The 288,358-nt window shown below is 32.8% G+C and overlaps 7 protein-coding genes and 2 long non-coding RNA genes across 10 annotated transcripts; 7 read left to right on the top strand and 2 right to left on the bottom strand.

Moving 5' to 3' along the window:
* Window positions 1–79,541: 79,541 nt before the first annotated feature.
* On the top strand, window positions 79,542–119,848 carry LOC123655731. The gene is made up of 3 exons (XR_006743452.1): window positions 79,542–79,649; window positions 84,088–84,170; window positions 119,796–119,848. It is a non-coding gene; the product is annotated as an uncharacterized LOC123655731 (long non-coding RNA).
* Window positions 119,849–123,286: 3,438 nt separating this feature from the next.
* LOC123655730 (CUGBP Elav-like family member 1) lies at window positions 123,287–223,698 on the top strand. The gene is made up of 6 exons (XM_045591486.1): window positions 123,287–123,552; window positions 214,848–215,026; window positions 215,569–215,833; window positions 216,495–216,737; window positions 219,648–219,770; window positions 220,401–223,698. The coding sequence occupies exons 1-6, from the start codon at window positions 123,432–123,434 to the stop codon at window positions 220,670–220,672; spliced, it is 1,203 nt and encodes a 400-aa protein (XP_045447442.1). The 5' UTR covers window positions 123,287–123,431; the 3' UTR covers window positions 220,673–223,698.
* On the top strand, window positions 189,921–203,569 carry LOC123655732. The gene is made up of 3 exons (XR_006743453.1): window positions 189,921–189,933; window positions 189,995–190,002; window positions 203,341–203,569. It is a non-coding gene; the product is annotated as an uncharacterized LOC123655732 (long non-coding RNA).
* A 1,521-nt stretch (window positions 223,699–225,219) lies between the features above and the next one.
* LOC123655722 (endoplasmic reticulum lectin 1) lies at window positions 225,220–232,867 on the bottom strand. Of its 2 annotated transcripts, XM_045591477.1 has the most exons (8): window positions 232,557–232,867; window positions 232,068–232,299; window positions 230,889–231,053; window positions 229,727–230,019; window positions 229,137–229,190; window positions 227,266–227,424; window positions 226,551–226,713; window positions 225,220–225,570 (listed from the first exon to the last, which is right to left on the bottom strand). In XM_045591477.1, exons 1-8 carry the CDS (start codon window positions 232,710–232,712, stop codon window positions 225,242–225,244), a joined length of 1,551 nt encoding a protein of 516 aa, XP_045447433.1. In that variant the 5' UTR covers window positions 232,713–232,867; the 3' UTR covers window positions 225,220–225,241. The 2 variants fall into 2 exon arrangements, with proteins under 2 accessions (XP_045447433.1, XP_045447434.1); XM_045591478.1 differs by lacking the exon at window positions 229,137–229,190 and having other exon boundaries at window positions 232,557–232,866.
* Window positions 232,868–233,210: 343 nt separating this feature from the next.
* Window positions 233,211–235,169, top strand: LOC123655727 (protein cornichon). Its single transcript, XM_045591483.1, has 4 exons — window positions 233,211–233,401; window positions 233,471–233,583; window positions 233,812–233,955; window positions 235,009–235,169. Exons 1-4 carry the CDS (start codon window positions 233,252–233,254, stop codon window positions 235,034–235,036), a joined length of 435 nt encoding a protein of 144 aa, XP_045447439.1. The 5' UTR covers window positions 233,211–233,251; the 3' UTR covers window positions 235,037–235,169.
* Window positions 235,170–236,533: 1,364 nt separating this feature from the next.
* Window positions 236,534–237,510, top strand: LOC123655726 (UDP-glucosyltransferase 2-like). Its single transcript, XM_045591482.1, has one exon. It carries the CDS (start codon window positions 236,570–236,572, stop codon window positions 237,464–237,466), a length of 897 nt encoding a protein of 298 aa, XP_045447438.1. The 5' UTR covers window positions 236,534–236,569; the 3' UTR covers window positions 237,467–237,510.
* An 18,876-nt stretch (window positions 237,511–256,386) lies between these two features.
* Window positions 256,387–284,626, top strand: LOC123655721 (UDP-glycosyltransferase UGT5-like). The gene is made up of 4 exons (XM_045591476.1): window positions 256,387–257,274; window positions 275,322–275,547; window positions 276,683–276,899; window positions 284,350–284,626. The coding sequence occupies exons 1-4, from the start codon at window positions 256,420–256,422 to the stop codon at window positions 284,624–284,626; spliced, it is 1,575 nt and encodes a 524-aa protein (XP_045447432.1). The 5' UTR covers window positions 256,387–256,419.
* LOC123655724 lies at window positions 257,557–259,102 on the top strand. The gene is made up of 2 exons (XM_045591479.1): window positions 257,557–258,115; window positions 258,250–259,102. Exons 1-2 carry the CDS (start codon window positions 257,678–257,680, stop codon window positions 258,862–258,864), a joined length of 1,053 nt encoding a protein of 350 aa, XP_045447435.1. The 5' UTR covers window positions 257,557–257,677; the 3' UTR covers window positions 258,865–259,102.
* LOC123655725 lies at window positions 259,095–261,372 on the bottom strand. The gene is made up of 2 exons (XM_045591480.1): window positions 260,848–261,372; window positions 259,095–259,886 (listed from the first exon to the last, which is right to left on the bottom strand). The coding sequence occupies exons 1-2, from the start codon at window positions 261,175–261,177 to the stop codon at window positions 259,251–259,253; spliced, it is 966 nt and encodes a 321-aa protein (XP_045447436.1). The 5' UTR covers window positions 261,178–261,372; the 3' UTR covers window positions 259,095–259,250.
* Window positions 284,627–288,358: the final 3,732 nt, after the last annotated feature.

The raw sequence follows: 288,358 nt of genomic DNA, 5'->3' as shown, positions 1-288,358 counted from the left end.
CGCGAAGCAGTAAGTCTTTCACTAGCTAGAGCCCAAAAAGGATTGACCACAAATAAACGACATATTAACTTTATAAATGATGGCTCAACTGTCAACTCTAAAAGCAAGCCGTTCTCAATCATAGGTACGGCACCTGATTAGACTATGTTAATGGATACGTACAACAAGCACTATATAATCCCAGAGGATGTTGGTGTTTCGTCATCCAGACCTGACATATCCCTCTTTTCTAGACACATTAAACATATAATACTAGTAGAGCTCACTGTACCGAGGGAAACCAACATTCCTAAAGACCACACAATAAAATTAAATAAATATTACGATCTAACAAACGAACTTAAAAAATGGTTATGTGGTTAATTTATACGCGGGAAAAGTAGGAGTGAGAGGTATACCAGCAAAATCTCTCTCTAATCTTCTGAAAAACCTTGGCCTGTCGAGAACTGCAGTAAGTACTATTTTAGAACGAGTGTCTAAGGCTGCACTAACAGGTTCCTACCAAGTTTGGCTAGTCAGGGCGGGAAACTCGAGCAGTGAAGGTGAGTGTTGATGCGTATCTCAAAGGGGGCCTCCTTAAACCTACACCTAGGTCGCAAGTCCTGGGAACTGCTCTGAGTTTCTCCTTCTGCCACACGATAGATCCAGCATCCGCACGGTGAATCCATGGAATGCTAAGAAGTTTGTCTCTCTCATTTCTACCCAAGTAATTTTTTTTTATCTACACAATACACAAACTTATGGATGTGTTTGCAAAACTATGTTAATATTTATAGAATAAAATAGATTTGTATATAAAAAAAAAGTTTATCGACAATGCATTTCATCGTTAAGCAAATGTGCATCACTATTTTTAATATTAGAGAGCATTGTCGAGAGCTTCGTTCTCATATTTCTTACATCATTAAACCAACGTATACTCTTAGAAGTCAAAGCGTGTCTCGTGGAAACTTTGAATAAATTGTTAAAATTTCAAGACACATCGTAATGGTTTGGAACATGAGACGTATTATTGAAATAAAATTTGCATAAAGTAGCGTAGTTTCTAAAGTGAGCATAGCATTACTAACAATAACAATAGTATACTAGCTGACTCGAAAGTCGTTGTCCTTTTCTACGAACTGTCAAAAGCATAAAGTTTATATACTCGTATTCATAATTTTTTTTTCCGGAGATATTCCAACTTTTCGTGCATTTTTTTTTTTAATTTTTATTTCATAAGAACTTTCTGCAAAATGTTAAAATACTTTTAAACAATCGACTAGTATAGATTTAACCGTTGTCAAATTAAGAACTTAGTAAAAAAAATAAAGATTCAACTTATTATGTAAATTACAATTTTGTAGACCTTAAGTCTCAAACATGTCAACCAGTTCTGAAATGTAACCGTTATTCGGTGCATTGTCGTACCATGTGATGTCGCCATATCGTGATATATAAAATTGCGATGCAATTGTTTTATGTTCAAACTTTGAAGGGCTATTTATTTCCGCGATATACTTTTTAGCTTTGAATTAAAAAGACAAAAACAAATACCAATTCCTCCAATTCCCGTCTTACTGTTAATATAACGACGTATATAATTATTATGTTGATAACTTTTAAATCATTAGATTTTCAGAATGAGTGAAGAAGACAAACGCCACCGCTATTTGCAAAATTTCAGAGGCACTTAACAATGTACGAAATAAATAAAAATATATACAATCACTTAATTTATAGGTAAAGCTATGACTTTGTATTGTGCATAAAAATCTGTGTATCATTTAACTAAACGTTAAATAGAAGCAGCTGAGGTGTAGTATCGAAATATACTAAGAAACGAGAATTCAAATCGTTCCATTTCTACAAAACCTATACCTTTGCTTTCCCCGCACAGTAAATGTCTATCGGAGGTATCGCATGTGTCCCGAAACAATATTTCTAAATAAAATACCTCAGAACGAAAGTTAGGGCGCTGAGTCTATTCACGAGCGGAGCGATAATAATAATAATGATTAAATAAATATGAATAATGTTGTTTGTTGTATTGTGTAGAATTCAAAATGACGACACATATGTTTGACCAGTGATTAATTAGTAATCATTACAGCCTTTACAGTCCACTACTGGACATAGGCCTCCACAAGTTTACGCCAAAAATAACGTGAACTCATGTGTTTTGCCCAAGTCACCACGCTGGGCAGGCGGGTTGGTGACCGCAGGGCTGGCTTTGTCGCACCGAAGACGCTGCTGCCCGTCTTCGGCCTGTGTATTTCAAAGCCAGCAGTTGGATGGTTATCCCGCCATCAGTCGGCTTTTTAAGTTCCAAGGTGGTAGCGGAACTGTGTTATCCCTTAGTCGCCTCTTACGACACCCACGGGAAGAGAGGGGGTGGCTATATTCTTTTGTACCGTAGCCACACAGTACATTGATTAGTAAATAATCTATATATTGCTATATATGAAAACAACGAAAAATGAACTACATTTAACGAAGAAAAAAGACAACAGCTTGAAAGTTTTAATTTTTACAAGAAAAGACGTGTTATAACATATGATAAGTCTTTTATGATAATAAATAGGTTTAGGGGTTAAGTATTCGCTTCAGCCTGTAATATCCCACTACTGGACATAGGCCTCTTTCCCCATGTAGGAGAAGGATCAGAGCTTAATCCACCACGCTGCTCCAATGCGGGTTGGCGGATATATTCCCTACTATGAGTAACGATCGCTATCAGGTGTACATGATAACAACCGGGACCGACGGCTTAACGTGCTCTCCGAGGCACGGTGGGGAGACCCACTAGGACTGCACAAACACCCAGACCATGGCAAACACTTTGATGGCCAATACAAATGTTTGTCATGTGCGGGGATCGAACCCGCAACCGCCAGCGCAACAGGTACAATCCATGGCTGTGACCGGTGCGTCAACGCGGCGTCACACGGGCGGTGGTTAAGTATTCCCTGATCTATATTGGGAAAGCCTACGAGGACAATCGTCTAAACTAGAAAAAAATATTTGTGAAAATTTAAATATTTATTCCGAGCGGTAATTACATCCGCGACTATTGTCGATATTATTAAAACTTCAGTTACCAAACCACTACAACGGATTTTAGAAACAAACAGGATAAAATTTATGACAATTTATCATGTTAATAATTTACCTTCTTATTCATACATTTTTGATATTAATAATAATTACTGATTTTTGAAGTTATACTTATTTTAGCGCGTTAGGGAAAAATGATGAAAGTATTTACTATGGGCGCGCACACCGGCACAAAAAACCCGATATCCTGAAATTAGCTAGTTAACGAAGAAGAAGTTAGCAACGTGAAGTTAGCTAGCCAATGAAATATAACTTCTTACGGGCGTACATAAGTTCCCACACTCTTTTTTTTAATAGCAGTAAAGTCATTATTATATTGTATGAATTATTTTTTTTCCACCTATACATTGCGTAGTAGCCGCGTTTTTTCTTGCACCAAACGTCAAAGTTAAAAAAAAATACCTATCGCCGCCTCGGTATCGTCCGCATTATATTTAAGTGGGTAGTTTGCGCGAAAAACAGCGCATTGTTGTCGGAATTGAAAATAAACTCGCCCATTCGTAGATATATCGCGACTCGCATTATATTCGAAGAAAAAAAAATTCAGCTTTCGCAAACATTTGGGTCGAATCGTCGCTGACCGAATTTAACTTTTATAGTGAAAAGACCATTGTTGAAGTGGACTGGGAATTTGTAAACATCATAGTTTTTTTTTATGTTTTCTTTTTTTTTACTGAGTTAATAATATAGTTAGTTTATATAACGTCACAGTACCAGTGGTCATTTGAATCTCAAGAATATGAAATAGCCAACCTGACAGAAAAGGAGCAACGTGTACATACGAGTACGGTATGGTATTGTACATGGCGGCGGGCACCAAATATCAGTTTAGAGGAGGCCCTTATGTCTTCGTGAATTCAGAACCACAGAATTTGTATTTCAATATGGAAAGACTATTTTCAATTGTGGTTAAATTGTGTGGACTATAAGTGCCAAACTTTTAATTGAACATTTATATAAATAGAATTATAAGTATGATGTTCGAATATTAGATTGTATAAACCCTCATAAGATTTACGAGGACATAAAATGAAGAAAGCGTCCACATATCTTTCATGAAATCATATGTACATACGTACACCTAAACGCAATTACGCTACGTGTATGTATGTGTATATTTACATTTAAGGAAAATTCAAAAGAAACCACCGCTGGGAACGCACTGTGAGATGTTTCACTCAATCTGTCAATTACTTTTAACACATGACTGCTGCAAGCGAAGCTTTATATATTCCGTACGTGATGTTATGTATTTACACACAAGGGTAGTATTGATTTAGTTTTCAACTTTTTTGGATACTTAAATATATAAAAAAATAATGTATTAATGATTTTCGTTTAGGTACCACCCATTTAGGTTTAATTCGTATTGTTCTAAATTAAAAAAGGCTATTCTCATTTTTTTCATAATTTTACGAAATTTAGTAATATTTTAGATTGGATTATTTTACCCGCAAAATCGCTTATACATCTTTATTACGCCGCTCGCCTTTACCTACGAACCCTTTGCAAGGCATGTCAAACAACAAACTTGTCTTCATTCATCTTCATTCGGAAAAAAATCTTTTTAAAAAACTTAATACGTGTTTTTGCCTTTTTTAAACTATTTATTAAAGATAAAATTATATATTGCTAATAAAAATAAAAGTAACAACTATATAAAAAACAATTTCAGATAAAGGAAATCTTAGTCCCTACGTAATCATTGACGTTTCACTCCAAATGTCAATTATTACTAACAAATGGCTGAAACGGGACGGCTCTAATACGTCTCTACTTAAACACCTTAGATGGACACTTCCTAATCTAAGATTGTTTAGACGTAGAAATAAGAATATAATTTAAAAAAAAACGTAACTTTTTCAATTAATGTTTTTTTAATGTTTTGTTTTATTGCTTCTATTTTTAATAGTATCGAAAATTTATTTATATCTTTTATGCATTACGTAATTGAATTAATAATAATAAATTTGAATTATAATTTTTTTTTTAATTAAAAACAATAATAATAACTAAATGTTTTAAATACCTTTTCATTCACCTATCTGTGATAATTTTATTTAAGTTTTAAATATTCAAAATATATGTACAATAAACAAACTCTCCATAACGATTAGAGAACAATGCGAGAATGTAAAAAACTATAAAAACCGCAACGAAACAAGAGGCTCGTACTCGGTAGCGAGATGAATGCATGAACGAAAGTGCCTTTCCGCATAGTGTGTCAATTAGGAGCTTAGCGCACGGCTGCGCCACGCGTTTGAACCGTCACTAACTTTACTTGTAAAACATTGACATGCGCTCGTATTAGATAGAGAGAATTATATATCATGTTTTTTTTATTCTTTGTTTGTTATCGATTAATTTTAAAAGAATTAAATTATATTGATGATTTTTGTTCACTAGAAAACCATTTTAGCTAGGAGAAAAACTAGTTATAAAATAATAGGCACTAAATGATTAGTCTATGTAACAAAAAAATCTTTAAATCAGGATAATTCACTCATAATTATCATCTCTTGAATAGATAGGTACTACCAGTAACTACATATCATTCCTAATAGAACTGTCGTTTCTGTTGCTTATAACTTTTTAACAGATTTCGTTGATTTTTTTAATCGAGTGCATGTAGTCCCATTTAGATTTAATTGATATTTAACAAGTAGTTTTTGATTTATCTCTAATAACACGTATTTACTTGACTATTTTTTCGTCTACCTGGGTTGTATTACTTGACGATGTAATTGAAATCAGTAATTTTGTCATTAGCGAGCAAACACAATTAATTATAATGACAATATGTCAGTGATCTTAGTCTGTTTTTATGCTAGTGGTGATTATTGTTCATAATTATGTAGTAGGTACTGCTAAAACTTCAAAATATTTATATTCATACAGTACCCATTAATTGTAAAACTTTAATATAATTAAAATTATATGAAATGTAATGGCTACAGTGAAAACGTAAATAATTTTAAAATTAAAATTTTACACATTATAGCAGCAATGTTTCGTAGTTTTTTTTTTTCTAGGAAAGAAAAAATATAAAGAGTTAAACTAACATCAGCTTACAAAGCGCTGGACGAGTGTCTTTTCGTCTTTCAGTCAATTAGCGGTGAAGCGCTGTGCAGCGACACGTTCATGGTTTTTTTTTATCTTTATATAGTCACTCAAATGTCCATAAATGTAACTTTAATTAAAAATTAATTTGGGTATTTAATTAAATAACTTGTAAGTTGACTATCATCATGATGACGTGTATCACGTTCAAATGTTGTTCTATATTTTGTTTAATAACTTCTGTCCAGACTACTTGGCAACACTGAAAATCGTTCTCATACAAATTCGACCAATCAGCGGCTTTCGTAAAAACTGTCATCATACCCCATTTTAAATATTTGATATATAAAATCTGCTCCTCCGATCGTTACACATAGTTAATGTAATTTTAAATTGTTTTAAACATTAATATAGTCTTGGAAGCGCACGATTTTATTATATCAAAAGTATCCAGTATCTAACACCTTCGATTTAGCGATTAATATCTACAACTATTATTTTACAATTTTTACTGATTCCTACTCCGACTTGACAGTGATGTTGTTTTTATCATAATCTCAGTCGTCATTCAAACATTTTAAATTTAGAACGGATCATACATTTTAATCCAATTTACAAATAGAACTAGTTGTATTTGCATTAAAGACGACAGACAGTATTGACAATAATCTTCCTTTATCTGTGGTATCTAAGAAATAAAAGCTTAACTCGGTAAGCCTCGCCAAACATTACTCATCCACGATCTAGCGGCCGCCAGTCAACATTTTTTCCGAAGCCGAAAACGCCAGCTAAAAACAACATTACTAATGTCGCACGTGTCGTACGAATCCGTGGATAAAGCTTTAGGTCCTATGGATTCTTTGTTTTTGTATTTCACAGCTACAGTTCTAGCGGGAGTTACATATAAAAATTCGTCAGTTTTATGTACGGTTTTTTTAGTACGTTTACATCACGTGACGTTTACATTTTACCGTTGCAAAAGTGATGTGATTTATTAGCAACCTATTTGCAAACTTTACGTGTTCAATTCTTATATACAATCTATACATTACTAATAACTGTGCCTCGTATTCATAGATAAAATACGCTAAAATAAAATCAATAAAATTCAAAATAACCACAAATTAACTTCCTTTAATCTCTCATTTGATTTTAATTGTCTCTGTTGAAATGAAAAACTCTATCCAATTATTTAATTATTTATAAAATGTCATTGCAAAATTTCGTATTCTGTCTCAGCAATTGCTTTCCATTATAATATTCTATTTGAACTTTCTAAAATAAATCAGATGCTTACGATATCCGATCGGATTATTATAGTGTTGCTACGAATTTTAAAAATAGCCATAAAGCAAAGATTCAAAGGTGACTTCCGTCTGTGGCGTGGATTACACAAGATTGGCTGTTCCGTTATCTCCCTTAAAATATACCCTATAATCGGTGGAGTAGTTTTTGAGTTTATGCGTTACAAAGAACCAAAAAAATTAAGCCTTTCTTTGTAAAAAAATTAGTATAGATCTTTTTAAAATATTATCTGAACCTGTTATGAAAACTGACAAATTTTAGTTTCTATTACTGTGTGTAACATTAGACATTTGATAAGGAGATCTTTAGGATATGTATTTTTAAATTGATATGTTTTCATCAAGATCAAATTCATTTTGTTTGTAACGAAACAAGTCATCGTAAAATGTTTAAATGACATATTTATACGAAACGTATTTCACAATACCTGTATTATTGGTATTTTTAGAAATTTGTTTTTATATTTTTTTCTACTATGATGAATGCGTGTATGCAGCAGCTGGCGTTGAATGAAAAACTGAAAATAAAATAGAAACAAAAATAATACTTTCGACTCGAGTATGAAGTGAACGTTTTAACCTCGTTTATAAATGCTATTTTATTTGATAGATGAAATATTTTGTAGCGAATATTATATTAAATATTTACAGGCGTTAATTGACACGTGTCAGCATTCTTATGTTGAACAGAAAAGCTGAAAGGGTGATTTTTTTATGGAAATATTATTTCATTTTTTGTAGAAGAGAGTTAAGTGATTACTCAACGTTTCACGGAGAATTTCGTGTAATAACTTTCAGTATAATTTCTTTTATTGCACCTTTAATTATAAGATTAACGTCTTAGACAAATCTTTTAGAATTAAAAGAGAAACTTTCAAAAATATAATTTATATCTGATTTTACAATAATACCTAAAACGCAGTATTTATCTAGATTTGAACTCACAGCCACTGAGACCAGGTTAAAAACACAATTTTAGTAGTAACTTACTCCTTTAAAAAGTAAAAAGTTAACTGATAAAACGTTAAAGTGACTTCGTAACAATTCGAGTCGATTTTAAAACATTTAAATTGAGAATCCTTTTCCGTCTCGAATAAAAACCGCAACAATTCCTTTACAGATTCGTGTTTTACGTTTACATTTTATTACTTTAATCGCTCGACTCAAAGAGATGAGCGTCGTCCATTTGCTCAATCAATTATTCGCTCAGCGGTAGCGCGACCGTGTAATTTATAGGCGGTGGGCGCCTGACCTATTAATCCGGACCCACACACGGGAACCAACTTTGTTTGAAACAATCGCGTTGTGCCCGGTAACGGTAAAGGATTAAGGGTAAATTTTAATCGTTGACGATTGTCGGCGTTAAATTTTTTTGTTTGAGACTAGTTTTAATTTAAAAAATAAAATAAAAATATTTTAACGATAGGAAGGCCAAGTGAATGAATAAATAAATAAATAAATAAATAAGTATGTTTGACATAGAGACATAATTTGTTCTTAAGGTAAGCAACTCAACGGCTGGATTTTATTTAACACTAGATACATATATTTTTTTTAACTGTAAATATAAACAGAAATACAATTATATATCGGAATTGAGGCGACAATCGAATTACTACAAACAGACCGACAGATTGATGTAAAATGTATTTACCACCATTATTATACAAATTTAGCAGTAGTTACTGCTACTCCTTGCGTATAGTTTGATATAGAATTAATCAATTATGGTATATTAATTACGGTTTCTGCCGCCTTAATCAATACAGATCCTTTACATCAAATATAACAATTGAATAGTGAAACTCGAACAATCGTTACGTAGAGCCTATGATTAAAATCACTACACAATGGGGAAGTAAATGAATTATGTAAAATTAACGAGTAAAGTCATTATATATTTAATTATATTCCTCACAGTTATGATTTAATATTTATTATAACCTTTCATAAGGAAATTATTTGAATTTAGTAGGATTTAAATATTTTGCGTAGCAAAATCGAACTAAAACCAAGACCGACTGCTATCAGTAGTTTTAAGTTAGTTCACTAAAAGATTGAAATGTAAAATTTATTTTTTTATTGAATCAAATAAAATCAAAGAACAAGAACTTTTAAAATGTTGGTGTCATTTCTCTCGCAAATATGTAAAATAAAACTATCACTATCCTAAACTAACACAACTAAAAGTGTGTCAAGTGTGTTCTTTGACGTCGTTGTGGTTTTGATAGCGTTTTTCAAATATTTTGTTGACGCTAAGGTCTGTTAATTATCTACTTTGTAAAGATGCAAAAAAAAGTGAACCATTCAACTGAATAAGTATATAGTAAGTAAGCCGTCGGTCTCGGTTGTTATCATCTACGCCTGATAGCGATCGTTATTCATAGTAGGGAATATATCCGCCAACCCGCATTTGAGCAGCGTGGTGAATTAAGCTCTGATCCTTCCCCAACATGGGGAAAGAGGCCTATGCCCAGTAGTGAGATATTACAGGCCCTCAGCTCAGCAAGGTCTTTTGTCCATATAGGTAAATGATTCGAGTTAAATTGTCTAATATATTCTAATGATCATTTCTTTGCCAAAATTATTGATCGTTATAAAATGATTGCGATGACAACCATAACTGAAGGTTTTTACGTATTCTCAGAGACACTTTTTTGAGTATCACAAGAAGAAACATCCATATACTTACCGTGTACATACGTTCATCTGTTCCTAATTTAGGCAACTCAAGGCCTGTGTTTTAGGTACAAGCTGACCGCGTATATATATCTATTTATACTAATAGTCACCCGGTGGTCGAAATTCGACCATAGTTAATTTAGATTATAAGTTTGAACATTGTAAAGTTCTGTTGTCAAAGTAAAAGTTAAATTATATAATAATAAACAAAAGAGTATACTTAAATGAGTGTGTGTGTCGAATACGTGGTAGTGTGTGTAATGCTTTTTTTATTGATTGAATGTTTTTTTTTTAATGCATAATCTAAAAAATACATATAAGCATCCTGCACTCTTTCTCTATGTACTACTGTTTTGCTTCACGTATTAATATATAAATAAACACAATTACGTATCAATACTTAGCAAAAATCGAAATTATTTAAGTATCATAATGTGTTGATATTAATTTTATGTTCTACTTCATCAGTTAAATAATAAACAGAGTTAGTAGTGTTTGCAATATTGACACTCAGAGCTCCAGAGTTATTATATTCTCATATCAGGTTAGTGGCGCCTGATTACTTCGACGCGAGTCGTACGCGCGACGCGTACGTTTGTTGAATACGCTTCATAATTTATTACGTTACAATTACTCTCATAGGATTAATATAGCGAATACTATATTACGTACTAATGTACTCGAGAGTTCGTTTTCTTTATTATTTAACGTTAGTCGATACGCGTTGTTGTACCTGATAATACTTTATAACCTAATTTTAGAAATAAGGACGCTCCGAGAAGCCTGTGAACGCCCCAGGAGGCTTCTGAGCTTCTGGAAGGAGCTGGGCTGGCTGAACTAGTCAGCCCACTTTTCACGCATAATGGACCACCTTTGCGTCTAAATGCGGAAAACTGAGCCCACTATAATACAATACAATAACCTAATTTTAGTATATGTAATTTATAGTTATATTAAGCTACTTTTTGAGGTATTTTCGATATTTTAGTGCTTATATAAATTATTGTAAACATAAAAACTCAAAAATAAAAATAAATCAAAAGAAAATTCGCAGTAGTAAATACACAAGTTCGATCCTCATATAGCCGTGATCGTAAAGCTTGCAATAGTTCCTGAATATTGGAAATTCGAAATGAGTAAAGAAAAACACGGTGAAAATGCCGTTTAACGATTTAAAAATCATTTTTTAGACTCGAGTAGAGAAATGATCTTGCTAGAGTTTTATTACATGAATAAAGGTGTATCTCGCTATTTCACCGGCAATTTTTTTTTCAACAAAAATATTTTTAGCTTTTTTAGCTGTCTGGTTACGGCATTAAAGAATATAGCCAACCCGTCTCTTCTCGTGGGTGTCGTAAGAGGCGACTAAGGGATAACACAGTTCCACTACTAAAAAGCCGACTGATGGCGGGATAACCATCAAACTGCTAGCTTTGAAATACACAGGCATTGGGAAGGCCTATATCCAGTAGTGGACTGAGAAAGGCTGATGTGATGATTTTTAGCTACGCAGTTCCAAATAGTCGTAGTGTGATATTTAATAATTTTTAAAAATTTCAATAACTAAATTATATCAATAGTTTAATTTTATGTAGAGTCCGTAGTTGACCTTTGACTGTCGTATTAATACTGTTACCTTTTTTTTGTAACCAATTAACAGGCAATCGATAACAATTCTAATACTATAAATAAAGAAATATTCTTTTGGAATTTCAAAGTTCATTCGTAACATCATCACAATAAAATTGTATATAATTAGATATTAAACTCATACAAATTCATTTTAGTAACAACAATCAAGTTAAATATAAATAAAACAAACACGACACCCATAGTGTAAGCTCATAAAACGGTTAGTGTCCGTTAATTATTCATTTAGCGCACAGTTATTTACGAGGGACTTCACGCCTGGCCGCCTACGGGCTACGTAACCCTACGCCGTAGCGATAGCGTAGCCGGGATTAATATTTATTACGTCCAAGGTGGTACATGTGTAACGTTTAGGTTGCTTTAGATTTAGTGTTTTATATCGTTTGTGTGTAAAAGTTTTTCTTGTTTCGGTATAAAGCGTTTTATATGCTTTGAGATAATATCGCATGTAAATCTTAAAGGGTTTTTGAGGTTGTGGCGGTTTTATTAGTAACAAATTATAGTTTTTTTTTTTATTACATTGTAACAATAAGCTATGAAACAAGGAATTTAACAAAAAAGTTACTGTTCAATTCGCAGAGTTATAAAATAAATATATGTCTGAAATAAAAGTAGCCTAAGTTACTCTTTATCACATCAGCTACCTGCCAGTTAAAATCCCGTCAAAACCCGTTCAGCCGTTTCAGAGATTAACCGGAACAGACAGACAAACATACAAACAAAAATTTTAAAAAAAGTATTTTGGTACATGTACCGTGTATATATCCATATGCATTTAATAAAAAGCAGTTATTTTAATATTACAAACAGACATTCCAATTTTATTTATTTGTATAGATATTGCTAAGACCTACCAGTTATTTTGAATACTTAAAAACTACTTTATACATCATAAAATTTCAATACAAGGCGTAAATCCACTAGTTTCTTGCAAATATTTTTACTTGATGGTCGCAGTTGAAGATTATTTTTTTATTGCAGAATTTACCGCAGACCGTACAAATGTTATTTTATTATTAAATAAGAAATTAATTAAGAAATCCATAAAAAGTCGAATGAAATCTTCGCCCATTACTCGTAAGTTTAAGGGCTTCGCAGTCAGCGGATTATTTTATATTTTAATACCAGACATTTTAATGTCGATGCATAATTGCTGTCGTATTGCGTGCTTTATGTAATGTTTAACCAATTTTTACTTGCATATTTTTTTATTTTCCATTTTATCTTAGACAGTTTTAATAATTAGTCCTTATAAGGTTGTATATAATAAACAACAAATCAAGTTTTGTGAATACTTTCTTTTTTTTGAATTCGATTTATCGGGATTTATACCATGTACCTTTTTATCTTTGAGCCTCCGATATTTCGGCGCAGTTGCATGCGCCATGGTCACGGAAGAACTGTTTGGTTTTTGCGGGTAGATGTTATGGGCAGACATATCGGTCTACCCTCCGTCTCAGTCTTCTATTACGCTCGATACCGGTACCATTGTCTGCAAACCCACCACTCACTCGAACCTGTTCTCGACACACGACACTCACTGTATCCATTCGTGAAACGGCACTTTTACGTTTTCCGTTGTCCCGACACAAACGAACCACTGGACTCCAGACACTCGACAGTTTAAACCCATCCTCACGATTGAAATTTTTGTGTTTGGTAATTTCAATCGCTTCCCTGACCATTCTCGGTATGTAGTGGCGTTCTGTCGAGATAATCTGAGGATTATGCAACTCGATCCAGTGATTTGTGCCCGATTGTATCAAGTGTTCAGCGATGGCCGATTTTTGCGTATCGTTGTTTTTGATCGCTTTTATGTGCTCCTTTATACGGCATGCTATTGTGCGCTTTGTTTGGCCGATATATGAACTACCACAACTGCAGTCGATTTTGTAAACACCAGGTTTTTCCAACGGAAAACTATCTTTGGGCGATCGTAGACATTGTGATACCCTTTTCAAAGGAGTGAAGATAGTTTTAATTGAATACTTTTTTAAGATATTTGAGACCTTATCCGTCACTCCCTTTACATACGGCAAAAATACTGGCTGTCTATCTACTACCTGCCTCCGTAACTGGTGCCTATTCATGTGTCTAGGTGGAAGTTTTCCTGAATATCCATTGCCCTGTAGGACCTGCCGCAGGTGTTGTAACTCATTGTGTAGGTGTTCGTCATCACAAAGATCATATGCACGGTTTGTGAGTGATGCCACTACAGAGTTCAGATGTCCAGGATGGTGATGCGAAGTAGCTTTGAGGTAACGATCTGTATGTGTGGGCTTTCTGTATACAGAGTGACTGAGTGTACCGTCACTACGCACCTGAATCTTTACATCAAGGAATGCTAAGCTTCTGTCTACCTCCATCTCACAGGTTAGTTTTATTTTAGGATGAATGTTGTTTAAATATGCCAGATAATCTTCAACGTCTCGTTTGTTTCTCTTCAATATGCAAAAAACATCATCAACGTACCTCTTCCATAGTTTGGTTTCGGCAGGTGCAGTCGCCAGGGCTTGTTCTTCCACATGTTCCATCCAAAGGTTGGCTACCACTGGAGCTACTGGACTGCCCATAGCCACCCCATCTACCTGAAGGTAGTACTGACCTCTGTATATGAAGTAGTTCTTCGACAAACAGTGATGCAATAAAGTGGCATATTCCATCGGGATATCGTTGTTTCGTAACTTGACCTTAATCATTTCAAGACACTCCGTCACTGGTACATTGGTGAAGAGCGATTCTACATCGAAACTGACCATTAACTCATTCTCCTCAACCTTATTATGTGACAAAATGTCCACTAGATGGCGGGAGTCCCTAATGTATGACGACGTTTGTCCTACTAACGGCTGTAGTACATTTGACACGTGCTTCGCCAATTCGTATGTTGGTGAGCCTATTTGACTCACAATGGGCCGTAATGGCACGTTATGCTTATGTATCTTCGGCAGGCCGTATAGTTTAGGCGGCTGGACGTTCCTAGGGCGTAGCAAATATTTGACAGTATCGTCGTCTAGTACGTGAGAACATTCCTTTATTAGTTTGCGTGTGCTCCGATTTGTTCTCGCTGTTGGGTCGTAATTTACCTTTTTGTATGTATTATCATCACTGAGTAGATTTGAGATCTTATTATCATAATCAGTGGTGTTCAATACCACGGTTGCATTCCCTTTGTCCGCCTTTAACACTATTATATTTTGATCTCTCCGTAGTTCCTTTAGAGCAGCCAATTCTGAAACAGTAACGTTCGGCCTTGGTGGTTTCGCATGACGTAATGTCACGGCGATATCTTGTCTCATAATGTCCGCATCTATTGATGGTATTTTGTTACGTCTGATACCTTCCTCGACCGATCCGATTACATTCTCGTAGGGAATGTGTCTCGGTGTGATGGCAAAATTCATCCCTCTTTCGAGAACTGACAGTGCAGCGTCGGACAATTCGACATTTGACATATTTACCACCGTTCGAGTTTGGTGTGAGTTCTCACAGTAGGGTCTAACCAACTTTTGTTTTTGTATAAGTAACTCGAATTTACGATGTTGTTTCAACGCACGTAGTTCTCTTATACGTTGAACTTGCAAGAAGGTGACACGATCGCAAATGTCAAAGTCACTGGTCGAAAGAGTCGCACTGCACTCGAGATGTAATCGATACAACTCACTCTGAACTTCATCCAGTTGGTACCTACAATTACGTATCACTTTTCGTAATAGTTTAACACTCGCACTTCGTAGAACGTTTGCGGAACCGTAAATGTCACTGCGGGGTCTTATCCTTACACATACTGGTATTACGTTCGCGTCACGGCACTTCACTAGAAAGATTAGTGATTCTTTTAAACATTCACACTTTTTCCGCGCACGTTCAAGGTCTTTTATCACTTTCGCTATATCCGGCCCGTACCGGCTAACAATATATTGTTTTAAATTTCCATGGTTAACATTATTTGAATTCGATTTATCGGGATTTATACCATGTACCTTTTTATCTTTTGAAAAAGGTACATGGTATAAATCCCGATAAATCGAATTCAAATAATGTTAACCATGGAAATTTAAAACAATACTTTCTTTTTGTTCTTTCTTTTCGTTCTTTTATATATACGGGACTTACCGCCATTGTCATTTTGAAAATTCCGATATTTCGGAGATCTTACAATGTTGCAAACGTCATGGTCATGGGTGACTGACGAGCTGCGAGTTTGATGACAGTCTAAAAACATATAAATATACGTGTAAAAGTCAATAAATAAATAGAAGCCTTATATTTAAATGCCTTTTTATACGACTGGGTCGGCAAACGACCATGGTTGACATGATGCGCCACACGCGCGCTACCGACTCTAACCCTAGCCCTTAAACACTCCCCTCTTAACCCCCCCCCCCTGTGTTATTAAACTGTGATCTTTTCTAAGGACTTTTGGCTCTTGTAGGCCAGGTATTATCTGTGTGATATTAAATATACGTCTACCATTGCAGTAGATCATATTTTCACGGACAATTACTTTAAAAGTCAATATTATTCTCAAACGATCAATTTGCCGCGTAAGCGTGAGTTCTCATTTATGTAACGAAGGCTTTGGCGTTAATTTAGCAGTCACTTCCGGCGGACTCGTTCAGCTGTAGCGAGTTTGATAACGATGGAATTGTTTGAATTATACTAAGGTAATGTTTTAGAATTTCTATCGATATTAACTTAATCATAATCGATTCATGTAATGAGCTGAACAATTTAGTTTTTGGTATTTTGCTTTATCCGCTCATATGTTGAAGTATACAGACGTTCCTTCATAAGTATATTTAGAATGAATGTACCACATTATTTTCTTGTCATTAGATATTTTCAAATAAAAAAATATTAATTTTAAATAATCGTTTTAAATTTTTAAATTTATAGTTATGCTTTCTTGTACCTTTTTAAAATAAAAATTAGTACATTTTAACATATCATAACATATTCCAAAATTCGAATGTGTTAGTTTGAAATCGTGCGAGATTTACACACATACATACTTTTTGAATTATACACAAATGTATATAGAACTTAACTGAAAAAAAGTCAATCATATTAAGTTTCAGACGAACACACACACAAGTATATCGGAACATACTTGTGTCGTCGATGGCATCTGTACATATGTATGTATGCATACAAACTTAAAATTCCATTGTTCTTTTTCGCAATCAACGTCGACAACGACGCGGACACTAACGTCCGCATCACAAAGCACCTCGCATTGACGATTATTCTGTTCCAAAGCATAAAGTTCATTTGGTCGGGACGTGAGAGGCCTAATTCCAATCTGCGCACGTTTCGATGCCCTATTTGTAGCGTACACTATAAATTGGTGCCACTGCAAATGGTACGTTGTTGCGTGATGAGCGTTAAATTCCGTCCGTCTCGTTGCTATTATCGCTTTGACTTGCGTTTGAATGCGAAATTACGTGAAAACTTTTACATTTTATCACGGATTCGTTGGAAATAGTCCACATATGAAATTTTTGTGTGACTCGAGCGTGCGATCTAATAATGTTCATCACATTTGTTATATACGTTACACATGATAATTTTTGGCACTAAAACTACAACACTAGAAAACAATTTTGAACTTTATAGTCTATTTTCGATGAAATTACATAAGAACTATGTTCATATTTAAATAAACTACCCAGGTCTAAAGCAGGAAATTTATTTACATATTATATCTTTGTGCGTAGCTCCCACAGAAAACAATATATTTTTAAACAATTAAAATTACAGGGATTTTTCTAATTTTAAAAATCTGTTTAGGATATTTCCGCAACGCCTAGGAAAAGACGAACTTGGCGTGAAAGACGTTCTAACTTTCCAACTCAGTTTATTATAGTTTATAACTATCTGCACTCAAAACTTCTAGTCTCCTGCGGCAGAAAACGGAACTCGCAAATGTGTGTTTAAGTGTTACGATGTATGTGTATTCAAAAAATATCGTTACGGTGTAAATGTGATATAAAGTCCACTTGATAAAATTCGGACTTAATTTAATATAAATAAAAATGTATTAGATATAATATAAATATATTTGTTACGAATAAAAATATTTTTGTATGTTATACTACAGATATATGTGTAGTATAAAATGGGATAGTTTTCTATGAAGCATAAGCAACTAAACACTTATTAGATAAAAACAGGTGCACAACGTGTCACTGTAAAATGTAAATTACATTTTATTGTCAAAAAAATAATGAAATCATCAAAAATAGTTTGAGCTTACGGTTATGATTGTAATTATGAAATCGCTTGAGAAAATACTATAAACGACGCTGAAAATTGTTTAACTAGCTCTAAAGATTTAAGTCGCTAACGTTATTCTACATTAAATTATATTTTAGAGCAAATATAAATGAAATTTTAAAGCTTATCGCGTTTTTTTTTTGTGAAATACTGCGCTTAAAACAGACTGTAATTGCCACGCTAGTATATATCTATATCATGTGTTTCATATAACCTATGTTACGTGATGGTCGGGAAAAAAAGTATTTCAGGAATTAAAAAAAACTATTCGTTGCGTGCTTATACTCACTTGAAAAATGCTCTACTAATGAAACTAAATGAACAGTCAATGTAACCATTACGTATAATTTCGTGAAAATGTTCAATTACGTCGTCTGACGTATTATCGAAACTATTACAGTCGAGAATTACTGAAAATTAATAACTGTTAAAGTTTTGGTATGAACTATGAATACGATTAATTCTAATAGTGAAATTGTCATGCAAACACTAAGTTCTGACTGAGATTAACCGCAAAAATATTCGAGATCATTCACCTTTAAATGGTCGAAAAGCTTATGGACTTTATACATCAATCGCAGGGTCGTACACTTCAAATCAGTCATTCACTTTCCGAAAGTCATGTGAGTGGTTTCAAGAACTTTACTTACGAACTTAACGGTATAATTTGAATAACTAAACTGACTTACTTAATAATTTACTTTAATAACAGTCTCTGCAGGCATATTAACTTTCATGGCATATTTTGATTGTAATAATTATGTTGCAAACGGAAAAAAAATGACTTCGACCAAATTTAAATGGGACCACATGTCAAGTACTTAGGACAGGTACAAGGACAGCTTACGATTAAAAAACAAGAATAATCAAAATTGGTACACTCAATAAAAAAAATGAGTTATAATTTTAATACACACAAAAAAAGTCTAATGGAGAACCTCCACCTTCTTTTGAAGTCGTTTAAAAATAACAGTATAGTCGAAGTTGTTGTATGTATAGAACGAGTCTGAAAAACGGTCGGAACTGCCCTTAATGTAAATATCCTTTTCAGACTTGCAACTTATTTCAAACATGCGCTGGGTTCTCCATCGCTTTCATCACGTTTCCGAAAACAGACTTGTACACTATTTTTTTTTTACTGTCCTTAGAAATTCTTTCATCTCTTGAAATGAAAAGTATTCTTTATTTTGATTTCGTGTATAAGTTGTCATCGCAATAATTATGTTACTTTATTTTACATAGAAAAAAAAAATAGTTTTAACCCTTTCTATTTTTATCCTCTAGTAGAAAAAACTGTACTAAGATACAGTAAATTCTTCTATAATAATCATTACATAGTATAAAACAAAGTCGCTTTCCGCTTAGATCTTTAAAATTACGCAACGGATTTTGATGCGGAGTTCTTTAGTTTTTATGTAGTTGTATGTTTAAGGTTTTATTTAGTTTAGTTTTTTGTTTAAGGTTTACATGTATAAATAATAAATAATACAAGCATAATATAGTAGAGCAACACTGATAGTTTTTGCAACCGTGCGAAGCCGGGGCGGGTCGCCAGTTATTCATAAAACAATACACCCACTGATATATTAAGATTTAACTTTATAATTAAGATGATGAAAAACACTATTTTTATAACTACTATTAATCATATTCCACGGAAGTAAATCTATTCTTACTCACTGATATCCATTCAGTTGAGGGGACAAAACGGCAATTAATAGTCCCGTTGAAACAACTGAGTCATTTGCTCTGCGATAATAGCGTACTCAAAGTAAACGTTTGTACAAACGCCGTTTAAGGAATACTTATTAGCAATTATTTTATACATAAATAACTAGATTTCCTTTGTCGCTTTTATGTCCATTTTCTTTGAAACAATATTTTAAAACCCTTTGTAGTTTGAATTGGTTTAAACTTTTTTTTTTAATAAACAGACTTAACAGACGTAGTCATTTCTGAAAAACTATCAACGCGTGACGTCTAACTAATCGTCACGCTTTTTTAAATTCATAACCAATTCATCATTCATCATCAATCAATTCCTCACTTATAATATAACTCTCTCCAAAGAATTACAGAAAACTTATAAAAAAATGGCCGGCATGATCCAGTCGTCCTCGAATTTTGTGCTCAGAAAGCATTTTACGATTTATTTTTATTTATATAGATATTAAAAGTGGTATTTATATCGACTCATTATTAGGGAAAAGGGATCTCATATAAGTTTTACAAAAGACTTCATCATTAACGTTTAAAACGGCTGACTAGACGAGTCAGTTTCTATCTCACATTACACAAGTTCTTGAGCGAGACAATAGTCGATTAACAAGGTAATAAAATTACTCGAACGTGTTATTTAAACTAAAGTTATATCCCTATGCAAATTAACTCGATCGATGCTACGCGTCTGCAATTGTTACGATAGACTGAGAAAAGTTTTGTCGGCGACTAATATGGCGTATGCATGTATCTATTATTATCTAGACTAGCCCGTTGGCGCAGTTTGTAGTGGCCCTGCTTTCTGTGCCGCGGGTTACGAGTTCAATTCCTGCCTGAGTATGGATGTAATATTTCGCACCCAGTGTTATGTAATTATCCAAGTTGTAGTATTGTGTTATTTTAGGTCAAATAAATTGCTACGTGTAGGACTCCGTGCCCAGGCTGACCAAAAATAAGTTACCATTAAATCTCGTGATATCCCTAAATTTAATGTCTGTTCGAGATTCAAAGAACAAGAATAGGTTAGATTAAAAAAATCGGTCTAGGTTTAGTAATCGTACAATCACAACAACAATTAATTATGAGAAGGAAAAATATATTTGTAAAATTATATATATTATTTTGTTTTCAAAAGAAAATTTTTTGATTTTAAAAAGTAGACCATAATATGTTATGATATATCCTGCTCAAAATCTAGAGCAGAGTGAGGAAGTTTCTTAAACCTTATTGAAAATCGCAGCTAAATAATATTGCTCTAAAGTAGTGTTGTGTTCCGACGATAAGTAAGGTGTGATTAGTATATTGTAGAGAGGGCAGGGCCTCTAGGGCAGGGTTTCCCAAACTTATTTTGTTTACTGCCCACTAAGAGAATAAATTATTTTATAGAGTCCCCTTTGAGCAATCTTTTAATGAATATTAGTTGATGTTCACAAGTTGTAGTCGAGAGTCCTTATTTTCTATCCTAGATTAAATGACAAATCGCCCCCCAAGCCTCTACACAACGCCTCTATTTTTTTTCTAGGTCTCTTACCGCCTTTAGTACTGCAGCACCCACAAGGGGGCTTCATCGCCCACTTTGGGAAACACTGCCCTAGCGAATGTCAGGGATATGATCGGCAACGGACTTGCGATACTTTTGATGTTGCAGGCGTCTAAAGGCTATGGTAACCCCGTTACATCAAATAGGCAGTAAAATTGTTTGCCGACCTAGTCGTATAAAAAGTAACAAAGTTCCTTCTGGTTGATTATTCTAATCTTAATGCTATTCACAACTACCTTCAATATTCCGAGATATGAGAAATAACAAAGTTAGTCGTTATCAACATTATTGCACCCCGCAGCATCGATCCAGCGATAACTATAAATCGCGCGATGGCCGCCGGCCGAGTAGACAAAACAGCGATTAATACTCGCGTTAAACTAACTGTGGGTCATTTGTTTGCGAGATATTAGAGCGTTCGAGATCCGTGTTTATGGTGAGGCTGTTTTAGTTTGGTGGATTTAGTATCATTTTTTTTTTTGTTACTGTTTTTTTGAGATTTATTAGGAAAAAGTCGTGACTTTTGGCGCTTGTCACCGATTTTTCATAATTATCATCTTCTATTTTTGTACTTTATTTAAAATGTATATTCTTAGTAGTCCCCCTATTTGTGTTTTTCGCGTAAAATCTTAGATATTGTTGTTTTTTTTAAGGTTATTGTTTGATAGACTCATTATCCGAACACTAATTTATTGTATGACATTAAAATAAAGTTCTTATTTAGCCATAAAAGAGCCACATCGCTTGTATAAATGATTGACAGCTCTAATAGCCGTTAAACAATGTGTAGAAAATGCCGCGATATAGAGCGAATCTGAAGTGAACTTTTGTTATCAATCAATCTTATTCCCTTTTTGTGCTTTTTCACACTAAATAGCTAATAGCTTCCTAATGCCTTTTCAAGGATAGTTTTATCTAACCTTTGAGAAAAGTGTTCAGTTTCTAAAGAATCGTATGTGTCTTTTTATATAAACTAGTAGTCGCCCAGGGGTCGAAATTCGACAATAATTACTTTGAATTATAAGTTTTAATATATATATTAGTTATTATGTTTGACTTTCAGTAAAGACAAACAATATTAATCTATAATCTATTCTCAATTTGATTGACGACGCATGTTTGTCAAATATATGGTAGTGTGTGTAATTTTTTTATTGATTTAATGCATAATTAAAAAAATATCAGCATTCTGCACTCCTTTTTTAACCGACTTCAAAGTAGAAGGAGGTTACTCAATTCGAATTATCGGGGATAACTTCGTCGTTAATGAAACGATTTTGATAATTCTTTTTTTGTTGGAAAGAGATATTCATAGTGTGGTACCCTGATAAGGAAACCAGGATCTGATGACAGAACCCCAGAGGAATCGAGGGAAACCTTCGAAAATCGTAGTGACGACTAGTGCGTTTGTTAATTTTTATCGTCTACTAACGTGGTATCACTTGTCGATGTAATTGAAGTGGGTTTTTTCATTTGCGAGCAAACACAATTAATATCTATATAAACTATAAGTGTGCGAAATTTCACATCCTCCGTCCGCGCAATTTTCGTAAAAGAGCTACAAAGTTTTTGCTTCACGTATAAATATGTAGATAAATAAGTTATAGTAAATATTAGTGATCAAGAATACGCTAGAATCCAATCCATCAAATCTATTGTTTTAAACAATTTATATTTGTGCCAAATTTCAAAACTGGATTTCAACGCAAAATACATTAAAGATTTTTAAGTTGTTAAAAATGTATGAAAATTGTGTTACAACGAGCCTTTCATATCTTTCTTTGTTACAATCAAAATTTTATTTATATATTAAGTATCAAAGTCGTAGGTAAGCTTACAGTTCTCAGCGTTCAATATACATTTTAATTTCATACGTCAAGTCGTTTTCGAGTAAAAGCTCTTGACAACAACTGATTTCTTGAACGAAGGTTTGATTTTTTCTTTTATATGTTCTAAATCCTAAAACCTAAATACCTATTGTTAATGAAATCGTAGATCAAAGAAAACAAAATGAGGTCCCTCTCTTTGAACAGAAACTTTTTGAATTGCTTATGACATTTGAGTAAATGACATAAATTACAACATAACTGTTACTGCTTCTTTCAGGGGCTTTGAATTCTATTTTATTAATAACTAGCGACCCGCCCCGGCTTAGCACGGTTGCAAAAACTATCAGTGTTCCTCTACTATATTATGTATGTACACATATAAACTTTCCTCTGGAATCCACTCTATTTACTAAAGTAAATCGCATCAAAATCCGTTGCGTAGTTTTAAAGATCTAAGCATACAGATGCGCGAAGCGATCTAAGCATACAGCGAGAAGCGATTTTGTATTATACTATGTAATGATGTAAAAAATGTGTATTGTTAGGCGGATAGCTAGAAGTTGTAGTATTTATTATATATAATTAGTCTTATTTTAAACCTTTTTTTTACAATGCAAATGGCAGTTCGTAGTAAATATTTTCATCCTGCTTAAATTAAAAATTCAATCAATTACGAAATAACCTTCATCTAACAATAGAAATCGTTAATGAAATTAATGAGTGCTTTATGCATTCGTAATTTCCATTAAGTTTAATCACGATTATATTTATTCCGATGGTTAAAAATGTGGTACTTGTGGTAAAAAAAATTGCGGTTAGATATCTTGAAAATTTTGAGATGATGATGTTCCACAAAGAGATTATGTAATCTGCCTTTGTAAAGTCTCAAATGTTAAAAAAAAGGTTTTGGCACCGAGGTCCCGTGAGGTTTAACATCTTTTTTTTTCATTTTAGTAGGGCCTTTGCTATGGTAACATTAACCACAGCTACATCCTTATATCCTACCTACATAATTGACTGACTAGCCCGTTGGCGCAGTTTGTAGTGACCCTGCTTTCTGCTCCGAGGGTTGTGGGTTCGATTCCCACCCCGAGTCTGGGTGTAATATAAATATTTATTTATATATTTATTATTTATAAGTATGTTTATCGAAAAAAAAAATATTTAGCTATATACCAGTCGGCTATAACACAAGTGTTAAGTTGCTTACTTTAGGAACAGACGACCGTGTACACACATTACGTAGTAATACGTGTGTAAATATTTATTTATTTATTATTTATTTATGATTACATACTTAAAAGAAATATTGTTAGGCGTTATTTAAAAGGCGTTTTTATTTTTTTTTATTTTTTTCATTTTCCTCACATGTATTTTATTATATTCGTAAAACCTAAAAACCTCTTTTCTGTAAAATTTAATTATTTTAAAATCACCTTCATAATCGTTAGTCAAATCGATAAATAGCTTGAACAAAAGACGGTAATACAAACATAACTTCTTGTTAACAGACATTTGAAATTAATTTATTTGTCTAGAAGAAAAACATTAATTATTAAAACTATTTTAAAGACTTGAATTAATTTCAAGGATCGAATTACACAAGTCAAACATCTCGCGAAACGGTTTTTGTAATTCGTTAGACAAAAGTTAGCATGTCCAATTATTAATTTAATTTAACTTGCTTTCGTCAATTATATTCCCGTTTCACTTGGCATAATCTTTATTGTGTTCTCGGATTTGAGATGAGGGAGAAATATACGCCTATTTCCTAATAAGTGGATTTCTCCCCTCGGAGTATATTGTGATATTTTATTATAACGAATCATCCCCCGCGCGTTCCCGCGGGGTTTCGATGGAGTATCAAAATATATCAATTTGGATATAAATAGTACGTTTTCATCAATGAAATTGTTGTTCGATATTCGAGGCTTGTATTTTGCTTTTTCTTGTAGATTATGTTTTGATAATATTGTAATTGATTCTTTTATTAATGAGCTGAGATTGTTCAGGGACTATGAACATTTCACGTGCTGAATTTGTTTATATTTATGTCGTGTCCGCACTATATTTTAGACAGTGTAATAAGTCGACTATCGTGTTTCGAAAATATTTGAGACCCATCGAAAAGATTTGATAAGCATGTGCCAAAGACCAATATGGACAAAATGAAAGTGTACAAAAAAATCTCCTATTTGTTAAATTTAGATAAATGTAAATAAATTGTTGAAAAAATTATGCTATATTTTGTATGAAAATACTGTAAAAATATTTTAACGGCTTTCAATTAAAACTTAGCAAGTTAAAACTGGTGTCTCTTGAACTTTATCACATTTAACCCTTTACATTTTCAATATGCGTGTCATGTTGCTTGGAATGAAATTCTTACGACGTGACGCAAGCTTTTAAATCGTCATTCCTCGAGACTTATTTAAATTTCTAAGCCACAGGATTATAATGTAATCTTTTACAAAAACATATTCACGAAACTCACGAGTTCCTTTGAATTGTTCTTTTGAAAAATTTATATGATAAATTTTATAATGACATTAATTAATATCCTTTTTGATGACAGTAATGTTTTACATAATACTCAGATAACTCGTTTTTCAGACGAACTATTAAATTTCGAACGCCAAAAGTTCAAACTTTAACAGTCTGTTAGCAAACCGAATATTTTTTTCCCCCTAATTTTATTTTACAGTAGCCTTAGACCAGTTCACGGTATTTTAAAATATATACCAAATAGTCTCGAAATATTTTCACTGTTTGGATACTATTATTGATGGAAACAATGGCGGTTCAATCACTCGTTAGAAGCCAGCGAAGCGTAGAAACCTTTGAAGGGGGAATTAAGAAGAAAAATTTAAAGCACGCAAACAATGCACGAGTCGCTCTCATTTATCGAGAACTTTTCAGTCGACTCTTGATGCTTAGTTCGATATCGTGTGTTGCTTGTTAGGTCTGCCGTACTGGAAAAGAGAACATGCTGGAAATAAAAATTTACATTTATTGATTTTAGAAAGAAGGTTGTCGTATTGCACTATTGTTTTTTTTTTTTTGTTATTGTTTGCTACTTTATGTTTTGTAAAATTATTCTAATGAAGTTTAGTTTAGCACATAGTTTATTAATTACTGATAGGTTTTAAAATTTACGATTTTTTTGCCTTTTTTTCACCCCTTTCTAAAATTTTTTTTAATATTTTTTTAGTGAGAATTTTCTGTTTGAGTAAATTAATGTTAACAAATCATGGTTCAATGAAAAAGTGTGAAAATTATATTTAAAAAAACCAACTTTATACATTTCTACGTAACCGAACTGGCAATTAAGTGAGTAAATAGTGTTAAGCGTTCGCGGAATAACCTAGTAAAAAATCTGAACTCGCCTTATTACCTTTGTATTATATATTTATTAAAATAAAATTTTAAATTATAGTAGATACATAATATACATCTTGAAAATATAGTTTTACAAAGCAAAATCAATATTTATAATCAGTCATAAATATTATATAACATAACGAATCCTAAGAAAATCCAGCCAAAACTGACCATTAATTTTATTTATATACTACGATTTGGTGATCCGAGTCAGTAAAAGTCAGCAAAAATGATCTCTTGTTGCCCATGTAAAATATAACATCGTAAATCGTGGCCGAGATAAAACGTTATACCGAAAGGCAATCATTTATCGTAAACAAAACAGCCAGTGGACCGTTCAAGAGATACGGAGGAGCGGTCGCGGGGTGCGTAAATCACAAAACACAATGGCGGGCTAGAGTTTTACTATTTATATATTGTCTTACTAGTATAGGCCACAAAAGGTTCTCTATGAGCGGTTAAAGTATACGTCACATTAGACGCGTACTTAACGTCACGCTTGGACGCCAAAGTATTAATGCGTTCCATACTACTAAGCTTGATGTATTTTTAACGCCATTGCGTTATTACAGTAAATAATAAGCAAGTAAAGGCCTTGTCCTGTATGCCACCGAGTATAGGATTTACTGCAATTTCAAGGGTTTTCCAGCACAAAATGCAAATACAAACGCCAGATCATGATAAACTTCTGTAAAATCTAAAAAAAATATTTGTCATGAGTGATGAACCAACTCGCAACTGCCAAAGGTATGATCGCTGCGCTAAGGTTTCTATAAAACTACATTACAACCAGTAAAAATAAGCAAAAATTGGTTACAAATAACATAAAACTTGCTCGACGTTAGAACGCGACAAAAAACTCGCGATCAGTCTGATCGCGACATTATTTCTTTTGTTTCCAGAAACTATTCGGTAGCGCTTTGAATTAAATGTTTCAATTATGTAAATAACTTTTAATAGTTTTTTGACGCAGTTCAACAGGATCGCCTGTTTAGCTTTTAAGATTCGTAGTCATATTTCGTCCACTGCTTAACTTGTGTAAGTGTTATGACTATTACTAAATTGATATTTTGTATATAATATTATTTCACTTACATTAAGAACAAAATAATATATAAATTATTGTTATAATAATTTATTATGTTATTTGTAATGTAATACGAGAAGCAAAAACTTTGTGCTTTTTTTTACGAAAATTCGCACATATAGTTTATCATAGAGAATTATTATACAGAAGGAGTGCAGAATATAAATTAATAAAAAAACATTCAACGGTCACCAACCCGCCTGCCCAGCGTGGTGACTATGGGCAACACACATGAGTTCACGCCATTTTTGGCGTAAACTTGTGGAGGCCTATGTCCGATGGACCTATGGACTGCGATAGGAAGTGACGAAGTGATGAAAAAAACATTACACACAATACCGTGTATTTGACACACACACAAACGCGTGTATACTTTTTGTTTATTGTTAAAGTATGTGGTTAAATTAAGAATAGATTATAGATTAATTTTGTTTGTTTTTTCTGAATGTCAAACATAACCATAATAAATTAATTTATTACAATATAATGTATATATAATTATATTATAGTTTTTTATGGTCGAATTGCGACCACTGGGCGACCACTAGCAGATGTATTAACAATCATTAAGCCGTATATAGTTTAATGATTTTTAATGATTACTTTTTAATAAAACTTAAAAAAAGCTTTTGTTAGTACTAAACTTCACTTTTATACTGGGTATAGAAATTCAGTTTAATATTTAGTCTCAAAAGTTTTTATATGTATACTAATTTACTTTTAGTCCGTAAATAGTGTTTCGCCTCTACTGACATTTAACAAAAAAAAAGATAACATGCAATTGTTTTTTTCACAAAGACCATAAAGAAATTATTACACAATTTCCCCGCCTTGCAGACTTTCCAATTAGCCAAAAACAAAATGTCAACTTCGTAGGAAAATTTTAGAGGCGTCATCTGAACTCAACTTAGCGTGTACGAAAGTTTACAAGAAGCGAAAACTCGCAACGCCGACAATAATACCCAATCTCGAAAACTCTTAACAGTCGTTCGAAACAAATTGTCACCGTCACTATAATTTCACATCGACTGATCCTTATTCCTCAGTAAATAGAGTAGGTTTTTGAGTGAAGAAAAAAAAATTGTTCGTCGCAGTCCGCGAAGAACGGGGCAGTTAAGTGAACTTCGACCATAAACATTATCACTGTCTCGCCCTTCGCACATCGGTGCAAGTATAAGTTTCCGGGCGACGGAAGCCGTAATTATTTATTACGGAAGATCGCAAGTTTTAATTTGTTTTTATTTGATGGAATTCAATTGTTTTCTTTGCAATTTTGTGCTAAATTAAATTATCCAGACGATAACGTGTGTCGCGATTTGAAAGAGACATGTTATATAAGTATCACAGCAGCCTTACGCAGTCCACTACTGGACATAGGCCTCCACAAGTTCACGCCAAAAATGGCGTGAACTCATGTGTTTTGCCCATAGTCACCACGCTGGGCAGGCGCGTTGGTGACCGCTATATAAGTGTAAATTTAAAATATCTTCAATGTATTGCTATTATATTTAAAAATGGCGTTTGATTCCTTATCATCTCTTTCAAATTATTCTTTTTGCTGAAGAGTTAGAAGCATCTAATTAAATGCCGCATGTTCAAGTTCATGAATCTTCTTTGCCATTCAAACGTCGTTAACAGAGATTGTGACTAAGTTTAATTGCCATCATGAGCAGAAGTTTCCGTTAATTGTCTTGTTCTGTCCTGAATACAAATAGATGTGCTGAAGAGATTATAACAAGAAATCGCAACATTTCCTTATTATATGTATAACTTGAACAAAACAAACATTTATTTATTTATTTATTTATTTATTTATTTTAGGATCACCAGTAATTGTTAACACTAATTACACAATAACGTAAACCTAATCTTAATAAATACTTTAGAGCTAAGTGTTACAATTTATTAAGGTGAACACCACATGCAAAAAGAAGCGTTACATTCCAATATTAAAAAAAAAAAATATTTAAAATGTATAAAAATCAACAGTCACCAATCATACATAAGAAGTAGCCATCTTAACAAATTAAACGTTAAAATGTAACCATTATGTCGTGTAAACAATACCGGAAACGACTTGGTTTAATTTATATAATATTTTAGAAATCAATCGCCGTCGTATCGCTTGTAGGTAAATTTTATAAATTTTTTAAGTATACTACGTTATAATGTTTTTTTTTTTTCGTACGGTCAATAATACAAGGTTCAAAAGCAAAAAGCTCGAAATCATTTAATCACGTCTTTATTTAAATTAAAAATTCGATATTTTTTTATATCTTTCACTTAGACAAATATTTACTTACGTACAAATACTTATACAGTTTTTTTCAAAAAATTCATTCTTCTAACTTCTGTTGGATGTAAATATTGTCGGAAGGTAAAATTTCAGAGCGCCTAGTTTTTTTAACGTTAACAGTTAAGCATCTACTAGGTATAGTTTAGTCAGCCATCGTACAGTCGATCAGGATTCATTATTCTTTAATAGATTACACATAACAGTTTTACTGTAAAATTATTGATCGTTAAGGAAAGTATTTGACAATTTTTTTTGTGACACTATTTCGAAATCAAATATTTTTTCCGTTAATTGTCTTGTTCTGTCCTGAATACAAATAGACGTGCTGAAGAGATTATAACAAGAAATCGCAACATTTCCTTATTATATGTATAACTTGAACAAAACAAACATTTATTTATTTATTTATTTATTTATTTATTTTAGGATCACCAGTAATTGTTAACACTAATTACACAATAACGTAAACCTAATCTTAATAAATACTTTAGAGCTAAGTGTTACAATTTATTAAGGTGAACACCACATGCAAAAAGAAGCGTTACATTCCAATATTAAAAAAAAAAAATATTTAAAATGTATAAAAATCAACAGTCACCAATCATACATAAGAAGTAGCCATCTTAACAAATTAAACGTTAAAATGTAACCATTATGTCGTGTAAACAATACCGGAAACGACTTGGTTTAATTTATATAATATTTTAGAAATCAATCGCCGTCGTATCGCTTGTAGGTAAATTTTATAAATTTTTTAAGTATACTACGTTATAATGTTTTTTTTTTTTCGTACGGTCAATAATACAAGGTTCAAAAGCAAAAAGCTCGAAATCATTTAATCACGTCTTTATTTAAATTAAAAATTCGATATTTTTTTATATCTTTCACTTAGACAAATATTTACTTACGTACAAATACTTATACAGTTTTTTTCAAAAAATTCATTCTTCTAACTTCTGTTGGATGTAAATATTGTCGGAAGGTAAAATTTCAGAGCGCCTAGTTTTTTTAACGTTAACAGTTAAGCATCTACTAGGTATAGTTTAGTCAGCCATCGTACAGTCGATCAGGATTCATTATTCTTTAATAGATTACACATAACAGTTTTACTGTAAAATTATTGATCGTTAAGGAAAGTATTTGACAATTTTTTTTGTGACACTATTTCGAAATCAAATATTTTTTCCGTTAATTGTCTTGTTCTGTCCTGAATACAAATAGACGTGCTGAAGAGATTATAACAAGAAATCGCAACATTTCCTTATTATATGTATAACTTGAACAAAACAAACATTTATTTATTTATTTATTTATTTATTTATTTTAGGATCACCAGTAATTGTTAACACTAATTACACAATAACGTAAACCTAATCTTAATAAATACTTTAGAGCTAAGTGTTACAATTTATTAAGGTGAACACCACATGCAAAAAGAAGCGTTACATTCCAATATTAAAAAAAAAAAATATTTAAAATGTATAAAAATCAACAGTCACCAATCATACATAAGAAGTAGCCATCTTAACAAATTAAACGTTAAAATGTAACCATTATGTCGTGTAAACAATACCGGAAACGACTTGGTTTAATTTATATAATATTTTAGAAATCAATCGCCGTCGTATCGCTTGTAGGTAAATTTTATAAATTTTTTAAGTATACTACGTTATAATGTTTTTTTTTTTTCGTACGGTCAATAATACAAGGTTCAAAAGCAAAAAGCTCGAAATCATTTAATCACGTCTTTATTTAAATTAAAAATTCGATATTTTTTTATATCTTTCACTTAGACAAATATTTACTTACGTACAAATACTTATACAGTTTTTTTCAAAAAATTCATTCTTCTAACTTCTGTTGGATGTAAATATTGTCGGAAGGTAAAATTTCAGAGCGCCTAGTTTTTTTAACGTTAACAGTTAAGCATCTACTAGGTATAGTTTAGTCAGCCATCGTACAGTCGATCAGGATTCATTATTCTTTAATAGATTACACATAACAGTTTTACTGTAAAATTATTGATCGTTAAGGAAAGTATTTGACAATTTTTTTTGTGACACTATTTCGAAATCAAATATTTTTTTTTGTTCCAAAACGGTGGGTAGTTTTAAAAAGGAGAATAAAAATCTGGACATGAAGCAAAATGCTAAATATATATGTCTATTTTGATGTGTTTTATTACAATATCTTTAAATGATACTATCTTATATGGCAGAGGTGTATTTAGGTCACAATCGAAATTTTTATTTGAGGCTTGAAATATCCGCAAAAGGGATTTATTTATAATACCTAAAAATTGGACGTACTATACTGTCAATAGCTTAATACGACGTGCATGCAAAATGTATAATAATAGATTATGTGATAAGGATACCGGGTCTGGGTGTCTTTGCAGTCTTTGTGGGTCTACCCACCGTGCCTCGGAGAGCACGTTAAGCCGTCGGTCCCGGTTGTTATCATGTACACCTGATAGAGATCGTTACTCATAGTAGAGAATATATCCGCCAACCGGCATTAGAGCAGCGTGGTGGATTAAGCTCTGATCCTTCTCCTATATGGGGAAAGAGGCCTATACCCAGTAGTGGCATATTACAGGCTGAAGCGTATATCTACAAGTTTTATTATATCAAGTTATTTTATTTAAATTTTTAATTGTTATTGTTTAAAAAGTTGTGATAAGGATAAATTTGTTATTAGCAAAAACCGGTTTAAAAAAGATCTAAAAAGAATACTAAATGAGTAAATCTTCTTCATTTTTATTTAACTTTACTAAGTTTATCGTTTTAATTTTTTGTCTTAATTTAGGGAATTATAGCTACAAAATTAGTATCATGTGTATATTTTTTAAAAGTAATATAAAAAAATAAGAGATTATTATTATTATATAAATAATATAAAAGTATAAGCGGGTTGTGGATTAAGGCACTGGAGGGTATTAAAAACGTAGATTACCAAAAACAACCAGATTCCAATATTTACACAGCACCTCGTGACTTAAGCCAACCAATACGACTATATCCCTCCCTCTAAGGGAAGATTTTTCGACGAGCTCCCGATCCGACCTTTATTGCTTAAAAAAATAATTCAAACAGTACGTATCTACATAATGTAAGAAGTTGAAAAAATAACTTCATTTTCTTTGTATTACGTTTCGGGAACGGAATTAGGACTTATTATAAAAACAGTGTGACCCAGGACGTCCGTTTTTTTCTTCTTTTTTTATACACTTGTAAGTACCGCGTCGGAATAAATTTTATTACGCGGTGTAAAATTTTTAACGTCCACCGACCGGCTTTATGCAAATAGTTGCTTGTATGTTTAATTCGAGGAAAAAATTCGGCGTAGTTTAAGTTTGGAGTGCAGTTTTTGCGCTGCGTGCTCTGAACTAACTCACGTTTCATTATTATCCGTGTTAAATTTGCATTTTTACGCAATCATGATGTTGTATGTATGTAATGATTTCAAGTACTATCAGTCTTGAGACTGATTTCGTACAATTATTCATTCATAACTTTAAAAATAAAAATATATAATTTTTATAGAAAAAAATTATTGAAAATTTAATATAACTGAATGTTATATTCCCGACTTAAGAATCTTACACAGTTGGAGATTTAAATTCAACCAATTATGAAGTGCAAACTATTACACAATCGAGTCTGTACAACCCCATCGCTCACACGATATGAACAATCCCACAACTACGTTTGGGTCGTTATCTTGATGGAAAATGCGAATATAAGCTAACTTTAGCCAATCGCAACTTAACGTCTACACATAAAGTTTGCATATGTGTCGTTTATGTGTGTGTGTGTATGTGTGTATGTGTATGTGAGGTACGTTATCACAGTATTTAAATATATAAACTTATAAATCTTTATAGCTAACCTAGTTATAGAAAACAGTACCGCCGGGGCGAGGTGGTGAATTCTAGCGCGACCCCATCTCGCCCCACCTAGGCGGATGACTGCTCACACGTTGTGGGTTTTTAGTCAGTAGGAGTCTGACATAACCCTCTGGCGCCCCCGTGCTGGAGAGTATCCATGATGGATTTTCCCCACGTAAAAAAAAAAGTATAGAAAACAGCAAGTATAAATATTGTAACGAAATCGCTCTTCCTTTGTTAAAATACCGATAATAAACGCAATAAATTCAAGCCGTCTCTAGTTCCAAAGAAAGTCGATCTCTTGTTTTCGCTAGTGTGGATACTACTTAGTTCTAAGTCTGGGTTCTGATCATTAATCCAGTTCCGACAAACAACTCTGCAATTAATACCGCCATTATACCGATAGAGTGCATCCTAGGAGATAGCAAAAATGGCGCTCCTATTTTTAAATGACGATGTATCTGAAATTAACTACAAGTTCGTAGGTATGTTTTTGACAGTTCTTAAGATTTGAGTTCCGGCTCGTTTCTGTCATATCTTAGAGTATATTTATGCAACGAAGACGTCACTCTACCTTTTTAGTGCTATTTTTAATTAATAATTGTTTTGAACATAAAATTCGATAATTATTCAGATCGGTTCTACGCTTGTTGAACGCTGAATTATCGTCCTTTTTCTAAAGGTTGTCTGGAAGAAGAGAAGAGATTGCTCTTTAGCGATAAGACCGCCTTACATTTCTTTTTTTTTTTTGTTATTTTTTTATTGCTTGTTTCTTTTTATTATATGTTACATGTATTGAATCTGGTTGTACAATAAAGTATATTTGTATTGTATTGTAATTATTACTTGTTTTTTTTTTCAACTAAGGTAAGCAAAGCTACGCGATGCAATGTGGTATAAACTAATTAGCAACATTCGCTTATTTCTCTTTTTTAAGTGTAATGTTCTCAAAAATATCGTAATAAATCCGATAAGTAATATAAACTACAAAAAATACCTGTATAAATTAACTGTAATTACAACTATAGGCTCCATTTTCATTTGTTCGAAATAATCGTAATACAAATTAAAATCGTAACACATTGTTTTTAATTTAAAAAAAAAAGCTGTAACAAAAATATTTTCGTAATATAATGCGAATATTACTCAAAGTAGTATAAATGAACGTAACGGCGTAGGATGTTAAAGTATTATCACTTTATGTGCGTATTAATGTACTCGTATAATACAATTGTCACGTTTAGATTTTTCAACAAACAATTTGCCAAAACTCGAAACAATTTCAAATGAAACTGCTAACTTTCAAAATTAACGTATTGAAACAAATTTTAACCTTCTTCTGATATAAATCAGAAATGAATTCCAGTAACTTTTTATACCAACAGATAGAATAACGATTAAACGAAACAGTAAAATATTTTTGTATCCAAATAGCCAATGAACAGAAGTAGAAAGATAATATAAAATTAAATACAGCTTAATTATTATCAGTGAACAATTGCACAGTACGCGAATTTAATTACAAAATCAACTGGCGGCATTCCTATCCGACAAATTAAACGAAAGGAGAAAAAAAACTTGCCTGTGAAAAAGCTTGAAGTGGCGCATCCTTAAGCCACCTTAATTAACGTCCCTCTAATTAAAATTCCATTCATTCGAAAGGAAAAAACTCGACGTGACTTATCCTCGGCTATTCCTTTCTCTAAATATCCGCTGCGCTAATGTAATTCGAAATGATGAATTAATTATCTAAATTGTGTCATACGTAAATTTGATTACTAAATAGTGAACAATTATTGTTCAATGTGTTAGAATTATTGTATGGTCATCATAGATTTTAAAACTTATGAACCTATGAATGAACTAAATATGATTAAAGGATTAAGGAAATACGTAATGAATAGATTAGAAATAGAGCTTCCTTACATATATACTGTTTTGTCTGTATTTTATAACGTAACTACAACTATATGTCTGAAATTGTAAAATATTTTCTGTTTTCTGTTTCTGTTTAATAAATTTCATTTCTGTTCTGTTTAATAATCACATCAATATCAAATAGCTTAGTTACTTGAACAAAAAAGTTAAAAAAAAAATACTATTAAATTAATTGAAAGGAAAGCATTTAAACGTACTCTCAAACTTCAAATCATGTTGCTAGCTTTTTTTTTTCGTAATGATTGTTACTGTTGGCCCTACTGGCCATTACAGCGTAACCGGTGTGAGAGGTGAGAGGGTACTGTAGACTCCGGTCATGAAACCGTTATTAGCGTCCAATAACTTCATTATTGCTGATTTACTATTGCTGTGTGGCTACGGCACCAAAGAATATTGCCACCCCCTCTCTTCCCGTGGGTGTCGTAAGAGGCGACTAAGGGATAACAAGGTTCCACTACCACCTTGGAACTTAACAAGCCGACCGATGGCGGGATAACCATCCAACTGCTGGCTTTCAAACACACAGGCCGAAGACGGGCAGCAGCGTCTTCGGTGCGAGAAAGCCAGCCCTGCGGTCACCAACCCGCCTGTCCAGCGTGGTGACTATGGGTAAAACACATGGGTTCGCGCATTTTTGGCGCGAACTTGTGGAAGCCTATGTCCAGCAGTAGACTGCAATAGGCTGGAATGATGAACTTCATTATTAGTATTTTCGAATCATTAATGTCCAAAAGGTGATTTTTGTTTTAATATAACAAATATTAAGATAAACGAACTTCTACAATGTATAAGAATAAAATATATTTGATCTTAATGACGCACCGTAACAATTAATAAAATTATTCCTTGTTAACTTAACGTATATCGACGTCTACGACGTAGCAATCTGCGTAGAACCCTCGCTATATTTCTGTTATTCCGTTAAATACTATCGTAAAATACTAAATAGGCTACACGTAATTTTATTTTAGAAGTAATAATTAATATCACAAATTTACATTTTTTCGAGTGTTTTTATTAACTTTTAAAATTTCGTGAACGTAAAATAAATTGTTATATTTCCGTAAATGTAGGCGCGAAATTTCACGTCGATTAATTTCCGTATCGGAGCGTGAAAGTAGGACGAGCGAACAAATTCAATTTTATGTTTATATTATTACTAAATATAGTATTTTGTTCTACATTTCAATTACGTGCAAAAATTGGTTAAGTCTCCTTATAAATATATTTTTTAACCAATGGTTTTTTAGCTCTGTACACATACAAACAACATATATAAATGTATGTACAACTATATATAAATGTATGTATGTAGTTTATAAACCAATTAAAAGAATCGTTCAATTTCAAATAAAAGAAAGAAAGATGTTGTTTTCTTAATTAACAATTAATCAAGACTTATCCCCTGATAGTACTGTTAATTAAAATATTTTTATTCGAGACATAAACTTCAGAAGTAATAAAAAATCGCGTAGAGCTATATTATTGTACCGCTTACAGTTCTTAGATAAAAGTCTTAATAAACACACGCAATAAAAGATTTCAAATGGTTTTATTTGTTTAAAGGTCGTCTCTTAAATTGTTTATCGACATCTCTACTTCAAACAGGATTTTAGCTCAAAACGAAGTTATTTTAGATCAGATTTTACAGAACTTTAGTTTTTTCGTAATATTGAAACAGATATAATTAAAAGTTATAAAAATAATTAAAATCGTTTATAATTGAAACAAATCGAAAATTAGTTATTTTAAATGCATAAGTTACAAGTAAATCTAATTTCCACAATTCCCCAACATCGGGGCACGGTTTTACATAATCAAAGACAGTTTATTTATTAGGTCGACTAGATATATATTAAAATTGATCTCAATTTCGGAGCCGGCAAGTTCGAGACGGCTAGTGAATTTTCGTGGAAACTTTATCAATTTTCATCGTTCGAGCCCGCAGGCTGTGGCTCCCATTCAATTACAATATCATCTAGCGTACTCATCTATATAAAGGATCGGGTTGTATGAAGTATATTAAAATTCGGCGGGCATTTTACTTGTATTAAGTTAAAGAAGGACTTGTAATCTTGAAAACTTTCTATCTTCTGATTCGATTTGAAGATTTATTTGTTCTATCTTTTAAGTATTCGTTTCATTTGTTTTAACGTAAATTGCTGAGATGGACATTATTTATTGACATTTAAATATACGAAGCTTATTAAGATAACTTTTGTCTATATGTTAGCAATTAGTTATTTATTTAATCAGTACCTCACAGATGTATACACGGCACATATACTAAAATTAATTTTTTTACAATTTATGTCTGTCTGTCTGTCGGTCACTTTGTTCCGGCTAATCTCTGAAACAGCTGGACCGATTTTGACGGGACTTTTACTGGTAGATAGCTGGTGTGATAAAAAGTAACTTAGGCTACTTTTATTTTAGAAATTTATTTATTTTATCACTCTGCGAACTGAACAATAACTTTTTTGTTAAATTACACGCGGACGAAGTTGCGGGACAGCTAGTCTTAAGTAAAACGTTTTGTGTCAAAACTGAACGAATTATTTTGTAATATGCAAAAGCAGGTTATAAAAATAAATGAAGTCAAACTCTTAAGAAACAAAGTCGGACACACCTGCGTGAGATTGTTATTAAAACACATCGCATATGCACCGTTTATTTTTATTTGATTCGTAACAAGGACAGTACTTCCTAACAAGGAAGGCGTATCACCCTAGGGATGCATAAGGAGATCATAAAAGGGAGTCCGATACATTCACACGTTCAGTGCATTTAGTTAAAAATTACCAACCTAAGCCTATTTTCTTTGTATGTATTTTATATATATTATTTTTATCCTCCTATTCCTTCACTTCTTTGCCCCGCGTTCACATAATTTCTCACTACCATGGGTTGACAGGAAGAGATCTCTTGTAGAGATAAGTTTGCCCTTGCCAACTTCCTATATTATAATGACTATTGTCAAATTACTTAGTGCAATAAAGAATAGATTCAATTAAAACTTGCAAAAGTGATGCGTGTTGTTCTGTTATTTTGTTACAGTACCAACTTTTTTCTTTTTTGCCAAAATTCTCTTCTATTATAAAGGAGAAGTTGGTCAATAGTGACCAGTTATTCTTTTCACACTTAATGAATACGTGTCGTTCTGTTATTTTGTTACAGTACCAACTTTTTTCTTTTTCGCCAAAATTCTCTTCTAGTATAAAGGAGAAGTTGGTCAATAGTGACTAGTTATTCTTTTCACACTTTATGAAGGATTTTTTTTTTTTTTGGCCCATTTTTTATGAATACTAAACATAGTATGTCACAGATTTCGCTAATTGTAATACGTAAGATAAAAATAGGGAAGTATTTATTACAAGTTTGATTTTAGAAACTTTTTCTTTTACCAAATAAAGTTTTGTACGTATGTAAATATTTCAGTAGAAAGAAGCATTTTTTACTATACAATGAACTTTTCGAAGTGATACTCCTTTAGGCGCATGAGGGTAATTTTTTTTGTTTTTTTATTTTTATTTTCATGAAACAACAACGTTTTTGTCGATGACGCTGGAACGGAAATCTAAAGCTTTAGATTTGTATAAATATAAACGAGACTTAAAAATGTTTGCCAAAGAAGTCTCACTTCTGACATGTGTTTGTACACACGCACTTTTTTTATCGGAACAAAAATTTATTTTTCTACAAGCATAAAATATCGCTTCGCTGAAACTGATCGCAAGCTTTTCTTCCACGAAAGAGGTTCTTGACCGATTTCATGAAAGATTTTTTTTTTTTATAAAACCATCATCTCAAGATGATGACGATACCAATGGCTGTCGTTTATAGGTTTTTTATATGTAGGCGAGTCAGCGGATCTTAAAGGTGCTCACTTAATCCGAAGGAAGACTCGGAAAAAAAGATCAATTGCTAGGCAAGTTGTATTTTTTTGGAATATCGACGTACATATCTAATAAATTATTTATGCTATATTGCTGTTTTATAATTTGAAGTGAAGTACTACTCAAAATATTACATTATTATTATTTAATAAACTTGATTACTTAGATTAATTAATACACAGAATATCTGCAAACGTTTTGACAACAACGTCACTAAAATTGCTAGATTTATTTTTTCAATTTAAAAACACTTTATAGTTTATATAAAAATGTTTTTACACTTTTAATGATATACAATTCCTATAAGTCTCGAATCGATAGTCGATATATTTTGCTCGTCACGTCTCTACCACTTGACAGCCACTTTATCCCGACCTACGAACAATGTCTGATGAGGAGAGGGTTTTAGCAAGAGGCCCGGTACGCGGAGCTCTCGGTATTTTTGACACTCGCATTTGTCTGAGTGTCGACTAACAGAGTTATGGCATTACTTCGAGTGCTACTTTTACTCGCCGCTGTGATGTCTTTTGTACCTTTCGATAGAGTTGTGAAAATATTGCGTGCTGGATGACGGTTGAGGTCCTATTCTTTTTTCCTTGAGAACCTTTTTTGATCCGACAGAGAATAATTAGATCTCGTTACTATATTCTCTCTGTCTGTATAGGTATACATTTATCATATGTGCTTAATGCCATATATGTGGCACTCATTTATATATATATAACTAGATCGGCAAACAAGCGTACGGCTCACCTGATGGTAAGTGATTACCGTGACTTATGAACGACTGCACAACCAGAAGTATTACAAGCGCGTTGCCGACCCAATCCCCAATCCCCCCAGGAGCTCTGGTCACCTTACTCACCAATAGAAATACAATACTGCTTGAAAACAATATTATTTAGCTGTGGTCTTCTGTAAGGTCGAGGTACCGTCACAGTCGGGCTGCTCCATATTTTGTGCCGGAAATTTCCTGCTATGACCTACTTCAGTCCGTCATATATTTCCTTTACTAATATCGTCTACGAAATTGTCATAAACAATTAAACACTTCTAGAAATCTAAACTCGACAATTTGGACTGTCTGTCAATCGCTTCGCTTCAGCCTGTAATATCCCACTACTGGGCACAGGCCTCTTTCCCCATGTAGGAGAAGGATCAGAGCTTAATCCACACGCTGTCTGTCAGTCAGCGTTAAATTTATATTAAATAGACAAGTGTAACTTCACGATTTAACGAACTGTTAAATATGCTCAAAATTTCTTCAACAATTACGCTTTCCTTGTTTAAACAAAACCCTAAAGCCCACATAAATCGAAATAAAACGGAGACCGGGACGGGGCGGAATGTAAAATAGTCGAATTTAAATTACAAAACACAATGCACTCCCGACTAAATGAATTTGAAACCAACAAGGCGACCGTGCTCTAAGTTTAAAGACGTTTTAAGAAAGGCACACAGCCACAACGTTGCAACGCTAAGAAACCACATGATTTAATAAAGTCGACGTGTTTTAGCGCTTAAGTTTTTTTTTTTAAAGTTTAGTTACACATTGACCACAATTTTGATGAAGTGGTAATGATCCGTTAATACCTAGTGTAGTGGAATGAATTTTAAATGAAATATATAATAATAATAATAATAATAATAAACCACTTTATTGCAACTAAAGATAGTATACATAGCAAACCTTAATTCTAGACACATATAGTGCAATGGGCGATCTTATCACTAAATAGCGATATATATAATATATGTACAAATAATTCTACCCAGTCTTGGTCTTTGTCGTTAACGTTACGTCTTGCCTTGGAGAGGCTTTCGTATTTTTTACGTGCGTAAGGCGTGCGTAGTTACGATCGTTATTATTGGTCAGAAATATGTACTACCTACGTGGTAGTTTAACTATGTACTACCTAAGTTATGTACTACCTACGTGGTAGTTTAACTATGTACTACCTAAGTTATGTACTACCTACGTAGATTAAGCTCCAATGTTTCTTTTGTGAATAAAAAACGGCACTTTTTAAGCAGCATCATACCTATAACCTGTTTACGTGTGGTTTATAACATTTACATTCTTTTTATGAGCTGACATTAATTGTAAAAATTGTTTCATACCCTTTTAAAAAAAAGGTTACATTAATCATTTATTAGCTTAGCTTGCATTAATAATAACGCACCACCACGTAGTGCACCCCCAAGTGTTGAAGCCGACATACGGTCTAGGACTGCCTACCTGGGCGTCCTGGATATCACCCATAAATGGGTTCCCCTGCGATAACAAAAAAAATAATAATAATAATTATGGATGCCACAAATAGAATGACATCTTGTATTAGAGGTCAACAGCCGTGTCACAGCTGGGAAAAAATACGCAACTATGTGACCAGACCGCCACTGCTCCAATTCGTTCTCCGTGTCTCTATATATATGTCTAAACAACTTAATAAACAATTTTTCAGGCATTCTAATACACAAATTAAATCTTTATTCCACGAAACCCTTCACAAACACGTTTCATGTTACTTAAATCAACACGTTATGGTAAAAACGATCATACAGCTACGTTCACAAAAAGCCCAATCAAGTTATTCTGTATAAAATGCTTATCTGTTTTTGAGGTTTATGTTTGCATTAGACGATTTTTATACAGGCATTTTTGTATTATATAAACTTCTGCCATCTTTCTCCTTACAGTCAATGAAACCTAATCTTATCTACCCTAAAGCATTCGCCGGAACGGTACTACTCGCTGACTACTGATACTGGCTTCACCGCTTGGCTAATTGACAATCGTCTTAAGTATCATTGCATCGGATTCTCAATCCGGAGGAACTGGTATGAAAAGTTTTTACACAATACCACGGCTATTAATTTATTTGTATATCTAAAAGGATGTTTATTTCTTTTATTCCTTTTTTTTCTTAACGAATAAAAATAACCTTCTACACAAAGCATAAATGTTGTTAAAGCGATCAAACATCTTCGCGTATTTCGGACTACAACCGCAATATACCAGAGCAGGTGCGAGTCGAAATTGTTACTGCCCTCCAATGTAAATATTAGTTAATTAAGTGTAAACCTAGAGAGAGAGGCCGTTAGCCCGCAATGTTTGACTTGAGAACGAGTTTTAAAACCGACGCCAACAACTACCCCCGATCTCCCTCAACACTGTTTGCTATCTAGATTCGGACATTTCGTTAAGCACATTTTTTTGCTGTTTCGTTTACCCTTTTTGAATATCTCTTTGCCATGTACAGAGTTTTGTTTTACCTTTTCTTTCTCGGTTCCTCTAAAGTTTGTCTGGTTCGTTTATATCCGTATGCAAGTTTGTTCTGTTTATTACTTCAAAGCGAAAATATATTAGGGGTCACTTGTTGCGTATCGTAATTTATCATTGCTTTCATCTTTTCTGTTTTTATTGATTTTAATATTTTTTGCTTTTGATAAACTACCTATACACAATCAAATACTACCCCACCTGCAAAACCAAACAACTGTAAAGTCTCATTGCAATTATCTCATACGTTTGCACATTTGTGGTTGTAATTTTACAAACATATGCAACGGTCGCTAACATTTCCGTCGTTGTGTTGTAATCGTTGATACAGTGACGTTTATACTAGTGATCTATTTTTATGGCTTTGTGGTTTTCCTATTAAGGTTTAGGGGAATTTGTATTCAGGACACATTCTGAATAGGCCAGTCTCATTGTTTTGATTTTGTTGACTTATTTTAAAGTCTTGGAATTTGTATAGATAGAACATTTGCGATACTTAATGTCGTATTTCACGTTTAGCTACGAAAACATAATTTGACCTGTTCATTGTAAATACAATATGAGATGTATAAATTTTTGATTAATTTTTACTTTTTTTTTACGATTCCGTATCCTTGCAGTGATAAAACAGGCGATAAACAAAGTTTTATGTATATTCGCGTCGGTACAATATTTTCAGGTATAAACAATATTGATACAATATCGTAAACCTCAAACGCTCAGGCGTTTTGTTTATTCAACATACAGGTAGGTGCGTTCGCGTTTGGTTTGTTTTATTGATGTAAAAAATATGTACTTTTTATGGCTGCATCCCGTATTTACACGCGTCCTAATTTTATTTTAGTAAATAAATCTTTTGATTGCATATTTTCGATTTCTCTTTGATGACGAACTTAATATATTTTACTAATAATACACATGTACTAAACATTAAACATTTATATTAAAGACTAGACTTTATTGCTAGTCCTTATATCTAGTCCTCTTTATGTCTAGTCTTTGTTTTATTTTACGTTCCGTACAATTTATATTCCTTTAAAATTACTTCTCCACATTTTGGAATCATTTTGTATTTAATATTGCTCTTTACATACATATACACAAAGGGGTAGGAGTACATAGCTTAGTGGATTATTCCCTCAAACCTTCATTTTTATAGAAGGGAACAAAGAGATATAAACATTATATATACATAGAGATATATACATTATATACTTATCATTCACTAATGTTATAATATATATGTGAATTATTATTATTTTAATTATTTCTAAACATGTCTTTGCCCACACGAACGACCCGACCCAAAGCTAAGGCTTTTGTACAATTATCGACTTATTTACTTTGAAATACTTCTCCCGTTTCAACTCGTAATACACACAAATAAATATTCGTTTTATTTTATTCCTTTGTTTGAGTCAAGAAAGGCTCCTTTTTAGCCTAATAGCCATTTCTATCAATTTATCTATACTTTTGCTTACTATTAGGAATAGAATTTAGACATTTCCTTCTAATAAATATAAGATTAAAGATTAGCATAATCATACCTTGATAATGAACAGTAGTAAAATATAAAATAGTTTGTAGGCTAAAAGTTCATATCACTTAATCGAGAGAATCTTTGCTCAGTTTCTGGAGCGAATAAAATTCGTTACAGGACATTGCTTTTGTTACGCAAGCGAAGCAATTTTAGTAAGAATCGCACAGAATTTACACTTATAATAATAATATCGGAAATCGACGAGATATGAAACAGAACGATCCTATTAATGAATAACTCAAAGTCGTTTGAATTTCCAAGCAAACGCACAAATTGCCCCCTAATTGCCTGTCTGGTTGTCAATGCGTAAAATAATGTGCCCCGAAGCGGAAATCGAATGTGATTCGAACCAAGAAACCTAATTATAATATTATATAAACTTTTGACTGCGTATTAAGGGATTTGTTTGTAGATAGCTTTGTTGTTGAGTTTGCTAGTTTAACAAAATATTGAATAGAGTTTCGTTTGAGATTAATACTGTAAGTCTATATTATTAAAGAAGCTCTTTTGTTATTATTAAACAGTTGACTACTTTTAACTTCTTACTGTCACGTATAATTCGGAGTTTAGTCCTTAAGAATTGATTTTCATAAAAGGCCCCCGGAATTAAATATGAGAAGTAAAATCTACTGAACGAATGACCTCGTAACGCCATCTCATCATCATCATCATCATCATCATCATTATCATCATCATCATCAGCAACAAAAAAAGAAGAATTGTCAAATTAATGCAGTGATTTCTTGTTATTTATACGGCTCTGCTGTATAGTCCTAATTATTGTTTAATGAAAATTTAATATTCAGAAAATTATAACGAAATTTTAAGTTACAATACCGTTTTTAACCGACTGTTTTTATTGTATATCTGTCTCTACGAGTAATATGGACGATTAAAACGGAGGTGGAGCACAGCTGAAAATATTCTACTCAAACTGGAGCAGCCCGACTGGCGAAGTATTTGGTATTTACTTATTTATTTATTTGGAGAATAAATAAATAAATACTGGTGGGGATTGGGAGTAGGTTATAATGTAGGTCTATAAGGTACGGTAATACGGTAATCGCTCACCATCAGGTGAGTCGTACGCTTGGTTGCCGACTTTGTTGTCTATAAAAAAAAAAGATTACTATATTTAGGAAAACGCAAGTGAAGTCGTAGTTAGTAATTTGCTAGTTTTAATGTATTAAAGCTAAGGATTGTTTGAACATCAATCATAGTAGTAACTATACCCATTACAATATGATTTTGTTTGTGTGAGATAACTTCCTTTTTTTCTACGGCTATAAATATAGTTATGACTGTCAGCGGCTCTCAGTAACCCATCTTTCTCAGACATTATTTCATAGAGATAACATCTCAAATGAAACTCAATCTTCACATGTTCACATAATTTTATCAGATATCTATTTCTCAAGTCTAATGAGAGATAGATGGATTATACCGGCCTATAGAAAAACAGAGTCTAACGGTTATTTTAATACAACACACCTCGCTTAGCAAACCTAGATGCTAAGCGCGAACAACGGAAATCCCGTCCTAAGCCCTCCTACGATTACACATACAATAAAGACGGGCAATTGTACTGTTTCTCTTGCTGCCGAACGTTTAAAACAAAGTTTGGCTTCGCTAGTCATCTCAGAGCGCACGCCAGGCGCTAATAGAGGGTCGCCGTAGACGGATACGTCTTGGACGACATCATCACAACACACCTCATACAAAATACATACCACATACCTCGTACGTAAAAAAGTTAATAAAAAAATATTAAAAAATTTTATACTAAAATAAAAATTAAATTTTATATAACGGTAACCATATTAACACGTTGAAATAAAATTATTTTTAAATCGATTTCGTAACTTTTGAGGATTAAGTTTAAAAAATAAAAACCTCCATAGTTCATTCTCATCAACTAAAAGGTTATTGAAATGTTTTTACTCACTCTGTGTGTGTTTAAATGTTTAACATGTCGATCAACGCTTAAAACAAATAATCAGAAAATGAGTAATGATTCATTTAATTTAAATTTTGAATTGCATAGTTTTTATTAGAGTAAAACTAGCACAAATAAAAACATTTAAAATAATAACATTATTATAAGCCTTTGAATGAAAGTGTTAAAATATTGTCATACTAGCGATTTCTGTGTGTCCATATTTTTTACACGATAAGTAATTACCAAAATATCATAAGTATACTAAAACCTTCTCCAAAACACGCCGCATCTTATTGTATAAGTTTTTTTCCAATCGGTTCAGTAATTTTTGCAGTTTAACCAAACAAAAAAAACGGCTCATTAAATCCATTGCAACAAGTACATACTTGTCAAATGAACTAAATGATAAAACATTAACATATGTTACTTAAAACTTGAAACAACACATTTATATCACAAATTTATATAAATTTAATTTCTTCTCTTTTGATTACAGACGATCAATAAAATATAATTATTAACCAATTTAAAATATTCAATTTAAATTTAAATCTTCTTTTAATGACTTTGGTTTGTCTATTTTAATTAAAATTACGTTTTCAATTCAATTAAAGGTTTTAATAGAACAGTCGAAAGGCATTGACTTTTGACCGTGCGCCGCTGTGAGGGTGCGCGAGAAAGGGATAGCATTTATAGATTAAAGTAAAACAATAACAATTAAAACTTTTAATATAATAACTTAATATAATAATACTTAACCAATGCCTTAACCAAACCTTAACCAATGCGGGTTGGCGGATATATTCCCTACTACAAGTAACAATCGCTATCAGGTGTACATGATAACAACCGGGACCGACGGTTTAACGTGCTCTCCGAGGCACGGTGGGGAGACCCACAAGGACTACACACTTGTAGATATGCTGTCCTTTTATTTATTATACGAGTGTGTCCTAGCTGTAACCGGCGCGCGTTGCTACGCTTTTTTTTTATTTTTTTGGTCATACCAACTCAGAAACCTTTGTGGGCTCATGCACAACACTTTGCTGAATGACATACAGAAAAACATTCATTTATATATATATATATTGGTCCAAGAGCTGTGGACTCGATAGTATCTGCGGTCCTTTAGACGCTAACCCGTAAATGTTAGTACCAAACCTGTTGACAAAACGACAGATGTTCTTATCTACCTTTCTAATTTTGCTTACTAAGCAGTCCCATTATACGATAAAAATATTACACACTAGTGACTCGTCCTGGCTTTGATCGAAATCGAGTGAATAGAATAAGAAACCATTTACTCGCTAATTAAAAAGTAAACTTCCGACAAAGGAGCTAGTCCCCTAATAGGGGCCGTTGTGTGTGAGTTCAATTTTTGTTTTATATTTGTTAAAAAATTACGACGGTAAATGTCTTTAATGTATGTAATGTAAAAAAGGAGGATGTTCTCAATTGAACTGTATTTTTTTCATACGTATCACCTCATAACTTTTTACTGGGTGCACCGACTTTGATGATTCTTTCTCATATTCTTGATTTTATTGTAATAGTAGTTTATGCTGGAAATTACATTCTACAAGAAGAAAACAAGTCTATTTTCCTATTGTGAACAAATAGAAACACATATTTTTAAACAATACATCCGTTGCAGTCAGTAGCCGGCGACGGTACAACACTACAGCTATAAAATCGTGTTTCAACCTCGAATGCGCCAAAGGTCGGAGGCGCTGAGTGCTCGGGCGCTCCTAATTTGCTGAATAATTGCGCCCGCAACTGAGACGCCAGGGAAATCTTGTTGCCGCATCGGTATTGGAACAAATCGAGGAATCACATACATATGTGTTAAAGACTATGTTTATAAATACAGTTACAGTAAAACGAAACGTACGTTACGTTCTATGCTGTTATTAACCTGTGAGATGGCGCATCCTTAAAAGTTACAGGATGGGTGCGATGGGGCAAATTCGTATATTCTAATTCAAATGTGTAATTACTTTAATTGATTAGCAAATAGAATATCTGTTGTATGTTTTATTTTTAAATTTAAATTAAATTAAATAATATTTTAACGTTTGACTTTTTTGTAAAGCGATTAATTTAATAGTTTAATATATTTTGTTCTATGAAATATACGATACGCTACGCTTCAGCCTGTAATATCCCACTACCTCTTTCCCCATGGAGGATAAGTATCAGAGCTTAATCCACCACGCTGCTCTAATGCGGTTTGCGGATATATTCCCTACTATGAGTATCGATCACTATCATGTGTACGTATAATAACAACCGGGATCAACGGTTTGACGTGCTCACCGAGGCACGGTAGGGAGACCCACAAGAACTGCACAAACACCCAGACTACGGCAAACATCTGTATGGCCATTACAAATGTTTTTCATGTGCGAGGATCGCATTAGCCACAAACCAGTGCAATGACCATTGCGCCAGCGCGTCTGTTTATGATATATAAATGTGCTCAATTTTAAGTAATACAAGACTTGTTGTACAGCATTAACTTCTTCTTCCTAGATATTTCATAAGCTGCCTCGGCTTAATAGGAGGTAATATTGTATTCTGTAAACTGTAAGAATACTTTTCATATTACTATAATTAAGACGTTAGGCAATTTACAAGAAAGATTCATAACAGGTAAGTTATTCATCATAAGTATATTTAAAAATTGTTGTAGGCTAATTCGTGTGCAGAAAGTCAGGTAAAAGGTTTTCATAAGTTACAGTTAGGCAGGATAAAGAATATTAGGACCGTCACCTTTTAAAAATCTACGAGTGTCGTGATCTCTACGATTTTTTTATAGAAAAAAAAGCTTTAAGTGTATATAAAAGTTAATTAATCACTCTGATCGTCATTTTTAAGTAATTAAAAATTTTAAAAAAAGTTTTCAGAAATAACCTAGTATAACTAATTTTGAACGAATGTCCCTTATGTAATTGTTCATAATTAATTTCCGTTCGTTCGAATGTTAAATTAATGAAACACAACATTGAATCACTTTGAATTAATTACATTCCACTTGAAATTCAAAATATTACGAACTCGCGAACTTATTTACTTCTAATCGAAGAACATTATTTGGTCGAACTATACTAGATGATATGTTTATACTAGAAATATTTGCGAATTCGCTTCGTTCAATCCGATCTTAATGTTTATTATTGATAGCTTTAATAGGCTTGAATGCGCCGTGAAATATGGAAAAGGAAACTTAAAAAAGTATAGTAGAAAAAAAAAAGTATAAAAAGTATAAGTAAAAGTATAAATAAATATATATACAGTAAAAGTATATATATAGTAAAAGTATAGTCATTCTCCTTTCTTACAGTCAATTAAAGATGGCAGATGTATTGAGTCAACTGACAACGTATATGGCAGTGGTCACAGCAATAACTGTTGCACTAACCGTTCAGACAAGTTTGAACGACGCTCATAATAATATATTTTAATGTCTGGAACCTAAACATATTATTTTGTCAAATATGTCTCTAGGATCCTGAGGCGATAATGTATAAAATGCCGTTACAAGCAAAATAAATATCGAAATGGAAGCCAAAAAAATGTTAAATTCTTTTAACAATATAACTTTACATAACTATAAATGATTTCAGCAATCCTTTATTATTTTATTACGGAGTTCGTCTATCAACGACAATACTCAATGTGACTTGGAAACGTCGAAATTCAAAATAGAATAACTCATCGCATCACAAGGCAAAAGTTGCCCGAATGAAAATTAATGAAATTCCCCATTGCGGGGACGGTCGGCTTACAAAGCCTGTTCGCGGCCAAACGTACCGAGTTTGCGTCCTAGATATTGTTTATACTAGAAAGGATTTTAATTAAAATTACTTGTAATTTTATTTAATAATTAAAATGTTACAAAGAAATATACATTTTTTTTTTTATTTTAAAGTGAATCTGTTTGACAGTCGCATATACATATATTAATACGCTAAGGTAGATGTTTGCATCTCTTTTTAGAAAAAACCTCATGATTACTCCACATGTATTATATATCATTTTATAGATAATTGCTTGATCTCCCGGCATCCACAACTAAAAAATGTATTATTAGAACGAAGTTCCTTACGGCAGGCTTGACATTTGGCTGGGCGAACGAACTGAAAAAAATGTGATACTAAAACCGTAAGAATAATATATAACGGAAGTGACGTAATATCAGTCACACGACTGTATAATACGACGTTTGTAAAACTAAAATATACTAGTAAACTTTTTTTTAAATTATTTATGTAATTTTATACTGTCGACAAAAATAAATAAAGATATATGTTTATTTATTTCACTTAATAGTTTGAATTATTATTATTATTATTATTATTTTGTTTGATTTATTTTATTTTACGGTATTTGTTATTTTCTAAAATACTAAATTTCCTAAATACTTTTATGTACTTAATTAAAAACCAATCAACAAAATTTTAAAAAATCAAGAACTAGAAAATATATATAAAAAACAACATTTTTTTTCAAATTGTGTTGCTTCTATGCTATCCGAAGGAACTTCGTTCCTACCTGGTGTCCCATGACACCACATAATTTTTGCTTTTGTTTTTGTAAATTAATTAATTATTAAAAATTATATACAAGTTACAGCTTCAATTTTGAAACAACGTTAACATGATTGACGGTCGGTAATTTTTTTACTTATTTTATGCGAATTATTCGCACGGGTGTTGCTAGTAATATATTAATACAAGAACGGTCCAAATCGAATCACTTTTTGTCGTCATTTATATATGTAGTTATTTTAAAGCTACCACTAATTAATCGACAAATAATTGAATATTAGATTACTAGTTACTCTACTATTAAATTACTAGTTAATCTTTAAAAAAAAAAAAAACGTCGGTATCATTTCCAATTGGTAAAATACTTAAGTAGATATTACATTTGCATACATTAAACGTAAATTTTTAATGCATCCAAAGACAGATAGTATTTTTTAAGTAGGCTGAGTTACGAGCTCATCTAGTATAGTTACTTCATATCACGTAACGTAGACAGTACTTTACCGCCCCACTCCACTCGGTGCCGCTAACTTCGGCCCTCGAAAAGTTTGCGCTCAACTGACCCACTGCAACTGCACCGGAAGACTTTATTAAACAAATAATTATTCTTGACAAGCTTGAGCCAGCACCTCTTAGTTTTTTTCTTGTTGTTGTATCCTGTAAAGTAAATCGGATTCTTTGAATTTGGTTACTGAATGTACCAATCGTCTTTTTAACGACAATGTTGAATGCTGTGTTTTTGTTTCTTGTGTCTAAAAAATTGTTAACGTTCTAAATAGTAAATAAATTAATAATAAATAAATATCTTATAACATTCACACACACGGTCGTCTGCTGCTATGGTAAGCAACTTAATGCTTGTGTTATAGGTAACAACCGACTGGTATAGCTAATTTTTTTTTTTTATCAATATACCTACATAGAAATAGTTTCTTATATAGATCCAAATATTACACCAAGACTTAGGCGGGAATCCACGATCCGCGAAACAGAAAGCAGGGCAAAGGCTAGTCTATCAATCAATAGTGATCTAAACATTTTTGTGACATTTTCACGCGTCAATAATTTATCGTTCAATGAAAGTTGGAAAAGTATTTTTTTTAATCAAAAGGGTTATAGATAAAATAAAATAGAAGCATCGCTTAAGTTACTAGTTTGAAATACTCTTGCGCATGTCGTTGGTAAGAAATGGAGATAGTTTTAAAAATAAAAATATATTAATTAAAATAATATAATCTACACAGGCGAAGCCCATTTATCTTTTTCTTCTTGTCTCGTAAAAAAAAAAAAATAGTGTAGACAAATTGAACCTCCAGTAAAAAACTCGACGTACTTTATTGTTTGACATATTTTGTGTAGAATATCATAAGATATTTTGGAATACATATCAATCATAATTATAAATGATCTTGCCAATACGAATAATAGATTTATTATATATTATAATTTGTGAATTTAATAGATGACAAGTCAACTGCCCATATTAATCGTAATAACAAAACGAAAACAAAAAGTACTAAAGTAAGTAGTAGTAGTTAGTAAACAAAATAATTCACTTAAAATTTTAAATTAAACGCAAATTACGAACGCCTTCTGTTTTTCGCCATTGTATTTTCCTGAAGACTGAGATTTAATTTTTTGTTTTGTTTTTTTTTTTTTTTTGTTATAAATCGCTAAAACGAAAGTTAAAGCGCTACACAACTAATCTCAGTGCTGCTCAGTTAGATGAAAAATCAACAGCAGCATATCTCTGCGTATTTTGTATTAAGGGCTCATGGGAGTGGAGAAAAATCCATATAATTATCTATCAACTCTACTCGTAACAAATATCAAACGCAAAGCGGATGGAACCAGGTCGTATGTCAAATTTATATCTCAAAAAATATGCATATAAGTATATATTAGCGGCGCCTTGGGGATTTACCCATGTGATTTCCGGTAGGAATGTTGAAAGAAGACTATAAGTTATTCTCGAAATCCAGCTGACTATATACTGAACTTTTTTGTTCTAACAGAAATATTTAACTAAGTAGTTTCTGCGAGAAAGAGAAACAAACATGCATCTATCCTCAAAAAATTTCGTATAAATTAATATCAGGAAGACATTTCTTTATCACATTCGTAACATACGAAAAAAATTAAGGTAAAATCGAAACATAACGAATTTAATATGGTAACAAGAACGCGAAACGGGGAAAATATACATGAAATTTGGCTTATTTAGTATTTTAAGCATGCTCATATTGTAGAACTGCTTTTAAATTCACAACAAAATATCAACGAGAATCGTTCGCGAATACTGACAATATAACCTTTATTAGAAGCTCCGTCGAAAATATGGCAATCAAACGGGGAAATTCACGGAAAAAATCTACCCTCGCTAAGTATTCGGAACGTTTAGAAGGGTGCTTTCGTGACGATGAAATCGCGTGCTTCGATATAAAAAAATGCAATTTATGTTCACGTAATAAGCGTACAGATTAAGGACTTCATTGAAAATGGGGCTTATCGTACTTTTAGCGGTTTTTAGGTGTACTAATTAAAAAAGGTAATAAAAAAGGTAAAAAAGTGTGAACAAAAATTAATCTGACAAAGCTCAATATAGTTCCCGGTAGGTTTTTTAAATATCTTTTTTTATGTTTTGTTCTTTTGCGGTAACATTAGATTATTTATCAATATCGTAAATAGTATTAAAAATAATACATCAAATAATTATAAAGCATTTTAAGAAATATTGCAAACAGAAACAAAAACATAATTTCGTATCGAAAAACGTAGTTATTCAGTATACTGCCAAATAACGCAGAAGAAGGCTCATTTATTCTGACATTATTCGGAATGTATAAAAATGTATGCAATCCTTGATGGCTAACGCATGAGCCAACTGATGTAAGTCACCGCTACCTTCGGCTATTGATAATGGTAACGACTCTTGGCAAGACTCTGACTGCTAATTCGGTCTATTGTAGGACCTAAGATGATGACAATTTAGCCACCGAAACCATTTTGTAACCATAGCATATTATATTATATAGCATTTCAAAAATGCTGTGCTGTTTCAGGTGTTTTCTAATCGTGGATCAAAGCAACGTTTACAATATAACTGACCTATCATTCGGAGCAAATTATTTTATTCTAGTTCAAGTCTATCTCTAATAACAATCAATAATTAATACGAGCTTTATAGAGACACAAGAATTTCCTAAGATACGAGTATATAACTAATTAAACGTAACTTAAAACAATTCCATAAATTTCAATCGTCTATATGTATATATGTCAGTTAGTTCATTTATTAAATTTTTTTTTAATAATTTAATTCATATTTCACATAAGCCACTTTTACGTGTGTTCCACCTCCGTGTGAAATCCGCCAACGTTCGGCAGGTTCGCTATTCGTCAGGATTTCGTATGACGCGTCATATATTATATTAAATAGCCGGCTCGCGCTGAGCCCTCTTAAATAGGGGCCATTTTGATTGGACCATTTAAAAATTTAAAGCATTGCTATTTGTACAAAATAATAGCCATAAGCTATTTTATTATGGTTAAACTGAAACAAATATACTATAAGTATGTATGCTGGTGTTAGTTATATGGCTATATTTTCGTAAATGACCAGTCTGTTCAATTTCAAATTGTTTATCGTAGGTGTATAGGTGGTATCGTTTTTTGTATGTTTCGTAAACGCAAACATTTTAATTATTGTACTACATAAGTAAATAAATATCTTATAACATCATATTGTATTCTGTATAAAGCTAAATAAAGTAAATCCATTTATTAACAATTTTAATAAAAAAAACTTGTAAAATTAAAGAATCATTAACCCACAAAACACAATAAATGTTTGGCAGAATAACAACCACTCAACACTTGGCAAGTTCCAACGAAAACTATTATCTGTTGAAACGGTTTAATCCAATTTTAAATGAAATTAGCACTTTGCTTTTTAAATTAATAAAAAAAGAAACAAACAAACAGCTGGTCTCATTGAGATATCTTTATTTTAAGAAACGAATAAAAACTTATTTTTATTTTGTAATGCATTTACGACTGACTGTGATTAATTGCTCTTAAATTTTGCCAGGCGTTCTTTTTTTTTTTTTTCTTTTTTTTTTATAATCAAAAAAATAAATAATATTTATTTAACGTATTATGGTGATAAAAACTTTTTCATTTTAAACTCCTTTTAAAACTCAGATTTAGTACTTTATAAATCATCAAATGTATTCTTCAGCATATTACTTGAAATACCGCAACTGCAACGTATAAATTTGTTTAACAGTGTCGCGTAAATGAACTAATACGTGAGTGAATAAAAACGTTTTTGTGAAAAAAAAAGTATAAGTGCTCAATTATAAATAAAATATGAGGGTGAGATGTCGGACAGGACGCTGACCCCGAACCGTAATTCTATCAAACATTAGAAAGAGTGTAAGTGTCAGGTGGCGATGACGCGGGGGGAGGGTGTGCCCCCGCGCTTATCAGGAGATAAGCCGGCGGTTGATAACGGACTCGCAAACGTAGGCGAGGCTTCACCGTGACCAGGCCGCTCGGAACCCAGCGGCCGCCGCCCGCCATGTTGCACTCGTTGAACGCACTCGCCGGCAAGATATCACCGGGCGGCGGCCTCGACACCAATGCGAATAGGCACTCGCATCCGAACAAGAACCACAAGACAACGTCGCCATCGTCGCCGTACTCCAAGACGAAGTAAGTGCATATTATTTATAGACCTTCACGCAATCTCGACTCGTACCGATAATGCCGTGATCGCTCGATTGTACGAAGTTGTCAGTATGCGCACGCGCATCGTGATTGAATTTCTCAAATTTTATAGAATTATCCTTATTAGTAAACCTACTTACAACTTACTCAAAATTTAAAAGAAATGAAGATATTGAAGTGATCAAAACTTGGTGCGATTCGATTTTCTTCTCAGACACTTACTAATATTATTACTATATTTCCGCATTGCTGGTCATTAATAGTCTCATATTTATCTTGACTTTATTTGAGAAGTCTTCGTTACATGCGTATTATTTTAATTAAATTTTGAAAGATAAAGCCAACTAATATTTATAGCATGTAAAAAACAGGTGTGCTTTAGACCACACGTGGGCTGAAGTAAAACTTCTTTAATTGCCTCTACAGTTATAAACGAAACGTAACTCCCTCTCTTTCTGTCATCACTAACTTATGTCTCCATTTAAACTTCTGATCGCCTCTCCCGATCACACTTTTCGTAACGCTCTAATCACACATTCATCAGCTCACTCCTCGAGTCAAGCGTGCGTAAAGAAACTTCAACAAGATTAAAGTAATACTTTCTTCTCTGAAAACATTATAAGTAAAACGGGCGTTTCTTTTTATAGTTTCAACAAATAAGATAGGGGACAACAAGCTTAAATACGCTAAAGTTAATCACTTGTGTGCCTACATGAAAGTATAGGTATTATGTCATCTATAAACATTTTCACACCTACCTAACCTACAAAAATTACTTTTTGTATAATATATAGGTACTTATCTATACATATAAAAACAATATCCAGGGTAACATAGCAATGCTCTGGCTAAACGAATAATTATGATAGCAGTTTGAAATTTCGAAAGTATATTTGTTTTAAGCTGTAAAGTTACTTTTAAGAAAATGATTTTTCCATTTTCAATTCCTAAATTTGAGGAATAAAGGATGGAAATTGAAATAAAACATTACAATTTCGTGATTTAAATTTTTTTTATCTCCATTACACTGCAATTATTCGCTACAGGGACATTTATCAGTAGGTAGGTTGGAATTCTTTTTGGCATGCTCGGTATGGGACCTGTGTCACATCCTACCTTACTTTTATAACTTAAGTGTGTCTTGGGACATCTTCGGTTTCAATGAACGGGTTGTAGAGAAATGTGCTATTTACGAATTTTTTGGATTTCGTCTCTTAACTGGGTAAAAATGGGTATTATACTTTAATAACAACAATTAATAGCTTCCAATAGTGCCAAAATAGCACGAATCATTTCGTCAAAGTCACGTAGAATGGAGAAGATACGAAGGAAATTCGGGATAGATCAGTACATTTTAGCTGTGTGGCTACGGCAGTAAAGAATATAGCCATCCCGTCTCTTCCCGTGGAGGTTATGAGAGGCGACTAAGGGATAGCACAGTTCCACTACTACCTTGGAACTTATATAGCCGACCGATGGCAGGATAACCATCCAACTGCTAGCTTTGAAATACACAGGCACATATGGGCCGTAGACAGGCAGCAGCGTCTTCAGTGCGACACAGCCAGCCCTGCGGTCACTATGAGCAACACAAATGATTTCACGCCATTTTTTTCGCGAACTTGTGGAGGGAGGCCTATGTCCAGCATTGGACTGCGATAGGCTGAAGTGATGATGATGATGATGTGTAATCAGTTAATTTTTAATGAAACTAAACGATCGTCGTCACACGTCACAGCACTGCCAGTGCGGTTGCAGATTCGATACTCGCACATAGCATACATTTTTATTGGCCGTACAGGTTTTCTTTTTTCTAGATGTTTGTGCTTGTGTATTGTTATTGTCTCCGGATCCCCGATACAGGAGTAAATCTTAATAAGAGGCACTTATCGTGGGGAGTTTATTAAAAATATATTAAATTTTCTCTTATAATTTAACTCGAGTCGTTTGCTCTAAACGGACGTTCCATTTAAACTTTAACAACTTTGTAACTTTGCTTACATGATCTTTGAGACTTCACCTGACTCATATCTTTAATTAAACTTAACTGGCGAACTCATTTACGAAGTCTTATATAAAACAAAACGAGCGAAAGTTGAGCATAATTATTACACGCTAAGCCTGGAAAACGAACACCGTAATAAATTAGACAAATTATAAAAAAAAATAGATTAAATTTTAAATTATAAAACAAAATGTAACGATTTTAATAAACTTTTAAAAAAGTAGTACGTTTTCAATTCGACTGTATTTTTTAATGACTGTTATCTCATAACTTTTTAATGATTATACCGATTTTGATGATTCTTTTTTTTTTTAAATTGAAAGCTAGCGTCGTGTGGTCTCATTTCAGTTTGATTTAGATATGATCAGTATGCTCTGAGTTAATAAGTAAATAAACGCTTCACACTCAAAGGCCCCCAGTAGGATTATCTCCTGTGTCGGGGGTCCGGAAACACACTCAATACACAAGCACAAACGCCCAGACTATGGCAAACATCTTTATGGCCAATACAGACGTTGTCCTTGTGCGGAGATCGAACCCGCAATCGCCAGCGCATCAGCCACAGACTAGTGTTGTGACCGTTGCGCTAACGCGAGTTGCAAGATAATGCGTATTTAATTGATTATTTTTTCGACCATCGTATTAAATTATACCTAGTCGTTTTCTTTTTTCGTTTACAAGCAAACACAATTATTTATTTGGAGCACTATTAAGGCATGATTTATAGCTTTCGATCGAGTACTAAAGTTTTATTGATAGCTAATGCTACTTTTTTATTACTGGAAGAATTGAAGGCCATTAATTTTTTTTTTTTATTCAACTGTTAATGTTTTGACTACACGCAAATATTTACCTGCGCTATATTAGGACCGCGACTCTCTCTACGGAAATACCAAACACTGGAAATTACCGATTGTGTGCTTTTTTACGCTTATCTATATTCTACTCTTAAGCAAACCTTTTCATATCAAAGGGTAGGAAGAATACTGTGTACTTTACTGTACTTGTGATTTCGTTTGTGGATTGTATTGCCTTCAATAAAGATTCTCAGGTAAAACATGTACAATATATATGTATGGGCAAGGGGTATATGTACATATCAAATACATGGCACTTTATGTTTAAAAAAATTTAATGAAGAAACATTACGCAACAGGTTTTGGAACCGTTTTTACTCGAGGTCAGACTACGTGACTGACAATGTGAAAGTCATTAGATCTAATGAATGATTGAATGACTTACAAAGTACCTGTTGCATAATATAGTGAATGATAGTTGAATGAAATTCTGTAACAACTTTTCCAGTTAGGTGCTATGCTTGCTATCTTTATCGGTCATGACTTGTGTGAATGTGTAATTTCGTTACGTCGTGTATGAGTTCATTCTAGTTAGTTTTTTATAGATACTGTGTGTTTGTGTTAGGTCGGCAAACAAGCTTAGGATTCCATGGCGGTAGGAAAATCAGAAAGATCTAAGTCAAATTAGAGAAAAAACTTATAAGATGTGATGAACTGTATTAGATGTAATGAATGATTATCTTTAATATTTATGTATATGTTGTGTTCTAATTATTAATGGTGTAGGGCACAGTAGCCATATCGATCGCTCAATCGGGATACTCAAATTTTTGAGAAAGGTTATGCTGGACTGGAGACCTCATGACGCTCAAGTAGTGGTGGGTTTAACGTAGTAGTATGGCTAAAATTCTCCAAGGGAGAAGAAGAAGTAGGGTCGGCAACATGCTTACGAATATGATGCATTCAGTGTTGTAACTTCTAAGTATCAATGGACTACTGTAATAGTCACAATTTGAAGTAGGTACCTGTACACATTATTTTGTCAGATACAACAATCTTCAAAATATTTTTTTTTTATATCACTAGGTCGGCAAACAAGCGTACGGCTCACCTGATGGTAAGAGATTACCGTAGCTTATAGACGCTTGCAACACCAGAAGCATCGAAAGCGCGTTGCCGACCCAATCCCCAATCCCCCCCAGGAGCTCTGGTCACCTTACTCACCAACAGGAACCCAATACTGCTTGAAAACAGTATTATTTAGCTGTGATCTTCTGTAAGGTCGAGGTACTACCCCAGTCGGGCTGCTCCATATTTTGAGCATGAAATTTCTGCTGTGCCCTACCTCAGTTAATCTATTAATTTATTTCTATGATAAAGAAAGGAATAGACTGGGTTAAACAAATACAGTACTATAATAATATCTAAATTCTGAAATTGATTTAAAAAAACATTTCGGTCAATCTTATATGGATGTAGGATGCGATAAGATTAAGATAATAAACAAAGAGTAGGCCAGTGGTAATTCAGGGCTCAATTTAGATGATGTCACTCGTGGCGTCATCGGGGTTTTAAATTTTTATCGTACTAGATAAACATTGACCAACAGTGCACACACATGATGTATACTCATGTAATGAATAAACCTGATTTAGAATAAAAAGAATGGTCTCTACTATTATATATACCAAACAAATTCATCTCCTCTGTTTTTCGAACAAAACTACAATTTTAATCAGTTAAATAAGTGATGTATATACATTCAAGGAGATATTGAAAGCTCTTTGAATAGTTTTTTACAAAAAAAAAAAGAAATAGTTAAGGTGAATGAACAAGCGCAATCGAATTGTAATATTCTGTCGAGAAGGGCTGATAATAAATTCAGCAGTTACACATTTTGGAAATTATTAAGGGCTAAACATATATTATAACTACGCATTTGGTATATATTATCTTCTACATTCATGCTTCTATCCGGTAATAGTATATTTCGTCTAGTAGACTAGATTTCGTCTTTGGAACGGTAATACCGTTCATCATATTTGATATTAATAACATATATTTGTCTCAAGCCTAGTAACTAACTCATATATCGTCGTTTCGATATTATAGTTCATGCACGAATTTCTTTCTATAGTTCAGTGTATACCGTATATCACATCCCAGCGTACACTATTAATTCCCCCCCTGGTATGACAAACTAATGGCCCTCGACGACAAATGTCATCCGATCGATATATTTCGTCGTATCTGCAATGGCGGTTATTTTTTGTTTACCCTGAAGTGAATTTCTTGTGTGCTTGGAATACAATGTCTAATAGGTTCTTTTAGACGAGTTAATGTTGAATTTTTTTGCAGGTCAGTAGAATCTTTAGATAAAGCGGGTGGCTCTCAATTAGCTTCCTGTACACTGAAAATTTTTGATTACTTTTCAAATGTTTCTGTGTCGATATTTTTTCACCTTTGATTGAGTCAAATTATGAATAGTTTAATCGAGATACTCGTAAATATACGTATTTTGAAAAAACTGACATAACGTGGACATAGCGATCACAAGAACAACTAGTTGATATGATAGAGGTTGCGAGTCCAATGCCTCATAACAAATGTTTGTTTAGTTTATACAGATATTCGTCACAGTCAGGACATTTGTGTTGCATGGTGTATGTTTTGGAACCTTCACACTGAATTTGGCCCAACTGGTGGATTATTTGCTATTTTTTTTCCTCGACTTCTTTTACATTAAATGTCGTAACAATATGAGTCGATATCCATATAAATATATTCTATTTTGTATTATTGCATACCTAATAATAATTTTTACAAACCTCTTTTTCATTATTAATCAAATTAACGATATATTTATCAAATTAAATAAACAAATTACCATCCCAACGAATTTTATTTAAACGTCAATATCAGGATTCACCAGTTTAATTTTACTGAATAATATAGCGCTACTATTTGTACTTATTGACGAACCAAAGATAAAATATTTCATTTCTCAAGCTAGGTATAAATTGATTTAAAACCTCCCGGTTCGTCTGTTAACGAAACCATCTATATATCATAAACCAAAAACGAAAAAATCTATTGATATATATGTTTAACATCACTTAAAAATTCAAATATCTATTCGCAGTAAGAAATTGTCATATAATAGTTTTAAATTCTCACAAAAACTACATTAATTAGAACACGATATGCGAATTCCTAACCTGCGACTGTCTGATCTCGTCCTCGCGATAAGCTAATAATTGTGTTTGCTCGCAAACGAAAAAAAAACCGACTTCAATTACATCGAAGAGTAATACAACGTAGATCGACGAAAAAATAGTAATACTTTGTTCGTATTCCATATAACGCGACATTATAAAATTGTAGAATTATATAATGTTCTACTGTTATTTCTAACATTTTGTTAGCGATTGTAGGCAGAAATTTCATAAAAGGCCCGTCGTCGATTCGCGCGAAGCGCTGACATCGCTTATTACGGCGGGTTTTTTAGTTGAAGCGGATTTATATTGAATTACGGTTTATGTCTTTTTTATTAAAAATATGTAATGTTCATGTTTTCACACAGCTCCGATGCACGACTGGAGTTTACCCCTTCAGATCAACTGTCTAAATAGGCACAAAAAGGCTTACTAGTCTAAGAAATATATTATTACTATATCAAATTGTAAATAAATGAATGCAATAACGCCACCTATCGGAACCTAATTGCGTTATTAGAAAACGTCTGAACGCCATCTCTAACAAGGTCATTCGTTTAGTAGATTTTACTGTTCAATTTTTTCATTCCGGGGCCTTAAATGAAAATCGATTCTTAAGGAGAAAACTCCAAAAACAGTCAAGTAAATACGCCATATCAGATATAGCTCAAAAAGTTCGAGTCAAATCTCAATTATATTTAAATGGGACCACATGACAAGCACCACCTATCGATTAAAAAAAGAATCATCGATATCGATCCACCCAGTAAAATAGTAATGAGGTTAATATAACGTTGGTCGACGTAAAATAGCCAAGTAAATACCCAGTATTAGCGATAACTCAAAAATTAAAAGCTCAAATATATTTATAACGAATAAACTGCTACTCTCTACTCTAGTGGAATATTGTAATTTGATCGATAGTGAACGAAGTAATTTCATTACATTTTGATAGATGGCGTTGTGGCAAAGTATTGAACATGACCACAGTCGTCTTAACATCGTCATGTAAATACGTGTCATCAAAGATTACTCAAAAATTGCTCATTATATCTCAATCATATTTAAAACGGACGACATGACAAGTATTAGCTTTTGATTTATACAAAAAAGATCAAAATCAGTGCACCCAGTAAAAAGATATAACGTTTAATACAACGTAGGGTGACGAAAAAACCGTCAAGTAAATACGCAATATTAGATATAACTCAAAAATTACGAATCAAATCTCAATTAAATTTGAATGGGACCACGTGACAAATAGTAGCTTTTAATTTATATAAGAAACGTCAAAATCGGTGCACCCAGTAAAAAGTTATGAGGTATAATACAACGTAAGGTGACGAAAATAATGTCAAGTAAATACGCGTTATCAAAGATTAATCAAAAAGTAGTTATCAGATCTCGATAAAATTTATATGTGACCACATGATAAACATCAGCTTTCGATTAAAGTAAAAATTATCAAAATCGATACACCCAGTAAAAAGTTATTGCGGATTTTCAAGAGTTTCTCTCGATTTCTCTGGGATCCCATCATCAGATCCTGGTTTCCTTATCATGGTACCAAACTAGGGATATCCCCTTTCCAACAAAAAAAGAATTATCAAAATCGGTACACCCAGTAGAAAGTTATGTGGTATAATACAACGTAGGTTGACGAAAAAAGCGTCAAGTAAAAACGCATTATTAGATATAATTCGAAAAGTAGTTGTTAAATCTCAAATAAATTTAAATGGGACCAATCGGCACACACCACCTTTCGATTAAAACAAAATTTGTCGAAATCGGTCTACCTGGTCAAAAGTTCTGATGTAACATACATAAAAAAAAAAAAAAAAAAAAAAAAAATACAGTCGAATTGAGAACCTCCTCCTTTTTTGGAAGTCGGTTAAAAAAATATTCCGCACACGTCCCACTTCGTCGTGAAATTTCATTTTCCTTTTACTGTTATTGCGAAATCGCTTTATTCCTAATCGTCATCTGTCACTTAACAGAAAATTATTGCCCCGTTGGAAAGAATTTAAAATTATATGTTATTACGATATATATGACTATGACTTCAGAGTAAATTTGTGTGTCTGGAAATGTTTCAATATTAGGCACGGGCTACTTATCCTGTTAAGATAAAAATTATAATGAACTTAACGAAGCTGCTATTCCACAGTGGATTAGCTTATAATTGATTAGATGTATAAATTGATAAGTTTTTACCTGTTGTTTCACTAAAAAGTAAAGTTTCGTGACCATATAGATAAAAATAATGGTTGAAATAATTAAAAGAAAACAAGAATTTTGACTGCTCACACAATCGTAATATTGTAAATAATAATCAAAATGACCTGTGTTAATTTATTTTTAATTAAAAGCTCCAGTTTCTTTAATATATTTTACTATATATTCATATCTTTGATATTAATTAATTAATTATTTTAATTATTTTAGTATATAAAAAAAATGTCGAAACAATGAAAAAGGTTTACGATTTGTCTGTTTGGTTAGGATCTTTTACATGTATATATTACTTGTGTATGTAAACCTCGTTCTTTCAGAAGTAACAATACCAAATTACTGTAATTCAAACTTGAGGAACCTCCAGTCATATTTTATTTATTTACTTTGTGTAATTTGTATATTCATGAATCGTAAGGAATTTTGTTATTTTATTCAGTAACACTATATACCAGCTTAAAACATTATTCGGTACGGGTCGGGGCAGATAAGAATGTCGTTTAAGGGTTAAAAAAACAATAATGTATTATCTAATACTATTAAACGAGCAATTCTTGTATATATATAGAATCTGAAAATCTGAAACAGCTCCAACGATTTTCATGAAATTTAAGTATGCAGGGGATTTCGGGGGCGATAGATCTATCGATTTATCGCCCCCGAAATTTAGCTAGATTAGCTAGGATTCATTTTTACAAAATGTCGTTTTATCCCTGTTTTTAGGCAATGAAAAAATGGCTGCAATATCGTTAGAATGTGAAGGTAAATTTCGCAACTGTCAGAATAGTTGTCATAGCTCAGGTGGGAAATCGGCCAGTCGGGATCGACCGAGAAGACCACGGTTCAAATCCCATGTCTCCAGATCGACTATTTTTCCTTTTTTTCTAATTGCCCTCATGATTTTTTTTAAAATAAACAGTTCATATTTTTTATTATTATGTCGGTGAAATCAAAAAATATTATTAATATTTTATCAATATGTAATTCGTATTTAAATATGATTTTCAAAAAACACAATTTACTAAAAATAGCGAGTTACGCTCGGTCACCCAGGTACTAAATATTTTATTTTATTATACTACATTATGCTTTGTGAAAGATTTTCGTCTTTTCCAACAGCTTATTTATTAACTAAAGGCTTCTTTTCCGCTTTTAAAAGTTTCAAGATATATTCAAATTGAAGAATGTCCTTGAATTCTGATCAAGCCATAATTATGAGCTAACACAACAAGATGTAGAAAAATTTATGATTTCAAAATAGCGATTTGAATAGAAAGCAGGGTGTCAGAAAATCCAAAAGATTCTAAAACACAGCCTAAGCTATTGATGAAAGGTATAAGTAGCGATATCAGATTCTTAATCGTAAAAGGTGAAGAAACTCTGATATGTTTGATCAAATCAAGATACCTCTATTATAGTCGAAATGCACACCTTACTACCACTTTATTAAAGCAAATGAACAACTGAATTCTTCACCCGCTGGTGGAACCCGGTGAGATACCTTAGGCTAATAAGTCAGCATCGAAAACTTTTTTGCCTTAGATTGTAGTGGAATATTATATGCCAACCGCGCCAGTGACAAGACAAAATCTTATTTCAGACCATCGTATAGGCAAATGGTATAATCTTCTGTACAAGCACCTCAAGTGAGTCTTAGCTGACGTAGGATACAGCAGAAAATGTCCTGCTCAAAATTTGTAGCAGCCCGAATGGTGAAGTACCTCGACCTTACAGAGGATCATAGCTAAATAATACTGTTTTCAAGCAGTATTCTATTTCTGTGATGTGTATGATAGCTAGAGCTCCTGGGGGGAATTGGGGATAAGGTCGGCAACGCGCTTTCGATATTCGTGGTGTTGCAAGAGTCTATCAGCTACGGTAATCGCTTACCATCAGGTGAGCCGTGCGCTTGTTTGCCGACATACTTAGTTGTAAAAAAAAAGAGTGACGAATCCTATAGGTAGTTGTTATTTGTTGCACACCTGTTTACCACATCGAAAGTTTTAAACGATGATCCCGACCACACAAGAGCTGTATTGCCTAAGTGAACTCAGGACAATATGATATTACAACGAGGAGTATTAAATCATCAAAAATCTACCGGTGAACAGTTCGAATACCACTTACATTTCACCGTGCACCCAGAAGTAATCCCTCCACTTCAAAATCGCAACTGTAAAATAAACTAGACCCTTACGAGTGTTTCGTTCATTATTCATAGGTTGACTTTATATCTGTATTACAAATATACTACAGATTCTGTAGTGATGATTCGAGTGGTCCTCGACAAGGAGTACGTATCGTCCCAACCGTACTCTGAGCAAAATCTTACGTAAACTCTTCACGACATTTCTGTAACCTGTAACAAGATGATACACACGTTATTTATAACTTTCTTTTTATATATTTTCATATATTTATAGAATTATAAAGGAATGGATTTTTATAAAAAGTATTTTTTTATAGACAAACTTTCATTATATCTATATATATATATATATATAAATTAGTAATACTTGCCGCCGTGATATCTGCGGCTTCGCTCGCATTGAATGTTTTATTTTATTAAAATTATCCTTGTTACTTCTAGTACCTCCAAGAATATGTATACAAAGTTTCATGGTGATCGGTTAAGTATTTTTCGCGTGAAAGCGTAACGAACAAACTTACATTTACATTTGAATATGATTATAGGGATTATGAGAGTTTACTATGAGAGCTATCGTAGATATATTGATTAAGCCGAGTTTATTATTTAAGAAAGGATATAAGGCAAGTGGTATGAAAACAAAATGGGGGTGAAATCGTGTGTAACAGGGACGCGACCTGCCCTGAGTATGACGTTTTGCCGCGCAACGTCACTTCCGAGAAGAAGATAAATATATTTTTAAAACTAACTGCCCGGACAGACTTCGTTCTGTCAAAAGTTAATAGTAAATTTTTTTGTTTATTTTTATTAGTATTACCTATTACCTTCCGTAAGCCTAAAGAACATACCAAACAAAAATTGCCGAACTGGTCGAGCCATTCTTGAGTTATGCGCTTAGCAACATATTTTTTTTTTAATTTAGATATCACGCTAATCATTCTTAAGGAGTACAATATTACTACTTGTAACTTCAAAAATTTTTTACTGAAAACGTGGATATCTGAATTTAGATATTTATTATATCTTATATTTTAGAACACCGTTGTAAATGTAAGTTTTCAACACACATTATCACTGCTCGTGTTGTAATATTAATCACATATGCCACAACTAATAACGCTCGGCTGTCACAATTGTCACTCGCCTTATTTGTTTTATTATATCTGCAATGCTGTTTATCTGTTGTATACTTATAGCACGTATAGGGCGATTAACCAGTGTGAAGCTAAACTATCTAATATGAATTCCAAATTTTATTGTAGTTTCTGTTTAAAAACTTAAGAAAATCCTTCCATTCACACATACTTTGTCACAAACTTTCGCGTATTTAGTGTTTATTAAATGAATAAAATGTATTGGTCAGTTTGTAAGTTGTCTATTAAGTAATTAATCTTGGTCTTAACATGTCTATTATAGTAGTTAATAGTGTTGTTCTCCCATAATATGTTACTATGTAAGTATGTTTAAATGATCTAACAAACGATTTTCATAAGTTTATCAATGTTCTAAAAAAATAGCTTCTAGTTAAAGCATCACGTGCATTAGTTAACGTATTTTTTACCATTAACTTATAATATCAGATAACAAATTTAGATTAAATCTGCCAGAAACACATTTCAATTTACTTATTCACCTTCGTTCGATTTTTAAATTTCTTTTTTATTTACGCTAGATCCACATTAAAATATCTGTCTCAAATATAGCACAGCAGTGTCAATGAATGCTCGCCTTAATGCTTCTCCTTACCGAGATGGTATCATACTGGGGGTGCGTATTATTATAATATTAGGGGATTGTGTTTACGCAGATAACTTATATCGCCATGTGTGACCCAACGTTATAATTCACGTTCTAATATCAATATTAACTTTGTAAGAAGATACTGTTACACACTGAGTTATTCCATTGTTTACTGCGAAAAGAAATACTTAAAACGCATTAAATAAAAATTTTTAGACGTCAAAATTATCACAGCAATTAGCGGTTACAGTTTTGACATTTTAAATTTTTATCATACACGTTAGCGGTTACATTTGTTGCTATATTTGTTCAAATAAAAAAAAACGAAGAAACGTGGTGTGTAAGTTTTCTATTTATAATATTATAAGTGCGTAACTGATCCCTAGTAGGATTTTATTCTAATAGGCCACTGAGTGTTCAGAGTTTGTTATTACTGCGTAGTAAAGCCCAAGCTTAGCCTGAAATTTTGTACTTTGTAAGAAACACAAATAAAAAGTCAATTATATGATCGATCGTTTTTCAATAGCGAAAGAAAATAGTTTTCCTTGTTATTGAAATGCACTAATGTAAAACCGGGACAGATCACTAGCATATTATGACGTCATTACTTCAAATACATGATTATGATTGTGAAACACAATTTTAGCCATTGTGACCCGGACCCGGTTGGAATACGTTATATTTTAATTAATCCTTTGATGAACGATATTCATCATATAACACTAGTGTCGTTTAAATTATTTAATGACCAGTAATGAATAAATTATATTATTATAACGAAACATAAAATTTATTATATAATTGTTTTTCAGTATTTTAATAGAAAAAATACTTCAAGTATTTTAGAATTATAAGATATTGTCTTGGTAACTAACTGTATATAAATTTAGAATACATTATTATTATTTATTATTATTATTAGACTGAGTTGGATTTATGTAAGAAGATTTTAGACTATAAATTACCACACCGTGACTCCAAGCAAGAAAAACTAAAAATGCGATTGGAACTGTTTTCTGTTTCCCTACATAAGATATGAGTATTACTCTGTAAATTGAGATAAAAACTTTTTTTTATAAATAACTTTTGAACTAGTTTATTTTTTCAATCTATAATATGTTAATCAGACGATACTGTACTCTTATAATACTGTAATATTTATCAACTTCTATTTAGAAATACAAAAGAGTACACGTGTCTCGCCTTGTATGAATGGGTAATTTATTTTAATTTCAAATTTATTTTTATCACTGGAAATGAATACAAATGTAGCAAGGGAGACACTTAAAGCAGTGATCACGTTTTTAATAAAACTCGATTTGTATGCATATGAAAAAAAAGCGCCTGCACCGGATTAATTCATTCGTTAGTATATTTTTTTGAATGCGCTTTAGTTAGCGCTTTAATTGCTATAATACTTTACCCTCTCATTCATTTTAAATAAAATTTATGAAATAAAAACTAACGATAGACTTTCGTGACGACTGTGTCACGGTTAGCGTTATTCACACAGAATAAAAAAAGTTGAAATCTGATTTTAATTACGTGGTAAAGGAGGTTGTAAGGTTTAAAAATTACGGTTTTTTAGATTGGAATAAATGTAATGATTTTGATAACATCTCTAAAGTTTTTAGTAACGTTTTGTGAATATCTATACGTCTATACATCTATACAAATAAATAAAATTGGAGTGTCTGTTTGTAATATTAAAATACCGGCTTTTTACTAAACGCATATGGGTGTATAAACGGTACATAAAAAAAATTGTCTGTCTGTCGGTCTGTTTGTCTGTCTGTCTATTTGTTCCGACTAATCTCTGAAATGGCTGGATCGATTTTGACTGGATTTTCACTGGCAGATAGCTGATGTAGTAAGGAGTAACTTAGGCTATTTTTATTTTAGAAATATCTTTATTTTATAACTTTGCGAACGGAACAATAACTTCTTTGTTAAATAGCACGCGGACGAAGTCGCTGGCACAGCTAGTTTTAACAATAAATATGTATAGGTAAACCCAGATCAAAATCTACTTGAGGTCGTCGAGGTCGTAATACGACGGTTTAAGTTAGTGCTCTGCTCATATGAGTCATGTGGTGATATTTTAAAACCTATATTTTACTTGAATAACTGGAACAGAGTAGAAGAGGACTAAGTTATAGAATTTTCCAAATCAGACCGGAAGCTCCAGACTTTGAGAAGGATATATCCTGCTATACCCTACCCCAGTGAAATATAAATACATATATAATGCGCGATAAATAAATATAAGTCAAGTCTGGACTGAAAAGTTTAAAACGTAAAATGTGCACCTATAATAATTCTCAAACATACTTTATTAAAGGTAAGAATAATTTTAGGAACAAGTTATCTTTCTAAGCTTTTTTTGGACATGTAACAATTTTAGATAAATAATTGTGTTTGCTCGCAAACGAACAAAAACCGACTTCAATTACATCGACGAGTAATACAACGTAGATCGACGAAAAAATAGTCAAGTAACTACGCGTTATCAAGGATTACTCAAAAAGTAGTTATCAGATCTCAATAAATTTAAATGGGACCAATTGACACACACCACCTTTCGATTTAAAAAAAAAATTGTCGAAATCGGTCCACACGGTCAAAAGTTCTGATGTAACGTACATAAAAAAAACAGTCGAATTGAGAACCTCCTCCTTTTTTGGAAGTCGGTTAAAAAGTTACCTAAAGCTAAAAACTCTAAAATTGATAAATGAACCCTAAAAAATTGATCATAAAATATATTGACCATAAACTATGCTAACGTTATCACAATAAGTTCACTCATATTTCATAACGAAATGTCAATATCGTGCGCTTAATAAGTATCAAAACAACGCAGGTGATACCGGGGGTCATACCTAGCTAGTATGTAAAGTGGTTATAAATATCGCAATATGGACAAACATCGTAATTGAAACAACCTATAACACCTACGTTTCTTTACAAGTAAATATACACGCAAATTTAAGCCTTATCTCTCGATGATAGGATTCAAAATGTCATCAGGTATTATATACCGGTAACTGTAAGAGTTATTATTAAAACTTGTATCGATCGATAGATAAGAGATAACATTCAAGCGACGTTTATTTTTCAATAGATTATCGATATATACATTGTTCATTACATACTAATATGCAATACTCTCTCTAGTGTTAAGGTAGCTGTATATTAAAAAGAATATTGTATAGGTTTTGTATAACAGAAAATGTGTAGCTTAAAAAGCTACAGTCCGACTGGGAAAGTACCTCAACCTTACAGAAGAACTGTGCTAAATAATGCTATTCTCATAAGATAATAATGTGAATATTATAAAAATGTATAAATGTACCTTTCTCTAATATTTAGAAATAAGTTTTGCCCAGCAGAAGGACGCTTCGTGCTGATTCAGTTTAGTCCAGCATTAAGGTAGCGAATGTTGTTGTGTGTGAAAAGATAAAAATGTCTCTAAAAAACTTCATCTATTATAATTTTTTTTTTTCGTCGATTGAAACGTACATGGTTTCAGATTAGAATCGGCTATATTAAGTGTTCTAATAGACTTTAGTAATCCTAGCAATAAATTCCTCAACAGTTACATGGTAAATAAGTAAAATCTATTTGAAAAACTATTAACAATAAATCGAAAAAGGTCAAGGATAACACAGTTCCGCAGATATTTGCCATCACTCATTAAAAATACAAAAATTTAACATTCTATGTAAACCACTTCCTAACTGAAATTCATTGCCCAAAACGATATTTCCAATAAAATACGATAAAAACTAGCAATCGTTTATAGCTTTCTTTACTAAGAAAGGAAATTATTCCACAGAAGAAAAAGAAAAATTATATTTTATCTTATCGATGTGTTGACAGTTTTATTCCCTATTGTATGAATTTAGTCAGAAGCCTAGGTATCAAGTTTGTAATATATATATTATTTCTATGTATACTTAACGATTTTTTTTTTTGCAGTTGGCTATTACCTACTCGTAGCATATTATTTATATACACAAGCATTAAGTTGCTTACGAGGGAAACAGACGATCGCTTGTGTATTTTTTTAAAATATTATTCAATTATTATCATTTTTTTTTTTTCGTGCCACGAAGCGAAGCTAGTGTTCTTCAAGTGCTCTTTATTTAATCAGTAATAAATTGCCATAAAAGAACGCTTGAATTGGCAATTATCTTTGAGCGCGGTTGGATTATTTGCAGTATGACAGTTCGATAAGTTTTGCGGTGTTTAGGTTTATTGCGAAACGAATATCAAATACCTATCGCATTTTTATTGGCAAGATTACAGACGTATTATGTACCCTTATCTAGATCTCATTTTTCTTTTTCACCAGAAACACCAAATTTTTAAGTTTTGATTTCTTTAAAAATCCCTGTTCAGCAATAAAAAAAGATATTGTGGGAAACCTGCTCGCCTCAGCACTATTCTAATCCGCCAATCCCCAATAGAATAACAGTAAAGATGAAGTTCAAACTTTTAATCTACGTTTATAGCAACTTTGACAGCATTTAATGGCCTCTCTCATCTTATGTGAATTTTGATGGCGAATCAAGAACCAACTAAATCATATAATTCATTTAATGTTTATTTTACTAGCTTTAACTAATAAAATTTGCAATCAAATTCTAATATTTACGTATGTTTACGATACAAGAATGTGATTTGGGTCAACAATGCTTACATGGCGTTATCAATTAATATACTTGGAAGCGGCTCACGAACGTTCCACTATACGTTATATAAATTACGTTTTAATATGATTGCAACATAATATAATAATTATAAACTAATCAATATTAAATTACTTTTATAATATTACATAGGTAATTAGAAGTAAATAAATTTTAGAAATCATAACTTTATTATCTTTTAAGGATTTAAATTTTTTTTTCATTATTCTTTATTTTAATATTTTTATTTGTTAGCTGACAAATCATGTTATATAACTTTAAAACGAGAACATAAAATAGGAAAAGTATTTATACATTTGTACAAATATTCATAACACAATAAATAAGAATTTAGAAATAAAAATAATAATATTCACGTATTTGATTGTTAGAAATGCAGATGCATAATACTGAATTAAATGTGGGTAGTTTAAAAATTTATTCGTAATATACCTGCCAACATAGCATAGACATATATTCATGTTGTAACCTGCGCTCTCGTCGTAGATTGAGTGTGATAAATGATAACTAGGTGTAATCGAGCGATGTACGCCCTTATCAGTGATAAGAACCAAACAAACAAGTACGCCGACTGCGGAGTATGGAGCTATGGCTTTTCTAGAACAATAAGGTACAATATTACTGCTAATGTTGCAAGTACATTCGTCATTGTTTTTTATTACTTCATATTTTTTTTACATAATTCTTTTATACGTGAACAAGAAATCCATTATTATATACAATTTAAATCTTTTGGCTATACAATAGTTGTAACATTTTTTTAAATTTTAACTTAACTTATCAAATTTTATTTTCGGGGAAAGAGGCCTATGCCCAGCGGTGGGATATTACAGGCTGAAGCGCGTTATCAAATTTTTTAATGTGAATATATGTTTAATTTTACAGCCTTATCTTTGTCATTGTAATATAAGATAAGATAAACGTTGACTATTTGATATTTCTTCTTATTTTTATTCTTTATTTTATACGACATAGCATACATTCATTCGCGTGTTTTCTCTTCTACGTGTGCTGAGTGGGGAAGGGCTGGTAGGTAGGCCATAGACTCATTGAATATATTTGAAAATTAACGACTTGATGAAACACGACTGAAAACAGTAATCGCTTTAGATAACCTATTATATTTATTGAGTAGTTTTATGGGCTATATTATTCTGTAAACATTGAGGTTGATTTAGGGAGACAAAACGGGGACCATAAATGTTGAAAACTATATTATTTTTCTGCTTTAGGATTAGTGGGAAAAATTTATTAGCTATCAGACGAAACGTTGCCGGGTTATCATTATAATGATTGTATTTGTTTTGTTTTACGTAAAATATACTAAGGCAATGAATGTAGTGATGAATTTGATAAAATTATTATTGATGTTTTTTTTTTCTCACAAATATTGTATTTATTTTGAATTGTAAATAATGGTATTGAAATTATCTTACCACCAGACCGTGTTGTTAACATTATATTGTAATATTAAGTCTTTTGAACCTATAGTTCTTGTACCATAACGACGCCTTTCGTATATGCTGTAAAATATTTTTATATATAAAAGTATCTGACTGAATACAAAAAAATGATGAATAAGAGTTTTTTTTGTCTTAAAACTTTACAAATATTTGTCTGAAATCGTCGCATTATACTTATTTATTTTCTTGTTGTTCCAGTGGGATGAATATGAACATAAACAACAACAACAGCACAAGCATCAACAACAACAACAATGACGAAAAGCCAACCGAAATGCCTGACCCTGATTACATAAAGGTAATTTTATTAATTATAGTTTAAGACACACGGAACACTTCGAGTAGGAGCTTGTTTCACCGCTCGTGTGGAACTTCATGACCTGATTCCCCCCCTGCCACTTCTATCTTCGTACAACCAGACGCACTGCGTTACGCCACCCTTATATGGTTGTTTTTCTCTGTATACGCACTAAGCGATTTGCTAGCATACTCTTGATGCGTACGGCCAAAGAATGGAACTCTCTACCAGCGTCTGTGTTTCCGGAAAGCTACAATCTGCGGATCTTAAGGCGTGACTGAATAGACTACTTCTAGGTAAGCGTGCTCTATCCCAGACCGCATTCTCACTTAGCATCAGGTGAAATAGTGGTCAAACGCAAGCCTATTTCATTATAAAAAAAGTTTTAACCTGCATATAAGTTACAGATAGACCGTATTAACGGAACGTAGAATAGGTCATTAGGGCCTGTTTGACCAAAATTAATAAACTTCACTTTAAGATTCCCAATTTCAAATAGAAAACTCCCATAAATATATTGAAGTTCGATGGCGAAAAAGAATAATCTTATATATAAAATTCTCGTGTCACAATGTTAGTTACCATACTCCTCCGAAACGGCTGGACCGATTTCTATGAAATTTTGTATGCATATCGGGTAGGTCTGAGAATCGTCCAACATCTATTTTTCATATCCCTTAGTTATAAGGGAGGGGGTTTAAGGTGGTTAATAATATATATGGCAAAAAAAGTTTGCGGGGTCAGCTAGTCTAGTAATATATAAAAATTGTTTGTCTGTATGTCCTTTATAGAATCGTAAACTATGCATTTGATCATCATCTCATCAATCTACCTATCCATTTATCCGCCCGTATAAATAACTAGTTATCCGCCCGTATAAATAACTAGCTTTCCGCTCCAGCTTCTTCTGCGTGGACTACAGGATTTTGATAGTTTCATTTTATTCCAGTGTGTAACGTGAACTATACGATAATAGCATTCTTCTGACTAAATTTTTTTTCAAATCGGACTGTTAAACACATACGAAACTGGCTTTAGAAGACTTGCTTTATACAAGACGTCAAATTTTCTACTCTCTTTTTTATACGAAATAATAATTACATATTTTTTTTTGTAAATATACCTTAGAGATTTTATTGTCTTTAAAATAATGGTCGCTATATTTATAGACACCATAAATACGATGGAGAGTTAAAACAACTTTGTCCGTCGTCCCATCGCTCCGGTAAGCAAAGAGGCTAATAGGGTCGCGCCCGGGGCGTAAACTATTCAATCTGTTTATCTCAGTTTATGAATCTGTTGCCGCTTATTTTATAATCTTAACGATTTTTGTTTTGTATGGTTTAGTTTTATGGGTAAATTAACGTTCTTTTTTTTAATAATTCGCGCATTTTTGATTATAAGATATTACAGTTTTTTTCTTTATTTAGAGACGTAACATGCATGCTCATTGTTGTCTCTGTCCTTTTTTATATATACTGCTAAAAAGTTAGGACACGACCGATAATAACTAATAATCTAAACAACTGATCTGGTGTAGTGGTGCATGTAAAACATCGAAGGTTAGCGGGTTCGATTCCCACTCGGGATGGATTTTGTATTTGTACAAATATTTCTTTCCGCTTTGGATGTCTGTCCTTGTGGGTCTCCCTCTTCCCACCGTGCCGTGCGTTGTTATCATAAAAACCTGATAGCGATCGTCACTCATAGTAGGGAACATATCCGTCAACTCATAGTGGAATAGCGTGGTGGATTAAGCTCCAATTCTTCTCCTACATGGAGAAAGAGGCCTATGCCCAGCAATGATATGTTACAAGTTGAATCGTGATCCGGCACTGACATTTTATTTCTGTAATATCTTTTGTACCTGTAACTTAAATTGATTGCAATGTAATATTTTGAAGACACTTAAAATGGAAAATGAGAATTATTTTTAATTATATTTATCGATGTACATGATTAATATTATTTCACTATTTTTGTTTTTTAATTAGAACTACACCTTATCGAATTTATTACTTTTTTCTTGTAAGTTATCGTACTTATTTAAAATTTGTACTTTTGTGTCCTATTTCTGCATAAATATTTTCTATTGAAACTCAAAATTTTTAATTTTACACATGTGAGCACAGTCAAAAGCTATTCAAAAGTGCTGTGTGTTTACGGCAATGAAGAATGTAGCCACCCCCTCTCTTCCAGTGGTTGTCGTAAGAGGCGACTAAGGGATAACACAGTTCCACTACAACCTTGGAACTTAAAAAGCCGACCGATGGCGGGATAACCATCCAACTACTGGCAATGAAATACATAGGCCCTAGACGGGCAGAAGTGTCTTTGGTGTGACAAAACCAGCCCTGCGGTCACCAACCCGCCTGCCCAGCGTGGTGACTATGGGCAACACACATGAGTTCACATCATTTTTGGCGTGAACTTGTGGAGGCCTATGTCCAGCAGTGGACTGTGATAGGCTGAAATTCATTCATGACTAATGTTGCTGACAAATTCGGTATTAAGTTCGTACTAAAAATCGTCCAGAAACTCAAAATCTAATCTTACAAGTTAGCACAATTTTGTTTCTTCTCCAAGCCGGATAAGCAGATAAACAAAAATTAAAAATATAAAAACATAAATCTAGACCGAACAGCGCTTTAACCGAGAGACCTAAAAGCCGCGACACACGAAACAAATCCGTCGTACTCCTATCCGAAGCCGCGAGATGAAGTCTAAAGCCCCGCGCATTTGTAACACGCTCCGCGGACGTAGCACTTGAATCAGTTCCCAGAGTGAAATTCACACTGCCAAAATCACGGTTTGGCTACGAACAACGCTGTTTTTATTTTTTGCTAGAACTATTCTTTTAAATTCAATTTTGTTAAAGTAATTAGCTAAGCAATATATCAAGGACCAGTATATCAAGGACCAATACAACATATTGATACGGTGTTTGCGGGAAAATCTCCGATTTTCGATACATAATGAAAGCACATTTTTATTTTTCGCTGAGACTTCTCTTTCACAAATGAGATGTTCTTAAAATCTATACAAATAAATGAAGCTCCGATTTTTTTTTGATTATACTGCAAAAACTACTGAACGGATCGCAATTATACTTATACTATAAGATGCAGCGTGTTTCGGAAAAGTTTTGAGTATATGATTACTTATCGTGTAAAAAATATGGACGGGCAGAATCAGCCACTCACTCACTTCAACTTAACACAGTCCACTGCTGGACATAGGCCTCCACAAGTTCGCGCGAAAAATGGAGCGAACTCATGTGTTTTGCTCATAGTCACCACGCTGGGCAGGCGGGTGACCGTAGGGCTGGCTTTGTCGCACCGAAGACGCTGCTGCCCGTCTTCGGCCTGTGTATTTCAAAGCTAGCAGTTAGATAGTTCTTCCGCCATCGGTTGGCTTTTTAAGTTCCAAGGTGGTAGTGGAACTGTGTTATCCCTTACTCGCCTCTTACGACACCCACGTGAAGAGAGGGAGTGGTTATATTCTTTACTGCGGTAACCACAAGCAGAGGTAGTAACTATGAGCTAGTATGGTATATGTCTATGATAAATACAATTAAATATATTGAAATATAAGTATCTTAACTATTGTTCACTTGACGCCAAAATCATGGTTCCATTATGGAAACGTTAAATTTTTCACTGTTCTCATTATGAATTGTTAATATCAGACGGCGATTACTTAAAACACAGGTATTCAGTCTGTTACTAGGGGAGGAACCCTAAGAAGGGCGATTCGGTGTGTGTAAAATAAATAAAAAAAGATAATAAGTCATACATCGCAGGCTTCATTGGTTCGACAGTATCGTTATCAGTATATCATTAACGGGAGAGTTTAATTTAGGTGAGTAGTGTACTGTAACGTATGTAATCGGGTTGCGAGCGAGCGCCGAATTTCACGACCCACTTCCACTCTGATACGTTATCACTCAGCGGAACGAGATTTTCGTATTTTCAAAAATAGCATTTTATAGTTTCGTAAGCAAAGGATATCAATCAAACTCTACGAATTGCTGTATTTGTTAAGACAGCTTATTCTGTTTTATTTAGAGCCATGTCTTTGGAAATCGACTGGTAGATATTTGATTTTCTTAGACTATATCATTCTTAGAAGATAACGCTACAGAGTTGGAGGTTTTAAACGATAAAGATTGAAATAAAATTCTATGATTATTAACACAAGTATTTCTATTCGTCGCTATGTCTTTGTGACTGTAAATCATAGGCTCTTTTTTTTTAAATATACCTTACTTTCGATGGTAGCACTGACGCAATATTTTTTTTTTTCTTTAAATAGGTGTTCTCATTGCTGGTTTTCGCCACATGTTTAAACCAGCCCTATTGGATTAGAAATGAGGTAGTTGACAACTGTTTATTTAATTATTTCGTTTACTGGATAATTCTAAAGCTGTTTTACTTAAGTACAGTTATTCTTATAAGTATTAACCGTAGTACTTGCCCACGTAGGTTGAATTTCGCGCGTGTAACTTTCTGGTAGATAATTTTTTTTATTTTAAATCTGATATTCACCTATACATACTATGTTTTGACACATCGGATTTGTTTTTATTTAGTAAAATAATATATAAAAAATTAATAAAATAATATACGTATATGAGTAACACAAACCCCGCCCTAAAAACGTTTTTCTAATATTTATCACTAGATCCTAAATTTATATCTAAATAAATCTTTGAGATATATTTGAGTCTTCATAAAATAAATTAGAGCCTTTAGAGTCTTGTAGCAAAAAATTTGATTGTAACGGCCGACTATAAAAAAAAAAAAAAATTTTCTTATCTTGTTCAAAAACTGTTGTAAGATTCAATAAAAAATGTATATAACATTTGAACTTGACGCGCTTCTCTCTAAAGATGTTACACTTGATAAATTTACATTCTAAAAGTTTCTATTGATGAATTCTATGACAAACAAAATGAGAAGGATTCTTCATTTTTGACCCGATCTAACAAAGATCGCTAATATTTTTGAAAACATAACTAAATTTTTAAATATCATATAACTGATATTTTAATAAATATGTAAAAAAATAACCGTGGGGATAAAAAACGCACTGACCTCATAGTTCGAATACCGATACGCTGTTTTTATTTACTATCAAAATAAAATTATAACTACGGCAGCAGATTAATATTAAATCGTCAACACGTAACAATACAAATGTTTGAAATTTTAATATAATTTTTTCAGATGTTCGTCGGTCAAGTGCCGCGAAGTATGGACGAGAACGACCTTCGGCTGATGTTCGAGGAGTTCGGCAGGGTGCACCAGATAAACGTGCTCCGGGACAAGATAACGGGCGCGAGTAAAGGTCAGTCACCTTCGACACTACTGCAGAAACTTTTTCCCCTTTAGCCTATCCACTGTCTTCTCGCAGGAAGCAAAATTGTGAACCAGGTTGCGTTGCACTCACAATATATGGCTACACATATTCTTTAAATGGATTTTGATCCTGCTCAATTTAGATATACGACCAAGGATCTAAATCTTTTATTATAATAGTCAAACATATATTCTTGTCTAGTCATTAATTGTCTGACAGAAAGCGGAGATAGGAACTTACTTGGTTGGGTTGCATTTTTTGAATAAACCTTTGGAGGTGGTGAGAAACAGGGTGTAAAGTTCCTCATCCACCATTGAAAAGGGAGGATCTTCCGACCAGACGGGTGTTGTGTCTGGTGGGCTACTGCAGCGACGGTTGCTGTCGGGTTTTTGTATATATGTTCAGTCGCCCGGTAACTTTAATATCGCGATGTAGGATACATCAGTTTTAAGCCGTATGTTGCGAGATAGATGTCGCTACAAACCTTTTTTTTAATGTCAGTGCTTAATTTGGATACATTACCGGGGAACTATAATTCATTTTATATACATAATAGTTAAACCTGGCTTCCTGATATTCTTGTATGTCCATTTCTTAGAGGATATAATGCAGAAATAAGAAGTGTCGAGTGCTTAAAAGTGTTTGGAATGTCACTGCCAAGAAAAGTAAATAAATGTACACTTTTCTTAAGACTTGACAGTTTTGTGACGTAATATTCGTATATGGGCTGAGTGGGTGTTTGTACAGCTGACTTGAGATGTTCATACAGGCTTGTAGCATAATTTGCACTTCAGTTAAGTCCATGTTAGCATTTTCAATTTAGGCTGCTTTTCAAGCGATAATTCTTAATCTTTTTAAGAATATGTTTGTTCAGAATTAAGTAATTTAAATTAAACGTAAACATTTACTTCTTAAACTATACTGAGTTACCGTTATAAAACATCTCTTTTAAAACAAAAGACACTTAATTTAAATACAAAAAAAAATCAGATACTGCATAAACACCCAGTACAGAACGCGATGACGGAGCACTGTGGAGGCTCTCTACTCCTTCTAGGAGTCATAGGATGTTTAATATAGATATTGTAATATAATTTTAATCTCATCTTATAATCTTGTCCCATTTTAAATATCTTTTATTATTATTTATCTTTTATTATTTTAAATGCTAAAAATGTAAAAAGAGTAACTTTTTATGTTATTAAATTGTAACTAAAAGAAAATAATATTGAAAATTTCTTTTTACAATTTCTAAGTGTTGTCAATGACGTAGCAACAATGAGTAAGACGGTTTGAAACGATAAATTGGAGTCAGTTTATTTGACAGGTAGCCGTGTCTGCTCCGGACCCTTACTATTATTCTATGGAACTATAAATGTCTTATCGTCTATAAAATAATCAATTGTATTTTTTTATAGATAAAAATATCAGTATTTCAATCTTGTGATTCTAATTTTAAACAATGAATTAAATTCTTTAAAAAGTTATATTTTTTTAATGTAATATTTATGTTAACTTAAAGGAACATTAAAATTTATGTAGAAATAATAACTATGAACTTATAAATAATTGTGTTTGTTCGCAAACGAAAAAAAACCGACTTCAATTACATCGACGAGTAGTACAACGTAGATCGACGAAAAAATAGTCAAGTAACTGCGCGTTATCAAAGATTACTCAAAAAGTAGTTATCAGATCTCAATAAAATTTATATGTGACTACATGACAAACATCAGCTTTCGATTAAATTAAAAATTATTAAAATGGGTACACCCAGTAAAAAGTTATTGCGGATTTTCAAGAAGTTCCCTCGATTTCTCTGAGATTCCATTATCAGATCCTGGTTTTCTTATCATGGTACCAAACTAGGGATATCCCCTTTCCAACAAAAAAAGAATTATCAAAATCGGTACACCCAATAAAAAGTTATTGCGGATTTTCAAGAATTTCCATCAATTTCTCTGGGATCCCATCATCAGATCCTGGTTTCCTTATCATGGTACTAAACTTGGGATATCTCCTTTCCAACAAAAAAAGAATTATCAAAATCGGTACATCCAGTAGAAAGTTATGTGGTATAATACAACGTAGGTCGACGAAAAAAGCGTCAAGTAAAAACACATTATTAGATATAGCTCGAAAAGTAGTTGTTAGATCTCAAATAAATTTAAATGGGACCAATTGGCACACACCACCTTTCGATTAAAAGAAAATTTGTCGAAATCGCTCCACCCAGTCAAAAGTTCTGATGTAACATACATAAAAAAAAAAGTACAGTCGAATTGAGAACCTCCTCCTTTTTTGGAAGTCGGTTAAAAATATATAGAGTTTTCACAAAGGTGGACTAATATTGTATGAACAGTATTATTAGAAGTTGAAAACAAAAAAAAATATAATTTTTTACTTATAAATTATTTTTGTCAATTTTTTTAAAAAACTTTTTTAATTTTATATCTCATGTTGTTGTAAGTAATATCTTAGAAAATGTGATGTTGTGCTTCCATTATCGTATTAAAATTGTTTCATAACTTTACAGTAATGTTTTTTCTGTTCGCTTTCATCATAATACTATGGAGTTTTTGTTATTGTTTCTGTTTTCAAATTATGTAATTTTCATGTCAGGTATTTTTTCTTTTCCACTTATATACATTTATATGAGGACACGTGCCTGTTCCTTGGAGGCCTAGACTAGACAATTAAGACATACTCACTTTTTTCAGTTTCGTTGAAAATTAACACTAAAATTTCCTATCATCTTTACAATTCTTTAAAAAAACGATTTTTCGTACATCAATAATTTTAGGCGTTTAAAGTAAATTACGTGAAAATAGTTTAAAATCATCAATGAAAAACAAACTTAGCTTATACAGGTGCTTCCTGGGTTTCGGGCCGTCTTTGAGCACGTGTTTTTTTTTCACTTCAGCCTATCACAGCTCGACATAGGCCTCTCCAAGTTGGCGCCAAACATCCCGGCTTAGGGCCGAAATTTCTGGCGCGAGCTCATGGGTTTTTTTCCCATAGTCACGACGCTGACAGGCATGTTGATGACCGCAGGCTGGCTTTCTCGCCGAAGACGCCAGTCGTGTTTTATTTAAGATTTAAAAATATAATAATAATCAAAATGTTTCATATATAACCTCTTTTAAAACATTGAAAGAAATAGTTTAATCAAACACCCCGGGGACCGTTCTCGACGACATTGTTACGAACAAAGCATCACGCGTTATTTTACATCATGTTGACATTTTTGTTGCTTTGTTACGCGTATTCCATACGAAAAAGCACCTTTTGTAAGTGTTCGTGCAAATATGAAAACGCTTTTGTTTAATTTCACGTGCAATGCCAACGTATCCAGGGCGTGTCAGTCAAGGCGGGAATTGTTTATAGTGAAAATGGTATTTCGTTTGTGATTCTCGGTGTATTGTTTCATTTTATTAATTTTTCTTTTATATACGATATAATAGTTGTTGTTTTGTTGTTTTTCAATCGTGTTACCAAGGCTTAATTGAAATATTTGATGATTTTTTTTTTGTTTGTTTCTTTGTGAATAGTTTTCATATTACTATTCATATATTGATCGAGTGCTAATAAAACAGTTTTGGTTTTGCATTTATCAGAATATGTGGGAAATTTAACATTCATTTTAATTAAAAAAAAATTGAACTGTTCTAGAACACAATGCGTATTTGTGTAGTTAAATTGTTCGTATGTTTCAACGTACGTAACGTTTTGTATTTGTTAAATAAAACGAATTATCTTACAATAATCGCTCGTTTTAATTAAGATTACTTAAAAATAATAAAAAAGAGAATATCAAATGAAGTTGCAAGTAAAAGGGCATTAAATAAAACTCAAAAAAACATAATCTCTCATTTGAGGTATGCAAAGAAATACAGATACGGGTGCATATAAAGAAATAAAAAGAATCTAAAATAAGATAAAGATGATCTTCTTGAAGTTCTTTATAATTCTCACGTTGAGTTTCTAAATTCACGTCATATGTATTCAATTATACGTATATGGTGTTCGCTTACGTATATTAAGTTCTAAATTAAACAGCGAGTTTCGATACACGTGTATTCGATACGCTTACCTGGGCACGCTTACCGTACAAATGTTATCTGTAGACTAGACAAATGAAAAACATTGAGCACAAATCGCAATCGAGGTGACGTCGCACGATGACCACTTCGTACTAACTCATCGTGATGTGTCAAATCGCATAGGACAACGAGTCGGCTTCAGCGCTTAGTATCAAGTTTAGAAAATCAAAAGCATATAGCGTCAACGAAAACCGACGAAAGCTTTCACGCTACTAAAGACCGCATTTTGTAATCTTAGTGAGTGTAACGTTACGTAGAACGAAACCCTGTCTGTCTATGTCTCGTTGTCTTGTCACGTTATGTAAGTGTGGCTTCTGTTGCAGGGTGCTGTTTTGTGACGTTTTTCACGCGGAAAGCGGCGTTGAAAGCGCAGGACGCTTTACACAATATCAAAACGTTAAGCGGGGTAAGTAGTACATGTTTATCCTATATTTTATGTTCTAGTCTACCACGCGAAATTCGAACCTGAATTGAATTTCGAAAAGAATTTTTTACATGGCAACTTTATCGAAATCTAGATTATAGTGCGCTTATTTAAATTTAATACTTGCAAGGAAAATATTGCGCATATATTTTAAATGTATATTATTTAACATTAAGAGAAAAATGTATATTATTTAACATTAATAAATAAGAAGTTTATTATGTAATTATATCGTTATACGTATTTATTTTTAAATTATATCCAAGTATCAAAAGTAGTACCCATTGTCACCACGCTGGGCAGACGGGTTGGTGACCGCAGTACTGGCTTTGTCGCACCAAAGACGCTGCTGCCCGTCTTCGGCCTGTGTATTTCAAAGCCAGCAGTTGGATGGTTATCCCGCCATCGGTCGGCTTCTTAAGTTCCAAGATGGTTGTGGAACCTTGTTATCCCTTAGTCGCCTCTTACGACACCCACGGGAAGAGAGGGGGTGGCTAAATTCTTTAGTGCCGTAGCCACACAGCACTACATACTGTGTAGTTTTTATTTTTTTTTCTTTATCGGTACTATTTATGCACTTTTTTAACTTGCCACTGTAAAAAAGGGTTCAAATTTATCGTGTCAGACAACATTTAATTACTTGTTTACACGTTTAGTGTATGGCTTTGAATACAAGTAGGTTTTATGTTCAATGTAATGCAATAAGTATGTTTCGTTTAATCAAGGTGGAAAATCCTACCTGATAATTATTTTTCATATATTATTATTTTTTATTTTAATCGAAACTAGTTATTAGTTCTTATGTAATTGATTTAAAAATGCCTTTAAATGTCTCGATATGAACCTAATGGATAATATGGCAAATATTTTAAATCATATATTATTTAGTTTTAATACATACATGTTTGTAAAAAGTGAAATTAGAAAAAGCAAGCCTTATTATTAACAAGTATATGATGTAGGTACTGTCTAATATAACAGTTAAGTAATATTAATAATTACACTTATTTGACTATTGTAAAAATATTATGTACTATCAAAACATTAACTTCCCATAATACCACTAATAATACTGATCCATCTCGATCGTAACAAAACTAACAGGAAAAACGATCTAATCGAATCCTCCACACCAACCTCCCTCTTAAAGTAAATGTTCGGACAGCGATAAACGACGTTATAAAATGCTTATTTCTATCGCGATGCTGTTGTAGCGATATCTCTGTTTACAAAACCTGTTGCTACACAAAACATAATTTTCATTATTGGGTTCTTCGATAGCGTAAACATCCTTTTTCGGTGCTCATCGAATTGTTATCAATAACAATCGAATTACCGATTCTTTTATTCGATGTCTCGCCTCCCTCGCCTTCATCCAGCGATAATTCAATTCTATTATATTATCTGGTTGTTCCGTTCCGTCTCGATTGATTCCGATTCTTTGCTCGGGATGGCAGGTAACTTGTTCGATTTTGAAGGTAAATATTTGTTGATTGGTTAGCCGAGGAGTTCTTATTGCTTTTTGCACGGTTTTAATTACTACAGGGATAACGAACGTTGGGGTGGTTTTAGATCAAAAAGAACTTTGTTTATAAGACGGATACAGTGTTGTACGTTTGTCTTCAGTTTTCATGTCACAACAATTCGGTCATGTTAAACGACCAGTATGTATTCAGCTTTGTATGAAGTTCTTTTTTATTAGGCTGCATTTTATTTGTTTATGTGTGAAAAATAGACTTCAAAATGTATCATCATAGTATTTAATCAACCTAAACTGTGTCGTAATGAAATTCCGGACGCTACAGATGGACATGTAAGGGCTGTTAATGATGGAAAATATAAAGTTAATTATACTTAGTTAGTTATACTTTATTATTGATATGTTACTGAAAAGTTTCTCTTGCCTATACATTATTTTAATTATATCCTAAATAACAATTATGTAACATACAATCGTTACTCACGTACAAGTTTCTTTACAAAGATATTCGATTCGTATTCAATAAATGCTTGAAAATTTTCCATCGCAGTGCGTTACTCTTTTTACTGAACCATTTTGACTTATAGCAGGTTTCAATATAATTTATCTTTGATTTTACTGACGGATATAATTCGAATACAATTAGCAGGAAGTTTTTATCGACTTTCTATCTGCAACAATCAAAATAGTGATACAGAGCCGTAAAATATGATTTATTTATTTTTTACGTGTAAAATTTTATTAGTAAGCCAGTTAGTATGCCAAACGTAACGATATCCGATGACACTGCGTGGCTGTTCGCCAACCGGTAATAGCTTTTAATCTGATTACTTTTGCCATCATCAAATTGACATGCTGCACTGGACGAGTCCATTTATACCGGTACGAATATAATATTAACGCATTTTTTATTATTTTTTGATCTTTTAACGATGCAACGAGCTTCCAACGTAGCTGTGTGTGAGAATTTAATAAACTATCGGCTGTTTTCTTTCTTTTTTTTTTATAGTAGGAACTTCTAATTATTTTAATATGAAATTGGTTTTTTTTTAAAGTACGTTATAGTTAATTATGGGTTAATATTACAGATTGACAACTCTGCGTTTTCCTGAAGAGTTTCTAAATCGTCTGCAATAGACGGACTAAGACCAATGATGATGATGACAGATTGATTTTTTTGTTTGTTGTAGATTACTTTGTTTTCTACTTACGTGTTTTAGCTATTTCTATTATTATTTTACATTTTTTTATAATTCTGTATTAATACGTTAATATCCCACGGCTAAGAGACTTTATTCGAAAAAAAGTCGTAGGGAAAAGGTAGAGTGACATCTTTTCAAAGATATAAAAGTCAATTTCTATGCATTAATCTCCCAAAAACTCACAAATGTCGAACCAATTTGAATAATATTATTTTTGTTTCGTTCTACTCAATACTGTAGCGCCCTATCAAGAAAAAAATTAGGAAAAACCTGATGGAACCGCTGAAAATCAGAAAGAAACGAAATTGTTAAATTTGAATGAAGATTGCTGTGAGTCACAATCAAATCAAATCAAGGTAGTAGATAGGAATTTCATCAAATCATATCGTTCGTTAGATATAAAAAAGAAAAAATTGAAAAAATATTAGGTACTTAGATGTTTAAAAATATTCCTTTGAAGTTCTTATTATAAGCCATAGCATGATTTCCATTAACTAAAATGAAACTGTTAATAATAAAGATACAAATGAACTTTCAAAAGCGAACTACAGTTGTACTAGTTGTCTGAAAATGATAAAGTTACTAATATCTACAAATTAATACCGTCGTAAAAATAAGCAACGAATTTCCTAATAGTCAAAGATCAAATTTCTTTCAAAGCCAATTACCACCGATGGCGGCTTCATGTACTTGTCTGGTCGACTATTTAAAAATTAAATTGTTAAGATGTACGTGCTTTTCTCTACAGGCGTTTGGTAACAGCAGAGGTTAAGGAAAAAACAATAAATCAATCAATCAGCCGACCAGATTCAAGTAAAATTAGGCCCACATAGTTCTAAAATTCTTAAGTGATTGCTTCGTTGATACCATTTAACATTTAAGACGCCCTAAAATCCATTATACACACCCGTCCCATTATTAAAAGTATCGACTTTATTGAAATAAAGCAACGTAAAACATCAATCTCGAAACTCCGTCTTTAGGGCATCATAATAAATCAATCTAGCCGGTTATAACCGGTTAGAAAATAGAAAAAATCCGTCCCGCCGGGCTACGATCGGTCCGGGGCGGTCACGGCGAACTTTGATCGATAGTCGAGGTTTATGATGCCCCGGTCTTAAGTAATTGACCGGGTCTATTATTGAGTGGCGTAGCGTACTGTTGGTCTATACATCGTTGGGATTTATATTTTGCTAAAAGTTATTTAATTTTCTTTTTTTTTTTTTTATTGAATAGATATACGAACAATTGAAATTATTCTTAGAATTTCTGTTACTTGGTACCGTATTATTGTGAAAACATGTTTATTTCGTGATATTAATGTTGGTATTATATTACTTGGTCTTGACGAGATGGATTTTTTGAGTGAAACCAATTGTGAGAGTTTATCATTCGAAATATATAATTTAATATGTTTCTAGTAGTCGTCATCATGTTTTTTTTTTTTAATATTCATTTAAATGTTCAAATGTAGCAAAGCATAAATCTTTTAAAACTATATACATAAAGTGCACACGAATAATAGAGCGACGTTTCTCAGTCTCAACGTCACATGCAACAAGGATTTATAGCAATGTAAACGTTTTTTACAAAGTCTGCAACTGTTTATCGTGATTTTGTTCAAAAATTTACCATAAATACGTTTTCTTTAAACGTATTACGCCACGATCGTACATTAAAAAAAAAACTTCGCTATAAATACGAAATTCGGAACGACGGTAAAAAAATTATGACAATGAGACCTTATCATGCAAATTTTAATTTATTTATTCAGTGCCTCTTAGAGATTCGAACGGAATGAATGAATGAAAATTTCAGTAATAATTGTTTTTATTTTTTACGATCTACGTAATATGCTTAGCATGCGTATGATAAGCGAAGCGTTTTTTTATTACCTTAATATTTGTGTAGGTATAATTCAAGAGTAACGGAACAAAACAGTGGAATATAAACATTTAAATTTTCTGAGTTGTTCTATGTATTAAAACACGCTTATCTATCAGTACAAGCATATAAAAGATATTGGGTATAAAAAACATAAAATTCGGAAACTGAAACCAGATTGAAAGTGATGCAGAGAGATTGAGGGGTGATAGAAGTCAAAATTTTAGATAAATCTCGTGTTAGTTTTTAATTTGTTTTTTGTAATTTTACTAATTAGATAACTAATTTTCAAATCAAGTCCATAGATTTTCTTTTTATGTATTTTTTTTAATACAATACTATAATTTGCTTATTTATTTATTTATACTTTAATGTATAACACAAATAAATTATTATCTGATAGATAAGGCTTAAATATTGTTAGCCATTTTTCCAGACAACCCAAATTACATATATATTTCCGGCACTAAGATATAATATAATAAACAAAGCGTTAGTGTACAACTTGAAAATAAACAATTTACCTCCAATTTAGTTAACATAATAAATACATATAACATTAAATTCAATTGATTAATTATGCATACCCATTACCCTCGTAAGGAAGTTCGAATCCCCCGCCAATAAGTTTAATAGCAGCTTCCGATACCGATATAATACGAAGACCATAGAAGCACTTACGAGTCCCACAGGCGCCTTTATAATATAAGTTGAGCACTTTGAAAATACGACTTTATCAAACACGCTATTGTGTACATACACATACGAATATTTATGTGGGTGTGTATATCGTATATAATGTGACGTGGTGTGTGTTAAGAAATATAAAATAAAATCAGGTACACACATTTAACGATGGTTGAAAAAAAATACTAACACATAAAAAAAAATTATGAAGAAAAACATCAATCAATCAAAAAAAAAAACATTTAAATATTAGGTACATTGTAATTAGGTAATTATATTCAGCAACGAAATTTTGATATGCAATCAATTCGTTTTACATTTGGAGAGGAAAATTTGATACAATTTTTTTTTTTACTTTTAAGAAGTAAGTTATTCACGCTAAACCAGTACGCCACTTCAGAAAAAACATTGTTCACATCATAATAGTTTGTCTACGCAATTTAAATATTAATCATATATCATCAGTATCATTAGCAAACAATAAAAATTTAAAAAAAAAGTTGAAGCAATGATCACTATAAGCGCCCACCACTAATAGAGTAATTGTGGTGCGTGACATGGCTGTAATTACTTTTATAATTACTAGAATCCCGAAGTGACCGCAAAACGTGACCAACAACTCGCTGGATCTAAGCATGCATTTTATTATTGCGCAACAATCAATAAAAATTTTGTTTTTCAATCATTTGGATTTCATTTTTGGTGCGTACGTTACTTTATAGATTGTCGCGTTTGTAGTTCTTCATCAAACACTTATACGGCCAACCCGATTACACGATTACCGTAGCCTATGGATACTTGTAACCGCAATATATTATTTGGCTGTGATTTTCTTTATAGAATATTTTTTTTATTTTTTATTTATACTTTATTGTACACCACAACTACATTTTAAACAATAAACACATTTAAAAAACATTTACAGACTGTCAAGTACAATGGGCGGACTTATGGCTATCTAGCCATTTCTTCCAGACAACCCAATATATAAGATTAAGATGCATCTTTAGTCGAGCTAATCCAAAATTCCGAGCACAATATAAGTGTCTGCTGTGCCCTTACTTTATAAAAAAGTTTGTTACTGACTCTAAACAAAGGATGTGTTGACTACAGCTTATAATAATCTGTAACAATGTGTATTTTAAACGAGTTAAATACGACGAAGCTATCATTTTAAATTTCCATCTTGTTCTATTCTTAACATGTGATCTACCTGTTCTAATTTATTTACGGTTCGTTGGTTTCATGATCGTTGAATAGTAAAACATACGCACGTACCCAAAGAAAACGCCGCAAGACGGACCATACCCGTTTTAACTGACAAATCGTTGTACGTGGGGCAGATGTAATGGTTCTAATTACTTAGATAATTACGAGTGCCCCGAAATGTCCACACGTAATACGGGAATCCCTTGATCCATTATACGCAAGGGTTTTATTTATGATTTCGCAACTAATTGAGGTCGTGTTTTATTTGTGTAGTGTTTTTAGAATTTCAATGAAGCTAGATTTGTTTGTAGTTGTATTTGTGTATGTGTGGTGTTATCTGTGGTGTTATTGCGTACATGTTTGTGAGGCTTCCTTATAAAGATTTTTTTTTTCTTTTTATTTTTTATACTATTTTAAAACTTCCTTTTTAATTTTAATTTTAACTCTCTTATTTTGATATACAAAACTATTGGCATACTGTACTGGATACAAAAATCACCCAGATCTAAAACAAATATTTGTTTTTCCCACTACCGCCGCTTTTAATTTGCCTAAACCTCACAAATGCCTCATTCACTTCTAGTGACAATTAACACGCTAAAAAATTGACGGTAAAATTGATGGTTTAAAGTTTATAACGTACTCTTTGAACAGCGTCCCCTTCCACCCCTTTCATCTTCATTAATGTAGGCAGTCTCACGGTACTAAGCCGTTGAACGAGCGCCCTTAGTTCTAAAATCAATAGGAGATTACTCTCTCGAGACTAATTGCCGGCTTTCTAAGTCTGTACCTAGGTGAATTTTCCCGCTTCATCGTTTGTAAAGATGAATGGGTGACTGGAGGCTGTAGCGAGTACGTATAGAATGTTCTTATGAGCTTAAGGACTGGCTGTCGAACATATGGACTTGGATTTAGCGTTGTACATATTTTATTATAGATGTGTCTTTCGAAAGTGTCGGTGTGATATTTTATTTTTTACATTCGTAAAGAATTGTGTACACAAAATGCTGATACTTATAGTTTCAGTAGAACAATTTCTTATAGGTAGTTTACCTAATTACACGTACACTTTTATCGTGCTAACCTCTGAAAAGTTTTTTTACTAACACAACTGATAAGATAACACAACTTTTTCTGTAGTATATTAAATATTTTGTTCTATTTTTGGTACGCTGTTTTGTTCTTCGTTCAATTTTATTATTTTAGCTTATAGGATAAGAGGATAGAAGGATATGGCAGGTTATGAGGTTACTCGTATATAAAAATATAATATACAAGCTGACCCGGCGACCTTCGTACCGCGTTTGTTTTTTTTTTCTTTTTTTTTTTTTGTTGATATATATCAATTTTTTTCATAAATTTTCTTAAAATGCTACGCTACAGCCTGTAATAACCCACTACTGGGCATAGTCTTCTTTCCCCATGTAGGAGAAGGATCAGAGCTTAATCCACCACGCTGCTCTAATGCGGGTTGGCGGATATAATCACTACGAGGAGTAACGATCGCTATCAGGTGTACATGACATAACAAGCGGGATCAACGGCTTAACGTGCTCTCCAAGGCACGGTGGGAAGACCTCGTGGTCTAGGTTTTTGTGCAGTCCAATACAAGTATGTGTATGGCCAATACAAGTGTTTGTCATGGCGTCTTAAAATGCAAAATATATATATATATATATGATGCAGTCGTTCGGAATTTATGCTCGTAGGTATATATTTCAGCGATTCATTCTTATTCATATATATGGGTATAAGATATGAGAAATATAATATCGTTATTACATGAAATGTACCGAATCACACTTGAAAACTATCATTGTCATGTAGATGAGGCAATAAAGACGAACAAATGGTGGAAACGGAGGTCGGGTAGACCTGATCGGTCGTCCCTTTCAAAACTACGCCACTCATTATCTCAACCCCCATATATTACTATGGATTATAATTCTGACGTTAGTATGCCAAAGGTATTATATTGTGCGACTTGGTTTTACTAAATTCTGAAAGAATTTTTAAATCCGTCCAGTATTTTTAACTTTTTTTTTTTTTTTTTTTTTTTAATTTATTTGTTTAAAGTCGCTTTAAACATCTAGGGTCATTAGCGACTACAAGGTATTAACAGTATTTTACAGGTATTAAATTAACGTATAATACTTAGTTAATCTTAAAAATTTTACAGTATTTTTATAATCGGTTAGACACTCTTTTAATGTCTTAGGGAGATTAACATTACTTCTTTCTGAGTTAAACATTGGACAATCAATCAATAAATGTTTTATATTCAGCTCACTATCACATCTGGAGCATTTATTCTTCGGGGTTTTAGTGATAAGATGTATATGTGTGACGTTACAGTGACCTATTCTTAATCTATTTAAAACTATTTCATCTCTTCTATTGTCAACTTGTAAATTACATTTTTCAAAAATTGATTTTCTTATATCATACAACGCACTCTTATTATTTTTAACCCAATAGCTGTTCCATAGTATTTTAACATTGTATTTGAGGTATTTTTTTAAATCAGAAATATTAGAAATTATCAAATTACAAACATTTAAATTCGTAGCTTCTTTAGCTAGCACGTCTGCTTTTTCATTGCCCGGTATGCCTTGGTGACTAGGAATCCAAATTATTTCAATAACAAAGCTCTTATTGATCAGATTTAATAAGTTTTCTTTTATTAGGTTTATTAAAGGGTCTACATTTTTTCTATTCGATAAGGCAGTTAAAGATGATAGTGAATCAGAAAAAATTAGATACTTTTTTGCTGTCGTATGATTGTTCTTAATTACTTCCAAGCATTTTAAAATAGCAACAGCTTCGCATGTGAATATAGATGTATAGTCGGGTAATCTGTACTTTTAACTGCTATTTTGTGATACAATTGCACAGCCTGTTCTACCATTATAAATAGACCCATCAGTAAAATACATCATATGATCCGAATATTTTTCTTTAAGTTCATAAAACAAGTTCCTATAAATATAGTTAGGGGTAGTTTCTCGGGGATATTTGTTAGCAATGTCTAAATTTATTTTATATGTCATTTTTTTCCAAGGTGGAAGTGAGGAGGGATAATGGCGTGAAAAAAGTGGTGGAAGATCAAAATTAATTTCTTTTAAATACTTTTTAACTCTTAATCTTAATGGAACAGAAAGGGATGGACGTAAATTATATTCTATATCTGACAATAGGGGAGGGATTGAAAAGAGAGAAACTTTATTATTAACTATATGTTTTGCTGCATATTTAAGGCACAGTTCCTTCCTTCTTAACGTTAGAGGCATTTCATCTGACTCAACAAGAACGCTGTTAACAGGGCTTGTTCTGAAAGCTCCTAAACTTAATCTTAGACACGTATTATGAATGCTTTCTAAAATTTTTAATATATTTGTCGAAGCTGAGTCATATATAACTGAGCCGTAGTCAATTTTTTGCCTTATTAAAGTTTTGTAGGTATTTTTAATACATTTGCTATCGGATCCCCAAGTATTTGATGACAAAATTTTAATAATATTCATCCTATTATAACATTCAGATTTAAGTATTTTTATGTGTGGAACCCAACTCAATCGAGGATCAAAGTTCAATCCTAATATTTTTAATTTATTAACTTCATTTATTTTGCAGTTATTTATAAATACATTCAATTTATCTTTATTTTTCTTTTTTGATAGGATCATGAGTTCCGTTTTAGTTTCAGAAAATTTAAAGCCAGTTTCTTTACTCCATTGGCTTAATTTATCTAAAGTGTCCTGTAAAATTTTTTCTGTTAATTTCAGATTCTTGCCACTACATAAAATTGTTAAATCGTCTGCAAACAAGTAACCTTTCACTGGTCGTTTTATAACTTCCAAAACACTATTAATTGATATTAAAAATAAAATGACACTCAAAACAGAACCTTGGGGGAGTCCATTCTCAGTATGAGACGGATTTGAAAGAATACCTTCAATTTTAACCCTTATCGATCTATTTGATAGAAAATTAATAACAAAGGCCAGTAGATTACCTCTTAGATTAAACTGTTGCAGAAGTAATACAACTCTGTGTTTCCACACCATTTCATATGCTTTTTCAACATCAAGGGCGACTAATACTACTTTATTCTTATTTGTAAATGACTTGAGAATATCGTTTTCTAAAAGGCTTAAATGTATTTTTAACTTTGTCCATTACAAACAACCAAAAATCAAATATTTCCTATTTACAAAATTTGTATTGAAGTATAATTTCATTATTATTTTTTTTTATAACCAACAGCTTATTTTGCTTAGACAGGCGTGCTGGCGTTGTTGGCAATGAACCCTGCTTTCCAAAGTTGTGGTCTCGATTCTCGCCTCAAATCTGAGTGTAACATACAATAAAAATTATAAATAAATGATGATTGTAAAATGATTCAACTGCAAATATTTAAAAAATAAAGTTTCATAAGCTTATCAAATATTTAGAATAACTTTTAAGAAATAATAATATCCATGTTCGATCATTTATTGTTATGAGGGTCAAGGAATGGAACGCTTAAGAAATGGTATATAAAGATCAATAAAACATTACATTCCGAAGATCGAAATAGTTCATTTAATTTTATTGAATTTCGTCGATTTACGATAATGCGAAAACCGACTGTGGGGTCGAGTCAGGTGACCGCTTAGTTTCCGCTACATACTGAATTCCTGTGGTAATAGATGATATTATACGACATCTCATATATGGCTATCTTTATAATCAATCTATCTCCGGTTTGACTTACTAGAAACATTTCTTTCAGATTCTGACAAATCTTAAAAAAAACGTCTACGCTATTTAAGTATTTAGTAATTATTGCTACTTTTTAATGTGAGACGTGAGTATCACAGTGGACAGTCTATCTCTGACTTTGCTTCTCTGTAGGTATTAAATAATATTCGTATTTCAGGCAATAGATACTGAATAAATATACCGTACAATTGTTATCATGGTCAAATATATCTATCTGCTTATGATGATTCTGATCTGACATTAGTTCCCAGTCTCTCTCTACACTCGTATATTTGTATATTTTGTTTAAATTTTTTTATCGTAAAAAGTATTTTTTTAACTAATTAAATTCAAGTAAATTTTTTTACTTGTGGTAACATACAAATTGACTAATTTGTAATTTATTGTTTTTAATTTTACGAAGGAGGACAACATTATGAATATAGAAGTATTTTTATATCACCTTTAAAGCCTGCTTTAATTTTTTTTATATAGTCTAATATAATTTATAATTTTTATCACTGACTACAATACAAACAGTATTGTAGTCAGCGATAAAAATCGAATATTAAAACACTAATATATCGTCGTAAGAAAGTGATCTTTGCTTGACCTAAATGGTTCATCGCTTGGCTTGTCTTGTACGTCATTCTATTGGGTCGTGGAAAAAGTTTCTTGTGTCTTATATAAAAATTAAAGATCACTAATTCCTTAAGTAGTAACAGGATTCCGCTGATGTAGCAATTTTGGAACTTGTCATCAAAAAACCGCGACAAATAGTTTTGACAGTCCTCTCTTGACTGAACTTTATACTACCGAAAGAACTTCGAAGAAACCGAAATAGATGGAAATCTGAGGAATCAAGATATATATGGTAATAGAGCTATATGGTAGATGCATTAAGACTTCCCAGTCGAACTCTCTCAATTTTTGTTAAGTGGCTAAAGACATTTGTGATCGGGTGTTCTCGTGATGAAAGACCACATCTTTTCTGTTGTTCAATTTTGGCGGCTTGTTTTTAATTACTTGCTTAAGTCTCATCAGTCGTTGAGAGTATAAATCCGAATCGATGGTTTTGCCCGGCGGTAAAAGCTCATTCTTAATGATGCCCTTCCAATCCCACCATACACTCGACATCACCTTATTCCGTGTCGACCCAGGCTTTACTATAGTCTGTGCAGCTTGATCGACCTTTGACTACGATCTTTGTCGTATAGTCTTATGGTAGGTGATCTACTTTTCGTCACCAGTGATCAATCTCTCCAAAAACGGTCCGATATCATAACGTCTTAAGAGATAATTACAAATGATTAAATAGTCCATTAGATTTCTTTCAATGAGTTCATGTGGCACCCATATATCGAGCTTTCTTGTTTGTTGAAAAGTCCGCCTTTTTTAAATGGATCAAAACTATTTTATTGAAAATTCTCACATCTTTAACTATGTCGGAACTACTCAAATGTTGATCTAGCTTCACTTTTTCAAAAATGCCGTCGTCTCGTTTATTCGTAACTGGGTGACCAGAGCGAAATTCATCTTTGACATCAAAAATTTTCTGACAGAAAACGCTTAAACCAATTTTGTGCTAGTCTTGCTGACACTACATTAGGTTCATAAACGCCGCATGTTCTTTTTTTGCAGCTTAAGTCGCATTTTCTGTCTTTTAAAATAAAACTTGAAAATGTACCGAGTTTCTTTATTAGATTCATCCATTTTGGCGGACGGAAACACAAATTTAAAGTGGCGGCCATTTTTTACTTTTTATTTCATTTTTAAAATGTCACCTTTTTATGGTATCAAAATTACCCAGTTACAAACAATACAGCCAAAAAGATTTTTTTGCAAGTTTTTACTAGAAAATACGAAAAAACTTTTCCCTGACCTATTCTGTTTTCCGTCTCAACGAAATGTGATGACTGAACTATATTAAAATATAATCGAATATAATATTCGAACATGTCACAAACCAAAAAAGTTATCTAAATTTTTTTGTCTTTTAATTTACGAGTATTTCATTAAGTTTTTACAACACTTAAAAATAATTTTATTATTCAAACGCAATTTTAAAATTTTCTAACAAAACACATTTTTTATTCATTTTCTACTTCAAACTAGATAATTATTGAAACGACTTTCATACGATATTAAATTTTAATAAAAAAACAAGTTACTATTCATACTCTATTCACGAGAGCTGCAAAACATTCCGTGATCCTCGACAAATTCCTCACAACACATCACAATGCAAACGCTACGAAGTGCTACGCTTACATTTATAAGCTACAGAACACAGAACTGGCTCAGTGTAGCGACAACCTCAGTAAACCGCAAGATGTTTACACTACAAGACCCTGCAGATTCTTGTACTATTATAGTATATACTATTATTATATTAATATTTATTTATAGTAATGTCTCAAAAAAGGAAGACGGTAAAAGAGAAAGAAAGACTCGTCCTTATTAAAGAGTGTTTATTTCGTAAGTTAATGTTCCGATTTCGAAAATTATTTTTACTCTAGTAAGCCTTTTTGGAATTGAAAGTTCTGAGGTAAAAAGTAATACGTTAAGATAACCTTAAAACTAGCACAACGAATATATGATGACGTTATTTATTTCTGTACAAAGTTAAGAGAACATTGTTTTAAGTGTATCGAGTCATCATCATAATCATCATCACGTCAGCCTATCGCAGTCCACTGTTAAACATAAGCCTCCCCAAGTTCGCGCTAAACATCCCAGTTTTCCGTAATCCTCATCCAGCCACCACGATCATTTAAGTTATATTTAAGTAATTGTTAAACTAGTTTCTTTTTCAATGCAGCTCTTTGTGGGTTTTATGGTACGTGTTTGCTAAATACACTCGATCTAGAACATACCAAAAGTCGACAATATTCACGAACTGTTTATAGCTACTAAAACCTCCCGGTCTCGGGGCGACCGCGTCTTAAGATCACCGCAAGACGCTTCCGGGTCAGTCCATTACAAGGGTCGAAATGTAGTAACATGATAAACGGCATAAAACTATAAGAAATCTACCGTTTTCCCGCCGAACCGTGTAATCTGTTTTAACGTTTATATACTCACACGATCTAATACACTTTTTTTTAAGTTATTCGATTTAGTTTACTCGGAGATCCTCGTAAAATTGAAAGTAATAAATACCCTATGACTAATAATTTGTATATCTAATGGTTATTTGTATATTGTATAGCATATAATAAGATTTTATCCATCTTTTATAGAAAACAATTAGACCTTCAACTGTATTTTTTTTTTAGTTACACGTGTAGATGAAAATATAAATCCGTGTAAGTAACCGTAAACGAATGAAGTTAATAACCTATAATAGAGTGTTTTGAAAGCAATTTCTTGAGAATAATAATATCTTCTGTTACATTTCTACTAAATATCAAACTTAAATGACATTAGATATATTTAAATTTATAAAATATTCTGAAATTACTAGCAGTACACAAGTAGATGGTGTGATAAATTTTTAAAGCGATCCTTAACGACAATGCATATCTCGTGATAGCCGTTTGACCGGGTGAGCTCCCGACCCGGGCATGATTGATGACTCCAGCGGCCCGGATGAGACAATGTAGTGGAAAGAAAGACTCGGTCAATCCGGGTCTATTGCTGGCGATTCATGAAAATTGTCGGGCGATATAGTGCCATATATTTTAATGTAAAAAATAAAAATAAAATAGAATAAATTAATGAACTTTTTTTAATAAAACTGACTTTTATAGAGTATGAAAATAACAAATCAGAAATTTTGTTAAATATGTATGTGTGTATTTTAATTCAACATAAAACTTTTATTTTGTCTATCTATTTAAAAGAGTTTTTGATAGTTTTTGTTTTTTATTTTGACTTTGTAATATAAATAGATATTACCTGCTATAATATGTGGAACTTAAGCTTTAATGTTCCCAAATTGCAACAGAAGCAAAGTTTATGATACGAAATAACGAAGGTTACGTTTTCATTTCACATGTAATACATACACATACACACACACTACGGTCGGTTGTAAAAATGCTGAATAGGAAAAGGTCTAGCAATCTTTATGTTAGTACCGCTCGAATTTATTCGGATAAATGATTTTATTCTGCGTTACTTTTTGTGATAGATATGAGTATTATTCTGTGAATTTTGTGACAAAATTCCTTAACTTAGAATAGTAACTTGGTAACTTAGATTTACCAACATGTCATTATTAGTGCAACGAGGTGTTTATTGTGAGAATGCAGGGTCTAAATTTTTTTTACTCGCTACTAAATAACCTGTATGGAATTAAATATTCTTAACTGGTTTAACTAAAATTAAGTTAAATTAAATGTCACTATCAATATTTTAAATTACGGACTTATCGCGATTATTATTTTGTGGTTCTCGATATTTCGGCGGCGTTGCACACGTCACAGTAAGAAGCGACTGAAAAAAAAAACACACAATAATAAATAAAACCAAAAAATTTACCAAGGGCACTTTTTCGTATTTTTTATAAATACTTTCACATTAATCACTTTGCTCCATTACAAAAGATTCCTGGAAGAGAGTATTGTTTAGCTATAACCTCGTCTGTTGCATTTTGTTTCTATGACCTTAATAACGATTTTGTATCTACAATAGAATGTAAAGAAATTAATAGTTTGAATGTATATTCCAAGAGAACCGAAATAGAAAAAATTAAACTTAATTTTTTCAGATATTGTGTTAAGGGTCAATTATTCTTATACCTTAAATAAATCTAAATGCAATATATATATTTAATACAGAATTTAATACAGAATTCTCCAGTTGAATCAATATACAATCAATAACTTGATATCAAGATACATATACATGTTTCTTATATATTTATTGTATATTGATTCAACTGGAGAATTCTGTCAACATTCAATGGCAGCACATTTAGCATGGATAAGTTTTATTAATAATACAATCTGTAAATAAGGTTTAAAGTTATGCATTAAATACATTAAATTATATTGCTTTCACACTTACGTTCTACAGTCACTGTCAACTTGCGATATTTAACTTGAATTTAAACTTTTTATAAATTGTTATAGTTTTTAACCGACTTCAAAAAAGGAGCAGTTTACTCAATTCGACCACATGGGTACAAACATGGGTAATTGTGTTTGATAAGCACTCGATGTACATATATAAAGAAAAACACAATTTATTATCAAACACCAACTAAAACTAAATCGATCCAATACACTAAAACATCGATATTACAATCTAAACTTCACTTACAAAGTCAAATACAACTGTAACACAAATGCACGATGAAGACAACTCCGAAGTCGAGTATTCGATATTATCCTAACGAGTCTCCGGGCTACGTCTCATAGCAATTCGCGCGGGACCCGTTAAATTTGAATCGATTCGTTACAATATTAAGAATACTGGGAAAACAGAAAGGTCATGGGAAATTGGTCATCTAGTAGGTACGTGTTCGACGTTACCATATCAGTTCCAATTCGAGCGCTCCATTTGTTCTATTTATTGAATTCGACAAATAGTTCGGTCTATTCTGATTGCTTTAGGAGATATTCAGACTACTTTGCACGCATCATCTTTTTCTTTTTTGATTTCTAAGTAATATTAACTGATTTAAAATAAGATAACAATAAAAACAACAGTTCTAAACTACTGTGCCCAAAAACAGAATTATTCGAAGGTTTTTCTTGTAATTTTTTAAAATTATATTTGGCTAAGATAAGGCTTTTATACATAATAATAAATAATAAATAAACATAATACAATTATATCTGCAGGAAATTTTTTCAAAGTACGTACTCGCATGATTTATTTTATCTGCATTTGTGTGAGAAAACTTCTCAAAATACAGTTGGGAGTCATATTAGTATCATCTCGGCTTATCCTTTAAAAATAAAACACATAGTATTTACATCAAGTCTAAACAAACAGCGCCTTCAGCGCTTTTGCAAGACTGAACTCGTTCTTAAGATATTTTAAGATTACTTTGTCTAGAGATTTTTTTACGTTTTTTACTGGACTTGCTTATTATGGTTTTCTTAATATAAACAAGATTTGACCTGAATTATATGCAGAGTTAAGAAAGTAGCAGTAATTTTTAAGTTCAAGATGTTTCTATCCTCCTATTTGTAAGACCTTATTGAAGCCCAAAATTACAGGTTATATACTGAAAAATTTACCTGAGTATTATTATAGCTTTATATTAAAAAAAAAAAAACTTTGGGCCGCACCCTCTTTTGATATCTCTCCACACTTTCTTTTTTTTGTTTCTTACAGTCAGGAACATATATGTGACCACTACTATGGTGCATTTATTGACATTAACTATAATGATCACTTAAAGTTAAGTGAAACTTTTAACTATATTTGGCTTAAAAAATATTCACGTTTCTGTGATAATCTATAGAAACCTTAGTTGTATCTGTTTTTCGAGGGACTTTTAAATACAGAATTAAGTACCTGCTTACGTTATTAGTTTTTTTTTTATAACTGTATAGGCCTGTGCTTGACTGCTGTCACAGAAAATTTTGATAAGGGTAATACAGTCTAAGGTCAAGCTTTCAAGTCTAGACGATGCCTATTCACTCTTAATAGTGGTCGCCCAGAGGTCAAAATTCGACCATAATTAAAAATTTTAATTAAAGAAACCCAAAAAATTATGAAAATAAAGAACCTATTAACTATATTATTATATGACAAAAAAAGAAGTTAAGAAATCGCTATTTAGCGATAAGATCGCCTTTGTACATCTTGTATTGTATCTTTCTTTATATGTGTCTGTATTTCGGTGTACATTAAGAATAAATAAATAAAATAAATAAATAAAGATAGAACCTTTTTTTAATTTTTCAGTTTGACTACTACAGACTTTGACAATTAACAAAAGAAGAGTATAATAAAAGAGAAATATGCGTGTGTGTGTCAAATACATGATAGTGTGTGTAATGTTTTTTTTTTTATTGATTTAATATATTTTTACGCACAATTTAAAAAAATATATAAGCATTCTGTAGTCCTTCTGTACATAAACTATAAGTGTGCGAAATTTCATACTCTTCCGTCCACGCAATTTTCGTAAAAAGGGATATAAAGTTTTTGCTTCACGTATTAATATATAGATATTCAAATGACACAAGTAATATTTTACTTCATGCGAGTATCAAATATGAAGCTGTCAGCGTAACGAATGTGTCAAACGCCACGACGTGACAGTGGTCATTTATAAAGCTCTCTCCGCGATACTTCGCATATACGTGGCAAATACTCTTTTTTTTTACTGATATTATTAAGGTGATATCTTTAAGAATGAATGACTGAGTAGACAGACATTGGGTACTATTTTAACTAAAAACTGCTAGTTATCATCCGTGCTCGTTTGGCGCCATTCAAAGCTGTTAACCCTAAAGAAGAAGAAGAAGAAAAAGAAAAACTTTTGGTATTGTGATACATTGTAATAATTTTTGCATAAAATAAATAAAAATGTTTAGTACGGAGATGGTTGAAACTTATTATGCTTATATTTATTCTGAAATTACCAAATTATAATGCGATTACGTATTATATGATTTTGTATCAGAATACGATTATGTAAAATGACGGCTTTGTATATAGCTTAGTGCATATGGTATTTTTTTAAGTAAGCGTAAATTTATTACCATTTTTGCTTATATGTAGATGAAATATTAGCTTCGCTTTATATTATTCGATAGTAAACAATCTTTCTGAGTTAGTTTTACGAACGCTGTAATATTTTTACTCCTAGACAGTCATATTTTAAAGTAACACTGTATTTTGTCAAGGAATATTTTAATGGGGTCGTGTTATACATACTGTAGTTTGAAAGCGTGGAAATGTCTTTATAAATATAGATACATGAAATATAATCTTATAACATACACGCACGATCGTCTGTTCCTATGGTAACCAACTTAATGATTGTGTTGTAGGTAACAGCCGACTGTTATAGCTAAATATTTTTTTTTTTTTTTTGTATTCGATCAAATTCCTAATTAATTGACATAAATATGTATACATCGGAGCATAATCCGATTACGATAAGATTCAAGAGTTTACCAATTGTACAAAGTAAAATCTATTTTTCTATATTTTAGCGTTACAAACTAGGCTAATTTCAGAAATAAATTTAAAAAAATCGTACCAAATATACCCCTACGTATACCATTCACGTTGATGTTTTAACAAAGTTAAACCCCTTAGTTCAGTAATCATCTGAAAATAACATATTGTATTTTTCTCCAGATTTTTTTTTTACCAAAGATGTCTTATTGTAAAATGAAATGTACACTCTTAAAGATATTATCAAAAGAAAGTATATATTATCATTAATATATTTCTTAAGATGAATTTCAAACAAAAGCCTACGACTCAGAATTGAGCTCGCTAATATCAGCGTCAAAGTTCGTCTGTTAACGTAACGTACGTTCATAATAAAGGTATTAAATGCTGGGAGGTAATTAATTATACTCGTATATGCTTTGTATTGACTCAATTACAGCCGTCCAACTATTCTCGTATTTCCACGTCGGAAAACAATGAAATTTGTTATTGATGATATTACGCTTACAATAATAACGGTTCGATATTAATTAACATGATTTACGAATTGTTTGATTTCACTTTAAATTGTCAATTGATCTGTGTACGACGACGCCTCGAGCGATCTTCGAATAAAAATTGACATTATGTATGTTTATCAATTGACTGGACAACAGGGTATTTTTAATTTTTATTATTAATATCAAAATTGTCCATCTTAGATGTTGACACATGAGCTAAAGTAGGGTTCCGGAGTCCTCCATTAGTCTTTGTACTTTTTTTGAAATATGTACTTAGGCTCATTCCTTGCTCCAATTATATAAACAAGTAAAAACGAAAAGAAAAGACTTTTTGTGTGTTCGACAATGTATTCAAATCAGTTAGAAGTTATTACTGTATTAAGCTTCACACTACTCGTTGACCGGCTCAAGCGTTGTGCCAAAAATTATTTTGGCCTAAATGTGATGTCTAAAGTGCTGTTCGTGCTTCATTAACATCATTTCGGTTTAATGATAACGGTCGTTACCGGCCACGGGCGGATTAATCGCAGCTCTTTAAGAAAAACTTTCAATGAAACGAGCGAATAATTCGAGATCTTTTGAATGCCTATTATCTGATTAGGCGACTCGTGCTGTTTTCCTAATTGTCCCAGCTCTGTTTATGTATACTGTAATATTTTGATGGTAAAATTATTTCTTTAAAGTTATAGTGCTTATGGTAGCTAGAAATTATTAGCCATAATTATACTATGTACACATATCTAATAAGAACCGGTTAGTAAAAAGTTTTGTTGCAATCAAATGTAGCTAGCAATATAGTGCCATATTAAATAAAAAATGGAGTCGAATAGTTATTTTGACGTCTCATAAACCAAGTGCAAAAGACTTAACTTAAAAGCGGTTTAAGTCAAATCTGCATTTGCGTTTCCTTTGGTGCTTTAAGCGAGTGGTAAGGACAGTACCTAACCTAGTATAAGAAAATAAATTCTGAAAACAACGAAAAATCTTAATTCAAAATTCAATGAATATTTTTAAATCTAGAAGTGCTAGGGACGTTCAAAAGTGAATATCTAATCGTTATGATACATTTTATGCACTGCTGCTATACCCTGTCGAGATCAACTGTTCCACATTGCAAATTTGATTTCCAATCGACTGAGTCTCGTGGAAAATGGCAAAGAAAATTTGCATACGCTTCCAACGTGTTTACTTAACTAGCATCCGGTACGAAATGATAGAATGTATAAATATTTGTGTTTACCTTACCATACGCGGTGACATTTTTGTTTTGTTTACTCAATACTCATTCGCGATCGTGGCTCGGTATGCTCGAATCAAACACAAGATATTATTCATAGATGTGTAGTTTTACTATACGTTCCGCTTGGTTTCATTCTATATGTAGTTACACTTCGGTACATTTCCAATCTATTGATAAACTACTCGTGTAAACCGTTACATTATATTTTATAAACAAAACCCCTTTTCAACAAACAGGTCTTAAAAACTAAAGAAAAGTCTCTATTTTTCATTACTTTCATTATATAAGTAAACATTAAATTTATGTAATTTTAAACTTCTTACTCTGTTAACAATAACAACGAATATAAAACAAAGGAAAAATAGATTTCCATTGTTACTAAGAAATACAGTACAAACCGTTGCAACTACATACAAATCCTAATCAAACGTCTTGAACATAAAAACACACACTACAAAAATATGTTGTTATATCGTATAACGTAGTTTTACTAAAGAAGGAATCGTTATTAAACGTAATTGCGAGTGTCGAGGGAAATCACCGCGATCGACTTTTGTTTATCGGTCTATACATAGCCTTTAAAATAATACGACACATAATAAACCTTGTTTCCTACACGATAAGATATATAAATTTGTAAGAATCGAGATCAAAGCTAATAAAGAATTCACAGCGTATAATAAATAACGAACAATCTGTGATTCGATATTGTTATATAATTTTGTATGCATGAACTTATCAAGGTACTGGTCGTAACTATATTTTTAACTAGCTTACCCGGACAGACTTCGCTCTGTAAAAGTTAATAGTAAAAATATATATTTATTTTAATTTTAGTATTCATACCTTCCGTGGGCCTTAAGGAACATACAAAATAATAAATTAGCCGAATTGGTTAAGCAATTCTCGAGTAATGCGCTTAGCAACATTCATTTTTATTTATATAGACTTACTAGCTGTGCCCGCGGCTTCGCCCGCTTTGAAATCAGTGTGTTACAAAGTTTTCCCGGCAAACTTCCAGTGAAACTGTCATCAAAATCGGCTTAGCCGTTCAGTAGATTTTGAGGAAATCGATCACATACACTTTTTGAGACTTTGTTTTATAATACACCAACTGTTGCCCGCGACTACGACTACAATCAAGATGTTTAACGCAATTTATTTTTTTTATTTCAGTCACTTGAAATGCTTATCACGCTGAGTAACTTTTGAAAAGGCACAGGTAGTATAATTTAATAGTTATTTTTATAAAACCTCTCTATACACTACATTTTTAGTTTTATTTTCAGGCTGCAGTATAAATAACCTATCAGGCGAACTTATAGCTACTGTATATGTCTCATACAAACCATCAACCCCAATTAAACCCCCTTAGCGGTGGAATATCGCAAAATCCGTTCTTAGCGGACGTCTACTAACTATAATCTACCTCCCTGCTAAATTTCTTCTTTGTCCATCCTAGATGGATGGATCATCCAGCGGTTTTTGAGTTCTCGTGATGAGTGAGTCAATGACCTTTTTATTATATATATATAAAACCGAAAGATCACTCATCACGAAATCTCCGAGACTATAACACCTACAAACTTGAAATTTGGGCGGTAGGCTCCTTATAGGACGTAGACATCCTCTAAGAACGGATTTTGCAAAACTCGACCCTTAAATATTTTTATGTTAAATATTTTAATTTCGATTTGTTTTCTAAAAATACGTTATTTGGACACCTTTTCACCATCTATAGGGTATAAATTTCAAATTTCAAGTCTCTTACTTCAAAAACATAGGACTTTCATACAAACTTCCAACCCCCGTTTTACCCCCTTAGGGGTCGAGTTTCGTAAAATTCCTTCTTAGGGGATGTCTACGTCCTATAAGAAACCTACCTGCCAATCATTACAGCCTATACAGTCCACTGCTGGACACAGGCCTCCACAAGTTCTGTTCTATTCTGTTCTGTTCTATTCTGTTCTATTCTGTTCTGTACTATTCTGTTCTGTTCTATTCTGTTCTATTCTGTTCTGTTCTATTCTGTTCTCTTCTTATTCTGTTCTATTCTATTCTGTTCTGTTCTATTCTATTTTGTTCTCTACTCTGTTTAGTTTTGTTCTGTTCTCTACTATTCTGTTCTGTTCTATTCTATTCTGTTCTCTTCTGTTCTGTTCTGTTCTTATTCTATTCTATTCTGTTCTGTTCCATTCTATTCTGTCCTTATTCTGTTCTATTCTATTCTGTTCTGTTCTTATTCTGTTCTATTCTGTTCTGTTCTTATTCTGTTCTGTTCTATTCTGTTCTATTCTGTTCTGTACTATTCTGTTCTATTCTATTCTGTTCTGTTCTTATTCTGTTCTGTTCTTATTCTGTTCTGTTCTATTCTGTTCTATTCTGTTCTGTACTATTCTGTTCTATTCTATTCTGTTCTATTCTATTCTGTTCTGTTCTTATTCTGTTCTATTCTGTTCTGTTCTATGCTGTTCTATTCTATTCTGTTCTGTTCTGTTCTGTTCTGTTCTGTTCTATTCTGTTGTGTTCTGTTCTATTCTATTCTGTTCTTATTCTGTTCTATTCTGTTCTCTTCTTATTCTATTCTATTTTGTTCTTATTCTGTTTAGTTTTGTTCAAATTTCAAGTCTCTTACTTCAAAAACATAGGACTTTCATACAAACTTTCACCCCCCGTTTTACCCCCTTAGGGGTCGAGTTTCGTAAAATCCGTTCTTAACAGATGTCTACGCCCTATAAGGAGCCTACCTGCCAAATTTCAAGTTTGTAGGTGTTACAGTTTCGGAGATTTCGTGATGCGTGAGTCAACCTACCATCCCCCGTTTTAACCCTAAAAGGGAGTTGATTTCTAAAGAAACATTATTTAGACACCTTCTCATCATCTATAGAGCATACATTTTCAATTTCAAGTCTCTTACTTCAAAAGTATAGGACTTTCATACAAACTTGCAACCCCTGTTTTACCCCCTTAGGGGTTGAGTTTCGTAAAATCCGTTCTTAGCGGATGTCTTCGTCCTATAAGGAGCCTACCTGCCAAATTTCAAGTTTGTAGGTGTTATAGTTTCGGAGATTTCGTGATGAGTGAGTGACCTTTCGCTTTTATATATATTATAGATTAAGAGAATACTGCAAAAAATCTGAATATATTTTGCTTATGGTGATTTTTAGAGAACTTGGGCATTGGGTGGAGTTGTGAAATACTAGGACGTGTTCTCCACAGACACCAAACAATAGCGTATGAGAGCGGCTACTAAAATTAAAAAAACAACCTCTTTTGAGTTCATGTTTACAGCCTTTGATTTAAAACTGGTATATGAAAAATGTTGTGTGGTTGTTAAAATAGGGAAATTAACTATACGTCCCTACTAATATAATAAATGTGAATGTAAGTTTGTTTGTTACACTTTTACGCGAAAACTACTTAACCGATCATCAAGAAACTTTGTACACATATTTTTGGAGGTATTAGAAGTAATATTGGACACTTTTTAATAAAAGTGAAAAATTTATACGAGCAAATCCGCGGGTAAAAGCTAGTTCCTATGTAGATAATAAGTAACAGCAAATATATAGACCCCTCTTCTACATGAAGAAATAGGCAGCAGTGGCTTTCATGGCATCCATCCATCCATATATTATATCAGTGATATACGTATCTGAAATATAGAAATATAGAGTATATTAGTAATAAATGCTTCATTCAGAAAATTTATCACATAATATTTTGCAAAAGGAAAATGTACAGTACAATAATGTTATTTTTTATAAACGAATTGTCAACTCTATTTGCGAGTATTATATTACACACCTACCTGCATAACATTGGAACATCAAAAACAAATATGAAATTAAAATAAATAACGCAGCTTCGGATGAAAAATAACTAAAAGTTATAAAACAAACTAACGATTCAAATATAAAGTTACTGGATCGTGAAACCGTAGATTTGCACGCAATGTTTGTAGGAAATCAAAAATAGTAATAAAAAAAATCTTTGCCTTTTTTATGTAATTAAATAAATATAAATTTAAATATTAAATAATAAATGTATAGTTTTCCAATTTAATAAGTTGGGCTTAACGAGGTGGTTATAAAATGTTTGTGGATTGAAATTATTCTGATTTTATTGTGTGATTCGACGATTACAGAAGAATAATGCAAATCATATCAAAAATTTCGATCATCGTACATCGTTCCATTAACTTTATTGGCTAGAGCGCCGACACGGTCAGTTGGAGACGCGGGTTCGATCCCCGCTGGAGCGGTCAATTTTTGATATGATATTCATAAATGTTTAGAATTCCTAATGTGTGGGTAACACAAAAATAAAAATCGTACAGAGTAAAGCAAATTTCTTATCAACTGAATTCCTATTATATAGAATGTTGGAAACTAATATTCCATAGATTTTAACTAAAAATACCCCATTTAACTGTCTGGCCAAAATTAAAATGTACGCATATTCATATAAAAGGCTTAGATGTAGAGATTTTAAATATACAATTTAACGTGGGTTACTGATTGTGAAACAATGTAACAATCTACAATAAAATAAAATAGACATCAAATAACCATGAGAGACGCGTAAATAATCATAATAACTTCCACCGAAATGAAATAACGATTACGAATTCATCAAAAGAATTGTAAGGACAAAAGCGACCCTAGCGAACTTCGCCGTGAACATTTCATAATTCCATTACGAAGCCTCAATAGAAACAATGCAGCACTTACAATTGTAACCCGCTGTATCTACTTAGTCACAGGAAGGGAACAATTTTTTTTTTTTTGAGTTTCCCCTCGGTCCTGTAATAAGCCAAAGAGGGCTTTGATTCTTCGAATGTAAGGATTTTATTCACCCCCGATGGCGTTCATAATCGTTTAATGCCAAATCAATAATCACTAGGGTCGCGGTATTGGACAACGGTTCGTATACGCATATTATGCCTTTTATGTTTTAACTTATCGTCCACCCCGAACCTTTTTACGTAAAGCCTCGAACGTAATGGGATAATCTAAATCTCTCTATTTTGACGATTTGTATCCTTTCGACTTACCGTAATGGGATGCTTGAGTATTTTTTTCACGGTGGTTTTTTTCAACTCGAGGATTCGATTTCGAAGTATTTTATAGTATTGGATTATAGTGTAATGGTATTGGGTTTTCCTTATAATGATGTTACGTGTATATGTAAATATACACACACTACATACATATATACGAGTATTTTTTATGATGAATTAAACTGTTCTAAACTTGTTACAGAAGAATTTATTATTACTAGTGCTTGACGCGTTTTTTATTGATTATATAGCGCTAAGTGTCATTAAAATTTCAATGGTACTTTTTAACCGACAGTCAATTCGACCTATATATTTTATTTATATGTGTTTGCGGAGAACTCCGTCGTTTATAAACCGATTTTGCTGATTTTTTTTTGTTAGAAAAGAGATATCTCAATGGTAGTACCATGATAAGAATACCAGAATCTGATGATGGAATCTCAGAGAAATCGAGGGGAACCCTCTAAAATCGCAGTGACGACTAGTGCGTTTGTTAATTTTTTTCATCTACTTACGTTGTATTACTTGTCGATGTAATTTTTAAGTCAGTTTTTTTCGTTTGCTAGCAAACACAATTATTTTTTAACAATTTACAACTGATCTAAAGCAAAAGCTCTACGATACAAAACTACTTAACTGTAGTAATTTGTTAGCTTTGCATAGTTGTTATATGTTTGTATAGCAATAATAAATGGAAAAAAGTTTTCTTTTAGTAGTTAATATTTCAATTAAATTAGATTTACGATGAAGACGCGAGTAATGTTCGAATGATATTATTTTAAAGTAGTTTCCGCATGATAACCCATACTCACGCGGGGTACGTAGCGTATAAATTAATTTGCCATCAGTCTAATGAGCCCGACGCGGTCTTGGCTCGGGTCTGCACATCATTTATTTTTAAACACCCGTCCATACGGACCGACACAATCACGACACACGTAATTAGATACACGCATCGATTGTCTGTCAATATTATTCTAATATCCCAAATGCCAGATCTTGATTAACTTGTATAATTATCAAACTGACGCGGCGAAATTGATACCGATTTTTTTTTTTTATCAAAGTATGTCGATGTTTTAAAAGTTTTATTTCAAGCAAACCTTGTCTTGACAGTAATATCAAATTCGCTGCATTCGTCCGGAAGTTATCGGCACTTCGTTTTTGTTTATTTAAGTTCGATCGAATATCTACATTTATTTCAGTAACTAACCTTATTAATCGACTGGTATTTATTTAATGGAGTGTTTATTTGTTCTTTGTTAACTTACGGGAGTAAGATAGTAAGTAAAAATATTAACAGGCTTATTAGTTTTACAGGTATAATTGTGTTTGCTCGCAAACGAAAAAAAAACCGACTTCAATTACATCGACAAGTAATACAACGTAGATCGACGAAAAAATAGTCAGGCAACTACGCGTTATCAAAGATTACTCAAAAAGTAGTTATCAGATCTCGATAAAATTTATATGTGACCACATGATAAACATCAGCTTTCGATTAAATTCAAAATTATCAAAATCGGTACACCCAGTAAAAAGTTATTACGGATTTTCGAGAGTTTCCCTCGATTCCTCTGGGATCCCATCATCAGATCCTGGTTTCCTTATCACGGTACCAAACTAGAAATATCCCCTTTCCAACAAAAAAAGAATTATCAAAATCGGTACATCCAGTAGAAAGTTATGCGGTATAATACAACGTAGGTCGACGAAAAAAGCGTCAAGTAAAAACGCATTATTAGATATAACTCGAAAAGTAGTTGTTAGATCTCAAATAAATTTAAATGGGACCAATTGGCACACACCACCTTTCGATTAAAACAAAATTTGTCGAAATCGGTCTACCCAGTCAAAAGTTCTGATGTAACATACATAAAAAAAAAAAAAAAAAAAAAAAAAAAAAAAATACAGTCGAATTGAGAACCTCCTCCTTTTTTGGAAGTCGGTTAAAAACTAATTAAGTCATCTCTACTTTTGATTAATATTATTTTATGTATTAGGGTGTCGTATGAGGCAAATAGGGGATAACAAAGTTTCACAACCACCTTGGAACTTATAAAGCCGATCGATAGCGGGATATCCATCCAACTGCTGGCTTTGAAATACACAGACCGAAGATGGGCAGCAGCGTCTTCGGTGCGACAAAGCCAGCCCTGCGGTCACCAACCCGCCTGCCCAGCGTGGTGACTATGGGCAAAACACACGTTTTTGCGCCATAATGTCGGCCGCGAACTTGTGGAGGCTTATGTCTAGCAGTGGACAGCAATAGACTGAAGTGATGAACTGAGGTATCAGACATATAGAAGAAAAATGTCATATGACATTAATAAAAATCGAATCACTGAATTTTGATTATTTTAAATATTAAATCCTGAATAACTTTACCAAAAAAATATAATGCCTATTTTTTTTACAATACATTTAACATATTATTATATTTTAATAATTTTCTTTGACATCGTGAAATGAAAACAGCTTGAAGTGCTTGTTTCTGTAATGAGCTACAAATAAAATAGTATAGACAACAAATGTCAATTGGCGCTAGTTATTAAAAACTATATGACTATATATATATTATATTTATAGGTAGGTAGGTAGGTAGGTAGGTACTAAAGTTGACTTGTATTGAGTCAACAATTACTTTGTAATCCTAAACTATTTTCAGAAATCGCTTAACATTCCTATGAAATGTTAGTTTGTCAGTGTGTTTAAAAGTACAGAAAATTTTCGTATAATTAACCGTAAGATATTTATTTTAATTGTTAAATACTAATGAATCGTTAACACTTCTACTGACACTAAAAGTTATTCGGAAGTAATGTTGGCTATGAAACATTAAACTTCTGCTGAATCTAACGATAAGTGTAAACGCAAGTGACATAGCGATATCTTCACGTACACACGAACTTCTAACAAATTACAAACATTTTCAACTTAACCAATAAACGATACATCTCTTAATAAACTCACCCTGACGTACGATATTAGACAGTTACGAAAACCTACCCCCGTCACGAGTTTACTACCGGACGATGTCGTGACAATTTTACTGATACACAAACTTCTAATTACACGAAGACACTGTTTAGTTCGTGTTCATTAAAGTTGGATTACATGGAGGTCCCATAATGGAACGCTCAAGGCGACTCTGATTAGGATGAAGCGAGACGTGACAAATTGTTCAGTTTGTACACTGTTTGTCCATGTGGCGTGATTGATGATTGTCTGCGCCTAATTAGATAAGGGCTCTGCGAGATCTTAGTAATTCGCGCGTGATTCATGGCTGTTTAAATTACACACACACTGGTCGCGTCACCTCGCCGCGCACTGTGGTGAGGTGGATACGATTCGTGTGACGCGGTTTGATTTTACCACGATTTTATTTATGTTGTAATTGTATTTCTTGTTATATTATGATTCATAATTTTAACAACTAATTTGCTGTCTTCGAGATTTAAATCTAATTTGGAAAGTTTAATCGCATTAGGTAGTTGGATTATTTAGATTTTAGTCTAGTGAGCGGACATCGTATTAATCAAACCATCTAACTCAATGTCAAAACTTTTCGCGGGTAAAACTATGAAATATGTGTAAGCAATAAATAACTATGAATTTTACCACGAGACGAAGTTATAATAAATAAATATAGTCTATTTTTGTTATTATTCTCCCATTGGGTTTCATAATTGCTTTATTTATTTTTTTGGTTTTAAATAAATTAGTGTTAATAATATTATAATAAATTATAACTATAGTAATATTAATACAATATGGAATTAATTTGATTGAAGCTTTGAAAGCTCGTAGGGTTTATAGGCAAGCAAACAAATAACAGTACATGTAACACTATGTTTTCTCACTATCGCGGCAAAAATCGTCTGCTAATAGTCCTCGTTTTGTGAATAATAATTTTCCGTATAGTTTATTATATTAGCGACACTGTTGCTCGGTATTGTTTTCATTGCTAGAAATAGAACAACATTGTTTTCGATGTCCCTGTTTCATTTAAAAGTAGTTAAATATAATCGCATCGTATAAAACTTTAATGCGCATTGGGTTATTCTTATAGATATTAGCTGACTAGAATCTTACAATACTTCTATGAAATCCCAACATTTTATAGTAAATAACGTAATAAATATCGTGACACCTCCATTGCGGGCTAATAAATCTGTAGAAGGTTTGAAATACTATACTATCAAAACAAAGTTATTTGTACAGAGCGGTACTAAAATTTGTTTATTCTGTCGTTGCAGTAACAGTGTATTTTATGAGAATAAAATTATGTCATGATTGAACGGATGGCTCTTTGATATTTTCCAGTAAAAATAAGTGATGGATAATGTTACAATAATTATCGTTAAAATGTTTCTGTTCGCGGATTTTCGCTGTGGTTTTACCGAGTATTACATGGTTTTAATTAAATGTTGACAAGCTTCTTTTGCAGTAAACCGAGTATGTATCTATTTACCTAATCGTTGCGCGTTGCCTTAAAAATATAAAATGGAATTATTTGTTAAAAGTAGAACATTTTCTAAGATTTTATTTTAAATAGGATGTCTTACACAAAGAGGTTCTTTAAAGTGGATCAAAATAATGTACTCTCTATTGTATGGACGCGACAAAGGAACATGTATTTATATAAATATACAATATGTAAATATAAATACTTCTAAAGGCGATTTAAATCGCAACTAGAGACGTAACGGAAGTTTTCGCACCGCTACCAGAATGGCTGTTAAACCTCCATATATATGTAGTTCTAGCGTTTAAATAACAATGTTGATACAGTGTGTCAGTCACCCGTGCTCATCAGTCAGTGCGCATCAGTCAACGCCAAGTTATTTTTACTGACATATATATCAGCTCTACATTTTGTCGATACGGATTCTTTAAAACTTACATAGGTTAAAAATATCTTTCTTAACCCACTTCTAAGTAAAATAAAATCTTTTCAAGTATAATGAAGTGTTAAAAATAAAATAACATACATTATAGATAACAGTCGTACTGAAATTTACGTATTAAATGCCATCACTTTATTCTTTAGTTGACCGCGTATGTGTGACTTCTTTGCTGTTGCTTTAATGTAAAATGAATTTTGTGATCATTCTGAGAAATAAGAAATCTCTTAAGATAACTCTTGTAATGGATTTTAGATTGAGTACTAATAGCAACAGGTGCTGATTGAGACTTAGTGCCAGTTCAAATATAAGCAAATATATTTTTCTCGTCTTATTAAAGTATCTATACTTAAAGCATACGCTACATGATTATGAATTATATTACAGTATTTTATAAATCACTCACATTTAACTCACTCCATTTCAGTAGTATGAAAACTCTGTCCCGAAAAACACATCATAAAGAAAATCGCCCAGACCACGGCAAACATCAGTATGAGCTACAAAAAGATTTTATCATGGATGAAATCAAATCTAAGAGCGCTAGATCAACAGCCAGTGGTCACGATTATTGCGCCAACCCTAGTACCTATAACCTAATGTTATTAATAAATTCTCATTTTAAATTAAAACAACTAAGAATCGTAGATCTGCTAATGGTCGCCACGTCAAGTTCTGACGGAAGACATCGTGATTTTAAAAATCGACGACGATTCCATACATACGATATAAAAATAGTTTCGAAGTATAGAGTTACTGAATGTAACAAAGAATTTATCTTCTAATTAATTTAACTAAATTATCTTATATTATTTTCCAAAGCTTACAACTTTTCGGATTTTATCGCGGTTTATTATGTTTTTCAAATGCCCGAAGTTTTGTCCCATGAACTGTAAAGTATCCGAAACGTCTGGCAAAACTTAATAAACCGCAATAAAAACCGAAAAAAATTGTTTCATTATAGTAAATGATTTCAATTAATCAAATGATTGTGTCATAGATAAATAACTGCTCTTGTCTAGATGTAGGAAAAGCTCAGTTAATGTGGATGATTGTTGGTTTTACGTCCACTAAGAGTTTTTACACTCGCTAATATGCCTAGAAGATCAACTATCAATCACCATTGGTCCCATATATACAGTTGATATCATATGCGTCTGAATACGATATTTGTTCTCTGTAGAGAAAAAATAATTCGCCCACCAACCAATCCGTTACCTTTGGAGACATGAAGACCTCTTTTATCTTTGTCAGATAGAAACTTTAAAGGAAATCGCACGTTACTGTGCAGTTTTGTATATAAAACCGCTGAAATTGCAAACTTTTATTTGGTGCCATAGATCAAGTAAAAAAAGGTAGATAACGCACCTAGAACAGAAAACTGAAGCCACTTTTTTAAAGATGTGTGAGTGAGTGAAGTGTTGACACCTTTTAAAAAAAGTCCCTAAAATTTTTATTAAACAATTAATTTAATATAGGTAAAATGGGTATGTGAAAATAAAAACCTGTTTATAGTTTTAAATAAATTTACTAAAAATAAAACAAAAAATCGGTAGAATAATAAAAAAAATATTCGTAAGATAATCGTATGAATAGACACTTCCTATCCACTCCTACTCTGTTTATCTCTTTTCAGTTTGCAGTCGGTTTTTTTTTTAACTATTTTTCTTAAACCTAGAATCCTTTATGTTGTATAAGTTTTTTAAATTTTTGTCGCTTAGAACTCAGAGTCATCGTCATTGTTTGCATTTTACTAATATGATGTAGTTTTATGTTCAAATATTTTTCAATCACTAATCGTATTAAATTCACTTTATGCGCATGGCCAGCATAATCGTGGTCATTTTCTCAGTCTTACAGCCGCTACCCATTCACCTCTTATTAAAATATTCGTTGGAAACCTAAAACCATGAAATTTGATAGTAAAATATGGGTACCTAGTTTACTCAAAAATTGTAAAAAGTTAAAACATAAAAAAAAACGAGTTAATAATTCATAAATATATTTTGATTTTTTTGTTTTCAATTTATGTAACATAAAATAACACGAGAAAAAAAAAAACAATAACTATGTCTACTTTTTACTTAATTATTTTTCTGATTGCGTACAATTTACTTACCCACATTTTGGGGTATTGAAAAAAAGAACTACTGGCAACACTCCCGTGGTACGTCATTTCGTGACATTGAAATTATAAGTTCCGAATAACCTCAATATTATTTTGGAATAACAATAAATTTAAAGTTTTATATGTACTTACGTGTGAAACGATATTCCTTCAGATTTTTTGTTTACTTTGGAATTGTTTTTGCACCATTTAATCACACAAGACGGCATTTTATAAGCAAAGTTACTGTATGAAGCCTCGTGACATACTAACGAAAATGAGCGTAGTTTGATGCATATGTGTGCGTGAGCGCGTGTATTTACTTGAAGGAGCCGAGTTTTGTGGCTTCACTAACAACAATGGCCGCGCATTATCTACTTTTTTTTACTATATCTATGTTTGGTGCAGAAAAAAAAACTAAATATCCTGTTTATATTTATTTGTGCATACGTTAACTAGTTCCATTTACATCGGCGCCAATCTGTTCTCTGTCGTCAAATGTTCTATCGGACAACACACACACACAGACACACTGACGCAAGCTAATCCTACATAGCACACGGACATAAAACACGTGTACCGACAGACACGTATGTATGTATGGAACGCACTTGATTTATTCGAATACAATATAATTTTTAAATGCCTCGTCTCTTAATAAGTCACAAATAGACGCTGCGTCGCATAGCTTATATAAACTGCGCGGCTTGATCATTAGCAGATTTGTTTTTATTTTTAATACTTTGCGTGTGTGGAATGTACAATTATGATGTAAAGACGTCAAAAAACTTTTTTGACAACATTAATATGAACGTAAATAAAATTAATATTAATTATAAGTATTTAACCAACACATGCAGCATACATAAAAAGAAAAGAATATATCACGTAAATTACATTCGTAACACCGTACGTAAATTACGTAACATTGTGTGCGTTTTCTTCTTTTAACATGACTAGTTGTTGAGAGTATGCTGTGTGCTTTCTCGAGAGCACGTGTCAATCAACGCTCGGGCTATTTTTACAGGCGACTGACGGCAAGACTTATTGGCAAGTGTTTGTTTCTTTCACTTTGATGTGTGAGTGTGCGTTTTAACTTTGATCATGCGGTTTTGTCTTACAATTTTTCGCGTGTTAATAGACACATGTTTTTTTTTTATAAATGTTTTGGGACTTAATAATAAATTAGTATAACAAGGTACTTGACAAGTTAAAGCTTAGTATAATTTTATACTGTACAAATTTGTAGCAATGAAATAGATATTATTGGTTTGAAAATTGCCTAGCAATTTTTTGTTATTTAAGTTTTTTTTTAAGTGTCTCGTTATAATTGTATCTTTCTAGTCTTCTTGAGGATTGTCAGTTAACATTTTTATAGTAATCACCACCATACAAATGTAGATGAGTAAAGAGAAAAAGTTAGACTACCTTAATGACCTATCCCATATTCGTGTCCGTAACGTGCCGTGATTTCATTGCTCCCGAATAAAAAACCAAAGACCAGCTGTGAGATATTCAGGTCTTCGTGGCATTTTTCATCGTTTCCAAGATCCGATATACATAAAAATTAACTACCTAATCAATCTCTAAAGAATTTCGTTGGCATCGTTAAATGTTTTGTTACGTAATAAAATCGTAACCATCTCCTCACCGAGTGTGAGCGAAGTTTCATTTGTAATTGTTTACGGATCACGCGATTCGTTGAAATTTGTTTACAAATAATTGAAATTGTTACGATTGTTCGAGCGATCGACGAGCAAACAATTGTTGAAGTGGTTCAATGAAATATATACATAATATTTGTTATGCCTATGACGACGAATTGGCGTAGTGTTCGTGGCAGCTATTTGATAGGATAGCGGTATCAGGTTCGATTCCCGCGCAATACAAATTTTTATATAGTTTATGCATTCTTTTGTCGCAGTTTCCGTTTCTTTTAGTGGTGCACTATTTTATCCCTGCAGGGGTCTGTGGTTCGAGCAATAAGTCCTGCCTGTGTTAACATACGGTGCCGAGACGTGGACTGGCTGACACTGACACTGACGAAGGGACTGGCCTACAAGCTTAAAGTCACAAAATGTGCAATGAAACAGGCTAGGCTTGTTGTTGGGTCTCTCTTAAATATAATATTAAAAATGAGACTATCTGTGAAAAAACAAAAGTAACCGACATAGCCTACAGAATTAGCAAGTTGAAGTGGTAGTGGGCTGGTCACTTGTGTCGCAGAACTGATGGTCGTTAGATAAAGATTAAAAATTACTTAACGACACATTTTTCGAGTGCTTATATTAATTAACTAGTTTTTCGTGGATACTCGATTAAACAAATCGAATATCAGAAAATGATAGCAGTACTTTGTACTATGTACAAATATTAAAAAAAAAATTCTTCATAAACTTCTAGAATGTAAAAATACATTAAATTGCCATTTATATACAATATGTGTGACGTGTACAAGAATACGTTTAATTTATTTGTAATTCTCATTGTTCCAGATGCACCATCCGATCCAGATGAAACCAGCAGATAGCGAAAACAGAAATGGTAAGTTTCCTCTCTATTCGCTACGCTACGCTCTAGCCTTTAATATCCCACTGATGGGCATAGGCCTCTTTTCCTATGTAGGAAAAGGATCAAAGCTTAATCCACCACGCTGCTACAATGCGAGTTGGCAGATTTTATTTATTCATTTTAGTGAAAATGTAATCATAATAAAAACATAGGTATATATTTTTTGTTTTAAGAATTTAAGTATTGAAAAATACTCCAATTACTATTTGTAGTTGACTCTATCATAAATAGCTGGGTTAATTATACTTTAATTACTTTTGATATCAGTCCGTGACATTAGTGTTTTTTTAGTAGAGTTTTGTTATACTTCTTTCTTTTTTTGTGCATCGTTTGACGAATAATATTGAAGAATATTATTACCTCGAAAAAAAAATATTCCGATACAATCAATAAATAAACAATTCCAGTTCATATAAATAAATATCTAAAGCACACACACATGGTCGTCTGTCATTAAGGTTAAGCAACTTAATGCTGACGGCTGATATAGCTACCTATTTTTTTATTTTATTTTTTCGATAAATAAATAAAAGTTATACTTACTAATATTATAAATGTGAATGTAATGTTTGTTTTGTTACGCTTTCACGCGAAAACTACTCAACCGATCATCATGAAACTTTGTACACATATTTTTGGAGGTATTAGAAATAACATAGGATACTTTTTATTAAAAAAAATTCAATGCGAGCGAAGCCGCGGATAAACCTAGTAATAAATAAATAAGTAATTTCTTACTTATTTAGTGGGAATTATTCGCACGGGTATTGCTAGTACTCAAAAATTTAAATACATATATCACAGGAAAATCTAAGCGCGAATCGACAAACTGCGCCAACGGGCTAGTCAAATCTATATACATATATATCCATACCTGTATAATACTAGCTTATAATACCTAGTTCTAAAACTGTAACTATTTGTTTTTTAATATCGTATTCGGTGCTTTAACTACCATCATATTTAAATCGTTACAATTGTATCAAGATTCGAGTTTGTAATTGGAAACGTTTAACCTTTAAACTCGAAATAGTATAATTTGCGTCGCGTCAATAATAATAATAATACACATAATCGCAACCGAAACATTACCAGTCATTGGCCGCACGCAAGCAACAGTGAAAAACTAATGACTAAATAATTGTAACAATCATTCCATTTCTTTTATTATTTATAAAATCCATCAAACAAAACATATTGCTTTGTAATTTACACAAATACATAAAACACCTCACAATAGTCAACTGTGTCCAGTAGGATAAAAATTCTATATTACAGAATCAAAATACAAACGCCCGATTGTGACTAACATCTGTATATCTTATAAAAACGTTTGTCACACCAAAAACACTCCAGCCTGTACCATTGCACTGCTGGGCATAGGTCTCTTTCCCCGTGTAGGAGAAGGATCAGAGCTTAATCCACCACGCTGCTCTAATGCGGGTTGGCAGATATATTCCCTACTATGAGTAACGATCGCTATCAGGTGTACATGACAACAACCGGGACCAACGGCTTAACTTGCTCTCCGAGACACGGTGGACCCACGAAGACTGCACAAACACCCAGACCACGGCAAACATCTGTATGGCCAATATCTGTATGGCCAATACAAATGTTAGTCATGTGCGGGGATCGAACAGCAACCGCCAACGCAACAGCTAAAAACCAGTGGTCTGACCATTGCGCCAACGCATCGTCACCAAAAACACCAATACATTAAAGAATTTTAATATTTGTACGAACATATTAAATAAAACTAACTTACAATATTCAGGTGGATTCAGGAGAAAAGATAAAAGCACTGAGAATGTTACTCTGTCTAAAAATCTTAATTTGAAAAACTAATTTACTTCACACTTACATAACTAATAAAACAATTGAATTTAGAGATGGATATCCCAGGATTTTCTTACTATTAAAAAAGATAAACCCCATGCGTTATGACACGCTGTATCATGGCTATATACTATTTCAAAAAAAACCGCCAAGTAGAAGCAGCAGTTTAGACAAGATGTCCTCTTCACTGTTTGTATATCAATTGTCAAAACTCTGTCAACCCCATATCTGCGTAAAACTATTCCAATTCCATAAACAGCCAACTGTAATCGCAGTCGGAACTGCACTAAACTCGCTCCGAAGTCTCAGTTAGGTGAACGTTCCACAAAAGTGCTTAACGTGTAAAGCTTCACAACTATTAAGCCGAGGTACGATACGAACTTGGACAAAGCGAGACAATATCTTAGCTACTAAGTTTCAACTAAGTTTCAGACCTTCTATCTGATGCGTCACGTGTGCATCGGGTTGTGATGTCTTAAGGCTTAAGGTGAACGCACGTTTACCGATAAGTAGTTGCATATATTCATGCGACTATGTGCGTGTATGTGTGTGCGTATATGTGTGTGCGAAAATCGTCCGTGCTATGTTGAAGCAATAGGAAGCCTTTAATATAAATGAATTAATAAAACTTTTAAATTAAATTAGTAATTAGTGTTGATTTTTAGAGACTTTAAGATAAAGATAAGATAATAATTGAGATTAAAAAAATAAAAGTATTTTTCTGTATCTCAATTATTTGCTTGTATTTATAATTATACTATAATTCATAACAAGAACACATTCGATGCGACCAAACTTATTGTTAGTGGGTTTCAATGCTCGCTTACAAGATTCGAATACTAAACAGCTAGAGTAGGACACCGTGCTTGTAAATGGAAAGCATTAATGACACAATCCACGTTTAGGTACGCTCAATAATAACGCACGAAGCGTCTACTGTTACCGAGAATTATTACTACTTAATTAAAACTCAATCCTCTGATTGCATTATGGAATGTAAGTGAGCATCTACTGTTATAAACCCTTGTTACTGAATTCTGATGCGCCAAATTTCAAATTCTTGGAACGGCTGCCTTCGACATGTGTTGAAGTACTACTCAGTTAGTAATAGATTTCATAGGAAATTCACGTTTTTTGTATTTGTTCAGTTTGTAAAACGGGTACGGTAAGTTTAATTAGGTTAAGCAAATATCTTAAGCATCGTGTAGCAACGGTTAGTGGATGTAAAACGGTCATTAAGAGTTTTAATTTCTAGTGTTACCTTCTAACTCTATCTAGTTCAAAATTTATTTGACGGTTCCTGCAATGAAATATCATACGTATTGTTTTGCGACAATATTAAAAAGTAAATTCGCCGATAGTGCTTTACGCTCGATAAAATTAGCTTATCGCGTGAAATACGAGCTACGACACAGTTACATTGAAACAATACGGCATTAAGTCTTCCCAAACGGTCGAGGCCTTCGAACGATGCCTGAACGCTCGGACACAGTGACTTCTGTGTCAGTAAGTGAAAAACGAAGAGGTGACACGGAGCGAGCTCATTAACGTGCGGAGGGGGGACAGCGAGGTGACACAGACCCGAGAAGAATGACTGATCGTTCGTCAGCGCTCGCGCAGTGCACACCTATCGTTATAGCTATTACGTGTTTAGTTTTGTCGCGGCCGCGGTTGAATGCAGACGCGCGATGTTGTGACAGTGTGTGTGTACAGTGTGAAGGATGCGCGGCGAGGCGGGCGCCACTCGCGGCAAGACCGCGGGAAGGTCCAGCTCCAACTATCCGCCCATCAGCGCCGCCTACTGGCTGCCCCCATCGAACCCTACCCCCTACCATGTGCCAGGTTCGAACATCCGATACAAATGTTTGCCAAATACGATCAATACTCTATAGACACGAATACAATACCACCTTATTCCATTATCAGTCTTCGAAAAGTCGTTCCTGATTTCATACATGCTATATTAGCTGTTGATAACCTCTACGAACGTGAGTTTACACACACGGACGCACCGAATACTTAACGTTAATGTCACGATTAGTGTTCGCCTTATCATTCTGCCGTGTTCCGTACGACGAGCTAAAGAATGCTTTATCCACGGTACTATCGCATATAAAAGTGCTAATATATAAACAAACAATGCAACTTCGTGTTGGCTCTATTACTATGCGACAGTACGCGACATCAATGCTCTCAGTAATTTATCGTCGATGCCACGTTAATATGCCATTAGCGAAATTCAGGTGTATCACAATTTGATGTGATACGCCAAGGAATCTTCTCGTCAAACGTCTAGCAAACGTTTGATCAAACGATTCGCGCATTCGATCCGTCTCCGATGTGAATTCGCAATGAGTTTTTCAATGCATTATCCTTTTTTATCCATGATATTGACGTATAAAGAGTTGGCCGTGATTATTGCATCTAACGCTTTTTTTTTCGTCTGTTGGGTTTGAAATCGAAAGCCACTGACATTGACCAACATGCTGACTGAAAAACAATACGGTGTTTCCGTCGCTATTTCGTAATAAATTGGGTTTACTCACGAAAATAATTTAAATTCTCGGATTGGTTCTTTTATTCGACGGTCTCTAAGTGCTCTAAAGACACAAATTCAAGGTTCAAAATCCATTGGACTCGTAAGAATTAATATTTAATACGTTTTACCTCGTTGGCGAACTGTGAAATAACAAAGTTTACATAATTTGAATAAAATTAAAATAGAATCAATAATTGTTATTTTTACTGAATTATTTTTTGAAAAAAAATAACTTTATTATTTAGTAGTTTAATACACACTGTATTAGTAATTTGCAATAAGTGCATTATACTTTACTGGCATGTAAACGTCCCACTATTGGGCAAATATTACTTCTTTAAAGTAAAGTTTAAAAGGGTTGAATAAATTTACATAATCCTCCATCCAATACCATTATTACCATACCAAATTCATTAAAAAATAATTAATATATCTTTAATAAATACAATATAATAATAAAAAATATTACACAAAATAAGTGATTGTAACTACGAGTATTTCACACGTTCGTAAAAATCACATGTGTGGTCGAATCCGATGTTTGAAGACTAGCGTTATAAATATAATTCAAGTGCAAGGATTCGAAGAAATCAATGACACATTTTTTTACAATTGTTTACACAACTCCATCGTCATACATTCAAAAGAGTCATATGTCTTACTAACTAAACAATGAATAATAAAATAGTTAGGTGAAATAAAAATTTGTGAATGATTTTCGTGACATTGAAGATCACATATAGATTTGTTTACGAAGACATCGTTGGCAGTATTTTTTTTTTCAAATGTGTCCAATGACGATGTTAAACATTTGCGTATAGTTATGGATTTCCACACACGTAATGTAAACTATAACTACGCAACTAATACAACCTATATCATTCAAATGTAGGTTTTATTAATTAAACGCTAGTCACGGTTCGTTCACGGTCCGGATACGGTACGGTCTGGTTGAGTCCCAACACTCTGGGATATTTGACTCCGATACACGAAGGCTACCCTACATTAACGAAGTTTTTTGTAACTGTATTGTAGCGGAATTAAAGTATTGGCCATAACAATGTACGATCACGAATCCTGCGAATCGGGTACGGTACAGTCTGATAAAACGACGAATCATACTGTAATATCAGTTTTTGATCGTTCTAAATCTAAAGCTGCCTCTCGTAAACAATTCTTTCCTATGTTAATTATATCGCGACGTAAAGCTGTACAACTTGTTGCGATGTACTTAATCTATATATTAATTATACGTGAAGCAAAAATTGCGCGGATGGAGGAGTATGAAATTTTGCACACTTATAGTTTATACAGAGAATGAGTGCAGAATGGTAATATTTTTTTTTAAATTTCAGATTATGTAAATGCCAATAATGCATAGCTTGAGGGAGTAACGAATGAAAAGAAAATTCTGTGGACATCCTCTCAAAGATGCCGTATTTTTCAAGTAGAACAGCTTATATATAAGAACTCTATCATTATATTACATGTTTTAATCAAGGACAAAAATGTTCTAAGTAAGTTCATGATAAAAAGTAAACATCATTGTTTACAATAGTTAAATATAAAACGGCAGCAATAAAAACTCTATTCCATCATCAGACCGATCATTTTACGTCTTAAGATTTTAAGTGCTTTTTCAGTATTCTTCGAACTAAGTACGGATTTAACTTTTCTTATAGAACTGAACGATACCTATTTAAGCCACTCAATGAAAACAAATCGAACTTGTCTAAGGACCTAATAGCGATATAAATTATATTTATTATAATGTCTCCTAAAAACCGATTACATGGGTTCCTGATAAAGTTTCAGATAGATTTGACATGTAACAGTATAAAACTATTAAGGTCTTCTTATTTTTCACCATCGAACTCTACTTTGTCTATCATTTGTTTCTACTCTTAATAAAGTGGATAGAGAATCAAACCCTAGGCCTAAAGGCTGTTTAGCTAATTTATACAAGTAGTTCGTAAGTAGGATGAAATAATAATTAAAGTTATAGTTTATATCAAATTTAATAATTTACTGGTAACTATCAAGTTGATTTATACAGTTGTAGAAAGTTTTTTTTTTTTTTATATATACAATGATAGGCTTGCGTTTGACCACTATTTCACCTAATGATAAGTGAAAATGCGGTCTAAGATGGAGCACGCTTACCTAGAAGTAACCTATTCACTCGCGAAAAAAAAATAGAAAGTAAAACTATAAAATGTTCTCAATATCAAAAGTCCATATTTTACGTCAACATTACTGCGGGATATTACCTAAATAATTTCAAGAAAACATATTAATTAGATATATCTTCTGCCGAACTTTGTCTTCTTCATTCAACGTGATATTAGCAAAATGATATAACTAACCTTGCACAGCTAAAGATAATACAATAAGAGTTGAATTTCCTTATACCGTCATCATTACAGCTATCATAATTAAAAATGACGCCGCGTTGGCGAAGAGGTCACAGCCATGGATTGTACCTGTTGCGCTGGCGGTTGCGGGTTCGATCCCCGCACATGACAAACATTTGTATTGGCCATACAGGTGTTTGCCGTGGTCTGGGTATTTGTGCAGTCCTAGTGGGTCTCCCCACTGTGCCTCGGAGAGCACGTTAAGCCGTCGGTCCCGGTTGTTATCATGTACACCCGATGGCGATCGTTACTCATAGTAGGAAATATACCTATCCGCCAACTCGCATTGGAGCAGCATGGTGGATTAAGCTCTGATCCTTCTCCTACATGGGGAAAAAGGCCAGTAGTGGGATATTACAGGCTGAAGCGATGATTAAAAATGAAATCAAAATCTAAAACGTCTTTATTCTAGTAGGCTTCGAAAGCACTTTTTACAATCATCATTATACAAATTGAAATTATATCATTTTTCAATAAATTAATTATATTTAACGTGAAATCAGCTAAGAGTCGGAAAGAAACACCGCCATTACTACGATGTTGGATACAGAAACATTTAACTCGAAAGAATTTGTTTCTTTGTTTGACTGAGCTCAGTAGTAACAAAATGTTTATAGATATATGTATATAAAAGAAACATCCATACACGTTTTGTATTTGGCATATAAAACCAATGCAATTAAATTAAATGTCAATCTTTACAAGTATCGGAATTCGAAGCAGGTGAATCCGCGCTAGTAATTTATAAAGAGTTCTTTTTTTTTTCATCTAATCTTAATGAACAAGTCTTTGAGACATGGACGTTTAAATAAATATTATTTTATATTTTATATTTATGTAAGTAGTAAATTACATAGGATTGTAATTATTATTAGAAATTTGTAAAAAAAAATTCTCAAGTTTTATAACGATTAACATTTTTCTTTTTGTTCATATTAATGTCATAAACTAGAGAACTTGTTACTACCTACATAGTATAAAACAAGTCGCTTCCCGTTGTCTGCATGCTTAGATCTTTAAAACTGGGATATACAGATTTTGATGCGGTTTTCTTTAGTAAATAGGGTGAGAAGAAGATTTATACGTATAATTCATGCGTAATATAGTAGACAAACACTGATAGTTTTAGAGGTTTCTAATATGATGTCGTAAATAGACATATTTTTTGCGCATATATGTATTATATTTATTTTATTTTCATTTTATATTTAGTAACAGCATTGCATCCGTGCGAAGCCGGGGTGGGTCGCTAGACCTTGTGCGTGTGTGGAGGGTGCCCAAACAACCGTACGTTAACTTGAGACACGACGACTAGTGTTCACACGTTTTATTACTGAAATTTTTTAGTTTTAAATTATAATGTAAATATTCGGAGTATTAGCCCTAGACACACATTAATAATGAAGTTTATAACAAAGTTGGAGAATAATACCCAAATATTTTGTTTTGCTTGTTTTTCTACGTAATACATAATTTATTAATTATATGTAATTTGTAATTGTAATTGTAATAATGAGACAAATTTAATTTTGCGGCATCCCTGCGGCAATGACATAAAAGATCATTTCGATAGACTTGAAAGGGCCCACTGTTTGTCTGTCTGTTAATATTATTATATAATTTCAAAAGTGTCTCTGTTTTTGTTTATCAAATTACTAGTTGTTTTGATATCCTTAGGACCAATAAATTAAGCAAAAAAAAACACTTTGAATAATTTATTAAATATTATATTCGTAAAATCTATTCAATTTTTTAATTACTTAATTTTCCTCGCTTATGAAATGAGCCTTCGATTATTAAATATATTCATTGAAAAGGATGAAATACATAACTATTAATAACGTCTGTCGTATTAATATAAACTCAGAGCCTCTCCATTTCAAATTCTTTTTAATTTCATTTACAAACCAAGCGAAGCCGTCGATAAAAGCTAGTCTTATCACGATTTATAACGTCACTATAGACACGTCGCTACGTCCGTCTGTGTCCGAAAATAAACGTGTTTCCTCGTTTCGCACACCCTATACCTATATCTTGTCGATTGTCGCTAACCACATGTGAGCATTGCTGTAGCCTCAATAATACCGTTAGGAATAATTATTATTGTATGACTAATTTATATATTATCTAGAATAGTATAAATTATCTTGAATTACGTTGCTTTGTTTTAATATAAATATATTTATTTAGGTTAATTAGAATAACGTTTGTGTATTGTGCAATAAAGTAGAATTATTATTATTTATTTATTTTTATCAAAAAGAAGTTTGCATATGATAATAATTATAGTGGCTTAATTTTTTTTAATAATTAATACTTAAAAAATAACAAATATTATAATGATATATATATATATATATATAGTGGGAATTCCACATTGCAAATGTAATTCACACAATGATCACTTAAAAATGCACAAACACATACCACAGACGTAACTTCAACGCACACTTAGAACGTTAGCAATAAAGTATCAATTTACGTAAACAAACACAGAGGCATTTATCAATTGCACAATTATTTTCAAAACAAGAATAAAAATATATAATATACGTAATAAATGTATGTGTTTATGTGTGTATGTATAAATTAAAAAAAAAAAGGAAATAACAATACGAAGTAAGTTTTTTTACGTGACATTGGGAAAATAAATTCTTATTTTATTAACTATTTTTTACGATTTTTTTTTAAATATGTTGCAATACGTGGAATATTAATAATAATAAGATGATGATACAACTATAGCATGGTACATACGGTAAAATATAAATAAGTAATTAAAATATTTGATAATAACTAATTAGGTATGAGAAATAAATTAATAGATAAATTATATTTCCTTGTATACATAATAAACCATTAGCATTTATTTGTAAATTAATAATAAAAACGAGTTGTGTGGGTAGACTGGTGGTTACGAAAATTCTATTACTATCGAAGAAGACAGATTTGATCCCTGCTTGGAGCACTTTCTGTGTTTATACAAGTAAATGTTTATTTGTACAAACACAAAAAGCACACATACAATATAATGTTTATCCTTTCAAAACCATCGATCACATTGTTATAAAAATATTGTGAATACTTGCTAAGGCATGGACAAAGTTGCCTATGCCCAGCTGTGGGATGTTGAAGGCAAAATCATTTAATCGTTACGTGATAACGATCATTATTTCTGCCTACTCACAGTGGAATAGTGTGGCGGATTAAGCTTCAATCTTCTACACACGTAACGTTATTAGTAGTAAAGCAACTATATTTTACTGATTATTTCAATTAAATTCAGTCATAAATAATATATTACTTAGACAACATTTTTTATTATAAAGTTTTATCTTTTGTATACTTTTTACCCAAGTGCACGATAAGGATAATATACAATAATTGTATATATGTAGAAACAATCATCATCATCCATTGGAAAAAAACACGTGATTTGAACTTCTGAATCGAAACAATATAGATACAAACTTTTTGTTCCCTGACGTTATTATTTATGTGTAAAAGGGGACATATTTCTTGGTGGTCCTTTCATTACTTCTTAAAGTCGTCTGATATTCATCAATGATGGAAAAAATAATAATCAACTTACATATCTCATATACGTATGTTGAGATAATAAATTACGATTAACGCAGTGGAATATAACTGATCTTGTCCTTCATAGCTGCATAAACGCTTAACTCAGAATTTGTTAAAAACATTAATGTACCGCTACTTACAATATTGTTAATTTTAACATGAACCTATTTGTTCTGAACAACTACCGCTCTGGTGTAGTGTAGCGTGAAGGCGCCTAAACACTGAGTAAGCTGGTAAATGCGTGACGAGAACGTTACAAAAAATGTGATCGAGTGAGGCGAACAGAAATTGAGAGAGATACTAGTTAGTGAAGATATAATGTTTCATTTGGTGGTCTAAAGCACACTCGTTTTTTTTCCGGTTTGGATGTCTGTCCTTGTTGGTCTCCCCACTGTGCCTCGGAGAGCGCGTTAGACTATTTCTCCCAGTTATTATCATAAGTACCTAATATCATAATCATACTCGAAGTAGAGAATCTGCAAATCCATAAGGGAATAGAGTGGTGGATTAAGCTCCAATCCTTCTCCTACATAGAGAAAGAGGCCGTGCTCAGAGTGAGAGTCCAGATGTCCGGTAGACAAGAGAAGAGACTGAATAAACATACAATATGTATTTTTAACTCTTATGCTTTATTACTGCACTGTTAGTGGGAATTCCACATTGCAAATATAATTCACACAATGATCACTTAAAAATGCACAAACACAAACCACAGACGTAACTTCAAACGCACACTTAGAACGCTAGCAATAAAGTATCAATTTACGTAAACAAACACAGAGGTATTTATCAATTGCACAATTATTTTCAAAACAAGAATAAAAATATATAATATACGTAATAAATGCATGTGTTTACGTGTGTTTGTATAAATTAAAAAAAAAGTAAATAATACGTTTTTTGAACGTCGAATGAAAATGAAATTCGAAACCATTATTGTATTTTTAAACGTCTCGTTAACATGTGACACAATGGGTGTGTACAGAGTAAAGAATACATAATACTTGTAAGATTTTTTTTTTAGTTTTTTTGTTCACGACACAGATAATAAAAGACTCGAGTGTCTCTTTTTTTAATTTTCGTCACGGGCCGCGGTTCATCGTCCTTTGTCTACGAAAGCTGTTTAAAATTTCGTAAGCGTATCACTAATCTCTGATGACACAGGTGCGTGATAAGACTTGAATGATAATACCGCACGGGAGGAAATTTGCCTAACAAGTCATGGGATTTTATAAATAAACTTGTGAATCATATAAAAATGATCAAAATTACCTAAATATGATATAGATCTTGTAGCGTTCCGCATCGAATCTAAATACTACGACTACAACAGACAGAAACTGGCATAGCAGGATTTATCTTACTCAAAAACTAGAGCGGCAAAAGCTAAATAATATTGCCTTCAAGCAGTGTTGTGTTCCTGTGGTGAGTAAGGTTATCAGAGCTCAGGGAGGGAATTGGGGGTAAGGTCTTCAACGCCCTTGCGATGCTTCTGGTGTTGCAAAAGTCTATTATAAGCTACTGTAATCCCTTACCATCAAGTGAGCCGTACGCTTGTTTACCGATATAGTTGAATATAAAAAATGACATTAACTTGATTTTAAAATTAAAAAATTGGCCCGACTGATGTTTTGGTTATTGCAACTACGAAAAAAAAGCTATTTATAATATTATTAATATAAAAGTGATAATTTCTTTTTTTATTAATGTATTAAAATTCAGATTCTATTGCATAATAGTATTGTATACTTAGATACCTACATTTAGAAACTTTTTGGTCAACTGTGTGTATATATAGAAATAAATAATTATTTATTACTAGCTCTGCCCGCGACTTCGTCCTCGTGGAATTTAACAAAATAGTTATTGTTCAGTTCGCAGAGTTATAAAATAAATAAATTCCTAAAATAAACGTAGCCTAAGTCACTGCTTACTACATCAGCTATCTGCCGGTGAAAGTCCCGTCAAAATCGGTATAGCCGTTTCAGAAATTAGCCGGAACAAACAGACAGGCAGACAGACAAAAATTGTAGAAAATGTAATTTTGGTATGTGTCCCGTATATACAGATGCATTAAGAAAAAAGCGATTATTTTAATATTACTAGCAGACACTCCAATTGTATTTATTTGTATAGATATAAATGTATATGTGTACCTAAGTACTTGTGTAGGTATATATATATATATCTGTGTGCATGAAAGAGTGTAAGTGTATGTATGTGTAGAAAAGACAAACCATAATAAACAGTATAGTATACATAGTGCTTAGGCTATGCGCAAAAAAAATGAAAAATTTACAGTAAAAAAAAATATATGTATATTGTAACAGGTAAATTCCGTCAACATCAGACCGCGTCCTTGCTTACGCGTTACTAGGCAGTCACAGGACTGTCGATTTGCAAGCTTAAGTAATAAATCGCATGTCGGATAAAATAATGCATGATGTTTAATAAATGCCATGGGCATTTTAGAACTCCTGTGATGTGTGTTGTGTGTCATCATCATTACAGCCTATACAGTCCACTGCTGGACATAGGCCTCCACAAGTTTACGTCAAAAATAACGTGAACTCATGTGTTTTGCCCATAGTCACCACGCTGGGCAGGCGGGTTGGTGACCGCAGTACTGGCTTTGTCGCACCAAAGACGCTGCTGCCCGTCTTCGGCCTGTGTATTTCAAAGCCAGCAGTTGGATGGTTATCCCGCCATCTGTCGGCTTTTTAAGTTCCAAGATGGTAGTGGAACCTTGTTATCCCTTAGTCGCCTCTTACGACACCCACGGGAAGAGAGGGGGTGGCTAAATTCTTTAGTGCCGTAGCCACACAGCACGTGTTGTGTTGTGTGTAGTTCGTTTTAAATTTAAAAAAAGTGTGTAATTGTGTGTGTACTTATGTACGCACGTAAGAAGTTATACTGCATTGGCTAACTAACTTCACGTTGCTGACTTCTTCTTCGATGAATAGCTAACTTCAGGTTTTTTTTTGTGACAGTGCGGTGTGCGCGCGCATCGTAAAAAATTACCCTCGTCATTTTTCCAAAGAAGTATAACTTAAAAAAAAATACTTTATGTAATAATATTTCAGTAGAGAAAAATAGGTGACATAAAATAATTGACAATATATATAATATTACAATATTGAGTCTTGTAAGGTGTTATCGTTTTGTCGTGAGCATGCATTGTTTGAACAAGTGCGATTCTTGCGTAAGCGTCTACTGTTACACGCATACCGTATCCTATTCCTTACGTCTTGAACTTTGTATCTACGTTGATACTAACTGTCGTCCGTGACTACGTTCGTGTGAAATTTTTAACGTACATAAACGTGTGCAAGAACGAAGGCTAAGAAGGTTTTATAGCCGTTGAATATGTGAAAATTGTGTAGGGGATCCGAAAACATTGACAACATAGGTATACAAACTCAAACTCTGCTATTAATAACAATTCCTTGCTTAGCTCCAATGCTATGCAATCAATGTACCGGCCATTGTTTTCTAAATACGCCTCGCGGTGACTCACTCATTTGCATCATTGCATCGCTTACGAGATAATAATCGCTAATTCGTCGAGTATTTCTACTCGGTAACACAAATATGTTGTATAAACATTAAAACCTTCATACGTTTAAATGTAAATACAACCTCTTTCGTATAAAGTAAAAAACCTGAGTTGAATAAGTAAGTTTTAAAAAGTAAAAGTACGATGTTTAAAATTTTTGCTATATACGAATAAGATATGACACAAAAAAAAATTTTTTTTTTTCGTTAATGTGTTTTTTTTTTATTTTAACTAACTAGAGATAGTCCTGATAGAAACAACCACAAAAAAAAACAATTATCCATCTGATGCAGTTGATTGGAAGTTATGCGCGTTACACACATTTCGGCGAGTCATTTTTATATAAGATTTTAAATTAACATGGTTATTTTTATTACAAAAATTATTTAAATCGGGATAATTAAAATGAAAAATAAAAATATGCTGTTTTAAATAATTTTTGTCGTCCATTTTTATTTATATAGATTATTATGAATCGTTTATTTAACGCATCGCAGCGAAGTCGATCGAACGTTGAAAACAATAAAAGTATCCTATATCATTTTATCGTAACACAATACGCGACTTAAGCCTTGCAAACTAACGTACGGTAATAATTTCCGTCGCTAACAATTCCAATAGCATCCCACTGAATCCGGTAACGTGCCACGCTTCGTCTGACAATAAGCTCGAGAGTCGATCGTAGTTTCACGTACAATGCTCGCTTTGAAAGGTAACACCATAGTTACGTAGTTAGCCAGCGAGCCGTGTAAACGTACAAGTTTATATCATCGTCTTACGTAGGGTGACATTTCCCGCCGAGCTGACTGTGGTTCAGGACTTCGTATGAGATTTATATTGAAATTCAATGTATAGTTTTTTTATTTAAATATTTATAAGATGCATATATCGAGGAAAATAGTGTTTGTTGATGTCTGCGTTGACATATTTTACTTTTAAGAACACGTAAAAGAAACATCTAAAGATATTCTATAAATAATTCAATTATTTGATACTAACAAAAAATTATGTTTTAAAAAAATAAGACTAATCGCAAACGAAAAAAAGTACATATTCGATAATACTATTTAAAAAAAAAAACATCAAAATTGGAACACCCAGGAAAAATTTATGAGATAACCAAACATAAAAATATAAACAGTCTAATTGAAAACCTCCTTTTTGGAATCCGTTAAAAATAGCGTTAAATTGCATTGGGAAAATATTTGTTTTGACAACCCTATTACTAATACCCACGATCGTCCGGTGTATATCTATTCGCAATATTTTTTTTTTACTTAGTTGGAAGATTGAGTTTACGCCAAGTTTAATAAACATTTTTAAAAATGTAGCCGTGTTTGGTACTTACTCGTGTTATCTTTGCCAATTTTCTTTATATACCTACTTTCCTTTAAATAAAGAGACTGTAAAAAAAAAAGTTTTCACATAACATCGTTAATGGAAATACGCTCTACTAAGTTTGAAACATTTTAATATAATTGTTTAGAAAATAAAGAAACTATAGAGTTAGTATTAGTTTTATTTTAAGCTAAATTTATGTCCTGTATTAAAAATTCAAATTAATCTAGTTTATAATATAAAACAACGATACAAATACTCGTATATATGCGTTTTGTAATCAAAATACTTTAAATTCCATTAGACTATTTCTAGAAAATACATTAATAATTACTTTTAATTACAATTAAAATATTTACGTAATAACGTTACCATTTTTTTTTCCATAAGACGAAGAACTAAACCAATGGTTTTTCTTTATAAAGGAACTAGGCAATAACTTAGAATTTACTTAATATTTACTAGATAGTTGGTGCGGTTTTTCCGCTCTCCATCCACCAAGTCATCGATACTCTGCTTCTTTGAGTTGTTGCACAATGTTATGTTACCTCTAAAAAATAATATAACATTGAACTGACAGCTCTTAATTGATCTAATCACAAAACAAACACACTCGAATGTGTTTTGCTACAAATAAACTATATATATAGGTCATATTTACCTACTAAAATTGAAGCAAGAAAATACTACATAATACTACGATAATTATTAGCTTAAAGGGATTATTTCTAAATGGTAGCAGATACTTTTGCAATTTTTAGAAGTATTGTATTTTTAGTTTGGCGTTAGACAAATCTAGTTACGAATACAGAACGCCAATAACCATATGGAGGGCATGCGCCATAGGAAGCATAATATACTTTGGAGATAAAAATTCGACTCACAAAAAAGTCAGGTTTTACTTAGTTATGTCATGCTATCAACGTTTTATCTATTAACAGATATTGTCTTTTAGATATCACTGTTAGTGATAAGACCACCTTTGCACTTTTTTAGGTTAAAATATTTTTATTTCCTTAACGTCATTCTACATGTGCAATAAAGTATTAAATAGATTTAATAAAACTGGCAACATTAAAGGCATCGGTTGTGTTATCTGTATGTTTTTTTTTTAAACAAAAGCAACGCGATGCTAACTAAAGCTCTTAAAGTAATGCCCCAGTATTCTGATTTGGATGTCTGCCCGACTGTCTATCACTCTGAATAACTGTTTCGAAAACGACTAAATCGTCAACGGATAATCAGTGTCTCTTCGCCATGAAGAATTCGGAGAATTTAGAGAATTTTAAGCTAGTATAGTTTTAAAGAATATGTTGAATAATTATTGACTTAATTATATTGTACTAAAATTTGTCTTATCAAATTTGAAAGTAAAATTACTTGAATTTATAGTTGTTTTAATTACACAAAGGATACTTATTTACATTCGCTGAGATTTATACTAAAGCAGAGCTACAATATTCTCGTGAATTCGCATAATAAATATTACGAGGTGTAATTATTGTTGTTATTTAATCAACATTTCACCATCCGTTCCGAAACGCGAGACGACAATCGTACAACCGACAATACAACAACAATACAAAGCCCCCGCTATCATAAAACATTACCTTCTATATTTCAAACAAATTTATCGGTCCCAACTCGTCCGCCGGTAAAATATCGCCGTGACGTAATAAAGTTATTCCCGGTGCAACGCGCGGGATTGCCTCGGAAGCATAAATCCGACCGAACACAAGTTAAACCGCCTCTCGTATCGCAAACGTCCCGAAATCCACTTTACCGTTTGATCTATGTCCTTATTCTGAAACTCACTAACGACCTCCTAACCGAGACGCTTTTCCCGCGACTCAAGTTTTAATCGAGTTTAAAACAAAAGGCACTCGTCGACGCGGATGTCTGGCCGTGACGAGTGCGAGCCCCTAAAGACATTGCTGCGTTGCTAATAACAACGAGCCGTTAGGGTTTCGACGATTTCGTCTACTTCCGAACTAGGGCACGGTTGAATTACCAATGAATGCGATGTTTCCTTTGTCAAAGGCAAATAGCTCTATCGGTGGATTTGAGCGAGCAGCTTTGGCGAACATGATAGTGCGAAATACAAACAGTAGGTAACAATAACAACATGAGCGCGTTGTAGAAATCATTCTCGAACTTAACTTTATTTCGTACTTGCTACATTGAAATATTTTAATTGCTTACTACGTACAACATTAAAAGACAATTGATTGAATGATAATAACTGGTACTTAGGTTTTGCCAGAAAATCAGCGGTTTTGGCGATAAATTCTTGTTGTCAAAAACAATGCTGAGGCAGAAACCTAGTAAGCCTTTTCTTTCTTTTAGCTTTTTTTTTGTTGTTTGTTTGTTACCTTTCCTTTTGTTTATTGTACCTACTCTTCTATGTTCTTATTATTATTATTATTTTCTGCTTAATTTTTATGACTACTTTAAAAATAATTATACATTGCGCTTACAACGACATAATTCGTATTGAAAATGTGTGTTAATAAAAAATCAACAAGCGACTAAATTAGGACTAGTTTAGGTTAATTAGGTAATTAGTCGTTCATCTACTACTACCACACTATTACTGACTTCCTTGCCAAGGATAATATTTTCACCTACAATGATACGACAATTCGATTTATCGTAAGTATACAGAAAATATTCTAGGAAAATGTCGATATTCATTACTAAAGCAATTTTAACAAAATTTATAAGTTCACAAAGCTCATGGTCGTCATACAAATATAATAAGGTTGCGACATTCATAAGTGGATATTCTCTTAAAAACAGAACATACCCTAAAATTCAGTTCTCGTAGTATTCATTCGATATCAGTATGAAAGGTGGTAGCGCCCATAATAAGAATATTAATCGAGTTAGAAATACATAGTTGACAATTGTCATAAGGTCAATTGATTGTACCCCAGTAGTAGGTATATCTTCTACGACTATATATATATATATATATATATATATATATATATATATATATTTATAATACTAATCTAAAAATAATAATAATGTTTTCAGCTTTAAAAAATACAAAAAAAAAATTTACGGACACGGATTTCTTCTCGCCAGCAAAATTCGAATAATGCATTTCCAGCAGATAGAAGACTTCGTAAAGATCGCTGCACGGCATAAAACGCAAATCATCTTGACGGTACACGTTATGGTCTGCGGAAAACTGACTTCTTTATTCTTACCGTATATCCAGGAAATATGACTAGTATAAAAAAGATATCGAAATCGATTAAAACGATTTAATGTTGAATCGTTTTTATTACTGATTTGTATTTATTTGGATTTTTTGACGTGACAAAGTCTAATAAATCGATGTACGGTGGCATGCACGAAAAAGGATGACTCATTGCGTTACGCTCACTGTCCCGTTACGCTCAGTGATAGTATATGGAATATAGATTGATGCGGCGCAAGCCTACTCTTACTGAAGTTTACTGACTATACTATCACTCGATATGTCCGAGGAGATTTTTTAACCGACTTCCAAAAAAGGAGAAGGTTCTCAATTCGACTGTTTTTTTTCAGAACCTTTGACTGGGTGGACCGATTTCGACCATTTTATTTTTTTTTATTTTTAATTCTAATCAACAGCCGATGTTTATCATGTGATCACATTTAAATTTTATCGAGATCTGATAACAACTTTTTGAGTAATCTTTGATAACGCGTATTCTGTTTACTTAACTATTTTTTCGTCTACCTACGCTGTATTAATTGAAGTCGGTTTTTTTCGTTTGCGAGCAAATACAATTATGTTATGTCGTTGTCACGTTAAACTACCGTCCATAAAGCAACTTTACAGACAGCCAATTTTTAATATTGAGTAATTTATTATAGCTTATTATTGCTTTAGAGTACTTTTATGTAATTGTAATTGGTGGAAACTTTGTTGGATTTTGTACTTTTCATTTGTGTTAATGTATTTTATTATGCACCTATATCTGTTTGTTTCCCAAATATAAAATAAATAAATAAATATACTTACATTTATTTATGTAATATATAAAATTCTCGTGTCACGGTGTTTGTAGTTAAACTCCTCCGAAACGGCTTGACCAAGGCTTGGGTAGGTCTTGAGAATCGAACAACATCTATTTTTCATCCCCCTGAATGTTAAAGGTAGTCCACCACTATTTTTTTTTTAATTTTTACATAAATTATTTATTTTTTATTTTATCATGATTTGGCGTTGAAAAATACATACAACCCTAAATTTTTACACTTCTACCACCAACCCCTATTTTTAAATACCGTTTAGCGGCAAGACAACGTTTGCCGAGTCAGCTAGTACTTAATATAAAATTCTCGTGTACCTACAGTTACCATACTCCTCCGAAACGGCTCGACAAATTTGTATGTATGTTATGTAAATGTGTATTGAAATCCTAAATTATTTTATTATCATTGCCAGAACGGACATAAAAAACATGCCGTTTTATATTAAAAATCGTTTTTAAACCACAAAAATATTCATTTTCCCATCACTATCCATATCGATACACACGTAATGCTCGGTATTCGTTTTTCAATTACGCCTTGAAACCGAGCGGAATTGCAACAATCGATATATTTTATCGAAACAAATTCACTAGAGCAAGATCGTTGCCAGATCGTAATCCCCGCAAGTTATCGAATCGGCGGGAATGGGATCAGCGTAACAGCGGATATACACACACAGGTTGATACCGATTTCCGTCTGATATAATATCGATATTTTATATTATACTAGCATTTCGCCCGCGGCTTCACCCGTATGTGTTGTACCTTTTTGGCTATTACGTTTTCTACTATGTATCTAATTCGGATATCGCTGAACGTAGCACTCTTCTGCTGATTTTTTTAATCTTTCTACTACATTCATATTCTTAGTTGGTTATTCATTACAAAAAAAAAAAGAAATTAAAATTTCTTTATTTGAGTAGGCTTCAGAATCAATTTTGAATCGTCATTTGACAAAAGGATTTTTCAATAATTTGATTATTTTTATTGGGAAATATTTCTTTTTTCTATTTATATTTTTACTAATTTATTAGGAATTGTTTATATTATCAATATCTTTATGCTAGTAAGATAAAATTATTGTTATAATGCAATAATTTCTCTCAATAATATATTCTTGGTTATGTGATAATCAACACTTCTAAACGGTGATTCATATAAAATCCTTGCAATATGATGATTCAGATTCGCAAACACCTACATAAGCCTAATCAAAGTTTTAATTTAATTTGTTAATTACGATTTAGCCTGTAACATCCCACAGCTGGGCATAGGCCTCCTTCTTTATATACGAGATATTTCGAAGCTTAATCCACCACCCTGCTCCACAGCGAGTTGAAGCTTGTAACGTTATGTTTAACATTCAACGAATCTAAGCAAAGTAGTATTTATACAAGTAATGATGTATAATAATATCCAATTAAGTAACATCTTAGTGATATTATAAACGCGAAAGTTTGGATGCATGTTTGTTTCTCAATCACGGAATCCCATGAAACACATACATACATATTTATAACATACGCACACGGTCGTCTGTTCCTACGTTAAGCAACTTAATACATGTGTTATAGGTAACAGTCATCTGATATAGTAAGATATATTTTTATGTTCTATAAATTCATAATATGAATTTATATAAACAATACTTATATAAACATGCAGGGTCACTGCAAACTGCGCCAATGGGCCAGCCATCTGGAGTTCCTTGGCGATTCTTCTCAGCAGAATCTATATTCCAAATTCATAGTATCTTCACATCAACCATAATTAATTTACAAAAGACTTGGATAATTATAATTATAAACGATTTAAATGTACTTTTAAATAATTTGAATAAAAAAGTTTTTGCATTTTAGTTTTGGTATGCTCTTGGTTTTGAACCGAAATTCTTCAAAATAAGAAGTTAGATGATCTTAAACAGCGAGACGCAGCTGGCGCTACATAAAAATAAAATCTCTAAATTGAAGTTTTCGCATGTAATACGATTCCGTGGACTGATTAAGCTCGCAACGATGTACGGTCGTATTTTCCGATCTTAAATATTTACGTGTGAGGTACAACTGCGACGTAAGAGGCGCGAGCGACGTCTGAAAAGTTGATGCTGTTTTACATCTTTAATCTCTTTGTCATTTGTTCGATAAGGACTACTGCGTACTCGGCTACTCCTTACCAGTTTTAATGGAATCCAAAGGAAGTTCTCAATACGGCTATAATTTAAAAAACCGTGTATGTACTTATGTACGCACGTAAGAAGTTATACTTCATTAGGTAGCTAACTTGACGTTGCTAAGTTCTTCCTCGTTGACTAGCTAACTTTAGGGAGTCGGTTTTTTTTGTGACAGTGTGCGCGCGCATCGTATAAATTTACTCTCATAATTTTTTGGATACGCCAGAAGAAGTATAACTTCAAATTTAGAGATTTAAGAAAGCGCAGATTCTCAGTTAAATTGTGTCTCAATTTACATCTGACTTCAACTTATGTCTACAATATTATAGCAAAATACACATTATTAGGGCTCCTAAACTACCTTACAGATCTCGCTTTATGTATGAAAACACGTCAAGCACCAGTATATGATGTTATGTTTATCAAAATCGGTAAACCCAATAAAAGTTATGAGGTACCTCCTGCTTTTTTGAAATCGGTTAAAAGATAAGTTTAAAACTGAAAGCATTCCAGACCAGCTAACCTTAGAACGTACAGGAAAGAAAGTTCAATCTGTGTGTACGTGTATCAACAGCTTAACACCTCATCAATAATACATTTTCATCTATATCCCGACGATGATAGAGTTCAAATTTCCTAGAATATTACCCCAACATTGTGTGACAAAAGCATTTAAAAAGATTGGTTTTAATAAAATAGTGGCTTTCATCGCGCCCGTACATCCTCCGTGTGATTACATTACGTTTGTTGTTATTGACGAAATTGAATACGTGTTCAAATATTTTGTACGATATTTCAATATCGGTTTTTATATTTAATTTAATACATTTTTTTTGTTCATTTTTTAATATCGTCACGGTTTATTATATTTGCGTTTCTTTGTGGCGCGTTTTGTCAAACAGATCTATAATGGATTTACAATAAGCGCGTGACGATGCGGTGTTTTTTGTGATACTAGTATTCGTTCACGCGTAACGCAATAAAAAAAAATATGATTATAATAACAAGTGGACGCTTTGATGAAAATATTACTATTAAAAATCAACGCAAATATCCAGTTAATACTATTTCATCATGTTTAGATGGTTTTTTTTTACCCTTTTTGAAGAAAAACTTCATTACGCACGCTTGACTTGGGGAGTAAGCTGGTGAATGCGTGACGAGAGCGTTACGAAAAACGTGATCGAGCAAGTCGATCACACCCAAATAATACTAATCTCAAGTAGTACTTTGTTCTGTACTCTTCATGTCGCATGCGTTCAAAGGCTACGGTAACCTCTTACTATCGGGCTGAGCGTAAGCTTGTTTGCCATCTTAGTGACATAAATAAATATAATTATATTTTAACATAATATTGTTACAGAAGTGTTGTACCAAATCATGAAGTTTCAATCCTAATAATCCTTTAACGTCTTAATAAGCTATATATGTTCACACATAATCCACAAAAAGCTAGAGAGATTTATGTAATTCGAAAAATTATCTATCAAACAGAAAAAGGTATCAAAATCAGTTCAGTCCCTTTTTTACTATTATACCTAACCATATTTAAGTTTTTTCTGGTTATAATACTTCAAATATCAAGTTGTTATCATACAATAATACAATTGTGATAATAATTAAAACTGTCATAATCTCAATACTAGTACCGTACATTTCTCACATCTCTCTATCTTCGCGGGGGTTCTTTGTCGTGTCATGTTTTAATGAGTCACTTCCACGTAACTTAAAGTTCGTTGCGATAGTTTAATTTATATATGGAATAAATTTATCGATAAATATCATTTTTTTTTCTTTGAAAGGAGGTTGCAATAAAGTCCTTTTTTTAGTTTTGAAGTAAAACTTCTTTACGCACGCTTGACCTGGGGAGTAAGCTGGTAAATGCTTTTGAGCATTACGAAAAGTGTGAGAGAGAGAGGTTCGAGCACACATTTTCTTTCTCTTTTTCTCTCCTAGCCAGTTACGTTTCGTATATCGATGACACAGTGCAGGCCTATTGCTAAAGAAGTTTTACTTCTTACTAAAGCACACTTTTTTTTTATTCGTGTTTTTAAACAAACAAAAGAGTTATTTATATAAATACTTTATTTCTTTTTATCGTTCATATAGAGTTAAAAAGTTTGTCGTTTTTTCACGACTTTTAAATAATGCGAATAACAAAATATATAAAGACGCTAGGAAAGATGTACACCTAGCTTAGAGTTTCTTATAAAATTTTCACGTTTATCTCTTTATTATTCAATGTTTATCCATACTTGGGGAAGCAAAATAAGCCTAAAAGGTTCTCTGATGTGTATACGTGTGTGTTACTGTAAATCCACGGTAGAGGAAATTTTACGGTTATTTCTTTTAAGCACAAAAGAAAACACGTAAAAACTACATGGATCTAGGCGAGTAATATAAGGTTTCAGTAATTCTTTCCGTGGTGAAGTGGGTCTAGATAAAATAGATAGCAATTGACTAAAATATACAAACGTGTGCGCTCCTGGCTCTAGTACATAATAACTTTTTTTCGTATTTGAATCGATTTTTTTTCATTTTTTTTTATATCATATTGTATACCACAACTACATGGGACACATTTTAAACATATTTGAAGATGGTTACAGACTGTGCAGTACAGTGGGCGGACTTATGGCTATTTAGCCATTTCAGTTCATAGCCAACACCAATTCCTGTTTTTTTGTAACGTTAATATTAATTAAATTGAACGAGACTGATATTTTTTTTAATATTACCTTTACTAAAATATATTAATTATTGAACATAATTTTTTCATATTTAAATTCTAAGAAATTAATGATTTTGACCTTAGATATTTATTAAAATAAAGTCAGTGACATAAAAATAAAGAGTAAAAAATATTAAGTGGCTGCACTGTAACACATCCTTGACTTTCAAAGCGCACAAAAAATATAAGAAAAATGCTATCTGTGCTTATAGTATTATTGTGACTTTTAATGCAGTATTATTATTAGTTTTTTATTGACTGTGATTAAGTTATCATTATAATGTAACTCTTAGTTTAATTACGATTATACGCAAAAACTCTTTTGAGTTTTTTGTAACAAAATATGATAAAGGAAAAGTAAGCACTAATAACAGAAATTTTAAAAAAAATTGTTGGGTAACTGCCGGCCTATAAAGTTGTAACTCTAGTAAGCAAAATCCGAATAAGATTGCTTACGGAGACCGACCGGTATGCCTGTACCGAAATATGTAACATGGGAGTTATATATAATTAATTGGCTATTTAATGAACTAAGTATTTTGATAACTTGTTAACTTGCATGGTGTTATGTTACGAATACTTATTTATAATTTGAGGAAAAAACATACTAAAATATTGTATAGTTTATTGCTTCCTCGTTAAGTTGACTACAATTTCGTATTATCGTTGCCTAAATGAGCCACCAGCCTATCGCAATCCACTGCTGGACATAGACCTCAAATATGAAGAATATAGATGGTTAGTATTGTACCCAGAAAATTGAATCAAGAAAATATTACGACAGTAAAATACTTCTACCCTGTACTTACTGTAAGAAATACACTAACAATATAACGTTGACATACTCCTTTATTATTAACAAGATCTAGAGAAAACTCGCTAACTTAATTGGCACAACGCAGCACAATACATTTAGCGTCGTACAGGAGCTAACGTGACCGACGATCATTTTACTTACCATCCCGATTCAACTCAAAACAATATTCACCTTTAAGACTATATTTATAAAGTTTAGTGTCACTTGCTTAATATAACGACCAATCTGTTTCAAATTTAAGCAATATTAACTTTTATTACTATGTATAGTTAAGATTAAATTCGCTTGTATGAATTGGTCAGCATTACGTGGCCATGTTAGGGTCCTAGAAACGGAAGTCTATGCAAAAATCGTTTCTATCTAAAGAAAAAATAAAGTTGATAGTCGTAGATGTCACGACTGATTTGTATGTACTGATTTAGATCACCGGGTTACTAGATATCGTAATAATTAGTGGACGTACTAATATTTAGAACCAATAGCAAAGTCTGTAAAATGGTAAGTCTTAAATCTTAATATTCAAAACGAAGTTTGAAATCTCGACCTATACGAATAGTCTCACAGTAGACATTAGAAAAATTGTTTGTGTCTAACTGACACACATACAGCCATGGAAAAGTAAGTAATAAAAATAATATTAGTAAAAAGGCATCTAGCTCGCATGGTCAGTAACGGTATGGTTTGTATGTTAAATGGGAAATCACCCCTTTTTAACCGACTTCCAAAAAAGGAGGAGGTTCTCAATTCGACTATATTTTTTTTTTTCAAGTCATTTTGGTAAGTTGTCATCTACAACTTTAAACAAAAAATTTCTGATGCTTTTGATAAGAATTTGAAGTAATATATTTAGTTTCTTTTTTTTTCAAACTAAGTATAATATCATATAAATTCTTATAAGATAACTCTGTAAGTCGTCCTTTTTTTTGCTTTATATTCTGAAATAAACCTATCACAAGGCATAGTTTATGTTACATTTTTATTATGAAAGTGTGGTTAAATCTATTTCACTTGATTTGCAAGTTTCCCCCCTTTTTTGTTATTGGTCAATTTGAGTTCCCAATATTTCGGCGCTATTATAAACGACATGGTCAAGAGTGCCCAAAGTCCACAAACATGGTAAATTAAGCTTATAGGGATAAAACATAGACATTTTTTTTTTAATAATATTTTTCACCATTACTCATAATGATCTATAAAACTTTTTAGTGTCAGGTAATTTGAATAAAAACATCAAAGGGAATTCAAAGGAGTTTTAAATACAAATCAAAACGTTTATCAAACACGATTCTCCTTCGTATCGCCTCTTTACTCTCGATGTCTTTATGAAAAACCACCGAGATGACATGAGATACGTTTAATGAGAGCTTAATTGAGGTTATGTCAACGTTGCGAGCATTTCATCTTTTTGTTTGTAAAGTTTGTTATGTGTATCCTCGAAAAGTCAGAGATCTGCTAATCTTAATGCTAAGGGTCTGGAATTTTACAATGATTTTATATTAAAACAAAAAATAAATAAACGCTGTATCTACAACAGTCCTCGTTATGATGAATATCTTGTGTCTCGGAAGCACACACAACTACAACAGATATATGATATTTGTTTTATAAAAACATTTAAGTTTACATGCGTTTTATATCCTGAAATCACTGGTTTATCAAAATCAAATATTACTGAATTCAAGTAGGCTTCAAAAACACTTTTAGAACGTGAGTTTGCAAATTCAAATTGTATTAGTTTTAATAAATGATTATAGTTAAAATATAAGCTACCAACGATTCAGAATGAAGACTGCAAAGACGAATTGGGAAGAAACCCCGCAATTACTACTTCTAATTTATACATATAGCAGTAACTCAGTTGGAAAATATTGAAGCCAAGTAGAAAATAGATATATTACAGTAAAAGCAGTACATAATGTAATTTTATTATATTTGTTGAGTAACAACCTTCAATAAACGTACAAACGTATCCTCGTATCTCTATTTTTAACCGACTTCCAAAAAAGGAGGAGGTTCTCAATTCGACTGTTTTTTTTTTTTTTTTTTTTTTTAATGTATGTTACATCAGAACTTTTGACCGGGTAGACCGATTTCGACAAATTTTGTTTTAATCGAAAGGTGGTGTGTGCCAATTGGTCCCATTTAAATTTATTTGAGATCTAACAACTACTTTTCGAGTTATATCTAATAATGCGTTTTTACTTGACGCTTTTTTCGTCGACCCACGTTGTATTATACCACATAACTTTCTACTGGATGTACCGATTTTGATAATTATTTTTTTGTTAGAAAGGGGATATCCCTAGTTTAGTACCATGATAAGGAAACCAGGATCTGATGATGGAATCCCAGAGAAATCGAGGGAAACTCTCGAAAATCCGCAATAACTTTTTACTGGATGTACCGATTTTGATAATTTTTAATTTAATCGAAAGCTGATGTTTATCATGTGGTCACATATAAATTTTATCGAGATCTGATAACTACTTTTTGAGTAATCTTTGATAACGCGTAGTTACGGCGTTATATTACTTGTCGATGTAATTGAAGTCGGTTTTTTTTTCGTTTGCGAGCAAACACAATTATTTTTTTATTGTCATCTAAAAATTTTGTACTACTTAACTTTGAGCTCGGCTTTCGGCACTATAACAATAAACACTAAAAGCCGAATTTATAGTTATTCTCTATTGACTAACACGCCGTAGGCATTCAAAATATATCGCCTATCTCGTTATAAACGTCTTCCATTACACCGCATTCAATTTCATCGTCGCATAACGCGCAACACTACACATAAGTCGCATCACTAGCTTCACTTGTCTATAATTGGATCTCAATAGAAACTTCATGGTCGGTTCCACCTTTGTCTTCGATGTACGTTAGAATTGTTTATGGATATCTGATCGTGATTTGATTAGCTCGAATATATTTTATGGTCTGTGGTCAAATCGCTTGAGGTCTGTTATGAACCTACGTGTATTCCTATCTACATACATATTTGTATATAATTAATTAAATTAATTGATGAAGTCCACCAAACTGAATGATTCCTTGTTTTTGTGTTCGTTATTGTCAGGACAAGGTTTTTATGAAAGAAATAACTGATATATAGATAATAAATATAATTGATAGCTGAAGTAGGGCATAACAGGAAATTTCCTGCTCTGAATCTAGAGCAGCCCATCTGGGGAAGTACCTCGACCTTACAGAAGATTACATCTAAATAATACTTTTTCCAAACAGTATTGTATTCCTGTGATGAGCAAAGTTACCAGAGGGGGGGGGGGGGGGTTAGGGGTAGGCTCAGCGACACGCTTGCGATGCTTCTGGTGTTGCAGGCATCTATAAGCTACGGTAATCCCTTACCATGACGTGAGCCGTACGTTAATACGCTGTAGTTAACTCTTTTTAACCAACTTCAATAAAGAGGAGATTCTTATTTCGAGTGTTTTCCAAATGTATTACCTCCTAGCCTATTACTGAGTGTATAGTGTAAAATTGAAGTTCTTTTTTTTTCGTTTACATTAAAATACAACTATGTTTTACATAATTATTAAATATATATTGGTAGTATTGTGTGTGAGCCACGTGTATTAGTTACATTACGTTACATTAGACGCATCAGACCTTCAGCACTCTAACTATCATAATCTCGCAAATGTGACAATCACGTTCGAACACATTACGATATTTAATATTCACATGTGATAATGTGACATGTTGCTGCTTATTTACATGTTTGACATTTACATACATACGTGTATATATATAAATAATCCTACTTATTGTATTAATGCAAAAGCTAGGCGTTTATTACATTTAGGACCTGTTCACCGAATTTGGATTAAGGTTATCCTGAAGATAAGTTACGAATAGACTAACAACAGGAGATAAGCTGTAGTTAATAGAACTTGGTTAATATTTATAAGGCTTTTTTTTTCTTTTTTGCATTTTTCAGCGTGTATATCTACTAAAATAAGTAGGTGCAATCAATATTAAATTATATTATTCGGCGTCCTCTGTCTATCATTCTCCTTGAACAAACTAAACCACACACATTTAAAAATGTATACAGCCAAAATATGTAAGACACAAAAACAAAATTTTCTCATTCCTAATTTAAATTTAAAACGCGCCAATAACAATTAGTCAATGGCACGAGATTATATAAATAATGATTTTATTTTTGTTTATTATACATATTACCATAGCGTTGCTATAATAAGTCGCTTAACCTTAAAAAAAGTAAATAAAAGAAGTAAACGAGCTAGATTTGAAATGTCAACAATACAAAGAATTTAACATTCATTACGTAAACGTCGCACTAAAAACGGTAACGTCGGGAACTAATCCTTCAATATATTGCGTTGTTAACAAATTAACGCCACGATTCGAAATTACGTAATGCGACCTTGTCGATAGTTTTCTCTAATATCCTTCGACTGTTTCTGTTCACAAAAAATATCGTATTGTCAAATAAATTTTATTTTATGTTTTCTAGATTTTAATCAAAACCATCTTGATTGTTTTCTTTAGTTTTTAACTTGGTTAAAAATTAAAAATTACATATATTACCATAATTATGTGCTATAAATTAGTTTAATTTTAAATTTTCAAGTTTATTGTTTTTAGAGTCTGTTGAAACGATGACGATTGAACAAATGACGATAGAAATATACTTTGACAGCTGGAGGTAGAATAGATCAGTAGGACCTTTCTACTTAATTATATAACTCCAACTTTAAGATAGAAATAGAAATTTCTCGTAAATATAGTAGAATTCGATGGTAAAAAAGTATAATGAAGCAAAAACTTTTTACTGTCGGATACTGTCATCAGTCAAATAGTGTATATTATCCACAACTTGTGAAACAGGCTCTTAAAATAATAATATGTTATCTTTTTGTTTATTTATTTTAGGATGCTTTGAAAAATGAACATATATTTTTTTATTTACAATTGTAGTAGTGTTTATAAGTTTTAAAAATATTTTATTTATTTGGTAATGACGCAACACTTATTACTGCAAAAATACTTATTTCATTTATAAAGCAATATAATAAAAAGCTAGAATTAAACTAACTGCTTCGTATTTTTTTGTGTCATAACTATCGTTTAACCGACTTCAATAAAAAAGGAGGCTTTTTATAGGATTTTTTTTAAAGTTAGTGCTTGTCATATTATCCCATTTAAATTTGAGTGACATCTGATGAGCACTTTTGAGTAATACCTAAGAATGCGTATTACTTGTCGGTTTTTATTAGGTTTTGAACAAACGCAGTTTTCATTTCATGACTTTATAAAAAATCGTCACAAACTTATAATATAGCCATCGTAGGCTCCACATGAAATTCGCATTCACCGGACAGATCCCACGAAACGGTATAATCTGTCTCTCTCTTCAGCCTATCTCAGTCTACTGCTGGACATAGGCCTCTCCAAATTTGCGCCACCGGTAATCTTGTGAAGATCTTACTCGCCTCGAAAAAAAATTAACACAAATATTTCATCTTTGATCGTGCAAACGCGATAGAAACTCATGGAACGTTGATTTCGATTCATTTGTACCGGATATTCGCTCTATGCGTGATTACACGGTATTTTGTACGCGAATATACTTTGACGATCGTAAAAATGTTATTGAATTGACGGGACGTAGAATTTTATGATCCCTGCTTTAGATACACGAGTACATATGTACATGAACTTACGTTTTTTGAATATTACAATGTTGTACGAACCAACCAAATATGTCAACCTAGTGGTGTAAGCCCAGTACAAACAGGAAATACACTAACTTGCCAATATAATATACTATGTATTTACGTTAAAAAAACAGCTGAGTTAAATGTTGGGCTTGAATTACATCTTGAGTATAACTTGGCAAATATAGATCGCGATTATTTTATCGATGAAGTTGTAGACGACACGTTATGGAATATTGAACTGGCTCTCATTTCATATTTGTATTTTTGATGCTATTAGTCTTATCTTAGTATGTCACAACATGGCACTGTGTACTTACTTCCTGAACACCCAGAATCATTCAGTGTTGTAGCTATACTATTACTGACATTTGTGCACGTAATAGTCGTAATATCATATGAAACAAAAATCAGATATTGTCCATTGATGTTCAATGTTCATGAAGAACGGTTCACATAATTTCCACTCCGTTTCTCAACAAATCACCAAATCCGCTCCGAATGCGATGCGAAAAGCTTTTCGCAATAATTTATCTCGCACACCGAATCTTACTTTCATATTCCATTAGGAGCGTGCCTTCGAAAACGAGGAGAGTCGAGGAGAAGGAGTGAAACAATAAACGTCATTCGTAACAGAGATTAATTTCATTACTATTCGCACTTTTTGTTTCCGCGAATTTTCCTCGTACATTGTCACCTTAACTCCTCCCAACCCGGGCATATTTCGGGGCGGGGCGGACGATAATTCACTATTTCCTTTACCCGTGCCCCCGTTCAGCTTTAATATCGGCAATAACGCAACTTTTCGTGCTTCTGTACGTAATTTTCCGCTCCTGAATTATAACTCGATGAATCATGGTCGCGTCGTATCGTTCCGGGCGCGAATGAGCGCGAATACGCGAATGTGTTATTTATGAGCCGATCGCCGAATCTCGCGATATATCCGATGGGTCGAAACGTGACCTACGGCTTTTCATAAATATGTTTTCAAGGGTTCTGAAATCAGCATTTCGGAAATATTCGGTAGCGGTACATTAAAACCATTGTAGGTAGATGAATAATGTATTGTTATTTTTTAACCGACTTCAAAAAAAGGAGGAGGTTACTCAATTCGACCGTATATATGTTTTTTTTATGTGTGTTCGGGGATAACTCCGTCGTTTATGAACCGATTTTGATAATTCTTTTTTTGTTGGAAAGGAGATATCCCTAGTTTAGTACCATGGTAAGAAAACCAGTATCTGATGATGGAATCCCAGAGAAATCGAGGGAAACTCTCGAAAATCCCCATAACTTTTTACTGGGTGTACCGATTTTGATGATTTTTAATTTAATCGAAAGCCGATGTTTATCATGTGGTCACATTTAAATTTCATCGAGATCTGATTATAACTTTTGAAGTAACCTTTGATAATGCGTATTTACTTGACTATTTTTTCGTCTACCTACGTTGTATTACTTGTCGATATAATTGAAGTCGGTTTTTCTTCGTTTGCCTGCAAACACAATTATATATGGAAGTATAGTTAGTTTATCGATCTGTGTTTTCTTGTCACTCTTATTGAATTATTGTTTATGTTTAATAGATTTTTTACACTTTTTTGTATTATTATCGACTAAAAATCTTGTTCCTTATTTGCAATGAAACAAATTTTTCGGAATTTACCGTTTTATTGAGTTTTTTAGACGCCCGACATTTCGGATACTTTACAGCAACCATGGTCACGAGAAAATTCGCGTAAACATTAGAAAACCTCGTCCCTTAAATTAATTTTAAATATTAAAGTTTATTTTTAAATACATCTTTCCAATTATCTTTAAATACAATGTTCGCAGAATATCATATTTAAATTAACGTTACTGAAAATTTGTAATGACCTTATGATAAATTTCTATCGTTCGTGATGAATGTGTAACTAAAATTTCGAATGAAACTATTAATACTAGTAAAATTACTAGTATTATTGTTAAGATGTAGAATTTCTTTTGGTTTTGTAGTGAGCGTGGTGGTTGCAACAGTGCCGAAATATCAGGAACTTCGAATGATAAATGACAAACATGGTACATACCCGTCCAACTTACTACGTCCAGCGACCTACAATAGAATATAAATTCTGTGTTTTGAGTCAGAAAGAACAATTACAAAGCTACTAAACAGCTACTATATACTACGACCAACTTCTGTATGACACATACAAATTTGCCATGTGAGAGGTTTGAACCTAAGACCGCTAACCCAGTAGCCAGTGACAGCGATGGCGGATATAACGCGTCATCAAAAAATATATATATAACTCTTTATTGTACGCCAAAATAAGCAACGTTACACGAGAAAAAAAATAGAGAATAAGTACAAAAAGCGGCCTTACACCAGGAGGATGGTCTCTTCTAATCATAATATAGAGTAGAAGTAGAGGATTATGTTTATTTATTTTATTTATTTATTTATTTATTTACAGAAGAAAAAAAAAGATACAATTTATGTGATAAACAGTGCAGCAAAAACAATGAATAGTTTAACAGTGCACTGTGTTTCTAAAGTAATAATACTAAAGTACATACGATATTATATGCTAACATAAAAATATGATATAAAGCTATACAAATATAGATTATTATACATGTGAATATAATTGGAAAGAAAAAAAAATAACATTAGGTGGTTAAAAAAAAGTAATAATCATAATAAAAATAATAAATCCGGTAATGTATTATGTATTAGAGAGATGTATTATAAAGACTAAATAGTCGGACCTATCATCTAATAGATAGTTAGACATAAATTGAATTATTTTTTGCAAAACAAGTCAACCAATGAACACTGCAACACTCACGGTTATTTTAGTATCATGTACAAATGAAAACATCCGCATTTCCCTCGTCTATCTAATTCGGCCCATACATTGTCTAGAAACAAATATTGAATATAATTAGCATATTTATGTAGCGGCATGAATGGAATTTTCCATTAAGAAAATCTAACAAATAAATGTTTTAAATAACAAACTTTTTATCTTTTATCACTTGTTTTGATTTCCAACTTAGGTAATCTATTCAAATACTTACAAGTAAATTGAACGCCTTCCGTTTTTAAAGCTGTACAAATGTATTTTACAGTCTGTCATTCGGAAAAAGCAAGTTGATAATGCAATAAAATTATAAACTCAAATAAATACAACACACACGCACAAGAATTATAAAAAAAATAAGTCTTATACTCAAATATTTAAGTAGTTTTAAAAAATCTACGCAAGTAGACTATTTATTTAAGAAGGTTTTTTTAAAAGTTATTTACTAAGCTTTATTGCACACAAAAAAAGAAGATACATTTTAGAACAATTTGATTCAAAAACAAATAATGTATGCAAAGGCGGCCTTATCACTTATAGCGATCTCTTCCAAGCAACCTTTAATAGAAGTTTTTATAGGAAAAATATGTCGGTAAAAGTGCGCACTCAACAACGCAAGTTTATCACACATAATTAAATCAATTTTTAGTACTAAACATAGTTATACAAGTTATATACATATATTCAATAATGAATAATACAATATAATACAATACACATATTCAATAATTAATAAAAATATTAATTGGTTTATATTGATAGGACTTAAAAGGGTTGTTTGTAAAAGGTAACTTATTAGTGATAAGTCCGACTTTGCACTTTTTTAAGATAAAATATTACGTTCTTCAATGTTATTGTGAATGTGTAGTAAAGGATTAAATTAATAAATTAATAAATACGGCTACAAACATAACTTATAAGACCGGGCAACTTAATATCTTAACAATGTATGAGTATACAATTTTAATTAAATGTAAAATAAGAAATCCTTTGTTATAATATAAAATATACATTTCGAACCCGCATTACAAACACGGCGTTGTTAATTTTGTATCAGAATGAAGTTAATTTAAACGTTTAAATGTGTTTCGTATTAATGAGAACAGTGTTTTAAGTCGAGTTCAACGGACCATGTAATTAACGATATCGCTAATTTTAAATTTAACTATAATATTTTATTATTACACATATATGTTATGTAATATATTTTGTATAAAAAATAGATGTTGGTCGATCCTTAGACTTACCCGATATGCTCACAAAGTTTCATAAAAATCGGTCCAGCCATTTCGGGAACTAACATTGTGAAATGAGAATTTTATATATAAGATAAGATTTGCGAATATGATTATTTCATAAATGTGTGTAAGTGGCATTCGGTGGTAAAAAAATTTAACATATCAAAAATTATATCTGTTGGATACCGTCCGTTAATAAGTGTCAGCTACAACCGCTGAAACACGCCCTTGATAAACTGTTTTACAATACAATAAAGAATCCTTATCAACTGCATACATGTTAAAAGGTTGGATTTAGTATTAAATTAAAATATGAAATATTCGTCAATTCTATTATAATGGTACGTACAACTCAAACACAAACAAGTACAGTAATTAAACAAAATTTGTCTAATTTTAACTCTCTAAAAGCTATAGTTTTAAACGGTGTTTTTGAATATGGACTCATTTTTTATTAAAAACACGTGATAAACTACACAGTGTGTCAAAAGTGATAAATGTAAATTTGAATTAGTTTTATTAATTAATTACATCGAATTAGTAAACAAAGCTATGATTTTGCAAAATACTCTATAAATGAAATGCCAAAATATATGTACGTGCATAACATCCGAACGACTGCATCAAAATGGAGACAATTATTTTTTGTATTCATTTTTTTCAGGACAAGGTTTGTATAGTGGAAAAAAACTATATGAAACTCGCCAGGTCTGCTCATTCTATATAAATATGTATTTTTTAAATTTATATAACAAGGTCGGCAAACAAGCACACGGCTCAACTGATTGAAAGCGATTACCGTAGCTTAGAAACGTCTGCAACACCAGAAGTATTGCAAGCGCGTTGCCGACTCTATCTCTGGTCACCTTACTCACCACAGGAACACAACACTGCTTGAAAGCAGTATTATTTAGCTGTGAACTTCTGTAAGGTCTAGGTACTGCCTCAGTCGGGCTGCTCCATATTTTGAGCAGGAAATTTCCTACTGTACCCTACCTACATCTATACATATTTACATATACGTAGATATGTAAAAATCCTTTATGAAAATCATGAACGTCGCAGTAAAAAGTTTTACAGCACTAAAACACTTCAAATATTGTTAAGATACGTCGTATTACGGTAGGTCAGGTCTCGATCTCCGCGCAACTCAATGAATTTTATTGCCAGCGTGGGCGTCCGGGAGACTTGATTGATGCGTGCTCTGTCACGCTACCGATATTAGTACATATCTACCAGATAATACTCTGACATAGCGCTATTTGCGCTATGTGAAGCTATAACGCTGCAATAAAATTCCGAAAAATTAACGCAATTTATCTGCTTTTGTGAAATGTACTTATAAAAAGCAATGTAAGTCGCGTAGTTTGAAAAAAATGTGGGAAGCGAAATCATGTGAAACAGTAACACTGAGAAGTGACGTTCTTTTGCGGTGTATCTAATTGCTGTCGGCGCTGTTGGCCTTCAAATTTTTAGCTTATTGAAACTCATGTCAATAAAAAAAAGGTTGCTCAAATTAGGTTTGTAGCACAACTTAAAATATAATTTAATTTGAGTTTCTCATAACGTCCCTCACGGTATGAGAAACTCAAATTAAAAAAAAGTAATAACCGTCATGTTAGGCGCGTATGAGTCGAGAGCAAAATGTTTGAATCTGTAAGATATTTTTATTTAAATAGAATTTTTTTTTTACAGCAAACCATGTTTCAAGTTATAACGTACTATTTTTTTGTCATCAATTTAATAATAGCGGAATATTTTGAAATTGGTTTGGTATGTTAATAATATTTTGTGCCAAAATAATTGCGCGTAAATCTCTTGAGGTAAAGCAATTCGGCACACGAAATCGATATTGACCAATGTCAACCTTCGATTAACGATGACAAAACAATTCGTACAATGCTCTTGAAATATTTGCTTTCGTACTTGTGAAATTAATTAAGATTTGGTATTTGTAGATATTTTAATGATGTTTGATAATATTTTGGACTAGAATCAAATGTTTAGAAGGTAAACCTCTGTTCGGCTTTACATTGTAGCTAATTTTATTATTATACTAGTTTTTCGATGTTGCTTTGCCCGCGTGGACTCTACTTTTCCATTTTCTCTCGTTAAAATATATACTTATATGATATATTACGTCACTCACTGTGATCATGATATTCTCACCGTGAAAAAATCTTTACAATCTGTCTAGAAGGTTTTAATTTTTCCATTAGTAACAAAAAAAAATCTTTGTTAAGGTAAACTCTTATTAGTATTTTATTAGAAGTATTTAATTTATAAGAGTGGTTTGTTTTAATACAAAATATATAAGCCCGTAAGAGAATATATGAGTACTGGAGAAGCAGTAAATATAGCATAATATCGCGGAATATATTAAGGTAAACGGTGAATGTTCATCCTTAGCTCGCGATATTAAGATCGCATTTTCGTATAGGCTTGCGAGTGACTCTCATGAAAAATCGCTTTCCGAATTGTTTTATCGATCCCCCTTAAAAGGCGGGGTTGACTCGACTGAATTCTTGAGGAAATCGACGAATTCGCCACCATAGGATACGGTTCTCCTCTGACTTAGAAGCTTATGGTAGCTCTTGGTAGCTCTACCGAAGAATTTATAATATAAGATTGGCATGCAATGAACGCGGGTTTAACCGTTTGAATTTTTTGCGCGTCTATTACGTATGATATTTAATAGAAATATTTTCTGTGAAACTATATTTATATATAGGTACTTTTTTATTTTATAAATATATTGGATCGGCTATATGCTGACCCGTGCCGTTTTTCACGTGACAAGTTTGAACGTTTCTGCTCAACTTATATGGGTCTTAGTAAGATATAGGTACATAATAACGTCTGGGATATGACAAAATAATATAATAATTACATAGTATAAAACAATGTCGCTTCCCGCTGTCTATATGCTTAGATCTTTAAAACTACGCAACGGATTTTGATGTGTTTTTCTTTGGTAAATAGAGTGATTCCAGAGGAAGGTTTATATGTATAATACATGCATAATATACTAAAGGAACACTGATAGTTTAAATACCGTGGTGCTCGAACAGCCTTCAATCAACTTCACACAACGTTACAAGAAATTTCACGCAAACAAAACATCAAATGTGTGTGTATTATTTTTATTTATTTTATTTTATATTTTTTTTTTTTTTTTTTGAACGTGAGTAAATAAAAGAGCCAAAATATAATAATTATTCAACAGCGAAAATTCTTTAATTCGTCTCCGGAACAATATGACCGTGTTAATACATCCATTAGTTAAACAAATGTTTATCGTTCGAACGATTGTATTTTAAAAAAAAAAACCTAGTGACGCATCGGTCATTAGTGTAATAGAAATAAAAACGAACCAGTATATAAAGATATGTTTTTCTCTACAATTAGTACCCCGTCGAGAGGTCAGAAATAGTGGTCGGTTATATAAATAGTATCGTCACTTAACAGGCGAGAATTCGGTTCGAAATGCCGATGCATGGATTTGGAACGAGCTTCGTGTCATTCGTCACCTCCAAACATTCGGGACGGCACTTTGCTTTATAATTGGTTGTGTGCACGAAAAAATTCCGCGCGAACAATTCCTATTGTTTCGTTAACATTAGCCAGTGCTGTACTCTATGAAAGCCGAACAGACGGTACGAATAATCGATAGTGTCGAAAAGTTTAGAGAATTAAAATTACCTATTGTTTCGATAGACTAACATTAGCCAGTAGTCTTGGGCTTAATCGGACATTGTCAGGTGCGCACCCTATTCGTACAATACGAAAAAGGTACTAGTACACCTTATTAGTACTATTAGTACTTAGTAGTACCCAGATTTATTAACCAAATGACATTGATATTTATAAAAAACCTAGATACACAATCAGCGTCTAAAAACTGTCCACCAAAAGAGCGCACATTGTGAGCTCTTTCAATCAAAAATTCAAAAATTATACCTAGGTATCGGGTCGCTCATGTTACCGCACGCATAAAAGACATTAAAAATGCCGAAGTTTTGTTTGAATAATTGTAAAAATATGATATCAAGGACGCTGAATAAGGATGGGATATTGTACTTTCGCTAAGTGAAAGAGTTTATTGATTTATTTTTGTTGTATATATGACTAAATATAGGGAGAAATAGGTGATTTTGATTTAATTTGTCTTAAATCTTCACTGAACAATCCAAGTTTATTGCGGCAAATTCAAATGGCCGCTTTTTCAGTAATCAATAACAATGCATTACAATCTCATTTTAATTTAGTCGAATAATACAAATTGAATCTGTTCTTTCCAATGGAGTCGATTTTTATTATTATCATTTTTTCTGTTGTTTTTTATTATCATGATTTTTTATTATTATCATTTTTTTTTGTTATCTAATTATATTTATCAAATTTAATCCTTTTTTGTATTTAGTATATAGATACATACCAGAACTCTTCATAGAACGATTGCAAATGGTAACAACAAATTTTGTTCTGTATGTATACATAAACATGTTGTTGATAACCACATTACTAAGTTGCAGGAAGGGGTTGAAGTAATGCAAACAAGTATGTAGGGCTAGCAGAGGTGGCATGCAGATACAACACACAGACATACATACAAACACACACGTGTATGTGTGTGTGTTTGTGTATATGTGTGTGTGATTAAAGATTAAAGACAACGTAAGTAGACAAAAAATTGTCAAGTAAATACGCGCTATCAAAGATTACTCAAAAAGTAGTCATCAGATCTTAAATCAAATTTAAAAAAGACTTTATGACAATCATTAGCTTTCAAATAAAGTAAGAATCATTAAATTCGATTAACCCAGTGAAAAGCTATGCAATTTGATACAGCGACGACGAAAAAATAGTCAAGTAAATACGCATTATTAGACAACTCTAAAAGTACTTGTCAGATCTCAATTAAATTTAAATGGGGCCAAATGACACGCAACACCTTTCAATTAAAACAAAATTAATCGAAATCGGTCCACCCAGTCAAAAGTTCTTATGTAACATATATTAAAAAAATACAATCGAATTGAGAACCTCCTACTTTTTTAGAAGTCGGTTAAAAATTAATAATATATTTGTTTAGGTTTAGAATATACAATATATATAAATTTTAAAAACTTAAAATACTAATTTATTTTGTAAAAAATATAAAGTGTAAAATATAATATACTCGACTCACTTCATGTCTTGTCCTACAGGCAAATTTCGGTCATAAAATTTTATTGCTTTTTATACCCTGCTTTGTAAATACAACTTTAAATCATGTGCGTAGGTGAAATTTCCATAAAAATATGCCTATATCATGACCATAATAAGTCCTTTTTTTTTATTTGGAGCATATTTGGCGACACTTTTAAGTTACTTTTGTATGAGACTGTGCATGTAGGGTTTTTTATAGATCAGTGCCAAATGATGATAAATAGTACCTGGCTACAAAACAGTATACAGGTCAAAATTTTATTTTTTCATCATTTTGATATATTCTTTTTGTCTTCTAGCACTAAAGATACGATTGTGAAATAACAAACCTCATTATACGCATTATTTGATTTCCGTAAATATAACGTAAACAAATTCCTTTTACGTAATAGTGTATTTAAAAGGTTTTTTAAATCACTAAAATTCTAAATTTTTACTTACTTAATTTAAACAAAAACTTTAACAAAAAAAAAATTACTTATACGTAAAAGGAATTAGTTTACGTTATATTCATAAAACTTTGATTAAAAACTAAACATTAAAACTCCATATGAATAGAATGCGCGACGCGGTGTAACTCGTGCGGTCTTAGCACATTCAACATTAATCGTTCGTACCGTTCTGCTGTATAGCTCTGTTTCGTTTTAACGCTAACGAACGTCGTACGAAGGTACGAATAACATCATCTCGGACAGTCGGACCAAAGTCGGACAGTCGGACAATCGGACAGTGTGATACTCGGACCCATAGTCGTACAATACAAACTCGTCGGACCGCGGTGAACGTAGTTCAAGTATACAGTTGATAGTACTGTTACAGTGTACGATTAGTCCGATTAGGTCCGAATAGCGATTGATGTTCGGTACTATTACATTTCGTACCTTACTAAGTAACGTAACCTTTTAGTACATCGTACATGTGCTACCCAAGACTATTAGCCAGTGCTGTACCGTACGAAAAATCTAAAATATCAAAAAGTTCATCGATAAAAGAGAATAAAGATTTTCTATTGTTTAAATAGACTTACATTGGCTAATGCTGTACAGTACGATCGATCAAAAGCTCGATAGTTAAAAAAATTACCGGCAACAGAATAAAAATAATACAAAAGAACTTTAACTTTGTAAAATTTTGTAATACAAAATTCATTGGAATCTTGAACCCTGTAACTTACAAGCAAACAAAAGAGGGTAAACATTAAAAGTAATTAGAATTCGAGGAAGTAAAACGTGTATATATTGTGATAGACTTTGAAGAAGTGCTACCATAAATGTAGTTTGAGACCTACCAGCAACATAATTTCTACCAATTAATGCAGTTTTTTTTCTGTGATAACCATATAACTATAACTCATAGCTCATAGTACCTAATACAACTTTAGTACTAGGAGACATTTTCCTAGCATGATCTTCGTGTCATTTCCACTCTGCCCTAGATAGGTACCGAAACTTGACATTTATTCATTCCGAAACGAGTCTTAAATGTCACAGCGTCGAAAATAAGATGGGACATTACTTAAAAAATAAAATACGACTGCCAAATGTTTAATGAATCGTCTCCTAGTAAACGAAACTGTTAAAATTGAGCGTGAAGAGTTGATTATAAATGAGAATCGGTAAATCAATACAAAACCGACGCGAGAGTGAAGCTGCCAAGACGATGGCACGTGACTTTGACATCTTTATTTAATTCGTTTGAGATTATTCTGAACAGCCACAGAAACAAAGTTTTTTTTTTGTGGCAAAGAATGTTTTGAGGCAAATGTAAATTTTTATTATTCCTAAATAATTTGTGCTTCTATTAAACAAAAAATTTACTCAATATTTTTTTTTTTTTTTTTTTTTGTTATTTTATTTACAATTAGCACATTTAAAAGAATGAATTTTCTGTCTTTGAGCATATTTCGTAACATTTTTCATTTTTTTTATCATTTTAAATAATTTAGCAATTCTGCATTATTACAATAATTAATTTCAGTCACAGACCAAATTTATTAATTGTTTAATTAATCCGCCAGTTTCATGGCCATTTAGTTGAAGGCAGTAAACCATTGCGATAACTACGTTATGACAAATACATCCTGGTTTATAGTTTAGCTTTAAATGGTCCTATCCGTTACCCATAAATTATTCCACTAGCTTTCCCCCGCTGCTTCACTCGCGAGGATTACACGCTTTTGGATGTTCCGTTTTCTCCCTTTAAAAATGTTTGCCTATATTATAAAAACTATTGTGTTGAATATCATATAAAGTCTTAATCGTGTATTAAAATAATAGTTGATAGCCTCAATCTATCTTAACATTTTGATAACAAAATGCGAAAGAAATAAGTACCATGACGAACAGACTTAGCTGAATAAAAAGTTTTCAAGCACTACATTCAAAAAAAGAATGTAATTGTGTATTTTTTTTTAATTATATTAAGAAACACAATTGTGGAGTAACGAAAAGGAGATTCTATAACCCATATTAAAATATAGGCTTCTTGAATTTCCTTCTGAATTCGTGAAAAAAATATTTCGAAATTTATTCTTATAATATAATAAAACGCAAACTGAGTAAAACAGCTTTTTGTGGTTATGTGCTAATTATACAAAATATAGACGTAAATACACAAAGTATACAAAAAATTATATAGTGTATATTAGACCACATTGATATGAATCCGCCCGTTTCGTAGCCATCGATAGGAAGGTAGTAATTCATTACGAGTGCCGTGTCGTGATTTAATAAACGCATCCTGGCGATCGTTTAGTGTTAGCGAGGTAATGACGTCACTACTGGTTTCCATTCTTATCAAACCGTTTATCGCTCGTCGTATAACTGCGTGGAAAAAAAATCCCATAAAAACGAGATCAATTATAATAATAATACGCTTTATAGTATACCATATAATAAACCTTAACATAATTGTGTTTGCTCGCAAATGAAAAAAACCGACTTCAATTACATCGACAAGTAATACGAGTACAACGAAGGTTGACGAAAAAATAATCATGTAAGAACACTTTAAAAAAGATTACTCAAAAAGTAGTCATCAGATCTCGATGAAATTTAAATAGGACGACAAGACAAGCTCCAGCTTTCGTCTAAAACAAGAATCATCAAAATCAGTAGGTTACACCCAGTAAAAAGTTTTGAGGTATAATACAATACATATACAACGTAGGTCGACGAAAAAAGTGGTCAAGTAAATACACGTTATTAGGGATAACTCAAAAAGTACCGGTCAGATCTTGATTAAATTCAAATGAAACTACATTTCAAGCATCACCTTTGATAAAAAGAAGATTATCGGAATCGGTCCGCCAGTGAAAAGTTTGAGGTAACACAAAAAAAAATCACATCAGTTTCTTGATGATTCTTCTCAGTCGATTCCACATTCCGGTGCGGTGGTATGTTCATACTATCCATAATTAACTCATTTAAGACTCATTTATTTAAGTTTTTTGAATTGTGTTTTTAAAGCGCTTTTTAAGCTTACTTAAAAAAAGAGTTTTCAACTTTGGTTTTCTTGATACCTATACTTTAGTTTTAATAAATTTAATAATTAAAAAAGATATACGAATATAAAAGTGTTTTCTACTCTCCACTGATATTTACGTCTCTCACGATCAAAACCAATACTTTCCCGTTATCGCACGAATACACGTATTACGTGACATTTTAACTCAATTACGTCTGAGTTTTCCATTCCATTATACGCCAATCAGAGTGACGGAAAAGTGACGCCTGTGTCATTGAACGTCATAGAGACGACATTCAAGTCATGAATCTACAAAAATCGGGGTCGACTGCAACTAAGATTCTAACATACTTCATACCGTCAAATGACAACTTTCTGTTAAAAGTTGAAAATCTACGGAAAATTTTAGAATTCGCTTTCGATATTTTTGTTAGTAGGATTTCATTTGAATCACATTTGATTCTTTCCCACACGTGTCGCTATTTGGTTTGAGGTTGGTACGAGGTCTGCATATCGAATGCATGTGTCAATAAATTTAACCGATTCGGACAGACGTAACATGTAAACACGTGATAACATGTGAACCGTAATGTTCTATCTATACTAATCTATCTATCTATATATCTATGTCCTTATATCTATGTATATCTCTTGTTTAATTAAAAAAGAATCACTGAAATATGCATACGCGCAAAACTTTCGAACGACTGCAATTAACTGGAAAGTTCATTTTTTTTTTTGTTATTTCTTGTATAACTGAATATTTAAAAAAGTTGATATAGGTATAAAAAAGTTCTTTAATCTTCCAGCGCCATCGACAAAAACGTGGCCGTTCATCATTAAAAATTTTACACTCATACGCCTAAAGAAGTTTTACCTCAAAAACTAAGTAGTAGTAATTTTTTTTTATTGTATATTTTCTAATAAATACTCTTTGTTTTGTTACAGGTAAGACAGTGCACTTGATACTGCATTTGGTAATCCGATATATATATACATACTTTATGTTATTTAGAATTAAAATTTGACGAATGTTTACCGATACTTTATTGCAATTTACGTTTTAAATACCATATACAAATAAGAGAAGTGAATAATTGCTGCTTGTACCCGGAGTTTGTGTAATTACGTGTTTATAATTATATTAATGTAAGCTAAGTTTTTGTTCTCAGTTATTGATATTAATATTCATATTAATGATGCGAGCAGTCAAGTTTCTAAGTGGATTTAAATTAGGTATCTTTTATACTGAAACTTTTTAGATGATGTCTTTCTATTAAGGCATAAATGATAATTCTAATTAAAAGTTGTCACAAACATCTTTAAGCTCAATTAATCCCGCTGCTTTGATAAAGCTTAGCAGAAGACCGCGTCTCAGTTGATAATTCTTTGAAGCCAGACTGAATTATAAAAAATTCGATGTTAATTAAATAGTTACATACTTAAATGTATTACCTACCATCGTTAATATAAATATCAGTTACATATTGCACGCATCCAAGGAGGCTCTTGTTTATTCTCACAAAATGAAAAGTACGGAAAACGCTTACTCTTAAACCTCTATATTTTTATAACAATGCATTAATATGCTATTAAATACACGATTTTATAAACACATTAAACTATAAACGAAATATCATTTGAATTATTTTTTGAACACTACCATAGTAAAAATAATCAACTTTTTCGATATACGGATGATAGCAAAATAACCCGAGAACGACTCGACGAAATGAGATGTTTTTTATTATTTCATGAAACAATAACTTAGAAGACAATAACTTTAAGCCTTTATGTTTCGATAAAAAAAAATATGTAAAACAAATTAATATTTCATAGGATTATTAAATCGAAAACAAAATATTAAATATTTATAAATCATAACGGAACATTATTCACGAAATGAAATGTAATGTATATAACGTACGTTATTCAGCCCTGTTAAAATAAATCTCCCCATTCATTACACCAAAATCAAATAATAAAGTAAAGCTTCTGAAACAATAACACTATACAATAAAATATTCAACTTTCGAACGGTGATGAGATTTATTAATGATTGAATGAATAAATGTACATATGTAGTTAGTTATACATTTTTAACTCTTGTAAATAAATACAACACATTTATGGCAATACTTTCGAATAAAAAGTATTGTTGTTTTTAATCTGTAAATAAAATGTACAACAGAATAAATATTACACAAACTAATTTAAATATGGAACGTGTTTCTTTTTTTTCTAAATTTTTCATAGTAAGTGTAACAGATATGTAAAAAGCCATTTGTTGATATTTTCTTAACTTGTTATTTTTAATTAGTAAGGAATACTAGAAATACTGTTTTACAATATGGGAACCGTCAAGATTTTCTCCCACTGATCTTTCCACTGCGTAGACTAACGATTTCCTTTAGCTTGTTTTTATAAATATCACCTATAATCTAGAAAAAAAAAAGTTTCGGATGAATCGAGAAATTATTTAATACTATATTATTTCTAATTTAAAAGTTTGAACTTTTATCAATTCGATAAAGTTAATTTAAATATAATAATTATTATTTAAGAATGCAAGAGCAAATCTGTTCTTGTATTTATATGTACTGAATTATGTGTGTATTTGTAATGTTTCCACGGTCGAGCATTATGCGACAAAATTTTATAAGATAATTGCGTTACAAAATTCGTTCATAATCAAATCATTTATTCATTCACTCGCAAAACAAGCACTTACTTTGAGCTGCTAGTCGTGAGACCTCATTCAACGGCTGTGAACTCTCTATAGAATAGAATTTAAGTTGAAAAAAAAAAATAACAAAGTTATTATGAAATAATTTTCAGTGGAGGAAAAATGGCCATTAACAAACAAAAGAGGAAGAAGAAAAAAGCAAGTATCGTTTACTTTCAAACTTACAATCAAAAGAAACTCCGAGTCGATAGCTTGTTTAAAGAAGTTACAGCAAGACTTAAATCTTTTAATATAACTATTAGTTACCTACTTCTACTTTTTAGGTGTGATCAAGTGATACAAGTTAATTTTGTAAGATTTAATAATTTTTGTTTTTTTTTTTTAATTATTAGGTAGGTACTTATTTCGGTTACTATAGAAAAAGTATTCTGAAGGTTGTTTAGGGTAATGAAAATTCTATCTGTGAACTTTTTGATTTGCATAATATTTGACTGGGAGAAAATACGACCAGGTATTACGATCCACGCATAAAGTATTGAAATAAAGTAACCAACAAGTACCCATCGTTAAAAACTTAGCGTTTATATAATACTTACACAAAACCGGATACAAATCAGTTCACTTTTGAAATAGCGCGTGTGAAAACCTTTCAAGCCTACACGTCGCGTGTTGAAACGCGCGGCAAATTACTGTCGCGTTACACGTTCGTACATGTTCACCGAAATATAACCAGTGCATGTGGGTGTAAATTATCACGCCGGCAACGGTTAGCGCCTCGCAGCATGATTTTCGAATCGTGATATACTCCTCTATCGTTATTATTCCTTATTCGAGTTCGATACTCGTATGTTTGGTACTTGGTATTAATCGGTAATACAAGTTCTCTGTCTTCCTTATGACTCTTTCTTCTCCTGGACGTGGAGAAGGAGGCTTACCTATATCCACGAGTGGGATTTTACAGGCGAAACCAAATACAACTATATTATCCCTATCTATATATTACATTAAAATCTAAAGAGTTAGTTTTGAATTATTTTAGTGTTGAATAGCATATTTAACGTAGAATGAGATAATTATATTACACTTACACCTGACACAGATGTCAACGCCCGCCATGGGGAACATCATTTTACAGTCAATAGTAATCCTAGTTTAGAGAAAGCTTTATTAGTTGCATAAATTTAAACGCGTGAGTCTAACATACTGTCGTAAACACTACAACAAAATTGGATATGAAATTAAATGATAAATTCATACCTGAATATGCGTAAAATATATAACAAAGATGACACCAAATACGACTTCAAATTATATTGCTACGTCAATTTTATTATGAAGTTTTGATCTTCAAATCCCTCCAATTATTACGTCGATCATTTATCGAGTCGAAAGTTCTGGACAGAGATTAAAGTTAATTCACTAAACTATGAACTCCGTGACCGCTCGAAACCGTCCAGCGGACACTGAAAGAGATGTTAATTCCATTATGGATCCACTGTCAATAAGTCTACTTTGACGTATTTTATCGTTGATTTAATTGAGTTTGATTGACCTAAAATATCATTCTGTCTGGATGACTTCGTATTTTCGTTTTATTAACCGACTTTTAAAAAAAGAGGAGGTTACTCAATTCGACCGTGTATAAATATACTATGTATGTTCGGAGATAACTTCGTCGTTTACGAATCTTTTTTGTTTGAAAGAAGATATCTCCAGTGCGATACCATGATAAGGAAATCAGGACCTGATGATGGAATTCTAGAGAAATCGAGGGAAACCCTCGAAAATCGTACTGAGGACTAGTGCGTTTGTAAATTTGTTTCGTCTATTTACGTTGTATTACTTGTCGATGTAATTGAAGTCGGTTTTTTTTTGGTATATGTTCCCGTGATTTATTTGTGAAAGCTCGACGCTATATAGTGGTGATAATTTGATAGTTTACAATAGACTGTTTCTATAAAAACTTTCATCCTCGTTCTTAGTTTTTTTTTTTTATCATTATTAACAGGCTAAATACCATTAATATCTTCTAAGTTCAAAAATAACAATGTGCCATACAAATTTTTGACGTCCTGTTATACCTATTTTCTATTCTTCTTTTTTTCTGACTTTTCTTACTCGTATTCTACTTCCGTGATAAACTGCATAGCTCTAGTAGTTTTTCAAATCTCACGATCATTCTTTTATGTACAGGTACAAAAGAAGTCCTTAAGTTTTTCTTTTCGTAAATACCTACTGTGAAACTCGCGCCATTAGGTCGGATTAATGTAAATCTCCTTAAGGAGTAGTTGCATAACATTTTACTAGGTGTGGCAAATCTCGAGATAAGCGCACTCAAACCTACAGTTAAATAAGATTCGCAGTTTGTTATGGAACACTAAGTACTACCGGTTGCTTTGCTTGAGCGTTACTTAACGAAAATGTTAGGACTTACAATGGTTTTTGTTCATAACTACATAGGTTTTTTTTGCTTTATAGAATTAGCTACATGTCATAAACTATTTTAATGACTCTGCATCGAAAATTACAAATGAAATATTTATTAATGTTTTTTTAAAGAATAGGACATTTTATAACATAAACGGGGTGTCGGTTGTTTTTCATGACGACACACACCGTAACCGCATCGTATTTCAAATTTACTCTCATAACTTGTCCCAAAAGAAGTATAACATCAAAAATAAATAATTATTTTGACATTCAAAACAGATAGATTCAATGACAGGCTTCAATTTTATTTATTTGATACATATCTTCTAATATATATAAAATTCTCGTGTCGCGGTGTTTGTAGTTAAACTCCTCCGAAACGGCTTGACCGATTCTCATGAAATTTTGTGTGTATATTGGGTAGATCTGAGAATCGAATAACATCCATTTTTCATCCCCCTAAATGTTGAGGGTAGTCTAACTTTTTTTTTTGATAAATAATTTATTTTTTATTTTATTATGATTTGGCGTTGAAAAATACATACAACCCTAAATTTTCACCCTTCTACCACCAACTCCTATTTTTAAATAGCGTGTAGCGACAAGACAACGTTTGCCGTGTCAGCTAGTATATATATAAAAAGATTTTAAACTAAATATAACACTCTATGCAGAACACGTATTTAGATGTAATCAAGATGTAACACTCAATGTAAACAAGTCCATCAGTTTTCGTTTACTATGAGATTTCTTTTAGTTACACACGTAACTACATGATGGCTGAACGCTCGGTATGAATGAATAAAGAAATAGTCACACTAAGATCCTTATACTTTCACAATTAACACGTACATATTATGTATGACTTTTAGTAATATTGCCATTTAAAAAAAAATATTTTTCTGTTAAAAAAACCAATCAGTTTCGACTGGGTTTTTCAACGAAGCATTTACCATATTTAGCGGTATACCTGCTGCATTTATATAGTCTATTGTTAATAATTGTAAATATGTGCCTAGATGACATAGGAACAGCCTTGATCGCAGCGTTTTCAGCAGTGTCGAAATCCTAGGATTTGAAAATGACTGATAACAAGCATAGTGTATCTTGTCTTACGTCTCTTAATATTAGTATTAGTGACCAGAAAAATTGTAAAGATTCTTCAAAAAAAAATCTAAATACTCACAAAAAATTGAGTACGTTAATATTAGTTATATTTTAAAGCTTACGATTGTTACCTTAAAAACACTTTATGAGAGATTCATTTTTACTAAAGTTTATTTAAATATTTGTAAATTTATTGAGAAGGTTTTACGGATTGAATTTATTTTACTTGTACGTCATACGATGTCTGTCGATTTAAGACGGCGCGTGTTAAAAGTTTTCCGATTAAAGTTTTGTTGATTTCGGTCGTGTTCGCTACATCCTGAAGCTGCGGAACGGGATTAGGTTCCTCTGAAACTTAAATATTTTTCTTGTCTTTTTTTTAAAGTTATAATCGTTAAATTGTAAAAATAATTGTTCAATTCATGCACTCTTTATGTATAAGCATGTTTTCAAATTACGTAAGTATACTTGAGTGTCTTTTTTTAGCTGCTTCCTAGCGACTGAAAAGCGGCAAGCATTCAGTGAAGCAGTTTCCAATAGTCTTTGTTCAACTAGTGCCGGTACTCAACCGCAGGACCTCCGCTTCTATTTCACTTGTTGAATGCAATTTCTCTTAAATTACCTATTTTCTTTCATAAGAAGTTTAATTTAGTATTTATATATAACTGTCCACTGGATGAGGATTAAAGATTAAAGTCGCTTGACTTGCAATTGAACAGGCTATACTTGTCTCTCTTAAAGATAGGATCCAAAATGAGACTCCGATCCGCGAGAGAGCGAAAGTGACCAACATAGCCCTCAAAATTAGCAAGTTGAAGTGGCAGTAGGGGTCACCTGTGTCGCAGACGTGTCCTGAAATGGAGACCGCGTTTTGGCATACGCAATGTTGAACGCCGACGATCTACGTAAGATTGCCGGTAGTGGCTGGATGAGGATTGTGGGAAACCGGGATGTGTTTGGTACTAACTTCAGGGAGCATAAATCCAGCAGTGGACTGCGATAGGCTGATGTGATTAATGTCCCATAACTGGGCTAAAGCCATCTCTTCATATAGAAATAAATCAAAATACTTAAATAAAAAATACATATTTATTTTTAACAATTTATACTCTTAGCGTAAAATCATATATTTAAACTCGACTGATGCAATAAAAAAATAACTAAAGCAATGATTGCAGTGACACAGCTCAGGTCTACCAAGGAGTATGAATAAGATTTAAATTCAAATGTCAGAACCACATATGGAAACGGAAATGCGTCATATCACGCATAATAACGCTACGCTACAAGAGATAAAAACCTAAAAATAATATTCAAAAGAAGAAAAATTTTATATTTAACTTTTTTAATTTCATATATTTTATTAACTGACTTCAAAAAAGGAGGATGTTTCTCAATTCGACCGTATGCATATTTTTTTTATGTGTGTTTGTGGATAACTTTGTCGTTAATGAACCGATTTTGCTGATTATTTTCTTGTTGGAAAGGAGATATCCCACGGAAACCAGGATGTGATGATGGCATCCCAGAGAAATCAAGGGGAACCTTCAAAAATCGTAGTGACGACTAGTGCGTTTGTTAATTCTTTTCGTCTACACTTACGTTGTCTTACTTATCGATGTAATTGAAGTCAGGTTTTTTTTTGTTTGATAGCAAACACAATTATTAGATGTGTACTTGTAAAATTTTGAGTCATTTTCGATAAGTCATTCACTAATTTTCATTTCTGAGCCTCGAAAGTGGAACAGAGAAACAAACTCACTGCCAGATTTGTAATATTAGTATAAATACCTACCCACATTAATATTATTAATATTTGATAAAAAGACCATAAAGACCCATATTAACTCAGCTAATCCAATTTTTAAGGCATAAAACATTGTCATTTTCTATATTATTTCTATATAGTAGCTCCTATAAATTGACGCATATTAAAAAAAATCAAAGTGAAGTTACAACCAAAAGAGTTTGAATAAGTTTTTTAAATTCATACGTCCGAAGCGCAGAGCGGACGTCGCGCCGCGCATAATAAGCCGACATTACAATAGAAACAAACTCAGTTGTATATGATTTATGCGTGCACGTTGCTTGACTTCGGAATGTAATTGCGACTTCTTTCTATTGTGCTGCACTCTCCTTGATATTATATTTTTATATTATTTACTAACCCACAGTTTCAAATATACGTTTTAACACTTGTCTAGTTAGTTAGTTTCTTCTTGGTTTAAGAATACTAAGCCTATTTTGTGATTGATAGCACGTTTTTTGTAGTTTATAAGTTTTTTAGCAGATAGATTATTTAACATAAACAAATTTTTTCCAATATATCACTTAAATACTAAACTTAAAAGATTCAAAGAACCATAAAAACTTCATAAAGTCTCATAAATCGTATTGTATGTAGTATAATTAAATATGCAATTATATATTTTTCTAATTTTTAGTATAAACTTAATAATTCGTTTCATTTCTCGTTATAAAATATTTTTTTCTATTTTTATTTTCTTACATATACCTACTTACTTTAAAATCACTCCTCTAATCAATAGAGTAACGCGTGTGATGTGAGTGTGTTTCCACATTTAAGATCAATAAACTCCACCAGGATGACACGAATTCGTGTCATGAACGCTACCTCTGCGCTCCTTATTGTTTTCGCCCGCAGCGCACCGTCCGTTTTGTTTTACTTATAAAACAATCACGTAGCAAACGAATTTAACTCGACGGCTTTTTATATCAAATTTTACTATTATTATAAATGCGAAAGTTTAAATGAATGTTTGTACTAAAAAACGCCAGAAGTACCTTTATAAAAGAAACTCTATTTTTTCACTCAAGCAACCTTAATGTACAAATTGCACGGATTAACATTCAATGTAATCGCGATCAACGTCTTGTCAAACATTCAAATATTTTATGTCTAATAGTTATAGGACTTTATTTTGTTCGTTTCTGTATTACAACAAAAAAACTGAAACAAAAAATAGTTAATATAAACTAATTTTAATAAATGAAAAAAATCATATAAAATCAAAAATAACTGTCTAGAGAGAAACAAAAAATCTCATCGGTTTTTTACCGTGGAAATATTCGAAAGCACATTAAATCACGCCTAGGTGTTTTTGAAACACGCCTAAGTGTTTCGATTTGAAACACTTCAAACGAAAATTCACATTTAAGTTAGTCATTTTAAGTAAGTAAATTACATTTTTATATTCTAATCACATTTGAAAGGAAACCTTTTTAACTTCGAAATGAAAGTTTATTTCGATATTTCGAAATGAGGTATTGAAGAAAAAACTCGAAACAGCTTTAGCCTTGAAGTAAATCTTTATTGTAACAAAATTAACTTTATTTTTTCTTCGAAACAAAAGAACACAATATCAAAAACTACTTAACGTGGAACGGTCGTCGGGATCTGAATAAGTAATAGAGGCCTTACCTTAGAATAAAGAATTTGGAGATGATCACTCAAAATGTTTAATTTTTTTAAGTTTTAAAATTGTATATCTATTTCGAGTGGTTCAAAATGATTTCCTTTTTTTTAAGATTTTAAGTATTAATTTATAAGATTAGTTGATTGATAAGGCTAACTGTGGCATTGAGTACGGTTGATTTCATTGGTGTCACGCAGAATAAAAAATAAACACTAAAGATTAATGTGATTGAGATAATAGTGTGAATATAATTTTTAAAAACAAAGAGTTACACCTTAACCTAATAAACTATAAGAAACTTGTTGACCCAGTAGACATTCTGTTGTCTCCCGAACTGTTAAACTGTTCCAATTTGCAGTGCAATTTTCTTAATTTTTTTAATACAATAGCAACCTTAAAAGTTTTAATAATAATAAAATAAAACGAAATGTGTGAAATAAGTAAAATCATTCTCAAATAATGACGCGACCAAAATAAATAGTTATTTATTTACATACATTACTTTTTAAATATTTTTTTGACCACTGTTCCAAACCTATCAAATTTGGACATTCGAAGTTCATCATTTAGTATTTTCAAGTTAACGTCGTGTACATCCGCAAAAATATTATTTCCTCGGTATCTAGTTCTGTGTCATTCGATTCGGTCACTGAGGCGATCTATAGAATGATCCGGGGCAGATAAGTCTGTAAACCTATTTTGTACTACACTCACACATTGTGGCCTTTTATTATTCCCGTAACGGAGCTCTCGCGATTGACATAGTTGTATAAACACTTGAACTCCCTTTAAAATAAGTTATGACTTAAAATTATTACCAACATTTGGTATTAGTGTTAGCATAAATTATAATAGTTTACTTTTTTATAATAATAATAAAAAAACGTGAATACTATTCATGTAACCTACATACAGTCAAAAGTTCAAGTTTTAATACTTATATATGAGTTACTGTCCTAAAGATTTTTTTATCTTTCGCTATAATTAAAAAAAAAAACAACAAAGTTTGCTTCTTTTTAATGACTCCATACAACTTAAAGTTGTATTGTATCCATCCCAGTTGACATTCATAATTTATATCAAATTGACACAACCAAAAGCCATATAATCAAGAGCTGAATTGTGTAACTACGTTTTACTTACATCAATATTATTACCCTTAAACTGTTGACAGATTATTAATTCGCGTATACGATAAAGATAATTGCGTGATAGACGGCTTCGTGTGTACATTCGACATTTGCTAAATAGCCTTATAGCGCAGACGTGATAATGACTGTGTAGTCTGGGCGGCGATTGCTTATTTTAAGCTCTACATCAAATTGAGTATTAATTTTATAAACTTAAAGGAGCAATGATTTTATTCATTTCAAACCAGTTTGGTTGTACCTTCAAAATAATTATAAATAATTAACAACAAAAAAGTATATGCCTGTATAATTATATTAAAAAGTGCTGTTGTAGTCTCTTGTATGGAGCTATTTTCGGTTTTGCCTTTGTAATTACGTTGATAGTCTCTGCTGTTTTTGAAGAAATTTCCAATTTGTAAGGGCTTACAAAGGCGAAGAATCGACCTGTTTCACATCTAGAAAATTCGTTTTCTATATCTTTACCCACGCTGCGTTCAGTGCGTTCACTTCTTTTAATAAAAAGAAATATTTAATTTACTAATAAAAAATACTAGAGTATCCATAACTATATAACTCACGGTGATTTTTGGTATTTAATTTGGTCATACAGCTCAAACGTGATATTTTACAACCTATCATTCCCTTATGAACCGACATTTTTAAGGCAATGTCCTTCTTATCGTATGGTGAAATGACAAAATGATGAAGGACAGCGTATAAGTATTATGAATATTTAATATATTCATACCATGTTTGTCACGGTACGTCGCCGCATTTATCACTTACATAGGACAACAGATGACACGCGATATTGAAGTGGTAGATCCTGAGAGTACTGTATTGGAACAGGCAAATTCTTAAGTCGCCGTTTTAATTATTATATGAATTAACTGTTTATGAAAAAGCGCGATAATGAACCATTTAAAAATATATTAGACAATTGTATTAGTTATTTTTTTTTTATCAGTGTGTATAAATAACAGTATCCCGAATATGAAAAACTTATTATAACAGTTTCAATTACTTCTATATAATTTCTAACAAAAAACAAAACAAGCAATTCAATGAGGCAGATAAAATTAATAAAAATCACAACTAAAAATCATAATTCAACTCGGACAAGAACGGCTATGTAATATATTTTTACTAAAGGTTTTATAGTGTCTAAAGACTAAAATCTTCGAGAAGTGGTTCTAGCGACACAAAGCTACAACTATTCGTATATCTATAAAAATCTGATACATACATCACTTAATCCTCTATCGTCTCCCTGCCTACGTTCAGTATTACTCATAGCCGGGAAATGAGTCGATAATTCGGCGACACACGCACGCTATCTCACCGCGCCTACACCGCGTATAATTCGCACCCGTAAATACTCTTCCCCCCTTCACCCCCAGTTCACAACAATTAGGGTTGAAATCATTATACTTAACGTAATAAGAATCACAAAAATTGGAAATTAAAATGTTTTACATCTTTCATAGCAATATTGCTGTTTCTACTTATGAGTATGGCCTTGCGGGATCGATCATATCCGATAGCGAACTTTACTAACGGCGGGTATCCACTATCCCGCAGTGGAGTGGAGTGGCGTGGTGGATTAATCTTTAAATCTTCTCCTATATGTAAAGAGGCCTTTAAACAGCAGAGGGTCGTTTACAAACTGATTTAGTTCATTATTCAGGATTGATGGATGATTGATGATGATTCAACTCTACCAGATCAGTCTTGTAGAATTGAATCAATCCATAAAAAAACTTTCTCCACAGTATTGGTATGTGTATATATGTTTTTGTATTTTTTTCGGAATATCTACTATATACGAGTATATTGTAATTGTATATATCCTAAATATTCAAAATGGAAAAATAAGGTCAAACTCGTTACCACAACATCGCGAGGATTGTTTATTATATTACATGTTATGACGTTTTTCATGTTTCTTGGCGTCTATGTCGCATAATCTTAATAATGAACAATCTGTTTAACTTATACTTAACAAAATTGTTACTAGCTAATGTGTGTGCATAAGAAATCTTAACATTAGGGATCTTTATGTGAACAAAAAATCTATGTGTTATTTTAATATTGTAATTGTTAATATTTGTTAAATACGGCATTTAAAAAAATATACTATATGATTTTGGATTCGGCTGTTTTCATTTTGAGTGCTCTGGTTTAAAATATGGTGTAGGTTACCTTAATTAAAATGTGATATTGATGTTCTTTAATGTGATCTTTACCATGGTCTGGGATTTTGTGCTTAAATCTTATGTGTGTTTTTGGATCCCCGACACAGAAGTATTTCCCAGTCGGTGCCGTTGATTGTGAGACGATTATTTAATTTTATATTTAATTTGACATTTAATTTGACATCTGTCAACCCTATGCATTCAGTACAACTTTAGTTCCCCAGGGACTCAGCATCTGAACATTAATTGTCTATCGGCTAACAATGGTGTGACGCCATTTGACCACAGATGATGTGATGACTGTTTTTAGCCTGAAAAAGATGGATTACCTACATATTTAGTATACCAGGTTATATTTGTATTATATTATTTCAAAATACATTATGAAACATAGTTCAGTTTCATTAGTAGGTTTTAGTTTTACTAGTATTATGAAGGTTTTAAGGCTATAAACACCTCTCATATTAGCTTTATATTTCAACATGTTCCAGCAGTACAGCAAATGTGCATTATTCGATTATCGACATTTTCTTTAACAAATGCACATTTTCTCTACTGACCCATTCGGGTTCTAATCAATACAATCAGAAAAAAAACTTTAATCAACCAACTTTATAATAAAAACAGTGTTTTTTATTTCACTAACATAGATATATGATATAAAAAAGTAACTGCTAATTAACATTCACACTTACATACTAACAGTGTTTTAAAATGTAATAAATTTAGTATCGAAATGACGCACATATTGAAAATATTAACACGTAAACAACAAACTGTTACACAATATTATTATGAACAATTAAAAGATTAATAGCGTTTTTATGTTAATGTAAAAAATCATAGAGCACTTACAAGACGCATCGGTTTTTTTTTTATAACTAAAAAAATTCTCGCTCTTACATAGATATTATCTTCTAGTAATATTTTAAAAATAGAACATTTATAATATAAACGGAACGTCGTGTTTGTAATTCATACTATGAATAGACAAATTCGTGCTATCGCCAGCATGTTTGTAATATTCATTTGCGGTTTCAAATGTCTTAGTGAGGATTTAGAATACTCGCAACTCTGCGCTTGTGTGTGTATTGATGATGTACACTCACACGTCGACGCGCCTGTTTACAGGTGACATACAATATGGATAATTATAGGGTTGGGATTTATTCATTTATTAATTTTTTGTTTAAATGTATTTTGATTATTTTATCATATCTTTAAGGTCCTTTTTAGTGACGTGACAACGTCTAATTAATCGACGAACGCCGGCTGCATGTACGTTAAAGGATAACTAACTATCTCGTTACGCTCATTGTCCTGTTGTGCTCATTTTACGCTTGCGCCGAGAAGATATTTTGTCATGAAGTTGTCACGTTAAACGATTGTCCGTAAACTAACTTTACAGACAACCAAGTTTTTTAGTGTATTAGCAACATTCTGTAGCTCCTACAATAATATACGAAACGTAACTCTCTCTCTCTCTCCTTCTATCTTTACTAGCTTATATCTCCCTCTCAACTACCATTCGCCTCGCCCGATCACAGTTTTCGTAACGCTCTCGTTTCACCAGTTTACTCCCCAAGTCAAGCGTATGTAAAAGAGCCTTACTTTAATAACATATTTTGCAACGTATAAACTTTTGCTCCCTTTGCTTTTGCAAATTTTTATATTACTTAATAATAATGCTGTGTCATACCTTCTTATATGAACCGTCATAGTTCATTTCATACTGGCCCTATCCGGACATATCAATCACGTCGCCAACCCTGGCCTTGAGCGAGGAATCCGTTGTATATGTATGTGTGTATAAAGTTTGAATATGTGCGTGTCACACAGGAGCGCTAACAATGCATCTGTTATGCCGACTTCACACCTCCAGCTAAAACGATTCTTCCTAAAGACCGACGTTTAGTTTATACATGTGTTGAATTTGTGTGTGTTTGTTTGATATTATTGTGTGGATCATGCTTTATGCCGGAGGGATTCAATTTGCAAATTGTTGCTTGTGATATTTTCGACGGCGCTTCTCTATATAGTGGATTTGATTGTATTATTCGCGTTGTGAAGGAGTTGTACAAGTATTAAGTTAAGGATTCTTTCCATATGAATTTTATTGTAATTTCAGAAAGTAATAAGCCTATTTTTGATTAAAAAAATTACTACTTTGAAATAATAGATACATATCTAGAAGCACGTTAAGTATATGACCCAAATCTGAAACCTAACACAGACCAAACCACAAAAAGCCCTAGGCTAAGGTAGACAATAGTCATATTAAGTTGACACTCACATTATAATTAAGAGTTACATGTCGATATTTTACAGTCTACAAAAAAAAATCTTGAAGAGTCGACTAATTATCAGTGGATAGACAGTGTAGGCAATTTTTTTTAAAAGCTCGTTATTTATATAAACGTACTCGACGTGGCGCCTTGTTAACTGCAGTCACTTCTTCAACGATCGCTTTTTTCTTTTAGAAACATGACAAAACGCCAACTCTTTCCATCTTCAGAGCTTGTTTTGAAGGGCTGTACTTTATTCTTACGTATAATAATAATAATAATCGTATACTTATTATTCGTGACCTAATAAAAATAAAAATTGCTAAAGTTATAAATATCAGCCTTTGAAAAACCTATAAGCCAAAATCATAAACCAAATCGAACAATTCCTATGCATTCCGAGCGAAAATTATACCCGCGACCGCTGAGTTAATTGGAGTCTTCTGAAAGAAGACTACACGAGAACTATTGTAATTTTTTTTATGGAAATTTAGATAATTGCTAACATGGAAATCACCAAACTATTAATTTACATTATTATTGTATGCTAACTGTAACCCGCGGTTTTACACGCGTTAATTTGAGAAAAAAACGCACTATAATAAAAATATATAAGACCTTATAGCCTTCTTCGTTAAGGGACTTTTTAAAACACAAAGGGTATTTCAATTCGCCATATTTATAATATTACTATAGATTATAATAAAATTTGACTAGCCCGTTATTGGTGCAGTTTGCAGTGATACTGCTTTCAGCTCCAGAGCTCAGTCCCCGGGGACTGTGGGTTCGATTACCACCTTGAGTGTGGATGTGATACATACGTTTTTATAAATGTATTTATCGGGAAAAAATGTAATTATGCCACCCGGCTGTTACCTATAGCACAAGCATTAAATTGCTTACACTGGGAACAGACGACCCGTATAAATATTTTATGGGTAGATAATTTGATAGATATTTTAAAATTTACTAATTTTTCGAAGGACAATTCAATCCCTCTCCTGACACTCTCATCCCTCGGTAGCGATCGTAACGCATCGATTCCGTCGGAAGAACAGTTATAAATCAAAACCTAATATCGAACTCCGGGCCGTTTTATCTCGTCCGATATATTACTTATGGTAATTTTTTAAGAAATCCTCTCCGTTATCGCTTTGATGTATGGCGAGGAGTTATGTCGCGTGTTCGCTTTTTAAAAGTTATATTATGATATGTATTTGCATTATATCTATACAGGACAACTTGAACGATACGTTTAGAGTTCGGACTTAATAATTTAAAGTTTTTTTTAATTGTAAAACAAAATAAATAATTATAATAATAATAATATTTATTTATTTATTTATTTTAAATATTCGGTACATATCAAAAACAATTTGTAACGATAATAACTACATTAGTATAAAACTGTGTCGCAGTCATTAACGCCCATCTCACAAAGCGTGTCGTATCATAAAGATGATCAAATATGACAAAATATAAACACAATCACAGTGATTACCAGAAAAATAAGATTAATGTGAAGTAGATAATTGTGTTTATGAAAAAAAAGGACTTGAATATTATTACATCGACAAGTAAAACAACGTTCTTAAGTAGACGAAAAAATAGTCAAGTAAATCCGCGCTATCAAAAATAACTCAAAAAGTAGTCATCAAGTTTCGATCAAATTTAAATGAAACTACAATACAAGCATCGGCTTTCAACTAAAACAAGAATCATCAAAATCGGTATACCTAGTGAAAAGTTGCGCGGTATATAATACAACGTAGGTCGATGAAATAGTAGTCAAGTAAATACGCATTATTAGATATAAATTAACTAACGATATAAATTTAATGGTGAATACCAAACATTATTTTGGGTAAGGCGACATTGGCAGATTTGTCGCAAAAAAAAACGAAAGATTAAAAAAAATGTACAATTAATTGTATGTACATTTTTATTTACTTGAAATATCTATATTTTAAAATCATGTACATACATAGAGGTACATATAACTGGTCACATTTTTGTTCGGTAACATTGGAACTTTAAATCTATGTTTGTATTTAACCTAAACATGTATATAATACGAGTATGTAGTTACGTACGTATTTGTAGGTTATTTGAAGCAATACAAAATAATATAGGTATATTTAAATATAAATTTTCTGTTATTATGCACTACACGCGCTGTTTGATGCGAACTTGTGGAGGCCTATGTCCAATAGCGATAGGCTAAAGTGTGTGTGTGTATGTGTGCGTGCGTGTGTGTGTGTGTGTGTGTGTGTGTGTGTGTGTGTTTGCGTGTGTGTGTGCGTGTGCGTGTGCGTGTGCGTGTGCGCGTGCGCGTGCGCGTGCGTGTTCGCGTGAGTGTGCGCGTGCGCGTGCGCGTGCGCGTGCGCGTGCGGGTGCGCGTGCGCGTGCGTGTGCGTGTGCGTGTGCGTGTGTTTGTGTGTGCACTACACGCATGATTGCTTATATACCTTAAATATATTTAAGTTTTCCTGTTATGATACGGTTATGTCAAGACGTCTTAATTAAGTGTTAAATACCTTATAAAACTTTTACATGCACCGTTGGTTACAATTTAGCCAATTTTTATGTTAGGAAAAAGACGATTTGCGAAAGTTTGTTAGGATTGATGTATGTTTGTTGCTCTTTCACGCACAAATCTACTGGACTGATTTTAATGAAACTTAACGTGTAGATAGCTGGAGATCTGGAATAATACACAGGCTATTTTTTATCCCGATACTCCCACGAAATCAAAAATTACGAAGGTGAAATCGCGTGGCGTAGGTAGTTATAAAATATATTTATTGGCCACTAGGATTACATCATCCTTTACTTTAAAGACCTAAAAGCTCTTGGAGCGCACGCAAGCTACTGCGTGTATTTCGTCTATATAACTACATAATTTGTGTCTTTATAAATATTAATATTATTGTATGGCTGCAAATAGATTAATAATTATTAAAAGTGAAATAATTTTAACATATAAGTACATAAAATAAAATGTGAAAGTATTACATAGTCAAGTAATTAGTAGAACTTTTAAATACACTATCTACGGCTATAAATCATATGCCTCATTGACGTTAAAATTTTTGTTGGAATTTAGCTTCCATTTTCTTAATGATATCATGTACATTACTTTAACACGCAAAATAGCAACGAAATACAGAAGTATAAATAAACAATATGATTGATGGCTCGTGAACGATTACACAAAAGCATTGTCTGAGCTGTATCTGTAATTACACTTTTACACAGTGTATTATTTACATGTTACAACTGAAGCGATTTACCATCGAACAAAGGTCATATTAGAAATGTCGAACATGATTATAAATAATCGTAACACCGTCTTTTAAATTAAAAAAAAAAATATTGTATAATATTGTATGCAAATAAATAATAGAATTGTTTATCGAAAATTAATTTACACTCTCAAAAGAAAAGTGTTTATAAATACTAAAAAATATTTGTGTGAATATTTATATTTAGAATAAATTTACACGTTTTTAGGGTTCCGTAACTCAAAAAGAAAAACAAAGGAATCCTTATAGGATCACTTTGTTATCCATCTGTCTGTCAAAACTCTTTTTCTCTGGAATGCGTTGAGGTTACAAGCTAAAATTCATACCAAATACTCAAGTCTAATTTCCCTTGGAGCTGTCAAAAAAAAATCAAACTTCTAAGCTTCTTTGAGGTACGGAACCCTAAAAAAATTAAGCGCGTTTAAAAGACTTCAAAAAAAAATAATTGGACCAGTGAACCAAGTTCCCTGTAAGGCACTTTATGCATTTTTCTACTTAATTTAGTAAAAGCTTTTTAATATTCTTAATGTTATTATTTGATAATATGATCAATCGTTTCCATTCAATAGTTGGATTAAATCATGCTCACTGTACCCAGGAAGTTTTAATTACGTAACTTCCGGTTTTGTGGTAAATTTTTGATGAAAATTCTTATTATTAATCTAGGATCTCCAGCTATCTGTATATATTATTTCATTTTATTTATTTTATTAGGATAGCTCACAGTTTATTATAACTATAACTACTACAGAATAAACATCATAAAAGCCAATAACGCTACCACATATAGAAACAATTATAAGAAATAAGAATAATTATAAGAAAAATAAATGTCATTTAATTTTATTGCAATTGTTTTGGTTGCTCTTACGGAAATTATTAACTACTTTTATCATGCATCTACTCTTGTTCCAGTAGGATAATTGACGTATTTGCTACTGGATAGTTGGATACAAATACAGTAAAACAAATGACTAATTTCTAATGCTTAGGAAACTATTTCAAATCCTATGTTACTTTAGCATTAACAGTAATACATTATTATAAAATAAATTCAAATCTTTATAATAAAAAAAAAACTTTTTAAATTACTTACTTAGTAAATTTTTATATTGATATCAAAGGTAAAACAATAACCTACTACAACACGGGTGTTAAATAACCCGTAATTACCCACCGTGGCCTAATCTTACAGTGTCACAAATTATAGAAATGACTATTACATTACGGTCAAAGGCCAGCGTGGCCGGTTTAATAGGCGCCGCAGTTGAATAGAGCCTCTGTTTATGTATACAAATAGTGTATTATAAATGAGAAAAATTACGACCGACACGCGATTGCGCTCATATTTTGACTTAACTTTCACGCGACTCAATTTTGTTATGATTTACACGAAAACTTACCCGACTAATCACTTGATGTGTATGAATGAACATGGCTAGATATGCATACATTAACACATACACACGCACACATATTTAGGTTATTTGCATAAGGTGATTTTTACATGTACAATCAAATATACATACTAGTAGTGGCCAAGTGGTTGAAATTCGACAATAATTTTGGCAAAGACTTTAACAATAAACAAAAGAGTATATATGCGTGTGTGTTTCAAATACATGTTAGTGTGTTTAATATTTTATATAATGATTTAATGTACTTTTTATGTATAATTTAAAAAAATATTAGCATTCTGCACTCCTTTTCTATATTAACTACAAGTTGCGAAATTTCATACTCCTCCGTCCGCGCAATTTTCGTAAAAAGGGATACAAAGTTTTTGCTTCACGTATAATATATAGATTTTTAGGTCTAGTTATACTAATATTTGTCTCAGATTTGGCGTCTGTCCTTGTGGGTCTCCTCAACGTACGTTAAGCTGTCGGTCTCGGTTGTTACTACAGACACCTGATAGCGATCGTTACTATATAGGGAATATCCCGAGTAGAAAAAAGGTCAGGCTCAACCAGATCATGTATCTGGACCGGATCAGGATAGAATAAGGCATGCCAGATCCGGCAAGCTCTATCAGGACCAGGTCCGGTCCAGACAAGGATAGCCTGATATAAAATATAATCAAGTATGGTAAGGCATACTGGATCAGGACCAGGTCCGGTCCAGACAAGGATAGCCTGATGTAAAATATAATCAAGTATGGTAAGGCATGCTGGATCAGGACCAGGTCCGGTCCAGACAAGACTAGCCTGATGTAAAATATAACCAAGTATGGTAAGGCATACTGGATCAGGACCTGGTCCGGTCCAGATCAGGATGGCCTAAAAGAAATTACGCGAACTGAGCCTGAATCGCGCTATTAATGTTTTTAAGCGCACTTAGTATATATATAGTTATCAGGACAATCTAGCAGGGAGTCCATTTCTACACAGTGGAGCAGTCGTAAGTAATAGGAATAGTAGCTAGTAGTTAATTATTAGAAATTAATCAATAAAATTTAATTAATAATAATAATTAATTAATAACATAAAAATAAATAAAAATAATTAATATTTAAAGTAAAAACATAAATAAATAATACATTGGAAAAAATAAACGGAAATAAATATTATAATAATTATGTTAATACATATTTATATCAATTCGCTTTTTTTTTGTTAAACAATTTTTTCAAAAATGTACATTCGTGTTTTTAATGGACCGAACCGAACCGGCTGATCAGGATGAGATGAAGGAAATCTCATCTCATCCTGATCAGGTCCAGACCAATCATCTGCGTTACATGCCTTATCTAGTCCTGATCAGGCATGCCTGGTCCGGTCCTTCTAAGGAAGACGAAAAAATTTCTACTCGGGTATATCCGATAACTCATAGTCGAGCAGCGTTGTTGATTAAGCTCCCACACTTCTCCTACATCGATAAAGAAGTCAACTCCCACTGCTGCTATCTGTATGAATCAATCAATCAATCAGACTTTTGTTTATTTGTGTACGATTACAAAACTATCGTAAATCGTAAAAATAATGTAAAGAATAAATAGCAAAATCGCTAATTCCTCTTCGGATTAAGAGACATCCCTGAACGTTACAGCACTTAGCACATCACATCACTACTTAGTTCCGTAATACATTAAGACCGAACAAATACAACGTATTAAATACAACATGTACTACAGCCAACGTTGGATCCCGCGGCTACATCACTCGGAAACGAATTATGGTTTTCACGCACACTAAGAAATGGGGATGAACACTGGTTCTGACAAACACTTAAGTGCGTTGATAATCTTCTTGTTATATATCGAATCATTTATATTAGAAACTAGCTGACCCGGCGAACTTCGTATCGCCTAACACAAACTTTATCGTATTGTATTAAAGTTCAAATTAACTTTTAAGTATTATCACAAATCTTTTGTATGGGAGTATAGAAAAGTGTTGTTTTTAGACTTTTTCAGGAAATTTAAATTTTTTTTTTTAGATTTTTTCTCTCCGTAAGAACCATCCTCGTACTTCAAGGAATATTTAAAAAAAAAGAATTAGCGAAATCGGTCCAACCGTTCTCGAGTTTTGCGCTTAGCAACACATTCAGCGACTCATTTTTATATTATAGATGTGTGTATATCTACGGTTCATTCTATTTAGTTGGTCTAATTTTAAGTTTGCTTTATTTTTATTTTTTATTAATTTATTAAACTTTATTACACATACAAAAAAGAAGCTACATTTGGGAACGATTAGACACAAGAACAAATAATGTATGCAAAGGCGGCCTTATCGCTTATAGCGATCTCTTCCAGGCAACCTTTAATAAAAGTAAGTAGTTTAAAGTTAGAAATTTAAATCTATCATATCAATTGCTACTTACCAGGACAGAAGTATAAAGAATTCTCTAGAGACACTAATTATGGAATTATAACTTATATTAGTGTAGTTAGACATAATCTTCTTCTTTGTGATAGTTGGTGTATAGTTATGTAACTCGTGACATTGATCAAACAATAGAACACTACGTGAATTAACGCAAGTTAAATCTTGATAAAATTTATCCATACACTTACTATTTTTCATTAATTTATTCAATGGTATTAAAATTAAAAATACATATAATATATTTATCAAACACGATAGTAATTGTTAAGGCGGCAAATAGGCTACGTCTCGAGCATCCGACGTCTCAACTGATCCCCAATTAGGATCTACCCAATACCTGGGATTATCTCGGTAGCGTATCGTTACAATGGACACCTACGAGTGTATACCCGGGGATAAATGTATCGTTGTGAGGTGAAAATATTACACTGACGACGTGCTGAGGCGATTGCTATCTATATTTATCATGTTAATATATCCTTGAGTTTGTTTATTTCTTTGTTTCTGGTATAAAGTGTTTTAGGCTATTCAATATCTATATATTAATACGTGAAGAACTTAACGCTACTTGAACTTAGGAAAATTGCGCGGACCGAGAAGTATGAAATTTCGTTCAGTTATAGTTTATATAGAGGAGGAGCGCAAAATGCTATTTTTTAAAAAATTATGAATATAAATATATTAAATCAATATAAAAAAAACATACACTAAATACACTACAATGTATTTGACACACACACACGCATATTACACTTTTGTGTTGATTGTCAAAGTCTGTAGTCAAATTGAAATTTTTTCAAAAGGTTCTTTATTTTCATTATTTATTGGTTTTCTTTAATTTAAATTTTTAATTATGATCGAATTACGACCTCTGGCCGATCACTAGTATGTTTTAATTACTTTTCGGTGTTATAAAGGTCATTGATTCATTACGTTCTTATATTTTCCAGTTAGGGAATTTTTCACTGTTACTATCGTATAATAAATTTAACCGTACCACCTTCAATCAACCAGATACACGAATTAAACCTTCACACCCTATATGATATGAGGTGGATCTTCATATCAGATCATAACTTCATTTTTGAACTCTAAAACAGTAAATCTTAGCAACTTCTTGCCCTGTACATGTGTATATCGTTCTGTATTATTATTATTATCGTCATATTATTGTCGTTATTGTGATAACAAATGTAGGTACTTATACTGCTAATAATAATTATAAGAACACTCAACCACCTCAATTACGACACACTCGACACCTGGTGTCTTCGCGGAACGAATCGATTCCGACTCTCCGATCGCCGCCGATACCAAATATTGACACTCGATAGATCTCGATAGAGTTATGCCAGTGTTTACACGATATTGTTTGATGCACTGTTGATATATATTATTATGATGACTTCGATGCGTCCGTATTCGATTATTCGGTTCAGATGTTGATTAAGCGATACTCGTACGTATTGGCGGCTCGGTTTCGATTTACGGATGATAGCCCGTTGTCTGTGACTGTATCACAGTTATAATAGTTGGTACATGTACGCTGTTATTACTCGATTATACAGACACGTGTCAGTGATGCAAATCTTATGTAATCTTCGAACAACTGAAAGCCGTGTGTGTTCACAATACGTGGATTGAATATGACATTGACAGTATTTTAGGGAGCTAAGCTCATCTGAACTGTAACTTCCAGAAAACAAACCATTGCTAGGCTTCTGCCCAACCACGCTGCTTCACTTTACATTGGCGGATAATTTCCTTACTATGAGCGAGACGATCGCGATCAAGTATATGTGGTTACGTTGACGTGTTCTCAAAGGCACGGTGGTAAGACTCGCAAAACCTTGTATTGATTGAGAAGATTATCGTTTTATTTTTATATATGAAAATTCGAAAAGTAGTTTTTTTTCGAAAATACGAACAAGAATCTTGTTATACTATCTAATAGTTCAGAGGCACATTTAATATGGCAAATGAAGTATTGGGATTTTAGTAATGCACAACATAAAATAAAAGAATTAGCAACGATCCGTCCATTGTTTCTTGTTTACCGGATCGAGATCGGACTGAGAACGAACTGAGATCAGCACTGTAATGTGGATCGGGCCTTATCCTGAAAGCATTCCGGCGAATCACTTTTAATTATATATAAACAAGTCGATTCTATAATTATTCTTCTTTATGTCAAATAGAGTAATCATAGTTAACATTTAACCTTTTTACCTAATATGAAAATTAGCATGGCAACTATAAATGTAATCATGAACACACTATATTGAAAGACATTAAAATGCGATGTTTATATGTTTGTTTGGTATCCATTATAGATGTGTTTATTTTATTAATATACATTTTTAAAGACTAGTCACTAACCCGTCATTGCTGTACCAGTGACCCGGGCTCCTGTTACACCAAATACCAAAATATCGGATACTCAAGCAAGAAATATATACATAATATATAATTATAAGATTTTAAATTAACATGGTTATTTTTATTACTAAAATTACTTAACTATCTTGTTCACGCGACTTGTCTCGGGAACCAAGACATTCGTATCTACGAATGTCTTGGTTCCCGAAATATCGTCCCGAATATGTCGAAATATCGAACTCCGCAAAATGAAAATAAAAAACATGGTAAATATCCCGTTTTACGTATAAGTCATAGTAATTATAATATGCTTTATTTCATTATATTTATTTAAAGCATAATAATTTTGGTCTTAACAGTTTTAACGGAGTTTGTATGACTTGGCCATTAAATATAAAATTATATTTTATAAAAATAAAAAGTAACTAAAGGAGTGTCACCGACAAAAAATAAGCTTAGAACGAATAGATAGTTTTAATAATTATAATTATCTGTATAACTAATGTATGACCTTAACATATTTTATTACATGTGCAATATTTAACAATGTTATTATGAGTATCTAATTATTTACTTTGTATTCTTATATGATATGAATTTTGTGACTATAAAGTATTTTCAATACTAAGATTTTAATCGCTTGTTTTTATTTTGTTACAGGTAAGACAATGGACTTTCATCACTCTTTGGTAATTCGAGATTTAAGTCACGAGTGTCGTTAATATTTTATTAACTTAAATTTTAAAACAGAGTTTTTTTTGTATTAAATATTATTCTATTTTTTACCAGTAATATTTTCACATTTCAAATGATAGCGCTTACTAGACGTGGCAATGTTTTTTTTTTACTTATAGGCACTTAACCCATGAATAATACTACATATATATATATATATATATATATATATATATATATATATATAATGTTTCATATTATGATATTTATTATTTCAATCCTCTGATCATGAATGTGTTTTCGCACCTCTCTCTCGTGCCCCTACAATAATATACGAAACATAACTCTTTCTCTCTCTCTTTCTATCTTCTTTCTCTTTCTAACTTATGTCTCCCCTCTCAACTTTCGTTCGCCTCGCACGATCACACTTTTCGCAACGCTCTCGTTACGCATTCTCCAGCTTACTCCCCAAGTCAAGCGTGTCTAGAGAAGTTTTACTTCAAAGACCCAAACCAAACAAATGTATTGAACGTAACAAAATCACTATAACTATTTATGTAACCCAACATCAAAAGATGAGATCATCTTGGTACCCTCTCTTGTCCAAAGAATAGGTCTCTTCCTATAATCACACGTTATTGTTGTATCAACTAGCCTTAAATACATAATGAAATACGATAGTCCTTTCCAGTGGCTGTTTAATATCTCACTCGCTCACGATCCACGGGAGAGTCGTACAACGAAATTTTAATTAATTTTCATAACACGCGGTTTTCCGCTTATTAGATGCGGGATGAATGCATTTGTTACACGTCTATGTCAGTGTTAAACGCGTTGAAGCGTCGTTGTTTGTCTGTGTAAGTGATTGTAGCGTTGTTTTACTGTTGTTTATATATATATATATATATATATTGGTTGATAATGACGTTGAATATAAAACTTCGTTAACGATTTCATTCTTCTTTGAAAAAAGTAGGTGTCGTTAGCCCCAGTCTCGTATAAAAAAAGAACTTTGAAATCAATTATTGTATCGATACCCAGAAAGATACAAGTAAGGTGTAGGGATCTAAATAAATATATAGGCTTCTATATAGTAGTAGAAATACATATATTATTAGTTTAGACTAGATTGAGGGCCAAAGGTTAGCCAATCAAGCGGTGTTTAAATTTCTTTATAGTAGACATTGTTACATATTTTTGTAATAATAAGTGTTTTATAACATTGTATTTTTAGTATCAAGCAAAGGTTGAATACTGTCAAGTATATCGTTAACTGCGTTTTAGAACCTTGCGGTTTTACCGGCTTAACTTTTGACTTCGTAAAAACATCGGGATAAAAATTAATCCATATGGTAAACTGAATACCCAGCCAGCAATTTGCGTACCAAGTTTTATCACAATTACCTCTATAGTTTTTCGCGTAAGGCTAACAAACATGCATGCAATCTTCCGCTTTCATTGTATTAGTTAGATAAATGTATGACACAATATTACTTCAAAATAACCGGGTCAACTTTTTTCCATGTAGCCTGAGCCGCGTTGAATCGTTTTCCCTCGTTCGATCGTACATTACATAAGTCCATTGTCTCGCAGACGCTCTTTTATGTAAAAGATAGTAAATTCTTTCCTCCTAATAAAGTAACAAATACAAAAGTAGTTTTTACTTTATTATTACTAAAAGAAAATAGCTACGTACTTACACGATGATATAATAACTTTACTATTTTAGTTACTTGTAATCGAGAATTTTGGTTACGATTTTCGGTGCCACGAAACTATTGACTATAATTGTGTTTGCTCGCAAACGAAAAAAACCGACTTCAATTAAGGCGATAAGTAGGTAAGCGTGTATTACAAAGTCGTACCTCGAAAGTCGTCACTTCGATTTTCGAGGGTTTCCCTCGATTTCTCTGGGATATATCATAGTACGACATTTGAGATATCTCGGTTATAATCGGGATAAAATCGGTTCATAAACGACGTAGTTATCCCCGAACATACATAAAAAATTTATATATATATATATATATATATATATATATATATATATAAAATTTTCGGTTCAATTGAGTAACCTCATCCTTTTTTGAAGTCGGTTAAAAATTCAAAGATATTTTAAATCAGTTCAGGTGAAGTGATGGACAAAGTTCTAGGATAAGATCTATTAACGCATACGATCGTGGGTTTTATTCCCGCTGGGATCAGGTATTTCTTACAAATCTTCTTTCTAGCCTGGTTGCTTGTCACCACGAGTCTTTGCTGTGTCTTGAAGAGAAAAAAAAGGGATTCGTTCTTCGATTATATCCTAAATGTTTTTAGACTTGATAACGATCGTTACTCTTGAGGGCAGAATGTACTTATGTACGAAAAGGTTATCGCTTAGCACGCTCACAGGCGTTTCAGCTTAGTTCAGTAGTTATACTTCGTTTAATCTGTTATATATTTTACTTACACAAAACTCACAGTAAAAGAAAGTTTTATTCTAATTAGATAATAATAAATAAAATGCTTTTTATTTTGCTTAAATTATGTAGTTTACATTACCAAGAAGCCCTTACGACCTGTGCTAGCTTAAAAAGCTGTGTTACACAAAACTCACAGTGATTATCCGTTTGAGATTCCGATTACATAAACATAGATATGCTAAAAATAGTAACTTCTTTCAAAACTATGTAAAAGATAAAAAGAAACGTATATGTGTATAAAGTGTTAAACGATATCGCAATCGTAATGTCGCCGTCAACGATTTTTCGGTTCAGTTTTGCTTTTGATGTTTGATGAACCGGCTCCGGGATTAATCGAGTAAGCCGATGTCCACCGGAATGCTCGGTGTCCGGAATTTGGACGATTAGTTCGGGAGGTGGTCGCCCGTGTGACGCTGGCAGCGCTTTGATCGAAACTACCGTCTTTCGATCAATTTTCACTTTCAGAAAAGCGCTTTAAAATAATACTATTTTCCAGCCATTTCGTCCGTTGCGAATAAGTGTCAGAGAATCTCTATGACAAACCTTTGTTATCTGTATCTATGATAGTCGTTATCGTGAGTGAACCAACTTCCTAATGTATGTGTGACATTCTGCTTCGTAATCTTTCTACTGCTGAGCATAGGCATTTTCTCTATCTCTTTATGTACCACCCATTTATAAACAGGTCAGTGAACTTAATAACTTAACGTTTCATAATGTTTACTTCATTATTTTGCCTTAGTTAGTTTGAAGCTTCTATTACCATAATATACCAAAATCGTCACGAACATAACCATGACCAGGAGTTTGTATTTAATAAAGACGAAAACCCATTAAGAAATATAAACACAATTCATCCTAAACGATTGGCAATAGACGTCTCTCGTATGTAAACACGTGAAATATAATATATCGTTTGCTTATCGTTCGCTTATCGTTCACTTATCGTTTATTGAAAAAGTGAAATTTCCCCAGTGATCGATATAAGTCGCCCACGGGCGTTTAGCGTGTGAAGTGTTGTAATTTTATTGTATACGAAATACGTTATTCTCGCACCGAAGAATCACAAAGAAATAATAAGCCGACGTATTTTATTGGAGGCGACGCTGAGTGCTACGTTTGTGTGAAAAATAACAACGCGCTCAGCTCCGAAATATATATATATATTTTATTTCGTAATCATTACATAGCATAAAACAAAGTAGCTTCCCGATGTTTGTATGCTTAGATCTTTAAAACTACGCAAAGAATTTTGATGCGATTTTCTTTTGTAAATAGAGTGATTCCAGAGGAAGGTTTATATGTAGTACCTGGGTGACCGAGCTAAACTCGGTATTTTTAGTAAATCGTGGTTTTTTATAAATCATATTTAAATACGAATTACAAATTGATAAAATATGAATGCTGTGTGGCTACGGCACTAAAGAATTTAGCCACCCCCTCTCTTCCCGTGGGTGTCGTAAGAGGCGACTAAGGGATAACAAGGTTCCACAACCATCTTGGAACTTAAGAAGCCGACCGATGGCGGGATAACCATCCAACTGCTGGCTTTGAAATACACAGGCCGAAGACGGGCAGCAGCGTCTTTGGTGCGACAAAGCCAGTACTGCGGTCACCAACCCGCCTGCCCAGCGTGGTGACTATGGGCAAAACACATGAGTTCACGTTATTTTTGACGTAAACTTGTGGAGGCCTATGTCCAGCAGTGGACTGTATAGGCTGTAATGATGATGATGATGATGAAAATATGAATAATATATTTCGATTTTACCGATATAATAATAAAAAATATGAACTGTTTATTCAAATAAAAAATTATGATTGCAATTAGAAAAAAAAAGGAAAAAATAATCGATCTGGAGACATGGGATTTGAACCGTGGTCTTCTTCGATCCCGACTGGCCGATTTCTCACCTGATCTATGACAACTATATTGACAATTGCGAATGAATCCTAGCCAGATTTATTTACCTCCCCCGAAATCCCCTGCATACTAAATTTCATGAAAATCGTTAGAGCCGTTTCTGAGATTCAGATTATATATATATATATATATATATATATATATAGATACAAGAATTGCTCGTTTAATAGTATTAGATAATACACGCATAATATAGTAGAGGAATACTGATAGTTTTAGAGGTTCAAATGTGATGTCGTAAATAAACATATTTTTTGCACTTACATAAAGATAAAGTAAATAGTGTTTTGTAAGATATGACAATTTCAATACAGTTATTATTTTAAGCTTAAGTAGTTTTAAAAATAAAAAAAAATACAATTTTTGTACTCCTTTTTTTGGTACAGTCAATTACAAAAATAGTAAATTTATTTAATTTAAATAATACGACAACTGAATAGCTTAATTTTGACAATCAGAATAAGTTTTAATCCGATAGTTTACAATTCGGATAATGTGTTTAACAATTAGCTAGTTGTTTCAAAACGGTTTAAAACGTGACGAACAGACAAATGAACCATTATTTTACTGAACCATTTATTTGTAGAAATAATTATATGTACACAGTTAGTACTATATGTCTAGAGAATTTACGTCACTATAATTTAAATAGTATAAATAAAAAAATATTAATTAGGTCCTTTTTAGTAGGTACAAGTTTAATTGTTACCTTGACACAAACACTCACGTACATATATTCACATGATGTTATTTTAATAACATACAAATTTATAATACAATGGACTGATGATAAAATTACCTTACAAAAACGCATAATCTTGGTTCTTTATAGATTTTTTCATTGTTATAAAACTTAAACGGTATCTAATTTCAATGAAACATTGTAACATTAAGAGACAATAAAGGTTTAGAATATTCTATTCGCTGACAGATCTCATCTCGGCCGTGATGACTTTTAAATTCAACCAAATTCATTCATTCCATAACCAAATTTATTCAATTTAAGATCGTCGAGTGAAAATAAAACGTTTATATACCTATTCTTCCGATATTCCTCTTTTTAAACATTATTGGTAAAAATTACACCAATAAAATTAGAGACGTTGAAATGGAAACTTGACACGTGTCAAACGTTTGGGAGTACTGAACTAAATAAAAAAAACATTTTTAGTATTACTTGAGTAAATATAATAATGTTGCAAACATTTACCTGGGCGTACATAATATAAAATCAGTATGTAGTTCTTAGTGGAACATTTAAATACTCTTAGAGACATAAAGTCTTTAAATGGTTTTATAATAATAAAATAAATTATTTTTGTAATTTTAAATTTAATTAAATTAATTTTAATTAAATTTTAATTACGGTATTTGCAACAGTTGCTCAAACGCAATGTTATTGTTGTGTGAAAATATTTAAATTAAATTTAAAAAAAAATCACATATACTAATATTAATTACCATCCGTGATTATTTTTGTTTCTTTAAAAAATCGCTAAAGATTAGTTTATATACTTTTATTTCAAAAGATGTTTTAATTAAAATACTTGAGACAGTCGCATCCCACGTGCTCCATTCATGCCTGATTATCCTAAGACGGCTTCATTACTTAGCATAAGGGTTTTTGAAGCCGGGCTGCTGCGATATTTAATACTTTCGACATCGACACAGCTCGAACGATTAAAATTAATCACGGCTTGACAACTCTGGAAACGTCGAAGGAACTGCGAAAGCAACGCACATAGAAACGCACCATAGAAACAATTCCTCGGGGCTGCAATGTATGTTGAAATTTCAAAAGAACCGCGCTCCGCGAATTTTGAAATGGAATTCTGCTTTGCTGGAATTTTTCGGATCCGCAACGCTTCGGTTCGCGCAGCGCTGCTGCACTGTAAAGCGGGAGCTCTAGTGAACTCGTGCGGTGTTGTTGCCTGTTTGTAGTTCAACTATGAGTTTATCCTGGATTTTTTACATGTTTTTGTGATGTGTAACGTGCATTCTTAATTTAAACTTACTTAAAAACATTATTTCAACAAAATACTCAATTTTATGTACCGGTAAAATATATATATTTTATATTTTACTACCGATATCATTTATATTTTTATGCAAATCTAAGTATGCAATAAACTATTGCTGTTTACTTACATTATAAAATCCTGGTTAATGTTTTACATAGTTAACTTCATTGTATTACATAGTCAGCTCATTAAACGTTAAAAGTAAATACTTACGTTAGCAATAAAATTGAAGGTAATCGCCTTTAGTATTATATTATTTATTGTTATATAATGATGTTTTACCATTAATTTTTATTTATTTGAGATTTTTCTTTCAACTGTATTTAGTCTTATATTTACAATATAATCTATACTAATATTATAAAGCTGAAGAGTTTGTTTGTTTGTTTGTTTGAACGCGCTAATCTCAGAAACTACTAGTCCGATTTGAAAAATTCTTTAAGTGTTAGATAGCCCATTTATCAAGGAAGGCTATAAGCTATTTTTTCAAATTAACGCGTGTGAATCCGCGGGGCACCGCTAGTATAAAGCAACTAGCACTTTACTGATTGCACGTTTTCTGTTATATGTTATGTAATACCTGGTCGAAAAGGACAATTTCGTTCGAAACATTTTGTGACGATTTTTACTTTTACAATCCATATTCATTCCCGTTTATCTATTATTTTATACACAAATACAAGCGTAATGAACTATACCTGTGGTTCTACTTCCCGAGCGGAGAGATTTCCGAATTTAATATAACTAAAGAACCTGGCGCCGAGCCAGCCCGCGGCACAATTGAAACTCTGCTCAGAATTTTGTTAATCGGCCATATGAAATTAGTTGTAACTATACGACTATTGTTACGACCGTTCCAAATGAAATTCGTAAAATACATTTGTGTAATATCGTTGATTACTTAGTAATTTTATTCGTATGTTTGATTGTAATTCACGTGCGGTTACTCGGTAAGTGAAGATTTTCGTTGACATTTTTTGTTATTTCCGCTCTGTTTCTGTAAGTCGCGGCAGTTTTTAAGTAACTTTCTTGCAATGCAAGTGTTGAATGAATGAATTAATGAACTTCATACATATTTATGCACATCAATAAATAAAATCGTTTATTATCTATATAATAGAATATGAATAAAAGAAACAACGTCAGAATGACAAGACTGAAAAACGTTTTAACGTTTCGTTACCTGATTCGTTTTAAAATTGAAACGTCAAATATCTTGAACATTATTCGCGCGGCCGGCGACGGAGGAAATGATTCTGTTCGATCCTGCCTCCGCTCACTCGAGATCACACCGGAGCCAGCTTTCGGACTGTCAGCGTGAAATTCATTTGTTATTTTTTAAATTACACCCTCAGGTAGATTGGCTTTGTCACAATGTTAATTTAACTAAAATTTAGCATTATAAGCATGCCTTTGGTATTTTGACTAAAAAAATACGATAGTAAATATAATGATCACGATTAAGCCGGTCACCTACCACTACTAGACATAGGCCTCATTCTCCATGTAGGGAGAAGGGTCGGAGCTTAATCCACCACGCTGCTCCACTGGCTGGTTAATATAATCTTACATATAAAATTTTCGTGTCACAACGCTAATTACAATACTCCTTCGAAACGGCTGGACCGATTTTTATTAGATTTCGTGTGCATATCGGGTAGGTCTGAGGATCGGCCAACATCTATTTTTCATACCCCTAAGTTATAAGAGGGGGATAAATAAATAAAATAAATAAATAAATAAGCCTTTTTATTTCTCATTTCATTTAGTATACATTTTCGTTGACAAATAAATTATCATATAGTTTGTTACATTATAATTACCTTACCAATTAACTAAAAGAAAAAATATCTCTATAAATTAAATTAAAATCATAATTGCGATCAAATGTTTATAGCTTTTAAAATTAATTATTAAAAAAATTTACATTTAAAATTTCATTCTTATAAAAAATATATATAAACGATATAATAAGTATTTAAGTTTATTAATAATTGCGAAATATGAATAGAAAATATTGAAAAAAATTGATCAATAAATTAAAATTATCAATAGCTTAAAAAATAAATGAGAACCCCTCTATAGGGTAAAGGCCTCCTCCATTTGTGACCACAGATTTCTATTCTTTGCTCCAATATGCCATTCCTTTCCTGCTATAGCTTGGATATCATCGACCCATCTTTTGCTCGGTCTTCCTCTCTTTCTTTTCCCCTTGGGTCCTTCCCATATCACCACTCGTTTGGTCCATCGAGTATCGTGCATTCTAGCCAGATGTCCTGCCCATTTCCATTTCAATTTCATAGAGTGATGTAAGAAGTCTATTAATTTTGTTCTTTTTCTTATGATGCTGTTACGTGTTTTGTTTATTCTTCTTATAGATAGGATTGATCTTTCCATTGCTGCTTGGCATGTTCGTATTTTTTCTTTTATCTGTTTAGTGAATATCCAAGTTTGTGAACCGTACGTAAGGCAGGGAAGAATACCACTATCCATTACTACCTTTTTAATATAAAGCGGCAATTCTCCTTTAAATATCTCTCTGTGGGCCCAGAATTTTTGCCATGATATATTTATTCTTCTTAATATTTCTTCAAAATTATTGTTAGAATGGAATGATATTTGTTTTCCAAGGTAAATATAGGAGTCAACATAGTCCAGGTATACGTTTCCAATTTTAATAGGTGTTTTTGTAGAATTTGTCATCAGTTTTGTTTTATCTAGGTTCATTTCCAAACCAACTTGTTCACTCTCTAGTTGTAGTGATTGAATCATTTTTTCAAGTTGTGCACTGGATTCTGAGAATAATATTATGTCGTCTGCGAAGCGGAGGTGACTAAGGTGAGTATTTTTTATCTGGATACCGAGGTCTTTCCAGTCGAGGTTTTTAAATATGTTTTCTAGCACCGCTATAAAGAGTTTAGGCGATAGAGGGTCGCCTTGCTTCACACCTCTTTTGATTTTTATTTCTGGACCACTAGTTTCTAATTTCACTCTGCTTGTGCTCCTCTCATAGATGTCTCGTATTATGTTGCAGTACGTTTGGTCTATTTTATTATCTGCAAGGGCTTTCCAGATTGATTTATGTGAGATAGAGTCGAATGCCTTCTGATAATCCACAAAGGCTAGGTAGAGAGGCCTTTGAAATTCTTTATATTTTTCTAAAATATTTTCGAGGACATGAATGTGGTCGATTGTTGAGTAGCCCTTTCTAAAACCTGCCTGCTCTACTGGCTGATTTTCATCGATTTTTTCAGTTACTCGACTTAATATGCAGGATGAGAAGAGTTTATATAGACTGGGCAAAAGGCTAATAGGTCTGTAGTTTTTTATATTTTTTGGATCGCCTTTTTTGTACAATAATATTATGTTCGACTTTGTCCATTGCTCAGGCACTCTCTGTTCTTCGGTAATTTTATTAAATAACATGGTTATTACTGGTGTTAGAATTGTTGTTCCGAGTTTTATTGCTTCGTTTGGGATTCCATCAGGGCCAGGACTCTTTTCTGGTTTTAGTTTCTCTATTTTCTGCGCTATCTCTTTTTCATTCCATACAAGAGCGGTAGATTCTTTTTGAGAGTAGAAACTGTGAGGTCCGACGTGGTCGCATGTGCTTTTTTGATCATAGAGATTTTCGAAAAATTTTGTAGCTATTTCAAGTATATTATCTCTACTAGTTGTACTGGTAGAGTTTTCTGTTAAACTTGATATCCAAGATTTACATGTGCGGAGCTCTTTATATGCTCGTTTGCAGCTTCTACTTTTAACCAGATGTTTCTCTATTATGTCTGATCTGTACATGTTGTAGTCTTTTCTAATGTTTTTATTAGTTTTTTTGTAAATTAAGCTAAGATTCCTTCTATCTTCTGAATTTTTTGGCTTCAAAATTTGTAACTGATGGCGTTGTTTAATTAGATTTAAAGTTTCTTCAGTAAAAATTGTATTTGCCTTGCTTTTCTTTACTTTTTTATCCATTTTTAGGCTTTCCAATATACATTTTTCTAATATATTATAAACAGTTTGACCCGAATATGTATTACCTATCTTTATAGCTTCTATGTTATTTTTTAATTTCTGTAAAAAAAAAATCAGCATGATTTTGATTTGTTAGTGTGTAATTTGGAGACTTGTATATTATTCGGCTTTTTTCATTGGTATAAGTGATATTTTTGATCTAATCATTCTATGGTCTGATGAAAACATAATGCTGTTTAGAACTTGCACGTCATGGAATCGTTTAGGAAAGTTTGATAATATATAATCTATTTCGTTTGTAGTTTTTTGGTCTGGCGATTTCCATGTCCATTTTCGGCTGGGGTTTTTCTTAAAAAAAGTGTTCATAATGGACAAATTATATTCTTGAGCATAATGTATTAATTGCTGTCCTCTTGGGCTTCTAAATCCGTAACCAAATTTTCCAAAGATATGACCGTCCAAAGGGTTCGTTTTTCCCACTCTCGCATTAAAATCGCCCATTACTATTACATTTTTGCTGCAATTTTGGTGAGCTTTATGTAAAGTATTATAAAAATCATCTATCTCTGAAACTTCACACTCTTCGGTGGGTGCATAAACCTGAATAATTGATATTGTGAAGCTATTTATTTCTATGTCTAAGAGTGCTACTCGCTCTGAAAATCCTCTGAAGCTTTTTATACAGGGTTTGAGATACTTTTTCACGATGAAGCCAACTCCATGCCGTCCTTTTGTTTGTCCGTTATAACACAATATAAAATTTTCATATTCATCAATACCATAACCCAATTTTCTTACTTCTGACAGTCCAATGACGTCATATTTGATGTTTTTTAACGCGTTTGTTAATTCTATTAATTTTGTACTACTTGTTAACGTTCTCACATTATATGTACCAATAAAAAAGTTATTTGTTGTTTTCTTCTTTTGTGTATTTATTTCGTATTTTCTAGGAGGGTTGTAGTCAAGAGAAAAACCAATGTCGCTTTTCTCCCCCGCGGTGACTAGCCGTGTTGGGTGTTGAAATAGTAGAGGGGGGCCCGTTGGTTGCTAAGTGCTTGATGTAGAATTTCCATTGTTAATGTTCATAGTGTTTTGGTTTTTTTCGAAACTTTTTTTTGGTTGCATAAATGCTGTAATTTCCGTTTTGTTCTTCTTCGACACTTGGTTCATATTATTATTGTTATTATGGTTTGGAGAGATATTATGTAGGTTCTTCTTTTTCGATGGTTGTTGATTATCATTTGGTTTGTATTGGTGTAATACTATGAGTTTATCATATTTAATTATAGCTTTTTTACCTTCTGCTTTATATTTTAATATTTCACTTTGTAATTGTTTCCTTTTCTCCAAAACTTTGGGTGGATAGTCTTCTTTAAAATATATGGAGCTATTTTCCATATTTTTCTTATTTTGTAGTAGAGTAATTTTTTTCCCCATAGTAGTAAACGTCACTGTTATTGGTCTTGGTTTTTCACTTTTCCTTCCAAGTCGCTTCACAGATTCAATTTCATTTCGTTCGCAATGTATATTCATGTTGCTTATTATATATAGGATTTTACTTTCTAGCTCTTGATAAGTTTTCTCTCCTTCTTCAATGCCGAAAAAAACCAAATTTTTCTTTCTGTTGTGTCTTTCTATACGATCTAAAATATTTTCTTGAATTTGTAATTGCTTATTTAACTGATTATATTTCAATTCAATTGTTTTAAAATTATCGTTGATAGCCTTTGTTATGTTTTTAGTAATATTCTCTTCCATTTCTTTCATTTCTGTCTTTTGTTCCGCTAGATCAATTTGAATTGACTTTAAAATTTTAGTCATGTCTTCCATGTTTTTGCTATTTGCCGATAGATGTCGCTAGTTGTAAAGTCAGCTGCTGTAAGATCGATAAACTTAGTTCATATAGTAGTGTTTCTTGCGACTTATCCACAGATGGCGCTAGTTGGAGTTGTGTTATCGACTAATTTCTATTTAAAGTTAGATTGTATGATTTTTGCAGTACTTACTATTTTTTTTGTTGTTTTTGTCGGGATTAAGGGGGGGATTAAGGGGGTTAAATACATACATGGCAAAACAACGTTTGCGGGGTCAGCTAGTATAATATTTTAAATATGCCTACAATTAATTAATTTAATTTTAAATAAAAATGTATGAAGATGTTTTTTTTTTTGTTTGTTTGTTCATAAGCTTTAATTTTAAAATCAAAAGATGTACCTGATAGAAATGATATTGAAGATGAGACAGTGAAACTGATGAACGAGATAAACTACAACTTTTGATTCCTTAACTTTCAAATAGAAATATCTGACAGATTGTATATAATTATCTAAGTTTCGAGGGAAACCAGTGAAGTTTCTTCCAAGTTTCCTAAAAGATAAACAGATACAATTAGTGCTAATAAAGTAATATGGGAGGTAACCTAGCAGCGGCGGGACACAGGTGCTTATTTTATGATACGGAATTCATAAATCTGGCTCCTGAATAACTTTACAAACGATTTAGTTATTTATTTGGACGTTTCCGCTGATACTTTATGATTTGTAGAATCTTTTGAAATAATAAACTTGTTTGTAATAAGTTGTTATAAATTTCCTTCTGTTGTAGAGATTATCCTTGTGTTATAGAGGTTTTAGTTTTACAACAATCAAACGCTTTATACCTACATCTGAAATTATATTTTCAAATGTGGCTCGTTGTTGTCTACTTCTGGACGTCAAACACGCATCTCCAACTTCCCTCAATAATATAAAATAGCAACTTCATGTCATCTTTCACAGCTTAAGTATTTAAGTGATTTGAACGATTTTTAGCCATAAGAGAAAATTAGGAAGTTGATGAAAATTTTCCAAAATTCCGTAGACCCTAACTTTAATCATTACTTTTTAATACAATGACATTGAAATGCCTTATAATTGATCCGTAAACAAAATACATAGCACCACAAACAGCGGTATCTTTTTTGTTCAGGAAGACTAAGCCGTAGTCATATACATCAGAATGCGGAGAACACTGCGAAAATCAATCGTCAAATCTCGTCGTCATAATGAATAATAGATGACGTTTCTACTGAAGGCTACACGTTCACTTAAGACCGAATGCACCCACAGACGTCAGTCAGACACTTAGCGTAATTTGAAGCCCGTTTAAGACGACGTTTCTCAAGTACATTTACTACGCCAAGTCTTTCTGCTGTGCAAATTGTATGTAATAAAGTGTCCATAACTATATTTTATTCGGTGAGATCTTCCATCTATTATTTTAGAATGTTATAATCTGAACGTTCTGAACGAATCTGTTCGTGTCGTTTAACTCAACTATGCATATCGATATGGACAAAGACAAAGAACAAGTGTACAAAGTAAAAATGTAATTATTTATAAAAAGGTTTTGTTATAAAAGGCATAATATACAGGAGAGTAAAGTTTGAGGAAATCTGTACGATATCTTGGATGAAGTTATAAAAAAGTGTCATGTCGAATCAAAAACTCGTTAGAATAAACAACAACTTCTCTCCTCTCTCTTATAATATTATTATTTTTTATTATATAATTATTATTTATTATTATCTGCGCTATATTTCTAGAAACGGAATATACGGCACTACAATACAGAATTAGAACCATCAATACACAAATATATACCCTACTAAACGTAACATTAACCCGTTCTTAAAATTCGAACAAGTTTTATCTCCATCTAGGATCGTATCCGAAACGATTCCCAAAACTCGTACTGTTAAATAAATCTCCGAAACTCTAGTAAAATACGTTTAACTAGTTTCATACTAATAGATGTAATTACTTCAATGGCGTCAATTATTAAATTCATCCAAACGAGGAAACGATCTACGGAGATAATCTAGATCAGTGTTTCTCAACATGGGGTCCGCGGATCACTCGTTTTTTTTTTTTTTTTTAATATAAAAAAATAAACAACAAAAAATACAATTTTGCTTTCAACCCTAGTGTTACGTTTTCATTATATAATTACATTTTTTTTTAATTTATAATTATTGAAAAAAATGTGTGATTTTATGAAACTACGATGCAAGTGAATGAAACTTTAGTAAATAAAAACATTTTCAGTAATAGACAGATCAAAATACACAAATACCCTGGAACACTTGCGACATACGATAGATTAATGAAAAATTTTGGGGCTGTTAGGACTTTGGAAGGAAACTAGCTTATATTTCTTTATTATGCTCATTTATTCTGTTTTTATATAATCGCAGCACACACAACAAGAAGACCAACTCAAAACGCCATTGCGGCTTACCACAGAGTATTATGAGTTTTAACAATGTTGCCAATATAAAATATTTAATTGCACTTAACACCTCCCCTCAATAAAATATTTTTAACAACATTATGATTTCTTATTTACTAAACAACCTATCCCTTAATTTTCTGAACAAAATTCCCCCCAATGCTTTAGTTAATATATCTGCGAGTTGGTCACTGGTATTTATATATCTCAATTCAATAATATTTTTATCTAACTTTTCTTTTACAAATGATAACTTAATCTCTAAGTGTTTTACTCTAGAATTACCAGTGGCCATCTGTGCCATCTTGATAGTAGACTGGTTATCTTCAAAAATTACTATTTTAATATCAAACCCAAAAGTGAAAAGAATATCTTTTAACCAACAAGCTTCACTTGTTGCCGAACACAAAGCAATAAATTCAGCCTCAGTAGAGGACAATGAAACAGTCGGCTGCTTCTTCGAAAACCACATTACAGAACTTCCAAAAACTTTAAAAATACACCATGTTGTTGACTTACGATCATTACACCCACCCCAGTCACTATCAACATAGCCTATAACCTCATCAACATTACAATCTCTATAGTATATAAGACATAAATCAAGTGTACCCTTTAAATATCTCAAAATATTTAACAATAATTTATACAAAAGTGTGGATGCACTGTTTTGATACCGACTTAGAATATTAACAACTGCACATATGTCTGGCCTAGTGCCCATTGCCGCATACATTAAACTTCCTATCAATCTTCTACATTTATTTTCAATAAGAACAGTCTCTGAATTTTCCCTTTTTAGAATATGAAAATTAAAATTCTTATCAATAGGCAATGACAATGTTTTGCAATCTGACATATTATATTCTAACAAAATGTTTCTTAAATAGTCCTTTTGTGAAATTACAGTGACCCCTAAATTTAAATCTTGCTTTACATCAATACCCAGAAATTTACTTATAGCCCCCAATTCTTTCATTTTAAATGTTTGACATAGCATATTTTTTAATTTACTCAGCTCAAGTTTGTTATTACCAAAATACAATATATCATCTACATATAGCAATAAAAATGTTTTATTTTCCCCTTCACATTTTGAATACAGACAATAATCCTTATCACACTGTTTATAACCTATAGATAACATTACATTATTAAATGTTTCGTTCCAATACTTGGGAGACCTCTTTAAACCATAGATTGATTTATTTAGTTTTACAATCTTTACCTCAGTATCCTCTGGCAATGACAAATATAACTCCTCATCAAGCTTAGCATTTAAAAAGGCCCCACAAACATCCATTTGACTAATATTTAAATTTAGTTTTGTAGCTACAGATACAAAAATTCTGAAAGTATTAAGTTTTGCTACAGGCGCATATAAATCTTCATTACAGTCTTGTTCGAATCCTCTAGCTACCAACCTCGCCTTGTAGTCATTTCCTTTTCTTTTTAAAACCCACTTAGAGCTGATTACTTCTTTTCCTTCCGGTACTGTCTCTATCTCTGTCCATGTGTTATTTTCTTTTAGTTGGTTGAGCTCTTTTCTCATGGCCTCTTTCCAGTTTTCAGCTTCCGGTGATGCCATTGCTTCTGTATAGTTTTTAGGCTCTAGAGTAACATACATACAGTAGTCTTCTAATTTTCTTGGCTTTATTATTTTTCTTTTGCTTCTTTGTCCTTGATTCTGATCTTCCATTGCTGAATTTTGACTTTCTATCCCTGTAGTTTGATTTTCTGTCTCATTTTGATTTCTCCTTTCCTCAGTCCTTTCCGATATGTTTTCTGTCCTCTCCGGTGTCTTATCCTGTTCTTTCCCTTCAACTGTATTTGTGTCATGGAACTCTTCTTCACTTTCCTCATGTTGTTCTATTTCTTCGTCCTCAGATGACATATCCAGCAAAACCACTTCCTCTATCACCTCCTTCTGGTCACATTTTGGTTCCTCTATTCTCTTGCCTACCAGGAATACTACATCCCTTTGAATATGAACCTCTCGTCGTTTCTCATAATACACTCTGAATCCCTTTGTGTCTTCGTAGCCGACAAAGATTGCTTCTTCTCCTTTATCGTCCCACTTCAACCTTTTTTCTTTAGGTATATGCACAAATACTCGTTCACCAAATATTCCTTTTAGATCATTGATGTTTACTTCCCGTTTATGAAAGGATTCATATGGTGATTGGCTTTCCTGCTTGCTCTTCGAAGTACGGTTTAATACACAGACTGATGTATTCACTGCCTCTGCCCATAATTGCTTTGGCAACCTCTTTGCTTTCAGCATGGTCCTTGCCGCTTCAACTAGTGTACGCATGTCTCTCTCCGCCTTGCCGTTTTGTTGAGGCGTGTAAGGCACTGTTGTTTGATGCTGTATGCCATTCTCTTGCACAAATTTACGCATTTCATCATTGCAAAACTCTAATCCATTGTCAGTGCGTATGACTTTTACATTGTAGTTAGTTTGCCTTTCAGCCCACGCAACAAACCGCTTTATACATAATACTGCCTCACTCTTTTTCTTTAAAAAATAGACCGTCCTGTAGTTTGAGTAGTTATCTTTGATTAGCAAGAAATACCTGGAGCCTCCAACACTCTCCACCTCCATTGGACCACACAGATCAGCACTCAAAAGTTCTAGAGGTGCATTAGCACAATGCTCACTTTTAGCAAATGGTAGTTTATGCATTTTACCTTCCAGACATGAAACACACTTGAAACTGTCTCCTGTGTACTTGATGTTATTCTTGGTGAGCACTTGTTTCACTTGCTCAACATTTTGATGACAAAGTCTCTCATGCCAGTCTGACAAAGTGGCAACTGCCGCGACACTGTTATTAACATCGTTCATTACATTTAGTATGTAGTTATCACCTTCGCGATTACCTACAGCACACAGTTTATTGTCTTTCCATAGTAAACACTGACCACACGTCATTTCAACTTTGTGACCTTTTTTTGTAACAGTCGACAAAGAAAACAAGCTCACTCGTAAGTCCGGCACGTGCAATGCGTTATGGAGTGTTGATTGCACATAACTTTCACCGTTATATATATTTAGTTCCACTTTTCCAGTCCCGGCAACGCGTAAACGTCGTCCATCTCCGACAATAACAAACTGATTTGACACTGACGTATAGTTCGTAAACAGTTCTCGATCACCGGTCATGTGCGCACTAGCGCCACTGTCCATCAACCATTTATTTTTGAACTGATTCACTGAACGATTGTCTGTACCACTCGAGTCACTCAAATATTCGCAACCGGTCCCGGTTATCATTCCTATCACTGTAAATGCGTTTCCCTTTGAATGTCCGCCGCCATATTGACCACTATTTTTGTTTAGATTTCCCTTTTTGCACTGAGCTTTTAAATGTCCGATTTTTCCACAAGAAAAACAACGACGATTTTCCACTTTACTGTTACACTCTTTAGCCAGATGACCAGGAATATAGCACCGATTGCAGCGCTTGACAAAGCCGCTTTTCTTTACGAATAGCGCCGTGCTTTCACTCTCATGGCCCTTAGACTTAATTCTCTCCTCCTCGACGAGCAGCCGCGCCACTAAATCATTGAAATTTTGTTTATCCGTGTCGACCGATTCCCAAGCTGAAACAAAGTGGCTGTATGATTCTGGTAATGACATTAGGACCTTAGTCATTAAAAACTTTTCAGACACTGTTTCACCAGCTTGTTTTAGTTGACACGCCATTTCTTGCAGCTTAGCTAGGTATACAGAAAGCTCTCCTTCTTCAAACTTGCACTGAAGAAAACGTTGTTGCAACATCAATGTACTCGTAGCAGACTTTGCCTCAAAAATGCTATGCAACTTATTCCACATTTCAGCCGCCGTCTCACATGTTAAAACGTGAATCATGGCCTCCTCACTCAGTCTAGACACAATGATACTCTGCGCCTTGTTATCTTTTTTTATCCAGGCTGTCAAATCGCCAGTTTCTGGTTTTACCAACGTTCCATCAATCACTGAAAATACATCAACTCCTTTCAAAGTGACTGTCAATTGGAACTTCCACACGCTCCAATTGCGCTGGCCCTCCAGTTTGATGACCGAGGGTGACGCCATCGCCATGATGCTAGGGTCTGTCTCCGACATTTGCAAACTGCACCCCGCGGAAATCTGATGCCGTGATTGCCTTTCGTGCACTCCACACGACCTCCTTCAGACGCCGCTGTCAACAACACAGCCCCGTGTTGTTCATCAGACCAAGAAACACGCCGCACACCGCACGCGCCGTCACCGCGCCACCCGGCACGATCGCACCAAAAAATATCTCTGCGATTTTCACCTAAAACAGAATTATGAGCACTGGGCCCATAACCTGTTAGGACTTTGGAAGGAAACTAGCTTATATTTCTTTATTATGCTCATTTATTCTGTTTTTATATAATCGCAGCACACACAACAAGAAGACCAACTCAAAACGCCATTGCGGCTTACCACAGAGTATTATGAGTTTTAACAATGTTGCCAATATAAAATATTTAATTGCACTTAACAGGGGCGATAGAATAAAAGTTTTATTTTAATAATAAAACGTCTTACACGCGACCCTTGAAGAATTAAATTCAGCGCGAAGTCTTGAAACGTCTATATGATCTAAACAAACATTTGTTGTGAACGATCACTAACATTAAGTTTACTGGAACCATGCTTCCAACTCACCGTGAGATCATGACATAACAAGTCATTGACGCTGCAAAATATATCGATTACCGTCATAAAAATTCTAAAGATTTATTTAGGAAAGATTGAGAACCGCTGATCCTAGAATCTAGAATTCCAGAGTATAACGTAGGTAAATTCGAACTGAGTCGGCGACAAATTAAACAAACTGTGTGACGGTGTCGGCTCGCTGTTTTAACTAGTTTTGACAATTTTGTAACTACTTAATAAGTATGTAATTAGCTCAGTTTTAGCGTCACAACTTGTTCCCCGCTTCGAGATTACGAACTTTAATAGGGATCAGTGCCTTTTCCTTAACGGTCCGTAATGTTTTTCTTTAAGTTTTATGTCATAAGTAACTAACTAGTCATATATTTTTTTATTACGTCTAATAATTATTTTATTTTGTATTTTCATTTGTTTGTTTGAAGCCTTTATACATATTTTAATAGTGTATTGAAAAATTTCTCAATCTCAAGTGGTTCTGTTTTTAGTACAGAAGATCACAATTACATGACGTGTCTCTCGAGTAATATAGTGTTCCTATGGTGAGTAGTCGGGGGTAAGGACGACAACGCGTCTGTAATGCCCCTGGTGTTGCAAACGTTAATAGGCTACGGTAACCGTAAACTTGTTTTCCGTGCTAGTCGTATAAAAATGATTATTATTTATCACAAATTCGTCTGCTAAATATAATATTATATAATATACAATTTTAATAATAAACAGTTATTCACTTGAACGGGGTATTGAAAATTATAACAGCTTATTTGCAAGTACGTAGGTACGCACTCACTTGTATAAACAAACAATTACTAGTAGTTTTTTTTTTAATTGTTTGTCGTCTATAAAACCAGTGTGACGGTCATTTTTTTATTTTATTTTTTTTTTTATTTAGAATAGTGGGCGATTGTTACAGAATGTTTGAACTTGAAGGCGTAGGAAGGATTACAAATAGGTCATTTGACAATTGAGACGCACAGCGGAAGTGTGACGCAATCCACCTATGTACATATGTAAATATCAAATAGTAGATTTTACTAACTAAATGGCCTTCTTTCGTATCTATTATTTTTTTACAAAAACCGTACATTTTCTAAAACAAAATGTAGCTTTGTCTATTCTATACTGTAATCCAAATCTGTATCGAAATTCGTCTAGATCGATTGATCTGTTGAGTGTTCCAGTGACATTGGTTAACAAACATACGCTCGAAATATTTTAAATCCAAAAACATGTTGATATAATATTTAAACAAGTGTAGTACTTATTAGCAGCATAGGTATATGTTTAATTTATTTGTGACAACTTGTTCTAATGATACAACGTAAAATGTATAATGTTTTCAGATTATCTTATTAACTGAGAACTTTATTGTTTAACTCGGGTAGGTAGGGCACAGCAGGAAAATTCTTGCTCAAAATATGGAGTAGCCCAACTGCGGTAGTACCTCGACCTTACAGAAGACCACGGCTAAATAATACCGTTTTCAAGCAGTATTGTGTTCCTGTTGGTGAGTAAGGTGACTAGAGCTCCTGGGGGGATTGGGGATAAGGTCAGCAACGCACTTGCGATGCTTCTGAAGTTCTGGTGGTGGAGGCGTCTATAAGCTACGGTAATCGCTTACCATCAGGTGAGCCGTACGCTTATTTGCCGACCTAGGTATATATAAATAAAAAAATCTTGTTCATTATTAAAGCTTACTCATTTTACATGCTGTGAGACAAAAAAAAATGTAATAAACTAATATAAAATTACGTTTTATTAATGGTGCAAATTCATAATACTATTTTTCTTTTCTTTAACAAACCTATTAATTAAAAACTTGTAATCCGTGGTAAACGGTGTTGGTATTACGATAAGTACTTTTTGTATATATACTGATGTTGTTGATACCCATTGTAATACTGTTTTTTTTCCCAAAAAAAAAAAACCAAAAGCTATGGAAAAAAAACTACACTACCAGCGTTGCGCATAATCCTGACAAACGCAATAACTTCTTTTTTCTATTCAAGCTATCGGAAATTTAAAACCATTTTACCGTTCGTAACATTTTTTATCATGCAAATGGAAGTGTACGACTTATGATTTAATTGTCAGCGAAGTGCTAATTGTATGTGTGTCGTGTGTGCACATAGTGTTCGCACTACAACGGAACTATATATGCCGCGCCGTTTAGTGCCACCTTGAACGAAGTCTAATTGGTACTCGGTTAACGGCCTATTTGAATATCGGTCTTTGTTATTCACTTGATAAAGTCTCAAAACAGGCGCTACTACTAAACAAAAATAAACAGATAAAGCTCGAACTAAATACCCGATATCAAGGACTGGACTGAGTTTAAGCTTTGTCATTGCGATGACTTAAAATGTGCATCTCATAAAAAATGCGGTTTAACTATGATTCTTAACTTACTAAAAGCAATAAATATTTGTAATTAAAAGTTCATAATTATATCACTCTATTTGTAAAATGTAAATTTCGAAATAAAACGGAGTTTCTTTCTTTAACGGAATAAAGTCCACTATACAGCGCCATCTAAGGATGTAATGTCCTGTATAGCCGATAACAGTAAGCCGAGCTATCATTCTAACGTAACTATGCTTAACGACACGTGTCTGCACGTCCAACAGGCAAATGCACTTCAACTTCGAAGGACATGCGTCAAGTCAAGGATGGACGGACTGCATCGATAAATCCTTCACAAACAAAGATAACTATTTGATAAATTTGGCGTTACAATTACGCGCATTTCAAATATGACGATAGATTAGGAATTGAACTCAAGTTATGAAAAAAAAATATTTCATTTTATTTCATTTCATAAACATTTATGAAACAGAAATGAACAAATAAAAGTTAATTATACGAGTAGTAGAGATTTTATTTAAAACACCCAAAATAAAATCCGAAAAGTTTAGATTGGGTTAGTAACTAAAATTTAGCCTATAATATAAATTAAAAAAAAAATTATTTAAGTTGGCCAACAATTGCTAATTCATTATTACACCTGATGTATCTTTTCAATAAATATAAATATAAAATCGGGACACCTGAACAAAGGCCGGGTCTCAAGCAACATTACCTATAACCCAAATGCCCTCATTCGCCATCGCCAGGGCCGGATTAACGTGTAAAAACTCTTAGGCATTATAAGCCTCAAAGTGTCTCAGTAATCTATACAAATACCTAGTAATTACATTACATACTGCCCACAATTTTATGTACCTCCAATAAAGATTACATTATCTAATACATATATAAAATTCTCGTGTCGCGGTGTTTGTAGTTAAACTCCTCCGAAACGGCTTGACCGATTCTCATGAAATTTCGTGTGCATTGGGTAGGTCTGAGAATCGAACAACATCAATTTTTCATCCCCCTAAATGTTAAAAGTAGTCCCAACCCTAATTTTTTTTTTTTAATTTTTAGATAAATATATTTTTTATTTTTTTATGATTTGGCGTTGAAAAATACAGACAACCCTAAATTTTCACCCTTCTACCACCAACTCCTATTTTTAAATAACGTTTAGCGGCAAGACAATGTTTGCTGAGTCAGCATAAAACTCATTTGTAAAAAAAAATTATTGATGCTTGTTTGCTAACAAACGATAAAAACTAACTTCAATTTACATTGAAAACGAATAGAATAATCGATCATTTTTTAAATTTAATCCGACCCCATAACAAGCATCAGCTTTTGAATAAAGAAAGACCCAAAAAGTTCGGTATAACCAGTAAAAAGTTATGAGGTAACACACCTAAAATTAATGTCTAATTGTTGTCCATTTTTTGTTGAAGTCGTTTAAAAAGACAATTAAGAAAGGCCCAGCTAGTATCAAATACTACGTACTTCGGCTTTAAATAAAAAAAATGTGTGTGTAGTTATGTATACACGTAAGAAGTTATACTTCACTGGCTAGCTAACTTCACGTTGCTAACTTCTTCTTCGTTGACTTGCTTCAGGGTGACAGTTTTTTTAGACGGTGTGCGCGCGCATCGTAAAAATTTACTCTCATCATTTTTCCCTAACGCGCCAAAAGAAATATATCTTCAAAAATTGCCCCATAGCCGTCAGGAAACCGGACACAGTAACACAGCCTCAATGGATAATCCCGCCCTGTCCGTCACGGACGCAGTCAGAGGTTACGTAAATTGTTTAACGAACGCCGCCGTAGCGAGTCCGATGGCGCACTTAAGGCATTAACATTTCAAAAGATTACTTGTTAAATACACAATTAGACCGTCGTTTAAACTGATTAGACGTTGAATGAGTCTTGAATATTCAGATCAGTTTTGTTATGTTACAAGGTTACATCTATCAGTAATCAGTTCCAGACGTCTAAAATGTTATTAAATTTTATTGTTTGCTTTATATTACTATGTGTTTTTAATAAACTTCTGTGTGAAGTATGAATAGTGTGTCAATGTCAAATTTTTCGTAGATATTTGTAAGGTGACATAAAATTAACCTTAATCGCTCTGTTGTTTATATTTCGTATCTTTGTGGAAAGTAAAGATTGCCTCATGATGTATTAGGATTTCCATTTAAGTACGTGTGATGTTTTAAATTTATTGCTTTTTAAACATTATTTTAATTTTACCTTAAGGTTATGCCGCAACATTAATGAAAGCGTTAGTTCAAAGCTGACATTTAAACAATATGTAGAGAGAACCTCTGGTATTTAAAAAACCTAAAAGAGTAATTGATAAACTTGTGAAAAACTTGTGAAAAACTTCAATTTTCCTAACTCTTCGATAAATTCAGTCATTATTTTCAAATTTCGATAAAACACATTCGATTTTGGCAATCCTTTGTTCCACGACGACTATCAAAAATCTATCGACGCCAAATGTCATCTGGCACATTGCCATATAAACAGAGCCGAGCTGTCCCATATCGGTTAACTTCGAAAAAGATTTAGTGGCCGAACTATTGTACATACACGTCCAAGCGCAGACGATATTCGTTTAACATAAAACGACGCTATAGAGTTCCAACTTTGCAACCAAGAGCCGGCACTATTTAAATTAAAGACAAGTTTCAAAAAGGCACCTAAATAAGCTTCCCCTAATGGCGTATTTTAGTTTGCGGTCTACATACTCTGAATAAAATAGGACGGATAAATGAATTCGTAGTCGTACCTCAAACAAAACCTGTTAACTGAAACCGCAAGGTCCGACAACGCTCACGGGATAATTTCACAACCAGTCGTGTTGTTTCCGAATTTAAAACATTCATTACGGGAGCATTGTGCGATGTAGAAATTTGAGAATCCGTTGTTCGTACATACGGGTTTTCAGTTTTATGTCGGGGATCATAGAATTTAAGCTTTTCCATTATTTAGAGCCGACGCCCGTACTCTGCAATCGGTTTGTCTGGTTTTCCCAGAAAAGGCACGTTTTAGGCAAGATTAGATTCATATTACGAGTTTGAAACTTACGGCTGACCTATTTTTTTCGACGGATCTCGGCGCGCTTTCTCTCGCCATTTTAATGCTAATATCCCTCGGAGCACTGATTTTGCGGGCATGAAATATTTGTAACAGACGCACTTCGACGTACCCTTTCAATTTAGACTCTCACCTCTTGGGGATTCTAAACCGAATAAAAAAGTTCGCTTGGAGGAAAAAACATTGCGCGCGACGCCTCGACAAGCTTATTTATTTTTTTATCATATCTTTCGACCTACACTAGCGGACAACAGCGAGAGCCTTTTAGTTTTTTTGACGTGTGAGTTATCTTGGATTTTAGCTATTCTCCAAGTTAATATTTCAGTATATCGGAATATCAAACACCGAGCCATAACATACCGTACAATACGATCTTGCAAGTGTATTGCAAATGTAATACGAGATGGTATTGAAGTACGTGAGATCGTTTGATATGAATCTTTGACGGATCGCGTGTTTGATCGTTTTACATTATAACGTATATCTAGACTTTGTACTAGATGGTATTGGGTGTTTTATATTACGAAAAATACGTTGGTTGATATGGATCTTTATTTAAAATTAAAATTAAGACGAATCGAATCTTTGAAAAATGCGAAAACTAAAATGAAATTAGGGTTTTGTTTCCGTTTCTTTTCTTCTTTTTTTTTTGGTGCAATTGAATTACGTCAAAAAAAGTAAACAAAGTTTTAATATCGCAACCGGCTGTAAATAACCACGGGCATGAGAAATGACGTGTTTTACACGCGGGACATGTGTCGTCTAGGATTTATTATTTAATATAAGAAAAGGGAATTGAAGTGTACATTCCACGGCGCCTGCAGCGACTCGCTCGCAGACCGTGACGCTTGATAGCGACGCGGGTAATTTTCCGCCCAATAAGAGTGATATCCACGTGGCTTATTTCTGACAATCTTTAAAATTTTATTGCTAAAAACGTTTGCTTGACACTATTAATTAGAACAGCTAACTGTAAAGTTTAAATTATAATATTGTAGTTGTACCAATATTTTTTTTATAATATAAGCTTATAAGATAAGCAATAAAATTCTAGAATGTATGAAAGTAGTATGAAAACAAGGTACAGGAAAATACGAACGCGTGGATGTCGATGTATAAATATATATATATATATATATATATATATATATATATATATATATATATATATATTTATACATCGACATATATATATATATATATAATACTAAAGTTATTAATTTTCTACTTGTTGTTAACAGAGCGCAAGCTTTTTGTCGGCATGCTGAATAAGAAGTTGTCGGAGAACGACGTCCGCGCCCTGTTCTCGGGTCACGGAGCGATAGAGGAGTGTACGGTGCTGCGAGACGCCCAGGGACAGAGCAAGGGCTGCGCGTTCGTGACATTTGTGTCAAAACAGGCCGCCATCGCTGCTATCAAGGTATTTACCAATAAAACCCACTGCTAGACAATGACCTCGTCTCGGGAAGGAAAGGAGTAAAAATATGAAGGACAAAGCTTTGATTCACTATATGACTATACTGTTCCACTGTAAGTTAGCGGATACGTGTTTTAGAATGCCTTTCGAAACATGCAAGTTTCTTTAATATCTTACATTGTACTTAAATTCATTTATTTAGCTTCATCAAGAATGTCAAAGAAATATCATACATACTTTCCCTAAAAATATTTTAAGCCCGTAATTTCTTGAAAAAAAAAATATAAATATCGATAGCAATTGACCGAATTTCACTTAACCCTTTTTCAACTTTGAGAGAAAAATCTAAAATACTAACAATTATTTAACTACCCCGTTTTTTATCACACCCCGTTGTACACCTTTCAAATTTCTTGTAAGTGAAATAGACAAAAAATATAATATTCGAAGCAGTTGTTCAAGAAAATAGTAAGCATCGTTGACGGTCGACTACTACCTTAAAATTTGTTATATTATTAATTAATGTCAATGAACATGATTTACAGGCGCTACACCATAGTCAAACGATGGAGGGATGCTCTGCGCCGCTAGTGGTAAAATTCGCAGATACACAAAAAGAGAAGGAACAAAAGAAGTTACAAGCAATGCAAGCCAGCTTATGGGGATTAACGACGCCAGTTGCGCCAACTGCGTACCTCGCGTCTGAAGCTGCGTTGTCGCCTGCAACACAATTGCAACTGTTGCAACAACTTCAAGCAGTTGGTCTGCAACAACAACTATTACAAGGGCAAGGGTCAACGTTATTGCAAGGTTAGTTTAACTTGTTTTAAATAAAATATTAGAACGTAAATATTGTTCTTTATAAGACTTAAGTGTAAATTATTTACGATAGAAAATCATTCATAGATAATTATTTTAGTGATTACAATCAAGACGTTATTATATTACTCAAATGAAATCGAATACGGAATCATTTTTTTTTTACTTTTCCTCTTCACACAATAGGCCTAATTTCGACAAGTGAAAAACAATTGGAGCAATTTACGCACACAGCGTAATTGGAAACAGTTACGATTAGGACTAATTATGCATTCATTTAGAACCGGGTCGTTTAATTATGCCGCATTTGAATTCCAGCGTTTTTCTCCACTTTGCGCAAAACTTACTTTTTATTGTTCCATCCCTTACAAATAAATATGTAGGCACAGTAGTTAAATATAAATAAAAATATATTGCTAATTACACTCATTTCGTAAACCAATTAAACAGTTTTTATTTTAATATTTATTGTACAATTTTGCATGAATAAATCGGAGCTAATTGTTATTAAAATTTTATTTACTTTGTGTTTTTGCCTAAATTTTTTTGTTTCATTTTATTTGTTTTAATTTACGTATCCTAACCTCAACCTATTCCATATTTTTCTTTAACCCTAACCGTTTTGTGTTACATTTTCGTTATCTGGTCTTAGGTGTTAACTATCAGGATATCGGTTTCAATGGCGCAGGACTAAGCGGCAGCGCCGTGAGTGGTGTCACCGGTGTCGGGGGGGTTGGTAGTATAGGAAGTGGAGCGGCTGAACAGTTGGGGGGTCTTCTGGCTCCAGTTAGCGTTCAGAACTTAGCAGCACTTGCAGCAATGACGCAGCCGGTAGTGACGCAGGCAGCGCCGATGGCACCCGCCACCGCCCCACAGCCCACTGCGCCGCAATTATGTAAGTATATCATTGTACATGCTAAGTTTCTCTTATTCATTAAGCTTTATTTAAAAAAATTGGAATGTTACGAATATAATTTGTTTTCAAATGTCATTTTTGCAAATATATGTAAAGTAACAATATAACAAAAATTATTTCAGTATACGAAATACTGGTTGCGTTTCTAAAGATTATAAAATTAAAACGTCGAATAATTAACATTAGTTGACAGAGATTTTACTCACGATTAAAAATTTTCAAACAAATGGAACGACTGGAAAATCTTCTAATTTCGGCAAATACAAATTTCAAAATGGCAACTCTTAATTGACGTTTTTGCTTTGGTCCCCTTTGTCCCTTTCGCAAATTCATCCTCCGAATGACAATTTAGGTTCTATAAATTCCGGCCTAATTGCCTTACCTGTCCAAATCTTAATTGGAATGTTGCCACATAAGATGGTCGTAAAAAAACCGTAATGATCTTTTTTGTCCGCAAAACTTTCCTCTTTCAGATTGGGCTTTAATGCGTTGAGAGTTTAAAAAAAATCACGTTTATTAACGATGAAACTTTTTCACACTTCAGGTCTTCTCGGGAAGACTAACATCACAGGTAAACAACAATGAGATCGATAGTGTATGTTATGGAATGACATCTTTGTTGGTAACGCGGAAAAATGCAACAAATTATCGTGGATGATTTATTTTGCTTTTAATTAAAGATCTGTTGAAAAAAATCTGTTGATCAACGATTATCGTCTACATAATTTATTGCACGAGTCTAAATTGGCTTGGTTTGATTACTGTGCGTTTTAATCTGCATCGTAAATCGATTTAAATTTGCTTTGAATGATAATTAGGCTTCTCAACTGTCAATCGGCAAAAACGCCATTTTATTTTTTACAGTAATATTTCATGAAACTAAAACCTTTATTTTTTTTCTCATTTGCAGCGTTTTGTATAGGAATTGATAGCGAAACTTAAATCCAATATTGTGTCAACGTGGGTTTCGCTTGTTTTTTTTTTTTTCGCGTTTTTATTTATGTATTCAACTATGGTTACGTATCAGTTTTTTTCGAAATGATCGCCATTTTTATTCCGAATTAAGCGGTCGCACGTGTAAAAATTGCGTTCGTTTATATATATTAAATATTACGGTAAATGTTTTTGTGAAAACCTTGTTGATAAAATGTAGCGCGAATTTCTTTTTTATACTTTTTTCGTTTAAAAAATACTGATACGTGATAGTTAGTGGTTGTTATGCTAAGTTATGAATGTCGTTATGTTCAAACTGTGTTTAGATTTTGTTCTGACCTTTCTGTGTGAATAATACTTAACATTCGTAAAGAAAGCAGTGTCGCAAAAAAAAATTTTTTTTTTACTTAAACGCACAGTACTAACTTACTAAAATTTAATTTTCATGTTTTTTTTATCAATAAATAATTGCGACAAAACAGATCTTGTTAGTTAACATTCGTCCTTTTTGTTTTTGCATGAGCTTGAAAATCATTTTTTTTTTTTTGTTTGTGTCTTTGAGTAGTTATGTGTCTTTATAGCATAAATTGTACATATACATTTTCTTGTCATTTGTTTGTTTGTCAACTTTATTGTTTTGTACAGAACTAACTTAACATTGTTTTATGTTATAAAAAAATAATAGAGTAAAATAGTATTTAGTTGACTAGGACGTACAGTTTGATATCTATGCCGGATAAAATATTTCAAATTAAGAAATTATGTTTATACGCAGTTGTAGCTTTTTCTTTCTGGAAACATTGTAATGACATTTGTCGAAAGCATATATGCAATTGAAGGCGATTTCTTTTTTCAATTTATTTTTATATGGCCAGGTATATTAGTAACAACTTACAGACAATATATAAAAAAGAATTACCACAGTATTGTACTAAAAATATGAACACATAATAACTATTTTTATTTTTCAAATCTTTATGATTTACTTAAACAGACACTTATTTTTTTCAAATCCACCTAAAGTATCTTGCTTGTGAACTCAAGTATATAATAGTAGTAAGTACAAAATCAAAATTACTTTTGGGGCTAAAGCCATTAATTTTAATATTGAATGTAGAGTCCTAGTTTTAGTAAACAGAAAAAGAAATCGTTTTTTTTTTTGTGTGTCTTTCTTGTTCCTACTTCTAAACGGAACCACATTTAGAATAATGTAAATTAAAAGAAAGATTATTAATTCACAATTAACGTTTTTAAAGTTTGACAACAGTAGTTTTCAAATATATCCATAGAACGATAAAATTACTCAACACTAGGTATATACTTTTTTCATGCAGATATTTCAGAGTAACAAATATGTCATGGTGAGAAATTTCTTTAATGAATAATATCATTATCTACTTGATACAGTAGGGTTAATAATTTTATCTATAGCAACTACTTATATTTCCTGATGTACCTACCTCAGTGAAAATTAATGTCCGGTTATAAATGTCGTGAATACAGTTTATTCTTCACATAAGTTACGAACAGACCTAAACAGCAGGCGGTAAGAGACAATTAGGAACTGTTTCTCCTCAATTTATGAACACAACTTTTAAATTCAAATTTGCAAATTGAAATATCTCGTATATATAGTGAAAATCCATGACGAAAAGAGTAATATATCATCGACTTCTATCTGTTTGATACGGTCATCCGAAAAATAGCGTTATTCACAACTAGCAAAACAGGCCGGGTAGGTGGTATGTTTAAACCATGGCTTTGAAGAGATTTATTTTAATTTTGCACTTAGTACATTTATACGTAGGATGTATCGCTATTTATTGTATAATTTTTAGATGGTATATTTAAACTATAGTATTGAAGGGAATTATGGTGCATTTACACTTAGGGTTGATCACTATTTTCTCTGTAATAAAGTTGATATGTTGAGTAATGGATGTATGTTGTGTGTAGGGTCGACGGCGGAGCCGCTGGGCTCGGCGTACGCGGCTCAGTTCGGCGCGGCGTACGCGGCGGCGCCGCTCGGCTCCGTACTCGGCTCGGCGGCTGCCGCGGCCGCGGGCAAGCAGGTCGAGGGTAGGTATCAAGTATATTCATAATAAATATTTTCGTAAAACTTGCTCGGCAAACACGCTTACGGCACACCTTATGGTAAGCTATTACCATAGCTTATATACGCCTGCAACACCAGAAGCATCGCAAGTGCCTTGCCGACCTAACCTCCAATCTCTCGCCGGAGTTCTGGTCACCTTACTCACCACTGTGTATAAAACAGTTGAACGGAATATTGTTTAACTATTAGGTTACTGTATTTCAATAATAATAAAACACTTTGTATATACATAAAAACTATCTTAAAGCAAAATTATTCAAATTAATTTACATGTGAGGGTAGGTTCACAATCCTTGTTCACTATAACACAAGGCGACGATCAGCACTCCATAAATAGGAGACGTAGAGACTGTGATCGTCTGTAAGGTCGTGGTAATTCCTCAAACGGACTGCTCCAGATTTTGAGCAGAATATAAAAAAAAATACCTGTAAACGATTTGCCTTGACTTTACAATTCATAATTTGAAGCGGCTGCTGTTAAATTTCTAGTCTCCAGTAAGTTAACAAAAAGCGACTAAAAGAAAAAGTGACCTCAGGAACAGACGACGGTGTGTGTATGTTAAACATAATGATTTGTTTTTTGAATGTTCTAGGACCGGAGGGTGGCAACCTGTTCATATACCACCTGCCGCAGGAGTTCACGGACACTGACCTGGCGTCTACCTTCCTACCATTCGGTCACGTGATATCGGCCAAAGTGTTCATAGACAAACAGACGAACCTATCAAAGTGCTTCGGTTTCGTCTCCTACGACAACGCGGCCTCGGCTCAGGCCGCCATACAAGCGATGAACGGCTTCCAAATAGGTACAAAGAGACTCAAAGTTCAATTGAAACGTTCGAAAGAACTATCGAGACCGTACTAGAATATTCCAGAACTCGTTCCTAGTGAATTTACAGAGAGTAAATAAAAAAATAACTAAAACTATGCAGAGGTTGTACGTTTTTGAACGTTTGTTGTGATGTATCCGGTGCACTTGAACTGATGATAGTCGTTAGGTTCGTTCAGAATCGCGAGTCCACGTGCACAGTTGTTAACTAATAAGTATAAGATTAAGGTTTGTGTCAAAGGATTTATCGTTTCCAAAGTATTCCCCAAATTTGTTTATTAATATTAAATAATAATTATTTTTTAAATGATAAGTTATAGTCACTTTAAGCATAAGTTGAATGCGTTTAGGGACCGTTTGGGATTTTAACGCGCCAAAGAGCTGTCAATAGATGTACGCTTTATACCAACGTCTGTGTCATAATGTAAAAAAAAAACTATATTTGTCGTCCGATGTTTACCAATTTTTACCACAATACAGTGTAAGTATTGCCGATGTGTATTCGCTGTTGCGTTCTATGTGGACCTTTTTTTTAGTTGTTTTATTTAGTCTGTGTTGCCGCTAAGAAATATAGCGGTCATGTTCGTTTCCTGTTTATTCTTGTTTAAAATTATAAGGTGTTAGATTAAAATGAAGATCTCAAAGTGATCAATGTATTTATTAATTACATGTTTTCAATAGTGTACTTAATTTTTACGAAGACCAAATTCTTAACCCCTGATTGTCGAATCGATCAAATTAACATTTCCTTTAAAGTTTTAATTTAAAACAAATTAATCTAATGTAAAATTATTGCATTTGTGTGATAACTTTGTATCTATTTTTTCGATATGACAATACTTTTTAAAAATAAAAAACCAAATTCGATTGTTAGATATAAAAGATTACCAGATATTCTGTAGGTGTGTATTTTGTCATGATATCTTTAATGAGTCGTGAATTTGAATTGAACGAAAGTATTTTAAATTGTAGTTTCGAAATGTTAATTTAACGATTTTTCGCTTTTATTTTTCACGTATCTAACATCGAACTTTGACCGTTTAGTCAGAAATTTTTCGTTAGATTAAGTATTTAAACATAGAATAAGTTTTTGTGTAAGTTCGACATTTATAACATTTATAGTTCATTTAAATAGTATTTGAACAAAAATGAATAAATTTTAATACACTTGTCGTATATTTACTAGCATTTTCTAAATGCGTTTAAAAAAAAAACTATTTTGTTTATGTTTTGACAGTTGTGTGTTGTTATGACTTTTTTTTCACGCAAATGCTATGTAAATGGACTATACTTATTGTTTTTTTTTTCTTACTATTTAAGTATGATTAGCACTTAAATAATTTCATATATTTCTTGGCTCACAGTCTAATTTTTCAAATTAAATATCGTTACTTATTCTACGCTATTTGAATATTTTTTTAATCACCTAGATGTCGACTGTTTGTCACTATTCAACTTGTAGTGTATTATTATATTTTTTATCAATTAAGTATTACTTAATACATTTATTCCTTTTCACATACACTATAAATAATGTTATGTGATTATAAAAATCGCTCAATGGGGATATATTTATGTAATTTACTTAATTTAAAAATATTTCTTAAAATATTAAGGTTACCCAAGTATTTTGTTATTGTGCCAATGCATTTGCGGAGGGAAAACGTTCGACCAAAAATAATTTTTAATTTTTTTTTTTTCATCGACGAAGAACTGGACCGATGCATCTTTGTCGTGTAAATTGAAACTTATTTGAAAGGTATACAACGTTGGGCTTTATATCTTATAGTTTAAATTTAGTAAAGATTTTTGATGTCTGATAAAAGACAATATTTAAACTGAATAAGTTTCCTTATAGCTATAGAGCAACTGTCTCAGTTGATTCAGTGTGATTATTGTCTTATTGTGAGTTCTATTTAAAAACATTTAAGATAAATTTTCCTTTTTTTCGTTGTAAGTCAATAAATTATTAGAAATGGGGATGTATTGTTGAAATTTCTAACGATAATCTAAATAGGACAATCATGAGTGGATTTGTTTTTGACAAGTGTGGGTATATTGTAATAAATTGTGTAATATGCTTCATTTTATATGATTGTTCTATATTAGAGTTGCCTACTAATACACAATCCTGGACACGACCACTCCGAATAGTCTGTTTGTAGGTGTGATCTAAAAAAAATATTTAATGAGAAATTTTTTACCTGTGTAGAATTTCTATGTCATTAAACCTCATTGTTGCAAACCGCGTGACATAGGTACAAATGGCTTTTCGTACGTAACTTGCAAGTTGCAACTTTGTAAATAAAACTTTGAATCTACACAATTGACTGAAATAGTTCTGTATGAATACGATCATTTGAAATTATTGTTCATAAGTATGTCCTCGCTGTAAAATTTGTCAACCTGCAAAAGGATGTTGAATATATGTCTGTTTGATATACAATGACTATTTGCAGGATTTGTAGCGATACCTAACTACAAAAAAAAATTATGATAAAGAGGTGGATTTATAATAAAAATGTTTTTCAGATATTTAAAAAAAACAGACTGGTATTCATAACCTTTGCAAATTACAGTTATAATATACGAAGGTTCGTTTTGCTAAATTAATAATGAATAGCTATGAATAGCTAATTGCTTCTGGTTTATCTTCATCATATGAACTAAAAATTTCATGAATATGTTCAAAAATGCTTTTTCATCTTGTTTTTTAGGGCCGTTGTCGATTTGTTACTTAGTCAATTAAAGTTTTTAATTCGTTAAACATCGAAATTGTTTAGTTTTTTTGTCAACTTAATTTTTTTTAAATAACAAATACCTATGTATTTAATATATTCAAATGGCCGACCCGTTCTAAAATTTCTCTTTAATAAATATGAAAACTTTTTTACAAAAGAAACAAAGTCACGGTACCTATCCTAATACAGACGCAAAATTTATTTTTACACTGTTTAGAGGCACCGTATTTAGTAGGTAAACAATTGGTAATTTAATAAAAAGAACTGTTTTATACAACACCCATTTTGTTGATATAAATGTAAATAAATGTCAAGTTAAAATTTTGTCTTCTTATTTTCGACCCCGTGTTACCCTACCCACTGTCACATCACGTCACAATTGTTTTATAATATAATAATTGTTTCTATATAAGCTTACGCTTCAGCCTGTAATATCCCCCTGCTAGACATAGGCCTCTTTCCCCATGTAGGAGAAGGCTCAGAGCTTAATCTACCACGCTGCTACTACTATGAGTAACGATCACTATCAGGTGTACAGGATAACAACCGGGACCGACAGCTTAACGTGCTCTCCGAGACACGGTGCGGAGACCCACAAGGACTAACAACCAGACCAGAAATTAATATTCTTATAAACACAATTATCCACTCCGAGTAGGAATCAAAACCACGACCGTCAGTGTTTAAGCGCCGCCGACACGTCACACACACCATTACACCAGAGCGGTCTAGTTTCTATACAATATAAAGATATTTTACATCTCTCATGTTCGGTAAGTAGGTTCTTATTACCTCCAAATGGGCTTGTAGGTGACTCATTAGCGCTCTAGGGTAATAATGTAGCTAGAAAAGCCCTAGGGCGGTAATTTAAAAAAAATGGCAATAGACATCATGCATTCAGCATCATCATTTCATTCAATGACCAAAGAGGTCGCTTTGCTATTCAGCCTTGTCTTCGTGTGAGTTTAATAGTCATCAATTTTAAATATCGAATGGCGAAGCTCAATTTGAATCTTGAAAAACAAATTAAAAAGTTCTTTACTTGATTCTTTTTAATGATAAAATGTTTTATTCTTGTAATGCCGGTTTTTCTTCTACTTACCTCACAATCGAGATGTAAAGCAGAATATTTAGCTCGGGTGTAAGCATCAATTGCACCCTCGAACTATAGGGGCCCTCGCTGCGCTCGTGCGTAATGCAGTATATTGCTTAGCGCTCGTACCTAGAGGCAGCCTAAAGTGTGTCCAGCCAGGGGTTGGAACTGTCTGAACTATCTGGCTGCTGAGGAAATATTTTTCAATAGTTATAAAGAGTACTAAAAAATTCAGCTTTTAGGCCACACGCTGAAGTAGCAATAGGCCTACACTGTGTCTTATATATACGAAACGTTACTAGCTATGAAAGAAAATGTGTGCCCGCACCTATCTCTCTTGCTCCGTTCGTCTCGCCCAATCACACTTTTCGTAACGCTCTCGTTACGCATTCACCAGCTTACTGCGCCCCAAGCCAAACTTGTGTAAAAAAGTGTTACTTCAAAATTCAGCCTTACGGTCAAACCACAATATAGGTAAATCAAGTTCAGTTTAATACCTAAATAACCATAATAGTGGAAACAAGTAAGATTATTGTATTTCAGAAAATCAAGAAGAGAAAATTTTCATATTGGTGTCATAGCAGTTTATAATAAAAAATATCTTTTATACTGAAATTATAAATAACCATTAGGTATATGGGAACGCTAAAGACCAATGCAATATTTCATCTCACACGTATGCAATTTTCACCTCGAACATTTTTTATTTAGGAATTAAGGAGTAGAAATAAATAAAGAAAACAATAAAATCAACTAAAACCTTTTATTTCTCTAATCAAAACCAAATTTATTCACGTCTGTCTGTTTGATATCTTCATTTTCATCTTTCTTTTCCACTAAATTACTTTTAACTTCGAGGAGCGGTTTACTCGACTTAATTAGACCATTTTCATCTGCCAGAGGTAATATATCACAAATAAGCGGTGATTCTACGCCTAGGATGTAGTGACATGTCCTAGGTTCTAGAAGATACAGTGACACTTGTGCTGGACTTGAAGAATTCTCTAAACATTTTAGTTTAACTTCGGTCTGTCTAGGTTTGCTGGTCTTATCGCAAATGTCTCCTCCCGAATAGAAATGGGATACCGATGTTCTTTGATCTGAAAGCAAAGAGTAGTTATGAAAATTCTTTTAAGCACTAACATTTTTCTGATATTACCAAGTGCTCTAATTTTTCCTTTAAAAAATTATAGGGCAGACTTTTTGAATCAAAGGTGACAAATAAGTATACGGTATCGCCTGATAGTAAGCGAATACCGTAGCTTATGAACGCTTGTAACACCGGTAACATTGCAAGAATATTGCCGACCCTATCCCTGACCCTACCCAGAAGCTCTGGCCATTTTCCTTACCACAGGAACACAATAGTACTTGAGAGCACTATTATTTAAATGTGCTGTTCTCAAAGCATTGTGTACTTGCCCAGTAGCTGAAGCTGTAGCTGTTCTAAATTTTGAACAAGATCTGTAACTATAGTCTTTGAGTCGTTAATAAAAACACCTCGTAAACATCTAAAGCCAAAACGCTTATATTTTACCATTTTTTTTTTATATAGTCAGAAAGGGTATGTAGTTAAATTTAATGTATGTGGTTTCACTGAATTCTTCTAGTTTGTATCCAGCTATTATTTATTGTTAGCAAGAAATATAATTTACAAAAGCAAGGGCTACTTATAATCAACTGTATAGTCTGTATCCATGTCTTGCCTTTAGGTTTGGGCGCTTTTCCCTGTTATCCGGGATCTAGTACAGATGTATCTCATCATACTTGCCCAGCAGAAGGATAGCTTTCTCCCCCGCGATCCACGCGGTAGATCAGGTGCTACTTATAATCAACTCTATAGCCTGAATCCCTAAACATTACAGACTAGTTTAGGCGCTCTGGATCGCTAAATCTTACCGACTTGCTTTTGGCACTCTGGATCCCAAAAACTTACCAACTGGTTTGAACGGTCTGGATTCTTAAATCTTGCCGGCTCGTTTGGGCGTTTTGGGTCCCTAAATCTTACCGTCTGGTTTGGGCTCTCTGGATCCCTACATCTTACCGACTGTTTTGGACACTCTGTATCCCTTAGTCTTACCTTTAGGTTTGGGCGCCTTTCCCCTGTTCTCCTTAATCCAGTCCAGATGCGCCTGTTCATCATACTTGCCCAGCAGAAGGGTAGTTTTTTCTCCTGCGCGATCCACGTGATACTGGACCACATGTTTACCGTAGCAAAACTCGTATTTCCACCAGCCTGTACCCTGGAATATGGTTGGATAGTAAAACTCTTTCAAAAAGGATTCAGAACTGAACTGATGCAGCCTATTCTATATATAGACTTTTCTTCATAGAGGTGAAGGGTTAGAGTAAAAATCCGCTAAATCGACCTACTCGGGGTTGACAGATTATTTTTTACCAGTTGTAAAGATTCTTGTCGAGTGTGTACGGTAACAATCTGGACCCTATGTACCATTTAAAGCATTGAGAAAAGATCCACCAGAAAAAACCAAATATATAAAAATATCTATACAAAGTCTAAACAGAGTTTACAAACAGTAGTTAAACATTGTCTAAACCGAGCGTGAATACAACCCTCAAGCTTTCTGGACTTAATTCTTTAAGTGGAACTTTTTCACCTTTACACCAGATTAGTTTTATTGACATTAAGAATTATAAGTAACAAGATTGAGTAGTCAAGAGGGTACTGGCTCAATTGACACTTGTTTTGTCAGGCGTAGGGCGTAGTTATTGGGAATACTGAAACATAACATCATCATATTATAAATGAACTGAAAAACAGATTGATAACTCACTCCATTCAAACAATTTTCTCCATTCAAAAAGGCGCGAACAGGCGAATCATCCAACACGGGCTGAGATTTATCTGGCAATGGAGCGACTTTACTATCGCCTGTTATATCTTCATCTTCAGTCAGTGGATGCAATTCCAATTTTAAGTGAGTTTCACCATCCTATAAATATGGTTGACAGTTTATATAACTAATAATTTAATAAAAACTAACATTGTGTCTTATAGATGATATGTGTATCATCAGTTATGTTTGGAACTACAAACTAACGCTCGGTTATAATATTTAAAAAAACTATCCGTTTTACTTACGAACTGTAAAATTTCAAACTAGTCAAGTTTGAAATAGATCAGTTCTTAGTAAAAACAAATCTTTTTTATATAATATAATATTAAAGATAGTACAATTATCGTAATCTTAATATATATAAATATCGTGTCACGTTGTTTGTCCGCGATGGACTCCTAAGCTACTCAAGTGTTTTAATCAAATTTGCACACCATGTGCCGTTAGATCCAACTTGAAAGATAGGTTATATTTTATTTTGATATATTATGTAATTATTCTATTTACGAAAAAAATAAGACGTTACGAAGTTCGCCAGGTCAGCTAGTTTATTATATAATTCCTCTGTACATGTGTTTGTCACCTAACTACTTCTAAACGGCTTGACCAATTTTTTGATATTTCGTGTGTATAGTTCGCGTCACGTAAAAAGAACGCTGAAAGAAACTGAAGGAGGTGCGTTTGCGCATGGGTATACTCGCGCACAAAAGTACTACTGTTTTATTTTTTAGTTAGGCTTTCTCTCGCGGCTTCGTATAATGGTTATTGGTAGGTACATTAAAAAATACTAGAAATACCAGTGCGAATAATTCGGACTAAATAAGTATAATAATTATCACTTTACAAAATTACAATTTTTTTTAAACAAAAGCAAAAACGATTTTTTTAGTTATTGAAATATCGTATACAAAAATATTAATTATCTATTCTCTCGATATTCGTATCTTAATAGTTTTTATGTGCTTAAAGTGATAAATTGATATTTGTTTTTGAAATTAATAGTAAATGGAGTTTTCCAAGTGTCCGTACGCTAATATGTTGTGAAAGTGAGTTATAAATGCAGAAAAAACATAACCCTTCCTTGGCAGTCGGGTAAAAACGTGAATTACGATTGACAGTGGTTTGTTTACCAAATAAGACTGTTCCAAAAAATGGACAGTACGAAAAAGTTTTTTCAAGAGTTGGCAACACTGTAAATCGCCTTTGCGCATTTTGACAACCAGCGTTCTTTTTACATGATGCGAATTATATATTATAAATAATTTTTCTCACATCTCTATATAAAACTAATTCCTAATTTAAAACTTTTGTGCGCGATAATATTTTGAGTCGACGTCGAACTGTCCGACCAATAGCACACCGGCAAGCATGCGACACGTGATAAAAACTCCCGTCCCCTACCCCATACCACCAAATAGACCGATAAATCGCTTCTGCGCAGCTTCAAGGCCAGCGTTCTTTTTAGATGACGCGTTTGAAAATACAATTGGCCAGTAGGTGGCACCACTGGACCACTTCCAATTTTTATCAACAAATTCTACAGTGATGAAATATAGGTATTATTATATTCCATAGTAATGGAATAATATACAGCCATTATGAATGGCGCAAATTTAACAAAAAGTTAATGATATGAAAATAAATCAAATCATTCAATTTCAAAAAGCAAATAACTAATATACAAAAACATTCATACTGTGACATAAAAATAAAATGTACATATTTGATTATAACAAAGAAAAACCACAACCACAAAAAAACAATAGACAACATAAAAAATAAAATAAAGCAACAAAAATTATAATTACCTTATCAATCTTTTCAACTTTCAAAACTGCAAGAACATCCCTAGCTTCTTTATCCTGAACATGCCAACACAAATGTTAATAAAGCAACTATTCTAATACTATAATAAAATTTGCTTGCGGTTTAATGCTATTAATAATAATTTCATTATTTCTGTATATAATATTGCCTCGGTTATGTATTTTTAATTAGTCCCTAGGGTGCGGAGGTTCCAAATTTACAGGCATGATTCCAATTGTATATTGTGTTTCTAAGTTTTACAAATACAGATTTCTTACATCTATGACTTGCATGTATAGTATATATATGTACTTAATGTCTCCATAAAAAACATCTTTTAACATTGTAATGACATTCTTTTGACACTTATTCGTTTCTTTTCTAAATTTACGCTCTTAACATTAAACCACAAGTTTTAACAAAAGAGAATTACAAGAAGAAATCACTACCATACCTTTTAAGATATGGATAACGAAAAAAAGCAAATTAATCAATCTTTGACAAACAGAAAGAGTTACAAAAATTAAATATAACAATAATCTAATGTCTACAGTAGGTACCTACAATAAAAATGTACAACAAACAAACTCACATTGTTCATTAGTTTTATAGTTTGATGGTTAAATCTTAAACTTTCAACTTCACTCTTTAATAAATTTCTTGGTTTTTTCGGTGCTCCGTCAAGTGGTATACAATCAATTATATTTTCACTAACATCTTTAGGTTTATATAATGGATGTTCACACAATAATGGTGACAGTATTACTATTTCGTATTCACACGTAGCTGTCTCTTTAAAAGAGTATACTTCGTGTTTGCTATGCGTATAGCACACATATAAAATCCTAGTAAGTCGTGGTTTACCACTTAAGTCACAGATTGTACCTAAAAAAAATGGCAGTAAAAATATATATATGTAGGAATAATATTTAAATATACGCTTCAGCCTGTAATATCCAACTGCTGGACATAGGCCTCTTTCCCCATGTAGGAGAAGGATCAGAGCTTAATCCACCTGCTCCAATGCAGGTTAGCGGATATACCTATTCTCTACTAATGAGTAACGATCGATCTGTGGCTATGGCAGTAAAGAATATAGCCACCCCCTCGCTTCCTGTGGGTCTCGTAAGAGGCGACTAAGGGATAACACAGTTCCACTATCACCTTGGAACTTAAAAAGCCGACCGATCGCGGGATAACCATCCAATTACTGGCTTTGAAATACACAGGCCGAAGACGGTCAGCAGCGTCTTCGGTGCGACAAAACCAGCCCTGCGGTCACCAACCTGCCTGCCCAGTGTGGTGACTATGGGCAAAACACTTGAGTTCGCGCCAATTTTGTCGTGAACTTGTGGAGGCCATGTCCAGCAGTAGACTGCCATAGGCTGAAGTGTGTGTGTGTGTTTATTTTCCTTCAAAATATTAGGTAAAAATTAATCTGACAAATTTTTAAGTGGGAGGAAATGTTTTTCTTCATGCATGGTAAACTACCAGAGACAGTCCCATCTACGGAGTCGCGCTGACGGTCGCAAATATTCATAATATGAATTCCTAATGCATTTTACGAAGTTTTGAATGCAAGAAAATAATTGACCAAATTGGTACCTGGCTCCCGGACCATAACATAGGTAACATACCCAGTGTTATGGAGTAATACAGAAAATGTGACCCCATCACTTCTCATATATGAAGAAGGAGACCTTTGCCTAACAGTGCGATATGTACAGACTATTTTTATACAAATAAAATTTTACCATCATCCATAGCCATTTCAATATAAGGTAATGTCATTCCTTCCACTTTTGTAGTTTTAGGTTTCACTTTGGCCTCTTGTGCTGCCTTTAGATCAGATTCTAATTTAGCTTGTTTCTCTGCACTCCAATGGCCCAAGAAAAACTCCTGGCTTTTAACGCTTTTACCTGTAATTATTTTTAATATTAGAATTAATTTAACTTAAGAAAATTTATTTACTATTAATTGGTACAGAAATAAGTAACAGACATTTGACAAAGATATAATCTTATATACAAAATTCTCGTGTCACAATATTAGTTAAAATACTCCTCCAAAACGGCTGGACCACTTTTTACGAAATTTTGTGTGCACATAAACATCTATTTTTCATACCCCTAAGTTATAAGGGGAGGGGGTTAATGGGGTTAATAATATATATGGCAAAACAACATTTGCGGTGTCAGCTAGTAATGGATAATTTCATGAGCAAACGTTTTAAGGAGTTATGTATTTAATTATGCTATAATTTAACCTATTTAATCTTACCTATTAAAGCGAAAAATTATTTCTTATATAAAGTATACAGTCATATATACAGTATATCTGTGCCTCCTGTGATGAGTGATATAAGTTGAGTATATCCTTTTTGCGATTTTATGTGGGTGTAGCAACAGAAAAATAACAATTTTTTTTTTTTTTAATCTCTTTCAAGTTCTTCTATCTGCTATAGTTACATACATAAGTTTTTGGAAAGTGATATAGCTTGGTTAAAACATGTGTGAAAATTAATATTTTTAAAGTTAATACTGGTGTGGTGTAAATACTGGTGTGTAAATGTGGGTTTTAAATGTGCGTGTGATTTAAATTGTGGTATGATTTAAATTGTGGTGTGATTTAAATATGGAATATCACATTTAATTTTCAAAGCATTTTTCGTTTATATTAGTGTACCTATTGAGAGATATATTTCTTCAAACAAAAACTTTCATAAACTGGTAGATGGAAAATTCAAGTAAATTATGCACATACACGAGTGATAACAAAAAGCGTGATTACTCTACAAAAGTAGATTCTCCAATTGAAACTAGCCCACTTAGTTCACAAACGAGAATTTTTTGAAACCTTGTTTTTGCTCTCCTGTAAAATGATGATTTTTGACTAATATCACTTGTTACTGGAGGCACAGATATAATAAATACCTTCTCTTTCTTCATGATACTGCTTTATGTATCTTCCATGGCACACCTGATAGCTCCAGTAGCTTTCAAGCCTGTAGGAACAAATCTTCTGCGTGAACAGAGGTTTCAAGAGGTTGATAGGTGAAGGACCATCGTAATCTTCTATATTCATTGTTTCTTTCACTTGAAGTTCTGGCAAACGACACTCGTATTTTTCATTATGTGATGTTGTCACTTTTAATACCTCTTGGTTCTGTAATTATTGAATACATACAACTAATAAGAAGAAAATCAACAAACGTTTTAGACATTGTTTGCTTTGGTAGATACTTTTTTGTATTTCGGGTGATGATAATTGTTAGAAAATAAAAACGCATTGTTGTATTATAAGACAATAATAACGTATCGTAATCAGAATAATATCAAAAGTAATAATGATAAAGCTATCAGGTGAAGATTTTTAGTATTTATTAGGAAAATCCATTTGATTTAATAATAGTGTTTGTATACCTTATTTACCAAGGATTCATCTTCTAAATTTGACAAAGTTTCTTGACTTCCTGGCCAGTTTATACCGAATAATATACTATCATCAAAGCCTTTAAAATCATGTTCTATACTAAAAACACCCACAGCACTTAAAATAACTAAGCACAAACTTTTCATATTTATAAACTATTTGATAATAAATATTATTTTATCGTCCTATCACTATTTAGAAAACCATTATATCAAATGATAATTTATTTATTTCTAAAAATTGTTAAAGTACTTTTGCACAACATAACAAAATGGATGAATGTGTTAAATTAAAAAGTTATAAAAACCGACACTAGCGCAAATCTTTATGCCAATCTTATATGAATTTTCCGAATGGGCATAATATTTGGTGACCTTTCCTTTTAGTCGCATTGGCGCACATATGAGTTGGTGAATTGTCATTTGTCAAAGCAATGAACTGTATTACCGCATCCAAACAGATTATGAATACTGCTTTCTGTATAGCGTCGCAAAATAAATGTAGTTTTTGTCAATTGAATTATCTTCAATTATGTATTCAGAATGATATTACAAGTAATAAAATAACAAAACATAATATTCTTATATAAAAATAATTTTATTTAGGACGAACAATTTACTGCTATTGTCTAGAAGTAAATTAAAAAGTAAACGTCATAAAACTGTCAAAATTGTTTTTTGTCAAAATGGCGTTTAGCTTCCCAGCTTTTTCCTACATTATAGCGTTAATTGTAGACGCATTTCTAATATTTTTCTCGATATTCCATGTCATAGCATTTGACGAATTAAAGACGGATTATAAAAATCCAATCGATCAGTGTAACAGCTTGAATCCCGTTAGTATTTTCCGTTTAAAGTGAACAGAAAGTGACTTGCACCAACTAACCTTTTTTTATCAATTTCAGTTGGTTTTGCCGGAGTATTTGCTGCATTTATTTATTAACATACTTTTCCTCTTATCCGGAGAATGGATTTCATTATTAATAAACGTGCCACTGATCCTGTATCACATTCACAGGTAAATAGGTTATGTTGTCATATCGTTAATAGTCAAATCATGCATGATATCGTAATTCTAATTATAATAAATTTGCATCATTGCTGATTCATTCTTTGCACTACCGATCAAACCGAATAATAAAACTTCGGCTATCTTCTGACAAAGAAATTTTATAAACAATGCATAAGTAATTTAATGTTTTACCAAGCCATTATGATTATTACATATAATTTTATTATTTTATAGGTATCGTACAAGGCCAGTTATGTCTGGTCCAGGTCTATATGACCCGACGAGTATAATGAATGCAGATGTATTAACAGTGTGTCAAAGAGAGGGCTGGATCAAACTTGCATTTTATTTGTTATCTTTCTTTTTATATCTCTATGGGTAAGTCTAGATAAACGATAAAAATCTTTAAGTATTTTTTCAAGGTAGTAACGGGTAGTAAAACACTTGTTATGTTTACATTGAACTCACTGATTGAAGGTTGACATAAAATAATAATAAAATTCCAAAATGAAATTTATTTCTTTACTTTACCATACACATAAGACCTTATAAAGGGTACACCTAATGCTGCTTGCATTTTCTACCAGCCAACCTGGCAGCCTGGTATATGCTATGTAATAGTTATTTGTTATTGTTAAATAACAACAATGTTTTTTTTTTTTAAACAGTGATCAATAATATTTTGCTTTTACAACAAAGAGTTATATTTGAAAAAAAGACGTTTATCATATTTGGTTATTTTTAAATAACAAAGTATAAAGATAATTATTGTTGTGTTTGATAAAAAACTACCACTTTCTAGTTTGTCTGATTACATATTTAATTTAATAATTATAAGAGATAATAATAATAATAAATAACTTTATTGCACACAGTAACATATAACAATTACATAAGTATAAAGCTCAAAGGGCAAAAATAATAATAATTACGTCGCATGCAACGGGCGGTCTTATCACTAGATAGTGATCTCTAATTGAGAGAAATATCACAATTCAACCTGTAACATCCCACTGCTCAGCATAGATCCGTTTCTCCATGTAGGAAAAGGATTTGAACTTAATCTGCAACACTACTCCACTGCGGTTTGGGGGATATATTGAGTAACTATCTACTATGAGTAACAATCGCTATCAGGTATTTATAATAACAACCGGGACCGACAGCTTAATGTTAAGCTCTCTGAGGCACGGTGGGAAGACCCACAATGCCAGTCATCCAAACCGGTAAGATATATTTGTCCAAACACAAATATCTATTTTATATCATAAGGGATATTGAATATAATAGTTTGAACTTTACATATAATACTATTATTCCCAATACAAATTGTCAAAACTTGGCGATAAATTGTAAAAAAGATTATAAATAAATTATTATTTTATAATGCACTAATTGAAATTTTCATTAATATTTCCTTTTTTGTTTCAGAATGATAGTCGTGCTGATAGCGGTTTGAGATCAAGAATAATTCCTTAAATAATTATTTATTACTAGATTCCCTTAAGGAGTATCATGTTATTTGAACAAGCTCTTGTTGGATAGCTTCATAGTTCTAAACTATTTTGATAATAAAATCAATAATTTTAGTCTATTGTTATTTTATTTTTGTATGTAAAATATGAAAATAAAACTGAAACACCTTATACAGAGAATCAGAAATAAGTATACCATCTGTATGATTGACTACTTTGCATAGGCCTCTTTCTCAGTGTAGGTAGTCAAGCATAATCAACCACGCTGCTCCGTGCTGGTTAAGGTATTCTAGCTATAATTTTTTTTTTTTACTACATTTAAATCAAAGCTCTACCTACCGTATGCCAATTAGTTAAATTTAATTGTTTATAACTTTTTTATACTTATTATAAAAATCGAAATAAAATATTTTGGGCATGGCACTTATTCATCTTCATTTTAAGCTATATAAATTGAATCTAAATTTAGTACTTGCTCAGTATGAAGAAAGATTAATATAAACATCTAATTTTGCACTAAAAATGCTTACAGTTTCCTATATTTAAAAATCATTAAATTATATATGCTATCAAACTAACGAATACATTTTTCGTCAAAATAACTAGATTGAGAAAAAACATTTGTTATGCAAAAATGGGGCCGTAAAGGAGACCGAGCGGCAGACGGCTGAGCTCAGTGCACTTTCATACGAGGTGTGTTTTTAGCCGCCGCAAGCGCACGTCTCTTATTGTTTTATTTTTATCTTTAATGAGAGTACCGACACAAATAGCAAAAAACAGCAAAACATTAAAGACATAAACTTAGTACTGTTATAATTTGAGAAATGTCTATATCATTTGAGGTAATGTTAAGTATATCATATGATATACTTTACTATATTTATGGTAAGGGTGGTCCGGGGGAAAAGATGCCAGATTGCTTAAGGTCATTGCCACATGCTAGGGCCTTAGTATGTTAATAATAATAATTATTTTTTATTACGATTTCTAGCTTTCAAATAAGACTATTTTGATGTTAACCCATTTATAAACAAAAATAGGCGCTCAGAGCTAGTCAAACACGAGTTCTTTAAAAGAAATTGTGTCTCGATTTTCAAAAAAGCTTACAGCTTCAGTTTTGCAAACGAATATCCTTACCTAATACATAATAAATTATTATTTCTCATCTTATATATCCGAACATTTTGTTTGGTCAAATTAAAAAAAAAAATTCGCGAATAGATATCATTATTCCTAGTACGAGTTCAACAAACTTTGCTTTTAACATAATAGTTATAAATCCATCCAATGTAAAAAATTAAGAGGTCAGAATTTAAATTGTAACGTGACAGTAATATTATTTAAATTGATTCATGAAATTTACCTCATATACGTTAAAATCTTTATTTATATTGATAATAAATGCATAATACGATTGTGCATCACGTAACTGTTTCTGAAAACATGTTGAGTGCAACCGGTCGAAGTGGATAACCGCCAGTGTTTCATACGACGCGGAGTAGGGAAGATCGCGCGCCATGCTTCCCCCGTTCATTTGTTGTGCTCTATTTCTCGCGCTTTCCAACTGTGTGCACGGTGCTCGGATCCTCGGACTCTTCCCTCACACGGGCCGAAGTCACCAAATGGTCTATGAACCTCTATTACAAAAACTCGCAGAACGGGGACACCATGTCACCGTCGCTTCCTTCTTTCCCCTCAAAAATCCACCGGCCAACTATACGGACGTAAGTTTCGAAGGGATCGCTAGGGTCGGCTTGGAGACTATTGACTTGAACTGGTACGAGAACCCGAAATTTATCCTACGTATACCGATAATAGGAAGAATTTGTAAGCAAATAACAGATATTAGCCCACTGGCGGAGATGGCATTAAACGTCTGCAGTAAGGCGATCGAGTGGCCACCGCTTACAGAAGCCCTGAACAAGGAATATGATATAATTTTAGTTGAAAATTTTAATAGTGACTGTATGATAGGTCTGTTACATGTGTACCAAGTAAAGGCGCCGGTTGTCGCATTGTTGTCGAGTAATATAATGCCATGGTCGGCTGAACGCATTGGAGCTACAGACAACCCCTCTTACGTACCCTTAATCACCGCTATCACATCATTTAATAGTCAAATGTCATTTTTGGAACGAATGGAAAATACATTTTTAAAATTATTTTTTACTTTTTGGTATCGTCATGCAATTCAAATGAAAGAGCAGGCTTTGATAGAAAAACATTATGGGATAAAGATTCCAGAATTAGGTGTCCTTGTTAAAAATATAAGTTTAATGTTGACGAATACGCACCATACTCTCAATGGTGCTAGACCTCTCGTGCCCGGTCTTGTGGAGGTCGGAGGTATGCACTTGAACCCAACGAGAAAAGTTATACCAGAGGTAAGCGACCTAAACAATTTCTATCTCTAACTGTTACATTAAATATTATATGAAATATCATATATGCCTCCCTTTTTAGAAAAAAAAAACCTCACAATTACTCCACATAAACTAGGCATATATTATTTTATAGATAATTGCCTGCTCTACCGACAGCAATAACAAAAAAATTTTTTTTTTGCTTTTATTTTTGTAAATTAATTAATTATCAAAATTATATAAATATATGGACGGCTTTAAATTTGAAACAACGTCAACATGATTGACGGCCGGTAAACTTTCTGTTAAATTTCAAATAAACTCACGTATTAATACTTTTTTAATTTTGTAAAGTGATAATTATTATAATTGATCAGTGTGATATATTCGCACGAGTATAGCTAGTTGCATATAATATTATAAAGCTGAAGAGTTTGTTTGCTTAAACGCACTTATCTCAGGAACTACTGGTTGGATTTGAAAATATTCTTTCAGTGTTAGATAGCCCATTTATCGAGGAAGGCCATAGGCTATACGTCATCACACTAAGACCAATAGGAGCGGAGCACCAATGAATAATGTTTCAAAATCGGTTTTTTTTCTAAGACTAATTTCAAAACCCATTTATCAACAGTATAATTATTATAATATTGATAACTTGTACGATAAAATAGCAAATATTTTTATATTATCAGGAACAGAGAGAACATTGCTCCCGCATCAATAATAATTGTCTCTCGATTGCGTTGTGTTATTACTCGTAGTCTAATTCTTTTCTTTATTTATCACAAGCTTCCGGCCAAGAACTGATTGCACATTATAAACAAGAAAAAAGAATGAAACCGGTAAAAGAAAATATTTTAAAATATTAGTTTGCCATACATTCTTATATACCTACTCCATGCAAACCGTTTGAAGCTACCACGGCAGCACATCGATGATGCATCGATCCAATTAGTTTTACAATTAAATCTTAAGAGGTAATTTTTACTCTTTGGAACTTAACACTATAATGTAGCTTTATTTGCACATTTTTCTGTACCTACTGCTAAGGATAGAGATATCATATTAGACCAATCGCTACCCAGTGACGTAGCGAGCTTAACTCGCCCCCGAGGCACAATACCTTTTCACTTTATTTGTGTCAATGAGATACACGTTATTTTTTTTCTTGCTGACCGCGTAATAAAATGCGAGTGCTGCTGAGTGTTAATGAGCGCTAATGAATAAAAGGTGTTTTATATCGTATATCTACAATCAAAAGCTTTTTTAATAAATAATAGTTCAAGTTTCAGAAGTATACAACCTCAGAATTTGTAACAAAAACCTCTCACTTTTTAAATTTTAAGAAATAACTACAAGTATCGTAACATAACGTAAATTAATGACAGTGACCCGAAATAAGATGAAATGTACGTATACAACATTCGGCACTTAAAATTGTGAAAAACTGGCAACAACTCCGACGTTTTTTCTGATTCATTTCTCAGTCTTTATTTTCGCTCTTACGACTTGTACCCCCACAAAGCCTTACACAAAGCAGCAAAGTTTTCTGTCCTAACTTAACAATTCTTATAACGTAAACTAAGCTTCACTCAGATATTGGCAAATCCTTCAGGGAGCCAAATAAAACAGTGGAAGTGGGAAGTAGTTTTATTTTATTGTGATTTTAATTTATGTTAATATAATATAGTAGTTCTTGTTGTTGTAGTAGTTAGCGTCTTGGCAAACGCAGTGTGGGACGTCCTCCGGCCCGTTGGACCGACGATCTACGTAAGATTGTCGATGGATGAGGATTGCGGTAAACCGGGATGTCTGGCGCGAACTTGGGGAGACCTATGTCCAGCAGTGGACTGCCATAGGCTGAAGTGTGTATAATATAGTAGTTAGTATTTAATAAATGTGTCATTTCTATAAAAGATTAGATAGAGGATTTTTAGAAGACCTATAAACGAAGATATATATATACTACTACGATATATGTTTAATCTCGTATTCCATTTATAAAACGTGTTTAAATATAATTCTAACTTGACTACGTCTTTCAGCAATATAATTCCTGAGTGTCGAATGATTTTTTTTATTTGATTTTTAACCTAACAATGATTCCAAAAAAAACATTTGTGAAATAAATCCAAAATAAGCATTACTGCGCCACTTTAAGGATTGTACATTAATCACGCGATGTTTATTATTAAGAATCGCGTGTATTTTTTCCAAGTAAATTGAAATTTTCAAAATATTATGTTTAAATACAGATATAGTCTGATTAATTTTGGCACATTAAATATCGTTATACTTTCTAGACTGTATCAAGGTTGCAGCGTGTTTGTTGGTGGTTTATTTTTGGTTTAGAAATCGCGCATGAAACAAAAAATAAACTGAGGTAGAGCACAGCAGAAATTTCCTGCTCGAAATATGGAGCAGCCCGACTGGGGTAGTACGTCGACCTTACAGAAGATCACAGCAAAAAAATACTGTTTTCAAGCAGTATTGTGTTCCTGTTGGTGAGTAAGGTGGCCAGAGCTCCTGGGGGGATTGGGGATTGGGTCGGCAACGCGCTTGCGATGCTTCTGGTGTTGCAGGTGTCTATAAGCTACGGTAATCGCTTACCATCAGGTGAGCCGTACGCTTGTTTGCCGACCTAGTGTCATTAAAAAAAAAAAAAATAAATAAATACACGTGATGTCTCAATATAGCCCCATCCCTCCTTGTTATATTTAGTGACGACTTCCCCCTTTCACGGGGATTCACGTGATTATTGGACGACACATTGTATTAATCCTTTTTCATTTCTTGACTTTGATTTTTTGAGATTTCTAGTTAGGTAGGTTTAAGTAGGTACATTTTGCCCAAGTCTGATTAGTAGAGGCAAAAGATGCAAATTTGCAAGCTTACAGAAGCAGTAAAAAGTTCTACTTTTTTGCAATACCTTAGTTCTAAGACATTTATAATAATATTTTGTTTTCTTTTTAATACATTGATACTAATATTATAAGCTATTTATTATATTTTAAGTAAGTAGTACAATTGAATATATTTTTTATCATAAAAATAGGACGGCAAACATGGTTCCCCTAATAATCAGCTAAGACTGAATATAAAATCATCATATCAAAAATTTCGATCAAGCGGGTACATCGTTCCATAGCTTAATTGGCTTAAGCACCGACACGTTACTGCAACAAGCCGTTAGTATTTTATAAAATGAAATAGAACTTTATAAAATCCATGATCTTGACCCGTGAGTTGTGTTACTGGCCTTCAGTTGGTATTATAAACTTTTGAGGTCAGACTAGAATAAATCAGCGTTAGCTAACCACGCGCCCACGTGTTCTGCTGTGCTTTCGCGCGATCAATTATACGACAAGACACTTTGCAATTTCATTAATTATATAAAAAAAAATGTGTATAAAAAAAGTATGTGTATATGTATATACCTATATGCGTATTCTGTATAAGTATTAGTGTGTATGTATTAGCATGTAAGTTTATCATATAACTGCACCACCTACCCTGTCTCGAGATTCTATTAAATTTATCCTTCCTTTAATTGGGATGCCTGGAAGAAATGACTAAATAGCCATAAGTCCGCCCATTGTACTTCACAGTCTGTAAATGTTTTTTTTTATGTGTTTATTGTTTAAAATGTAGTTGTGGTGTACAATAAAGTATAAATTAATAAATAAATAAAATAATAAAAAAAGAAAAAATTATGTGGTGTCATGGGACACCAGGTAGGAACGAAGTCCCTTCGGATAGTATAGGAGCAACAATATTTAAAAAAAAAATGTTGAATTTTATATATATTTTCTAGATCTTGATTTTTTTTTAATTTTGGTTTTTAATTAAGTACATAAAAGTATTTAGGAAATTTAGTATTATAGAAAATAACACATACCGTATATGTCAACCTCTAATAGATTTATTAAATGTATATGAACTAAAACAGCATAACAATATAGTTAATAGATCCGGCAGAATACTTGATTTGGTGCTGTCCAATTTTCCAACTTGCACGGTCCGTCCAAGTCATTCTACGTTCAGTACCATTGACCAGCTACACCCGCCTTTAGATATAGATATTTCATTTAATGGGGAACCAAGACTGTCGTTTAATCACCAAACTTTCAAATTAAACTTCTACAAAGCCGATTTTTTGAATATTTATAAAGAACTTCAAAAGTGTGATTGGGTAAAGATTATTGGGGAGGGCAATGACGTCAATACTATGCTTGTTAACTTTTATACTACTATTGGTGCTATAATTGAAAAATTTGTTCCTAAACAAAAATTGATAAAATCACGTTACCCACCTTGGTTTGATCGCAACTTGAAACGATGTTTGAAAGAAAAATATAATCTAAGGCGTCGTTTTCAAAAATATAAAAATCCTATGGACGAACTGGAGTTGAGTTTATTAAATTCACGTTGCACCCGTTTAGCTATTGCTTGTTATAATAAATATATTAGTGAATCTGAAAAAAACATTTCAAGGAACCCTAAACATTTCTGGGCATATGTAAAGGCTAAACGTGGTGGCACGAGTTCTTACCCGATTAATATGACTGATGGTTTAGTTTCTACCTCAGACGGTAAACAAATTTGTGAAATGTTTGCGTCACACTTTGCATCCGCATACACGAATAGTAGTCCTCCAACCTATGATCACAGAGACACCTTGCAGTACATCAGAAGTAGCAGTCAATATTTAACGATTCCTGTTATAGATTCTGGAACTCTACTGAGGAAGCTGGAGGGTCTTGATGAAGGCAAAGGTGCAGGCCCGGATGGGATTCCACCTATTTTTATAAAAAGATGTGCTACGTACCTAGTTGAGCCTTTATTAAAAATATTTAACACATCTTTACAGACGGGAACATTTCCGATGGAGTGGAAAAAAGCGAGAGTTGTCCCAATTCACAAGGCAAATGAAGATGATATCGTTTCAAACTACAGACCCATTTCCATTATATCCACATTAGCTAAAGTATTTGAATCGCTTATTTGTCCCCTTATGCAATGTCACTTTAAACAGAGTCTGTGCGTTCAACAGCATGGCTTTGTTCCCTCTCGTTCAGCATGTACTAATCTGGTAGATCTTACGGAAAACTTGGCGGAGGCTCTGGATTCTCATAGGCAGGTAGATGTTATATATACAGATTTTACTAAGGCTTTTGATCGTTTGCCCCACGATATATTGTTAAGTAAAATTTCCGCTTATGGTGTTTTTGGAGAACTTTTACAGTGGTTAAAATCCTACTTGGAAAATCGTACTTTTTATGTGGTGGTTAATGGCTTTCATTCTCGCTCGCGGAGAATAACTTCTGGTGTGCCGCAGGGGTCTCACCTGGGTCCAATCTTATTCGGTATGTTTGTCAATGATATACCGACGGTCATTAAATACTCTAAAACTTTCATGTATGCGGATGACCTGAAAATAGCAAGAGTCATAGACACTGTGCAGGATTCCGTGAAGCTTCAAAAGGATCTCGATGAGCTTGTCAATTGGTGTTTGCGTAATGAAATGGATTTTAACCCAAAAAAAGTGTTTTTTTGTAAGGTATGGTCGAAAGAGAAATTTCATTTCATTCCAGTATCATGTTGCTCAGAATAACATCAAGGAACTAGAGCAAATCCGCGATTTAGGTGTAGTCTTTGACAAAAGGTTGACATTTGTACCTCACATTGAGCAGATTGTGGGTCGAGCCTCAAGAATGCTAGGGTTAGCATTAAGGAATATGAAAGGGTTGCGTGATAACAGGGTTCGAATACTGTTGTACAACTCCCTTGTGCGCACTGTATTGGAATATTGTTCGGTAGTGTGGAGGCCTCACTATGCAACTCATTCTCTACAGATAGAGCGAATACAAAAAAGATTCCTGGGGTATTTATTATTTTCAAACGGAATTTCAAAAAAGGAAATACCTTCTTATCATAAGCAGCTAAAACACTTCCGAATGATTTCCTTGGACGAGCGTAGAAAGCGGTTAGACTTACTTTTTGTTTCTAAAATTTTCACCAATAAAATTGATTGCCCTCAGCTGTTACATAAATTTAATATACGTGTACCAATTAGGCCTCCTCGTAACAAAATAGCTCCCCTCTATCCACCACCCCGTAAAACAGTGTTTGGATCAAACTCCCCTGTTCCTAGGCTTTGCAAGCTGGTTAATGGCCATAGTGACCTATTTGATATTAATGCAGACTCAACTAATAAAGTTCGATCGCTGAAAATACCGAACTCCAATCATCTTAAAATGTGTTTATACTTCTTTCTTTTTTTGTGTTTTTTTTTTATTTTGTTTTTATTTAGTTTTTACTTCAACTCGTGATTGGAAGTTTTATTTCTATTAAGCATGATGTATCTGCCTGTAAAGTGTTTGTTACATCTAGATTAAGTTATGTATATTATGTATTTTTGTTTTTGTATGTATTGATGTAAACAAATGTTGGTGGATCAATAAATAAATAAATAAATAAATAAATACCGTAAAATAAAATAAGTCAAACAAAATAATAATAATAGAAATAAAAAAACATGTCTTTATTTATTTTTGTCGACAGTATAAAATTACATAAATAATTTTAAAAAAGTTTACTAGTAATATTTTAGTTTTACAAACGTCATATTATACTGTCGTGTGACTAATATTACGTCACTTCCGTTACATATTTTTCTTACGGTTTTAGTATCACATTTTTTTTAGTTCGGTCGCCCAACTAAATGTCAAGTAAGGAACTTCGTTCCAAAAAAAGTTGACTACCTAGCAAAATTAGCATGCTATATTTTTTTTTTCTGTTTATTTTTTTCTCCTTATTTTTCTTTTTATTTTAACAATATTTTCTAGAATAAAAACACTCTTAACTTTTAATCTAGTACTACCTACAAAATAAACCAAATAAAAATATCAACCGAATATATTTATACTAATACTTGTAGGTATATAATATTAGATATATTACAGGGTGTAGTAGACCATAATATTTTGACTGCTGTGGCTACGTTTCGTAGGAGCTAAAGCTCGCAAGTAGCGATATAGGTATAGCAAGTAGGTAACAAAATCGAGAGTATTAATGAATTAAAACAAATATTATTTAAATTTACAAAATGACGATTCAAAAGTGCTTTTGAAGCCTACTCGAATAACTCGTATAACTACTTGAATGATTCAAAATCAAAATGAAAATTACTGACAAAATAGAATCACAAAATTAGGCAAATGGTATGAAATTGGAAGTATATTTACTTACACTTTAGTATATGTCAGTCCTCAATAAATACAATTATGAATAGTTTTTACGTAAAATTAAATTACTAATGTTTATGATCTAATCATCGGATGAAATTAGTTTTTCTTAATGTTTTTAAAGAGAAAAGTCTGTTTAGTTTCAAACTCATACCTTAGCCATCACTCATACTTAATTGTGTTTGCTCACAAACGAAAAATCGGCTTTAAATTTTATAACGACAATCTTAGATGTACAAAAAAAAATCTTAGATGTAGATAGTCGAAAAAAAAAATCAATTGAATGCGAATATTAGGTAGGTTGGTACCTGCTCGTAAAATGTCAAGCACAAGATTCGATTAAAAGTAGCTAGTAACAAAAATATGAAAAAAAAACATACAGTCGAAACGAGAATCACCTTTTCGAAGTCTTTTATACTTTCCTACATTATGGGTATCAAATGAAAGGATTAACTGAGCATACTAGAAATGCTTTTTTGGACAAAATCTGTCTGCACTGCCCAAATTGAGACCTTGTTAAGTTAGGCTTCAAAATAATGCTATATGGCATTACTAATACGACTAGTACTCATATTCACAAGTAGCAACTACTAGTTAAAATAGTCTTATAGAAGCAAAATTAACTGCAAAATCGTTGCAAGTTAAAAGTAAAGTGAACTTGTGCCTTTTTCATCACATACCTAATATTTAGGAATATACATCAATCGTTGGAAACTGTTTGGTGATGATTTCCTAAATATCTGCTATTTATAAAAAAATATTATATACTGTTTGTTTCCGTGAAAATAAATAAATAAAATAAATAAAAATAAATAAATAAATACCTAATAAATAAAATTTAATATCTGAAGATGTCCTTTGTTCTCGACTACAACCTTATCAGTTGGTCCTACTTAATGTTTGAAATGTTAGTTTAATATGTTTATTCGCCTTATCTCTTGTGATAATTATAACATTACTAATTTGTATACTTGTATATTAGTCTAGAAACTTAAGCAAGATTAATAAAACACATTATTTTTATTTACTTACACCAACTTACACAATAATTTTATATTAAATTTTTAAATATACTATTTTTTTTATCAAGTTTTTTAAAGTTAAGCAGCAAAAATTTAAGAGCATGCGTATCTTTCAAGATAAGCAATAGCGATCAATAAAGCTACATATCAGGCCTTTAAAAATATTGATTAAAACTTTAATCGACTCTTATTGAGTAACGATTCGGGTGGGGCCATTTTTAACCAACTAATTAGACAGAGCACTTAAAAGTAACGTGTCCTGCGCTCAACTTTAACTATCCCAGTAAATAAGTATAATTAAACTGTCACTAAATAGACATACATATTTGTTGGCTGATACCATTATGCGATGATAATTTAGCAACAACAATTTCTTTAGCATGTCTAGACAGTCTACTGAATAAATGGAAGCAAAGAGGAAAATGACAATAGACTGTTAACGTAAACTGAATAACAAATTGTGCATACACAAAGAAAACTGATATAAAACAATACTGGCTGTAAAATATCAACTAATACCTATATTAATGTGTCAACTTGATCCGTAACACGGTTGTTTAATCATGATCAATTTTATTTCAATTGTAACGTCAATAACAAATACGAGCTAGTTATCGGTGAGTCAAGGCAATTTGTTTAGAAATCCCAATTGCTCGTCACAAAATTGTAATTCAAAGAAGCTTAGAAGCTTGACATTTATCAAATCGATTTTCTTATATAAAATTATCCATATAATCTACGGGCTCTAAATTAGTGCTTTTTTAACCGACTTCCAAAAAAGGAGGAGGTTCTCAATTCGACTGTATTTTTTTTTTTTTTTTTTTTATGTATGTTACATCAGAACTTTTGCCCGTGTGGACCGATTTCGACAAATTTTGTTTTAATCGAAAGATTTTGTGTGCCAATTGGTCCCATTTAAATTTATTTGAGATCTAACAACTACTTTTCGAGTTATATCTAATAATGCGTTTTTACTTGACGCTTTTTTCGTCGACCTACGTTGTATTATACCGCATAACTTGCTACTGGATGTACCGATTTTGATAATTCTTTTTTTGTTGGAAAGAGGATATCCCTAGTTTGGTACCATGATAACGAAACTAGGATCTGATGATGGGATCCCAGAGAAATCGAGGGAAACTCTCGAAAATCCGCAATAACTTTCTACTGGATGTACCGATTTTGATAATTCTTTTTTTGTTGGAAAGGGGATATCTGTAGTTTGATACCATGATAAGGAAACCAGGATCTGATGATGGGATCCCAGAGAAATCGAGGGAAACTTTTGAAAATCCGCTATAACTTTTTACTGGGTGTACCGATTTTAATAATTTTTAATTTAATCGAAAGCTGATGTTTGTCATGTGGTCACATATAAATTTTATTGAGATCTGATAACTACTTTTTGAGTAATCTTTGATAACGCGTAGTTACTTGACTATTTTGTCGTCGATCTACGTTGTATTACTCGTCGATGTAATTGAAGTCGGTTTTTTTTCGTTTGCGAGCAAACACAATTATGGTAAAACATCATGCTCATTGCTTATCCTACAGGCAAAATAACCTAATTACATTACACTTATGATTGACAGTCCTGTGACTGCCTCATAAAGCTAGGATGTTATCTGGCAGTTATAATGTGTTCCAGGCTAACTATTTACCATGTCCTACATATTACAAATTTTTAAATTGTGTTCACTATTTTAACAAAAACTGAAAAATTCCAACTTCGTTTTAAAGTAACCGAATATTAAACCTATGCATATATCATTGAAAATTTTTGAATATCGTCAGATACATTGCAAATCGTAAAATTAAGAAATGTTGCTAATTGATAAACAAAAGAAAAAAGTTTGTTAGATGTGAACTACAGGCGGACATTTTAATATTGACTAACTTCTGCTCGCAACATTCGTCCGCGTAAAATAGTTACTTGAAAAAAACCGCCCGATTTTGAAATATTCTTCGTTGGTGCTCCGCTCCTATTGATCTTAGCGTGATGATATATTGCCTATATTTTAATTTCTCTTTCAAGGTCACCTGTTCACTTATATCTCCCATGTCCAAATACCTCGCCATGGCTCTCTATTATAGAAGTATTCTTTGTGTTTCTCATCGAACCATGTTTCTATAACTCTTTTTTATAGCCTTCCTCGATACATGGGCTATCTAACACTGAAAGAATTTTTCAAATCAGACCAGTAGTTCCTGAGATTAGCGCGTTCAAACAAACAAATAAAATCTCTTCACCTTTATAATATTAGTATAGATGAGATAAAATACAACGAACGTGACGTATGCAAAACCGCAATACAGGTTCATTTTCACGATTTAAAATGAGGAAATAAAGTTAATACCCTACTGTTTCTTAGCGAATTGCAATTACGTAAATTTACTCATAATTTATTTAGATTCCAGATAAGTCATACATAGCAATTTTTCGACAAAGAGGTGATGTATTTTTAGTATTTGAAAGCACGCGGATTTGAAAAGAAATCCCATTATATTATTTAAAATAACAATACAAATCATCATCATTACATCAGTCTTTCGCAGTCCACTACTGAACTTAGGCCTCCCCAAGTTCACGCCAAAAATGGCGTGAACTCATGTGTGTTGACCATAGTCACCATGCTGGGCAGGCGGGTTGGTGACCAGAGGGCTGACTTTGTCACACCGAAGACGCTGCTGCCCGTTTTCGGCCTGTGTATTTCAAAGCCAGCAGTTTAATGGTTATCCCGCCATCGGTCGGTTTTTTAAGTTCCAACCCTTCCTACGTACCCTTGATCATCACACCATATACAAGTCAAACGTAATTTTTTAAACAAATGGAAAACACATTTTTGAAACTATATTTCAGTTTTGTGTATTGCCAATCAGAAGATGTGATAGAAAAACACTATGAAATAAAGATTCCTGAATTGAGCAAGATCGCTAAAATTATAACTTTAATGTTGGTGAATATACCTACTTTATGTTCTAAACAGCGCTAAACCTGTCGTGACCGGTCTTGTAGAGGTCGAAGATATGCACTTGAATGCAACGAGAAAAGCCAAACCAGAGGAAGCTTAAATTATAATTATATGATATGATATTTTAATTATTTCATCTCGATTATTTGTAGGTAATTGATAGAGTAATAATAAATTTGATAACTGGTTATAGGATAAAGTAGTTATGTTTTATATGATATTATTATTTATATAGCTGCGATATCAGAATCGATGTTATAACCTAAATGATCAATTTGCTTGCCCTGAAGCTTTAATAAAAAATAATATATTCATTATTAATTAATAATTATTTATAAAATTACCGTCTTATGTACGTTAGTGTCGTATCAATGACTGATCCACCTGAGTTTTACAGTTAAATCGGTTATTAATACTCAAATTACTCATATCTCTTCAACAGTTTTTTCAAATTTGTCGAATCTTAAGTTACGTAGTAACGAGCAGTACTTACAACTGGTACATTTTTTGTACCTATAATTTCGGTAATAGTACGCTTCGATGTATCTGTATATGGCCCTAAACGAAAGAACGCCAGCTTAATAAACACGTTGTATAGTTATTTATAAAAATGAATAGTTTTTTTTTGTCGTAATTCTTTTATATTGAGCCTTATGTATTTTTTTATCCACTTGTTTTAAGTTTTAACGTATAATAATATACCTACCACATATGTTTGTGTATCTGCATTATAGGTATATGGAACACAATTAGAGATTTCGATGTCTGCCTTTTTAACCGACTTCAAAAAAAAGAGGAGGTTACTCAATTTGACCATATATATATATATATATATATATATATATATATATATATATATATATATATATATATATATATATATATATATATATATATTTATGTATGTTCGGGGATAACTTCATCGTTTATGAACCGATTTTGATAATTCTTTTTTTTTTAAGGGAAAAAATATCCCTAGTGCGGTACCATGATAAGGAAACTAGGATCAGATGATGTAATCCCAGAGAAATCGAGGTAAACTCTCGAAAATCCGCATAATTTTTTACTGGGTCTACCGATGTTGATGATTTTTAATTTAATCGAAAGCCGATGTTTATCATGTGGTCACATTTAAATTTCATCGAGATCTGATTACAATTTTTGGAGTAATCTTTGATAATGCGTATTTACTTGACTATTTTTCGTCTACCTACGTTGTATTACTTGTCGATATAATAGAAATCGGTTGTTTTTCGTTTGCCTGAAAACACAATAATAATTTCAGCCCCGTTTTGCCTATACACAGATAACTGTATTTGCCTCCGGTCTTAATGTCTGTCTTAGTTGGTCTCGCACCGTCCTGCGGAGAGCACGTTAAATTGTCGGTACCAGTTGTTATCTTAGACACGTTGTAGCTAGGGTAGCCAGATCGTATGACCCTATTATCGGGATAAAAAGTTTTTTTCGGGATTTTGGGACTTTAGTCGGAAGAAACAAAAATAAAATCAAATTAAATCAATCAATTAAGTTAATATGTTAAAAAAAAACGAAAATCGTTTGCTCACTACTTACCATATTATCATTCATAATATTATCAATAAATGATCGAAATTTAATAAAGTGATTTCTTTTTTAGCTTGCTACATATATTTTGTGTTACTTTTCACAGATTTTACCATTTTCTGTGCTTTTTCACTATGTAACTTGAAATTCAAAAAATTCACCTCAAAATTGAGTAAAATTATTACCTCTGCTTTTATTAAATCTGTACACATTCGGTTCCTTTCTTTTGTGTAAAGATTATTCAGTAAGCTAAACACTTTTTCACAATAAGCATTGGTTACTGGAATAGATAGCACGAAATATTACAGGAAAAGTCGACCTAGATCCTTTAAGGGCGTGTAGTACACACCATTTCTGAATGATTTCACTATGGAGCCCCCCCATCCTAAACTTAACCGTTTTCGAGATACGTAGAACATGAACTTCAAAAACATTAGGAGAATAAATGTTATTTTGAACTGATTTATTGTTTCATTTAGCTTACTACAATCACCGACGATCTGTAATGATGATGATGCTGAACTTAAGTCAAATAAGCTACTTTACCAATTAGAGATGGTGGCATCGGCGTGAGAAAAATTTCTAGTGTCGCTTTTCCTGCGTTTCTTGCTTCTGTGCATAGTATCAAGTGTTTATGTTCTGACATCTTAAAATCTAATTCAGTCCAAATTACAGATGCTACAGATGCAATAGAAAACTGGAAGTTAATGTGTCCTAATGGCGATATCCCGAAGGACGTTACAAAACAAAAACTTTGGGATATACCAATAGTTCACAATACTCATATAAGTTTGACGCAAAATCTTACAAGTGACAAAAACCGTGCCAGGCTTCTAGCTGTGTCAAATAAAGAGTCAGGTCACTGGTTACACGCAATGCCGTCAAAAAATCTTGGGACACTTTTAGACAATGAAAGTTTTAGAATTGCTCTCGGTCTCCGGTTGGGAGCTCCACTGTGCTTTGAACACAGATGTCCGTGCGGAAAAGAGGTCGATTCTTTCGGACTACACGGCCTTTCCTGTAACAAGAGTTCAGGTAGGTTTTCCCGCCACGATTCCCTAAACGATACCATAAAAAGGGCTCTTGCCACCATCGACGTTCCTGCTCTTATCGAGCCAACTGGAATTAGTCGCAATGATGGCAAGAGACCTGATGGATTGACGTTGGTTCCCTGGGAAAGGGGACGGGCGCTTTTGTGGGACGCAACCTGCGTTGACACACTTGCTCCGTCTCATGTCAGGGAAACAGCCTTAAAAGCGGGAGCCGCAGCGGAAAAAGCTGAAACGACTAAACGGCACAAATATTCGTCACTAATTCCAAATTACATCTTTGTGCCGTTTGCAGTCGAAACACTTGGACCTTGGAGTAGCAGTGCTAAAAAATTTTTAAATGAGATAACACCTCGCCTTATTGCCTCCACTGGTGACAAGAGGGCTGGTGCATTTTTTGCCCAGAGAATCGGCATAGCGATTCAACGGGGAAATGCTGCCAGCATTCTTGGCACAATTCCACGCGGACATGATTTATACCAAAACTATCTGTAAATATTTAGTTCTTAAGTTGTGAATTGTAAATATGTATAATATTTTATATAAATAAAGTCACTTCCATTATAAAAAAAGTCAAATTAATTAGATTAAATAAGCGCTATTTATTCTGACTGCCATGCAGCCTTAGAAACTAAGTTTCACCTTTGAGGTTAATAAATACCCTAGAGTGTTATACCTCGTTGGATAGCTGATAAAATGTAGATGTTTTTAAGCACATCTGCAGAGCAAGTGCCATAATAATTTTTTGAGATATCCAGAAAAGAAAAATATTTTTTTTATAATTTATACTTATTTTCTTAAGTTTCGATCGTCTATAACGACCCATTTAGTTAACTTACGTGCAATTTTAGTCATTGGGGTCATTATGCATCTCATTTTTCATGTAAAAAACCAAAAAAATAATCATAAGAGTCAAAAAAATTCAAAATATTCAATTCAATAGTTGAAAAATTGGGCATTTTCATAAAAAAAAATTAAAACTCGAATATCTCTAAAACGGTCAAGTTTAGGGTGGGGGGTTCCATAGTGAAATCATTCAGAAATGGTGTGTACTCCACGCCCTTAACGGATCTAGGTCGACTTTTCCTGTAAGCCTGTATATATATATATAGTAATTTTTACATCATTGCACCTACTAAACCTTTAAAGAACAGTAAATTTATCATTATTGATGTCATTAGAAATGTTCTAATTTTCTGCTAGATCCAAGAGCTTATCCCACAATCATTTTTAATGAAAATGAAATGAAATCGTTCTTCTAAGTACTTCATAACTCGTTTGAAAAAATGCTCTACTGATTTACAAAATTGTTCATTTTCAGCATCGGATACTCTAATTGATATGGATTTGTTCTTACTGCCATATAATTTATCTTGCATTCGGCCTTTGAGCTGGCTAGTAGCATTCTTATTACAGCATTATTTTTTTATACAACTAGGTCGGCAAAAAAGCGTTAGACTCACCTGATGGTAAGCGTTTAATCTTAGCTTATTGACGCTTGCAACTACCCTACGCTCAATCCCCCCCCCCCCTCTGGTCACATCACTCACCACAGAAACAACACTGCTTGAAATCAGCTTTATTTAATTGTGATAAATATTATTAAGGTCGTCTCCAGTCGGGCTGCTCCAGATTTTGATCAGGATATTTCCTGCTGTGCTCTACCTCAGTTGCATAACAACATGCCAAATTGCCAATACTGCCAGAGCTCCAAGCGGCAACGTTTCGTTTGACAAAAATTCGGAACTCAAAACTATTTTTTTCTAAACTGAAACTATTTTTCTGGAGATTTATCGGGAGTCGGGCGGGTATACGGAAATTCGGGAGAATCCCGTCAAATCCCGACCATCTGGCAACCCTAGTTGTAGCGCTCGTTACTTATAGTATGGAAAATATCCTGCAGTGTTGCTGACCGACCCTTGTCCTACTTTGAAAACGAGGCCTGTGCTCGGCAGTGGATGTTACAGGCTAAACCAATTAATCACTCAATAAAAACATATATTTTGAAATTGTTTGATTCAAATGTACCTAACATTAGGTCTGTATATATTTTCAAAATAACAATAAATTGAAATGAAGTTACATGTACCTTTTTAGTTTTAACATTATTAAAAACACTTTCTATTTATCCTTAGAGATTTCTTAGAGAACTTTTGCCTATTTATTCAAACATAACATATGTTGTGATTGTATTGATACACTCACAAACACTGAAATATAAAGCTATTCTGATTTGACCTCGAAAGTTTACGAAATAAACTGAACGCCAATGTCATTATTCACAAGTCAAGTTCATGGATTTTATGTAGTTACGTTTCATTTTAAAATAGTACAGCGGCATGTTGTTAAAAAGTAGGTCAAATGCGCTTGAGCTAGTTACATTTAGTGTCGTGATGATTAAAATTTTACTTTCGTCAATACACAGTCGCATAAAATATTTTAATTTAAGAATTCAATTGAAACATACATAGTACTTAACAAACTAATAATAAAGTTATGTATAGATTTATATTAAATATCGCCATATGCTTTATATAACTTTGTTATTTTTAAATAGCTTAAAAAATAATTGTATTGGCTAGAAAACGAGAAAACCAACAACAATTATTACATCTACAAGCAACACAACGCAAGTAGACGAAAAAATAAGTAATCTCAATCAAATTTTAATGAGACCACATCATAAGCACCAGCTTTCGATTAAAATACAATCATCACAATCGATCAATTATCGATTAGTGGCTTTTTTGTTTATTTGCATATTGTACTGCACTCTGCACATACTTTAAAATAATTGTGCTAAAAGTATGACGCCTATTGCTATTGTGACAAGGTGACTTCAATGTCATCTAATGTATATAACCACGGAGTAGTATAATTTTTATGGTCTGTGTATATAACCATATGTACGTCGATAGACAAACGCGGTGAAATAGAACATACGCTTACAATGTTAATGATTTTTATTTAGAAAAGTTACGCTTCAGTCTGTAATATCCCACAGCTGGCCATAGGCCTCTTTCCGCATGTTTTCCCGGCAAACTTCCAGTGAAACTCTCATCAAAATCGGCTTAGCCGTTCCGTAAACCTTCCTCTTGAAGCCCTCTCTCCATTGATGAAACCGCATGAAAATCCGTTCGGTAGATTTTGAGGGCATCGATCACATACGCTTTTGGAGACTTTCTTTTATAATACACTAACTGTTGCCCGCGACTACGTCCGCGTGGTTATGAAGATATGCATTATTATTAAGATGCTTAACGCAAATTATTTTTTTATTACAGTCACTTGAAATGCTTAACACTCTGAGTAACTTTTTCAAAGGCACAATTTAGTATAATTTAATAGTTATTTTTATAAAACCTCTCTATACACCATATTTTTAGTTTTATTTTCAGATTTCTTATAAACACAAATATCCACTCAGAGTGGGAATCGAACCCGCGACCGTCGGCTTTTAAGCGCCGCGGACTCGAAATATGCACATCACACCAGAGCAGTTATTATTCATTCATATCTATATAGTATATGTATTATTATACATTCATAAAATACGTGCATTATAGCAATGGGATAATAGTACACTTTTCCAATAAATTTTAGGTTCATACTAGCTGAAGCCCGCTACTTCATCGGCTTTGCTTATTGTATTAACAACACATCTTTACGTCCAAAAAAAACATCAAAAAGATGTGAAGCAAACTAACTTTGATTGCGATATTTCTTTGTAAAAAGACTTTTATAAAGTGGTTTTGTGACATTATTTTCTTAAAACTTATGTCCTGTTATACTGAATAAATATATTGGACAATATATATATAATATATATATATGATAAGTTTTATAAAAATACTATCTAGTAGGTCAACACCTCAATCGTTTTATGTAATTCTATTTTTTTGCAGACATTTTGTTATCTTAGTTATCACGTCATGAGTATTTTTATGTTACCAATTTAATTAGCGTTTGTTTATTAGAAAATAAATTACAACAAGCGTTTAATGCAGATTCGTCCACCTTTCTTTTAAAAAATACAATTTAACGTCATACTTAACACACTTAAATTGGAATTTGCTAAAAATTTTAAAAGAAATCAACAATATATTCTAATAAATGCAACATGTGTTATGCTTAGGTTAAGAAAATTTCTTTATATACCGAATTTGATGTCATTAACGGAAATACAACGCTTCCATACACAAAAGTATGTTGAGTCAAGAAATATATGTTACATAATTGTGTTTGCTCACAAACGAAAAAAAAACCGACTTCAATTTCATCGACGAGTAATACACCGTAGATCGACGAAAAAATAGTCAAAATCGGTACACCCAATAAAAAGTTATTGCGGATTTTCGAGAGTTTCCCTCGATTTCTCTGGGATTCCATCATCAGATCCTGGTTTTCTTATCATGGTACTAAACTAAGGATATCCCCTTTCCAACAAAAAAAGAATTGTCAAAATCGGTACATCCAGTAGAAAGTTATGCGGTATAATACAACGTAGGTCGACGAAAAAAGCGTCCAGTAAAAACGTATTATTAGATATAACTCGAAAAGTAGTTGTTAAATCTCAAATAAATTTAAATGGGACCAAATGACACACACCACCTTTCGATTAAAAAAAAATTGTCGAAATCGGTCCACCCGGTCAAAAGTTCTGAGGTAACATACATAAAAAAAAAAATTCAGTCGAATTGAGAACCTCCTCCTTTTTTGGAAGTCGGTTAAAAAGTGCTGTGTTCCCAATAACCCATGCCAAAATTAATTCAATTGTACCTAAACACTTACAAATGTAAACATAGCTATTCTAATATTGTATGAATAACATTATTGGAGCGTCTGAGCGACTATGAATTCCATAAAAACTTACCCTTCAGAAACATGATTATTGAACTATCCATGCTAAAAATTAAAAGGGGATCTTTTTATATATTTCCAATTTAATTTAATCGAGAAAGGCTAATACGACTATCGTGATGAATAGATTCACTTAATGCTCATCTGATTCATTAAAAAGTTTAATTGATACCTATTGATAATGATAACACACCACGTAACTGACTCTGAAAATAACGTGTTAATGTAGCCGGTCGAAGTGGAACCGCCAGTATTTCATGAGACGCGGAGTAGGGAAGATCGCGCGCCATGCGTCCACTTGCTTGTATTACTTTGTTCGCGATTTTTAACTATGCGATCTGCGCTCGGATCCTCGGCCTTTTTCCACACCCTGGTCGAAGTCACCACATGGTCTTCGAATCTCTGTTACAAAAACTCCCTGAACGAGGACACCATGTGACCGTTGCTTCGTTCTTTCCTCTCAAAAGTCCACCGGCCAACTATACGGATGTCAGTTTCGAAGGGATCACTAAAATTGGCTTGGAGACAATTGATTTGAATTGTTACGAGAATCCGGAATTTATTCTACGTATACCGATAATAGGAAGAATTTATAAGCAAATAATAGATTTTAACCCGCTATGGGAGTCGGCATTAAGTGTGTGCAGTAAGGCGATCGATTGGCCGCCGCTAAAAGAAGCTCTGAGCAAGGAATATGACGTAGTTTTAGTTGAAAATTTTAATAGTGACTGTATGATAGGTCTGTTGCATGTGTACCAGATAAAGGCGCCTGTTGTCGCGATGTTATCGAGTAATCTATTGCCGTGGTCGCATGAACGCATCGGAGCTCCAGATAACCCTTCCTACGTACCCTTAATCACTACAACATTTACTAGTCGAATGACATTTTTGGAAAGGATGGAAAATACATTTTTGAAACTATATTTAAATCTCTTTTATCAACAAAAGATTCAAATGAAGGAGCGGGCTATGATAGAAAAACATTATGGTGTTAAGATTCCTGAATTGAATGAGCTCGCGAAAAATATTAGTTTAATGTTGACGAATACGCATCACGCTTTCAACGGCGTTAGACCTCTCGTGCCCGGTCTCGTGGAGGTCGGAGGTATGCATTTTAACCCAACGAAAAAAGTTATACCAGAGGTAAGTGTTCACCCCAACACATCAACAGTGTCTGTTAAAACTTTAATTTGAAATTTCATGTGTATACCTATAAACTATGTAAAAATAATTAATAGCTAAATATGTCGCTTAGCGCAAAGCTAGAACAGCAGGGCCAATCAGGTTATTTTTTAAGATTTTTGTTTTTATAAAGCGCAATACACATTGAGCCCGCCGGGCCGCCGACATATGTCGGCAACTTTTTGTCGGTGGTCTAGTTGGCGGCTTCACTTATTACAAGTCGGAAAATTTGGTCGGCGGCTTGAGATGAGAAATTTATTTGGCAGTCAGTGATTGCCGTGTGTCGATAAAAGGTTGTGTGGTTGTGTCATATAATTTTGGTGGTGTATCTTCGATAATTCAGTAAATAGAAATAATCTTAAAAATGGACGATGGCAGTGATCTGTTGATAGCAGCTTGTGGAATGTTTATTGCTGGATCGCTCCAAAGGGAACGAAGCTGTTGGGTTAGACCTAGTTTACTGAGTCGCAATTGTTATAGCAATCATGACAGATTAAAAGATTTGAAAGCAGATGACTTGATTGTACAAAATCCCATACATTTCAAAACATTCATGAAATTAACCAATAGCGACTTTGAATATTTATTGAATATTGTTGGGCCGAGAATAGTTAAAAAAGATACAAATTGCAGAATTGCAATTTCTCCACAAGACAGATTAGCAATAACATTAAAATACCTGACTACGGGCGAATCATTCATTAGCCTATGTGACGTGTTCAAAGTATCTCCTCAAATTATTTCATACATTATCCCAGAAGTATGCCAAGCTATAATCGATGGCCTTTCGGAGTATGTAAAGGTAAAGTTAAATGTTTATCTTTTTTAAATAAATATAAATATTAATAAATATAAATGTAAATTTTAAATAGATGTATATTTTTTGTGCTGTTTGATTTAGTTCGAAGTATAATTTAGTTAATGTTCTTATTTTAGGTTCCGAGAACTTCAAACGAATGGAAAAAAGTTGCAGATAGATATCTGAATAGATGGAATGTTCCTAATTGCCTTGGATCAATGGACGGAAAACACGTAAAAATTCAATGTCCACCAAGAAGTGGAAGTGAATATTTTAACTATAAAACTTATTTCAGTATTGTACTATTTGCATTAGTGGATGCAGATTACAAGTTTTTATACGCTAATGTGGGATGTCAGGGTCGTATTTCAGATGGCGGTGTTTTTAATAACTCTGCGTTATGCAGAATGTTAAATAACAATTCTTTAAATTTGCCGGACAACAAACCTCTACCTGGGAGAAATGTACCAGTGCCATATTTTTTTTTGGGTGATGATGCTTTTGCATTACAAACCCACATTATAAAACCTTACAATGGTAATCACACAAAAAGATCTCCCAAAAGAGTTTTCAACTATCGTATATGTCGAGGACGAAGAGTAGTTGAAAATGTGTTTGGGCAGTTAACCAGCAAATTTCAAATATTCAAAAGACCTATCCAGCTATGTCCACAAAAAACTGCTATTGTGACATTGGCCTGTGTACATTTGTTCAATTATATAAAAAAAAAATATACAGCGAAACGAATATGATTCTGAAAATGATAACGGAGAAATCATACCAGGTGAATGGCGCACAGTAATTCCTGAAAATAATTGTTTTGTTGCCTTGCCAAGAGAGGTCAATACAAATCTGTGTCCTGAAGATACAAGGAACGAGTTGGTTGAATATTTTCTCTCCGATGTCGGAAGCTTAGAATGGCAGTATGATCAATGATCAATTTAATCAACATCTAAATTTAAAGATTTAATAAAAAACATAATAATGATAGTTATATTTTAATTTGTGTTTACAATTAGTGACTCTTACTTAATCATAACATTTCAAAAGACAGATTTATTTCATGATTACTTTTCTCATGCTAAGCTATATTTATTTCAAATTATAACAATATAATAAAGATCTTAAAGAAAGAAAATTATTTTTCATGTAGGGATTTAAAAACGTTCTCTAAATCTTGGCTGCTTATACGTTCACTATTAGAACTTTCATCAAGCGCTACTGGTACTGAAGATTCAACTCCAGGAAGTTGCGGATGAGGGCTTATGTTGATGGGATATAGAGATGAAGGGTTTGTATTTGGCTGATTATCAGGATTTGTGGTGGTAGAATGCTGATGATTCGGGCTCGTTATAGTAGAATATACAGATGATGAGCGGTTAGAAGGATATGCATTTGGCTGATCATTTGGAGAACCTGTATAGTAACCTGGATGACTACGGGAGCTAGAGGGTCTTGCGTAATCTGCATACATATCTGTGTGATATCCAATTTCGGTTTCAAAAATAATGTTATTAATTCGATGTTTTACTATTGCATTTGTTGCTTTATCCATTTTTCTCAGTTTTGCTGCAATATATTCTCCAAAAAGAGTGTCTTCATCTTTTTCTTGTGTTTGATTTTGTCGATCGGAGACAGATTTCATAATATTCAGAGCTTGTGAAATCATTTCATTGTTTAGATTTTTTCTGGGACGTTTAATCGTGTCATCGGCAAATGAATGAGATGAATCATTTTGCTGGGGTTGTACAACACTGCTCTCGTTTGATGTCTCCTGAAATTAAAATATTTTTAATCTGTTGTATTGTGTTACATAGAAAGTAAAGATAAATAATTTAGTCAAGATTTAAATCGGATGTATACAGGGTTATTTTATGAACAGTGAGCATACGTAAAATATTGTATCATGTGTATGTGTGTCGATAATGGAACATATGAAGCGAAAAAAAACATTTTTTTTTCAATGATATTTTTATTTTATTCCCTTTAAAATATCTTAAAGCACGGTGACCTTGTGGAAGTAACAAACAAGGACATTTGTAACAAAGTAAAAACCCTAAAGCCGGGTCCACTGCGCATTGTTACGAACAATATATTGTTTTGCTAACATGTTAGTTAAACCGTCCACTGCGATTTTCGAGTATAGACAATTTTAGTTAGTAACATATATTTTTAAAATGAGTTCCGACGAGGAAGACGTGTTCACAGTTTTGGCAATAGTGGATTTAATTCTTTAGTTCTAGTGAATTTTTATGCTCATAGAAAGAGCGTCCCAAATAACGGGTCTTTCCCGTATTAATTGTATAAAATAAAAAGTATTCTCCATAATCAAATCCATTAAACCGATAGACTAAACAAAAAAATTTGACGAGTTGTCTCTGGCGAGCACAAATCCGAAATGAATTAAAATGTCCCCCCGGCCCCCCCGCAGGCGAACGCGGGGATGTTATCCATCCGACTCTGCAAACAAAAACACTTTCAAAACAGTTAGGCCACGCCCCCAAATAGCATGACCTTGGTTATAATTTAATGTTTGTGTTAGCAAAACACGATAAAATGGCGCAGCGGACCCGGCTTAATGGGAACTAAAAAACACGTTTTGTCTTAAATTCGATGAACAATATGTACATTCGAATAACCCTGTATAACACTATGGTGGGTCAGCACTTTTGAACTTGTTCTCTTCTGTACAATAAAAATTTTTGGATAAAAATTATAAATGCATTTTTACTTACAGAATCGATCGTGGCAGTAGTAGTATTCTTGTTTTGCAAAAAACTAAATGATTTATATGCAAACCACTTGCTCTGATAAACACAATCTGTACCGATACCCGACTTTTTTGAGTCAGTCACTTTTTTTTTCTCTCTATAATACTGACTTGTCAAGTTTTTAATTTTTCTTTCTATTTCTGATACATTTGTATTAAAATGGTTTGCTATTTCATTCAATGAGTCGAAACGCTTTGGTCGACTTTTATGATCTGGGTGTTTTGAATTCCACAATACCTCCTTCTCATGATAAAGATTAATTAACGTAAGACATTTTTCGTCGTCCCACTCCATGTCGTAAAAAATACAAGCACGTCACTACAGGTCGAGCGTCGCCGGGCAACTGAGCGCAGGCGTACCCAAGCCGCCAACATGTCGGCGGGTAACACGCGCGGGCGCATGTTGCCGACATGATTCTTTTCATACAGGCCGCCGGGTTGTGTCGCCGGGCTTTGTCGGCGGCCCGGCGGGCTCAATGTGTATTGCGCTTAATATTTTAACATCATGATGGGTTACTGTTTAGCCACTAGATTGCGTAAAAAGTGCTGTTTAGTCCTATTGAGTACTAATGAAGGGTAATAAGTAAGTAAACTTTTACCTATATCGTATCATAATTCAAAGTTTTAACCGACTTCAAAAAAAGGAGTAGGTTACTCAATTCGACCGTATATATATATTTTTTATGTATATTCGGGGATAGCTCCGTTGTTTATAAACCAATTTTGATAATTCTTTTTTTTTTGTTGGAAAGGAGATATCCCTAGTTTGGTACCATGATAAGGAAACCAGGATCTGATGATGGGATCCCAGAGAAATCGAGGGAAACTCTCGAAAATCCGCATAACTTTTTACTGGGTGTACCGATTTTGATGATTTTTAGTTTAATCGAAAGCCTGTGTTTATCATGTGGTGGCGTTTAAATTTCATCGAGATCTGATTACAAATTTTGAAGTAATCTTTGATAATGCGTATTTACTTGACTATTTTTTCGTCTACCTACGTTGTATTATACATTTATACCTAGTAGGTTCAAAGTTTATCTGACACACAATCGTTTCTTTTTTTATTGATTACCTATTTTTTTTTATAAGTTATGTAAATTAATGCAATATTTACTTTTTATTTTATCAAGACTTTATTGTAAATTGAAACGTATAAATACTTTAGTTCTCTTTACTATGGGTAAAAAAGGTTACATGGCGTAAATTGTTGACATAGCAACAGTGTGAATCACTCATAAATTATTATTAACTCATCTATTCATAAATTAAAACTTAGAATATTCAAATCTAATTTTAAAAAATATTTTGCACTACACACATGTTAACATAGACAAGTAATAAGTGAATGCAGGTGAAACCGAGGTCATTTTGCTGATGAATAAAATCAGGCACAGACACGTCAACATGGCTTAGTCTAAGAATGTTACACATCTGTTCCATTTATTATGAGGTGCTTGTAACACGGACTAATGGACATTCACAAATACTGCACTCTGTGGACATAGATCAAATTTTAAATAATGTTGAGGATAGTTCTTGCTAAAAGAGACGCTAATTATGGCAATGTTTTTTACCGCAAATCTTGAAACAGGTTTTAATCTCTTAACGGCTCTCTGCCACTCACGGTCGGTCACTTTCTAATATAAATCTATCTATAATCTTTAATATAATTATAATCTTTCTTATAAAAAAAATATCACGGTACCAAACTAGGGATATCCCCTTTCCAACAAAAAAAGAATTATCAAAATCGGTACATCCAGTAGAAAGTTATGCGGTATAATACAACGTAGGTCGACGAAAAAAGCGTCAAGTAAAAACACATTATTAGATATAACTCGAAAAGTAGTTGTTAGATCTCAAATTAATTTGAGTGGGACCAATTGGCACACACCACCTTTCGATTAAAACAAAATTTGTCGAAATCGGTCTACCCGGTCAAAAGTTCTGATGTAACATACATAAAAAAAAATACAGTCGAATTGAGAACCTCCTCCTTTTTTGGAAGTCGGTTAAAAAGAGACGCTAATTATGGCAATGTTTTTTACCGCAAATCGTGAAACAGGTTCTAATCTCTAAATGCCACTCACGGTCAGTCACTTTCTAATATAAATTATTTACTGCGTGAAGTTTTTTTATGATTATTTTCGTTTAGTAAAAGTATAAAAACAATATTTTTTTATTTTTCTGTTTAAATGAGAGTATTTTTGAAGTTAATTTAATTTAAACTTTTATATACTTAGCTATATTTCCTTTATATTCGATAATTTTTATGCAAAAGTCGGGGTTCCACGTAACAAAAATATTATGAATTCTGAGGTAACTACCTATTAACATTATTATATTTTGAAAAACACAGGCCGATGACGGGCAGCAACGTCTTCGGTGCGACAAAGTCAGCCCTGCGGTCACCAACCCGCCTGCCCAGCGTGGTGACTATGGGCAAAACACATGAGTTCACGTTATTTTTGGCGTAAACTTGTGGAGGCCTATGTCCAGCAGTGGACTGTATAGGCTGTAATGTATGTACCTATTAACAATTACCTCATAATAAATCGAATAGACAAATGAAGTGCTCTAGATATTTCGAAGAGGTTTTAGTGGTTGATAGGTACCGTACCTCATGTAATATCTTGTATTATATAAGCCTCCAATATAAATATCCAATTTCAAAATCTGCTTAGTAGATCGTCAAATCGGAGTATTCAAACTAACAAGCTTTTAGTGTTAAAAAATGGATATTTAGGTACTACTTTTCAAATTTAAATAAAAACATTTATTTTCTAAACTTTATCAAAAAATATTTTAAAATGTCTCATTAGCATATCGTGTTGTGCAAGTCGAGAAAACGTGTCTTATTTTTATACACCTATTTTTGTATTATATGTAAAATAGTACTCTTCTTAGTATGATTCATTTTTGCTAATTAAGTTATTTTAAGATACCTAAAGGTTATAACTACGAACAAATATTATATTAACATTTTTCGGCTGTAAGGTGTAATTAGAATTATCAAAATTAAAATTTATTTCATTAATAGGCTTCAGAAGCACTTTCGAATCGTTATCTTACAAATTAAAATTATTTTCAATTTGAATCATTTATATATATATAATTCAAGTAAAACTACCAACGATTCAGAATGTAAATTCTGCAGAGAAGAATCGGCAAGAAACTCCGCGAAAGTTACTGTTTTTTTTTTTTTTTTTTAAATCAAACATTATAAATTTACTTGCACCACTAAAGCCACTAGTTCACACATCTTTATTATTAATATAATCTTGAATCAATTAATATGCTTTCGCTGTTCGTAACTAAGTTAAAATAATTGAATAAATATCCAGGGCCTAACCATTGATTTAAATCCGATAGATGCTTTTGCTATTGACGAAAAACCGTTATAAGCGATTACTGCGTTACTTTTACCGTTTGATCACTACAAAAAACATCATTCAATACGTTAATGATAAAAAAATCTATCTTTTGTAAGCGTAGTTTTTATTATCGGTCACATATATTGAACGAACTAGATAACACAATTATTTTATTACCCGACTGCAAAGGAAAGGTTATGTTTTTCGCGCGTATATTGTATGTATGTATGTCACAATATCGAACATTATGTACTGTACACCTACAAATATCAATACGGTGATCCTTTGAAATTTTATGCAACATAGTACATAATATGCAGTTGGAGTCATAAAATTGAAGGATACCTAAGTCAAATAATTCTCTCTTTGCATGTATAATTTTTTTTTAACGAATTTAAGAATTTTCTGTTTGGAGGAATCGGAAAAGGTGTTGATTTATCTACAAACCTGACCTACGTTACCTACGTATTTGGACTTTTCTACCTACGACGACTTACCTACTTTCGTCCTGTTGGTAGAATGTACTAACATTCTACCAACAGGATAAAAGTTGTAATAAGTACATAATTATTGTTTTATTCTATTTACGTGTTAAAACATATATTTCCTCAACATAAGTTGATAAGTGTTGCAAAATTGCAATATTTTTTATTCATACACTCACATCTACTAACAGATATTACGATGTTTCACGCTTGAATAGAAAAGGCACAGTGGACATGCATCGAAGGGTTCTGTACGATATTGATAAACATCAACAAATCAATACATATAGTAAAAATGTAAATGTCTTATCCAATTTAGATGCAGTTTTCACTAATATATTGTGGTAAGCTTCACTTAACATTTAGTGTTTGTTTCGTGTCAATCGGTTCATAAGAGTCTATTCTACAGTCGATTATTATCATCTAGTGACCATGACGTAAAAGCATGATCAACATATATACCTACCTATTATCTTCAAAATTGGATTGAAGTTGTAATCTCGACCGCATCGATCAATCTCCTTCACGTCTTCTCCATTGTACGTGACATTGAGGAAAATATTTGTGCTACTTTAACTCTATCGAGGCTATTAATTCGAATGTATTTGTTCATTTGTTTCAAAATATTCGTTCAGCATTATTTGTTTATATTAATTACAAAATTATTTATTAGTACTTCCGGTCCATAATTAAGGAAATTTAACTGAAAAGTTAATAACGTTATTATCAAAACAAAAATTTATAATTTCTCTTTACAGATTAAAATTCTGCCAGTGTTACCAATTGTTGATTGTAGCAACATAAGATAAATTGGGACTTAAAACTGCAACAGAGGCGGCTGTGGTGGTGATTTGTTTCCTTATTCCGTATAAACACTTAGGACGTCCATCTTTGAACCTTAAACTTACAGGGTCACGGTTCAAAGATAATTGACCGACTTATTTATTGCATATCTTAATATATATAAATTACCCGTCACTCTTAAACTACTTAACCGATTTTAATCAAATTTGCACACAGTGTGCAGTTTGATCCAACTTGAAAGATAGGCTATATTTTATTTTGATATATGTAATTGTTATATTTAAGAAAAAAAATAAGGCGATACGAAGTTTGCCAGGTCAGCTGGTATTGTTTATAGATATATATATATATATATATATATATATATATATATATTATAAATATATACTTATAATATATATATTATAAATATATACCATTTCACTCACATTATTTGTTCTTTGGCTGGTCCATTTTAGATTTTTTATTCTTTTTGATAAAATACGCTGTATCACAATGTATTAAGACGAATTATAGACGTGACTTATTACTAATACTATATACATAATTATTATAAAACATACAATGTTTTTGACATGTGCTCACAATTTTGGAACAAAGTTGCAATATATAATATATATAGTTTTATTTTTTTTATACATATAACTAAACACATAATTTAAAACAGGCTTCATTTTTTGACATATTTTGACATTCAAACCCAATAATATTGTCCATTACAATTATCACCATAAAAGACGCGTTGGCGCAATGGCCACAGCACTGGTGTGTGGCTATTACGCTGGCGGTTGCGGGTTCGATCCCCGCACATGACAAACATTTGTATTGACCATACAGATGTTTGCCGTGGTCTGGGTCTTTGTGCAGTTCTTGTAGTCTCCCCATCGTGCCTCGGAGAGGACGTTAAGTCGTCGGTCCGGGCTGTTATCATGTACAACTTTTTTTACGCAGAAAAATGCCCTTACGCGGGGCTCCCGGCGCTGTATAACAGAACGCGCCAGACTACACACTAAAAAACCTGCGGTGCCCTCGTCGTCCTAGTGGGACGCCACGGGATCGCGTTAACATACACCGTGACGTCCCAAGTTATCATGTACACCTGATAGCGATCGTTACTCATAGTAAGGAACATATCCGCCAACCCGCATTGGAACAACATAATGGATTAAGCTCTGACTCTTCTCCTACATGGGGAAAGAGGCCTATGCCCAGCAGTGGGATATTACAGGCTGAAGCGATACCACAAAATCTACTCAATTTTTATTTAAAACTAGCTGTGCGCGCGACTTCGCCTGCGTGGCCATTAACAAAAAAAATTATTGTTTAGTTCACAGAGTTATAAAACAAATTTTCTAAAATAAAAGTAGCCTATATTACTCCTTATTACATCAGCTATCTGCCAGTGAAAGCCCCGTCAAAATCGATCCAGCCGTTTCAGAGCTGAGCCGGAACAAACAGACAGATAGACCAATTATATTACAAACAGACACTCCAATTATATTTATTTGTATAGATAATATTATTTTATAATATTTATAATATGTTGTCATGCTATCGGGGTTTAGGCTTCTTTCAAATAAACAATTATTATTGATAACATTATTTAGTAGTTATAAAGAAAATATTAAATATAAAATATTCGAATATTCTTTAAATCAATTAAAATCAATAAAACAATATACATTATTGGTGGCAATGTCACTGTGGTGACCTGCCAATAAGCTAACCTTGTAAAAAACAGTATTAATAGACCGCTAGGCTGACAGTCAGTTACCAATTGAATTTCAATACTAACGTTCCGTATTCAATAAACGTCTATTAACAAATGAATCATAAATTATATTCTGTTGATAAAATCAAAATCAAAAATAACTTAATTCAAATAGGCCCCAAGTGCACCTTCGAATCGTCATTTTACAAATTAAAATTTTATGGTTTCATTATTTTTGTGAAAGTAAAGCTACCAACGATTCGGAATGTAGATTCTGCAGAAAAGAATCGGCAAGAAACTCCGCAGTTACTCTTTTGAAAATAATATATAAACTGTGTTTTAGTACAAAATTAGTAATAGCTTGCATGAAATACAGCGCAACTAATTGAAAATATATTAGGTGGCTCCTCAGAAAGCCTAATCATAATTAGAATAATTTTAATAACAACACACTGATTACACTTATCTCTCTGTTTATCCAAAATAAAGATATCTTCGAAAATTAGAACATTTTTACCAGCAATCATCGCACAATATTTGTAATCGCTTGACTATCGCAATTTATATCTAAGTAAATCGGATCATTGATTTTTCACTGTCATATTGATCTCAGCGCAATTTATATATAACTTATAGATTGTAGTCTATATAATATAATGTTTGTTATATCTGATTCCATACGTGCATAAGGAAGTTACTATGACTTTGACATTGATAAGTTGAAGGGAGTTGAACAATCCATATTATAAAGACTAGCTGACCTGGCGAACTGCGTACGCCTTATTTTTTTTTTTTCGTGTAATAATTACGTATATAGAAATAAAATATAACCTATATTTATAGTTGGACAAAGTTACATATCTGAACAAAATTTCATTAGAATCGGTTAAGTAGGTTAGGAGTCCATCGTGGACATATAACGTGACGCGTAACTTATATACATATACAAGCTGACCCGGCCACGCGTTGCTGTGGCTCAGTAATTATAATTTATTAAAATATAATTATGTAAATTCTGGGTGTAATATTTGTATTTATATATTTATATATGTATTATTTCTATGTATATTTATCAAAAAAAATTATAGTTATAACAGTCGGCTGTTACCTCTAACACAAGCATTAAGTTGCTTACCATAGGAACAAACGACCATGTGTGTCTGTTTTAAGATATTTATTATTTATTATATTCAAACGCGCCATCTATAATTTAGAAATAGAAATACGGTGCCATCTACCAGATATCTGTGTAACTTAGATGCCAAACCGCCATCTATTATGATTTTATAGTACTAACCAGTAAATGACGTATAATAAACATTATCACTAAGTATTATTTGTGCTTTAGGTTTACTTGTTCAGGGTAGTTAGATACTTAAAAACGAAAAGTCACGTCTCAAAGAAATTAAGAAGTAGCCAACAATAAAACGACTATCCTTTAGACCACACGGCTGAAACTTCTTTAGTTACCCCTACAGTAATATATGAAACGTAACTCTCTCTCTTTCTATCTTCACTAACTTATATCTCGCTCTCAACTTCCGTTCACCTTGCTCAATCACACTTTTCGTAACGCTCTCGTCACGTATTCACCAGCTTACTCACCCAAATCAAGCGTGCGTAAACAAGTTTTACTTCAAAAATTGGCACTAAACAATTTTTATCCATTATAATACCGATCTTATAGATCGGGTGTAGTAGCATCTGTTTTATTAAACATATTAATTTAAGTAAAACACGGTATTTATCATAGACACCTGATAGCGGTCGTTACTAATAGTAGGGAATATATTATTATTATTATTATTTACACTTTATTGTACACCAAACAAATAAAATAAGCAAGCAACATTTGCAATAATTTGTAGAAAAAAAATGTACAAAAGGCGGCCTTATGGCTTAAGAGCAGTCTCTTCCAGGCAACCTTAGGGCAAAAGAGATGATATATTGACGGTGTAGGTGTAGATATATCTGCAAACCCGCGGTGGAGCAGTATATAGAATTACGTTCCGGCGCTTCCACATGGAGGAACAATAGTGCTATTCTGTAAGAACATTTTCGTGTCTCGACAGCGGAATCCGCGGTGAGATAACAAATTCGTATTCATTAAAACTCGACAGTCCCGTAGCGCCACACTTGTGAGTGCGGCGACGAGTCGAACCCTGTTGCGTGAGAACGTTGACATTTAATAGTATGAATTCGGTATTCTGTAAGGGGATTTACCGCTTCACACATCACAATTCGAGACTTGATTCGACACTTGACTTCATGCACATGTTCTAAAATAAAGTCATAAGAAAGGAATATCGATAAAATAAACACAGCTCTAAATTGCCGCTCTTCGATTCGACACTCACTTCACATCGCTTGTGCGTACGGAATGTTTACAGAATTCCAAACCAAGGTGAAGTGGGTTCGCTTTCGAAGTGAGCGCTGTCACTCGGGTGAAGCTCGATATCGAAATTGTTATTTACAGAATAGCCCTGCAGGTCTATGCAGCAGCAGCGAAATGTTACCAGTACAATAAAGAGACTAAATATTATTTTATATGCAAATTTACAGGAAATCGTTGGCCTGAAGGTAATTAAAATCTGTACAAAAAAGCTCGCACAGAGTAAGTTATAATTTTACTTTTACGATAATGTATCATAATTGTTTGTTGAGGAAATATCCTGCTTAAAAACTTCGACCTTACAAAAGACCACAGCTAAATAATACTGCTTTTGTGTTGTGTTCCTGTGGTGAGTAGGATGACCAGAGCTCAGGGGAGGGATTGGCGGTACGGTCGGCAATGCACTTGCGATGCTTGTAGTATGTGGATTGTATGTTGTTCTAAGAACATAAGACCATGACAAAAAATTATTATTTTTATATTTACCTCTATATAGGTCCGTTATTTACTGTACATAGTATTTTTCTTAATGTGTATTTTTATTATTTCGGTCGAATCTCTCTCCTTCAATTGCATTCAAATAAATAGTTATCAACTATTGATAAGTTGATAACATGCTTCAATCGACTTATTATTAGTGTTAAAAAACACAAGGTTACGATAGATCAAGTTGGCCCGCTTTATATGCAATTGAAAAATGTTTCATTATATTGTAATGAATTTCAACAATATCGACATACAAATGTATTTAAATTTAGTAACCTAATTCTTTTGTTTGATAATTTTTAATAAAAGTTAAACTACTTACTTACTTATACTATAAAAATACATACTAACTGTTCCACCATTTCTTACCTTCAGTGCATAAGGCATTAACTATTCATTATCATGAATACATGAAAAACTGAAGAGAAGCATTATGGAATTATATAATACTAACTGACCCCGCAAACGTTGTTTTGCCATATACACTCGAGAGCAAAGAAATCGCACACCCCTACATTTTCATTTTGACCGCAAGTATTTTTTTTAAATTTAATGTTGTTTGCAAATACAACTTGAATTAAATTGAAGTACACATTATTAGCTTTCTAAAAACCCATTATGTGTAGCTTTGACCTTCGAAATCATTTCAATAGCAACAAAACAATAGAATTACCCAAATTCACTTGTTCGGGTAGTTCGGTTTGTAAGACTTTGACCAGGTATAAAAGGTTAAGGGATGATTTAAATGACATCATTTACATCTCAACTTGCAGTCAGAAAGGTTCTTTACCGAATACGTCATCATTCTGAACAAGAAAATGGATACCACACCGGAAGCAGCATCTCAAGTGGTTGCACTAATTGAAGCTGGACAGAACCAAAGTCAAGTGGCTCGTCAGTTAAATTTAGCAGATATGCTGTTCGACGTGTATACGAGCGATATAAACAAACTGGTAGCTTTACCAGTCGACCAGGAACAGGCCGAAAACGTGCCACAACTTAGCGCGATGATCGTTATCTTGTGACGACATCACTGCGAAATCGCCGGTTAAATGCAGTTCAACTCGGACAGCAACTCCAGGAAGTTAGAGAAGTGGAAGTTAGTCGGTGGACGGTTAGAAGAAGACTAGCCGAAGGAGGCCTGACAGTGCACAGAACAGCAACTGGCCCAAAATTAACCCCAGTACACAGACAAGCGCGCCTTCTGTTTGCACGAAATCACCTAAATTGGACAATGGATCAATGGAAGACAATACTCTTCTCTGACGAAACCAGGATTTGTCTCCATGGTAACGATGGAAGGAGTAGAGTCTATCGAAGATCTGGTGAGCGTTTTTCTCAGTGCTGCATCTCCGAACGGGTCTCATACGGCGGTGGTTCGTGCATGTTTTGGGGAGGCATGTCACTGGAAACGAAAACCGAACTTGTGTTCGTCACAGGGGCGGATACCGACAGTCGATCGGGAAGATTGACTTCCCGACGTTACATCGAGGAAATCCTGGAAGAACATGTTGTGCCTTTTCCGCATTTATCGACGCAAATTTAATTTTTATGCATGATAACGCCAGATCACACACCGCCGCTATAGTACGCCAGTACTTGGAGGAGGTTGAAATACCCGTTATGGCGTGGCCTGCTCGAAGCCCTGATCTCAATCCTATTGAGCACTTATGGGATGAACTAAAGAAAAGAGTAAGGGCAAGAAACGTACCGCCGACAGGTCTAAGAGAGCTCCAAACCGCAATCAAGGAGGAATGGAACAGCATACCGCAAGAGTTTGTAAAAGAATTATTTCTACAATGAAAAATCGAATGGAAGCGGTTATTCAGGCTAGGGGGAGCAATACCTCGTATTAACAAATCATTGTCTTCGAAAAAATATTGTTTTTTTAACCTTTTATACCTGCTCAAAGTCTTACAAACCGAGCTACCTGTAACGAGTGAATTTGCGTCATTCTGTTGTTTTGTTCCTATTGTAATGATTGCGAAGGTCAAAGCTATACATAATGGGTTTTTAGAAAGCTAACAATGTGTATATTAATTTAATTTAAGTTGTATTAGCAAACAACCTTAAATTTAAAAAATACTTGCGGTCAAAATGAAAATGTAGGGAGTGTGCGATTTCTATGCTCTCGAGTGTATGTTATTAAACACCCTTAATACCCCCACCCCCCCACCGCTTTATAACTTAGGGGTGTGAAAAGTAGATGTTATCCGATTCTCAGACCTACCCAATATGCACACAAAATTTCATGAGAATCGGTCAAACCGTTTCTGAGGACTTTAACTACAAACACCGCGACACGAGAATTTTATATATTAGATATACCAGGCATTTATAGATTAATTATTATTAAAAAGCTTATAATAATGTGTTATTTATATTCAAAATTATTAAATATTTTTTTGTTTATAAATTAGAATACTGTAAACCCATTTATGAATATCTGTGACCGTTGTGACAAGTGGTACAAGTCTAAATCATAATTTTACAGAATATCATAATTGTGTTTGCAAGCAAACGAAAAAAACCGACTTCAATTATATCGACAAGTAATACAACGTAGGTAGACGAAAAAATAGTCAATTAAATACGCATTATCAAAGATTACTCCAAAAGTTGTAATCAGATCTCGATGAAATTTAAACGTCACCACATGACAAACATAGGCTTTCGATTAAACTAAAAATCATTAAAATCGGTACACCCAGTAAAAAGTTATGTGGATTTTTGTGTTTCCCTCGATTTCTCTGGGATCCCTTCATCAGATCCTGGTTTCCTTATCATGGTACCACACCGGGGATATATTTTTTCAAACAAAAAGAATCATCAAAATCGGTTCATAAACGACGAAGTTATCCCCGAACATACATAAAAAAATATACATACGGTCGAATTGAGTAACCTACTCCTTTTTTTTTGAAGTCGGTTAAAAAACAACGTTTCAAAAAATTCGTATTCGTGAACTAAGTGGGCTAGATTCGATTAGAGCATCTTTTTTTTTTTGTAGCGTAAAACATTTTCTTTCAATATTCGTTTCAGTTTTTTTTTTTTTTTTTTTGTATACATTTTATTTTAAATGCAAATTACAAATGAACTTTTGAGTAGAATCTTTTTTCACAATTTAAAAATTGTATATTTTATTATTTATATTTATGTACCTACTTAAATGATGTGTATACAGTTAAATCACTTAACACCTATAACTTGTGCTTGTGTAAACTCTAGAATAAGGATTCAAGCGGAATGTTTCTCAAACAAAAGATACATAACCTTTTAGTTATTTATTTATTTATTTATTTATTTATTTTTTGATATAACTCGTCTATTCACATCATATGCCTGAATTTTGATAATAAAAAGGTACGTATTATAATGATACGAGTATAGTGTATAGTAATTAAAAATTATGAAATAATTCATAAGCTTGTGATAAAAATAATGGAGCAGGACCATTATTTTAGTCAACATAGCTTTTTATAATAATTTTACTAATTTACAATAAGATTGTTCTTTATTACAAGAATTGGCTTAAAATGAAAGCATTAATAAATGTCATCGCCGAGATTATATAATTCGAAATGACCTAGAATTTTTTAAACAAGTTCTTAAACAAAATCAATTTTATATAATCACAAAATTGTCATGACTGTCGGTAGGTGACACAAAACGTTAGACGATATCAAAGAAATTGTTACCTACCCATTGTTCAATTGAGTTTCGCCTTGAAGAGCTACCTATGTATTATTAGGAAACTATCCATTTGAAGACTATTTTTACTACCTTCTTTTACTTACCTTCTTTTTTCTTAATCTTTAGATAAATAAATTTAGATGTGTAAAAGTTCCAAAAATAATTAATTCTAGCAATTTAAAATGGTACTCTTATCATCACAATTATGTTACATCATAAAGTATGGCCATTATCTGTGTAATATTACTATACTTAGAATAAAATAGCAATGATCACGTGAATATATTTATAACATTACATTAACGGGATTATTCAATTTTGGTATTTAAATAATTATGTTTGCATTTTTCATCGACGAGTAATACAACTTAGGTCGACGAAAAAATAGTCAAGCAACTACGCGTTATCAAAGATTACTCAAAAAGTAGTTATCAGATCTCGATAAAATTTATATGTGACCACATTATAAATACCAGCTTTCGATTAAATTAAAAATTATCAAAATCGGTACACCTAGTAAAAAGTTATTGCGGATTTTCAAGCGTTTCCCTTGATTTCTCTGAGATCCCATTATCAGATCCTGGTTTTCTTATCATAGTACCATACTAGGAATATCCCTTTTATCCAATAAAGTTATGAGGTATAATACAACGTAGGTCGACGAAAAAAGCGTCAAGTAAAAACGTATTATTAGATATAACTCGAAAAGTTAAAAAGTTAGTTTAAAGTTAGATCTCAAATAAATTTAAATTGGACCAAATGACACACACCACCTTTCAATCAAAAGAAAATTTGTCGAAATCGCTCCACCCAGTCAAAAGTTCTGATGTAACATACATTAAAAAAAAAAAAAAAATACAGTCGAATTGAGAACCTCCTCCTTTTTTGGAAGTCAGTTAATTACGTGCTAAAGAAAATGACGCGTCCGTTAAGGGTTTCTGATCACACCAATTGCAAATTATAATAGCAAAAACGCAGGTACACGGTATCTTTGCAACAGTGAAAATACCGAGTGGACTGGCTGCACCGATTTTACACCACTCCCACGAAGATAAATAACTTTAGGTTAAACAACATAATTACCATGTAATTGCTATAATTATATATGTGTAAATGTTCGAGTCATACGTATATTTTTATTTTACTTAACTTAATACATTTTTTTTTTTGTAAAAATACTGTTAATAAAAATAATTACTTAGAATAATAAGACAAAGATCAAATCAATAAAACTTTGTACTATATACCTATCGATACCTACAATTTTTATTAAAAAAAATATAAAAAAAAATATATTAACGTAAGCTTGTGAAGCATGTACTTGTATAAAACTTAATTTCCAATCTTAAAAATTGAGCGATAAAAAAAATACATAAAATTCTCCAGAATAAAATTAGTGAAAGATCCCATACCTAAATAGACGTCGATCCCATACCAAACATATAGCCGTCGATAGGTTTTCGAAAACTAAAAAATGCGTTATTTTTTCAGTTCATCGAAAAATTCCTGAACGAGTCCGAACATGGCGTTATAATATTCAGTTTTGGATCACTAATAAAGACAGCAACAATGCCGAAGTACAAGGAAGAAATCTTCATCAACGCACTATCGAAGTTAAAACAAAGGGTCATTTGGAAATTTGAGCACAGCGCTGAGGAAGGAACGCTCGTCGGTAACATATTGAAAGTGAAATGGCTTCCACAATATGAACTGTTACGTGAGTATTTTACTACTCAAAATTCTATTCCAAAGAGTACTAACGAAATCTATTCGTTTAGTAAACTGATAGTTATTACTAGCTAAGTATTGAAACATTTTTTCACTGTTATAGCCACACTCATATATACTTTTATTTCATATTATTTTTTTACTAGCTTTGTACCTAAGTTCAAAGATCCAGCATATGTTGTTTGGGTCTGAGCCATTGTCATTTTAAGCTCCCATACAAAAATACCCCAACACAATATTGGAATTTAAATAATTTTCCTGTTTACATAAAATTGCTAAAAATAAACCTCATAATAATTTTATATTTATCAACAATATAAATTAAATTATGTAATTAAAATAATGTAAAAAAAAATGTGACTTGATGATGATAATTTATTAAAATATATACATACCTACACCAAAAATATCGTCGTATTATTGTGTAAGGATCATATATTGTACTTTATTGTACTCTACGATTAAATTGCTAATTACTAAAGGATAGTATCAAATTGTGTAACCTTGGGCTACTTATGGCTAATCTTTCAGACAACTCAAACTGAACTTTAAATAATTTTTAATACAAAATGACGTTATAGCAACAATAAAAATAATAAAAATTCCGCTGTATCTTATGCTGCTTCATACTAAATTGAATAATGAATTCTTCTTTATATAAAATATAATGAACTATATCTTTAGCAAGTTTACTACACTGCGCGCGTTAATCTAACTTACCTATGTGATTCAACCCTTCACTCGAAACACTTCAAATCCATAGCTAGCATGTGGACTCATTCTTATTATCTAATGTAATGTATCTTATAATATGGATATCTTCGTAAGAAAAATGAATAAGTACTTTCTTGACATGCGAGTTTTTCGAAGGTTTTGCATAGTGTCATAGCATTTGGCTATTGCGCTAGCAATCGTGAGTTTGATTCTCACTCATGACAAATATTTTTACGGTCCAAGCAAATATTGCAGAGAATTAGGCATTTATGTTACTTTTATGTTTGTTTTCAAGCACATAATGTCACAGAATAGTATCCACTGGCTATGAAGCGTTTTTAATTAAAAATATATTTGCTTTTCATATATAAATATATATTTAAACATAAAATTCTCATAATTCTTGGCAGATCACAAGAAAGTCGTTGCATTCATCGCTCACGGAGGCCTGCTGGGTATGACGGAGGCGGTGTCCGCTGGCAAGCCAATGGTCGTGATACCATTCTATGGTGACCAACCCAATAATGGTGCCAGTGCTGAAAGCGTGGGCTTCGCAAAAGTTATCTCCTACATGGATCTGACTGAAGAATCATTAAGTGAAGCCCTGCAATTTGTTTTAAGTGCTGAGTAAGTGCTATTCATTTATATTTGAATAAGACATAAGTACTTAGACTTTAGTATTTAAAAAAAATCGTTTTATTTTATTATATTTATACTTTATTGCACACTAACAATAAGAACATTAAAAAGAAGAGAGAGGAAATATACTGAATAAAGTGCAAAGGCGGTCTTATCACTGACAGTGATTTCTTACAGACAACCCGTCTGTCTATAAAGATTATATATATAACCATTTGTAACATATAACAGGCACACGGTGCAATTTAAAACAATATACTATGTATAAGATTAATATATACAATACACCACTAACTATATTTACATATACATAAACATAGACATACATATAACTACATATATATTTACTAAAAATGATATATAAATATCTTAAACAAATAAATGTGATATGTCGATGTTTTTTGACACGTCGTTTAAAAATATCTATCGCCTCCGCTTGGCTAATGTCTCGCGGGAGGGTTCCACAGTTTTACAGCCTTAACACAAAAAGTTTCGCTGTAACATTGACTGTGCGATACAGGATGTTTAAGTCTGTTGTCAACTTGAGAATGAAGGGTTTACGTACTAGGGAAGTCAGAGCCAAGAAAAGTAAAACATTTTTTAGGTATGGGGGAGTAGTGGGATGATAAAGGATAGAGTAGAGAAAAGATAGAAGATGTAAATTACGGCGTTCTCTTATTTTAAGCCAGTTAAGCTGTGCTCGATAATCTGAGATACGGTCGTACTTTCTTAAACCAAATATGAAGATGATCATGTTTTGAAGGCGTTCAAGTTTATTAAGGAGAGTTTCAGACAAGTCAGAATAGCAGACATCAGCGTAATCAAGAATAGGGAAAAAAAGTGTGTGGCCAAGTGATATCTATGTTTTGTGGGCAAGAAAGTTTTCCAATTTCTCAATGTGCCGATTGCAGCATATATTTTGCGACTGATCTCAGCAACTTGAGGTCTCCAAGAAAGTTTGCTGTCTAGAATAAAGCCTAGATTTTTAATACTGCTATAAACATTATATAGCTGCACACCGGACACAACCGGTCAATAAATTATACAACACGGCTTACGACAACGGGCTTAATGCTAAAGAAATCCCTTTAGTGTCACGTTTCAATTATGTCAATGACCGCTTCATAATATAGGCTTAACCGCTTTCAAGAAACAATATGAAAACTTTATGTATAACTGATCCTCCGCCACAACGCTCACGACTCGCCAGCGTGTGCTACATATTTTTGGCTATTCCGTTTTCTCGTAGAAAAGTAATTGCCACGTTGGCGCAACGTTCACAGCACTGGTTTGTGGCTGTCGCGCTGGCAGTTGCGTGTTCGATCCCGCACATGACAACATTTGTACCGGCCATACAGATGTTTGCCGTGTTCTGGGTGTTTGTCCAGTCCTTGTGGGTCTCCCCACCGTGCCTCAAAGAGCACGTTAAGCCGTCGGTCCTGGTTGTTATCATGTAAGCCTGATAGCGATCGTTACTCATAGTATGGAATAAAGCCGCAAACCCGAATCGGAGCAGAGTGGTTGATTAAGCTCTGATCCTTCTCCTACATGGGGAAAGAGGCCTATGCCCAGCAGCGGGATATTACAGTGAAGCGTAAATGTATCCAATATCTGTAGATCTATCTGTAGATACGAGTACAAAAACAAAATCATATTGTGATTTATATTACATACATATATAGTGGACTCCGACCTGGGTGCTAAAACACCGATGGTTGTGGATTTCGATACCCGCTCGGAATGAATATTTGTACTTCTTTTCGATCTTAATGTCTGTCCTTGTGGGTCTCCCTTCCCTCGGATTGCGCGTTAGAGTGTCGGTCCATTCTGTCATAAACACCAAACTGCGATCGTTTCTTATAGTAGGGAATATGTATATTCGCCAACCCGCAATGGAAGAGTGTGGTAGATTACGCTTTGACCATTTTCCTACGAGAAAAAAAGATAAAGAGATATATGTCAGTGGGATGGTACAGTACGGTTGATTTGTTAATATCTTCTCTTTTTAAATTCAAAATCAATATTGTGAATAAATTATCTATCTATCAATCGTCTATTAGGTCGGGGAAAAAGTTCCTTCGGGGAAAATTATATATTATAGAAAATCAAGGGACCAGTGTATTTATATGATAAATCTATGTATATTGTACACTAAAAGAGGAAATTTTTACAATATGAATATGAAAATAATAAGTGCATTAATAAACAGAGCTTTTTTGAAAAGTAGCGCAACTATCCGGCTTTTATCCTTGGTGTAATCTATAATAGTATACCATACAGTGTATCGTGCTTATAGATTTAATTTAGATATTATATTTATATCGGACCACGGGTATTGAGGCACAGGAATCGCAGGAGGCAGATGCTCGATAGCTTTCTCGAAGCAGAGGAGCTCTTCTGATGAATTAATTTTTCGAGAAGAAGCCCAGACACAACAAAGCCCTGATACTGTTGCGAGGAACAAGATAGATGAATGAAGATTATGCTTGAAGACAAAAGTCTTCGAGAAATGCATCCTACCTGTTTCAACTTACGGTGCCGAGACGTGGACACTGACGAGGGAACTGGTACACAAGTTTAAAGTGGCGCAACATACAATGAAACGAAAGTACCAACATAGCCCACAGAATTAGCAAATTGAAGTGGCAGTGGGCTGGTCACCTGTGTCAGAGGACCAATGGCCGCTGGAGCAGTCGTGTCCTGGAGTGGAGACTATTTTACTTTAGCTGTGCTATATGACGTTACTTTGTACTAAATTTTAAGATTCTGAGTTCACGAGAAGTACCCTGTAGGTTTTGATTCCCTTGCGAGTGTCGAAAATTTGCAGCATAAACGACTGTATCTTTTGATTGCGTTGGCTTAAGAGATTAATTTTTTCACAGCTCCATGGAACAGTAGACCTGAGTATTTGATATGAATTTCAGCTTGATACCTCTACGCGTTCCTGAGAACAAAGTTCTTGACAGACAGACGGACAACAAATTGATCCTATAAGGGTTCCGTTTTTTTTTTTTTTTGAGGTACAGAATCCAAAAAAATGACTTCAAGTCAAAATGACGACAAGTAATACAACGTATATGTAGACGAATAATGATGCGCATTGTTAGACATAACTCAAAAAGTACTCGTCACATCTCGACGATATTTTAATGGACCACACGCACCAGCTTTCGGTTTAAAAAATCATCAAAATCAATTCACCCAGCAAAATGTTATGAGGTGAGATAACACCCATAAAATGCTGTCGAATTGAGAACCTCCTCCTTTTTTGAAACCATTAAGAAAATCACAAACGGCATCTAATAGTACTTATTTATAACTAGATGTGCCCACAACTTTGTCCGCGTAGAATAGTGACTTTGGACAGCATTTTCTGGATATACCTTTTGGTTTGTTTTGGATTATAAACACCGTCGTTTGGGTATTTGCATGTTCAACGTGATTCTTTAAATTGTCACATTTTTTTTTTAATTTAATAACCGATTGACATGAAACAAACACTAAATGTTAAGTGAAGCTTACCACAACATATTAGTGAAAACCGCATCTAAATCCATTTTTGAGATTTGCGTTTACAAACATATTATACGTACTTTTTTATTATATGTAGTATTGATTAACTGACCAGCCAGATGTCTTGTCTCACTAACTCTATCTGTCTTACTGTCGTCATAAAACGCTTGAAGTTGAATTAATCGATCTTAAATTTTTCTCATGTGAGTACATTCTACAGCGAATTACAAAACTTAAAAAAAATTAATTATACTCTGTTTTTTTTTTAACCGACTTCCAAAAAAGGAGGAGGTTCTCAATTTGACTGTATTTTTTTTTATGTATGTTACATCAGAACTTTTGACTGGGTGGAGCGATTTCGACAAATTTTCTTTTAATCGAAAGGTGGTGTGTGCCAATTGGTCCCATTTAAATTTATTTGAGATCTAACAACTACTTTTCGAGCTATATCTAATAATGCGTTTTTACTTGACGCTTTTTTCGTCGACCTACGTTGTATTATACCGCATAACTTTCTACTGGATGTACCGATTTTAATAATTCTTTTTTTGTTGGAAAGAAGATATCCCAAGTTTAGTACCATGATAAGGAAACTAGGATCTGATGATGGGATTCTAGAGAAATCGAGGGAAACTCTTGAAAATCCGCAATAACTTTTTACTAGGTGTACCGATTTTGATAATTCTTTTTTTGTTGGAAAGAAGATATCCCTAGTTTAGTACCATGATAAGGAAACCAGGATCTTATGATGGGATCCCAGAGAAATCGAGGGAACTTCTTGAAAATCCGCAATAACTTTTTATTAGGTGTACCGATTTTAATGATTTTTAATTTAATCGAAAGCCGATGTTTATCATGTGGTCACATTTAAATTTCATCGAGATCTGATAACTACTTTTTGAGTAATCTTTGATAATGCGTTGTTACTTGACTATTGTTTCGTCGATCTACGTTGTATTACTCGTCGATGTAATTGAAGTTGGTTTTTTTTTCGTTTGCGAGCAAACACAATTATTAACAAACGAGTCATAATCATCATCATCTGAGGCATTACAGCCGCGGGTTTAGCCTGGTCCAGCAAAGCTCTCCAGTCCGATCTGTTAGAGGCTTTCCTTCTCCAACTTGTTATTCCCAAGGTCTTGATGTCTTGTTCGACGCCGTCCAACCATCTGAGCTTGGGCCTGCCTCGACTTCTGCGGCCCTCCGGTCGGCCTTCTAAAAGGTGCTTGGGTACTCTGGCCACGTCCATTCGCAACACGTGCTCTGCCCAACGCAGGCGCCCAATCTTTATGGTCTTAATTATATTTGGCTCATCGTACATTTGGTATAGCTCGTGGTTATAACGCGTTCGCCATCTCTCATTTTCTATCAGAGCTCCGAAAATGCGTCTTAGTATTTTCCGCTCAAATTACAACTAACAAACTCAATTAACAAACGAGTGACTCTCACTTATTGAGTATGTCTTTCGCACATTTGTTTTTGTTTTGAAATTGTAAGGGCCCGTTCATATTGAATACTTCCAAAAATGTCTGTACAGATAATAAAATTATTTTTGTATATTAATAATTGTCCTCCTGGTGAACTTTATGAAGACACGTGAATAATAGACAGTTCTAACATATTTTCTACATATTTTACGACTTCGTACATTTTTGTTTCGATCTGTGACACGTGACGACCATTTTTGGCTATCCACTTTAGCAACTCCTTGTAATAAAAGAGTTCGAACTTCATCAATTTCATAACTTGCTATTGCTGCCACGTAGCCCTTAACTTCAGCCAAAACCAACCACTCGATCTTTTTCCGTCGTATCTTACCCATTTACCTACCATTAGCGTAATCAATTATGGCTTGTTTTAAAACAATTGAAATCCATTAAACACTGGAACTAATTAGAATATATTCTATAATGCAGACATTGGTGGTATTCTATCTTATCTCTAGTTTAACCTCTTAACATTTATCTGTATGGTAATAGGTTAAAATATAATCTCCTAAGACAATATTTGCTCTGAATATAAAATGATCTATTTAGTTTATTTAAGTCAACCAATGTGTAGTCATGCAAGGATACCTTTTAAACAAATGCATCTCATATCTTTCTGCGTTATCTGTTACGATGGTTATTATGTTGATTCAGTTCGAGAAGTTTGACCTTGTTACAGCTGCTTTTATTGTTATTTTAATTAGAATCATTCGCTTTATAATATGTGATATGTATGACAATGATTTATGTTCTTAAATAGAACATGTATTAAACTCTGAATATTGTTATTGAAATGTTCGGTCGCACATTTTCTATCGCACGTCCTTTTTAATTAAATTCAATGAAAGTAAATTATGTTTTACACATTATTCCCAATAGATACTACAACCCACTTTTACACATTTATAAGCTAATGAATCAAGTAATAACTGAGTTAAAAATGAAAAGCGAAGATCTTTTTTTCACTTCTGAGGTAGGGCACAGCAGGAATTTCCTGCTCAAAATATAGAGCAGCCCGACTGGGGTAGTACCTCGACCTTACAGAAGATCACAGCAAAATAATACTGTTTTCAAGCAGTATTGTGTTCCTGTTGGTGAGTAAGGTGACCAGAGCTCCTGGGGGGATTGGGGATTGGGTCGGCAACGCGCTTGCGATGCTTCTGGTGTTGCAGGTGTCTATAAGCTACGGTATCGCTAACCATCAGGTGAGCCGTACGCTTGTTTGCCGACCTAGTGACATAAAAAAAAAACTTTATCCTATCGCAGTCCACTGCTGGACTTAGGCCTCCCAATTTCGCGCCAAACTTCTTGGTTTCTCAGCAGCCACCGGCAGTCAATCTTAGGTAGATCGCCTGTCCAGCAAACCCCGGCCGACGGGCGTCCCGCACTGCGTTTCAAACGCGTTTGCCAATAGGCGTTCTCCACTTTTTTTTTTCGTTCTCTCCCTCTGTTTCTAGTAACTTTACTTACATTAGGCAGACGTTTCGTTTAAGTGTGTGTGTAAATTTATTATTTAAAAGCACAACATATTTCTACTCAGATTCATCTACCGGCTTACTCATTCAAATCGCTAGTGTGTGGATAACTCTTTCAAGCTTCTTCTGTAAGAATCCAATTCAAATCTAATAGACAATAATACCTTTAAACTTCTTACCTGTAATTAGTTAAAGGAGTTTTACGTTTCATTTAATAATACACGTGACACAACATATTTACTTAGTATTTATGTAAAATTATACACAATTACAACGCTTGCATATTACCTGTATTTGCAATGTATCTGTACCTATGTAAATGTACCTGTACCATAGGTAAATTGCAAATATTGTTCTTATTCAATATCCAAACTATATTGCAGCATCTCAATTTACATATAAAATATGTAGAATGTATGAATAGTGTTAGTAAAAACAATAATTTTTAATATTGTAATGACTCAGTGCCCTATTAATGCAGACGAAAATGTAAAAAAGGTTATATACACGTGGCATAAACACATAACTTAAAGTAAACAAATTGATACTAATACTTTTATTTATTTATTTAAATAGAACAATTGTCAAGGAATTATTTAATATTTTGTCAACAAGTAAGCCATCTAGGTAGACACTTAGAGAGATATACGTAATTGCGACGTCTGTAAAATAACAATCCAAGATATTTATTGTATATGATAATTATGATACTTTGAAATGTATTCGAATAAAGATATTTTTAATTTTAATTATTTGAGTTTGCTTTAAATTTTTGTTCGATTTGGAAATTATTTCTAAATCGCCTTATTACACCACCAAATTTAGCCACCACCAAAAAATCACTTTTAAAATAGATCCAATATTATCTTACCGCTTACCGCTTAAAGGCGGTAATATTATTTTAGGCACGTAGGCTCTATTATATTTGGTTTATTTATTAATTTTTCGTTATGTTACTTACAGAACGCGATTGAACGCACGTCGCGTGTCAAAAATGTGGCACGATAGAGAATCAGCCCCCTTGGACACGGCGATTTACTGGGTTGAACGCGTCATTCGCTGGGGTCACGCGGGAAAACTCCACTCAGTATCAAGAGACATGCCCTTCTACGAATATTTACTACTCGACGTACTTGCGGTATACGCACTAATAGTATTAGCTATAATAATGATAATTTACTTTTTATTAATAAGGATATTCTATTTGTTTATAAAAGAAACCAAACAGAAAGTTCATTAGCTTTTTAAATATATATCGTAACGTTTTAAAAGACATTTTAGATTAAGTGTATTTGACTTAAATAATTCTTTTTTATTAGATAGTAAATAGAACTATTTAACAGTTATATATTAGGTGATTGTTATTAAATTGTATTAAAAAAAAACGGCATGCCAAAGTTTATATGAAGTTTTGTATATTATTCAATTCATTGTTATGCATATATATTAAAGATTATTTAGAAAAAAAATAAAATCTCTAATATGTTACTGGTGCTGTGTAAAACAGTGAGATTTGTTGTATATACCTACTTTTTTACATAGTAGTAGAAATACAACTTTTTTAAATAGTTAGTTACAATACCGAAACATTAAATCATTTTTTTTTAAATGGAGCTCAATATCATTTATATTTGATTTCATAATTTACTTTGGTTTAAATGTGGGTATATTGTTATGTTTTTTTTTCAAGTGTTTTTTGGATCTTAATTTATATTTTAAAATTATCTTAAATTAGAATGTTACTTTGACACTGACATTACTAAAGTGACAAACAATAGTCAATACTATAAGCAAACAATAAATGTAGTTTTATATCCATTTTAATCTTTATTTATTACCAGCTGACACCGCAAACGTTGATTTGCCATATATGTTATTAACTCCCTTAATCTCCCCCCTATGACTTAGGGGTATGAAAAATAGATGTTAGCCGATTCTCAGACCTACCCGACATGCACACAAAATTTCATAAAAATCGGTCCAGCCATTTCGGAAGAGTATGGTAACTAAAATGTTATGTTACAACGAAAACTGTCATCTACATCTTAGGTGCATGGTTCATTTATGCAATTTTTCTCAATACCATCATACGTTAGTTACAATATTTACATAGTAAATGTTAATTACAATATTTACTTAGTAAATGATAATTACAATATTTATTTATACCCCATTTTCCCAAACGTTAACTAAAAAAGTTATAAATTTAATTCGAAATTTTGTAATCTATATATATATATATATATATATATATATACGAGTAAAAGCGATAAGTCACTCATCACGAAATCTCTAAAACTATAACACCTATAAACTTAAAATTTGGCAGGTAAGCTCCTTATAGGACGTAGACATCTGTTAAGAATGGATTTTACGAAACTCGACCCCTAAGGGTGTGAAACGGGGGTTAGAAGTTTGTATGAAAATCCTATGTTTTTGAAGTAAGAGACTTGAAATTTAAAATGTATGCTCTGTAGATGGTGAGAAGGTGTCTAAATAATGTATCTTTAGAAATCATCTCCCTTTTAGGGTTAAAACGGGGGAAGGTAGGTTGACTCACTCATCACGAAATCCCCGAAAATATAACAACTATAAACTTGAAATTTGGCAAGTAGGTTTTTTATAGGACGTAAACATCCGCTAAGAACGAATTTTACGAAACTCGACACCTAAGAGGATAAAACGGGGGTCGGAAGTTTGTATGAAAGGCCTATGTTTTTAAAATAAGAGACGAAATTTAAAATGTATGCTCTATAGATGGTGAAAAGGAGTCCAAATAATGCATCGTAATCTATATATATAAGAGAAAGGTCACTGACTCATCACGAGAACTCAAAAACCGCTGGATGGTCCATCCATCCAGGATAGACAAAGATGAAATTTAGCAGGGAGGTAGATTATAGTTAGTAAACGTCCACTAAGAACGGATTTTTTAATATTCCACTGCTAAGGGCGTTTGATTGGGGTTGATAGTTTGTATAAAACATATACAGCAGCTATAAGTTCGCCTGCTAGGTTATTTATACTGCAGCCTGAAAATAAAACTAAAAATGTGGTGTATAGAGGGTTTTATAAAAATAACTACTAAACTATACTAAATTGTGCCTTTTAAAAAATTACTCAGCGTGATAAGCATTTCAAGTGACTGAAAAAAAAAAAATAATTTGCTTAAACATCTTGATAGTAATGCATATCTTCATAACCACGCGAGCGTAGTTGCGGGCAACAGTTAGTGTATTATAACAATAAGTCCCCAAAAGTGTATGTGATCGATTCCCTTAAAATTTACTGAACGACTTTTCATGCGGTTTTACCAATGGAGAGAGGGCTTCAAGAAGAAGGTTTACGGAACGACTAAGCCGATTTTGATGAGATTTTGAGTTTTATTGGAAGTTTGCCGGGAAAACTTTGTGACTCACTGATTTAAACGTGGGAGAAGCCGCGGGCATAGCTAGTATTATATATAGTTACGATTCAGAACTACATATTTTATCTAAAAGTTTCATGTAAAAGTTCTGGCGGCATTTTCCTACTGAATCTTAATACCGATTATCCGGGCAAGAAATTCACCAGCTCTCTTGACCCAAGCAGAGGCAATAAGACTAAATGATAATAGAGTAAAGACAAAACAAGAATATAGATAAATAACACACGCAACTCAACTACTTACTACTCTAACTATTTTTTTCAGTTATAGGATATGTCTTTTCAATAATTATTACAGCTGATGCTCATAAAAATTCAACAAGAAACGAAAAAAATGTTTTGTGGGTAATGAGATTTTTGGCCTGGCACTGCTTTTTATCGGTGGTATATTTTACAGCAGTTAGCACTACTTAATCTGGAAAATTAAATAGTGCCCAGCTCTTTTTTCATCCAATGCTGCTGCTCGACTGTGCGCAATAGCGAAGCAAATCTTTAATTAAGATATTAAAAAATTTTACATACAGTGGTCGGCTAAAAAGTTGGAAAAAACATAAAATAACTATTAAGTAATCAGTGGTCCTACATATGTTTTCTTTTATAAATATACATATTCTACTCGACATCTGAAATAAACTGAATGAGAAAGTACTTCAACATTATGGTAGATCGTAGCCAAATAATACTGCTGTATTATTTGGCTACGATCTTATATATATAACAGAACTCCTGGAAAAAGTCGGTCGTAGGATTGGTAACGCGTTTGCGACGCTTCTGGTGTTGCTGGCATCTATATTTCCGTAGAAACGACTTACCATCACGTGGGCTGTATTCTAGTTTGCCAGCCCAGTCATTAAAAAAACATTTTTTTTATGATTACTAGGTAATGAAAAGGACTGGTAATTTGTGTTAACTCCAAAAAATGTCGACATTACTTCATTAATGCAATGTTATTTCTTTATTATAGGGGCGCTTGGATTTCATATAATAGGATTTCAGTTGAGCTGTAAGCAAAAACATTTTACTTATAATAATGTTACATGGAACTTTCAACTACTTGTTTTCATTACACAAGTAGCCTTTATAAATACTTTTGAAACATTACTATGCGTTAATACGTTATTGACGAATAAGTTAATGATAACGACAAAGGAGATATGAAATTTAGATCCAACTAAGAAGGACCAGCAATATACATTTATACTTGTAATTCATTATTCATTGTGATATGGAATTCACGGAAATCTCTACCAGCGTCTGTGTTCCCAGAAAACTATAAACTGGGGATCTTTAAGTGGCGAGAGAATAGGTAGCCTATTCTATTCAAGCAATTTTAGGCAAGATCTATAGGTCTTAAGGAAAGACTTATAGGCCCGATCATCTTAGTAAAATTTACCTAAAAGTGCCTAAAAGATCCCTAAGACATTCCTTTAACTATTTACATGTCTCTAGTTGCACGGAAAACTTTAGGCAAAACTCCTTTCTTTTGAGGTCCGCAGATCACATCAATAAGCTGAATGACTTCCCCGACTTTGACCTATTTAACACT

The sequence above is a fragment of the Melitaea cinxia genome, chromosome 8 (genome assembly GCF_905220565.1).
Source record: "Melitaea cinxia chromosome 8, ilMelCinx1.1, whole genome shotgun sequence".
Classification (NCBI taxonomy): domain Eukaryota; kingdom Metazoa; phylum Arthropoda; class Insecta; order Lepidoptera; family Nymphalidae; genus Melitaea; species Melitaea cinxia.
The sequence above is the reverse complement of the archived record's forward strand: the minus strand, read 5'-3'. Positions and strand labels throughout refer to the sequence as shown.

Coding starts and splice junctions, on each gene's coding strand:
- LOC123655725 (XM_045591480.1), bottom strand. CDS start 261,177: ATGGAGTGGGACGACGAAAAATGTCTTACGTTAATTAATCTTTATCAT. Junction 259,887..260,847: donor CTACTGCCACGATCGATTCT/GTAAGTAAAAAT, acceptor TTTTAATTTCAG/GAGACATCAAACGAGAGCAG.
- LOC123655730 (XM_045591486.1), top strand. CDS start 123,432: ATGCGCGGCGAGGCGGGCGCCACTCGCGGCAAGACCGCGGGAAGGTCC. Junction 215,834..216,494: donor AGGGTCAACGTTATTGCAAG/GTTAGTTTAACT, acceptor ATCTGGTCTTAG/GTGTTAACTATCAGGATATC. Junction 216,738..219,647: donor GCCCACTGCGCCGCAATTAT/GTAAGTATATCA, acceptor TGTTGTGTGTAG/GGTCGACGGCGGAGCCGCTG.
- LOC123655722 (XM_045591477.1), bottom strand. CDS start 232,712: ATGAAAAGTTTGTGCTTAGTTATTTTAAGTGCTGTGGGTGTTTTTAGT. Junction 232,300..232,556: donor ATGAATCCTTGGTAAATAAG/GTATACAAACAC, acceptor CAATAATTACAG/AACCAAGAGGTATTAAAAGT. Junction 227,425..229,136: donor AAGTTGAAAAGATTGATAAG/GTAATTATAATT, acceptor CCATATTTATAG/GATGGTGAAACTCACTTAAA.
- LOC123655724 (XM_045591479.1), top strand. CDS start 257,678: ATGGACGATGGCAGTGATCTGTTGATAGCAGCTTGTGGAATGTTTATT. Junction 258,116..258,249: donor GCCTTTCGGAGTATGTAAAG/GTAAAGTTAAAT, acceptor TTCTTATTTTAG/GTTCCGAGAACTTCAAACGA.
- LOC123655721 (XM_045591476.1), top strand. CDS start 256,420: ATGCGTCCACTTGCTTGTATTACTTTGTTCGCGATTTTTAACTATGCG. Junction 257,275..275,321: donor CGAAAAAAGTTATACCAGAG/GTAAGTGTTCAC, acceptor TTATTTTTTCAG/TTCATCGAAAAATTCCTGAA. Junction 276,900..284,349: donor CAATTTGTTTTAAGTGCTGA/GTAAGTGCTATT, acceptor TGTTACTTACAG/AACGCGATTGAACGCACGTC.
- LOC123655726 (XM_045591482.1), top strand. CDS start 236,570: ATGCTTCCCCCGTTCATTTGTTGTGCTCTATTTCTCGCGCTTTCCAAC.
- LOC123655727 (XM_045591483.1), top strand. CDS start 233,252: ATGGCGTTTAGCTTCCCAGCTTTTTCCTACATTATAGCGTTAATTGTA. Junction 233,402..233,470: donor AGTGTAACAGCTTGAATCCC/GTTAGTATTTTC, acceptor TATCAATTTCAG/TTGGTTTTGCCGGAGTATTT. Junction 233,956..235,008: donor TTCTTTTTATATCTCTATGG/GTAAGTCTAGAT, acceptor TTTTTGTTTCAG/AATGATAGTCGTGCTGATAG.